A 235878-nucleotide genomic window follows, 5' to 3' on the forward strand; every position below is an offset into this window, starting at 1 on the left:
CCTGTTCAGAAGGCTTGTTCCTCCCCATTAATTATTTAAATAAATGTGGGGTTTTTTTCAAATGGAACGTTTTTGAAAGGATCAGTCATTAATCTTTGTCCACAAAGTCGAATGCTTGCAAGAGCAGCTTTTACTTGAAAGACAGGCCATCAATATCACTGGTGATGAGAGTCTAGTTCCATTCCTTTCAAGGGCAGAACACAGGGCCAGTGTTCCTAGTCAATGCCAGCTGGTGAGGAACCAATTTATGACAGAATCTGATGTCACTCTGCTTCATAGCCGTTTAATTCCATTGAAGTCATTTGCTTTGAATATATAAGCATAAGAATGGCCATTCTGGGTAGGACCAAAGTTCCATCTAGCCCAGTATTCTGTCTGCCGACAGTGGCCAATACTAGATGCCCCAGAGGTAAGGAACACAACAGATAGTCATCATGTGATCCCTCTCCTGTCATCCATTTCCAGATAGAGGCTAGGAACGCCATTCCTACCCATCCTGGCTAACAGTCATTGATGGACCTAACCCCCATGAATCTATCTAGCTCTTGTTTGAACCCTGTTAAAGTTCAAGTCTTCACAACATCCTCTAGCAAGGAGTTCCACAGGTTGACTGTGCACTGCGTAAAGAAAAATTTCGTTTTGTTTTAAACCTGCTGCCTATTAATTTCATTTAGTGATTCCTAATTCTTATATTGTAGGAATAAGTAAAAAACTTTTTCCATACAAGTCATGAATTTATAGACCTCTATCATATCCCTCCCCCCCCCCCCCAGTCTCCTCTTTCCTAAGCTGAAAAGTCCAAGTCTTTTAAATCTCTTTTCATGTGGGACCCGTTCCAAACCCCTAATCATTTTTTGTTGCCCTTTTCGGAACCTTTTCCAATGCCAATATATCTTTTTTGAGATGACACGACCATATCTTTTTTTAGATGAGGCGTCTATCAGGGATGGTCTAATCATGGGTCCTGCCATGAGGGCAGGAGACTGGCTTGATGACCTCTCGAGGTCCCTTCCAGTGCTAGTAGTCTATGATTGTATGTCTGTACGCAGTATTCAAGATGTGGACGTACCATGGTTTTATATGGAGGCAATAAGATGTTCTTTGTCTTAGGGTACGTCTAGACTACATGCCTCTGTCGCCAGAGGCATGTAGATTAGGCTACCAGACATAGGAAAATGAAGCGGCGATTTAAATAATCGCTGCTTCATTTAAATTTACATGGCCGCCGCGCTGAGCCGACAAACAGCTGATCAGCTGTTTGTCGGCTCAGCGCTGTAGTCTGGACGCGCGGGTGTCGACATCAAAGGTATTTGTCGACCACCCAGGTATGCCTCCTGGGATGAGGTTTACCTGGGTGGTCGACAAATGCCTTTGATGTCGATACCCGCGCATCCAGACTACAGCGCTGAGCTGACAAACAGCTGATCAGCTGTTTGTCGGCTCAGCGCGGCGGCCATGTAAATTTAAATGAAGCGGCGATTATTTAAATCGCCGCTTCATTTTCCTATGTCTGGTAGCCTAATCTACATGCCTCTGGTAACAGATGTACCCTTATTCTCCATCCCCTTTTTAATGATTCCTAACAGTCTATTTGCTTTTTTGACTGCTACTGCACACTGAGTGGATGTTTTCAGAGAACTATCCACAATGACTCGAAGATCTCTTTCCTGAGTAGATCCACTCAAGAGATTTGGATTACACTGTTGAGGTGGAAATCTGGACCAAGTGCCAGAAAAATCAAGTAGATCACTCTTTAAAGTTACAGGATGTAGCATTGTGTTTTCTTAGTCCAGACCTGGAATAGACAGGAAGAGGAAATGTATCATTCTAGTAGGCTTAAAGAAGCAGAGCTTTGCCTTATATGAAATCACTGGGTCTCAGGCATGTGGGGTAGTGTTGGATAGTGTTGGACTTACTTGACTTCTCTTAAAGTCATATGCTAAATGTCTGATGTTTAGCAGGTCTGACTATCTCCTTACCTTGCAGATCAGAGACAATTAATGATTGGTGCTTCATAAACTCTTGTGAAATTTAAGGATGCATGGCTGACTTGATCATGTGGTTAAGTGCATTTGCAAGGATGGCTTTCTCTAGGCCAGTGTTTCCCAATTGGTGCTCCGGGGAACCCTGGGGTTCCGCGAAGCAAAACTAGGGGTTCCGCGAGGAGCCAGCACTCCCCCGCCCCCTCTGAAAGAGAGAGAGAGCCGGCTAGCCAGCAGAGGCATTGGCGGCGAGTTGTATGGGCTCGTGGTGCCCATGCTCCACCAATATTTGGAGCTGGAGTGGGCCCCGGCCCCCCAGCGTGTCCTCCCACCCCGGCCCCAGAGCGTCTCTCCCCTGGCCCTGGCCCGTCCCTGCCGTGCGCAACCTTCACTGAGCTCCCCCTTGCCAGCTGCTGCTGCCCTGCGCGGCGTGCTCAAACCAGTGGGCGGGGACATGCCTGGGCATGACATAATGTCATGGCCCGGGATTTTAAAACTGCTGGGCGCTGTGTTGCGCTGCACGGCTGAGTTGTGGGTTTGGAGTCCGGGGTCAGAGCGCAGACTTCAGCCTCACAAAGTGAAAGGCAGAAGGAAGGGGAAGGGCTGGGAGAGGAAGGGGCTTGTGCGGAGGGGGAGGAGAGAGGGGAAGGCACCAAAGGGACAGGGTGGAGGAGAGACTGTACCAGGGGGCCAAGTGCAGACAATGAAGAAAAAGGCAGGAGGGGAGGTGTCAGTGGGAGGGGGACAGGGTGATGCTGGGAGGGGAGAGGGTAAGGACATTGGGGGCAACAGGGGGGGAAGAGGGGAGGTGCTAGGAGAAGGCTTGAAAGAAGAGGTGGACGTGAGGAAGGCCGGGATGGAGCAAGTCATGTGTGAGGGCACAGAGGGGCATGAGGGGAATGGGGGCAGAGGGTGGTGAGGGGGTGGGCATCAGGGAAAAAGAGGGCAAAGGAGGTAGGAGCAGTGAGGGAAGGGGGAGGCACCAGGAGGGTGCAGGAGTAAGAGAAGGTTCAAGTGCCAGGAGATTCTGGTGGTGAAGCAGAAGGGCAGACACCTGCAGGGGAGGGACCAGCACCAGAGGAGAGAGACAGGACAGGTTTGTACAGGGAGGTGTTAGAAGAGGGGATGAGGAGGGGTAGCTCACATGATCAGAGTGGGGCTACTGGAGGAGTGGGCACAGGAAGGAGAGAAGGGCCGGCGGAGGGGGGCAGGTTGCAGGAGGCCTGAGGGCAGTGAGAAGGGCAGGAGTCAGGACAGCAGAAGAGGGTGAGGAGTTTGGGGGCAGCAGGCACCAGGGGAGCTGATGGAACAAGGGGAGGAGACATGGCAGCAGAGAGGAAAGGTAAAGGTTTAAAAATATTTATTAATAACTTGGGTGCCACAGTGGCACATCCAAACAAGCCACATGAACTCAGTACTTGCGAGCTGTGCTTTTGCACAAGAGCATCTATGGCAGTGTGGACGCTCTCTTGCCTAAGAAAGCGTTGATGGCTATTTTAGCCATAGGGCTTTCTTGCGCAAGAAATTAATGTTACCTGTCCACACTGGCCTCTTGCGCAAGAACAGTTGCGCAAAAGGGCGTATTCCTAAACTGGAGCATCATAGTTCTTGCTCAAGAAGCCCTGATTTCGTACATGAGAACGTCAGCGTTCTTGCGCAAGAACATGCGGCCAGTGTAGACAGGAAGCAAGTTTTTGCACAAGAGCGGCCGCTTTGGCGCAAGATCGTGCCAGTGTAGATGCAAGGGGAGGTCAGGACGGAGGCAGGGGCGGGGAATCAGCGCTGGCTCAGCATGTCTGCATGGTTGGGGGAAGGTGCAGGGAAATTGAGCTGGGTTGCAGAGTGGGGAGGTCCGGGGGGCTGGGCTGGGCTGGGCTGGGGGTGTGGCGCTCAGAGCTCAGTTTGGCTGCAGGAGGAGGAAGGTACTGGGAACCGGGGCTAGACTCAAGGAGGAAGGGAGGGGCAGGGAATCGGCACTTGGCTCAGCAGTTTTGCGGGGCTTGGGAGAGAGGTGAAGGGAAACAGGGCTCAGCTGTGCTGTGGGGGAGGCACGCAGGGAACCAGTGCAGGGCTCTGCTGGGCTGAGGTGGATGGGGGAGGGCACACAGAACAGACGGGCAGCTCAGCTGGGCTGTGAGGGGCTGCAGGGAACTGGTGCTGCACTCCCTTGGGTTGTGGGGCATGGTTTTGGGGGAGGTGCAGGGAACCAGCAGGGGTGAGTGGAGTTGGGTTGCAGGGGATAGAGGTGCAAAGAAGCCTAGTGAGGGGGGGAACCCGGAGCCCTGAAATTACCTCCCCTGGTCCAAAAATCCCTCATCTGGGACCAGGGCAGGTCCAGAGGGTGCCAGATCAGGGAGGTTCAACTCCTACCCAAGTCCCCTCCCTGTCCCTGGCCTCAGGACCCTGCCAGTCACCCTAGTGCCCAGCAGGATCATGTCCTTGACCCCAGCACCCTCCCACCTGCCTGCCCCAGCACCCTGCCACCTGAGCCAGCATCCTTCCAGCAGCACCCTCTCCCCAGCCCCAGAACTCACTTTCACTCTGTCCCCTACCCCCACCAACACATTTGGGACCACATCAGTGAGGGTTGGGGATTTTTGGAGGGTTGTTGGGGTTTTTTTGCATCTCACTTGTGTGGCCCCAACTGACTTTTCTGTGGGTCAGTGACCCTTGACTCAAAACAGGTTTCCTCACCACTCTCATAAATAAAGACAATGCTAAAACCCTTTGAGTTTGACATAATATTTTATTTAAAAATGAAGCCTGGCCAACAAGCCCCCAGTTGGGTTCAAACCCCCATCTCACTGCAGCATCATAACACTCCTACACCACCTGACCCCAAATCTGAGCCTATCATACCCTGGAACCCCCTGTCCCAAGCCTCTTACATCCTCAAACTCCTGCATCCCCACATAGTCAGTCTTCTGCCACAACACTCCTGCATCATCCACACATCACAAATCTGTGTCCTGAGCCCATCATAATCACAACCTTCTTGCCCTGGGTCCCTCACATATCCAGCCCAAACTCCTGCACCCTCACATCCACAAGCCCATGGCTTACTCAGCACCCCAACCTTCCCCTTGAGCCCAACACTCCCGAGCCTGGAGCCCCCTCCCCAAGCCAACATCCCCTTCTCCTGCATCCAAATCCCCTCCCAGAGCTTTTACTTCTCATCCCTTCCCACACCCAAATCCCTCATTCCCACCCCACACCTCCTGTCTCAACCTAGTGAGAGTGTATAGGGGCAGGGGATAGCAAGTGATGGAGAGGAGGGGAACAGAGCAAATGAGGCCTCAAGGAAGGGGGGGGGGTCTTGGGGAAGGAATGTGATCCCCCCCCTTTTTTTTTTTGCTTGACAAACCTAGGGGTTCCTTGAAATTCTGAAAAGCTGAAAAGGGTTCCTTGGCCAAATAAAATTGGGAAACACTGCTCTAGGCCAAACAAACAATAGTGCTTATTGTGCAATCCACACTGGAGACGCAGGAGGAAGCACCAAATCAATAAATGGAGGGGGGAGGGAGAATGTAAGTTGCACATTTTAAAGAATATTTTAATGTTGTGGGGAGGGGAATCAGTAGAAATTACTCATTAAACCCAGAAGGCTATATTTTTTTTCAGAAAGCATTTCAGCTAGTCCCGATGGAATTGTGCTGGCTGTCTATCTTTGAGTTCCCTTTGATATCAAAGTGTTTGATGAGACTGATATAAAAGCAGTGTGTTGACTTTGAGAAAGTCTGGGAAGGTTTGTAGTGTGGGATGATTAGTTGTACTATGAGTAAGAGTGTTAATGATGTTAGAAGTTAAAATTTTCCAGGCGTGTTTTCATTTGGTGAATTTTTGCTCATATGGCTAAATTTAATTCCTAAATAGGTGACATGTATCTGACCTGTTACAGAGGAGAAACTGTCTTTTCCCTCTTGGCATCTGTTAATAGCCAGCAAATACTGTGTGGGTAAGATGTGTTTATGTGACTCCATGGACATATGCTATATAATCCTAGACATTTGTTACTTATCCTCACCTGCTTGATTAGTTTGTTCAGATCCCTTGGGAAAGAATGTATTAGCAGATCAGACCTTAGAGAGCCATAACTCACTTTCTTTTTTAATGAAGTACTGCTGTGCAGTTTTGTAAATGATATCCTGTGTAAAGAAAGATGGTATAGAAATCTAAGGCCAGGTCTACACTAGGGGGCAATGTTGAACTAAGGTACACAGCTCCAGCTAAGTCAATAGCAAAGCTAGTTTAATGATTGAGTTACCATGGTGTCTCTACAGTGGAGAGTCAACGAGATACATAGTGGAGTATCCGGGTCCACACACAGTGCAATCAGTGGCAGACCTTCTAAATCAATCTCCCTTAATTAGATCTTTAAAGTGGTTTGCCTGGATATTCAGTTTCTGTCCATTATTGGCAAACTTCATGTCTCTCCCAATGCTTCTCCTGACTCCACTATCACTGGCTGTGTATAGCATTCCTTACTGACCTCACTTTGTCAGGATAAAATTACCAATGAAACCTTGGGAAAGGGCCATTCTGGTATCCATGTGTGGACAGACAATGTAAAATTGGTGCCTGGAATGTCCAAATTTTGTTCTAAACAGCTAAAGTGGTCACCTACATCAAGCAGTTGAAAATTCTGAATATTGATATCTGCTTTATGATTTTTGAGGTACAGTGTTAATTTTTTTCTGGTTAGTCAGAGAACTTAATTTTTTTAAAGTTTTTTTCTGCATGATCCTAATTCTGCTCTATTTCAGTAAAAATGCACTGAAGTTAATAAAATTATTCAGCCCCATTTCAGAATATGCTTAATTTTAAGCATGTAAATTGTCCCATTTGTCTGGACTGGGGTACCTGAAGAAAATACAAAATAATACAGTTTTGTATTATTGTTTAAATCTGTCTTTGTTTCCTTGATGATTGCAATCTTTAAGATAAAATTAAATATGCTTGAATCTTAGTCATTCTAAGGAGGTTTAAAATGATTGAATACGTAGGTATTAAAGGGCCTTAGTGTAAATGAAAATTAAGATTCCACATCGGGATTTCATTTGCAGCAAAATAATGTATGCAAAATATGAAAATGCAGAAGCTGATTTCTCTCGTTAATCTTCCTTCTTGCATGTAGCATCAACCCAAACTTTAGTTGATACTGGCAAATATTAAATCATTAACAAATCCCACCATTAATCTAGGGAATATCAATTCATATTTGAACAGCAAATGAGCTTTGAGTTATTTAATTTTTTTATACTGAAGATTACCATAAACTCTTACGGAAGATCTTTGATCACCAGAACAAGGTGAATACAGTTTAAATGAATCAAAGATATGAAAATACACCTTAAAATGAAAGTTATGGATTCTTCTTACGCATGTTTAAAACATGGAGGCACTTACTTATACATTCAAAAATCCAACACAAGGTTTTAAATAAGATTAGAATATGCTAAAATATCCATACAGGAAACAAAATACAGATAGAGTCCCTATTAGAAACCTGTGTGATTTTGTGTGACTTAACTATTTCCTTTCTCTCTCTAGGTTTACAAAACAAAAAAAAAGAGCTGGGGCTCTTGTACATTTCAAAGGAGCAATGCGGAACTTCACATACAGCCCCAGTGGGAAGTCCCACCGATGCCGGGCTGCACACAGCATGCCTGCTGCCTTGAAATGCATAGAAGTCCTCAGCCAGGCATTTCAAAGCTGCACGCTGCTAGGAGCCTAGGGTCAACTAGGGAGTCCCCAGTTGACCCCGGGCTCCATGTCAACTGTCTCTTTAAAATGCCGTCTCTGGATACTTCCCCGAAAACTCATTTAGTCTTGTCCTAATCCACTTTCCTTGTTAATCTAGCTGAGAGAGGATATTGCTTTAAATGTGACATGGCGGTAAAATTTGGGGCTTCCTGTATATAAACTACTCCAGCTGAAATATGGCTTTCAAATGCAGGTCACATCCCTCTGTCTATAGACCCACAGAATGGAAAGGGATTTTATCTCCAGTTGTGAAGGATTAGTCCGAAGAGAGAATTTACTTGACAGTTTTAGGTATGACGGAATGATTAGGAAACTCTGGAATGTGAGATTCCTTATGAATGAGGCAGTCTGATTGTCAGAGAAGACCTTCGCTTTATTTGATAAATTCCAATTTGGTGTCCTGGAGCTCTTACTGATGCTGATTCATCTGTGCAACTCACTCACATAAACCTCGTGGCATTTGCTTTCTGATAATAGCACAGTACTGAATTAATATAAATGTGGAAGTGTGTCCCTTTTAATGGAGCTCTGAATTGAACAATCAGACAGCCTTGAAGTGTGAAATACTATGCTGAGATTCCTTGATGAAAAACATGGAAAGAATTAATGTTAATCCTAAGGTAGTTGGTTCCAAGGAGCAAGCAAATATAATTTTCTGTCATTTTGATATGTTCTGTCAAAGTATGTAGCATGAGTTAAAATGTACTATAAAAGGAGGTTTCAAGTTGAAAAGTTGGTCCATTACATTATAAGGATTGCAAAACCGCTTTACAGAGTTCTTTCTTTTAAAGAAAAGATGTGATATTTACTAAAAGCTTGGGTTTGGATGGTGCTCCTCAAAATAATGCCATGATTCAGAAGTATAACGACACTGATTTTGAGTTCATAGCTTTATACTTAAACACATTTTCCAAAACCTGCTAATGTTTTTTTTTTTTAATATCTTGTTAGAAAGTGAAATGAAAATCATTTTATTTAGATTCAAACATGCCGGTAGCACTTGCAACCCAAACACAACAGCTTTGTGCTAAAACATCAGAACCGTAAGCGACAGCTGGACTTGCCTGATTTGACTGTCCAAGTTGAATAAAATACAAAAAGGGAACAGCCTCAATGATTGGGGGGGAAAAGATGGTTCCACCCAAAAGAAATCTTTTAAATTTAGTTTAAAGATATGATCACTGATGTGGATCAGAACATATTTACAAAATTTTATTCTTCATCGTGTCCTTTTCATCACTGAAAAAAACTGAGGTTTATTTTATCTTTCCACACTACGTACAAGGGATGAAAACATTCCAGTTTAACTCCTCTGTCACAACATTCTGAGTAACATAATATGGGAGCCTAATTACACAAATGATATCTGAAGGGAGAATGCTAGTTTAATAATTCATTTGCTTCATTCTCAGTCAGTGGGCACGAGTGTGACCTAATGTCATTGTGTTTGGAGAAGGCTTCATCCAGATCCAGCTGTAGTCCGTTGACCTTCACCTCCATGCAGCCATTATAAAAGGCTGTCTGCTGTGTTGCACCAATGGGAACATCTGCACAAAAAACACATTCAATGAATTATGCCAAGACTTCCATCATCTTATGTGTTTTTCAGATTTGTAAAAAGATTGAAACTTCCCATTTCTCATCAGTCAATGATCTATGGCAGGAAACAGCAACTTAATAGGAAACAATAGGTTAGGAAGATTTGCAATAGAATAGTGGTCTCCAAACTTTTCACACATCATGCCCCCCACTTCCATTCATGTCCCCCCTAAAGAGCAGGGCTGCGCCTATCAGGGAGTGGTGGTACGGACAGGGTAATGGGATCAGTGATGGGGCTGGATCTCTAGCTGGCTGGGAGCCAAGGTCCAAGGCCTGAGTCAGGATTGATGTTGGGGTGAGGATGGGGCTCAACATGGAGTTGCAGCCAGAGCGGGGATGGGAGAAGAACCATAGAATCATAGAGCTGAAGGAGACCTCAGGAGGTCATCAAGTCCTGCCCCCTGCCCAAGGCAGGACCAATCCCAACTAAATCAACCTAGCCAGGCTTTGTCAAGCCGAGACTTAAAAACCTCTAGGGATGGAGATTCCACCACCTCCCTAGGTAGCCCATTCCAGTGCTTCACCACCCTCCTAGTGAAGTAGTTTTTCCTAATATCCAACCTACACCTCTCCCACTGTAACTTGAGACCATTCCTCCTTGTTTTGCCATCTGTCACTGTGAATAGCGTGTTTCCATCCTCTTTGGAACCTCCCTTCATGAAGTTGAAGGCTGCTATCAAATCCCCCCTCACTCTTCTTTTCTGCAGACTAAACAAACCCAAATATCTCAGTCTCTCCACATAGGTCATATGCTCCAGCCCCCTAATCATTTTGGTCGCCCTCTGCTGAACCCTCTCCAGTGAGTCCACATCCTTTCTATAGTGGGGGGCCCAGAACTGAACACAGTATTCCAGATGTGGCCTCACCAGAGCCAAATAAAGGGGAATAATCACTTCTCTGGATCTTCTGGCAATGTTCCTCCTAATGCACCCTAATATGCCATTAGCCTTCTTGGCTACAAGGGCCCACTGTTGACTCATATCCAGCTTCTCATCCACTGTAATCCCCAAGTCCTTTTCTGCTGAACTGCTACTTGGCCATTCAGTCCCCAGCCTGTATCAATGCTTGGGATTCTTCAATCCCAAGTGCAGGACTCTACACTTGCCCTTGTTGAACCTCATCAGATTTCTTTTGGCCCAATCCTATAATCTGTCCAGGTCACTCTGGACCGTATCCCTGCCCTCCAGCATATCTACCTCTCCCCTTAGTTTACTGTCATCTGCAAACTTGCTGAGGGTGCAATCCATCTCCTCATCTAGGTCATTAATAAAGGTGTTGAACAAAACTGGTCCAAGAACCGAACTTTGGGGCAGTCCGCTAGAAACCGACCGTTGTCCTGACATCGAGCCGTTGATCGCTCCCGTTGGGCCCGACAGTCTATCCATCTTACAGTCCATTTATCCAATTCATACTACCTTATCTTGCTGGCAAGAATATTGTGGGAGGCCGTATCAAAAGCTTTGCTAAAGTCAAGGTATATCAAATCCACTGACTTTCCCATATCCACAGAGTTACCTCATCATACAAGCTAATCAGATTGGTCGGGCATGACTTGCCCTTCATGAATCCATGTTGACTATTCCTAATCAATTTTCCCTCTTCCAAGTGCTTCAAAATGGATTCCTTGAGGATTCCCTCCATGATTTTTCCAGGGACTGAGATAAGACTGACTGGTCTGGATTGTCCTTCTTCCCTTTTTTAAACCATGGATGTTGGGATCAGGGCTGGGAGGGAAGCTGCACCTGGGCCATAGTCAGGGGCGAGGCTGGAGGATGCTTCTTCCCCGTCCCTTGTGGGTATTGGCTTGGGCCTAGCTGTGTACCCTAGAATGTGTTCAATAATTTGGGAACCACTGCATTAGAACCTTGCTTTAATCCAAAAACCTAATTAACTGGAAAACTTTCAGAATAATATATTCTTTACTACTGGATAGTTCCTGCATCCGCACTTTTCTTGATCTGACCTAGTAACATACTTATGCATTCAAAGTCCATGGTTAAAGTAATCTCTTTCTGTCTGGCCAAAAAGCTGTTCTGCATTCCAATCCACAGTTCAAAAACAGAACCCATAAGAACTCTACAGACTAGTTTCATCCTTTCTTCTTTCCAGTGATTTCTCTGTAAAAGTCCCACTCTTTCCATTTCTATACTATTCAGAGGTTAAACTAGGGCAACGTCAGCCAATGACGTACTGTCAGCAAACAGTAGGTATGCAAGCATTACCGTGAGGCACAAAGTACAACAAGGTTTTTGTGAAGTAGGTTGCAATCGGTTCAAGGTCTAAAGCCTCAAAGATATTTAGGACCTTAACTCAGTCACCTGCTTTCAATGAGAGTTCTGCATCTGAATACCCTGAGAATCTGTCCCGAGTGTCTTCAGCAACTAGAATTAACTGGGCTAGAAATTGATCTCAGGAATGTTATCTAATACGCCAGTACAACGTGGTTACCTGATCACCCAGCCTTGATGTGAAATTTTACAATGAATGTGATTCTCCTGTTTCCTTAGTAAGCAAGACACTGTCCTACCCTCTCAGTCAAGAATAGGTTAATTCCTGAAATTCCAATCAGTCCCAAGCTGCAGCATTTGGGTGTTTTGTCACACCTGGAGGAGGCCTTTAAAAAGCAAGAATTAAGCACAGGTGGGATGATATTCTGAAAGAAACAGAGTTTAGTGCCTCCAGACAGGGCTTCTGTATTTCTAACTGATGAATACTTGGCAAATGAGGCCTGCCTGAGTCCTCTGAAGGAAGAGATGGACTGTTCTGTTTTTTTCTGTTGTATTCCTCAGGGACTAAGTCTTGGCTTTCACTCGTGCAGGTGAGTGGGAACGGTGACTGCCTATGGAACACAAAACACTGTTTCCTACTCCTTTAAATGAGGATGAAGGCCCAAAGTTGTGAGCCATAAGTATTTCCTTTTGTTTGGGCTGTTTTATATGCTCTCTGGAATAGACTGAACCTACTAAAAATATATATAGCCAAGGGGATTCACCTCTTGCCCTAGAACCAAACCCTGGAATTGCTGTTACTCAGAGACCAATGTATGAGGTAATTAAAGCACCCACACAAGGGGGTGACTTAGAGACATAGTATTTGACAGATATATCACCTGCTTGCCTGTACTCTGCTATAAGCCAAACTGCTTAGAGATTTTACAGGTCAAGTCTCAATAGGACTAATTTTCTCTGTTCAGATTGCTCTGTGCATAACAGAACCCCACATGTCTCACTAAAAACATAATTTATTGAATTGGTTTTGTAAATAAATCTCCATGTTCAATTGCTATTTTGGAGAAATAGAGATATTCTGATTAGAAAAGTTGTAAGACACATTTTTATTAAATACATTTGGAACTTGTTTCTCTACAGCTTGTTTTGTTTGTGGCAGTACAGGTTTAATTAAGTGCCCTATTTTATTAATCAGTAATCCCATCACCTTTTCATGGATTGCCTAAAGGGGTCCTTATGGTCAAGTTAATATTTTCCAACAGTCACCATACAAAAACTATCTGAAAACATTTTTGTCCATATTTTTGGAAGAGGAACTTACTGTGGTAACAAAGAAAATTATGGGGGAATGGAGAAAGGAAGGCATCTTAGAGACAAGACTTGAGTTTGGAAGCTGTTTATACTATAACAGAGTTTAAAGAGAAGCTAGATAATTTCATGGAGGTTAGGTCCATAAAAGGCTATTAGCCAGGGGATAGAAATGGTGTCCCTGGCCTCTGTTTGTCAGAGGCTGGAGAAAGATGGCAGGGGACAAATCGCTTGATCATTGTCTTCGGTCCACCCTCTCTGGGGCACCTGGTGTTGGCCACGTTCGGCAGATAGGCTACTGTGCTAGATGAACCTTTGGTCTGACCCAGTTCGGCCGTTCTTATGTTGACAGCAGTTGACTTTAATGATATCACAGTATGCATTCTCCAAGTGTGAAGAGACTTACCTTGTAAAACTGATAAATTATTGCTAATTTAGGTTAGGTGGAGTAGCAAAAATGAATTTTGGCTCATTAGCCAATAGGGATAGTTGACTTAAACCAAAATCTTATTCCCTACAGCTTTGCTTACATTGCAGTTAGCACTGAGCTTGTAAATAGCTGTGGTTTTGATACTGGGAAAAGAACTTGGAATCTATAGCAACTGTGTTTATTTCTTCAGTTATTTTTTTAAAAAGGCTGTTAACCGAAACTTCCCTGTTAAGGACTTAGTGTGGGTCTAGTAGTCTAGTTACTGAGCTCTACTAATACACATTGCCTTTATCTCTCTATTTAGCTACCTTGGACACAATTAAAACATTGATGTATTACCTCTCACAGTAACACATATTAGTGCAGTATTTGGTACATTCTCTAGTCTAAGTCTGGAAGATGGTGGTGATCAAATGTGAACAGCATTCATCTAGTTTGCTACTGCTAAGTTCATTTTGGATTCCAATTCATGGCACACAAATTGAAGAGCTAAGCCAGGACAAATATCCTGCCCATGTCTTCTTGTAACTTTCTTTTGCGCCTACATTCTGTGATAAATTCAAACCCTTATTGCTAGAATGCGCAATAAGGCCTGTGGGAAACAGATCTCTTCCTCTCCTCTTATACAGTAAGAGGTTGCAGACTATGCAGTAGCATCTGCAGTGCTAATGTGCCTTCTCTTCAGAAATGGCCGTCAACCAGGGAGGGATATGCAGAGGTCTTGTGGGGGAGTACATCAACTCATCTAGCTATTTGCCTAGTTTTACAACAGGCTACAGCAAAAACACTAAGTAAGTTAGTACAGATTTTCATACAGAGAATGACTTTGTTTATACTGCTCTATATAGTAAAGTGTATAAATATTCTGATTGATTTTATATGGTAAATATGAAAAAGCATTTTTTCAGTCATAATGTGCTGTGATACTTTTGTATTTTTATGTCTGATACTGTAAGTAGAGTGTACACAAGACAAAATCAGACTCCTGAAAGACGTAGTTATCCCAAAAGATTGAGAGTCACTGCTCTACAGTGATGGGGAAAGTGAAGAGGATCGAGAAGTTGATTTTCTGGCCCTTATGCCCAGGTGCTGGCCCCACCTACCCTCTGTGCACCCCAAATACATCTAGTTTCCCTATCATACAAGGAGTATGCGCCTCTCCATCCCACTCCACTAGAGCTGCCAACCCAGAGTAGTCCTGGAGTCTCTAAGAATTAAAGATTAATCTTTAATTTAAAATTGTCATATGATGAAACATCCAAAATTATGTCCAACCAAAACTGGCAATCCTGCCCTTCATACCTCTCATGCCACAGACTCACCCTGCTCCCAGTGAAGCTATAGAGAAGGGGGCTGGGTATGCCCATTGAGGAAGGTTTGTTGTAACGTAACATACAACAGAAAATAGATCCCAATTCAAAATTGCCAGTCAAAATTCCAGGAATCTCTTGAGAAGCTAATACTTTGTCTTTCTCAATAGTCTCTGTTTATCCAGAAGATGTAAACAATCTTTACAAATAATAATTTATCCTCAAAACCACCCTATGATTTAAGGGTCTTTCTCCACCTCAGGTTTCAAGTTAGCATACAGGCAGTCCCCGACTTACACGGATCCGACTTATGTCGGATCCGCACTTACGAACGGGGCTTTCTCGCCCCGGAGCTCGCAGGCAGTGGTCCGCCACCTCGACCTCCGGGGCGAGAAAAGCTGCTCCCGGTGCCCCTGGTCTGCTGGGGACCATCTCCAGCAGACCAGGGACACCGGGAGCAAAGCCGCAGCCGCGGCGGGTCCCGCGCCAGAGCAAAGCCTCAGAGGTATGGCATCCCGCCGCTGCGGCTTTGCTCCCCGTGTCCCTGGTCTGCTGGGGGGGGGGGGGGGGGGCGCAGCTAGTGTGCCCCCCCCAGCAGACCAGGCTTTTGTTGTGGACCCTGGGGCAGAGCAGCTGGGACACTGCCGGTTGGTCCCGCAGGGCTGCTCTGGGCACTACTGGACCAACCCGGCAGCACCCCAGCTGCTCTGCCCCAGGCGTCCTGATTCAGCAGCTGCTGGTCAGTTTCAGCAGCGGCTGAATCAGGGCGCCTGGGGCACAGCAGCTGGGGTGCTGCTGGGTTGGTCCAGTAGCACCGAGGAACGGCGCTACTGGAGCAACCCAGCAGCACCCCAGCTGCTCTGCCCCAGGCGTCCCCAAGTCAGCTGCTGCTGAAACTGACCAGCGCTGACTACAGGAAGCCCGAGGCACAGTTGCTCTGCCCCGGGCTTCCTGGAATCAGCCGCTGATCAGTTTCAGCAGCAGCTGACTTGGGGACTTGGGGTTCTTAAGTTGAATCTGTATGTAAGTCAGAACTGGCGGTCAGTTTCAGCAGCGGCTGAATCTGGATGCCAGTTCCGACTTACATACAGATTCAACTTAAGAACAAACCTACAGTCCCTATCTTGTACGTAACCCGGGGACTGCCTGTACTATAATTTGTAAAATCCAAAGCTAATGGCATTGATGTGCATCCATGACATGCTTGCTGAGATATGCTTTGTGCTGGTTGCACAAGATAGGAATTGTAGGGATGAAAATTCACTGACAAATTGTTAAAACAAAACATTGAGTCTCTTTAAGCCCCTCTTAATTTTGAGATTACCTGTTATCATGTAAGTGGTCAACTGCCACCTGAAAGAATGATTGTTGTAACCCCATTTTCCCTGCTTCCTCCTCCCATCTTTCTCTTTCAGTTATTTTTAAATGGATGGCTTTGACAATCTCTAAACCTGCTGAAGTTTGTTAAATCTACCAGTAGGTGCCACTTCAGGAGTTCTTATTACTCTGAAGCAAAAAACCAAACCAAAGCAAAAAAAAAACCAAAACCTTGCAACATACCACCATTTCCCCCGGGGGAATAGGGTCCATAAGGTCACTTCCAAAAATAGACTTTTGAAGAGCAACTCTGCTACTGGGTTGTTAAGATTCTTCAGTAGTAGCATTAAGGAGCTATCAAGCTGCATCAAAAGCTATACTGATAGACTCAAAATACAAGGATAAAAATAGATAGGTGTTAAAAAAAAAACCATACCACAATAACTCAGGATATTAAGGCTTATTCATTCACATCAATGAAAAGAAATACAATTCACCTGGGATGCCACCTAAGTAGGTAACAATACGTCCTTTCATTGCTAGATCCAGGATGGAGAGCTGTTGTTGTTGGTAAGTAGTGGTGCTCTCTGTTTGTGACTCAGCAGTCAGTTCAAGCAGCTGTTTGTTTACTCTGAGTTCTAGTCGAGTTCTTTTGGAGGTACACAATCTGTCTGACTCCAACCGAGCAACAATGACGTTCTTAATAGTCACAATGATTTCCTGGGCAGCAGAATAAAAAAGATTTACCATACAACTCCAGTGCCTATTTTATTTACTTATGCATTTTATATTTGTAAAGAGAAACTGGAGGAAACACTATGACCAAACTTTTTCAAAATAGGTACCTGAAACTAGGAAATCCATTGAAATCAGTAGTAGCTGATGGCTTATTCAACAAAGGCAGTTGCTAATTTATTTAGCAGTCTCTCTCTTTCAGTGTTTGTTAGAAAATCTTGATCTAGATTAAATCCTGGTCTCAAGGAAGTTGATGGGTGTTTTGACATTGAGTATAATGGGACCAGATTTCACCCTTAGTATCTTATAAGCAGTTAAAGAAAAAAGTATGTCTTAACCCTTCTACATATAAGCACATGCTACCTTCTGTCATGCTACTTGCCACAACTGGGAATAGGAGGAAATTTAATGACAACAAGGTCTATTTGGTTATGCATGCAATTCATCACTGTTTTACTGGAGCCCTTTGTGAGCAATTAATTCAGCCTCATAACATCTCTGTGAGGTTTAGTAAGTAACTAGGATTCATCCCATTTTACAGAAGGAGAAAGAAGGCAGAGTTTTAAGTCAAAATAGCTATGCTTATGAGGATCTGATCCAGAGTTTATTGTCATAACTGTAAGATCACCTGTGAGTTAGGGGAATTGGAGTCTACTATGGACAAAGCAAGAGGCACTGTTTCATCAGAGACCAAGGCAAACATCACACCAGTGCTTGTGGATGGGCGAATAGTCAATATTATGTTTATAAGCCACTCGTTGTCATTAGTAAGATTATCTGTTTAAAAACAAAAGAAAATAATGATCCTGAAAAAACAATCCTAAATACTATTCAGTTATTTACAAGCATTTCTCCCTGTGATATAGTATATTTCCACTATGAAAAATAAGGCTAAATCTGCAGTGAAAAGATACTTTACATTTTTAGTTTTCCCCGAAGTTTCTAATATTGAACATATAGAAAGAGAAATTTTTAAGCTTGGATTTTTCCTTGCCTTTTCAGCTTTCTGGGCTTCTTTTTTTATTTTTAGTTACCTCTCTCTCTGCCACATTCATAAGAGGGCTGTTTATAAGGTTACACCAGAAAAAGCCTGACAGGTTGCTCATAAAATTTTGCTATTGAGCAGAAGGTTGATAACTTAAACACCAGTTTAACATCACACACTGGAATAGTCCCATTGCTCCAAAGGGAATTCTCTCACAAGTAAAATTACATGGTTGCTAAGTTCAGCAGCTAAATGGGATGCCCATGTTTATGAATAATTTTTTTCATAATTTCACACTAATAACACACCATACCACAATGAGCACCCATGCTGTATCTCGTTTAAATATAATTTCACACAACTATTTCATTTGGGGCTCAAACCATTCTCAGTGACATCAATGGCAAAATTTCCATTGGAAAAATGGGAGGAGAATCAGACTTTGGAGAGTTGCAAAGTCCATCCTGATGGGTCACTGCAGCAATTACACTGATAATGTGTGGGGCCAGAACCCACACTTGTTACTCAAGCAGAACTCTCTCCAAAGTTAATGCCTGAGTCAAGGGTGCATGAGGAAAGCCCATGTTCTTTTGCCATTCATTAGTTCAATCATCAGTCCAGCATAAAGACATGTTGGAGAAGGCTGAAAAATACTTACTATAATTTATATGAAATTCTGCCGTGCCAGTGCCAGGATAGTAGGACCCTTTCCCCACAGTTACTAAACAGTGTTTGCTTTGTTTTTCTTGAATAACTTCTTTTATGCCTGAACTTCCCTGATTCATCAGGTTCCAAGCACGAATGCACCCATCTAGTCGAGGGTTAATCTGCAGAAGTTACATACAGATTTTTGTGTGGCATACAAATTTGCTCTAGAAACATTGTTAACAGAGAATGAGTTCACTGACATGACAATTTATTTCTGGTGGACAGTCAAGCATAGTTGTGTCATAGATTATAGCACTGATCATCAGAGCTATCTTGGATTCAAACTGTTGTTTGCAGTCTTGTAGCCGTGTTGATCCCTGGCTATTAGAGTGAACAAGATGGGTGAGGTAGTATCTTTTGTTGGAATAACTTCTGTTTGATAAGAGAAATAAGCTTTTGAGCTTGCAAAGAGCTCATGTATGGGAAAAGTAGTCAGGCTTGATCCACCTCCCCAGAGAGAGTTCAATGGAAGCTACCTTAACCTAACCCTGTAACCATCTACACCCATGGTCACCAATCATTCGATCGCGATCGACTGGTCGATTGTGAGGCCTCGACCAGTCAATCGCGAGGCGTTCACCCCCCCCCCATTTTCCCCCAACCCCCGAGAAGCCCCACTATCTACCTCCAGTGACAAGGGAGGTAGTGCTGGCTTCCCGAGGGGTGGACGGCAGTCCTGCAGCTTTGCACCACTTCCGGGGGTTCCGGAAGTGCGCTGGCTGCTCCCCTCAGGTCTGTGGCGTGCCGGGCTCACTGCGGGAGGGGGCATCGGCCCCAGAGGAGGAGCGCGATGGCTTCCCTGTGCTGCAGGAGGAGTGAGCAAACCCCAGGGGAGGCGTGCACGGGGGTTTCCCCGTGCCGTGGGAGGGGGGAGTCGGGCTCGGAGGAGGCGCACACCGGCTTCCCTCGGGGGGGGGGGATCCTGGGAGGAGGTGGGTGCAGGAGACTCCCTGCCCCCATTGGCACCCCACTCCCCCAGCCCGCTGCCCCTTGTTCCCTGCCCTCCCTGTTCCCTGCCCCCTCTTCATACTCCCCTGCCAAAGCAGCCTCTGCCTGCAGCCAGCCCAAGCTGCTGTGAACAAGGGCTGCTGGACCCAGCCCAGTTTGATCTGAGGAAGTGGGTCTGGCCCATGAAAGCTCATCACCTAATAAACCATCTTGTTAGTCTTTAAAATGCTACATAGTCCTGTTTTTTGTTTCAGCTAGACTAGACTAACACGGCTACATCTCTACCAGCTCACCCCAGTCCAGGATGTTATGGCTCTGCAGGATTAAATGTAGTAAGAGCCACCGCAGTGCAGAGGCGGCAAAACCCGGGACTGCTCAGTCCTGGTTCCAGCCGGCTCCTGCTGCAGCTCTGCAGAGGGTCCTCTTATCGACTAATCATGTAGCCGATACAATTTTATCGGCTACACAATTAGCCAGATAAGAGCCATTTAACATCTTTAGTAAAGATTTATGCTCAAGAGTCTTGCAGCTAAATAAAAGATGGAACAGACTATTTAGCACTAAAAGACCATTTAAAGTGGAGTGGTCCCGTTAACACTTCTCCAATCATGGGACAAATAAAGGAGGGCAGAGGCTAGAGGGTTATAGATTTCAATCAATCTGGAGCCTTAGTAAGACTATGATTTGTAGTGTCTATAAACAGTATGAATTTAAGTTCTCAGGTTTGTGTTTTGAAAGCGTTTTGTGACTTTCCTTTGAAGATGAGGACTGAGAGGTCAGATATGGAATGATCATTCTGTGGTAAGTGTTCACCCTGTGGGTAATATGGTATTCTTGCTTTCATCATTGGAGGTATTTAATGCACATTGTGATAGGCATTAATAGGACCCATGGATTTTGCAAGGTATATGGAGAGGGTGGGATTGGTGTAGCAGTGGAAATATGTCAACAGGTTTTGCATCTGTTGTTCTGACAAGATCTGATCCTTTATGTTAAGGAATCCTTATTTGTGGGGAGCTTGCTTCTGATATGAAGTTGTGGGGGTTGTTTGAAGGACAGAATCAGGGTTTGGGAAAATTTCTTTCAGGATGTGGTCTCCATTGAGGACTGTCATTGTTTAATACAGTGGTAGGCAACCTGGGCTCGTGGGCTGCATACAATTCACTGAGGTTCCACCTGAGGCCTGCACATAGTCTCTCTGTACATCTTTCATGCACTGGGGCACTGGAGTCCTGCACTTCCTACTCCTCCCTCTCCCTTCCAGAGCTTGAAGAACTGTTAACAGCTGATGGGAAGTGCTGGGAAGGGCAGGAGTAGGAAATGTGGCGCTCCAGTGCCCCAGTGTGAGAGAGGCATGGGGGAAAGGAGGGGGGGAGGTACACGAGTTGCCGCTGAATTCCCAGTGGGCTGCAGGTTGCCGCCACTGGATTCCAATCATGAGAGCCACTCTTGCAGTCCACTCACTAGTCTTGGTGGCCCACCATTGGTTTTAATGATACCCATATATGGCTTCCAATGTGGAGTGATAGGTGACAACTGAGGTTGAGTGAATAGACGGGGGTTTTCTACAGTGAAGCAAGTTTTCACAGGGAAGTTTGGGTGGAATGTTCCATTATGCCAGTAGTTCTCAACTCATTTCAGTCCACAGACCACCAGGCCAATCAAAAAATTTTCATGGACCACCTCCAGCACATTTAGCACAGGACGAACGACACAGCAACTGCTCAGCACAATGGCGGCAGCTACACTGATGCTCAGAGCCTCAGACGGAAGTTACTGGCAACACAACACAGTTCCGTCCTAGGTGACGTTATGGATGACATGCTGTATGCTTGTGAACATAGCATAAAACAGCCTGACGGTAGCGCCTGCTCATGCCGTGTGACTTTGGACAATGTTCCTGTGGACCACCGAAAAAGTCACCATGGACCACCAGTTGAGAACCACAGCATTATGCGATCTACTTCTCTAAAAGCCTCAACAACCATGTGAGTGACACTAGACAATCCTATGCTGATGGTGTCCAACATCCTAGCCACTAGCCACATGTAGCTATTTGACCGGTTGTGTGTGGCTATTTGGCTGGTTGAGTGTGGCTAGTTCGCTATAGTCACTATAGTGGCTACTGCTTCAGAAGTGGTTGGACACCACGGCACTATGCTCTTGAATGAAATTGCACAGAAAAAATGATAAAAAGACTCTATTACCCAAAGGTGAACACCTTTCACAAAACAATCCATTTCTGACCTGTACCAACACCTTGAAAAGATGAGAGCTTAAATTCTTCATTTTACTAGACTCTAAAAATCAGTCTTAATTAAGACACTGGATTTATGGCTTATTACATAAATCGATAACTAACTGCCCACATACTTTATTATCCCATCACTGGATTGGTCTTAAGGGACCACTTCACCTTGAATACTCTTTTAGCATGTGTTAACGACTTATGCTAAACAATCTGTTCTACCTTGTACTTAGCTGTGACACTCTGAGTACCTACCTTTCCCAGACCTGAAGACGACCTCTGTGTAGCTTGAAAACTTGTCTCTCTCCACAACAGAAGTTGGTCTAATACAAGATATTGGTATTTGGTCATCTTCACCCACCTTGTCTCTCTTCAAAACCAAAGACATATATAGTAACTCAGCTTTCGGTCAGCACTGCTGAGCCAATAAGCTTTTGGTATTTGGTACCACTGGCAAGCAAAAATAGCTTCAAACACACTTTAGCCAAGCTTTCATCTTCTGCTTGGCCATGTCTGCTGGACTGTACTTAGGTGGAAGTGGCTACTAGTATTGTTCATTTAGTATTTGACTCATCAGCTCAAATAACATGTCTACAATTATTTCACATTGGATACGAGAATATTTGAGAAGCAGTTAAAACTATATAAAAATGTTTACCTTTTTGCCTTCCTGTAATGCTGCAAGCAAAAATGGATTATAAGCTCTTTGTTAGTGGAATGGTGGCTTGTTCTGAAATGTGAATTATTTTCTAGTACACATGCAAAAAAAAACCTTTACACATATGAAGAGCAGATACTCATGGGCAGTGGCAAGGGAGACTTCCCTCCTCTTAGAGGGTGAAAGCTCAGTCTTCATAGCCCATTCACCTCTTGCCCCTCTGCTGAAATTACCAGTTACTGTGATAATTTACTGGGTCTGCATGAGAGGTGGCTGCAGGACCTAAGAGCTGCAGAGAAGGGTGTGTCAGGTGAATCGTGCCCCCTGTACAGGGTGGGCAGGGCAGGGCAGGGTAGAAATGAAGGTTTGTTGTGCTTCCTTCACTCCTGCCCCTCTACACTCACACAAAATCAAGGCACAATCTGGCACTAAGTGAGGGAACAGTTGTACAATATGCTCCCAAGATAAGTACCAGTGGTCCTATTGCTTAGGAGTCTTAAAATGAGATTACAAAATGATCTCGTAGGCAGAACCCTGTATAGCATCCTGGAAGATGGATTGGATTACCTAAAACATCTTTTAATTGCTGTAATTCTATAATTAAAACCTAAAAAAGGACAGACTGCAAAGCTTCAGGCATACTCATTTTCAAACTAAAAGGTCAACCATGGCATTTTCATTTTTTACATACATATCTCCCTGTATATTGTCTCCCCAATGACACATGCATAACCACAATAAAAGGAAGAACAAACAAGAAAGCCACCCTCATCAGGACGTATATTTAAGTTACCGGTTTAATGAGGGTGTCGTTGACTTTGCGAGGTAGTCCTGCAATGTACACTTTAGTTTCCAAAAAGCCATTTGATGGTTTGAACAGGTTTCTAGGGCTGTTAATATTCATCACTGCTTCTTTTGCTATTTTTACACTGATACTGTGTTCTAATTCTTCCACTGAGACCTAGGATTAAAAATAATATATAGCAATATACATAACGCTACATATGTTGAACGTATTCATTACAAACGTCTTGAGCCTTGTGTTACGGTTGCTTACTGTGTCCCATTATTTAAGTTTAAAAAACAAAAGCCCACCACCCAGAAATCTGCCTTTTTCTTTTTTTTTTGTAATTCTAATGTATTCGTGCTTTACAGCAGCATTTTGAAACTGGATAGAGAGATAATACCTGAAAGGCAAAAGTGTTCCTTGCTTTCTGTAGGAAAACATATAGCTGGTTGAAGTTTTTGGAAAAAATACAATTTTTCAGTTTGTGTTACACTTAACAGAACTTTGTTAGGGACTTGCTTCTGAAATTGCTCTGTATTCCATCCACATTGAGCATGCTCCTCTGGATTTCGTTTAGCCTGCCACAAAGAACTAAACCTCGCCGGGGAACACAGATGGAAAAAAAATGGATTCATCTGCTGCTGTTGGTATTTACCCCTCAAAATAATTTTTGGCCTAAGACAGGGCTGGGCAAGATGCAGCCCAGGGGCCAGATCTGGCCTGAAGGCTGCATCTAGCTGCTTTCTATTTATATACTGTTGCCTGTGCCACCCAATTTCCAAACAGTGGCTCAGGCAGCAGGATCCTATTTCAGTGGCTCACGGTTGCAGTGTTCCCGCAGCAGGGGCTGGCACAGTAAATAGCTACAGTAGCCCCTGGCAGCTGCCAAGCAACTGGGTAGTGGCGGGGGCAGGATCTGTGCGCCCTTTGCTATGTCTTTAATCCAAAGCCTCTAGTGTCCCAGACAACTCTGGGGGGAGCCCTGCCCATTCTATTCTAGTCCCCAGGCCTGCCCTTTTCACTTCAGGCCGTGACCCTTTCAGGGGTGGAACTGGTCCATGACCACGTACCAAAATTCATTAAGTGGCCCCCCTGTAAATATTATTGCCCACCCCTTGCCTAAGGGAAGGTGCACTGAACTGGAGCCCAGGAAACAGTATGGCAGAACTAAATCTCATCCATTTAGAATACATCTGTACAGTAGCTAGCAGGGCACTTCTCAGCATGGGCAGACACACATTCAGCACTGTTCAAGTTAGCATGCTAGGTGTGGCTGTAGCAGCACTGTTGGCAGCTCAGGCTAGTTGCCCAACTATAATTCTGCCAAATTTGGTACTTTAAAAGGGCCAGTTTCACAAAACTGAAAACATTAACAAGCCAAATAAGCTGGGAGGAAGAACTTAATCAGTAATGATAATTGAGACGTGTATAACAGTTTTTTACTAGATGTTCCAAAAGCCATAAGCAAGAAAGGAGACAACCCAAAAAGCAAAAAACTTGGCTTAGAAGGGCATCAAGGCAACTATAAATAATTTAAAAAATAATAAATAACAAGTGGAAGAAAAGAGAAATTTATAGTACTGAATATAAATAAGAAGTTAGGAATTGTAGAAAATTGATAGGGGAAGCAAAGTGATACAGAAGGAAATCTATGGCCACCAAGGTTCAGGACAATAAGGAAGAGGTTTTTTTAAGTCTATTGGTATAAAAAAGAATCCTGACAATTGTATTGGACAATTTCTAAATGTTAGAACAATACAGAAAAGGTAGGTGTGTTCAATTATTTTTTCTGTTCTGTATCCAGAAAAAATTGTAATATAGTCTTGCATCGTATATTTACACTTCCATTAGATGTTGTTGTATCACACATTTTCATTAAAAAAACTAAAATATAAAATTAAATGGGCTAAAAGCTGACTAACTGAGAGATGTCAGAATGCAACTGTAAACAGGGAATTATCAATTAACAAGTTTGTTTCTAGGGGAGTCTTCTAGACATCTATTCTTTACCCTATGCTATTTAAAATCAAATGACCTGGAAGAAAACATAAAAACGTCACTGATAAAGTTAGCAGAGGTGGAAAAAAATTAGGGGTGGTGGTAAATGTTGCCAAATACAGATAGGAACATATATTGAAGACCATAGTTACAGGATGGGAGACTCTCTCTTGGAAGTAGTGATTCTAAAAATGATTTAGGGAGCATGACAGATAATCAGCTGAACCTCAACTTCCATTGCAACCAGTGGGGCTATTGTGATCCTTGCTTGCATAAATAGGGGAAATCTCAGATATTATATTCTGTATTGGCAATGGTGCAACATCTGCTAGATTACTGTGTCCAGTTCTGGTATCCACAATTCAGGAAGGATGTTGAAAATTTGGAGAGGGTTCAAAGAAGAGCCAAGAGAATGATTAAAGGATTAAAAAGCATGACTTACGATGACAGACCCAAAGAGCTCAATCTATTGAGTTTAACAAAGAGAATGTTAAGGGATGACCTGATTATAGTCTGTAAATACCTACATAGGGAAAAAATATTTAATAATGGGCTCTTCTAACTAGCAAAGAAAAGCTACACAAATTCAGATTGGACATAAAGCATACATTTTGTACACTGAAAGTACCCTGGGTATGTTCTCAGGTAGCTATTGTGTAGACATACCCTAACCCTACATTTTTTCTCAAACCTTCCAAATCTGTACACTGAGCTGTGCTGTTGATACATTGGATCTATAACCCTCTGTCTCAATGTGTTGTGCCTCTTCCTTCATGGTTCCAGAGCATAACTGCATGTTCCTCTGACTAGCACTTTAGTGACAGAGATAGTGCTGAATATACACTGTTCAAATGTGTTGCTGATGCATTGGGGCCATTGCACAGAAAAAAAAATCAAAACCAAGTAATTTTATTTCTAAAAAATATGTAGCATGTTATCTATAAAAGTACACTAAACGAAGGCTGTGAAGGCACTCGTACAACTTAGAAAATGCCCAGAATTAAGGTTGTCTGGGTAACCTTATTTCTGGCATTTCCTAAATTTTAAGCGGCTGACCTTGCAATCTCAATAGTGTTCTTTTTCTTTATGCAGTAGGTATATTGAAGATACCTTGTTCCCAGTAAAGTTCAAGTTAAGGCTCCTACTGATTTGAGTTAGAGTAGCACTTTATGCTCAGGAATTGGGCATTTTTAAAGTAAGCTTTTCTTTAGGAAGCAGGAAGCTTTCGTTTGAGTAAGCTGCATTGGACAGCATAAAATAACAATTGTGTTTGAAATAACAACCTCGTGGGCCACTTGTATCAGAGTAAATATGTTTACACACACATGCATGCACTAATATTACTGCACAGGTACCAACCAGAAAGTGATTTTTTTCGTATCAAAAGACCATTCAGAAGTTTGCTAGCAACACCACTGTATCTTTAACAGCCTTTAAATCTGGGATCTTTATGGAATCATTTAAAAACCTTTCTTTACAAAGTCGCTATTAAAACTTTTCCCAGCTTCACCTGAGAGTGCTTTCAAGTCACAAAGCATTAGAAAAAACTTACTATATGCCACAGACCATCATTAATCACTTTGCCACCACTGGTGATTTTTGTTCCAAGTTCATTCTTGAATTGTATTTCAATCTTTCCATTGCGAAGTGCAAGCAAGAACCATGCTGTGCTGTCAGGGGATTCGGCATATAGCATAACACCTTCTGCATCATATGTCCGGAAATCAAATTCTGCTGAAAATCTTGAGTCATTGGAGAGGGATCACAATCATGGGAAGAGAATATACAAGACAATGAAGAGCTCAGTGCGATACAATAATAATTTAGCTATCCAGGAAAATATTAACCTCCAAATGACAACTCTGTATCCAAGCAGGTCCAATGGCTGCTGATGAGTAATCACAGGCAAAATCTAGTAGTTATAGAAAGTTGTTCATCTGAATCTACGGAAATGACTGTCTTATGCTTAAGGTATTCGATTGGACTTTTGAGATCTGGCTTCAATTTCCACCTGTATGACAGACTTCCTATAGGACCCAGGGCTAATGGCGGTCTCAGATCCCCATCTATAAAACAAGGATGATAGTCCCCTTAGTTTACAAATGTGTTGTGAGAAAAAGTAGAGTTGTTCCAGTACTATGTTGAGGCATGCCATAAAAATGTATCATAAATATAATATATAAATGTTTCCTCATTGCTGACTTTGAAAGATCCACTGTTTGATTCTGTTCAGACAACTAGATCTCTACATTGGTGACATTTAGATGATCATGCATAGATTTTAGCACCTTCTGTTCTGAGTTCTGCACAGTGCCTAGCAAAATGGGATCTTGGTTTGTAACTATGGCTTCTAGGCACTACAGTAATTCAAATAATAAATAGTGGTGGTGATACTATTATGGTACAGCCTATAGACCAGGGATGGGCAAAGGGGTCTCCATGGGCTGGATCCAGCCTGCTAAGTCAGTGGATCTGGCCTGCAGCTGCCCTGCCAAGCCCCCATCCCCAGGCCAATCAGGGCCTGGGGGCAGGGGAGCACCTGAAGTCGCTTCACCCCTGCAAGACCCAGCACCTTCTCTAGGTGCTGAAAAAGAAATGACACTTTTTGGGGGGCTGCGGGGTGGGGGGGAGAAGACCCTATATGAAACTTGGCTACCGTGAAATACTATGGGCACTGTTTGGATCAAAATGTCCCTGCAAACATATCACCAGTGGGGATTCTTTAGAGCAGGTTTTGAGTCAGTTTCCAAGACTGACCCTTGCAAAAAGATATTGCAGTTATCCCCATCTGCCACCATCCTCCCTGTCTTTTCTCTACCCTTCAGAGGGCAGCAAGCTTCTGTCACTGAGAGATACCATTCTTCTTTCCCTCCTCAGGAATCTCACTTACTCCAAAAATTGTTGGGACTTCCAGCCAATTCATTTTCTCTGTTCTCCCCCTTGCTCCATTTCCCACATTTTCCTATTCCGTCCCAGGATGTTTGATTCTCTTCCTCTGACTTTTGCTTCCCTTTCAGCCAAAATATCTCTGTCTTTAACTGTAGCAACCAGCTGGCTGTAGCTGCAGGAGGAATCTGTTTTCTCAATCACTGCTGAGCTCTAGTTCAGATGCTGGTGCACTGTGTCTCCTGCAGACCGTACCATTGTGCTGCCTGCTCCACTATGTAGCTGCATCAGTTACCTGCCATTGCCTCCATCTGATGGAAAAGGGTGCTTAAGATGCAGCTTAGTGTTTGGAATGAACTTGCTATGCTCCGGATGTGCCACAACATGCAGCTGCAAGCTGCCCATCTTGAAGGTGTGGCTCAAGGATATAGTAAGATCACTAAAATGATGCTATAAACTGACTCTCTAAGGACCTCACTCCTATCCGTCCAGTTTCAAAATAACACCAGCCTCCACTGAGAGCTGTTACATGTAGGCATTTGGATGTTTAAGTATACATTGCAACTCATTTGTCCTCCCTGAAATGATACAAGGATACAGCATCTTATCCAGTGAGATGCTGCTGCAAATCTTTGTGCCATTCACACTCCTTCTGCCACTTTTTGAGAATTTATGGAAACAAATCCCCAGAACTTCTATCCATAGTGTTATCAATAGAAAACGCTCACCTGGTGACTTCTGGCAATCTAAACCTTAAGTACAACACGGGGATCCCTATAAATTGTTCTGCCAAGTAAAGCAATTTATCATTCTTTTCAAGATTCAGAGGGACACAAACTGGAACAGCCTGGAAATAAGGAAGAGAAGATAACACATTTCTTGCTTACAGATACTTCACAGATTATCCTCAATACTTACTGGCTTTTAGCTTATTACATTTTTCCTGAAGTGCTTGATACCTAGTATACTTTAATAATTTGAATACCCAAGTACAAATAAAGCAATTTTAATGTTCTTCATTATCCATACGTAAAAATATTGGTGACTAAAAATGGCATAACATAGTTTAGTAGATATCAACTTTCATTTTAGTTGATAACCATATTGTGAATGTTTAATATTCAAATCAAGGCGTATAGCCAAACAAGATCATTTCCTTTCCACCTGCATCCCTCAAAGAAGCTAGGATTCTCAGGCCTCTTAATCTAAGCAGTTTGGTTGGGTTGATATTTGGATGGGCAAAATCCAAAACATCTAGGGTAATACACAAAGTGTCTTGATTGAATAAGCACCACACTCTCCTCTGAGGCAGAACTGAACTAATATAAAGCACAGTGGTAGAGGAAGAACCATGCCTGTTGATGTGATATCTTCTCTGAAAAGTTTAGGTCCTGGTCACTAGTCACAACTGGTGAACCTATGTAAGACTGTGATGTTAATCCTGGTACGGGGCAGGAAGTTATATGAGTCCATGGTGCTCAGGCTCCAGAAATATTTCTGGCCTAAGGTCCTGGTTCCACTAAAGTTCGAGGTCAGGTCCCTCCCCCACGCCCATCTGCCTTCCCTGGGTAATTTAAAAAGGACTAGGGAGGCCTTGCCGCTGCTACCACCACCAGCAGGGCTGAAGCAACTTCCTGCATGCCCGTTTTGCGTGGCTGCTGTCACATCCCTGCAGCCCCTTAGCAGGGTGTATGTCTGTGCACTGCTCACATCCCAAGCACCTCTGCAGCCAAAGGGAGCTTGAAGGGCTGGTGCCTGCGGGCAGTTATGCATGGAAAGCCCCCAGCCTAGGAGCAAGAGAAGAGATGCGGTTACTTACTGGAGCTGTTCCAGGTAAGCTCGCATCCTTTGCCCTCAAACTCTCTTCCCAGAGTCTGCACTCCAAATCCTCTCCCACACCCGCTCTGAGACTGACTCCTCACCACTTCTGTACCCAAATTCCCTCTCCTAGCCCGCACCCCTTCCTGCTCTCCAATCCCCAAACCAAATCCTGCACCCAGCACCCAAACTGCCTCCCAGAACCTCAGGCAGGTGCCGGGGGGGGGGGGGGGCACCCAGATTCATTGTGGGTACCACCAAAAATTCTACAAACCTGCCACCTCTGCCCCAGTGTCCTGGCCAAAATCAAATTTGAGTAATGACATTTTGCATATGTAAACTTTTCAGCTTTCACTCGGAAAGCTATTCTTCATTTCCTAACCTACAGTACTGTTGTAAATTACATTTGCATATCTTCTGTACTGCTGTGATAGAGAGTGATCTTTTCATATAGGAAGAATATATCTGTTTAAATGGGTGACCAGGTGTCCCAAATTTATAGGAACAATCCCACAATTAGGGGCTTTGTCTTATATATTACCTTCTACCCTATCCTGATTTTTTTCACACTTGCTATCTAGTCACTCTAGTTCAAAGAGGTCAGACATTGTGTGACTATACTGTCATTTCAGCTACTACCCAATGTGCACTGCTGTTTTTGTGTCTCTTGTCATGCCATAATGATATCACATGTAAAAAAAGACAGCTGCAATTTACTTTTGACCAAATCTCTTATATTTAATCTCATAGCAAATAATCTGACCTACACAGATGCAACAGAACAAAAGCGATTGGGTGTGAAACACTACAGTGTTTGTTATACATGTTTGTTATACATGTTATACACTACAGTGTTTGCTGCATTTTGGTAGTCTACCTCAGTGGTTTTCAGCCTTTCCAAACTACTATACCCCTTTCAGAAGTCTGATGTGTCTTGTCTAGTCTAGGTTTCACCTTCCTTAACTTTTTGCTTACAAGATCAGACATAAAAATACAGAAGTGTTACAGCACACTATTACTGAAAAATAGCGTATCTTCTCATTTTTACCATATAATTATACAATAAACCAAGTGGAATAATAATATTGTACAGGCAGTCCCTGACTTACGTGTATCCGCATTTACGTCGGATCCGCACTTACGAACGGGGCTTTTCTCGCCCTGGATCTCACGGGCGGCGGGTCGCCACCCATGTCCTCCGGGGCGAGAAAAGCTTCTCCCGGTCTCCCTGGTCTGCTGGGGGGGGGTCCAGCAAAGCCGCTGGACCCCCCCAGCAGACCAGGGACACCCGAGCAAAGCCGCCACCTGGGCGGCTTTGCTCGTTTGCCCGGGAGCAAAGCCGCCCAGGCAGCGGTACCCCTGCCGCCTGGGTGGTTTTGCTCCTGTCCCGCTAGTCTTGCTGGGGGGGAGGGGGCGCAGCTAGTGCGTCCCCCCTCCCCCCCAGCAGACCAGGCTTGTGTTGTGGGATGCCTCGGGTAGAGCAGCTGGGGTGCTGCCGGGTTGGTCCTGTGGGAACCTGCCAGGCAGCTCCCCAGCTGTTCTGTCCCAGGCTCCAGATTCAGCAGCTGTTGAAACTGATCAGGCTGATTCCAGGAAGCTGGGGGCAGAGCAACTCTACAGCTAATGCTACAATTTAACACAATTTTGTGGTGCAGCAATTCTACTAACTGCAGCAGAACAACTCCTGAATTATAATATTATGTGTATGAATTGTACCTTAATCACTGAATTTTTCTAGACACTGAGCACTTGACCTGCAAAGAGGATATATCCCTTTGGGATTTGCCATGATATTGCTGATAATACGAATTTTATTCCAATTAAAAGATCTGCAACTGGTTTCCACATACTGGCTCAGGCTCTTTAGCCATAGTCCCAAGGATCACTAAACCTCTCTCTAATTGAACAGCACTGGGAGTTATGTTTAATGAGGGATAAATAAAAGGATACTTTCCTACTTTATTATCACTGGGGGATAGAATTACTCCCTATGTTGTCTAAATATTAAATCTTAGCAACTAAAAATGCCAAGTTCTGGTAAATACATTCTAGCACAATAGCAGGCTTTGATCTTTGAAATATTTAAGCTCCGCTACATCATACTGTGGCAAAGATTGTTTTGTTTTGATGGAACCTGGGTGAACACAATTACAGGTCCCAACATGTCTGATCCTGCGAAAGTAGTGTGAAGAAATGCTTTCATAAGGAAATACTTTCATTGAAACCCCCAGTAGTCCCACTGTTTCTTCCACTAAGAAATGCAAATTTTAAAATTCTTGGTAGTCTAAAAATAGTTCCGTTTGGATGGGAAATGTGTTTTTAAGCACTTGGTGAAACGATTCACTTGCTGCTTGGCCTTTTGGAAGAAACATGACAACTGAAACTGTGCAAAACAATCAACTTGTACCCACGCAGAATGAGCTTTTCTAGGAATCGTTCTGTGAGTCTCGGGGGGAAGGTGTGACAATTCCCCCCCAACCTCCGCCCCATGGCTTATGAAATTGTCATATGGACACACAGATGCTTTGTCTCATTGGACAAAATACTTCATGTAACCTATCCATTTTAATGTCACAGTCTGCTTGTTCTGTATATCTTATTTTGGAGTGTGTATCATTCTTGTATGAAAAGTGTAAATAATTGTTACCTGGGGGAGCAATCAGTGTGTACATCCTCCTTTCACTGTTAAAGAGGGGGCCTACCTGAATTATTTATTTGAGATTCTGATTCCATTTGGAGATTGGGTTCCCAGAAGCTGTACCCGAAACTACATTCTCCTCAGACTGAAGAGACTCAGGGTATGTCTAGACTGCAGGCTTTTTCTGGGATACTGGAGGTATCCCGGAAAAACTCCAAAGCATCCAGGGAACGTGTTTTCTCTTCCACTTTTTTTTTTTTTGCAGAAGAGCAAATGTGCTCTTTCGGGGAGCCTTGTATACCTCGTTCTACGAGGAATAAGGGCTCCTCCAAAAGAGCAGGCTTCTCCACCATTTGGCCCTGTCTAGACGGGGCCAAATGGTGGAAAAGCGTCTTCTGGAAAGGCAATCGGAAAAAGCTATGCAAATTTCAGAGCGCAATTTGCGTAGCTTTTTTCAAAAAAAGGCAGACTAGCCTTAGTGTCTGAATTGTTCTTCTGGGGTGGGACAATCTCAGCTCTGTGCCTTAGTTGAGGGAGACCAGGAGATCTGGGCCAGGAAGACAAGCTGGTGAGGAGCCCCAGAGAGCAAGGAGGTGAGTGTCAGTGGCTTTGTCAGCACACCGGGAAGCACCACCAAGGGGTTCTCTGTGACCACATCCTGTCACAAGAGGTTCTCAGGACAAGAAAAAACCTGGGAAATGTGTGAACATAGTTTCAAAATGAAGCTGAAGCCTCCCTGTAAAAATCTAAGCCAAGAAGGACCCACCTGTTAGAAGGGAGGACAGTGGAGTTTATTTTGGGGGGCTGGTGAAGAAAAGGACTAATTCAGAACAATTTCTTTTAATCTTTTTTCTTGGAACTGAACCTGGTCTGAATTATAACCAAATCCCCATGAACTGAATTGCTAGACATGCTTTGTGAAGCGTGCCCCAATTCAAAGCCTGAAGCATTTTTCCAGCAATTGTGAATCTGGCTTTGCTACTGTTCCTAATCTACCTCTGTGACGCTATCTGATTACAATATGACCATGTAGATCACTGCTGCTACCACTGATATATAATCACAACAAATCTTATACAAAGTATGTCAGGTAAAGTGTCTGTGAATCATTCAGCACATCATAACTTGTTATGCTATTTGTATGCACATGCCACTTTTCTATCTGATGTTAGGAATATTAACAGTGTGCCTGTATCTCAAATGTTTGCTCATGTGGTAACACACACAAAGTAATTAGCCTGCACATCATGAAGGGACTATTCATGTTCAATGGTCCATCACAGAACCTAACTCACAATGGACCATGGGAGATGCCTATGTACTCTTAAGGGACTTTCCTGTGAAGGTTCTAACTAAAGTATGGCTAATGGTCTCTGCTCTGCTATGATAAGCAAAGCATGCATGGACATGTGCTATAGCCATGTGACTCCAAACACCATCTTGTAACCTATAATTTTCCACAATGTAAGAACAATGAGTTTCCCTTCACTTGGCAGAAGCTATAAAAGGCCCTGAAAACTTCTCCATGTTGCCTTTTTCCTAATCAAACCTCTGGATTAGGAATGTAAAATACCATGTAACTGGTTAAATGTAATGCTTAGCTGGTTAACCGATTAAAGAAGAGGGCCCCCACCTACCACAGCTGGGCTGGAACCAGTCCCCTGCCCACAGTGAGCAAGGAGCTGCTCCAGCCCCCACCGGTGAACTAGTTAACCAATCACCTCCCTATTCTGGATAGTGAACTTGTACCAATGGGAGCAATCTAGCCAAAGGAATGAGGACCTTCCAAGGATTTAGACGCAACCAGAGACTTAACACGCCAGCAGTTTATTCCATCACTGCTACAAGCCTGACAAGAATGCAAGTATTTTATATACAGGCAGTCCCCGGGTTACATGGATCCGACTTACATCGGATCCCTACTTACAAACGGGGTGAAGCAACCCCGCACTAGCTGCTTCCCCCAGCAGACAAGGGAGACGCGAAGCTAGCGCCTGCCCCCTCAGCAGACCAGGGAGACGCGGAGCGGCTTTTCTCAGCAGACACCTAAGCTTGAGAATAAAGGACTGAGGGAAGTGAGGTGTGGGAGAATAAAACTGAGCTCTGGAGAAATGTTTGGCTAGAGTTTCCCCTACAATATGTACCAGTTCCTACTTACATACAAATTCAACTTAAGAACAAACCTACAATCCCTATCTTGTACGTAACCCGGGGACTGCCTGTATTTGATTCTGTTAGCCAATTTTAACTCTCGCCTTTCTTTTTGATTTTTTTGGGTAAGATCTGAGTTATATATGGACCTGGGTATATGTGGCTGGTCCTTTGGACTCAGAAGAAACCTGTTGTTTTATGTAGTTGGTTTTAAATAATCGTTCATCAGTAAGTTTGGATGTTGAATCCATGACTAGGTTGAAAGACCTAAGGAGGCTGCATTTTTGACTTCGTTAGCCAGTGCAGCGAGGCAGAAGTTTACTTTTGTTGCTGGTTTAGTCTATCACATAGAGAATAACCCATTTGGGGGTGTGTCTGTCCTATTTCTCAGCAGTTGGTCCTGTATTTGCTATTCTCAGTTGTGACTCAATGAGGCAGTGACAACTTCCTCCTGTCATGGAGAAATACTCAAAACTGCACAATGTGAGCTTGCTGGGGAAACTGCAGATTTACCTCACAGTGCTTCCAGTCCTTAGAAAGCTTGAACCCTTTCTTGCCATCACAGTAGCAGGTATAGCTTCCTGGAGAATTTACACATATTTGAGAACAAGTGTTTTCAGCACATTCATCCACATCTGCAGTGAAACGGAAGCACATGGCATAAGATTAGACTGAACAATCATATCACATTCTAAAAGACAAGTACATTAAGTAAATGCAACAATGGGCATGACTAGTTCTGGGTTGGAATGTGAATCCTGTCTGTGGTAGTGGTGATGACTCTCCAGCCTGAACTGCGCATTGCTTTCTGGATGAACAACCTCAGCACGTCTGATATGGGAACCGTACAGAGAGAGCCAGGGCAAGGTTAAAATGATATGTCCGACGCTGCAAAGCTGAGCTGCTTGGCTGAGAATTACAGAGCAACCCAGAGGTGCAGAGTTGGGAAATTAATTCCGGTCACCTATCAGTACCATCTGTTCTGGGCCACCCTCCTCTTGTTCCACTTAGGGTCTCACAAATTGCAGGAGTTACTTCAGTCCTAGCAGTATACATAGCAATCGTGTGGAGCAGAGACAGTCTGACAGCTTTCACTGTACTGAACTGATTTTGGCCTTATGGGGGAGAGGTACTTCCTCTGATATGTACAGTAGTAATCTTCCCAAGCTGCAAAGCTCAGACAGTTTAAGTGGAGTCTATGGAGACCAACTTAGGCTGATCAGAAGCAAAATCCATTTGGCTATTAAGGAGCTAAACCCACTTTTTCATGTTGTTGGCTATGTGCAATAAATAATTTAGGAAAAAAAGAAAGGTTGTGTGAAAGGCTAATTTAATTTAAATTTCTAATATGAAAACTAAAACAAAATCTCTCATGAGGTGAGAAGCTCTGTAGATGTGAGCTAAGGGAAATTTTGTATAAAGAAATTTTGCAATGCCCATTCTGAAATTCACTGCCCTTTTGATGTAAATCAGTGGTACTATGTTTGAAAATATCCTTTAAAAAATTATTTGTTTTGGTAACACGAAAAGGTTATTTTCTAAATGAAAAATCTTATTTTGTGTTGCTTAAAGGAAAAAGCAGCATCTCATCTTAAGCTCAGCTTTATAAAGTGGTGAGTGTAATGCACTGGTTAGAACGAGGAATTAGTTCCCATTATTCCTTGGGTTCACTTCTGTCTGACACAGCCGCACTGAGTAACATGTCATTTAACCTCTCTGTGCCAGATGTTCCCCATCATTTAGCTGGCACAGAGAGGTTAAATGACATGTTGAAAGGACTAAACAACTAAAGCTAGTGAGGGGTTTTGAGATGTTTGTGTGAAAGGCATAATACCTAGTAAGATTGGGCATTTTAATGTCTTTGTTCCTTGTTTCATTGGCCAAAGGCATATTTCAGAAAACTCTCTGTTCAGGAAGGATAAAGATGTGTGGACCTGTAGATATGACCAATACCTAAGTTAAACTGTAGTGGGCTAAGGTCACTTTTTAAAACAACTTCTATTGTGTTTTAAACCTCTCCTCCCCCTTTGATTCACCTCTAGGAGTCTAAGGATGTGAGCTGTTGCCCCAGGGCAGGAATGTCTGCATGAATTGGAGGGTTTTGCGGCAAGTGCCAGCCTCTAGCAAGACCTGCCTTGCCGTTGCTGGGGTGTCTGTTGTGCAGGGGGGTGCAGCCACAAAACTGGTCAGAGGGGGATGAGCAGAGTCAGTACCAGCTTCTACTTGAGGGGTGTTTATGAACCTTGACTGGATTTTACAGTTGCTTTTGATGCACAGAATCCCCAGAAAATAGAAATGTTGCTCCAAGGGAGCAAAGGAAGGAGACTCCTACCTACCTCCTTTTGCAGCAGCTACCAGTAAAGGCTCTGTGGGGGGGCAGGAGGGGGGGAGGGGCACTTGTGTATGTAAATGACTTCATTGATCAAAGAGAGTAATTCTGGCCCTCCAACATGGCAATGGGAATATACATGTTGCCAACCTTCAGACAGGTGAAGTTTTGGCCCATATGCACAACCTTGTCCTTTGACAGGATCTGTTGATCCATGTAACGTGGGCCGTAACAAGTCTAAAAGCTTAGCAGCATCACATTTTCAGTAAGAAGTGGGACCTTGCTTTTGTTAATAATCTTTCAGGATCCTAACTGTAAAAGTAAAATTTACCCTTAAGGAGAACTCCACACAACCGGATATACACAAAAAAGAGGGGAAAGCATATTTCAGATTTTCTTGAAACCATAGGGGTTTTTTGTATCCCAGTATACACATTTACAAAGGGATATAAGAATCTGTTAGGCTATGTCTACACTGCAGGCTTATTGCACAAAAACTTGCGGACCATCTACACTACACGTGTGTTCTTGCACAAGTAAATTTACAGTAAAGCGTCAGAAAAAAGGGCTTCTTGCGCAAGAGTTATTCCTCTCCCCATGCGAAATAAGCCCTCTAAGAGCTCTTGCACAAGAAGGTAACAGAGGTTTCTTGCACAAGAAACCCCGATGGCTAAAATGGCCTTCAGAGCTTTCTTGTGCAAGAGAGCATCCACACTGCCATGGACGCTCTTGCGCAAAAGCACATCTCTCGCGCAAAAGCACATGACACGCTCCTGCACAAGAATTTTTGCCCAAGAACTCTTGCGCAAAACAGTTCTTGCAAAAGAAGACATAGTCTTAGTATCCTCTCTCAAACTCCACAGTAATTGGGCAAGGGAGTACAGATGGCTGATTATGAAATCCTTGCTATTGCGTAAAGTTAAAGCACCAGACAATTATTGCACATAGTCATGAAGTAAAATGATCTTTAAGTCAGTGTGTGTGTGTGTGTGTGTGTGTGTGTGTGTGTGTGTGTGAGAGAGAGAGAGAGAGAGAGAGAGAGAGCAATAAATCTGCAGATACCATTTATAGCACGGGGAGAGCTGTAAAGACAAAGAGCTTTTGTTAAACTGCAAACATGAAGAATTCCCTCCTAACAAAGTCCTAAAAGTTCATCCTTTTCTTCACTGGTATTTCCACTGAATTTTTAAAAATAAAATAAAACAAACATCTGCCAAAAGTCCTAAGTATTAAATAAAATAAGCAAATTACATTCCAATATTTGTACAATTCATAGATATTCCATAGTTAAAGGTGAATATATATTTATAGTGAACAATTATGGTAACTTTCTCTGAGGGGTGCTTTTTTTCCACATGCTCATTTAATCAAGAAATGTTTTTCTCTCCCCAGAACATTTCTTAAGGGACAATCCTCTTCTGACAACTTATATAGCGGACAGGCTGTAGTGTGTATATGTGGGGAAAGAATTAACTTTTGTTTTTAAATGGAAGTCTCCGGTTCCAAAGACAGCCAGTTTTTGAGAGTGAATCCTCCCAGTATTTCATTTGCACCCTTTATGAAGAGCAGCCAGATTGATTCTGAATCAATGAACAGCCAGTGTTTGAATGGCAGTCACACAAAATGTGATTAATATACCAAAAGAAGAGGGCAGAAAGTGGTTTTATACTTTGTAGCAATTGTAACAGCCCTGGTGGATATCTCCCTGTTGGATGCTGTGTTAGACCCACTTGCTAGGCCTCTGTGCCTTGATAGTCCCAATGATCAAGGGATAGTCACTAGCTACTATCTCTAGCTGAAAACTCTCTGGCACAATCTATCGTGTACCACTGTGTGAAAGTGGGAACCCATAGCACAGCTGTACTAGGCCCCTAGCACAAGAGCTGACCCCCACAACACTCCAGTAGTTTAAGCAAAACACTTCCTTAGACCTCCATCAGTCCCTGGTTTATAATTCACCGCTTCAGACAGGTCCTAGCTGAAGAAAATAACACATAGACCTTGCAGAGTGATTTCTAAACCAGTCACACTTTGTTAAACAGCACAAGACATACAGATCTAGGCAAAACAATGAACACCTGAACATCCTTCCTTAGTTTTCTCACCATCCTTGAACGTTCTTTGGGATTTCAGCTGATATCTTTCTGATTTTAAGTCCCCTTTACTGAATTTCACTTCTCCTGTTCAGGGCTTCTCCTCCTAAACAATGAATCTTTCTCTGCAGTCAGTATCCTTCACCTCTAGTTGATATGGCAATCAAAAAACTTCCCATTTGAGTCCTTCCTCACCCTTTCGGTACATCTACACAGCAAAAGAACCCCTGCAGTAATGACTCTGAGCCCAGGTCAAATGACTTGGGTTTGCAGTGCAGGCAGGGCTGTCCTTAGGGAGGGTGCGTGGGGCCTGGGGTGACTCTGCCCCAGATCCGGCTTCTGCCTTCACTCCACCCTTGTCCCAAGCAGCTGCTTTACCCCCTTCACACCCTCATTGCACCCATTCCCTGAGCGATTACGGGGAGGCCTGGTGCAGGGTGGCAGCATAATGTGGGGGAGGGGAGCGGGCTGGAGCCAGGTAGCTCTGCTTCGCACCGCCATGAAAAAGAATGATCTGGGTGGGAGATGGGTGGCCCACGACTTCTGCTGCTGTGATGAGTGTGGGGATGAAGGGATGGGGCTTAACCTCTGCTGCCTGGCTCAGGCTGCTGGGGCCCCCAGGCTAACTTCAGTATGGGGGCTGTCCTGCCCAGGCATGTTTTAAAGTACCCTTTATGTTTGGAAACTCCCACTCTGGCACCTCTGCTCCAACCTCCATTCTTTGCAACCCACATAAGATAACTAGATTGTCTGAACTTTAGCCAGACCATTGTTGTAAAGTACTCCCATTTGATTGGGAACTGTTTAGGTTTACAGCTCTCTATCCCTTTGATCAAGGAGACATGATAGCAAATGGCTGGTTCTACATATGTGGAGGCATACTACAATTTCATAAAATCAACTAGAATTTATAAGTTGCATATAGACAGATTTTCCAAATAGTCACAGCAATTATTTAAAACAAAACCAAACAAAAGCCTTTACCTTCACAAGTCTTTGAAGTTGAATTATATGTAAAGCCTTCTTCACATTCACATTTATATTTGCCCGGGGTGTTGTGGCAGTGTGCTGTCCCACAGATGTTTGGATGCATTGTGCATTCATTCCTGTCTAATAAATTCAAAAGTTTTACTGAGAATAAAGTTTTTCTCCTAACTTTTTACCCTGCTTGAACATTGTAAGGGCAAAATAAATAAAAATGGCTCACAATTATAGCAGATCCTGCTAGGTTTGGCAGTCTCCTTAATAAAGGAGGAGGATTCTGCATGGAATTTTACCTTGTCTGCAAGTGATACCTCCTGCGTACCTTGATACTCTGTAGGTTGAACTATGGATCCAAGGGAAAGGCACAGGTGTTTCAGAGTTTGAAGGGGGGGAAAGTAGCACCAATGTGTTTACTATAAGGTTTTGCTCATCATCATTCCTGATTGAGAGCTAGAGAGCAGTTGTTACTCGGACTGGAAGTCCTCACTAATGGCAAGTAACGAGTTCAGCAAAATGAGCTGGGGTGCACAATTTAGTTTTAAAGGAAGAAAAAGTATATGAACAGACTCTGTTCAACCATCTTGTGAGCCTGCATTTGTCAGACTACAGTATTTCAATGGGAGTCACTGTGTTAGTGAGTGTGTCCACAAAAGTACATGTACTAAATTGAAGGCCAGTGAAAGACAGCTGGAAAGTCTGTCCCTTTATTATATCTCCTGATGATGATATTCATACCAGTTAGTTATAGCTCAATAGAAAAACCATGAATTAGTAAAGAAATAAACTATTTTCCTGCCAAAATGCCATCATTTTTTTTGCTAATACATGCCCTTTATCTGGAATTTTATTTCAAAATAAAGACTTAACGCTATAGTTAATGAGAGAGACCTGCAAATAAATATAGTGATACAATGCAGCAAAAACCTTTAAATAAAGAGTCTGGTGAGCAGATAACAAGTGTGAAGTATCAGGATGGGGAAGAATGACATTTCTAACTTAGATCGTCTCATCTCAAGACAAACATCCACACCGACTGACACCTTGCAAGACTTTTGTTCCACCAGACAAGAAATCTACTATACACACTTCTATTCCCTACAACAAAGAAAAGACAATAAATTTTCTAACCTGCTCCATACCACTGGCTACAACAGCAACTGCCTCAACCCACCGGATAATATTGTTAACCTCTCCAGCTACAAACTCAATCCAGCAGAAGAGTCTGTCTTGTCCCGGGGTCTCTCTTTCTGCCCCACGTCCCCCACAAACTGGATACAATTTTGTGGTGACCTTGAGGCTTTTTTTCGCCGCCTCCGTCTCCGAGAATATTTCCAAACCACCACTGAACATCAATCTGACCTACCAGATCCCCCCTACCAACACCAAAGGAAAAATAATTCTATATGGACTCCCCCTGACGGTCGGAATTACAATCTGGATTTCTATATACACAGCTTCCGCAACAACGCACAGACTGACATTATTCGCAAACGACAACAAGCGACACACAATCTTAGCCGCGCTGAACACCATGCCATCCAGAGTCTCAAAAACAACCTGGACATTGTAATCAAACCAGCTGACAAAGGGGGTGCTGTGGTCATTATGAATAAGGCCGACTATAACCAGGAGGCAACCAGACAACTCTCGAACACCACATTTTACAAACCTCTCCCCTCTGATCCCACCTTGGACTACCAAAAGAAACTACACTGTCTCCTTAAAAGCCTCCCCACAGCTACTCGGGAACAAATCCTCACAGAATCACCTTCTGACCCCCGACCAGGATTGTTCTATCTACTTCCCAAGATCCATAAACCTGGGCACCCCGGACGTCCCATCATCTCTGGTATTGGCACGCTCACTACTGGTCTATCCAGCTATGTAGACACTCTTCTCAAACCCTTCGTAACCAATACCCCCAGCTATCTCCGAGACACTACTGACTTCCTAAGGAAACTACAAAACATCGATAACCTCCCCAATAATACCATCCTTGCCACCATGGATGTAGAAGCTCTATATACCAACATCCCACATGAAGACGGATTACAAGCAATTAGAAACACTATCCCAGAGGACACTACTGCCAACCTGATAGCAGACCTATGTAACTTTGTTCTCACCCACAATTATTTCCGGTTTGAGAACAACTTATACCTCCAGATCAGCGGCACAGCCATGGGTACACGCATGGCCCCACAGTATGCTAACATCTTTATGGCTGACCTAGAACAACGTTTCCTCAACTCCCGTCCCCTTTCACCCCTCCTCTACCTACGGTACATCGATGACATCTTTATGATCTGGACACATGGCCAAGAAACACTGGAGATATTCCACAGAGATTTCAACAACCTACACCCCACCATCAACCTCAGCCTGGACCATTCTACACGAGAGATCCACTTCCTGGACACCACCGTACAAATCAACAATGGAAAATTAGACACCACTCTCTACAGAAAACCCACTGACTCATACAGTTACCTACATGCATCCAGCTCCCATCCAGAACACACCACACAATCCATCGTCTATAGCCAAGCCCTTCGATACAACCGCATCTGCTCTAACCCCACTGACAGAGACCAGAAGCTTCAGGATCTCTACCAAGCATTTATAAATCTCAACTACCCACCCAGAGAAATAAAAAAGCAAATTGAAAGAGCCAGACGAATACCTAGAAACCATCTACTTCAAGACAGACCCAAGAAAACCAACAATAGAACACCACTTGTCATCACCTACAACCCCCAACTTAAACCTGTCCAACACATTATCAATAAACTACAGCCTATATTGGAACAGGATACCATACTCAAAGAGGCTCTGGGAGACAGACCCATAGTCTCCTATAGACAACCACCTAACCTCAAGATGATTCTTACCAACCACCACAGGACATACCACACTAATACCAACCCTGGTACCTTCCCTTGCAACAAACCCCGTTGCCAGCTTTGTCCACATATTCATTCTGCTGATACCATTATTGGACCTAACCAAGTGAGCTATAAGATCAAGAACACATATTCCTGCGCATCCAGAAATATAATCTATGCTATCATGTGCCGAAAGTGTCCGTCTGCTATGTACATTGGACAAACATCTCAGACACTTCGCCAAAGGATTAATGCCCACAAAACAGATATCAGACAAGATCACAAAGAGAAAACAGTTTCTTGCCACTTTAACCAGAAAGGACACTCTCTAAATGACTTAGCCACCTGCATTCTGCTACAAAGACCTTTTACATCTGCACTTGAAAGGGAATCCTCTGAACTGTCATTCATGTTAAAATTCGACACTTACCAACAGGGACTTAACAAGTCTTTGAACTTTCTCACCCATTACCAAGACAGTTTCCCCAATTATCACCTGTAATACCATTAACTCACAAACATCCCACTCTCCCTACCTTTAATATCAGCAATTCACAGACACTTACCTTCCTTCCTCCCCCTTCCCACCCCCCCGCATCCCCCTTCTGTTCTGCAATGTGATTTGTCCTTTTCATATTTGTTCATTTTTTTAAATTCTATCCTTTGGTATATATGGTTGTGACTACTTTCTTCCACTATTTGATCTGAGGAAGTGGGTCTGGCCCACGAAAGCTCATCATCTAATAAACCATCTTGTTAGTCTTTAAAGTGCTATATTGTCCTGCATTTTGCTTCATATAATACAAAGCCCCAAATACCAGGACCGTCCCTATCAAGTCTGGACATTCGGTCATCCTAAGAAAGAGCATTTTCAGAATTAATTAATATTTTCCTTCCAAGTTAAAGGAAAACAAAACTCAGAGTGAAATCCAACCAAAGCTGCAGATTTTCATGGACTTGGTTTCCAGCTAAGAATGTTACTGCCTTGCATTCTAGAAACTTGACTTGGGCTGTGAAACTGGTTCAAGTCCGGGTTTTGTGACCCAAGTCCAGGTTTCATTAATTAACTAACTAGCTTGAGTTCATGCAAAAAGATTTACACAACCTTAGTAGTGAACTGAGTAGATCAATGAGAATCAAACATGTATCACATGGCAGAATTTGGCTTGAAACAGCAGGGGGGAATTTTAAAGGGACAGTAGCTATAGTTCAGCCTAAATTCTCTAACAGGTAGTATCCAAATATAATCTCTTTTCACACAATGTTATTTTAAGTGTCTTTTCTTACCTCTGCATTCATGTTTATTTGAAAGCATAAAGTATCCATCCTCACAGGAACATTGGTAGGTTCCAGGAAAATTAACACATTTTTGGCTGCACCCTCCATTTTTATTTTCTGGGTCTTCACATTCATTTATATCTAGAAGACATGACAGAATATATCCTTTTTCACATCCTATACACTGCTGCAGTAATTTCTGTACAAGTCACATTTTGTAAAGTTACAAACTGAAATGTCTTAAAGTATATTTTCCAGACACATTTGGGGAGAAGTCTAACCAGTCCTTCCGTCACAAAGGGCAAGCTGATGCGTCAGCCAGGTATAAACGAGGCTGAGGGACAATTACCAACTAGTGACCATTGGCAGAAATAGGGGAGGGCAAAAATCTGCATATCAGCAAAGAAACAGCTGACTTCCACACAGGCGAGAGAACTTTGTTTTGAATTTAAGTTAGTCACCAGTGGCATTTTCTCTCTTCAGACATTCCTGACTTTTATTTCATTATCTTTATTTGCTTAAGATTTGTTTTTGTAGTTAAAAAACTTTATTTTATTTGATGTGATGTGTTCAGGTTGATTTGTTTGGGAAATTTCACACAAGTGAGAAACAAAAAAGAAAAACCAAACCCTCACTGATGTGACCCCCGACTGAAAAGGAGAAATCCACTCCCCAAATTCTCCTTCCACACCAGAGCTTGGGGAGGCCCGGGCTAGTAGATTTTGTGTGCTCCAACCCCACACTGGGATGGTGGAGGGCCTAGAGTGCCAGAGTGGGTTCCCCAATGCTCGGGGGAACTCCAAGCCTCAGGGCCTGGAACCAGGCAAGTTGGGAGTCCCCGAGCCTTAAGTTCCTCACCCTTCCCTGGGATGGGCCTAATATTGGGGACTGAGGGTGGGCTCTGGAGGAGTTGGGAGTAGTGAGGCTCTGAAAACAGGAGGCTGGCAATGGAAGGTCTAGTGGTGGGGGACTCTAAGGGGTAGAGGGCAGACACTGGGGGCGGGCTCTGAGGGTGGGAGGCTGGTACTGAGAGGGGGGTTGGATTCCAGGGGCAGTGGCTTATATTGGGGAGCAGGGGGGGACAGTTCTAGGGGTTAGGGCTGACACTGGGGGGCTCTGAGAGCCAGGGCTTTTGGCAGATGGGCATCATTTTATTTGCATATTTGCATATTCATTATTTGAAATAAATATGCAAATACAATGATGCCAGCCTGCCAAAAGTTTATGAATGGGTTTGCCAGTCCCTGGTATCAAAAACGTTGGGAACCACGGGTTTAGATTGTGCCTTAGTATGTCAAAGAAGGAAAATGGAGGAAGTCCTTCACCCCAAGAAATCTTGAGACTGTTTATTGCCTCATTTCTCTATTTAAAGGCATGGTACCATAAATAATGCCATCATTTCAGACATCATAACAATTACTACCACCACCATCATCATCATCATGGATTGTACCTTCTTCACATTTCTCTCCTTGCCAGCCTTGTTTACAGACACAAGTGTACTTGGCTTGCCCATCGATGCATTCTGTATACCCATCTTCATTGCATGGTAGAGGGGTACATTGGTTTGAAATTTCTGTGTGTGCAGAGGGGAAAAAAATCAGAAAAAATGTTTATTTTTATGCTTTGCCTTTCCATAATCATCTTTCCTTCCTCCTTTCCTCGGATAGGCACCATTGACAGGAAAGAAAAAGCAGCCACATAGCATATGCCCTGCTACTGATTCTTCCCAGAGGTAAGTTACCTCAAAAGTTATAATGCACTTTGTCCCCTTTGGCAGCTAGTCCAAAGACATTACCACTCATGGATCAGCAACATTTCCCCCTAGCCAAGAGAAGACACTTATGAAATGAACAGTACTGGATGCTGCTCTGGCCTAGGTTGGTAATAGCAGTAAGCCACCACCAAATGAAGGTTCTTCAGTGACACAAGCAAATTAATTTGGTGTTCTCAATTCAGTTCTTATGGAATAGTGTCTGCATCAACAATCAGTTGTCTCAGCAGAGTTCAAGGTCTGAAAGGGACAGAGACCAATTCCTTTCTCATGTGAGAGGTGGCACAATTGCATGGATTGCCACTGTCACATCTGTGCTGCCTTAGAGCTGGAGTCTGAAGGCAGCCACCACAGAGCTTCCTGCAGCCACCAGAGGTTCTAAGAGGTAAAGGTGGGTCTGATCTCCCCCATGCTGCTGGGAGCACCCTAGCAGGGGGCTCCTCGCTGCTTGTCCTGACTAGCTTGGGAAGGACAGTACTTGCACTTCCTCTGCAGGGCTGCTCTTGAGTACCTCTCCAGGCTGCATAAAGCTCTGCATCCTCTACCCCTCAACTCGCTTCTTGCCCCCATCATGCCAAAACTGGTGTGCCCCCCTTTCAGATGCAATTATTAGCTTTTTTTCAATAAGATAAAGAAAGGTCACGTGAATCTTGACAGGATTTACTGATAATTCACAGCAGCAAATAACAGCACAGGGAAGCTCTGATCCAACTGCCTCCTGCAGGAACCTCACGCTGGTGCCCAGGCCCGGAGTGTGCCCTGCGGCAGGGGGAGGTATATGGCGGTGGATCTGTTCTCCCCAGCAGCTATGCAGAGGTAGCCACGTCCATCCCCCTCCTGCCCAGTCAGAGCTAGGAGCCCCCTTTGTTGGGGTGCTACTAGCAGAACAGGGAAGATATGATTCCACTTTGCCCGTCTCCTCCAGCTGCCGGAACCACAGGCTACTGCGCAATCCCAGAGAGTGCCCTGTAGTAAGGGGAAGCATCTAAAGATAGGTCTGGTATGCAGGGGAGGGACAAACCTGTCCCTCACCTGCCTAGTTGATGCTAAGAGCCCTCTTTGCTGGGGCTCTCCTAGGAACAAGGAGACATCAGATTTCACAAGGAAGGGCTTATTTTATGGTCCATGACATGTTTTTCATAGCTGTGAAATTAGTAGGGGCCTACTCATAAGAACTGGAAACCTGAGCTTCATAGTGTCTTGCCCAGAAAGAAAATCAGTGTTGGATTTTTTTTTTAGTCCATTGTAAAGCACAAAGTGTAACACAATCTTATTTTGTTTGCATATTTGTCAGTTACATGCAGGGCAACTGGGTCACATGGGTCTGTCGCCAGAGCCATGTATATTCGTTTACTAGACATACCCAAATGAAGCATGCCAGATCAGTCCTGGAGGTTTGGCAACCCTACTTACAGATATTTTGAAATAAATTACCAAAATAATTGAAACTGGTGTAAGTATATTGGTTATTTTGACAGACAAAATATGCAGGACTTAATTAAAAAGTCCACATAAATTTTGTTTGATGCAGGATCACAAGAATCAGAGTAAACTCTTAATATAGCACTGTTTTTAATGTAACTTCATTTTCTAGAAAACTGTTTGAGTTAAAATGCTATTTTCTTTTTTTCTTACGAGGTGAACTGCTCTAGGGGTAGGGTGGGGCGAAATGTATGCTTAAACCCAAATCAGTATTAGGCACACAAGTGCTGTCTCAGTGCTGTTTGTGAAATGTAAATCACAAATGCTTACCATTGACACAGGTTCTCAGGTCACCTGAGGACTCTGGAGTAACGTCAGCAATCCTGAAAATCCCTGCTCGATGGGAGCCGAGGCAGCCTGTAATACCAAACCAATTCTGCTTATGGGTCAAACACCGTTTAAGGCTGAAATCATCACCACAGAAATTAAGCAAGGCCTATTCTCACACTTTGAGTTAGAAAACCAGTCAACACATTAAGGATACCTGATCACAGCCTCACATTCTGAATGGCTTAGTAAGGTTCTAAATGTACAGAAGAGCTTTTGAGCTATTGACATCAGAATTCAAAAGAAAAACATCCAGCTATTGCTGATGGAGTACCTCAGCTCACAGCATGCAAGTGGGAAGAAAGCCTGGAGTAGCAAACCAGCTCTATGATAAAGTATAACATACAAGGAGGTATGTGTTCGGAGGGTTGGGGGGAATTGGTACTTACTTAAATATCTGGGGTAAAAATATTCCTGTAAAAGAATAAGAAGTTTAGTAAACGTTAAGGTAACTGGAATTATAATAAAATGTTTACTAGACATTTACTAAAAGTTGTTTGTGCTGCAATTGAAAAAGGAGATGAAAGAGAGAAGAGGCCCATCAGCTATCATCTTTATTCAACTAAAAAATCAACTGGGAATCTTCTGTAAAACTTGCTTTTAGATTACAACTCAGGACATTTATGTAAACACAGGACTCCAGATTACCACAGGAAAGGACAGAAAAAAAATGGGTAAGGAATCCTTTCCCCTTCAGATTGTGCTCACCATATGAGAGATTAGGATTCAGTAAAGAATATAATTTCTCTCCCTGTGTCAGAAAGGGAGAAAGGGCCATTCTGTGCTTTGCTGAGTCAGTGTACCCAATGGAGACCTCAAAAATCAAGGGGCGCAAAACTGTTCCTTGTATTGTCTGTGCCGAAAAATCATGTACAGAGTGGAAGTCCAGGTCTCACATTACACGCATACAAGATCTAAAAGATTCAGACTTTTCGAAGGAATGTTGCCCTGTCTTTTTGTAGACATAGGCAGCTAATTTTTCTCACCCTGAGCAGAAAGAATTTTATGTGCACAAATGTGGAGGTGATGTGTGACATATCACCTTCATATTGGTGCACAAAACAAAATTCATATGGTGGGAGTGGGGCCAAGCGTGAGGTCAGCAATGAGGGGCCCAGGGCTGGGAACAGAGGGTTGGGGCTCGGGTTTACCTGGGCAGCTCCTTGTTAGCAGTGCTATGGCAGGCTACCTGTCCTGGGGTACCACACTGAGCCCCCGGAAGCAGCCAGCAGGTCCAGCTCCTGCAGAGGAGAGGGGCATGAGGCTCTGCAGTGCATGGAGCCCCATGACCCCCGGCCTAAGAGCTGCACCTGCTGTGATGGCCACTTCCCTGCTGGTCCCTGCACAGAGCTGCTCCAGCTGCGGCAGCTCCCTCATGGTGCTCTGTGCTGGGGCAGGTGGGAGGGATGCCTCTGTGCCATCTGCAGCAGCTTTGGGGCTTGAAGAGAAGCATCTCTCCCCACTGCAGCCCTAAGTCCCTGTGTGGGGCTTAATGGGAAACGGCATAGTCATGGGAACTTAGGACACAAGGGCCTGATATGCAGGTGCAGTCAGATATTTGGACACCTAAAAGGAGATTTTCAAAGGTATAAAGTGCAATTTATGGGAGCTAGACACACAGATGTCCTCTCTGTCTTTGTAAATGTCATCCCTATCTGGCAGGATTTTCACATGTATTTATATATTTAAAACCAAATGGGAAAATGTTTTGGTTTGTATTTAACTAATTGATCAATAATACTGCATACTTATATGATAAGTTTTTAAAAATTAAAAACCATATAACCCTAACACTCAAAGTTGCTCGATAGCCTGTGCTGTTTGATCAAAGGCAGCAGAACAAGCAAACTCTATAGACTTAATTTACAATAAATAATATCATTTGTTTTCCAACTTTTCATGTATTTACTGATTCATGTCCATTTTGTAACCCAAATGTATTGTCTCAAACACTGTAGACCTAGTGTTCTATGCATAAACACAGGAACTGAACTCTTGTACTTAGAAGCAAGTCCTTCAGCAAGGGAGCTTAATATCTTTGATAAAAATGGCTGCACCAGCACTTTGACAGGAGAACAGGGGCCATCCTTAGATGTTTTGTTCTGCAGGTGGGCTCTTCTCTCAAAAGAAAGTACACACAGCCATACTTTGTGCATTTGCTTTGTCTTCCTTAATAACTGATAATGTGCACAGCCCTCCCAAATTTATCATCCAGTTTGGTCAATTTCATAATCAAAGGATTTTAAAACACATAAATTTCATGATTTCAGTTATTTAAATCTGAAATTTCATGGTGTTATAATTATAGGGGTCCTGACCCAAAGAAGAGTTGTGGCAGGCGGGAGAATCCACGAGGTTATTATAGGGAGAATTGTGTACTGCTACCCTTACTTCTCTGCCTTCAGAGCCCAGCAGCTGGAGAACAGCAGCTGATTTCTGGAAGCAGTTCTGAAGGCAGAGCCAGTAGCAAAATAGAAGTAAGGCTGGTATAATATTATATTGCCACCCTTCTGCACTGCTGCTTGCAGAACTGGACCCTCAGCCATCAGCTCTCTCTCTCCAGCCACCAGCTCTGAAGACAGCAGCACAGAAGGATGGCAATACTATAACCCCCACTAAAATAACCTTGTGATCCCCCTGCAACTCCCATGTGGGTCAAGACCCCTAATTTGAGGAACTCTTGTCTTCCCTGTGAAATCTCTATTAGGGATGTAAATAGTCATTTACAAAATTAAATGATATTTTAATTGTTTAACCAGTTAACCATGGAGGGCAACGTTCCTGCAGAGGGGGCTGCTCTGGGAAGGAGCCCCCGCAGCCAGGGCCCTGCCAGAAAGCCTATTGCGGGTAGGGGGCTCCTTCAGCACTCCATGGGTCTGGTTCAGCAGATTGAACCATCGTGGGCAGGGGCTGCTCCTGCTGGGCCCAACCCTCCGTTTAATTGGTTACTGAATAAGCATGCTGGTAAGGCTAATAGGGTATGTCTACACTGCCACCCTAGTTCGAACTTGATCTGTGATGCATTTTTCATAGTTGTGATTTTGGTAAGGGGCTAGTAATTTGCATATGTACTGGGCTCGCACTCTGCACATGGAAGAATTTCACTCTTAGTCTGAATATTTTTTAGCCCTGCTGCATAGAAATCTATGTTTTCCCAAGTTTTTTCTTCCTCCTCTGAATAAAATTGTTTTCCATCTCTCAAATGCTCATTACATGCTTACCGTTTCAGGATTATTTTCAAAGACTTCTCTGGCTTCTTCTTTATTGCACAATTCTTCAATGCATTCTCTTTCTAAATTTCCCTTCTTACTTTCTTCCATAAAAGAATTGGCTCGACGTTTCCTAACCAGGAACTCGGAGGCATACTGCTGAGACAAAACTTTGTAGAACCAAACATTTTTCACATTGTATGGCTCAGCAATGTGATAGGGTAAAAATTAACTTAAAGTGAGGTGTTAGAACAAAAAGTAGAATTCAGTTGCTAGTCATGCAATAGCCATGTGTAACTCACTGTCAGGCAATGTGGGAGAGGAAGCATATTTCAAGATTGCTTTGCCTTGCTTGTGTGTTAGTTGCCCCCCCCCCCAAAAAAAAATCCCGATTGACATTTAAGCAGGTACATAGATTTTTCCGTACAATGCTTTACCGAGAACATTATTGAAAAGCCACTGTGTTAATGGGAAACATTGTTTGAATCCTGGGTATTAACAATGGGAGACATCTGACAAACAGGATGAAAAATTCTGTGGAATCTTATGTTAGAATAACCTGTTTTAAGTACATAGAAGAAAGGTATTCTGTGAACCACTTATTTTATAGGAGGCTGTACATGCTTTTTATAAACCACGGTATACCTGCTAATACTTTACTTTATGAATACTTTACAATTTAAGGTGAACAGCCCAGGAGATGCTGAAAAATCTCAGGCGATGGCATTCGTGAAACAGCTTGAAAAATGTTTGGGCTGATGTTGTGAAAGGAAATTGTTGTCTCTATAAATGTTAATGGAGACGCTTACAGACAACCTACATGTTTTATAGTTGTAATGCTGCATGTGTGTGTCCGTTTACTTTGCACATCTCTGTGTTGCTATTACTCCTGACTTGAATTTTAAATGTGCTGTGAATTAGGAATGTTAACTCCTGGGTAATAGAATAGTCAACTAACCACATGAATTCTAAGTGGTTAGTCAACTATTCTATAGTCCCTGGGGGTAGTGGCGACAAGAACCAGGAGCCAGGCTTTTGCCTCTGTCATCAGCCAGCAATTCTGGATTAAGGATGTTAAAATGAAGTTAACTGACTAGTTGATTAGTCGATGGAATTCCACATAGGCACTTCCGCATTCCTCCTTTGAAATATACAAGAGCCGCCGTGTACAGCCTGGTGCAAGTGGGAAGTCCGGCTGACTCTGGGCTGCACGTGGCATACCTGCTTTGAAATGCACAAGAGTCCCCAGCAGGGACTCTTGTGCATTTCCAAGCCATGGAACTCGGGGTCAGTGGAGTACTCAGAGTCCCCTGCTTACCCCAGGCTCCATGCTACACTGCATGCTGCTAGGAGCCCAGGGTCAGCTGGGGAGTCCCCAGCTGACCCTGGGTTCCAGGCAGCTGCCCCTTTGAATTGCGCGGATGTGTGGTTTAAAGGGACAGATACTGAACAGTTGATCCACGGGACTCCCCAGCTAACCCTGGGCTCCCTGGGAAATGCCACAGGGAGCCCGGGATCAACTGGGAGTCCCCAAATGACCCTGGGCTCCTAGCAGCATGTAGCATAACATGGAGCCCGGGGTCAGTGGGGGACTCTGAGTGCACCCGCGTGCAGCCCGGAGTCAGCGAGACTTTCCACTGGCCCCGACCTGTACATGGAGTTCTTCATTCCTCCTTTGAAACAGATCACTATCAGGTGGAAGAAATTAAATACTGTAGCCCAGAATAAGGATGTTAAAGACTAGTCGACTAGTTGACAGGCACTCGTTTGAAATGTACAAGAGCAGTGAAGAATAATCTAAAGGGTGAAGAATTACACATACAGAACTGTTAAGATGATAGAAAGGTTTTCCCCGTGAAGGAAAGTTCATGTTGTGAAAAAACCGGTGCCACCTTGAATTTAACACAGGTTCAGCTACTCTTTTTTAACCCCTACAGACCTGAAGAGGAGCTCTGTGAAGCTCAAAAGCTTGTCTGTGGCAGCAAGAGAAGTTGCTCCAATAAAAGATGTTAGCTTGCCTATCTTCTCTCTCTCCCTAATCAAAGATGACCACTTGAGCCATCCATAAAGATAAAAGTGGTAGCAGCAGTTCTGTGGTGCTGGGACAAAAAGTAATGGCTGAAAGAGAGTAAGACTCAGTAATAATAAAGTTGTTCTTGTTAAATCACAGAGGGCTTTTAAAAATTTCATGTGGACAGTTTCCCAGTAGCAACAACCTTTCAATTCCTGTAACCACTACTGTGTAAATAAATTGTTACATAAGAACATAAAAACATAAGAATGGCCATACTGAGCCAGACCAAAGGTCCATGCAGCCCAGTACCCTGTCTGCCGACAGTGGCTAATGCCAGGTGTCCCAGAGGGAGTGAATCAAACAGGTAATGCTGAAGCAGTCTCTCTCTTGCCTTCCCTCTCCACCCTCTGACAAACAGAGGCTGGGGACACCATTCCTTACCCATACTGGCTAATAGCCAGGGCTCAACAAATTAGGCAGTCTACTCGCCCGTGGCGAGCAGATTTTAGCCCGGCAGGGCCGCGCAGCATGGTCAGCACGTGCGCAGCGTGGTCTGCGAATGCGCAGTGCGCACTTCCATGTGGCTGGTGAGCAGGGCTCGCCGCCGCTTGGCGAGCCCTGCTAATAGCCATTTATGGACTTAACCTCTATGAATTTATCTAGTTCTCTTTTAAACCCTGTTACAGTCCTAGCCTTTACAGCCTCCTCAGGCAAGGAGTTCCACAGATTGACTTTGCGCTGTGTGAAGAACTACTTCCTTTTATTTGTTTTAAACCAGCTGCCCAGGTTTGGTAATGTTAATCCTGTAACACTGTAATCCTGGCAATAAAGTGGCATAGCTAGGAGCCCTTCTGTATAAAACTGTTGGGTAAATTTCTCTTTAATGTGCTTACAGAAATGTTCTTTATTAATTTTAACAATGACAGATTGTTTGTTCACTTTCCCCAAAAGACCTTATCCTACTCCCTTTGAAGTTGAAAGGAGTTTTGCCATCTCTTTTTGTGATTTCCTGTGCTTCCTCCCATCCCCACCCATTAAATATTTTTATTTGAGAGCAAGGAAAGTTTATCTGCTAAACAGGTCTTTATTTACATAGATTATTCTGTTACATTAAAAAAATCCTTATGTATATTGCATATCTGATTACTGGAACTCAAATTACCGTGTGACTTTGTCAAACAAAAAGTGAACATAATAGGCCTGATCAAACTATAACTTTAGTCAACTGAGAATATTGCTATGGATTTCATTAGGCATGGGAATAGGCCATTATTATCTAACAATTTGTTTATCAAGTGCTGAAATAGTGTTGTTGAAAGAAATAAAAATTCAGGACCACATTCACTGAGCCACTCCATTTATGCTTCTGGTACTGTAAAACGTCTTGAAGAAAAACATTGGTTGGTTACTCTTTGTTTAGCACAGACAGCTTTCTTGTCGTCATCTAGTATACCGAATTAAAGATAGCTACTTACCTGAAGCGTTTGCAGTCTACTGCCCCAGTCCTGCCATAGGACTACTACAGACATACCCATGTGCTAGAATGGAGCCCGCATTACTTTGGTGAGACTCTGCACAGGTCCAAAGGGGCAGATGCACAGACGTGTACGAAGGTGTTAAATTAAAGTTGTACAGGTTGCACCTAACAAAACCGGCAATCTCTGGTCTGGTCACATCCATGGTCTGTGTTCCTGAATCAGAGAGCCCAGAAGCCTAGTGGCAGTGATCCAAAAGCAGGGCCAGGATGAAGCAGCAGGACGGGACAGGCGTTGGGGTAAAATATTTAAATCAAATTTAAAATAAGGTCCTGTAGACATAGTAAGGCACAACTGACTTTGTCAATAAATTCAGGTTAGCACATGCCCATTAAATGGTTTCATGCCCACTTAATGGCTTTTTTTCAGGTTCAGTTTTATACTAATAGCTCTAGAAAGGTGGAAGGCTTTCATTTTAAGTTCACTGGGGGGAGGAGGGGCCACCAGTGTCCAAGCAACCACAGCCTGCTGTGGGAGCCTTCAGGGATAGGAAGAGGGGACAGGTTGACCACTAAGACACAGGGAGAGGACTGCCACCCCTTGCCTCTTATACCGCCCTGCCCACGCAGTAGCAGCTGATTAACAGGAATCCTGTTGACTTTGCCTTGCAGCAGTGGTGAAACTAATGTTGGAATTGATAAGAGTTGTATCAATTTCAGTCAGAAACTGCTAGGGTCTGTGTCCCAGGACCACAAAACCTGGGCTCTGGAGTAAGGATGTTAATGGTTAACCGGTTAAACAATTAACTGGCAAGCCTCACCTCTATGGCCATGACTGGGGAGTGAGCGGCTCTAGCCCAGCTTAACCAGTTAACTAATTAAATAGGTTTTTACATTCCTAGTCTGAAGCAGCCCACCAGGAAGCCAGGCAGGTTTCTGATGGGAACATGGCTGTGATTTAACAAAAGTCTGGCAATCTTGAGACGTTTTACAAAACATTTTGAGTTCAACTAATTGGCATTTTCTGATGACACTTTGTTTCACAAGGAAATTCCCAACAGCTCTAAAGAGCACAATTGATTAAATTAAAAATCAGGACATTTATATTTAATAAAAGGATTTTTTTTAAAGCGGATGTAACTAATCCTGCAGTGCTTAACGCTGCAGGATATAACTCAGAAAAACATTTTAGTTAAAACGTGATTAGCCATCTACAGAGGTGAAAGTAAGAAGGTGCATCCTGATGCACTGCTCTGCCAAGAGCCAGCTTGGGTGCTCTGCTGAGAGATGGCTGGCAGAAGGCATTTCTTGTGGTGTGGCTTGCCAGATGGTTTAACAAAAAATACCTGCAAACACCCTCCCCCCCCCCCAAAAAAAAAACCCACTGGGGAAAAAAAAGGGGGGGAGACCAAAGTTGTTAAGCAAAAAAAAAAAAAAAAAAAAAAAAAAAAAAAGCTGCACCTTTAAATCACCCCGCCCCTTTCCATCTGAGGGAAACAGGAAATACTGGACATTTCACATGTCCAGTATTTTCTGGGTTTTTTTTTTACCGATGGGGACCCAAATAACAGACAATCCGGGCAAAAACCGGACACCTGGTAACCCTACTTGTGGTTTACTTTCCCACCCAGGCTCCTGCTGCAGGCTGGGCTGGCCACCTGCTGTGTATAGCTAGGTGAGGCAGGCATACTAAAGGGGCCAACTGAGGAAATGCTGTAGGGGAGGCGTGTGTGCTCCCAGCCAGGCTATGGTGCTGCCCCTCAGAGCATGCTGGGCAGTGCACATGTCATCTGTGGGCGGCAGGCCAGGAGGTGTCTCGCACTGCTGCTGGATTCCTTACACGGTGCTTCCCCACAGCCAGCCTACAGTTGCAGGTAGTGGCAGGGACTCATCCACCAAGAAGATAAGGTAACCCAGCTCCAGAAGTCCACACACATTCTCCCCCCAACCCCTGTCCTGACTCTTGCACTCAGCCCTGATTCCTGCAACCCCCATGTCCTCAGATCCCTCTCACACACACCCTGCCCTGAGCTTCTCTCTACACTCCCAGCCCATGCCCTGACACTTGCACCCCTCCTCCTCCCACCCAATCAAGGTTCCCTCTAAGCAGCACAGCAGCACAACCCCGCAGCTGCTTAATCGGCCTTGCCCAGACAGGGGCTCAGGGCCAGCACCAGTTCCCTGCTGAAGACAGAGCAGCAAGTCTCTTCCTTGACCCCAACCTCCTTTCCTGAGCCCCCTGCACTCCATACCACACTTAAATTTCCTACAGATACAGTACTATGGTATTGTAATTCCACCTACCCCCTCCTCTGAGTCCCTCCCCACGGGGGGCAAGTTGTAATAAACTGTTCCTGTAAGAAATTTGTTATTCACCCCTGGATTTATATTCATTTAAATAACATGTTTTATAGTACGTATGACGATGTTCATAAGGGCTGTCCATCTTCATGCTTCAGGACGTAAACCATCAGCAGCCATGCACAAAAGCAAATTTTCCATTATGGTTATAATATTACACAATTCTATGCCACCGCAGGATGAATTCCCTGATATTTCAGGGGGACGGGACATGGGAATACATGAAACCCTCATGGTTTGTGGAATCGCTATTTCTGGTTCCTTGTACTGGCTGGTCTCCTGTGGCCTGAAGGGGGTCGGGGTGGAAGGCAGGAGTTCCCTGTAGCTCCTCATAGCTGTGGTGAGTTTGGGAGCTGCAGGGAGCTCACTGCGGGGACCAGGAGCTGTGGTATCCAGTATTCATGACAGGCCCGGTCAAAGAGTTTGTGAGGCCCAAGGCAGCATGTTTTGGTTGGCTGCACCGCGTGGGTGGGCGGCTCCCAGCCAAGGCAGTGAATAAGCAGCTGGGCGGGTGAGTGCCAGGCGGTGTGGGGCCCTGCTCTCCTTGCATGATTCATGAATTTTGCCATTCAGTGGATGCAAATGGTGAGGGTTTCCCTTTGGTCCCTCCTACTCTCTTGTATGTGGCACATCATAGGCTTTGTCTATATTGGCAAAATTAAAAGAGTTTAAAGCAGTGCCACAACAGTGCTTTAATGTGGCAGTGTGGTCCTGCACGAGTGCTGGGAGATGCTTCTCCTAGCGCTGTAAGTAAAATAATCTCCACTACTGGTGCTGGAAACTTGTTTACGCTGGTACCTTACAGCATTCAGACTTGTTGTTCTAAGAGGGGGGCTTCACACTCCTGAGTAAGAAAGTTACAGTGCCATAGAGCAGTGTTGTCTTCAAGTCGTCATTGTCAAGTCCAAGTCGAGTCTCAAGTCACTGCAGTTCAAGTCTCAAGTCGAGTCTCAAGTCTTAATTTTAAAAATGTCAAGTCACTTTGTACAAGCCATCAGTATCGGCATTTTCAGATAATTTTTTCACCAAGTCAATTTAACAAAATTAGCAAGTCTCAAGTCGAGTCTCAAGTCACAAACAATGAACCCGAGTTGAGTCTCAAGTCGAGTCACCTAGGTGACTTAAGTCAGACTCGAGTTCAAGTCGTGGGACTCGAGTCAACAACTTTGCCATAAAGAGATAATGTAGACAAGCTCATAGTTTAGTCGCCTGTGGGCTGTAAAATGTCAGTTGCTGGGTTTAGACTGGTGGGTGGTGGTGGCCTGTGGGATACAGGAAGTCAGACTAGATTATCCAGGGATCTCTTCTGACCTTAAACTTAATGAGACAATGACAAGAAGATGAATTATTAGCAGGGCTTGCCAAGCTGTGGCAAGCCGTGCGGTTCAGCAGCTGTGCGGTTCGGCACGCTGTGCATGCGCAGACCGCGCTGTGCGGCTGTGCCGACTTGTAATCTACTCGCCACGGGCGATTAGATTACATTAATTGTCGAGCCATGATTATTAAGGATGCTTTTCAAAATGCCTAGCATTGGTCAGAGCCATGCTAACCTAAAGAAACTACAGGGGATTTGCACTGATATGGCAATGTGAATATTCATATGTAAATATTCATGGAAAGAAAAGCGGAAGGGTAATGAAATGAGATAATAAAGGAAGACTAAAGAAGATGGCATGAAGAAGAAAAAGGCATGTGAAAAAACGGATTTCTTTTTAGACATTGTACAGATATAAGGTAGAAATGAAATTTCGTCATTCTCTAACATTCAAACAAAAGTTTCAATAGTAAATATTAGATTCTTCTCCCTGTTTAATCATTAAACAGGTCATAAACATGCTTACAATTTAAGGTTCTAATTCTGATAGTGTCACTAATTTCTTCCCTGTGAATGGTCTTACCATACCACCCACAACAGAATGTTGTTTGACCTGAGTGCAAACTGACCCCTCCTTTCAATACTTCTTTTTTCTACATTGACAAATGGCTATTTGGACATGTTTTTTCACCTATTCCATTTTTCCAGTCATCATTTTGTCTAATTTTAAAGCATCAGCTTTGAAGTTATGCTGCTCAGGCAAGCGTTAGACAACAGTCACTTAAGAAAACAAATGCATAAGAAGTCAAATGTAAACAGTATCCATACCAAAGCACTCTCTCAAATTAGGTTTGTACTAACAATTACTTGGATATAAGTTTCAGGACATAGCGAAGTTAGTCTGTACAGGATAAACTTAAAAAAACAACAAATGTATGGAAATAAGTAATATTCAAAATATTGACCAGGAGCAAAGAAAGGCCCCCAACTTAAATTATACAAGCCTCATTTAGAGGATATTTAAGTCACAGAACTGCGTTTTTAAGTGTTAAAAAACACACCTAAGTAAATCTGTTTCTGCAACAAAAGTTACCTCCACATTTAGCTAAAACAATGTACATGAGAGTCTGATTTGCTCACCCATATTAATGCATTTTGAAGAAAAAACAGCAGGTCTGAAGTTCAAAGTTCAGGAATTGTACCAAAGATGATAAGGGTCTGTTTCATCGGTAAAACTGGGAGAGAAGTTCGAACTACCATTTCAAAAACTGGACCTCTCGTAATATTTTCAGAACACCCTACTGACCTCCACATACACAGGGCAAAAGCAAACTTGACCCAAATGGCGGCTAGTGGCCTAAATGACTCCGAAATCTGCTCTCTCAAAAGCAGTGGATCAGGAAAAAAACATGCAAGTAACTAATTATTTCCACAAACGTTCAAAGCCCTAATTATTTTTCTACCACTGTAAACTAGGAGCTTGATAGATTAACAGATCGCTGCTAAGGTCGCTTTGTTATGCACTGCAAGTTTCCAGGTGATTTGCATAACACGGCTAAGAGAAGGGGCAACACCAACCCGAATTATCCACGCAAACAAGCAAGTGTGAACTTTGCCTAAGTTTTGAAGCTGCTGAATTTACTTACATGTCCTGGCCTCTGACAGAGCAATCACCACAATCAAGCAAGTGTGGAAAGCGATGCAGCGCCTGCCTAGCAGCCTCATCCTTACAGAAAGCAGCTAGGTGTTACCAAGCACGTGTGTCTCGGGCTTGAGAGACACAGACAGACAGACACTGCTTCTCTGTTTGTGCCTGCAGCAGCTGACCGAAGTGGCAGCACCGCAGCAGCAGGGGCTCTGGTGCCAAACGCCAGCCCTCCTGGAGAGCAGGGGGAGGGAGTGATAATGGGGGCTGGACGCTTCCAGGAAACATTCTCCCACGGAGCAGCATAAACAGGATGCGCGGAGCTACAGGGCAGCCAGGGCCGGGAGGCTGCTGAGCGCCGATTTACAGCTGTCCGAGAAGCTGCGGGGCTGGAGAGAACAAGAGGGAGAGCAATCTCATAAAAGAACACCGTGGCCTGCACAAAATTAACTTCTGGGTTCGGTTGAAAGTTCACTTTCTGTCAACATTTTCTGACCAGCTCTTAGCTCTCCCACCCAAGCGGGAGGGACGGTCACCTCCCCCCGGGAAAGCCCAGGCAGACACTGCCTGACAGATGCCACATATCCTTGGGGACACCAGGCACAGCTTTTCAGCTACAGCCATCCCTTTGGGGGACACCAAGCACAGCTCCCCAGCCAGGCATCTTCCTGGGGACACACCACTGTGATAGCCTGTAGCCCCTGTTCACCCCTTCACAGGTTTATGATACACATTATACAAAGTATGCCTTTTGAGATATTATTAAAAACTTGTAATTTGCTGATTATTAGCATCCTGGTAAAATAAGTGTGCAAACTTGCATGTAACTTAATAAGAGTCCTCTGAATGCTATAACCTAAGACATGTTACAAGTCTGGGGAGTGACCCCAAACCCTTTGCTGCTCAGAGATAGATGGCAAGGTGATGCCTCAGCCAGATGTCAACAAAATTAAGCAGATCATCACCTGGGTAAATGGCCATTCTTTAGCAGGACAGAGGGTGTGGATGAAAAATGACATATGCACAAATAAATGGCTTGGGATTCCCATACACACACACACTTTCTGTTGCCTAAACCTCCCCTGGAGGGTTTCTTGAAGAAAAGAAAGAAGTATAAGAAGGGAGAGCAGCAGAACAGATGAAGCCTTTTCTCTCCACTCATGGCATCCACAATACCTAAAAAGGTCACCTCTACCAATACACAATATGCAGTCCTATAGGGCACCGCAACATTTGGCACACTGCTTTTCTCTGTTCTCTAGAACAGTGTTTCTCAACCAGTGGTACAAGTACCATCAGGGTACTTCAGTCTGGGGAAGTACATCAACACAACTGGAGAAAACGGAATTTTTGTTTTAAGTTTTACAGTGCTTTATTTTTTTTGTACTTTTTACACCCCAAAATTTGATTGCCTGCCTGGCTACGATTACATTGTTTAAACAAATGTGTTGCAATGGTAGAAAAAAATGTGTATCTGAAAATTGTAAGTACTGAGGGACTGAGGGTACTTATATATATTAAAGGTATTTTATAAAAATAAAGGTTGATTAAACACTGCTCTAGGACACTCTGGTGGCCAGCCACAGCCCCCGGCCGCATTTCCCACCCAGGCTGCACTGAGCAGGGTCATCCCTACCCTAGGGGATGCGAAGGCCCTGGGATCCACCCCGCCCCCCTCATCCCTTTCCCCAAACCCCACCCCTGTCCGCCCTAGCTCCTCCTCTTCTGCCCCTCCCCCTCCCTGGAGAGACACCCCTGGAACTGAGAGAGCAGAACAGGCTGGGGCCGGATCGTCAAAATCCCGCCCCCCCCCACACGCTCTCGATTGGCTCGCCGGAGCCCCGCCCCCTCGCTTGACTAAGGCGCTGGTCCCGCCCTTTTTCCAACAACCACGGCTTCCCGTTCCAATTACGTAGCCCTTAGCCTCGCTCTGAGCGGGCTTCGCGTGCGCCTCCTACGCCAGCCAATGGGCAAGCCCGATGGAGGAGGGAGGAGCAGGCAGGCAGGCAGGCAGGCAGTCACGTGAGCGGCCGGGCGAAAGCCGGTCACGTGCCACCCTGCCAGCTGGGCGGCGTTGGGTCCGGAGGAGCCGCGGTTCGTAGCGGAGCTGCCAGCGGCCCGCACGTGGCTTCGCTCCTCCGCCCTCCCTCCATGGCGGGGGCTGGGGGCGCGCGCGGGGAGCAGCCGGCGGGCGGGGCCACAGGCGCCTCCGCCGCTTCATCGCCTCGCCCCGCTGCCGCGCGCCAGGTAACGGGGTGGCCGCGAGCGCCGGGCCTGCCTCTGACCCCCCCCCGCTCCTGCGCGTCCCGGCCCCCTGAGAGACGCTGGTCGGTGCGAGGGGCTGCGGGGAGCGCTAGCCGCGCCCTGGGGCTGCGGGCGGGGGCCTGGGAGTTGAAGCCCCCCCCCCCCCCCGGCTGGCGGGACTTAGCCCGAGCGTCCTGGCCACCGCGGGGCTTGCTCCAGCCCTGGAAGCAGGGTTGTGGGCGCAGCCTGGAGTGGGGGAGCGGGGGGGCGAGGTAATCTCTCTTCTGTGGGTGCGCCGGACAGGCTGTGGGGCCGCAGAGGTTCCTCTACAGGTCTGGGGGGGGGAAAGCTCACTGTGGCTCCAAGCGTGTTTCTCTCTGCTCTAATACAAACACAAGCTGCCCTAATTCAAACGGTGACCTCGCCCACCTTGTGGGGCTCATAGCCTAGGTCTGAGCTGGCTACAGTAACAGTGCAGACAACCCACTACATCTATGGACGCTGGAGTGGCTCTGTACAACTGGGAAGAAAAACTCTTCCCAGAGTGGAGGAGGCCAGTGGACTATGCCTGCCAGGCACTGGTTGGACACTGCAACAAAGATGCATAAATTGGTTTGGACTGCTGTTAGTTCAGTAACTGTAACAGAAGAACACCTTGTAGTGGTTCAACTCATATGTAGTGACCCTGTCTGTTAGTATAATAGTGTTCCTTCTTATTTTGTAGTCTTAAGGTGCTTCAGCAGTAAGAGCATTTTTGGCAAATGCTTTTGGTAGCAGTGAAAATAAACTTAGGATTTAGGGGATTGTTTTTAAATAAAATATACCTAAAACAAGACCACCTCCCTTGAAATTCAATTTTAACAAAAATCGGGCAACAAATGTGATGTATATGGGAGCCTTATAATGATTTGCCTACATTTATTTTTGATATGCTTTGTCCCAGAAGGTTAAAGAGAGAGTAGCTTGTTAGAGTTCCAGTCCTCTGCAATTGCTCATAGCTTTGCTGAGCAGCAACAGCAGAGTGAAATTAACAAGATTCTGCTTTTTGTTTGTTCGTTTGTTTTTGGTAGTTGATATTCCTACCCTATGGGTAGCAGAAAAGCCCACTGTAGTAGTACTTGCTATTCTCAAACTTTTGTATTGATGATACAAGCCTTCGAGTGCAACCTTCCCCTCCCACCAATAAATCAAAAACACTTTAAACATATTTAACACTATTACATATACTGGAGGTGTAGCAGGTTGTGGGGGTGGAAGTTGGCAGCTTGCGGTACCCCTTCCCAAATGATTGGAACCCAAATAAGCTTGTATTGTCATCTCCTAAAGTAGTGGTTCTCAAACTTTTTGGCTCACAAACCCCTCTGCTCAATGCAAATTAAGGATGTTAAATCCTAATCAAGTAGTTGATAGATTTTCTTTTATCGACTACTAGATTAGTTGTTAAGGGGAGGCTATTCCAGAGTGCAGTTTGGCTCGCACCAATCCCAGCATAACTTCCCCCACTCCACTTTGCATTTCAAGGAATGGGGAGCCAGAGCCCAAAGATGCTGGTTCAGACTTCCCTCCCGTTAGTTTCTGATCACCCTGCATAACTTTCCTTGCTATTGCTCTGCATTGAAAGGGACGGGGAGAGTGTGCGCGAAGACTCTGGCTCGGTCCCTGTTCCCACGGGTCTCAAGACCTCTGTGTGCTGGTTCCCCTGTCACTTTAAGTTGTGAATGGCAATGAGGAAAGTTATGCAGGGTGATCAGAGACTGGTGGGAGCAGGCACTGAGCCAAGTTATTTGTGCGCTTGCTCTCCTGTCCCTTAATATTGCAGAGCCGCAGCAGATGGGGGTGGGGAGATACTATTAGTGGAATAGTTGCTTACATCCCTAATGCAAATGTGTCTGTGGACCACCAAGCAACCACCTAAGATGACAAGGTAGTGGTGTGCGTTCTGGGTGGAAAGCTGGCATGCCAAACTCTCATGGGGGTGGAGGGCTCCCTGCTGCGGGGGGAGGAGCCCTGGGCCTGCAGCCCACCTGCAAGATGGCTGTGGTTCACAGATCACACAGAGAACCACTGCCCTAAAGGGACATAATGCCCAGTTTAAAACCCCTTGATCTTCTGGTTTCATGCTATTTTATAGGAAAGACAGGAGCAGTATCAAAAATAGGTGACACAGGTAATGACAGGAGAGGAAGAGGGAGACCCAGAGAGGACTGTACTGAAGACTTCTTTCTACTAGCAGCCAAGGGACTTGGAAAGGAGTGTGGTTGTAGAGGTACTCCAGCTTCCACCCTTGGAAAGCTTTGGAACTTTGGGGGAGACAAATCTTATCTTTGCCAGATAAGCAGCAGATAAATTTGAAGCCTCATTGGTCAGAGGCTGGCATTAAAAGCACTATTTTTGTGGGAAGCACAAGTATGCTGGGATTACTACCAGGAAACTAGTCAGAAACTGCTCAAACTAGGGATGGAGAATAGCCTTCTTACCAACCTGCTGCTGTACTCTTCCATATCAGCCATGCACTTTATTGAGACCTTGTACACATCAGCCACTTACTTTGGTTAATTATTAGATGTGGTAGACTTTTCTGTGGCAGCAGCATAAACAAACTTCAAGGATCATTCAATTTAAAAATCACACCAAAGAAGCTTTTGCCCTCTACTGTTTATAACGTTCTTAAACTTTTGTTTACTTTGTGTATTTGACTGACCATTGTAATTAATCAGTCGCTTCTGTGTGGGTATTTTACATAGCAACAGTGGAGAGTGAAATATTCTCCAGTCACTCCAAAAACAAACAGGAAAATGGGTTTGTAAATTCCACAGAAATTGGCAGCAGCTAAGGAGATGGGGAATAGGAAGCATCTCGAGGTTACTCTTAATTCTCCAAATCTGGGTAGATACGCAATCAGAAACCAGACAAATCTGAAAGTTTATATTTAAATATAGTCCTTGGGGAAAGCTGCTGTTTGTTCTGTGAGATTTGGATCTACTTGAAAACAGAGTAAATCCTGTTAGTGCAATTTGCAGATTTCCCTGTCTACACTAATTTAGCACTGTACAGATGCCTGAAATGGGTTAATGCCTTGTGTTGACGGAGCCAGGGGATAAGGGTGCTTCTCAGTGGGGGTGGCTCTTCCTGAAAAGGGAAAGGAAGTTTGCTTTAGTTGCACTTGGGGACTGACTGTGCTCTTTGTTTTGTTTTCTCATTGCTACTAGTGATAACACTGCATCTGAGCTGATACTTTCTGCTCCTCCACCTTCCTGTCTCTCACTGGAGCTCTGTGACCTTTCCAAACACCATTTCAGTAGCTTCCGTGGCTCTGAATGGCTGGTGAAGAGGAATGTTTAGTCTAATGGCCAATTGCTGTAACTGGTTAAAACGGTGGCAGGAGCCTGTCAGGTAGGATTAAGCAAATGAGAACATTCTATGTTACTACTGTGGCTTCCATCCTAAAGAACCTCGAAGAGCTTTATGTATTGTACTGTATGTCCAGGGTTACTCCATACTATCGTTTTGTCTCTTACTTTTCTCCTTAGCTCTCTTTTGGTAAAACACAATTTATTTATATATTTATTTGCATTAACGACCTAAACCTAAGGTGCATAATTGTTTTATTTTTGAGAGAGAATCTTACATGTTTTTGAAGTTTTTAAAACAAAACACAAACCAAGGATCAGTTGCTCAGATAATTTTTCTGACAGACTTTCTGAAGTTAAAAATACTTTGCTCTCTTTCGTGTGGACTTACATTGGGAATGAGGGCAGAGAAGAGCAGTGATTTAAAAGGACTCTGTTTATCTTTCAGAGGTATTTTGTATTATTAATATACAAAAGAGCAGCGTATTAAAATTCCATTCTGTAAAGGGGAGCATGCCTCATCTGTTTCACAAAAAGTAGTTTTCTGAAATAATATCTAATATAGAGCTGTCAAATTAATTCTGTTGAGGGAGAGTTGGATTTTGTTTTTAATTGTCCGTGGGCCACAGTATACATTTAAGGAAAATACACTATTCTTAATCTATAGCTCATCTTCTGTCATTGAGAGTTGTGAACAAATGTCAAGGGTAGAATATGGCCTTTGGGAAATTGTAGTTTTAATCAACATTATTTAACTGTCTTGTTATATTCAGCATTCTGGTAGAGTAATCTCACATTTTGGACCACTGTTGTTTCTACTCAATTTTTTTCCTTCCCCCATCTTCCTGTCTTTTCTCTCTCTTTTCGGGGTGGGCTTGCTGACACCTTTCAGAGACATTGTTTTGGATTCTCAATTTCTAGACTCAAGAGAATAAAGCTACATCTGTTTATGTTTGATGAACATTTCTTGACAACCTTGAGAGTTAAAAATTGTATTTTAAAACTACAGTATTAGAAGATTTACCCAGCGTTGTTCAGGTCCTTATATCAAATATGTTTTGGAGGGTTTTTTTGTTTTTTCATTTAAATCATTGTTCTGGAGTGGGGCTGGGAGTTAAGCATTCAGCATGCAGAGTGCTCGGGGAGAGATGACAACCTCAGCCCTCTGTCACCGCAGCAGCTTGAGGTCTAGGGATGTAATAGTGTGTGTAGTTGACTAATTGATAAGCAGATGCTTATCGGTTAACAATATCAGCTACATGCAATCCCCCCTCTTTCCCTTCATGGCTCTTCGTCAATATTTTATTGGGATGGCTGACAGGCTGGCACAGTTCTAGTTCATGCTGGGTCCTGGCAGCATCCCCCACTGTGGTTCTGCATTATTATAGGACTGGGAAGTCGGCATGCAGGCAGGCTGTCTCAGTCCTGGATTGTGCCGGGTCTGAGCCAGCCTGCTCGTGCGCTGGCTCTTAAAGTGCTTCTAGCGCAGAGCCACAGCGGGGATAGTTGCCAGAACCTGGTGCAAGCCAGGACTGAGGACTTTCAATGCAAACCCTTATTGATTTGTCAAATACACGATTAATAAATTACATGTTTCTTAATATCCCTATATTGGGGTCAGGTGAGAAGAGCCCCTCAATGGCTGCTGCAGCGAGCCTGATTGTGCGAGGGGTACATGTCACTTGACTACCCGGTAACCCTATGCTAGTTGCTTACATCCCTATTCTTACCCACAAAAGCTTATGCCCAAATAAATCTGTTTGTCCTTAAGGTGCTACAGGACTCCTCCTTTTCTGAATTGTTTAAATTACTAACAAGTTGATCCACTCAGCCATATCCACAGTTTCATCCACATCATTTTATCCAGATATGCAGTTTTTCTTATGATGCTTCATTCTTGGAAAAAGGCCCTGCATCATCATCTTACACAGCATACACGTGATACATTCTCCTTTTATACCCAGGGAATGAATTTTTTCAAAATATTCCCAGGTAGCCATGACAGCTTTTTGTGGCAATAGTGTGTGGGAATATAGAAAGCAGTGTGCACTAGGGATGTAAGAGAGTAGTTGAGTACTTGACTACCCAATAAGCCTAGGCTAGATTTATCTGGTAGTCAGCTGAGTACTTGACTACTCTACTTGCATTTTCTTCCTGCCACCCAAGGACCTAGGATGAGCCAGCTGCTTTGGGAACGGCTCAGCTGCGGCTGCCCGTCCCGTGAGCTGAACTGGCTCTGCTCCCCTGAAACCCTGCTCACACCCTACAGGTAGGGAAGCCAAAGACTGAAGCCTGGAGGGGGGGCGTGGAGGAGTGCAGTGGCCAGGTGAGCTCAGTGCTCCCAGGCTAGGCTTGAAAAGATGCAGGCTTGTCTCACTGGCCTGGCTGGCAGCACTCCGCAGGTGGGTCTTCCCTGGCAAGCTGGGCTGATGCTGCCGCCTGTGCTGTGTGGAGTTCTGGTCTGGGCAGCCGGGGGCAACGCCTTGGGCCAGGCTGGGTGCTTGCTCAACTGGAGCTAACCTAGGCTGAGCCTGTGCACCGGCTTCAGCAGCCCTCTGGTCTTGGGGGCAAAGACCAGAATTCACCCATTGCTGGGGTTTCATACCAGGCAGACAGGTGTTGTGTGGCTCTGCCTGGGTGTCAATGAAGGCCTGGGGGCAGGGGAGCAGCAGGGCCTCTGTGGGTCAGATCCACCCACTTGGCAGGCTGGATCCGGCCCGCGGAGGCCCTTTTGCCCACCCCGGTCTAGGAGCTTGCATTAATGACACTGCTTTCCTATCTCTGCCACAACTTCACCCTCCTTTTCCAGGCAGCTTTCTGCCATGACACTGGACAGCTTGAAAACACACCCAGGACCAGCCATCCAGCTCCATATTATATAACAGTCTGGTTATTGTACAAGCTCCCAACAAGCGAGGGAGTGAACTCACTGGTAACCACAGAAGGACTGGGTTATAGGGACTTGACAAAATGAATCCCATCAGGGAGGTGACCAGTGGACTTACACTGATCTCTTCCTCATCATCTCTGGTCTTCCTAATGCCATAGGGATTCTTGTGTCTTATTACATCTTCAGCTGACTTTGTTCTGTGACATAAGCCACTTATTTTCCCCCCTCACCCCTCATACACACTTATATCCCATCAGCCTCTCTCCTAGGCTAACAGATTATCTGATTAATGGCTTTTCTGGTGCATCTCTCCTGTAACCTTGGTAGTTCTTTATGCTGCCATAGAACCAAATATGTGTCCTGGTAGCAGTTTGCTAAGAGCATTTAGCTCAGTGAACATCAGTCTACTCGGTAAAGAGGGTCATGTCCAAACAGGGCTGAGGTGTACCATAGCAGTCCCACATGCACTCTCTGCTCAACCAAGCAAGAGTTTAAAAAACCCCCACAAGAACCACCACCAAGCAGCCCGCAAGGAACATGGGACTATCCCTTCAGAAAATGGGAAGGTCCCTGGGTATAGTGGTTCCCCAGTCCTCGGAGTGTATCAAGCAACGGGGGCTCGATCAAGCCTGCACTCAGCACCGCTCGGGAAGGATAAGACTGCACTAGAGGAGCTAAGGTCTTTTGAATCTGGTTTGTGCAGACCTAGGATCCTAGCAAGTGGTAACGTCCCAAAGGGAAGAGACTTCATGTATATAGGGTGGGACATTATCCATCATGCTCCTTCCCCAGCTTTGCATCGTCACCCCTGCACCAGACACACAGGTCCCCCACAAACACCCCACACCTCGGTATCTCATTCTCCAGGGAGCCCATGCTAGGGGGTCAGGTGGGGCGGCAGCACGGGAGGCACGGTGGTTCTCCTGAATCAGGACAACCAGGGCAGAGGTTCACTCTGTAGCCAAATATGGGGATTTGCACCTGTTTCCGTGCAGAGCTCTGCAGGCCATCCCTTCCTGCGCATAAAGCCCAACGGCAGCTGCGTCCGTTCCCCACACTGGCGATCTGTCTGCCCAGGACTCTCCTCCCCCAGGCTCGCCCTCTCCCAGGGCAGCGCAGCTTGGCGCCAGAGGGAAACAGGAGGGGACCCCTGCCTAAAAGCCTCCCCCACCCTGCCAAGAGGATGTGGTGCTTTTAAGCACTGCTCGCAGGGCAGGAGCAGAGCAGGGGAGGCTTTGCGTGCTCCCCCAGGCCAATTGGGGCTTCGTGTGCTCCCCCGCTCGCAGGCTAATTAGGGTCTGGGGCGGGGGAGCGGTAGGACCTCCGGGCTGGATCCACCCGCTTGGTGGGCCCAGTGGCTCTCTTGCCCACCCCTGGACTAGAGCTATTAATTCATTTTTATGAGACTGAAAGTGTAGGGCTACGTCTACACTGGCATGATTTTCCGGAAATGCTTTTTCGGAACAGGGAGTCTAGATTGGCAGGACGCTTTTCTGCAAAAGCACTTTTTGCGGAAAAGCATCCATGGCCAGTCTAGACGCGCTTTTCTGCAAAAAAGCCCGATCGCCATTTTCGCGATCTGGGCTTTTTTGCGGAAAACAAATCTCTGCTGTCTACACTGGCCCTTTTGCGCAAAAGTTTTTCGGAAAAAGATTTTTGCCCGAACGGGAGCAGCATATTATTTCCTCAAAAACACTGACAATCTTACATGAGATGGTCAATGATTTTGTGGAAATTCAAGCGGCCAGTGTAGGCAGCAGGCAAGTTTTCCCGGAAAAGCAATTGCTTTTCCGGAAAAAGTGGCCAGTCTAGACACAGCCTAGGGGTAGTGTGTTTGTGATTAGATTTAATTGTAATTTATTTTTAAATGAGAAATGTAGTATTTTATTGATAACTTAAACAATAACCAATTATTTTATTTTTAAAAAAAACACCATTGATTTTTATCCACCCTGGACTTCTCTGCTTTTTTTTTAGTTGATTCTTTTGGTTGCTGCTTATTTGCACCACTAGAATTTAATGTAATCCTGCTTTCTACCTCTTGCACTATTTCCTCTTGTCCTTCTGAATGCCCTGAACAAATTGGTGTGCAACTTCATGAATTTAGCCTGTCACAAAATGCTGTCATGTTCTAAAAGAGATTGGAAATAACCCTGCTTTATTTAGTGTCCCTTTAATTGGCATAATATAAAGACTTGTCATTCAGCTTTGCCGAAATATCAGTTTTCCCTATTTTTAAAATCAGATTCTAGAAGGTGTTAGTTTCCAAAGCTTCTGGTTTTATTTTTTGTTTTCATAAATCCGTTCAACATCACTTGAGTTATTGAGAAAGTAATGAAAATATATTTCCTCATTACTGTATTTTAAATAATCCTAGTCACAAAGAGAAATGGGTATGTGAATTTAGCAGGGCTACAGCAAAAGTGACACATTTGACATATTCCTCATTGAAAGCAGCCTGGGGGATTTGCTTTGGTTAGACATTGGTATCACTTTACCTGTATGAACATGTAGCATACAAAGACAATGTTGCTGTTTGCACCCATGGAGAATTTGCACCCATGCTTGCAACTAGGATATCTCAACTCATCTGCGGTGGAGTATTAAGTGATGTAGCTACACTGATTGCAATACGATCAAATCCTCAGTGTGGACAGGGCTTCTGTTTTAGTTTGTGCTGAAGGAAAAGAGGGAAATGGAAGTTATGGCAGTTGTTAAAGAGAATATAACTGTGCCAAAAATATGGTATTCAATTTGATGGTAACTGGGATTCATTTTCCAAAAGAACCCCAAAACGAATATAAATTAAAGGCAAAATCGGTCTTATACCTATCTTTTCAAGTATTACTATCACAAGTTATACTATTAAGCTTATCTCTTTATTACTTTGCTGCCCTCTCTTATCAGATGACTATATGTTAAGTGCGAAATACACAAACAGTCTCTTTGGTACTGGATATTTTGAAGCCTACTGATAATACAGTTTTGTGGTAACTTAGCTATTTATACTTCTCAGCGCTTGTGGAAGATCTCTCACAATGTTCAACTAGGGTAAAAATGCCTTGCAATATTTTTTTTCTTTTTACGAAGGAAAGTGACACTAGTGATGGTGGGACTTGATAATGCTGGTAAAACTGCTACAGTGAAAGGAATCCAAGGAGGTAAGCAGTAAATCTTTATATGAAGTTCTGAACAAAGTATTTTAAGGCTAAAATACTGATCTACTCAAAAGTTCTCTTTAAAAGGACCAAATTTAAAAAAATCCTAAATGATGTGATCTCAATTCTTATATCTCATTAAATTATTTAGAAAGGGTTTTATGTGCTCTGTTTATATGGTATATCAAACAAGGGCAAAAGGAAAAAATGAAACATGATACAAAGTTGCTCTCAAAAACAGAGCCTCAAATTGTGGGGAATCATCATCTTTCTGCTGTAATATTCTTAGGTGGTGTGGCAGCTGTGACAATGTCCTGGACAAACTTATTTAAATAAAGATTAAAAATGAGAATGCCAATGTCTTATTGAGAGTTTGTATGTATTTACATGGAGGAGGAGGGACAACAGCTCTCCAGAAGCTGGGAACCGTGTGCGTGTGTGTGTTGCATGGCATTGCTTAGACATCTTCACTTCCAGTCATATTCCACATAACACTTCCAGAAAGCTTCTATCACTGGGAAGAGGCCTGCCTGTGATTGTTCAAAAGTGGATTTTCCAAGGGCCAACACTTAAAGGAATTTTGGATAAATAGCCTGAGTTAAAACTGGCTTGGGACTTCTTTCTGATCCAGAAAACAGAAAGAGCCTCTCATCCTGAGAGACCTCAGCTGGCTGTGATCTGAAGCTGTGATAAACTTGTGACCATAGGAAAATCCCCTGGTATGGGATGGGAAGTAAGAATAACCAATCCTTTTTGGGGAGAAGGGACAGTGTTCCCTCTAAGCTATGTGGCAGTACAGCTTCACAGGTGATTAGTCAGCTCCATGCTGAGAGGGAACACTGGTGAGGGAACAATCCTTGGTAAGCTTGTAAGCATGCTTGTAGGCTCTTTTATTTTTAATTTTTTTTTTCTGGTAATGCTTTCACCTTAAGAATAAATATGCTTGATTTTTAAAGGGCTGTTGCAAATGCACTGTATAATTATCTTGTAAGAAATGACATAAGAGGCCTCTCTAAGCAGTCTGTCTTTTGCTGGGGATATCGCTGCATAGTCAGGAAACTGCAGCCTGAATGTACCCCATAAAGACGGGGGAAAACATGTGAATTCATCCACTACAAGGGATAACTGAGGAGCCTGGAACCTAGTTTATGGTGTCCCTTTTAAAAATGACTTTTAATTGGGCATCTTGCTTTGACAATGTAGGTCTCAGTCCTGCAGTTGAATCCATCCTAAAAATCCCAGTTTTAGTCCAGTGAGTCAAGGGATCTGAAAGGAATTAGGCTTCTGGTTTCCATTTAAGTTCAGTGGAAGTTTAGCATACACTTATCTTGAGTATCTGTAAAATTCCAAGCCTAAATTTTCAGAAGTGAGAATCTAGGTGCATATCCCCTGTTTGTGTGCACCTGCATCTGGCGATTGTACCGCAAAGTGTGCGCACAACCATGATTCATGTGTGCATCTGCCCTAGGCGAGAAATCCTGCATCGGACAGGAGCATGCAATGTTTTTCCTCGTAGGTTAAGATGCTGTTCCTCTTAGAGAAGGAGCTGACTATAAATTGCTAGCTTTGTGACAGAAAGAAAGAGAATAATATTTGAAATTTTTTTAGGATTGATATTTTAGCTCATAATTTTGAATGATTGCAAAGATATAAAGTGTTTCTTCTGGTTAATGAGGCATATCTTTTATTAGCATGGGTTAGAGAAATCAATAGATACGATTTTTTTACAGAAATTGCCTTCTGATGAAATATAACCCAAAAGGCATACATCATTAAACGTTATATAAAGTAAACTTTGTAAGTATAACCTATTTTATGTTATTGACTGCGAGTATGATTAGCAAAGAAATTTGAAGAAGGAAATGATGTGTGTGTAACTTAAAGGATAGTTCTAATGATATGTGTGTGTGTCATCATTTATAACTAGGAAAGCACCAGTAGCTTTCTAGACTTTTTCTACAGCAAGAGCTCATCTGACTTGGGAGAGAAATTTAGCTTGCCCCTCTCCACTCACTAATACATATGCATGCAGGCTGTAATTGGAATAAAATAAAACTGGTGCCTTTAAAAAACAGATTTTGGTGCAACTTGTGTTTGAAATGATGGAAGGTTTTTCAACTATGTCCATTTATTTAGCATCTCAGCCATGTGACTGGCAGATATGAAGAAAAACTCTCTGCTGCAGATTACTAGTTGAATTTATCAGGCAAAAGTGAAGTTATAAAGTCTTTTTCACTGTTCTGTCCTGGATCGTTTTTTAGGGACAGTGAATCCATTGTTGATATTTAATTTGCTGTTATTTCCACACTGATACTAATACCTCCAATGCAAAATAAACTAATTTCCCTTGACATTTACCAGAAAGGTCCCCTTCCAGGATAAACTCCCTCTAGAAAGATGGAACAAAAATGGATTAGGTATTTCCATAAAGATATTCTGACTAGGTTGAAAGTTTCTTAATGCTTTATTGTGGAAACAAGCATGACCTAGAAATGTCACATTTGTTTTTCTCATCTGACCTCATGGAGGAGAGTGCATCCTATTAGTTTCCAGGGTTGTTAGTAGCTAATTGTTTAGCTGTGCATAGGCGGTCCTTAATGCCATTGGATGGTAAATATCATAGAATCATCGAATACTAGGACTGGAAGAGACCTTGAGAGGTTTTGAGGGCATTGTCATGCACATGTAGTCCAAATAAACACACCTTAATGTATTTCAACTCTCAATACCTGGACCGATCAGCATAGCAGCCAAAGGCTTGTCCTGGGGCATCACTAGCCAGGAAAGTTTCACAGAAAAGGTTGTCCATTATAATTTGGGGCCTCTGTATTTCACAGACAATGGGACCAAATTCTGTAGCAGCAGCCCCCTCAAATTCTGCATCAACATTAATACATTCTGCAACCATGAAAATGTCCTTCGTTCTCACTGGTCATGCTGTGAAAACACACATCATTATATCTCGTAGTTGAAAATACTCTGCATAACATTTGCCTGTTGTTTCTGAATATGGAATTTTTTAACTATACTTTCTATGAATCCTGGCTGTGCTGCTAAGGTCGTGATGTTGTCTGAGTGGTCTGGCTCAGAATTACCATCCTCTGGTGTGTCCGAAGGAAGGTGCTCGACAATTAGAGCAATCTACTGGCCCGTGGCAAGTAGATTTTAGCCCGGCATGGCACTGCAGCACGATCTGCGCATGCGCAGCATGCCAAACCGCATGGCTGGCGAGCAGGACTCGCCGCTGCTTGTCAAGCCCTGCTTATATCCATTACCGCGGTTCATCCTTCTAGTTTCTGCAGCAGCTGAGGCTTGTGAGTTCTTCAGGCTGTTGCTCCTGACTCACCATGGTCTCTGGCTGTAAGCTGGACTCCCCTGGCTTCCATGGAACAGTGCATAGCACTCTAATGAGCTCCCTCAGAGAGGAGCTAGAGAGTGAGAAGCAGCTGCAGGCTGGTCCCTACAGGGCAGTCAGCAAAATGCTGTGCATGTGACTGCAGCAAAATGGCAAAATCAATGAAAATACCAAATTCCACTACTGCAATGTCTGCAAATCTTGAGACAAATGGGGTAATTCACATCTCAAACTGCTATTTTTTCCACACACTTTTACAGAATTAGAAAGACACCCGGTACATTTTTTGGTTTTGTCTCAGCAACCCTTGTATTTTTAAAAAAAAACAAGGAAATTTTCACATAGAAGCATGTGTTAATCTGGAATTAAGCGTACAAACTTGTTTTCATGTTTTCATGGGGAGTTGGGAAGCATAATCTAAAATGTAATTAGCAGTGTATTGGCCATTTTAGTTGTACGGGGTTAGAATTGAATTTTTGACACATAAATCATAAAATAAATGAAATTGGGTGAAAAGTTCTTTTAGCTATAACGTATTTTCTTCTTTGTGATTTGATAGAGTCTCCTGAAGATGTAGCTCCAACAGTTGGATTTTCTAAAATTGACCTGAAACAGGGAAGATTTGAAGTTACTATCTTTGACCTAGGAGGTGGAAAACGAATACGAGGCATCTGGAAGAATTACTATGCTGAGGCATATGGGATAATATTTGTTGTGGATTCGAGTGACACAGAGAGAATGGAAGAGACGAGAGAGACCATGACTGAAGTTTTAAGGCATCCTAGGATATCTGGGAAGCCTATGTTAGTGTAAGTATCAAAAGCAAATGTTTAACTCCTAAATTGTAATTGGCTAAATGTTGTAAATATTCAGATTAGAACAATAATTTTTCACCCTCAGCCATAACTTAGTGTTAAATAAGACTGTAATGTCAGTATTTGGTCAGAGCAGTGGTCCATCTAGTTCAGGGTCCTGTCTTCCCACAGGGGCTACAGCCAGATGTTTAAGAGGGAATGAACAGAATAGGACAATTTTATTGAGTGATCCATCCCTTGTTGTCTCGTGTCAGGTTTTTGGTAGTCAGAGGTTTAGGGACACCCAAAGCATGGAGCTGCATCCCTGAGCATCTTGACTTATACCCATTGATGGACCTATCTTCCCTTAACTTTTTTTACCCCAGTTATACTTTTGGCCTTCAAAGCATCTCTGGGTAAGGAGTTCCATGAATGACTGAATTATGTGATGTAGTATTCTTTGTTTTTAGCCCTATTAATTTCTTAGGAAAACCCTGGTTCTTTGTGTTAAGGAGTAAATAATACTTCCTTATGTACCTTCTTCACGTCATTCATGCTTGTATAGGCTTCTGTCATAACTAGGGATGTAACTGTTTAAATGGTTAACCAATAAGCATCAACTTATCAGTTTCCGTTACCAAACATGCTAGCTCCTGGCCATGCTCCCAGGAAACCAGCTGCTGTCCCGCGCTGCAGACTCTGTAGTATGAAGTTTATTCTGCAGAGCCCACTGCACAGCCAGATCCCTGGGAGTGGGGCTGGTAGTCAAGAGCTGGTATGGGTCAAGAGCCACCTTTTAAGTCCGCTCCTAACGTATGTTGTGCATTGGATCCCGGTTGCTGGCCCTATGTCCAGGGAGTTAGCTGTTACTACACACTGTATCCGAGTCCGCAGCATGGGTTGACAGCCGGCTTCACGGAAGCGGGACCAGCATAAACGGGCTCTCTGCCACACCAGCTCCTCGCTGTTGGACCCACTTCTGGGGAGCTGGCTGCACTGTGGGCTCTGCAGTGAGCTTTATGCTGCAGAGCCCGCAGCGTGTAACTCTGTAACTGCTAAGATTTTTAATGGTTACATGGTTGGTACATTATTAACAGTTTTCTATATCACTAATTATAATCCCCTTCATCCTCCCTGTTCTGAGATGAACAGTCTGTCTCTCATTCGGAAGCGCTTTGTCCCTTTCCTAATGGTTCCTAAAATCCTGGTAGTTTTTGGACAATCCATGCACATTGAGCAGATGTTTCCACAGCATTATACACAGTGGCTCCAAGATCTTTCTGGAATGGTACCAGAAAGTTTTAGATCCCATCACTTTGTTTGTATGGCTGGAATTTTTTGCATTTACTAAGACTAAATTTCATCTGTGGCTTCAAGATGAAGTCAGAGCACCTTGCAGGCAAGAGCTTCTCTGACCTGAATGCTAGAGCAGACCCTGCCTGTGACAGGGAGAGGCAGCTCTGCAGCCAGATTCCCTCCCCCATTGGTTAACATCTGTATTGTAGATTATATAAAAAATAGTAATAACCCATTTTTTGAGTTGGGTTGAAACTGTTGCCGCTCTTCTTGGTATTGGCTCCCGTTAGAAGACAAAACAAGAGAGAAACACACAAAAGGAAAGAGAAAAGAAAAGCAAATACTAAAAGAAGTAGCTTCTGTCTCTGATACTGACTTTCACTCGTGAACTCATTGTTAGAGAAACACAGGCATAGTACATAGTCTTATCACCTACTTTGACAGCTGGCAAACTCATACCACCAGTGTAGATGGCACTGTTAGCTGGTTCCTCTCCGACTTTTTTTGGGCAGGACATCCTTCAGGATTAGGCCGAATCAGATTTAGGAAGGTAGGACAGGGGGCGGGGGGAGAGAGGAAAGCAGGGGCAGGGCAAACATGTTGGTGAAGCTCATATCTTCTTTTTTTCTTTTTTCAGTCAGTGATTAGCTATCTTATCCTCTCTAATCTTCCTCTTAGAAAAAAGACACTTTGAGAAACTCAGAAGGGAGTGATAGGCAGAACAGCCTATCTCATTATTTTGTGAATCAACTAAGTCTAATTTGTGACATTCTAGTTTTGATTAATTGATTTCCAGTTCTACACTGTTATTGTTTACCAAGCATGATCTTAACATAGTCCTTGAGTTACATCATAAGCCAATAAGCCCAGGCTTATTGGTTAATCGTGTAGTCATCTACACAGGGACATCCCTATTTAACACAAGGTGGTGCTGCTGATACATGATCAGAAAAATCTAATTAGATAAAGCTGACTTTAATATCAGTTTTGTTTTGTTTCTGCTTTGGTGCAAGTTGAGTGTTTCCGAAGGTCTTACAACTAGAAAAACATTAAGCTTTGTTTGAATATGATTAACTTCTAGAATAGGGATGTGAACGACTAGTCAGCTGTCCGATAAGCAAATGGATAGTCCACAGACTAGTCGATTAGTCCCTTCCCCTCCCCCCCAACCACCTTGCTGCCTCTATCAGAAAGAGGCGGCAAGGGATAGACGTACGTGTGTGTGTGTGTGTGTATGTGTGTGCGCACACTTCAAAAGCAGCAGTGCTGTGTGGCACCTGGGGCCAGATCCCGGGCTGCATGTGGCACTGCCACTTTTAAATGCTATGGGGAGCACGGGGCCAGCAGGGGACTACTTGAGTGCTGGAAATGTGCTAGCGTATGAGACTCTAAAAAGTGAAACTGACTAGTACTATGTGCAAAAAGCTAACGTTATAAGTGTTGAAATGTAAATTAGTTTAACTTTTTTGTTATCTAGATTATATATTTGATACAGGGAAGATGAACCTATTTCTAAAAATATCATTTAACTTAACAGTGTTTTTAAAAATGAAATTGTGTCAGTTAACTGTTCTCTCCCAGTGAATAAAAATTTCTCATGTCCTGATCTTGTCTTGCCATACTTCATTGGACTTGACAAAGGCATATGGTGCTACATGCATGAATCTAATTGCAGGATCAGTGCTATAATTGGAGTGCGATAGACTAACCCAGTGTGCCAGTGAACGAAAACCAGATTGCTGAAGTTGTTGCTTTTTAGCTGATTACAGTAAAGGATTTGTTGCCTGCTGCCAAAATTCACATGCTCCATAGTCCTGCACTAGTTGATGGCTCTTTTTTCAAGATTGGTGAAGTATGTTTCTCTGTTCCATTCTCATGCTGCTGGTGTAACTGCCAAACTTTCTGCAGTTTCAAGAGGCATGTTATACAAATTATTTAATGGGTATAGTTTAGGGTTTGTTGCTATGAGATTTAAGGGTACTTGACATACAATTTGATTCTCTTGTGCCAAGGAGTACTCAAATCCTGGATACGAGACCTTGGTCAGTAAGGAGGGCTGAAAACAGCATAGTGCTTAGTAGAGAAGAGACCAGGATCCAAGCGGCTTTGATCCCAGCCCAGAGTAGCCATAGAAGACTATTTTGTGGGGGAAAGATATTGCACACTCTCATATAGGCAAGAATGCCATGTGGGAGGCTTATTCTTAACAGAACTTAAAATTAAAATATTAAACAGGAGAAGAGCAGACAACAGCATGTGGAGTGCGGTACTGTGGGGATCAGGCTATTTTAATGTTCTGTTACTTCAATTTTGGACCAGACCAGAGAGGTCTAACTTGTACAATACGTTTAAATGTTAAGAGAATGTTTTCAGTTTTTTCTACTTTTTTAATTGATAGCTATTTTTCTGCTAGTGCATTTACAAGTATATAAGTTTTCAGGACTCAAAAGAGAATCCTGTCTAAAGTCTCTCTGTTCCAATAACTTGTCTGGTTTTGGAGTCCTGCTTTTTCTCCCACTACTTAAGAGTCTTACTAGGATAAGGAGTTCTGCAGCAACAGATGAATACTAATTATCACACGAGTGCTGGACACTTCTACAGAGGAGTAAAGCAGTGAGACACATACACAAAATGAAAAACAAACTATCAGATGAACAGTGACATAACTAAATGGAAGGAACCAGTCTCAGTTCCGCTTAATTTTCATCATGCATGTGCTGAAGAAAGATGAGGGTTGTTAAGACCTTCTCAATGAATAGAATAGACTTTTTTTATATAAATAGGTATTTCATGCTTAAAGAGTAAACTAAGATTCCATCATTTTAACATTGTTAGCACTCTTTTAATCTAATTGACCTATCCTAAATTCTTATACCCTTATAAGATTATTCACTCATACAAAAGCAAATGCTTGTGTTGCCGGCACAGAGTGCCTGAGGGAGGCAACAGCTGGGTTCGTTGCCCGGTGCACGCTCCAATAAACACACCGGTGTGGAGAAGCAAAAAAAGTTTATTTGAATGCTCAAATAGGTGCCAGAAGACTAGACATCTCAGATCAAGCACACTAACATAAGCAGTTTTCCCTCTTTATATACCCAGGTTGTTTACTTGCAGGAAAATAGTGAACTGTAGCAAGATTCCCACGCTGGGACATGCTGCCAGCCTTATCCTCCTCCTCTCTTCTACAGAGACACATCTGAATTCTTCTTCTATACCACTGATAGTAACTAGGCAACCTCAAGGTCTGTCTTGCCGTTCCCAGCTATTAGCGAGCCAGAGAAAAGTTATGACTGGGGGGGGAGAAAGGGGCGGAAGGGGGGGGGTGCTTTTAGGGTGCTTGGGCCTAGAGCAGGGGGGCTTCATCGATTCTTGTGATCTTCCACTCCTCCGAGTTACCTAGGATCATGCCCAGTGACCCCAACAGCTCCCTCCTTTGAGAATTCTCAACAAACTTTGGTCTGAGTTTTCTCATATTCTGAGGTCAAAAGCTGATTAAGTGCTAAGGAACTGGACTGGCACCTGTGGCTAAAAGTATTAGTAGGGCAAACTCTGCATTAAAACCCATGGTGAGTCTACTGGACAGGGCAGCTATGTTCCCAACAGAACCCCTAACCCCTCAGTGCTTTTTAAACAACTACTTAAGTCCTAGAGCATCAGTGGATGATGCTCTGGTGGGCTGGTCGGTCCACTGTTCTGCTGGCGGCGATGTGGGCACTACTTTCAGACGCGAGTGATGAATCCAGTTTTTGTGTCCCTCAACCTTTGCTGCTGTGTGGGAAACCAGCAGGACGGTGTGGGGTCCCTTCCACTTCTCCCAGAGAGGCTCGTCTTTCCAGGTACAAACAAGCATGGAGTCTCCCGGCTGCAAGCAGTGGACGGGGCATCCAGCGGAAGAGGCTGTGAGTCTTTGGTGTACCTGTGAAGAGAAGAGAGAGCAACAGACAGAGAGCACATATACTGAGATAAAAAGCCGCATCCCAGTTCCCACTCCCTTGCCAGAGCCGGTGTCCCATTCATAGGCCATGTCTTTCCAAACATAATTTCGAAGGGTCTAAGCCCTAATCTACCCTTTGGGAGAGTGCGGATGTGGAGCAAAACAATGGGCAAAGCATCAGGCCACTGTAGGGAGGCTTCTTGACAGATTTTCGAGAGGTGATACTTAAGGGTCTGATTTGTGCGTTCCACCACTCCACTAACCTGCGGTCGCCATGGCGTGTGGAGTGTCCAAGGGATTTGTAGGGCTGCTGCTATGTGGTGGACAACCTTGGATGTAAAGTGGGTTCTGTTGTCAGATTCCATCCACTGGGGCAGCCCGAAGCGGGGGATGAGTTCCTTGACGAACTTGAGAGCCACAGTCTTGGCTGTACAGTTACGGCATGGGAAGGCTTCAGGCCATCCGCTAAATCGATCCACCAGGACGAGGAGGTATTTGAACCCTTGAGTCCATGGGAGCTCAGTGAAATCTATCTGCCAAACCAATCCCGGGCCTGGGGTGGGTTCCAGAGTAGCTGGTGGTACTGAAAATCCTGGTCGAGGGTTGTTCTTTTGACAGACCAGACAGTTGGCCTGTATCTGAGATGCTAGGGGCCGAAGTCCAGAGGTTAAGAAGTATTTATTCATAAGCTGGGTTAGAGCCTCTTTGCCGGCGTGAGTGGTTTGATGTAGTCTCTGCAGCACTGGTCGGATTAGGTCCTTCGATAGAAGGATCTTTCCTTCTGTGGAGTGGAGCCATCCCTCCTTTTCCCGGAGCCTGAGCTTGGTGGCCAGGTTTCTTTCTTCAGGTGAGTACTGACGGGTTGGGAGCTCCCCCACGGATGGGATGAGGGCCTGCATTTAGGCGTTCTCTGCTTCCAGTGGTTGCAGGGTGGCAGCACTCTTGGCTTCCCTGTCTGCCCGGGCATTTCCCTTTGCCACGTCTTGGTCGTCCCTCTGATGAGCCTTGCAGTGTACCACCACCACTGCCAAGGGGAGTTGCACTGCTTCTAGGAGCCGAAGAATGTGGGCCCCATGCTTGACTGGGTAGCCTTGGACTGTCAGCATGCCCCTCTGTTTCTACAGACCAGCATGAGCATGTAGTACTCCAAAAGCATATCTGGAGTCGGTAAAGATGTTGACCCGTTTTCCCTCTGACAGTTCGAGCGCACAGGTCAGGACTACCAGTTCAGCAAGCTGTCCCAGCAGGCAAACCCTCGGCTTCCACGGTATCGTGGAGGGTCACAACAGCGTAGCCCGCCCTCCTTTGCCCGTCTACCACAACACTACTACCATCAGTGTACCATTCGCAATCCACATTAGGGAGCAGTTGATCCTTTAAGTCTGGACGGCTGGAGTATTGGGCATCTGTTATCTCCAAGCAGTCGTGTTCTTGCTGCTCAGTCTCTGGTAAAAGAGTGGCCGGGTTAAGGGAGGGACAGGTTAGCAAGGTCACTTCGGGGTTCTCTAAAAGCTTAGCCTGATACCGAGCTACCCGAGCCTGGGTGAGCCAAAGACCACCCTTAGCGTTCAGCAGGGCTTGGACCATATGGGGAGTATACACTTGCATGACCCCCCCAACGTCAGCTTCTCAGCTTCTTCAAGTACTAAGGCTGTTGCTGCAACCGCCCGTAAACATGCCGGCCAGCCCGTGGCTACTTGATCGAGTTGTTTGGAAAAGTAGGCCACAGGACGTCTCCAGGTGCCTAATAACTGAGTAAGCACTCCCAAGGCCACCCCTTTTCGTTCATGTACATACAGTTGAAATGGCCTGGAGAGGTCTGGCAGACCCAGGGTTGGGGCTTCCATCAGTTTTCTTTTTAAAGTTTTAAATGCTTAGTCGGCTTCTGTGGACCAGTGAAAAGGGTCCTGATCTGTTCCCTTAACACATTCATACAATGGCTTAGCCCACAGTCCAAACTCTGGGATCCATATTCTACAAAAGCCTGCCATACTCAGAAATGCCCTGAGCTGCTTGCGACTGCATGGGGTGGGAATTTGGCAGATGGCCTCTTTTCTTTCATTTGAAAGCTGGCGCTCCCCTTGCTGTATGTGGAACCCCAGGTACCGTACTTCTGGAAGGGCGATTTGAACCTTATTCCGCGCTACCCGATATCCTCGGAGTCCAATAAAGTTCAGGAGGCTCACGGTGGCTTTAAGGCAGGGGGCTAGGCCCACAGTGGCAATTAACAAGTCATCTACATATTTCAGAAGGAGTACCATGTCCACATTGTCCCACTCGGCCAAGTCTCTGGCCAGGGCCTGGCCAAAAAGGGTGGGGGAATTTTTAAATCCCTGGGCCAACACTGTCCAGCAAAGCTGTTTCTTAACCCTTTTTGTGTCTTCCCACTCGAAAGCGAAAATCTCCTGAGATGGAGCATCAACCGGAAACGTGAAGAAACATCTTTCAAATCGAGAACCGAAAAGTGGGTATACTGTCCTCCTATGGAGGCCAACAGTGTGTACGGGTTTGGGACAAGGGGGTGCAGTGTCTTAACCCGTTCATTAACCGCCCTTAAGTCCTGGACTAGTCGATATGTGCCATCCGGCTTCCGGACAGACAAGATGGGGGTGTTCCAGGCTGACTGACATTCCTGAAGTGTACCGCAGCTTAAGAACCAGTCTATAGTCTCCTGCAACCCTTCTCTGGCTTCCCTCTTAATCAGATACTGTTTGATCCGCACCGGGCTTTTGCCTGGGAGGAGCTGAATGCTGACAGGGGTTTGGTGTGTGGCCTTTCCCGGGACCCCTGATGACCATACTAGGGGGTACACCTGATCCTCCCACTGGCTCCACTCAGGGGCTTGCACGGCAGAGGGCTCAGCTGCCAGAGTCATTATCCAGGCATTCTCGGGGGGGGTAAGGTAAGGGTTATTTCATCCTGGGTGAAATGCAGGGTGGCACCTAAGTGACAAAGCAGGTCCCGTCCCAGCAGCGGCGTTGGGCACTCAGGGAGATAGACCAGCTTGTGAGTTACAGTTCTGTTCCCCAGAGCGCATTCTGCTGGGGCATACACTGGACACTGGGCTCCTTTTCCTGTGGCACCCACCACAGTGAGGGAGTCCGCCACGGGCAGCTGAAAGGGTTGGTTTACGGCGGTTCGTGCCGCCCCAGAGTCCACTAAAAAGTCTATTTCCGAATTTCCCACCCTCATTTTTACTCAGGGTTCCGGGGGCAGGATGATCAGTTTCCCCTGACATCCCTGTTCATGAGTCTCTGCTGCCATCATGGGGGCACATTCTCTTTCGGGGCATTCATTTTTCCAGTGTCCCTCCTTTCGACACAAGGCACACTGGTTGCGACCCAGACGTCTTCCCTGCAGGCCAGGACACCCGTGTCCACGGCCCTGTCCTCTTTCCTGTAACATTCCCCTAGCACCAGCCTGTACTGCAGCTACCATCATTTTCACTTGCTTCTTTTCCTTTTCTCCCTCTCTCAGGGAATAAGCCCTATTTGCAGTTTCCAGAATCTGTGCCATGGACATGCCCATTAAGTCCTCCTTTTTCTGTAATTTCCTTTTAATATCAGGGGCTGCATGGCTGGTAAAGATCCCCTTTATAATTGCCTCAGTTGCCTGGTCATTGGGATTTGCGTTAGTATTTTGCCGGATGGCGTCCCGAATCCGCTGCAAAAAGGCAACCGGACTTTCCTTTGGTTCTTGTATTAACTCATATGGTTTTGCCCAGTTGTTATGTCGGACAGCCGAGTGCCGGAGACCATGTAAAAGCAACTCCTTGTAGGAGGTGAGACGGGTGTACTGCAAGGGGTCATTAGGATTCCACCTAAGATCTGCTAGGGGAACCATGTCTGAAGGCTCAGGGAGGTTTTGTGGATCCCTTTCATGTCTCCGCTGTGCCTTCTCTCTTGCTTTGGCTATAACTTGATTCTGCTCCACCTCAGACAATAGGGTCCTCATGAGGATATTACAGTCATCCCAGTCAGGCTTGTGGCTAGCCAGACACCCCTTGAACACTGAGATAAACCGGCTTGGGTTTGTGGAGAATTCCCCAGCCTGTACTTTAAAGGCTGCTAGGTCCACTGGGTTAAAAGGCACATGGGTGTAAACATGCATAGTAGTGGCCTGGCGCCCCTCGGCTCCTTGGCGGGCTACCACAGTCTCGGTAATCAGTGGGTAGAATCCCACAGAGGGGGCAACCTCTGGGACCTGAGGCACCTGTTCCTTATATAGTGGGGGTGCTGAAGCCGAAGGGGACACTGAATCTGCCATTACAGCTGTAGGAGCGCTCGGGGCTCACATCAGTTACTACTGTACCCGATGGAGTTAAATTACACTGTTGCAAAATATCTATTCTATTTCTTAAAGCCATAAACAACTGCGCATATAAATGTTCATGCCATTTATTCGTTCGCTGACAAAACAGGAGTAATTGGAGGATCGTGTTATAATTGATTGATTGATCCTTCCGGTGGCTACCTTTCCTGGTCCTCTAGCTGATATTGAGGCCAGTCTACTGTACAGAACCTTTTCAGTTTACTTTTAGTCATGGGATCTGATCCAAACACTTTCCAGTTCACTAGAATGCATTCTAAAGGTGTACACCATGCCCTGCCTGTCGCCTGCCCCATAACCTCAGGAGACACTGGGCGTCCCCAGGTCTTAACAGGTGAAAGTCCACCCCACTGGACTGTTCCTACCTTATCCACGGGACCGGTTCCGCACCGTTGCCCACAACTGCTTCTCTACTATTTGAGCGCGTTGCACCGTTGTGCCCTCGGGGTCGATCAGACTGTGTCTTCACCGAGGCCCCCGATAAAGTCACCGGTGCGCGTCGGTCGTTGCCGCAATCCATCGACCACCGGGAGGGGTCCGGGCGAGGCTAAATTTCAGCCTCGAGTCCCATCTGGGGTGCCAAGAACTGTTGCCGGCACAGAGTGCCCGAGGGAGGCAACAGCTGGGTTCGTTGCCCGGTGTGCGCGCTCCAATAAACACACCGGTGTGGAGAAGCAAAAAAAGTTTATTTGAATGCTCAAATAGGTGCCAGGAGACTAGACATCTCAGATCAAGCACACCAATGTAAGCAGTTTTCGCTCTTTATATACCCAGGTTGTTTACTTGCAGGAAAATAGTGAACTGTAGCAAGATTCCCACGCTGGGACATGCTGCCAGCCTTCTCCTCCTCCTCCCTTCTACAGAGACACATCTGAATTCTTATTCTATACCACTGATAGTAACTAGGCAACCTCAAGGTCTGTCTTGCCGTTCCCAGCTATTAGCGAGCCAGAGAAAAGTTATGCCTGAAGGGGAGGAAAGAGGTGGAAAGGGGAGGGTGCTTTTAGGATGCCTAGGCCTAGAGCGGGGGGGCTTCATCGATTCTTGTGATCTTCCACTCCTCCGAGTTACTTAGGATCATGCCCAGTGACCCCAACACTTGTGTTGTCCATACACTGAAGTACATTTGGAGTATTAAAATATACACAGGTCCCTCTCTGATTTTTTTTTTTTTTTTTTGTACAGCAAGCAAAAATCTTACTGAATGTCCATTATCTAATTAATTTGCTTATAAATTTTTGTATCCAAGACCATTCATTCCTCTTTCAAGGAAGCTGTATTCCTTTTATAACCAGGAATTTACTTATTTTGCTTGTCCTGGTTGCAGGGCAAGCTGCACCTCTGTATTCTGTTTTCCTTCTCACTTTTTAGACCCTGTACCTTAGTCTCTTCTGGAGTGGAATTCCACAATTCTCCCACTCCTAGATTGGGCTCTGAAATACAACACTCTCTTTAATCAATCATGTTTATCTAGTCTAACTGAGCTCTGGCACCTGTAGTTCTCCTTTTCAGTAATTTGAAAGTAGTGAATATAGTGATAGCACACCTTTCTTAAAACAAAATACTGTAGGAATAGGAATAAGCATGTAGATTTTAAATGTTTACACACATGTCAATCTTACCTAAGGTTTGCATATGCCTTTTAGTTTATCCATAATATGTAGTGTCTTATGACACTGGCCTTCTACATTTACTTTGCTATACACCACTACTGCTTAATTTGATAAACTTGTTTTGCTAATGTAGGTCTTGTAAGAATTTGGAACACTTAAATGGCTAATCAATATTTTATATGCAGTGAACAGCAGTGGAAAATAAGCTAGAGTAATAGAAAGTTAGACGTGTTCCTGTGATTCATATGGGTCAGCTCTCTCATCAATGTCTCAGCAGTTTAAACAGCTCTCCAGTGCTAATGGATTTTCTTATTTGGTGGCTAAATTCCCATATGGTCTAAATTGAAGGGAAGGTCTACATCTCATTATGTATATAAATATCCAGCCTACTGACATAAAAATGATCTTGAGAGAATGGTAGTAAGTAAATTTCATAACATTGCCACTGATAGCCCTTGAGCCTTATAATAGATTGCTGGGCAAGGCAAGGGGATGTCTTGTATTTTCAAGGCAGATGTTACTTTTCTTTTCTGCTTTAATTTTATTAATGAGGGAACGTAGCTGCTATCGTATCAAATAGCTTCATAAAACAAGTCAAGAAAATCTAAAGAAGTAAAATCTAAAGAAAATGTGTTTTCCTTTGTTAGCTTTTCTGTGTAGTTATGTGGCTATAGAAAGCTAATTTTCTGTTCCAGTAAAGTGCCTTAATATGACCTTGCATTTTTATTTGTGTACAACATATACTTATGCGCCTTGGCTAATCAGCATAAATGATCCACATCAAACTCTCACAGTGTCCCTATACATTCACCAATTAATAGCAGTCTTTGCTTGACAAAACATGACCAGGGAGGTTTACACATTCTGAGCCTTATGCTTGTTTTTTCGTTTTCTTCCAAAACATTTGCAATATATTTGTTTGTCGTCTTGTGCACTAATACTGACAGCAGAAACAAATTATTTCACCATTTACTTCCTTACAGATGGAACATTCTTTTCATAACTATTGTTGAAAACCTGGGCGCTCTTCCATGTTCTAAAATAGAAGTGTTTTTCTTCCTTTGAAGTAAAGTGTTTTATTAAACATCCCTACAGTGTTAGTAGGAAGAGCTAGACTGGTAACACGTTTCTTTTACAGATAAAAATGCAATATGTGTGTGTGTATAATATACCACATGGGATCTTGTATAAACAGATGGTGTTTGTTAAAATGTGCACTTCTTTAAAATAATATTATAGGCATGGCTTCTTGAACTTTTGTCATAATTTTCCTCCCATTCAGGTAGGAGGAGGGAGCTTTTTTCTTTTGGGAAAAGTGCACAGAGAATGGTGCATGTTCGTAGTAGCATATTAGCCATGGCAATCTTTTTTTTCTTTCTCTGCTATCTTGTTTTCACTTATCTCTTCCAAAGCCAAAGTGACAACAGAAAGTTCAGCTTTTGCAGAAAGCTCTTGGAAGAAAAAAGTTCTTCTGTGTGTTGTGCCTGAAAGTCAGCTTGATAAACATTATCTTTAAAAAGGCCTGATTTTTTAGAGGGGCTTCCTGGAAACTAGGCCCCACTAAAGAGTGTCAAATTAAGAACTTCTAATTACTAGTCATATATTTAAAAAAACATTTTCCTGTGAGACAACAGAGTGACGTCACCTTGTCACTCTGCGTCCCACAGCCCCTCCCTCTGCTCTCAGCCACCATGCCTCCTCACCCGTACTTTGGCAGGCCGGAGCCATGCGGCTTCCTCCGCCCCCTTGTGAGGAGGGGGAAGCTGTGAGACATCCCACCTTATGGCCGGGAGCCATGAGACCTCTTCTCTTGGTGGGGTGGCAGCTCCCTTCAGCCCCATCACACACATCCTTGTCTGAGACTTTGCACCACCAGCCTGTTCACTCATTGCGCTGCCAAGACGCTGAACCCCCAGCCTATTTTCTCACTCCTTCCACCAAGACCCCACACCCCAGCCTGCTCCTGCACCCTCCCTCCTGGCCAGACATCCTGCCTCCAGCTTGCTCCTGCCTCCTCTCTCGGCCACACAACTACCCCCCAGAGAAAGGGGGTTGACGAGCACGTCCTAGTTGCTTTTTAAATGTAGATGTGTTTCTTATATAAATTGTTTATAATCACAACTACTACATGAAATCTTGTCAGGTTAGTGTCCAAAGGAGGAATTTAAAGAATCTTCCTGTTAAGAGTTGCTTTGGAATCCAAGTTTCTGATAATGCTTTAGCACAGGTTTGCTTGGATTATCTTCCTAAACTAAAACAAGCTTTTACAGTTAGTTTAGTAGTTTGCTATGTAGCTTTATTAGCACCAAAAGTGACTAGATGGGATTCTAGCATAATTATCAGAGAAAACTAGTTACTCCAGTTTCTCTCAATTGCAATAGACTTTGATCTGACCACTCTGAATGTGTATAGATTTGCTTGGATTGTAGCATGCCCTGTAGGAATTTGGAAATGTTTCCAAGTTGTTCCTTAACTAACTTCTCATTTGTATTAGTATTCTAAATTAGAACTGCAATAGGTCAGAGTTTTGGAAGCTGGAGGGTTCAATGCTACTAGAAATTACTACACAGGAGGGAGACTGATTTGGGGGTGTAGATGGCTGAAGTGCTCCAGAGCAACCTATTTCTTCCCATTGCGGAAATGCATCTGCTGAGGTAAAGCAATGGGCTGCCTCTCATAAGTCATATGTCTGCCTTTCTGCCTTTCTAATGCAGATGTTCTTGGGAACCAGTTTAAGTGTCTACTGAAGCTGGCTTAGGTAGCTCAAGCTTTGCTTCTCATCTTAGCTCCTTGTGGCCTCAGGGGACTGAAGGACAGTATGGGAGCGGAACCAAAATACCAGAAAGAGCAAAACAAAAATTAAAAGAAACAACAAGATAAGGGGAGATAAAGAGAACTGAGATAAAAGGATAAGATGAACATGGCTGGAGCCAGGTGCAAGTGGCGCCTGGAAGGCATCCAGCCATCAGTCTTGAGGTGAAATGATACAAAAGAGAAAAGTAGCTTGGGGATCTCTGCATGAGGCTCCTATCTAATCTTTGCTAGCAGTCTGAGTTGACTGTTCATTGCAGGTTTGCAATAGATGAAGAGGTATTGTCTGTTCAGCCATAAACATTGTTTTAAAAGGCAGCTTCACACTGTTTGCAATGAATTAATTTCAGAACTTGAACATCTTGAGAGAGAGATTCCAAAGTTTTAAAAAGGAAAATTGTTCAGGTCATTTTGGCTACATAGGCACCATCAGGGAATATACTTAAAAAAATCCAGAGTACTCTGCTTTGCTATCATAGTACATAGAACACTTTTTTTCATGGCCCTGCTGTTATGTTTATTGCCACATAGTTTTGTATGGAAATATCCACGTAATTGTATATGTTCAGTTCTGCTGCTCTGACTGCATCTAGATTACTTGCACTTTGAGAGAAGCATTTCTTAAAATCAAGCAGTCTGAGATTAACTGGCTGAAGGCTGAAAAACCTGACTAATTTAGCAGCTTACTGGCATGTTCTAAATCAGGGGTGAGGAGCCTCAAGCCGCAGAGCCTGGATCCAGTCCCTGAGGCTCAGGGATCCCCCCACATTGGGGAACCCATGATGGTGCTCCAGCCCCCTGCCACCCACCCATAGGGCTGGAACACACAAAATATAGCCTGGGCCCCTCTAGGCTCTGCTGTGCGAGGGGAATGTGGGGAGTGCCTTTTTCCTTCTCAGTCAGGGGCTTCTCACTTGTGTGCAGCTCCCAACTGATTTTTCTGTGGGTCAGCAGCCCCTGACCCCAAAACAGTTCCCCACCCCTGTTCTAAAGACTCGTTTTTCTAAATAGGAATGACTGGATAATGCTCTCCCTGTACAGGAATGGGTAGAGGGAAAGTCATGAATGTGGGAATGGAAAAAAGTATGGACAGTACAGGCTGTTATTAAATTAAGTTTCTTTATTTCTAATTGACATTTTCAGAAAAAATTGGTTACCTAAGTTAGGATGTTTAAAATGCATTTATTCAAGTAACTGTGCCATAAGGGGGGAGAAAATGGCAGGCTTTAAAGCCTGCTCCCCATGAGCACTGGCTCCCGCCCGCCTGCCTGCCTGCCTGCCCCCTCTCTCTCCTCCTATGTGACTTCTTCTAATAGAGGCAACAACACAGGGGTGGGTGAGAAGCTAGTGCATGTGAAGAGCTGACTTAAAAGCTGGCTCCCTTCTGCACTGCTGACTGCTAATGCCAAACATTCAGAAATACTGTTAATATTTCAAGCACCACTGGTAGGGCCTGCTGTGACCTCGCATTTGTAGCAGACAGGTCACTATGATAACCTACCAGCTCCACTGGACAACTTGTAAAGCAGGATTATTATGCCTTTGGAGGGTCAGAAAAGGTTGTCTTTCCACTACCTCTGTTTCACAGTTTAGCAGAAGTAGAATAAGTGCTGAGAATCTCTAGGTGGTACTTGCAGGAGCACAGATTGATTTATTTGTTTGTTTATTTGGTTTTTGTTTTGGAGTGTGAGATGTACAGAAGTAGAAGGAAAGAGTCCTTGAGGTGGGGAGAGTAAGCAGAGACAAACTGCAGTGTAAATGGGACCCACAGGACTACTTCAAAAGTTATCTTTGCAATATGGTAGCCTGCAAACATTGAGACTCATCCCTTCTTCGAGTGATTGCTCATGTGCATTGCAATATGTGTGCTTGCATGCCACATGCACGATCTGAGAATTTTTCCCATAGTAGTACCTGTTGTGTCAGCTGTGGAGCCCCCTTGTCTGGTGCCTTCGAGGCGTGGTATATCTGACACCCTCCACCCCCATCCTCTCAGTTCCTTCTTATTGCCAGTGATTGCTCTGACTGGAGCCTCTTGCATTGCAAATGCTGATATCCATTTAGTTTAGAATAGTTCAGTTCTAGTTGATGTAGTTAGCTTGGGGGAGGTTCCCTCTCCACTTTATAATGCTTCTGACTAGGGTACCACTATGGTCAGGATTGTAAGATTCAGGGGAGGATTCTAGCACTAAGTTGGAGCAGGCATTGTTCCCGTTCTCGGTACAGGTTTTGACACTGCACCCTTCGGTATGCGCCAACACTGGTACCACCTTAGCAGTATCAGTGGCAACTACTGGTTCAGTGACCTTTTTGAATCCTGTGGGCCTACCTTCAGGCCCAGGACCACCCTCTCTAGAGCCGCATCATGGGTGTAGGCACCCACTGTTGTCTACCCCTTACAGAGACTATTCTCTAGGGGTATGTCTACACAACAAAGTTAGTTTGAACTAACAGACGTTAGTTCGAACTAACTTTCATAGGCGCTACACTAGCGCTCCGTTAGTTAGAACTTAATTCGAACTAGCGGAGCGCTTAGTTCGAACTAGGAAAACCTCATTTTACGAGGATTAAGCCTAGTTCGAACTAGCTAGTTCAAATTAAGGGGTGTGTAGCCCCTTAATTCGAACTAGTGGGAGGCTAGCCCTCTCCAGCTTTCCCTGGTGGCCACTCTGCCAACACCAGGGAAACTCGTATGCCCCCCTCCCGGCCCCGGACCCCTTAAAGGGGCACGGGCTGGCTACAGTGCCCGTGCCAGGTGCAAGCCTGCCAGCACCCAGCCAGCAGACCCTGCACCTGGCACGGATCGAGCCACCCACCCGATGCCCCCCATCCCTCCCCCTCTTCCCGGGACCAGGCTGGCGGCTCCCGGGAGCTTGCCCGGGACCGCAAGAGGCGGGCAGCCGCCTGGGCTAGTGCAGACATTGTGGACCTCGTCCACGATCTCCGCACTAGGCACAGGAAAGTGGCCGGCTTGGGCAGGAGAGCTGCCAGCCTGGCCACCCAGGAGCAGGTGTGCAAGAGAATCAAGGGGGTCCACTGAGACCCCCGACCCTGAGCCCTGAGCTTACAATGGCTATCCTGGGTCAGACCAAAGGTCCATCTAGCCCAGTAGCCTGTCTGCCGCCAGCGGCCAACACTAGGGACCCTGGAGGGGATGGACCGAAGACAGTGACCAAGCCATTTGTCTCGTGCCATCCCTTTCCAGCCTTCCACAAACTTTGGGCAGGGACACCACTCCTACCCCCTGGCTAATACCACTCCATGGACCCAACCTCCATGACTTGATCTCACTTCCCTTTAAACTCTGTTCTAGTTCTAGCCTTCACAGCCTCCTGCAGCAAGGAGTTCCACAGGTTGACTCTTTGCTTTGTGAAGAACAACTTTCTGTTACTAGTTTGAAGCCTGCTACCCATTCCTTTCCTTTGGTGTCCTCTCGTCCTTCTCTATGGGAACTAATGAAGAACTTTTCTGTATGTACCCTCTCCACCCAACTCCTGCTTTTAGAGACCTCTATCCTGTCCCCCCTCCGTCTCCTCTTTTCTAAGCTGAAAAGTCCCAGTCTCTTTAGCCTCTCTTCATATGGGACCTGTTCCCAACCCCTGATCATTTTAGTTGCCCTCCCCTCTCCCAGCCTCTCTCTTCCCCTCTCCCATCCCCTCTCCCACCTCCAGTCTCCCCCAGTTTTGTTCAATAAAGACAGATTCAATGTTGGAAGACACGTTATCTTTATTTTGTACATCAAGAAGAGGGGCTAGGGAAGGGTAAGTGGAAGGAGGTGAGGGAGGAATGGGGCACGAGCCCCCGATGGGGAGGACTGGGCTGGCTCTGCGGGTTTCTGGGGGTGGAAGCTCTCCTGCAGCCTCCCTCTCCCCAGATGGCAGCCTGCGGCAAGTGCAGCCGTTCTGATGGCCGAGTGCTGTGATGTGCCCAGTGTGGGTACTCCGGGCAATCCAAGCCAGGACTGCTTTGCAAGCGGGGCACCCCTGAGAACTGTCTGTCCGGGGTGAGGGTCGGGACCCTTTAAGCACAGCCCTCGGCTAGCCTGAGGCAGCAGCTCTGAGCTCTAAGTCCTCCTCTGATGCCCTGCCGGCACTGCTTCCGGCCATCCTTAACCCCGGTTCAGGGTCCACTCTGTGTGGACATGCTAGTTCGAATTAGCAAAACGCTAATTCGAACTAGTTTTTTAGTCTGGATCCGTTAGTTCGAATTAGCTTAGTTGGAATTAACTAATTCGAACTAAGTTAGTTCGAATTAACATTGCAGTGTAGACATACCCTAGGTGACCAAGAGTATGCACCTGTTCGTGTGGTGCCAAGAGTTGTGCCGGGGTCCCTTTTGGGGATGCAAAGCCTAGCTCCAAGGCTCTCCCCATGGTTTGCACAGTATGCCGGCAATGACTTCATCACCAAAAGTCTGAGTTGGGTGGAGCCGGACTCTCCAGTTCTCCAGATGGAGGCCCAGGAAGTCCCTACCTTACAGGCCACCTCATCCCCGGATGAGGCTGTGGCTGGAACCTTGACCACCATATTCCCTGCCTTGGATATAAGGGGCCACCAGGACCTCTTGGGAGAGGTGGCTCAGAACCTTGGGCTGCAGGCAGAAGAATAACAAAAACGCAGAGCCTATGATGGACATCCTCATCCTGGAGGGCCTTTCCAGAGTTGCTCCTTCCATTCGTCAGACTGATACAAACCCACACTAAGGTGTTGTGGCAAACCCTGGCATCCATACCCCTCTGTGGTATTACTTGTTCCCCCATAAGGGATAAGAGAACCTTTTCAAGCACCCGCAGATGGGGATTCCTGTGGTGGATGCTGGAAACCACAAGCTTGGACTGGTGTCCAAATCAAAGGATGTGAAGAAGTTAGGTCTTTTTTGGGTACCTGGTCTGTTCTACAGGGACATTACTACTGCGGGTGGCCTACCAGCATGTGCTATTGAGCCTCTACTCATATAAACTCCTGAGGGTCTCTTGCAAATATCTAGGAGTTCCTTCTTGTTAACTCCTTTAGGAGTTCACTGCACTGATTGAGGAGAGCAAGCTGGTTGCCAGGATGTCCCTTCAGGGGTCATTGGACTCAGCAGACGTGGATACCCGTACTTTGGTCATTGCTGTCAGTATGAGGAGGGGCTTATGGCTGCAAGTGTTGGGAGTTTCTCCGGAGGTCCAGACTACTTTTGAATGATCTCCCCTTTGACTGCTCCTGGCTCTTTGCAGAGAATATAGATTCTTATTTGTACAGCTTGAAAGACTCTAGCATGACATTCATATCTCTGGGGATTCATATCCCTGCACCCCAGAGCAAGTTCTTTAGACCACATGTTCCTGCCAACCTCTGATCTGGTCAACCTATGAAGGACTTGTCCAGGTGCAGATGCCAGAATCAGTCTGGAAGGTTCTGAGTAATCCCTAGCCTCAAAAAACAACATTTTAGGGTGTGCCTGAGGATGGAGCACAAGTTCCCAAACCGGATTTTTTTCCTTTTGGCAACTACTTGTCCTGCTTCTGCTATGCCTGTGCCTAGATTACCTCAGACTGCTGGATCCTGAGCACAGTGGAGCAGTATACTGTATCCAATTCCATCCCCTCCTGCCTCCTATCCCCTTCCTTGTCCTTCTTTAAGGATTCTTTTCACAAGTAACTTTTCATGCTGGAGGTGCGTGCACTCATTGCTCTGCATAATGAGAGGAGGTCCCCAGAGAGTTCAGGGACAAGGCGACGAGGAGTCCTGTGGCACCTTATAGACTAACTGAAGTGTAGGAGCATAAGCTTTCGTGGGCAAAGACCCACTTCGTCAGATGCATCTGACGAAGTGGGTCTTTGCCCACGAAAGCTTATGCTCCTACACTTCAGTTAGTCTATAAGGTGCCACAGGACTCCTCGTCGCTTTTGCAGATTCAGACTAACACGGCTACCCCTCTGATACAGGGACAAGGGGTTCTACTCCCAATATTTCTTGATCCCCGAGGTCATGGGTGCACTTAGGCCCATTCTGTCTCGGACAGAACCTAAACACCTTTATCAGGAGGCTCGAGTTTCTCGTGGTTTCCATAGCTGCCAATATTTGACCATTTGAAGGACACATACTTCCATTTGTCATCCCAGCTTATGGACATTTCCTTGTTTCTGGTCAAAGACTGCCATTATCTGTTTATGGCACTACCATTTGATACTTCCATGGCTCCCTGTTAACAAAATGCATAGTGGTCATGGCATCCTTTCTCAGGAAGTAAGGGATACATGTCTATCCACGTCTGGGATAAGATCAGGAGCAGGTCCAAGGAACAGGTTCTGGCATATATGGCCCTGGTCAGGACTATCTTTGAAGACCTAGGCCTTCTGAATGAACCCAAGTGGACCATGGTTCCAACCCAAAGAATAGAGTTCATTGGAGCTCTGTTGGACTCCATCATGGAGACAGTCTATTGGCTAGAGAGTCACTTCAGGGTTATCTTATACCCCCCCACACCCATCTAATATGCTTCCTTGAGCAGTTCCTTACTACCATGGTGTGGACCTGCATGAGACTTTTGCGGCCTGTATCTGCATGGTGCTACATGCCAGGCTGCAACTACATCTGCTGCTTGATAGACTAGTAACCTTCCCAGACACCTTTCCCCTCTTCTGGTGACTGCAGCCTCAAGTGGTGCAAACAGGCTTGCTCTTTCAACAACCACAGCCTATGCTCCAGATGCAGGGCAGGTGATCTGAGACAGAATTTTCTCTTGACATCAATATTAGGATGCAGTGGGTGGTGCTCCTGGCCTGCCAAGTTCCTTCCCTAGCTGCAGGGCCAGTATGTCTCAGAATTAAGAGACCATACTGCAACGATGTTTTATATAAACAGGGTGGTGCTCACTCCTCTTCCTTGTGGGATTTTTGTATTGCCTATCACATTCGCCTGCACTCTTCATGCCTACCCAGGTTGCAGATGCCCTGGCAGACCACCTCAGCCATTCATTCAGCATCCACGAATGGGTCACCCTGTCCATCTTCTGCAAGTGAGGTCCTCTCCAGGTGCACCTATTTGTGACCAGGAGCAACCACGAGTGCCACCTAATTCTGCTCCTTTCAAAACCACAGCCCAGGGTCCCTAGCAGATGCTTTTCACCTATCCTGGTCAGGTTGACTGCTGTATGTCTTCCCACCCTTGCCCCTCATACACAGGGATCTGCTCAAAATTCATCAGAACAGGCCGTCTCTTATAATGGTGGCGCTGGTGTTGCCAAGGCACCTCTGGTTCACCACATTCCTGACCCTGTTGGTGGACTGTGGCTACCTTCAACACCCCAACCTGGAGTCTCTCCAACTTGTGGCATGGTGGCTTCATGGTTGACCAAACGCAAGCTGCAATGCTTGGACTAAGTATGTGAGTTGCTCCTGGATAGCCATAAGCCAGCTACTCAAGCAGTGTACGTATGTGGCAAGTGGAAATGGATTACACTCTGGTCTGCTCAATAAGACATCCTCCCACAACAGGGCCCCTATTCCCCCTGGTACTTGATTATTTTTAACAATTAAGCACCAGGGCCTAGCTATTTTATCTATTGGTTCACCTTGTGGCCATCTCCACCTTCCATCCAGATGAAGAGGATACATCAATTTTCAGAACCCCTATGGTGGCAAGGTACCTAAAGAGCCTGGATAGGTTGTACCTGCAGGTCAAGGACCCAATTCTTTTCTGGGACCTGAACCTAGTTGTTTCTAAGCTCATGGGTCAACCCATTCAAGCCCCTGGCTGCCTGCCCCTTGTTGCATCTTTCCTGGAAGGAGGCCTTTCTGATGCTTATAACCTCGGCCAGATGGGTCTCCAGGCTCTCATTTCAGAACCACCTTATACTGTCTTTTTCAAAGACAGAGTTCTATTATGCTCTCACCTGTCATTTTTGCCGAAAGTGGTGTCCCACTTTTATGTGAACTAGGACATATTTTTGCTGGTATTCTTCCCTAAACCCCATACATCTGATAGGGAAAAGGCCCTTCATTTGCTGGACGTTAGACATGCCATGCCATTTTACAGTGAATGTAGGAAACCTTTTTGTAAATCAGCACAACTCTTTATTGCAATAGTGGAGAAGATTAAAGGTCTCCTCATATCAGCTCAGTCCCTCTTGTCCTGGATCACATCCTGCTAGCTAAACTCACAGCCCCAACGCTGACAGCACATTCCACAAGGGCGCAGCTTCCTTTGTGGCATTTCTCATATAAGTCCCTATCCAAGACATCTGTTGGGCACCCATGTGGTCATACAGCCACACCTTCAAGTCATGCTATGCCATCCCTCAGCAGGCATGGGACAATGTGGCTGTTGGCAGGTGGTTCTGCATTTGGCAATGTGGTGAATTCTGACCCTCCTCTGGGAGAAACTGCTGGTGAGTCACCTGCTGGAATGCACATGAGCAATCTCTTGAAGAAAAATAGTTACCTACCTTCCATAACTGTTGCTCTTGTCCATTCCAAATTCCACCCACCTCCCCTCTGCTGGAATAATAGGGCAAGAAGGAACTGAGAGGGTGGGATGTCAGCAGTGTATACCACACCTTAAAGGTGCCACACCAGGGGGCTCCACAGCCAACCTGACAGGTAACATGATGGGAAAAATTGTCCAATTGTGCAGACAGTGCACGCATACCTATTGGAAAGGACACGACCAACACATGTCAAAGAACAGTCCTGAAAGCTAGGAAACAGTTTTTGTTTTCTAATCAGCAGCATGGACAACACCAGCAACATATTGCTTTGCAAGGGTTTTTCTTTTTGTACTTGGCTGCAAGTCTAAACTTCTCTTTTGACATCTGAATGTAATCTTGAGTATTGTTTAAACCCATTTCAATGTTGTTAATTATTTCTCCTTGCTGCTCCACCAGAAATGAGATCTGGATGAAAAATTCTTTTAAGTCTTTGATATGGCTTTCTAGATTCATCAGTTCTTTGTGTCTTTGTTCAATCTCTGATAGTTGAGCTTTAGTGATTTTGACTTCAGTAAGCAGATTTTCATTAAAAACCTCCCATTTTCCTTGTTGAAGCATATCATTCACTTCTTCCTCTGAGACTTCTTTCCCAACTACTTCAAGCTGACGCACAATGAATGTCTTGCATTTCTCCTGCTTGGCTGTTATAGAATCGTTGTATGAAATCATGGTGGTTTGGAAACGCTGGAAAAGGAATGTATGCTGAGTTGTAAGTATTCTTACAATGGCGGAAGATGGCCCGTGTTCGCTTTCAGACTTCTTCGCTGTTTTTGACAGTTCATCCAAGCATTTATGTATGTGCTCTGCTTTAATTTTTATTTCTCTTGTAACGTTGGACTCTCTTTTAATAACACTGAACCTTCTCATTGAAGACACAAGGCTTTTTTGCTGCTGACCAAACTTTTGAACGTCCTCTTCCAAATTACTAATCTCATCCTGAAGTCTCTGGATTTCATGTAGGTAACTCTCAGTTATGGGCTCTTTCTCATAAATAATAGCTTGCTGTTCAAGCTCTATTTGGTCTTCTTCCTTTACCCCAGGTGCACAGCTGTTCTCTTCAGCTAGCTGCAGTTCTTTTGCTCGTAGTTTAAGCTCTTGAAGGCGGTCTTTCATTTTTTTCCCTTGTGCAAGGAAAGGCACAACTTTGTCTTCCCTTATGCGTTGATGTCACTGCAATCCTAAATGTAACAACAACAACAAAATACGTGTTTAGCAATTACTTCCACACAGACAGGCTATACAGATGGCAGAGAGCTATACCTGTGTACAGACATCAGATGTTCAAGAAACAGCAAGTGGGAGGGAATGAGTGTCTGACTGAATATACAGGTATCTGATGATCACGGCTATTTGATAAATTGCATTTAGCATGCATTGCTGACTGCCTCACTTCTACTCTGCCTGCTAATCTACTCCACTAGTATTTACTGTAAAATCCCAAACCTCTGACTTGCTGCAAACATGTATCAATTGTTTCACCTTAAACAATATGGCTATGTCTACACTCGCGGCTTCTTGCGTGAGTAATATGCAAATGAGGCTAAGCGTGGAATATCACCGAGCCTCATTTGAATACCTAATGAGCCACCATTTTTTTCAGAAGAGGCTCTTGCGCAAGAAGGAACGTCTACACTGCCCCTTCTTGCGCAAGAAAAACCCTCTTGCGCAATGCTGTTACACCTCTTACTTTTCAGGAAGAACGGCATTGCACAAGAGGGTTTTTCTTGCGCAAGAAGGGGCAGTGTAGACGCTCCTTCTTGCGCAAGAGCCTCTTCTAAAAAAAAAAAAAAAAGTAGCTCATTAGGTATGCAAATGAGGCTGGGTGATATTCCACGCTTAGCCTCATTTGCATATTACTCGCGCAAGAAGCCGCGAGTGCAGACATAGCTTATAGGTGAAAAACCTTGTATGGGCTGGTATCTCAAATGTGGAATTGACACTTTTTTAATGTAGTAGCATTTTTAGGCTGTTTCAGTGTTTTGCTGTTAAGCCTCTTCTCTTTTCTTCTCTCCTCTCATCTCTCTGTCCCCCCATCAGAGGAAGAAATAACATGACATGTTTTTACAGTAAAATCTCTGTTTCTGATTATTGCTCTGGAATGAGACTTGGGGGATAACTGTCTGATTCAGGATTTTTGTTAAGTACAGCATAAAAGGAGAAAGTTGTATGGTACTTCCTGACCTTATATCTGGAGCTACTAGTGTAAAATTCATTTGAATGTCAGTTTATTCAGGTCACAGTTTCTTCCAGGGGACTTCTACAACATCACTGTGAAACTTTCCTGAAATTAAACACTGATTATACTAGATCTGAGAAGAGAGCTATACAGGCTGAACCTCTAAAATCCAGGGCTGTCTGGTCTGGCAACATCTGGACTATGAATATTGTTGGACCAGAGAGCCCTGGATTTCCAGGTTCAAAAGCACAACCTGGGCTGGACTGCCGGCAAGGACCGCAGCCCCAGTCAGGGCTAGAGTAGCAGGGTTACGGGCCAGGCCCTCAGGCCCACCCGGGGCTGGTGCAGTGCAGGAGTGCAGTCCCGGTTGGGGCATTAACTGCATTTGGGGGGTGTAAACTACACCACCATCATTAAATATGAAGTTAGCAACTTTTTAGTGTGCTCTGTAGTGAATATAATCTGTTATATATTTGAGTCTGTCTGTGTGTTTGTGTTTGTCTGTTTGTTCAAGAACTGTTCCTAAATGGTAAGAGCTAGGACCACCAAATTCATCATACAGCTTCCTCTTATGATAACCTAAGTCAAGATAAGGGTTTGGTTGTGCTAGGAAAATGGGATGTGCCTGGAATGGGATTTTCTCATAAAGACAAACAGAAAAGAGACAGTCGTCAGGCAGGTGAAAGGTGTTGGCTGCCTACCCCACATCTGTGACTGCCCAAACCTCCCACCTCCAGGTGCCATTTAGAGAGGTCAGGAGGGGCTGTATCCAATTCATACTGGGCTATTGCTGGCTGTTTCTCTTCATCAGGGAGTGAGGGGAAAGTGCAGAGTTTGCTAAATTCCTTATTGTGGTTGGGAAATGCAGAGGGTAGATGAACCTGGACCTGTCCCAGGTGGGGAACATGGAGCCACCCTGGCTGTGCCTGCTGGAGCGGCAGTGGCCATGGAGAGGTGCTTCTCCTCTGGCTTCAAGCTACTGGAGTAAGAAAGGGTTGTGGTAGTCCTCTCTCCCTAGGAAGCCTGCTTATTAAACGCCTCATCCTCAGCTCCACCTTAGAGCAATGATTTAAATGAAGCGTGTACATGTTTATTTTTCAAAAATTAAAAATTGAGTTAAAGGTCTGAGCAATGCCAGTTCAATCTTCTAGGATTCTATATTTAAAATGTTTGGCTAATAGAAATTTCTTGTGTGTGTGTTAAAAAATCCACACACACAACACTTTCCCACTTGCTTTGAACTCAAATGGCTAAGAAGATTTTGCTTGAATTTTCAAAAAAAAAAACCTTTCCATCTGGCAAAAAAGCAAGAATGGAAAATTTCAAAGTAAGACTGAAGGCTTAAGGAAGAGAGGAGCATGTGATAATGTGGTTGTAAAAGAAACTTCTGTACATCTTTAGCTATAGAGGTCATGACAGCCTACTGTGACAAAAGATGAATGAGGAAAACTTTTTGTAAAACATTCACTAGTTGTAGTGAGCCCCTCTTGGAGTCCTGGTGAGCGGAGAGCCCAGCCCCGTCCCATCACCCGACTCGAAGTAAGGGCTTGGTTTAATCAACTGTTGGTTTGGTTTGGTCATAGCCTGAAAACCTGGACTACTGTGTCCAGTCTGGCATGAGGGTCGGGCTTACTGATTGTGGGCGTAGCCTGACCAGAGGCCTGAACCCTGAACTAGTGGCACAGCCAATTCCCCATGAGAGACTGAGGGTTATAGTAAGGCGGAGTGGTTCCCACTGATCCAGAGGGGAGGAGCCCCTCCTAGAGCCCTTGGGGGTCACACTGGTCCTTGCACAGAATTATACTATACACAGTACCATTACTACAGTTACGGTCCTTTGTTTGTCTCTGAAGTACTTCTCGTTGTGTCTGTAGAGATGATCTGAATGTTCCAACAGTTAGCATTTAGGCAGGTTTACTCTGGCTATGTCTACGCTGGAAAGATTTGGCAACGAAAGTACTGTCGACATTCATAAGTCGCCAAAAAGACAGAGCTGAGCAATGTGAGTATGCATCCCATGCTACCCGGCATCACCTCCAGTCACTAAGCACTGTCAGAGGCAGCAAGAGGCGGAGAGTGGGCGCTGGTGCCCACGAGAAGCTTGCTTAAAAGCTGCCTCCCCACAAGCATCAGATCTGCCTACACCCCTTCCCTCCTGCGCTGCTGCCTCTGATAAAGAGGCAGCAGAGAAAAGAGTGAGAGGGGCAGGTGGGAGCCGATAGGTGCGGAGAGCCGGCTTTCAAGCAGAGGCAGCAGGTAGGGCAGGCAGGAGCCAGTGCTGGGGGGCGGGGGGGAGCTTAAAAGCCAGTTCCACCAGCACCAACTCCCCAGTATGGCCTACGTGCTCCCCACCTGTGCTGCTGCCTCTGTGCAGGTAGGGGGACAAGGGAGGCTGCCGTAAACCAACTTCTGTCCACAATGACCTCGGCTCGCCGTGGACAGAGGCTACTCAGCGATGACAGCTCCTGGTTGTGGGGGCTCTGAGTTCTCTGTGGACAGACTGCTCCACACCCCACAGGACAGCAGGCAGCCGTTCTGCGAGGGGAACTGCTTTTTAAATTGGCTCCCGCCTGCCACCCCACGCTGCTGCTTCTGATACAGAGGCAGCAGCACAGGATGGCAGGGAGCTCCCTAGGAATGGGGCCGGGTGCATATGTTTACCTGTTATTGTGGCTGCAGAGCAGCACAGTTCAAAGTGCTGGCCGGAGTGCCGAATCAGGCGTTGTGGGAAACGTGGAGTGGGAGTGCATGAAAGTGGCAGCAGGTGGGGGGGGGCAAGTGGCCTTTGCGGGCTCATGGGCTGGGAGTCAGCAGTCTCAGGGGGCGTGGGAGGAAGCAGCAGTGGGGGGAAGGCTGCCAGCTTCCAGCCCTCATGGGCTGAGAGTCGGCAGCCCTCCCTCCTGCTCTTCTCCTCTCTCCCCCTCTCCCCCCCTGCTTCCTGTCCTGCGTGACTCTGCCAACTCCAAGCCATCAGCTCAGCACGGAGTCAGAAGCAGTTGCGCTGGAGCAGCGCCTGCCTGCGGCACAGAAGCTTTAATAAGTTCTGTAGTCTTAATGAGGAAGTTCAAATACAGGTTGGGCCTCCCTTGTCCAGCACCCTTGGGACCTGAGTGTTCCAGAACAATGGAGTTTGCTGGACGAGTATAGGTCAAGGCTTCCTACCTGGCTGTAGGCTCTGCTCCCAGCTGGGGCTGAGCTCCCTGCCGTTGCTTCCACATGCCAGGCCTGGCCGAGGCTGTGTCCCCTACCATGCCAGCCCCAGACAAAGGCCAGCCCCGCTGCCTCCAGTCCTGGTAGGGGCTGTGCAGCCCCCACCCCTTCAGAGCACTGGCCTGGGCTGCATGTCCATCTGACTCCAGCCCTGGCTGGGGCTGAGCTCCCCACTGCCAGTCTTTACCAGGACAGTGCTCCCGCACTCCACCAGACCCAGCCAAGGCTACGCTTTCCACTGCCCAAGCCCTGACTAGGCCTGCACGCCTAGCCCCCTACCTTCATCTCTGACGGGGCTGCTCTCCTTGCCACTAGCCTTGGCCAGGGCTGTGCTCTCCACCACACTGACCCCTCTGGTGCTGGGCTCCCCACCACCAGCCCAGCCCTGGCTGTGCTTTTGAACTTGGACAGCTGGGGTTCTCTGGTCCAACAATATTCATGGTCCTGCTGGACCACTGATGTTGCTAGACCAGAGTGTCCCGGATTTTAGAGGTTCAACCTGTACTTCTGTCTTGGAATCTTCATCACCCTTAATTGAAATGCACTTTTTGCATGAGGTTAATCTTCAGATGAATTCTCTAATTAGATCAAAACAAGTTAAATTTTTAAGGCTCTTCCAATTCAGTGTTCTCCATCTTACTGCCAGGATTCAGCTCCATAATGTTCAAATTCAAATTAGCTTAGAGTTGCCATGTTGAGAGCTCTCCATATAGTAAGCGTAAACTACGGTAAAACTCCTATGGTCCGGCACCCTCAGGAACCCGGAAGTGCTCCGGGCAGCCGGACCATTGGAGCTGCTCTGCCCCCAGCTTCCCCGATTCAGCTGCTACTTAAACTGACTAGCGGCTGAATCGGATAAGCTGCGGGCAGAGCAGCTGGAGTGCTGCTGGGTAGGTCCCGTAGCGCTGCCCCTCGGCACTGTGGGACCAACCCGGCAGCACCCCAGCTGTCCCCGATTCAGCCGCTGCTGAAATTGACCAGCGGCTGACTCCAGGAAGCCCGAGGCAGAGCTGCTCTGCCCCGGGCTTCCTGGAATCAGCCGCTGGTCAGTTTCAGCAGCAGCTGAATCGGGGACAGCTGGGGTGCTGCCGGGTTGGTCCCACAGTGCCGAGGGGCAGCGCTACGGGACCTACCCAGCAGCACTCCAGCTGCTCTGTCCCAAGCATCCCGATTCAGCTGCTGTTGAAACTGACCAGCGGCTGACTCCAGGAAGCCCGGGGCAGAGCAGCTCTGCCTCGGGCTTCCTGGAGTCAGCCGCTGATCAGTTTCAGCAGCGGCTGACTTGGGGACACCTGGGGCAGAGCAACTGGGGTGCTGCCGGGTTGGTCTCGCCGTGCCAAGGGTCGGCGCTACCAGACGAACCTGGCAGCACTCCAGCTGCTCTGCTGCAGGCGTCCCGATTCAGCCGCTGCTGAAACTGACCAGCAGCGGCTGAATCAGGGACTCCTGGGGCAGAGCCGGACTATCGGAAGGGGGGGCTATGAGGGGTCTGGGGCCAGACCTCTGATAGCCCCCTCTTCCGATAGTCTGGCATATCTGATAATCTGGCACCCCCTGGGTCCTAAAGGTGCCGGATTATCGGAAGTTTACTGTAGTAGAATGTAGTACTATTTTGGCTGGTTTTTTGGCAGGGATAGAACAGTTCTTTTTTGTATATTCATGAGGTTGATTTTCAGCAGTCACATTTTTATCTAAATAGTGATACACGTTGTAATGGTAGCAAAGGGTGATTCCTATAAGTTGTCGGTATGCAAATTATTTGTTCATAGAACAATAGAACTGGAAGGGACCTCGAGAGGTCATCTAGTCCAGTCCCCTGCCCTCAGGGCAGGACCCAATAGCCATCTTAGACCATCCCTGATAGATGTCTATGTAACCGGCACTTAAATATCTCCAGAGATGGGGATTCCACAACCTCCCTCAACAATTTATTCCAGTGTTTAACCACCCTGACAGTTAGGAAGTTTTTCCTAATGTCCAACCTAAACCTCCCTTGCTGCAGTTTTAAGTTTTGCACATATTGGTGCTAAAATAATAATTACATAATTAAATAATAGTTGTAATTTCTCTGATCCATAGTCTACACTTAAGGTCTGTAAATACATTTTTGTATAATGAAAAGTTATGAAACTGAACACTTGTGACTATATTTCCAGTACTCTTAAATAGATATGCCCTCAAGAAGATGTAACAGGAAATCAAACAGAATAAATGTAAACTGTTCAGACTTTTTGCTGTGGGCCATAAATAATTGGAGTGAAGATGGATATTGTACTTGTAGCATTGATAATTCTATTTCTTCTTGGTTGTTGCTGCTCTCTTAATATAATATTCATATTTTTCTAAAGACACAACAAATCCAGCAGTGTCAGGAAATGTATAGAGACTTAAAATCAGGCATGCCTGTAAAATACTCTACTGGAAAACATTTTACCCAAAACAGACAGGCCTTCACATGATGCATTTGTTATTACAATAATTCCTTAGCATTGCTAAATTTACTGTACATCTGCCCATAGCAGAAGATGTGTGATTCATTAAAGATAACATTCTTTTGAAATGTTTCAGAATTGCTTGGCACTATTTACACTGCTGCAGGGAGAGTTCAAGATTGGAGCATGTGAAAGTAATCAGGAGTGCTGAATAAAACTCTAGAGAAGTGACCTGAAAATCTGTTTTGCTATAGCCTAATACATCTGTTGACCCATGTTAATTTAGTATGATTTAAGAACCCTGTAATTAAAAGGCAAGTTGTAAGGGCACACCATTGGTGATAATGGGGGGTGCCAAGATAGGTTTGTGAAGCTGAATGATTTGCAGTTAAGTGTTGGAAAACTTGAAAACAAGCAATCACCAGGTTGCTCCTTCAAAACAAATTATAATCATACTGAAAGTTGGCTGGCAACTCAATTTTGTGTAAACATGCAATGGTAGAAAAACACCGGTTTTGGATTTTGTATGTGTTTTGTGTATCTTTAAACAACTGTATACTTAGTTTCCTTGTATATGAATGGCATCTTAAAATTTGCAAATGCACGCTTCCTTATAGGAAAACGTAGTGATACCATATGAATGTCATGGGATAGTGTATTAGCATATTCAGAGTATCCACATATTCACAGACTGAGAAATTAGTATTCAAATATTAAGCTCACAGAGTTAAGATGAAAATATTTTAAGTAGCTTTTAATATTTGTGTGGTTTCCTGTGCTTTTGTTTTCCAGTCTTGGTGGGAATGGAATGTAAACAATTGAAACTTAGTTCCATATCTTATATCCTACCTGCCTGGCCCCTGCGGACAAACACTGCATACCGATTAAGCTTGTCATTGTGTTAGTAACTAAGACACAAACTGCCAAGTTAGAAGTTTCAAATGAATACAGTTGATAAGTTGAAGTGGGGGAGAGTCAGATTGTGTAATTGCTAGTATTCTCTTTATGCAGCAACTCAAAACAAGCGGTGTAAGGGCCCAGTATTTTTAGTCAAGCACAGTTCAGTGTTGAGTAGACAATTTGTATCCATTTCTAACATAGTTCCAAGCTATTTTAGGGGGATGATCAAGCTTACTGGCCCTCTGAGCCGCGTACAACTATCTTCAGAAGTTCAAAAGCCAGGGAATACCTGTTTGCCACCTTGGAAGTCAGTTAAGAATCCCTGCTGGTCATAGGTTTGACCAACATTCATTCTCCCACTCAAAAGTTTTCACAGCTATATGGGTTACTGAGTCACACTACCCTACTAGCACCTCGGACACTTGAGTATGATCTAAAAGCTAGACCTGGATCAGGATCCCTGTGTTTGGTTCAAGCTCCGTTGGGTCTGGGTCTTGGGATTTCATCCCTGTGGAAGGCCTCAGCCGGGGCTTCAGCAGGAGTAGGGCAGTTCCCGCTTCTCCCCCCCCCCCCCCCAAAGACTGAAGTCACAAGACACTCCCCTTTCCCATTGGGCAGTAGCCTCTGTCCTATCACTCTGCTGGAAGGCAGGGATCCTGAGTTTTCTACCTCCCTCCCCACATCTGGTAGATGGAGAATGAGAGGGATGAGGGAGACCTCGTGAGCTGTACTTGAATGGTGAAAGAACCGCATGTGGCTTATAAGCCACAGTTTGGCCACCCGTGCTGTATTACTGTGTTCAGAAACAACGCTATATATTTTAGAAATGTCTATCAGTCTGTTTCTTCAAGAACTCCTCCTAAACAAGGGTTGGACAAGAGAACCTTCCTGGGCCAGTTTCAGCCCAGCAAGTAGACTGATCCGGCCCACCGCTGCCCTGCCGCTTGCAGGACAATAGAGGCCTCGGGAGAGGGGGGCGCGCAAAGTCTCCTTCCCTGCCCGGGCATGAGTACCTAGAGTGAACCACCAGTTGTTTTGAACCAGTAGCAGTTCCTGATTTTAAGAGGAATAAGGGATCTTCAGGAAAAGGCTTTATTTTCCGAAAGATCCCGTCTAGACTGGCGCTTTTCTCCGGCAAAGCCCCGAGCCGGAAAAAAGCGGCAGCCATGTTCATGCAAATGCCGCGGGGGATATTTAAATATCCCCCGTGGCATTTGCAATTCCGACTTGTCTCATTAGCATCCCTTTGGCACCCTTTTCCGGAAATGTAGACACAGCCAGGGTGTCCCAACCTATGGGTCAAAACCCAAATATGGGTCGCCTTTACATTTCAAAAGGGTTGCCAAGTGTCTCCCCAGATGGCTCTGCCCTCCTCCTCCCCCCGTTTTTGAATTGCCTTGAGTCACCAAATCTTCCTGAATTGTCAAAATGGGTCCCCATCTGGAAAAGGTTGGGAACCGCTGTAAAAATAACTTAAAACAAGGTCAGGACTTGGTTGTGCCAAGGAAATGGGACGTGTCGGGAATGTGATTGTTTTCCATAGCATGGGAGGGTGGGGACAGAGAGGAGAGATGAGCAAGGGAGGGGCAAGGAGGAGGGTCTAAATACTGAGAGTGGCCCCTGGGGCAGCGAACCCGCAAGGGAGAGCTATATGTAGAGTGACCACTGGGGGCTGGGGCTTCACCATATTGTCTGCTGCCTGACCGGGTAAATAGCCCCCGCAGCCACAAACCCTTTCCTCCCTGACCTTTGGCTGCAGCGCAGGTGGGGGCCTTTGTGCACTGGAGGGAAGGCAGAAGGCCATTGGTGGCCAGGGGTTGGAGAGAAAGTCGCACCCAATGGGATCCCTGCCCTGAGCCCCTCCTCATCCCAACCCTCTCTCACCCCCCCCCACACCTTCAGCCTCTTGCCCTGCCCCCCACTCCCCAATATTCCCAAGGCCCTGCCATGACTCCTGCATCCCCTGCATTGCCAGTCCCTGCCCTGAAAGACCTGAGCAATGCCGGGTAAGTCTTATAGTGGACTATAGGAGAGAGAAGAACCCTGCAGAAGGGTCACTTTTGAACACAGTGGCTGAGAGCAAAGTTAGGAGCCAGAGTGTAGTGTGGTCTACTGCTCAAATGGTCATACTTAAATGCCCGATTTTAGTCGTGCAAGACTAAGCTCTATGAGATGTGCAATATTTAAAATGCCTGCAGTTAAAATACTTTTCACTCCACATGGGGAAAATTAATTAGATCTGAATTTTCAGTTTAAGCAGCTTTGCATATTTATTTTCTCACAAAATTAGAGAAGTGTTATGCTTTCAACATTTTGCTGTAGAATCTTCCACTGAGGTGACCCCCCACCCCCACCCCAACGTTGTGTTGAAGTAGACAAAGAAGAAAAATAAGTGCAGGCACAGGTTTTCGTTTACATATTTTTTTTAACTGTGCTTACAGGATATTCAGGATTTTTTGTGTATCCTGTGATAAGCAGGCTTGATGAATATTTCATCTTAAAAATGTCACTGCTTTAAAATTTTAAATGAGCTGATGTTTATGGAAAAATAGCTATTCTTGGAGCAGGTCATGTTTTTTGTTTCTGTGCCAAAGTCAATCCAGTTAGACCTGCTTCTATTTTTAAAACATTGCATTTATGCATATTGTAGAAAATGAAGTGTTCACTATAAATACTCTTAATATCTTTGTGTCTGTGCGCTATACATTGTTCAATAAAAGGAATGTAGCATACAAAGGGACCCTGTGTTTTTTCATCTTGAAAAAACACACCCGTTTTGACAGGCTTTGTATACTGAAGGTTACATTGTCCGTTGTGTTGAAAAAATAACCGGTAAGCAGGCAATAACACTTACATTAAAAGTCTGATGCTTGCTGCTTACATTAAGAATATGACCCTCAACTGGCACAAAGAAATTGTGATTATATTGAAGTAAGTGCTTGCTGTCCATACTATTGACTTAGCTTGCTCTGCAGGTTGACTCTGCCACTAACTCCCTATAGAACTGTTGTCACGGTAGAGAGGACTCTTGCTGCTAGATTCCCTGAGACTCTTCCACTCTGAGGGTGTGGAACAAGTCTCTGGTGTGAGCTGAGAGTGGTGAATGTGTATGATGTCAGAGGTTGCGTATATGAAGAAGGGTAGGTTTAGAGATTTCACAATTAGCATGAGTAGTTTTTGAGATGTGACTATGCTGGGTGCAGTGTGTGAAACCTGAGATCAGAGGACAAGTTGAGGGGAAAACAAGGAACAAGCTTTAAGAGCTGGAAGGGCTAGTGGTGTTAGTGAGGGAGTTGTTTGTGGGATGATTGGGAGGTTCCAGTTCTTTCTCCTTTTGAACATGTTTATAATGTAAATCCTCTGAATAAGCATATGAAAATACCAGTTATGATCTTTTGTCTGTCCTTCAGCATGAAGTTTGGAGTCCTTGTGCTGAACACAGAGTTGTCTCTGGACAGAGCCTGTTTGATCAGGCAGCCATGATTCAGATGGTACAGGGTGGAGAGCTTTGGGAAAACACTTCCAGTAAATAGAAATAGGATTCAGAAGTGAGGGAAGAATGAGTCACAAGAGAAATTGTCTTAAGTGAAATGAGAGTTAGAATTGTCATTACCTTCATTATATCAAGTGATTGTTTAAGCGAGGAGCTGCACTAGAAATGGCTTCAAATATAACTAACACAGATTACTACATTTCTAAGTATACAGTAAATTTAGAAGTGGTGGAATTGGGTGGAGGAAATCTTGAATTGGATAAAGTTGATTTTCTTGAATCTCCTTCCAGTGTACATATACAAACTCTTTATTCCATCCCCTTAGCAGGTGGATGGTACTTCATCTTACTTCAAGGCATATCATGCCATCATTTTTTTCATCCTATTTAAAATGGGAGTTCTACTGTGTAAGTGGAGATACCGAAGTCCCAGTTACAGGAAAACAGTAGTATAATTTAAAAAAACAAGGGCCAATTCATTGGTAAGTGCAAGAAAGTCACAGATTGTGGCTGTCTGACTTCTGATGAAATCCAGAACACACTGTAAAATGAATCTCTTATTTTGGAGAAAATAAATTGAAGGAGACTTGTTATATCATAAATCCATTTTAAATTAGCTAGTTTCATTTTGTAATATTTTACTTAGTTAATATCTGCTAAAGAGGGGAGATGGGAATCAGACTCATTTTCTAGTTCTTTCATAATATAAAAGGAAGTCTGAAAGTGAGATTTTTATATGAGTTTGTTTTATATATTAGAAATGTCATCAGTATAATTTTGTCTTCCACAGCTTTGTCAGAGGTTTCATTGGAAGGCTAAAGAATTACAGTGGGAACTTACTGAGCCCTTAGTTGAAGAGAAAATGATTTAGAACCTAAAACAATCTTTCCTCTCCACTATGGGCCATTTGTTTTGAGTTAAATAGGCATTAATGAAAAACTGAGTAAACAGGTAATAGTTGTTGTTTTAGTTGCTGAGGTTTCACTTTCTTAGTACTAGTAGGAGTCGGTCATTATTAGTTCTCAATATGGCCTTGCAGGAAGAATAAGGTGTAGAAAACTTTCCAGGCCTTCCCTATATATCATGAAGGGCAGAAAGGCATAACTAACTTGCCTTTCTGTGCAGAGATCACTGTTCAGGTCTCTGCAAACATGTATGTACACCTCTCCTTTGTTTTTCCCATTAGATATGGTAAGGATCTTTGGCCAGGTCTACTCTAAAGGGAAAGGTAGAATCATGATACGTAACTCTAGCTATGTTAATTATGTACCTGGGGTTGACATACCTTGATTAGAGTTTCCCTGCCATCCCCAAAGCAGGAGACAGATGGGAGCAATTTGGTCCAAAATGTTAGGTATTGTAGTCACAGGCTTTTACAAAAACTGTTCCAAATAGAAATGCTTAAGATGCATGTTGGACCTCTCTGGCCTGGTACTCTTCAGACCTGACTAGTTCCAGATGAGGGATTTTGCTGGACCAGGGAAGTCATTTCTGGGTCCCCTGCCACAGGTCCCCCCAGCCATGGCCTCGCTGCCAGCCTCCCAGCTGGCTTCTCCCTGCCACCAGCCCCTTCGTGTGCAGGGCTCCCGATCCCACCGTGGTAGCTCCGCTGCCGCATGCATGCACAATCCTGTGACTGGGCTCCCAGTCCTGCAGAGCAGCCCCCCTGCCTGGGGGTCCAGCTTTGCTGGACAGCCTCACTGGACAGTTCCAGAAGGTAGCAGCAGGACTTCTGGACTCTTTGTTGTGCCACTGGGCAGCAGCCCCACCGCCAGGCAGCCCCGCAGGGCAGCCACACAGCCTCCTAATCCCATCAGGCACCTGGTTGTACTGCTAGGCAGCCCCACTACCCCCTGGTCTTGCTAGGTGGTTTTGCTGCAGGGCAGCAGCTCTGTTACTCCAATCATGCCAGACAGTCCCACTGCCTTCTGGTCTCCCTACCCTCTCTGCAGTCTTGCCACCGGGCGGCAGCCCTGCTGCCAGGCTCCCCAGGGTTTCGCTGTCATGGGGCAGCTGCTGCTGGGCTCCCAGCCACCAGCCCTCCACTGGGAGACTCTGGTCCTGGAACATCCGTGCTCCTTGTGGACCAGGGATGTTGCGGGGCCAGAGAATCCCAGTTTAGAGAGGTTCAACCTATATTACTTAAAGCAATTCCATTGAGAGGATTCAGTATACTCCTTCATTATCTATATTGCAGCATCGTACTTAAGCTTGAAAATCAGAGAAACAAGTGAGATTTAAGAGTGATTTTTCCGAGCCAAGCTGAGAGGCAAACGAATAGGGAAAAGTAAAATAAGTTTTGTAAAACTTGTTCGTATATGTTGGAGGTTGAAATAAAAATAAAGAAGTGGACCCTTTCACATTAATGTCATGTTGCACTTTTTCATATTTGAATCAATTAAACCACCCCTTGGAATTCAAAAACCTGTAGCATTATGATTTTTGTTTTCTGTTGTTCAGGTGTCTTAAATATTAGAAATAGGCAAATAGAGGAGTAAGTTAAGTTATTGCATTATTACAAGACATTGAGATTCTGCCTATAGGTGAAGATAACTTTTGACTGAATGCTTTTCTGTATAATCGGTGACACTTTTCTTAAATGCTAGACGCATGATGTCAGTGCTGCTAAATGTACACAAACACGCCCTTTCCCATGACTCTTCAAATAAAAGTTCAAAAGCTCTAATCATAATAAAAATCCTACTTGATCTAAAAGTTTTAGTGCTTTAACATATGCAGAAGTAAATATGGTAATATGCAATCTTAAAAGAAACCTAAGTATCTTGATATAAACTTGAAATACAAGAAGCATGTTCTACTATGTGTACAGATTTTCACTTGGTAAAGTTAATTTGACAGACAGTGAAGCACTCTGTCGGTATGTTTCAACATACCCTTCCCACAGTTCTAAAACATGAACCTTCTGAAATAAAAGATTCTGTTGTCTTGGAAAATTAAAAGCAAGTCCTTTCCTTTAAGGTAATTCTGGCATACTTCCAGAAAAATGAATTTATGCATTGAACTTGTCTCACAAAATTAGCATTCATGTGCATGAGCAGCAGAGTTCTGAGAGCATTTATACTAGTAGCGCTGTTAAATTCTGAGCAGGAGAAATATCCATGATTTGTACATTTTGACACTTAGTTATTTTAATTTTAAACTATACTGCATCTTGCAAAATAAAGTCAACTGTTTACCTTATAATCCTGTGCTGCAGGCAGACTTTTTGTTTTGTTTTTGTTCTTCAGTGTTGGAATCCTACTTCTCAGGGTAAACTTCAATGTATCCTGAAAAGAATGAGTTTGACCCATTTGCTTAAGTAACACGTCTTGTGTGCTTTTCTGTTAAATAGTTTCTGCATGCCTGCTCCTCCTAGTTCTTAAATAATCTGGAGAGTGCATCTTGGAGAGCTGTTATGAGAGAAACTGACTCCTTGCCCTGTAGTACTACAGTAGAAGAGCAAACTGGTTACTTGACTCTTGGGGAATCTGGTTCTGCCTGTTGGAGACCCAGCCTTGCTTTAGAGGAGGATCATTGCATTATAATTGGCCAATAGCAGAGAGTTCCTGTGACCAGTTTCTTGGATACATTAGTTGTAGGCTAGAAATAGAGTAAAGGCTATTAAGTATAATATTCATATATTAAAGGAGATTTAAGTTCTACCATGAAGAGGGGGTGAAGGCGCTCAGACCTTTTCACAAAACTAGTTTGGAAGAGTAACCTCACTCAGTCAGTCTTAAGTCTTTTAACTTGGTTCAGAAATTCAGTCCAAAGATAACACACCACATCTATTCTGATTTTAATTAGCTCTGATGTCAGAATCCCATCTCTACATCCTGTTGTTTTCTCTTTTGGGCTTGTCTTGAAGTAGTTCATGTCTGGCTACTCTTTCGGCTCTATTGATTTTTTTTTTAACTTCTCCAGGTGGGTATTTTAGGGTTTTAAGTTTTAGGGTTCGTCTACACAGCAGGGCTAAAGTCGAATTAAGCTACACAGCTTCAGCTACGTCAATTGCGTAGCTGAATTAAAAATATCTTAGTTCGGCTTTTGGTGCTATGTACACAACAGGAAGCCGAAGGAAGAACACTCTTCCTTTGACTTCCCTTACTCCTCATGAAATGAGGGTTTCCGTGAGTTGGAGTAAGAAATCCTCCAGCTCACATTATTTTGAAATAAAGGCTTGTAGTGTAGAAACACACTGTGTTATTTCAGAATAACGTCTGCTATTCTGAAATAACGCTGCTGTATAGATGTACCGTTAGGGTGTGTCTACACAGCAAAGTTATTTTTGAATAACGGCTTTTATTCTGAAATAACTATGTGAGCATCTACACAGCAATTCCATTACTTTGAAATAACATATGGCTTATTCCGACTTTTGTAAACGTCATGCTATGAAGAATAACGCCTATTCCGAAAGGCAGAGGCAAAGTGGGAAACCTGGGGCGAGCAGGGACTTAAGTAGTCCCCACTCACGCTGGGTCCGACTGCTGCGTGGGTGGTTCTTACTACATTTGAAAGCAGAGGCGCAGAATAGCAAGCACCCAACCCCACCCCCTATTAACTAATCGAGTAGTCTATGGAAATTCCATTAACTACTCAATTAGCTGATTAATTGAAATTTAATATCCCTAGTGTATTTGCGCGGGGCTCTTACTATATTTAAAAGGCAGAGGCGTCCTAGTTGGGACCACGGTGTGAGCAGGGACTGCGTGAGTTCCCGCTCGTCGTTTCCTCCACTGTGCCTCTGCCTTCCCTGCCCCCATGTGGAGACAGTGCTGGGGGAAACTGGTTTTTAAGCTGGTTCCTCCCCCAGCATCAGCTTCTGCTTCCCTTCCTTGCTGCCTCTGATACAGTAGTGGTTCCACTACCTGATAAGCCTATGCTTATCGCATTGTCAACTAGTCGCTTACATCCCTAAAATACACCTTGAACTACAGTGTTTAGGCAAAAGTTTAGCTCCAAGGCTATAGATATGATAGTGCTTTGAGGCTCCTTTCAGGATCATTGGTCTCTTGTGCCCAGTTTTAAGGTCATGTCTGCATATATCCCCAAGAATTCCTCAGTGCCACCTGGCAAAGGGTTCAGAGAAGTTGCTGTTACAGACCAATCAGGCATGACAAGCTTACTAAACCAACAGTCTGCTTTCATAGTATTTATCTTTAAAGAATATCATGTGAGGCAGCAAATGAAAGGTGAGGATGTGCTGATCATTAATATAGTGAAATGTATATATGGACAGTATATAAGTAGTTGTGTGTATACTGAGATAAGGTTTTAAAAGTCTGTAATAAGGCAGAGTTGACCAACAGGTCTTCTGCCAGATCAAAGCATGTCTACTCTGACTATCTCTGTCTCCAGTGTAAATTAAACCTTGTAAAGTCAACACAGATAGCCCTATTTATATGTGAAAGTCAACAGGAAAAACAAATCAGTGGGGAATGTTAAACAAATCAAAGTATGGGAGACATGTTGCTTCCAGCACACCATGAAGGAAACCCCAAGGAGTCATCCTGACTCTGAGGAGAGAAAACAATGGACTTTGGGGTTATAAGAGGAATGAATCAGGATTCTTCTTTTATCCTACAATTGAGTGGAACTGGGCAGTGCAGTTACATCTAGGAAAACAGGATCTTAAGCAACCTTGGCTAAACTAAAGGCTTAAGTGAGATAAGACTGTTTCAGACAAGGATTGCAGCCTAAGTTTTAATCTCTAAAAGCATATTCTACTTCTGTTTTATTTGTAACCTGCTGTTCTTATTAAACTTGTTTTTCACTATACATTGATTCAGGTTCTGTGTTACACTGGATACCCAGTTGAATCAAACAAGCTGTTATGTGTATGCTCTTTCCTTGGGAATAGTGAACCTGGTAATTACTGTGAGTTCTAGTGAGAGGAGTAGGCACTACGGGGAATGCTCTTCAAGGGTATTCAGGGCTTGGATGCACCTATTAACTTGCAAATTAAAAACAGTGAGCAGTCCTGTGTGGCATCTTAGAGACTAACAAATATAGATCATGAGCTTTTGTGGGTAAAACTCACTTCATTGGTTGGGGTTTTACCCACAAAAGCTCATGATATAATATATTTGTTGGTCTCTAAGATGCCACAGGATTGCTCATTTTTAAAGTTACAAACTAACATGACTATCCCTCTGAGACTTTTTGAAAATTCAGGGAGAAATTGCAGAGTCCTGAGGCGACTGGTTGCATGAAAGCAGCTTAGTTGTTGCCAACTCAGTCTCAGGATTTTAGACAAGAAGGATGAGGTAATATCTTTCACTACTTTTTATTGCTGGTCCAATAAGATATTTTCTCACTCACCTTCTCTTAGTGGTTGAAAGGCAGTCGGAGCATAAGGGCTGACAATCAGCTACCACCAGAAAGGTTCCTTAATGAGCGAGAGATAACAAGGTGACTCTGTCCTGGTTGCTCTGAGAAAGCATCACCTTATTATTAAACACGATGTTGAGATAGTAATATCGGGTGCATGATTCAGGTTTTTTGTTTTATTTGCAACCTTTTTACGCTGGCAAAAGCCATAGCGTAAGTGCAGTTACACAGGCATGGCGTGATAGGGAGATGAGGCTCAGAATGTTTTTATATGACAAAGCCCTGCAGCCTACAGAGCCAGGCTCTCATGGACTGAGCAAAGAAAAACGGAGAGCTTTCTCTCCTACTATGGCTCCTGCCCAAAGAGCTTTGCCAGCCAGTACCCTACCGCCAGCCCCAACAAGCAGGGTAAGTGTTGGGGAGAAACTGGGAACATCAAGCATTGCAAAACTGTGACTTAAAATGGCCTCAGACCAAAAATCAAAGCACAGACCATCTGCGGTACTGGCACCGACCCAACACTTGGCACCGCCAGCCATGTCGTCCACGGCACTTATGCCAACGGTGCTGCACGAAATGACTCCACCGGAACTGATGGAGTTGCCGCCGACATCGGCGTCAAGACAATTGGTGCAGACATTGGCACCGACACAACCAACACAGAGATTGGCACAGACGTACTTGACACCGGCACCGGAAGGTGGTATAGAACAGCTGACACCGGAGAGAATGAATACTTTCCCGGCACTGAAGAAAGCATCTAAAAAATCAAATAGAATACACAAAATTAGCCCAGAACCACTTCATTTTTCACTAACACCATCATCACGCTTCCCTTCAGTACACTCTCCTGGGATGCAAACCAGCACGCTCAGCCAGGACAGACACTACAGATGGGTATCCAAGCGTTCGCACTTGCCACAACAGCCTGAGATGAGGCACACTTTTGTCACCTCCTCCATCACCAAGGGGATGTTTCAGATCATTACACTCGCCTGTGCTCTCTCCTCATACATACCAACATGAACAACGTATACCCCAATCTTCATCACAATATCACTCTCCCGAAGTCACCCCTATGAATATTCCAATCGATGTTCAACTCGCTGTCATCACCAAAAACAAATGTCAGCCTCCATGCTGTAGGGAATACCCACCTACACGCGAATATCCACCTACATGTAAATATTCTCCTTCTAGCTACGGACTAGAACCTACAATTTCCCCCTCCAGAACACACCATCAATCCAAACCCGAGGAGGGACAAAAATCAGACACAGAAGAACAGCAGCCAGACACCTTGCTGACCATCCAGTCACCATCATCACCTGAAGAAGCAGTTATTCCTAGCGATCAATCACCCCCTGATGACCTGAAACAGTTTCAGGAATTTTTAAAGAGAGTGGCTGCCAGTCAAGTGATCCAACTTTCTGAGGTCCAAGAAAAACAACATCACCGCCTCAAAAATCTACAGCCCTCGCAACACTAAAAAACTTCCATTCCTATAGACAAAGGTGTTACGGAGGCCGCTGATGAGATACGGCAGACTCCATCAATACCTCCATCAAATAAATGAGCAGACAAAGTATTTTGTCCCGCCTAAAAGGCGCTGAATTTTTATTTTCTCACCCACAACCTAATTCCCTAGTTGTGGATGCAGCTCAGCAAAGGGCAAAACTTTTATAATATAAAAATAATCTTGTGGATAAAGCGAGTAAGCGCCTGGACATCTTTGGGTGTAAGATGTACTCATCGTCAACCTTACTCCTTCAAATAGCAAACTATGCAGCATTACTTTCTAATCATAATTTTGACAGTTACACTAGACTTACTACTTTGGTTGAGCATTTACCAGACTCAAAAAGGCCGATCCTGAAATCCATTGTGCAAGAGGGATATGCCTCATCACGAACTTCTCTGCAGATAGCCTTAAACAGCTGATACAGCAACCCAAGCTACTGCAACAGGTAATGAGCAGGGCCTCATGGCTTCAGGCAGCCTCAGTTCCTCATGAACTGCAGACAGAAGTGGAAGATCTTCCATTTGATAAAGAAAAGCTATTCTCCAGAAAGACGGATGAAGTATTACACTCCAGTAAACATTCAAGAACTACCTTTTGGACTTTAGGTATGTACACTCCACCATACCAATGTAGACAATATGTGCCGTACCAAAGACACAGAGAGTTCTCATACCAGAGATATCAACATAGAGGATTTGACCTGTCTAGACCACAACAACGTCCACAAAAGAGATGGCCTCAGAACAGCTGTAACCCAAACCAGCAATCTAACAAACAGCGGCTTTGACTCCCAGGTCGAGGTCTTGCAGAACCTCCCCCCTGCTAGGTCACCAAGATCATTCTACCGCAACCTTTCACCATCGTCTAAGACCATTTTACCACCATTGGGCTGCTATCATGTCAGATTGTTGGGTCCTAGAGATCGTATCATCAGGTTACACCATTCCGTTTGTAGCTTTACCTCCCACCTCCCCACCAGCCCTGTTCCTCTTCAGAGACCCTTCTCACGAGGACCTCTTACAAAAGGAGGTACATGGTCTTTTAGACAAATGTGCGGTTGAGACACTACCAGAGGAGATCAGGAACAGAGTCTTCTATTCCCATTATTTTTCTTAACAAAAAAGACTGGTGGCTGGAGACCTATTTTGGACCTTGGCAGATTGAACCGATACCTTCAGAAACAACGATTCAAGATGGTGACCTTAGCATCTATTATCCTAGCATTAGAACAGGAGGACTGGTTTGCAGCCCTTGACCTGCAAGACTTGCTTATTTTCGTATTACCATATACCATGCGCGCAGATGGTTTCTGTGTTTTGTGGTTGGATCAGATCACTATCAGTACCAAGTTTTGCCCTTCGGCCTGTCATTGGCACCCAGAGTATTCTCAAAGACACTCGCTGTTGTTGCGGCATACCTCCGTCAACAACATGATTTTTCCGTATTTAGATGACTGTCTAATAAAAGAACCAACTGCTATAAATACCCTCTATATGATATCCATAGCCAGACAGCCTTTCAACCTGCTATGTCTCATTCTAAACGAGCATAAATCAACACTAGTTCCTATGCAAACTCTAGAATTTGTTGGAGTCCAGTTAGACTCCACCACGGCGAATGCATATCTACTGTGCCAGCGATTCCAAGCAATGCAAGACCTGGTCTTTATGCTTCTGAACAGTCCTAGAGCTTCGATACTTACCTGCCTACAACTCATGGGCCACATGGCAGCTACAACTTACGTATTTCCTGATGCGAAGCACCACTTTCGCTCCCTTCAACACTGGCTTGATTCCATTTACAGTTATCACAAGCACAATGTACACAGACAAATGTCGATACCTACCAATGTCCCAACATTTCTGAAGCGGTGGATCGACCCAAACAACTTACTTGTAGGAGTTCCATTCCATCGCGAACAACCTACCACACTGATCACCGCCGACGGTTCTCTCAAAGGGTGAGGAGCTCATACGGGAGACCTGTCCGTCCAAGGTTTATGGACGACAAGAGAGTCTATCCCACACACCAGCATACTGGAACTCAGGGCGGTTGCAAATGCATGCAGACATTTTCTACCGCATATTCGAGGAACCGCAGTGAGGGTACTTAAGGGCAACGTATCCACAATGTACTATATAAATTGGCTGGGGGGAGGAGAAGCACACAATCCCGTTCCCTGTGCACCGAGGCAATTTGATTATGGAATCGGTACGTACTCAATGCGGTTACCATATCAGCTTCCTACCTACCTGGTTCCAGCAATGTACTCACGGATTCCCTCAGCAGACATTTTGCTCCAGACCACGAGTGGAAACTTCATCCACACGTTCTTCAGCCTGTTTTCAACCGCTGGGGTCAACCACAGATAGACCTCTTCGCCTCCTCCAAGAACACAAAATGCCAACAGTATTGTTCCAGGGCTGGTATAGGTCTGGGATTGCTAGGGGATGCTTTTCTCCTCCTCCTGGAGAGGCACCCTCTTATACACCTTTCCTCCCATACCATTCATTCACAGAGTTCTCGAGAAAATCAACAGAGATGGAGCAACAGTCATTCTCGTAGCCCCATTTTGGGCACGACAAACGTGGTTTCCCTTTGTATATCAGATGTCTCCTCAACCATCCTATCACCTGCCTATGCATCCCGATCTCCTAACCCAGAACAACGGGACTCTAACCCACCCTCAACCCCATAAACTATGGTTGACAGCATGGCTCAATGTTGGTTCCAGGAAGGTGAACTCCAGTTCTTGGACAGAGCAAGAGATGTGCTACTGCATAGCAGAAAACAATCCACTAGATCCACTTACCTTCAAAAGTGGCGCATTTCTTTTACTGGTCCATTGAGAAGTGAATAGATCCATGCACACAGCACCTTTACATGTCATTTTGGATTGTATCCTGCAACTGAAAGAAAAAGGTTTAGTCCTGGTATCTTTGAAAGTACACCTGGCAGCTAGTACTGTGTTCAACAGATCATTCAGCTATTACTGTGTTCAACAGCTTTTCCATATTTGCACACCCTATCACCAGGAGGTTCCTCAAAGGCCTATCCAACTTGTATCCTCCATGGAGGCTACCACCACCAGCATGGAACTGGAGCTGGTTCTCAATACTCTTATCCGTGCTACCTTCGAACCAATAGTAACCGTTCCACTTTCTGTTGTGGCTCTCAAAGTTACGTTTCTGCTGGCTATTACCTCCGCTCGCACAGTTGGAGAAACAGCAGCCCTAATGGCAGTACCACCATTTATCATCTTCAGTAAGGACAAAGTGATATATTACGTCCATATCCATCATTCATTCCTAAGGCTTGTTCAGATTTCCACATAATGGATGTGAGCCAATCGTGCTCGCATCTTTCTATCCAAAGCCACACGGGAATAGTTATGACACTATGCTTCATTCACTAGACATGTGTAGATCACTTCCCTTCTACATAGACAGAACTCAAGTTTTTCGTAAATCAGACTATTAATTTCAGTAGTGGAACTCTGCAGGGGCCAACCCTTCTCATCTCAACGATCTCAAAGCTTATTGTGACTTGCATTAGAAAATGCTACGCTATACAAAATAAGCTACCACCAGAGACACTTAGAGCTCATTCTACAAGAGCTGTAGCAACCTATACAGCCTTCCTGCATGGAGTCCCTCTTAAAGATATTTGTCAAGCAGCCACATGGTCCACTAACGATACCTTCATGAAACCTTATGCAATTTCTCATACCTTATCTACTGATACTGCAGAAGCATCTGCCGTTCTTTCGACTGTGAATAAACTGTGACTCTGTTACCCACCTTCCATATATTTGGGTACTGCTACACAGTCATCAACAGTGGAGCACCCACGGGGACACTACTCAAACAAGGGGAGGAAGTTACCTCGGTGCAGTAACTCCAGTTCTTCGAGGATGTGTGTCTTCATGGGTGCTCCACTACCCACCCCTGCTCCCTGTTTCGGAGTCTCTTATTATCAGGGCTCGACAATCTTTGTAATCTACTCGCCTGTGGCGAGTAGATTACAACCCAGAAGAGCCGGGTTCCGGCGATCTGCGCATGCGCAGAACGCCGGAGAGTGCGGCTGGCGAGCAGGGCTCACTGCGGCTCGGTGAGACCTGCTTATTATGACTTTCAGATACTGGGGCAAACTCGAGGAACTGGCAGGAGTTGGACCACGTGAGACCTGAAAAGAGTGCCTCACATGCGTAGTCCAGCCAACCACTGCTAATGGAAAACTCTGATCTGCAGTGCTGGGATGACCTGACACCAACAGTGGAGCACCCACGGGGACATACATCTCAAAGAACTGTCATTACTCTGCCGAGGTGAGTAACTTCCTTTTGTAAGCATTGTTGTTGTACCTATGCACCTGATGTTCATTGTCCTCATTTATGTTTTTGTTTACTTTTTTTACGCTTCTATTACATGGACATTGAAAGTCAAGTCAGTTTTATTTTTAGGTTTTTAATACTCTGTGTTTCAAGCATGTTAGGGGAATATTGATGTATTTAAAAACTGTTTTCATTGGATGCTTTAGTGTTTCTTGAAATGTTTTTCTTAATCTCCAAGATATTGATACTTACTTTTTACAAGAACATTTTTTTCCATCCCAGTGTTCATGAACAGTCTTATGGTAAACAAATGTTCAATCACAGCGAAGGAAAAAATTAACAGGAAGCCTAATTTAAAATGTAATGTTTTAAAGGTGTTTGATAGATGTATAATGAAGGGGCTGTAGTCACCTATGATAAGAGTAGCTACACAATAACTAGAAAATGACCTGTAAGAGATGCAGACAGCAGTATTCCCTTGCCTCCCTTCAGTTAAAAATGGTCTTTGTTGCATCACAGAAAAGTTTGTGTATAAAGACAGACTTTGCATGCACTGAAAGGTTGCTTTAAGGTTTCTTTGGAGGAAAGAAGAGTCTGTTTAAAAGCAGAGGGCTGTTAATGGAGAATACATACCCAGCCAATAATTTCTTTTCTTTTGGTGATATGTTTGAGTACTGCCTCCAACTGCAATTAGAATAGTGTCAAGAGGAGAGAATTGGTCTATGCCAGGGGTCCGCAACCTATGGCACCAGTGCCACTTATGGCACATGAGCCAATTTTTAGCAGCACATGGGGAGGGAGCTCAGCACCACCCTTCCTCCCTCATGCAACTGCTAGAGAGCCCTCCCTCTTTTCTTCAGCAGGTTAGGCTGTGGTGGGAGGAGGCAGCATATCCTGAGCAGCCCATTTAGTTGGCCCAAGCATGGATGTGTGATTCTGTGGATGCAATTGTACTTCCAGACTGAATTCTTGTAACAGATTGTATATGTACACAGGTGAAATTGTCACCTTATCTCCTGGCTACTTTCCCCAACCTTCCACCATTATTTGTTTTCTCTTGGATTTAGCTTCTACTCCTTTTTCATTTCCCAGTCTCACCATATCCTGAGCAACCCATTTAGTAGCCCTGACTAGATTGGATAAGAAAGAGGAATAGAGCTGGAGGGCATCCAGCATGCTGAAAATATTATTGGCTCTGTGCCACTTGAACAAGAGGTGGAGGCAAGATGGAACATACAGAAATCTACAGGGGAGAGCAACTGGTAGCTCTAAGTTACTGCTTTTCTGCCCCCTCTGACATTTCCCTGTTAGTAATGAAATTGCCAAATTGCAGCCCCATCTGTCTTTTCTGGGAGTTTACAGACAAGCCAGCAACAGCCAATAGTCAATGGTATTGAAGGCAGCTGATTCTATGTGATTGTTCTTAATCTCTCACCAGGTGATCTGCCAATTCTGTCTGGTGCAGCTGGAAAATCCAGTTAATGAGTTGACCGATTAAACATTAGGTTGACCTAATGTTTAACCAATTAATCAAATAAGTGAGATCTAGGCTGGGGACTGCTGTAGCTTGGTTGGAGCAGCCCCTAGCTCATGGGGCTTCCCCCTCTAGTCCTCTGCTGCTGCTGGCTCCCAGCCCCTGTCCATGGCAGGCTTGGGCCTCCCCGTGGATAGAGGCTACTCCAAACTCCAGTCGCTCCTGTGTGCAGCGGGGCTGGAGCAGCCCTGCTCCATCCCCCACTGGTTACCAGTGAATTTGTAAGCATCACCTATTTAAGGTGATGCTAACCGGTTAACTTTTCACATCCCTAGTGTAGCCCCAGTAACATAAATGGTTCTGTACCAAAGTTCCCTCTAATTTTTTTCATTCATGTGTAGAATAAATATAATGTGCACCAAGGCATGTATAGATGTGCACCACCAATAGAAACACATGTTTCTGGGTGTGGGCGCTCTAGTAATCATCTGGGTGGCATATGAATATCTCCTGGGTCACCGCCCAAGTAAACAGCTTAAAGGGAACACTGTTCTGTACCTGGACTGACAAGGAGATAGGAGGCATTCAGACACTGGGGCAGTTCTCTTGCCATAGCCATCACCTGAATAATATCTAATCTTCCATTTGATTAATGATAGATAACTGGCCAGAGTATCAATAGCAAATAATGGTTTTTGAGTGGTGGTTATACTATAGTTTGCTTAATAGTTTCTGTGAGGTATGGATTCTTTTCTGAATAGAATGACTAAGGATCATTGTCAGCATTGGTCCCTCTTTAAGTACTTAGATGAACAAAAGCTGGCAACCTGCCCGCCTTAAGGTGCTGTCAATTTCTGTCAGCCATTGAACCAGTTCTTAAACACTGTCCTTCTCCAGTCGGGAATAATATGGGTCCAAAGCACAGGATGTGTCCCGGTTAGTATTTCTGTGAGTAACAATGACTGAAACTGTAGAAGAAAAGAGGTGGTGTTTGGCTCCTCAAGATATAGTGCCTTGATTTTTATGGAGCTGATAGCTGTTCATTTTGTTCAAAAAGTCACAGGGAAGTTTCATCGCAATGGGAGGATTGTGAAAGATTTTTTGATGGTGCTTATTTCAAAATATAATGATTTTAATGAAATACATTAAGAAAGGAGGGGAAAATGAATAGTTCTCTGAACTGCATGCCTGCGTAGTACATTTAAATTTGATTTCCTCATTTGAAGTGCAGCTACTCACCGAGCAACAACACAGGTGAGTAGCTGTGCGGAATGGTGGGAGCTGGGAGGTCAGGAGGGCTGAAACACCCTGGCCAGCTGGCTGTGGCTTTCAGCTGAAAGAGGCTGCCCCGCGCTCCTGCTGATTGGGCAGCTTTTCCTCTGCACCTGCCTACGTGGAGTGTGGGGCGCCATGGTGCTCAGCTAGGGTATACCACGCTCCATGGGCAGGCGCAGAGGAGAAGTTGCCCAATCAGCTGGAGCGTGGTTCAGCCTCCTCCGGGCTCAATGCCACAGCCAGCTGGCCAGGCAGCTTCCCCTCTGCACCAGCCCACGTGGAGTATGGTGCACCTTGGCTGAGCGCCATGGCCATCTGGCCAGGTAGCCACTTCTCTTCGCTCGAGCCCAGCTGCCCTGCGCTCAGCCCAGGGAGGCTGCGCCTAGCTGCAGCTGTGCTGGAGCAAGTTTCCCGGGCAGAGAGCAGGGCAGCCGGATTGGAGCGAAGAGAAGCGGCTTCTCTTCACTCTAGCCCGGCTGCCCTGCGCTCAGCCAGGAGGGAGCGTGGGTCGGAGGCTTCCCTCCGTGGCTGGTGTAGGGAACTCCCTGCCCCCAACCTTGTTCCCTCTCCCCTGCCCCAAACCTGTCCCCCACCCTCCTGTTTCCTCTCCCTTGTCCCCCACCCCCGCTGCAGTAACCTGCTCCCCCCCTGCAGAAACCAGTTCCCTCTGGCACTCTGTCCCCTACTGCAGAAACCTGTTTCCCCCCCACCCCCCCAGCACTCTGCCCCCTCTCCCCTGCCCCCACTGGCACGTTGTTCCGTTCCCCAGAACCCACTAGCACCCCTCCCCAGTACTGTGTCCGCTGCTCCTGAATGACTTTTTTATGGGTCAGTGACCCCTGACTCAAGGCAGGTTCCCTGCCATTCTCATAAATAAAGACAATGCAGAAACTTTTTGTGTTTAATATAGTATTTTATTTAAAAATGAAGCCTGGCCAACAAACCCCCAATTGAGGCCAAGCCCCCATCTGGCCACAACCACTTTTGCATTCCCCCTTCCCCAGACCCTACATCTGAGCCTATCAAACACTGGAACCCCCTGCCCAAGCCCCTCACATCCCCCAACCCAAATTCCTGTACCTTCACATCCACAAGCCTGTGGCTTGCTTAATATCCCAACACTGCCCGGCCTGGAGCCCCGTCCCCGAGCCGGTGTCCCCTTCTCCACCTTCTCCTGCATCCAGATTTCCTCCCAGAGCTTGCACAGTTCACCCCTTCCCACACCCAAATCCTTCATTCCCACCCCAGAGACTACACATCTGTCTCAACCCAGCGAGGGTCCGGCTAGACTGCAGGGCTGCGTCTAGACTGGCATGATTTTGCGGAAATACTTTTAACTGAAAAGTTTTTCTGTTAAAAGTATTTCCATAAAAGAGCGTCTAGATTGGCACGGATGCTTTTGCTCAAAAGCATCTATGCCCAGTATAGACGTGCTTTTGTGCAAGAAAGCTCCGATGGCTATTTTAGCCATCAGGCTTTCTTGCGCAATAAATTAAGGTGCCTGTCTACACTGGCCCTCTTGCGCAAGTATTCTTGCGCAAGAGGGCTTATCCCGGAGCGGGAGCGTCAAAGTATTTGTGCAAGAAGCACTGAATTCTTACATTAGAACGTCAATGCTCCTGCGCAAATTCAAGCGGCCAGTGTAGACAGCTGGCAAGTTTTTGCACAAAAGCAATTGCTTTTGCGCAAAATCTTGCCAGTCTAGATGCACCCCAGTGTTTTTCAGGATTCTGGATATATCCCGGAAAAATTCTTCTGCATCCAGAGTTGCTTTTGTTCTTATGCTTTTTTAGTGGAAGAGCAAGCAGGCTCTTTCCATAGGAATTAGGGGGCTTCCAAAAGAAGGGTTTTTTTACGACATTTGGTCTAGTCTAGACAGGCCAAATGTTGGAAAAACCTCTTCCTACAGAAGAATTATTTTTTTTTTTTAGCAGCAGTATAAGGATTGGGATAGCAAGTGATGGAGAGGAGGAGAATAGAGAGGGCGGGGCTTCAAGGAAGGGGTGGGGCTGTAGATCTTGGCTTGGTCTGTCATTTAAAAAGTGATCTTCGGTGTAAAAAGGTTGGAGACCACTGCCTTAGACTAACAAACAATTATATGAATAGTATCATGAGCTTTCGTAGGCAAAACCCACTTCCAGAGTTGGTCATTTTCAGACTTCTTGCTGCTATACAGTATTCTTTGCTGTTGCTGATTTTCTATTTAGTATAGGATCATAGCAGTCACTGAAAGTTCAACGTAACATTACTTTAATTTATGATTGTATTCCAAATGTTCTGCATCCTCTGCAGGCACAGTAGGCAGTAACACTGAAAGATAGTAATTTTCAGGAGGAAGAAAATAATGCTAGGGAAATGTGCTGCTTAATAGCAATCTCACAGTTTCAAGAGATTTGCCAAGGAGCAATATCGCCATTGTGGAAGGTTTTAAGAATTATTAGTTTTTTTCATCAAAACTAGGGATGTGAAATCCTGTTTAATCAGTTAACTGGTTAAATGTTGTGACACCAGTTAACCACTCACATGGGCACTCTCCCCCAATGGGTTAACTGTAACCAGTAAGCATCACCTGGTGAGGGTGATGTTAATGATTAACTATTCACATCCCTAATTAAAACAGGTAGAGGGTAGGGAAATGCAATATAGTGTTGACACAGGTATTTTAATAGCAATGTGCCTGCTGAGAGAACTATTACTCATTGTCTTGATCTCATCAGATTATTTGTTCAATCTTTGTGGAACCAGAGGCATTCAAGAAAAGCTAAATAAGTGGTTCTTTTTTAGGGTTTTCCACTAAAGCATGTAAGTCACACTAAATAACCTAGGAAATCTTCCAACATTAAAATTTTAAAACATCAGTGAATTTGTATGACCTGTATTGTTTCCTGTGTCCTTGTTTCACAGAAGATCGTTTGGTTTACATCTGCCTCTCCATTTGTTTTTAGTAAGCAGTGATGTATTTGTGACTGCAGACTTCACAGAAAACTATCAAAAAGCTGATTGTATGTTTATCTTAGTTATAGATCTGGAAAAGACTATTTTTAAACAAGTCTCTCTCCGATTAATGCTTTTTTGTGAAACATTTAAATTAGGGTTATTTGCAAAGCTCAAAGTAAATATTATAGCATGATTCTCAGCGTACTGTTTCACACAGATACAATTATGGTAAAATTGAGAAGAGTAAAAATTTAAAGGGGCTTTTTGAATGTGTGTATTGGGAAGACACACAAAGACATGAAATGGTGGAGCATTTAATGGAGGAAAGTGTTGGTTAATGGGGTAAAACTAAACCAAGCTTTTGGGGAAAAGATGATAGGTGTGGGTTGGAAAAGCAGAGACTGGTAGTCTATAGCAGTGTTTCTCAACCAGGAGTACCCTTAGGCAGGAGTACTTGAGAGAAGTCTGGGAGGGCGGGGGTGGGGTACGTCAACACAACTGAAAGTTGGAGAAAACTGAATTTGTTTTAAGTTTTACAGCACTTTATTATTTTTGTTCTTTTTACACCTAAATTTCATTGCCCGCTCAGCTACGATTAAGTTGTTTAAACAAATGTGTTGCAATAGTAGACAAAAAATTGTGTCTGAAAACTTAAGTACTGGGGTTACTCTTTTTTTTTTTAATGGGTACTTTATTAAAAAAAAAAAAAAAAAAAAAAAGGTTGAGGAACACTGGCCTAGAGTCACACCAAGCTGATTTGGAGAGAAGTGAAACACCTCCAAAAGAGTGTTTGGCCTCAGTGTCCCAATTTGGGACATGTAGAATCTGTTAGATGCTTGGTTTCTAGGGTCTTGCAGCAGATTTTGCAGTATTTTCTAAAAGGTTCTCCTTATGAAAATATTTCAAATGCTTTTTGGTTGCAAAAGGGGCCTTGGCTTAAGCAGTGTGAATGATTCCTGAACAGGATTTGGTCTTTTAGTGCTGTGATCCATGCATCAGATTCCTATGCTAATATGACTTCCTCTCTGTTGCCCTGTATTCATAGGGTGTCCTCCATGAGTTGATCCCTAAGGCCTTAGGTGAGGTAGATTTTTTTCCCCATAACATAAAAACAAAAGGCCTTTCAATTAAACTGAAGTGGCAAACTCAAACCGGTAAAAAAGATAATACTTTTTCCACATCTGTGATTAGACTGCTGAACTGCATACAGCAACATCCTGTGACAATGATTGAGCAAGATTCAAAGTGGGAGTAGGGTTTATGTGGCTAACCAAGATTATTCACAGTTATAATAGTGACTGGTAACTGTATTAAAAGGGAGACAAAACACCAGTTTTCCAGGTGTATGCACCGATCTCTGTAAGGGAAAAGTCCAAGATCTATATGTGGGCTCATTGTCTTGACTTCGTTTAGTGTGAGGTTTCTTCCAACTTCTGTGCAGTATCTGTTGTTGGCCATTTTAAAAAACAAGATCCTGGACTATGTGGATCATGTCTGATCCAGAAAGACAATTCCCCCATATGCTTTCTTCTCTGTCTCTCTTGCAGGCTATGACAAAGCTCCTTCTGTGCTTTGCTGGGTCCCACATATTAGGACACAGAGCTTGCCTCAGAGGTTCACAGCAGTGTACAGTTTAGATGCTTTCCCTGGGGCACAAGCTTGTCTTTTTATTGAGCCATTCTTATCATTGACCGGCATGGAGGAAAGGGAAGAGAACAATCCCCAAACTCCTTTCCCAAAGTAATCTTTCCTGTCTGTCTTGTTGTCTGGATCAACTCTCTTGTGGCAAATAGGGAGTTCAGGTATGGGAAGCACCCATGCCCACCCTCTACTCCGGGTTCCAGCTGTATAGATGATAGCTGTCTGCAGTGTCTCCTGAACCAGCTGTGTGACACTTACCTCTGGGCCATTTCCCGCAGTACCTCTACAGTATCTTCTTTGTTGTTACTGAAGATCTTCCTCCTGGAACCTGAGCATTTTCATCTCCCAGTCAGGGATGTCGTTTCAGATTTTGCGGGGGGCAAACCCATGCATGCTGTGATGGGGCAGAGAGAGAGAATTGATGGGGCAGGCCGATGAAAGCAATGTTATTGAGCATGCTCTGTATAAGCCAAGCAGCAAATTGGAGGAAGTGGGATCAATCCCATCCACCCTCTCCTCCCCCCCCCCCCCCCCCGGCAATCTGTTTCCAAGAGCTACTAAGGCACTTGAAAATTCTAGTTTTTTGTCAGATAACAGCAATTAGCTGATTGGAGCACTGTATCTAATTCCTATGTACAAGAAAGAAAAATAAATATTAGACCTACTTGGCTCTAACACTAACATATTCTGGCATCCTGGGCCAGTCACTTAAGGGACACTGGTTAGGCTTAAAATTCTAATATATATTTCTTACTTTATTACTGTGGGAAGAGAGAGTGAGAGGCACTATCACAGCTATGGGAGGAGAGTGGGGTCTAGTGAGTTACAGCAGGGGGCAGAAACATCTGGGTTCTACTGGTTGAACCTCTCTAGACCTGACCAGAGAATTTGCTGAACCACGGGAGGTCAGTGTTGTAGTGAGATGGTCTCTTTATTTTTATTTCACCGAGGCAGATAAATGGAAGTGTTTGCAATGCTGCTTAATAATGTATGACTGTACTGATACACCCTATACAAGCCTACGCCTAGCCAAAGCTTATCAGATCTCTTCATAACAAAATGTTAGTGTTGTAACACAATTTTACTGTATTGGCACAAGGAAATAAGTAGATAAAAGCATAAAAAAATGCTTACTCTTAGCAGCATTACCAGCACTTCCACTGCTTGCTGGTCTTTTAGAAGACATGTAGGTGTAATTTAGAGATAAATAACACACAACGCTAAGAGCCAGGACTGGTGACTGGAAAGAAACTTAACAGGACCATGGAAAACTTGGCCATATCCATGATAAGCGGACAACCAACTAGCTAAAATCCATGCCAGACCATGAATATTGCTGGACCAGAGAGGTTCAACCTGTATATAACAACATCAGAATGGCCATTCTAGGACAGACTAATGATCCACCTATCTCTGCATCTTGTCTTCCAACACTAGCCAATGCCAGGTGTTTCAAAAGTAATTAACAGAAGAGGTGTTCATCAAATGATCCATCCTCATTGCCCATTCTTAGCTTCTTGCAAAGAGAAGTCAGGGATACCATCAGTAGCCACCTTCTAGAGATGGAAGCAACTAGTCGACTACCTGATAAGCTAGGTTTCTGGAGGGAGGGATCACTCAGTGGTTTGAGCATTGGCCTGCTAAACCCAGGGTTGTGAGTTCAGTCCTTGCGGAGGCCATTTAAGAATTTGGGGCAAAAATTTGTCAGGGATGGTACTTGGTCCTGCTGTGAAGGCAGGGGCCTGAACTTGATGACCTTTCAAGGTCCCTTCCAGTTCTAGGACATAGGCAATCTCCATTAATTAATTAATTAATTAAAAATGCTTGTTGGGTAGTTGAGTAGAAACTTGACTAGTTGCTCCCCCCCCCCCCCCACACACACCTTGCTGCCTCTATTGGACCAGGGGAGGGGAGGAGACCCGGCTAAAAAAACGGTTCCTCCCAGCACCGCCTTCATGGGGAGCTGGGGAGGCAGAAGGCAGTAGGAAAATGGCACAAGCAGGGATTGAAACAACCCTGCTCATGCTGGTCCTGACTGCTGTTCCTCTCCCTTTGAAATGTATAAGAGCTGACTGTGGGTGGCTCTTATACATTTCAAAGGGAGAGGTGCAGCAGGATCCCCCCTTATCAAATAATTGAGTAGTCAATGAAAATTGCATTGACTACTCAATTAGCTGATACATTGAAATTTAACATCCCTAGTACCTATCCTCTTTTCATTCTTATTGGAACTCTGTTATAATTAGGGTCTTTCCACCATCCGCTGGCAACGAGTTCCACAGGCTGACTGAAGATATAATTTCATTTGTTTTAAAACTGCTGCCTATAAATGTAATGGGTGATCTTGTGTATTGCTAATGAAGAAGTAAAAAAAACATTTCCTTATTCAATTTTTCCATACCATCCATGATTTTCTAGACCTCTGTTATATCCTCCAACCTTTAGTCATTTATTTTCCAAGCTGAAAAGTCTGTCTCTTTAATCTCACCTCATATGGAAGCTGTTCCATACCCCTAATCATTTCTGTTGCCCTTCTGGATACCTTTCCCAAATCCAATATATATGCAGCTCTTTGATTAAGGAAATGCGGCTCCTGCTGCTTCTGAGCTGCGCGCCTGGACTGTTCTGCACACGCGCCCAGCGCCTGGAGGGAGAAGTGTGGCGGTGGCTCCGGGACCCAGGCATTAGGTTAGAGTGTGTGTGGGGGGGGGGGGCGGGGGGGCGGCCGGGTGTCCTGGCTCTGGGGGAGCAGAGAGGGATTGGGTTGGGGGAGGGGGTGCCTGGCTCTCGGAGAGAGGTGGAGGATTGGATTAGAATGGAGGAGCCTGGAGGTGCCTGGCTCTGGGGGAGGGGGGAGGCATTGGGTTAGAGCGGGGGGAGGGAAGCACCTTAAACTCAAAAGTCTTCGTGGATGCAGAATAAGGTAGCCAACACAGGTGTCATATTTAAATTTCAGGGCAAAAAAAGAATCAGCATGTACCTGTTTTATACTGTTTCTCTTTAAGGAAAATTCAAAAGCTATTGTTTGCCAGGCTAAAGCAATTATTCTGAGACATGAATCTCTCCCTTATTGTTTTTGAACCTCTCATATTTGCAGTCTGACAGACCTGCATTTTTAGAACTATAGAAAAGCCATAATCTTCATAAGTAAAAAAAAAAATGAGGAAACCATACCAGAGATCAATAAGCTGGAGTGAAACAAGCACTTCAAATACTCCTAATTTAGTTCTCAGTTCAGTTTAATTTTAAAATACTCACAGGACATAATAGGGCAGTAGTGTTCAATTTAAAATACATGGTGGAGATTTTTTTTTAAGTGAGAGAGTATTATTGTATTTTTAAAGTTTTTTTTTTTTTTTTTTTTTTTTTAATTTGATGTTTGTTCCTTGTCAAGTTCTCTACAGATCTATGCACTGGCTGTGAATTTAAGTGACTAGAGACTTTTTATTGGTTTTTGACAGAAATGTCTTATAATGTTGTTTTTACCACTACATTTTGTGTACTGTATCTTTCTATATATAGATATATAAAAATAAATATATAATACATGGCTCTTTGCACTCTGTCCACTGCTATTTTGACTCTTCGAGTCTAACTAGTTGGCCATCCCTGAGAGAGGGCAACTAGATATGTGGGCATGCCATGATTTTATATAAAGTCAATATGATATTTTATTTTATTATCTGTTCCTTTCCTAATTATTCCGAATCTTTTAGGTTTTTAGATTGCCACTGAACATTGAGCAAATATTTTCAGGGTGCTATCCACAATGGTTCCCAAGGTCTTTCTTGAGTAGTAATTTGGGCCCTATTATTTTGTATGTATAGTTGGGATTATATTTTTCTATGTGCATTACTTTGTATTTATCAATATTGAATTCTACCTGTCATTGTGTTGTGCAGTCACCTAGTTTTGTCAGATCACTTTGGAGCTCTTTTCAGTACCTGGCAATGTTTTCATTAGCAAACAATCCTTCAATTACTTGAATGAGACACCTTTTGTTATCATAATCACTTTGCCCCTCTTTGTTTATGAACAAGCTCCCTGCCCCAAAGGCAAATCTGGGAGCAGCACAGGCTCTGTTGCAGTTAAGAGCTTTCTCTGTGGCACTTTAAGCAAACCTCAAGTATGAAATACAGGGGCTCAAACTTCAGAGGAGGTCTGTAGACCCCTGCTCCCAGTCCTCCAGGAGCATGCCTTTTTACTCCCGCTTCTTGGGCATTGTCAACTAACTTGAGAAGTCTTTTTAACCAGTACTAGCTGGCTCTTAATTGGCTCCAGGTGTCCTTAATTGTTTGTAGCAAGTTCATGATTGACTGCAGGTGATTTGATTGCTTTGGAGTAGCTCCTGTTAGTTTACCCACAGAAAAGGGACTTGTTTAATCTGGAGCGAATGCATCTGTCCTGTATCCGTCTTCTTGTAGCCCTTTGGCCTGACCCTGTTACAGGGCCTATCTTTGCTGCAATATCTATAAGAAATTGACCAACCTGATGGCACCTTATCAAGAGTAGTAGTTACTTTGTCAGTTGTGTGGTTTTTATTCTATGCCTTGCTCCCATACACTCTGGTTGTCACATGTATTTTGGTCCCATGATTCTACAAACTCCTTTCAAGCACAGGGTTTTGTCCATGTGGAGTAGCCTGCAGGATTTAAGACTTTAGATTGTAAACTCTCTTTGAGAAAGAACTACCTTCCTTCGTACATCTTCTAGTACAATAGAACCCCAGTTCAGACTAGAGAAGCTGGGTACTGCTGTAATATAAATATAATTCCTATTAATAATTATGGCTCTCTATAGTGTACTAGTTGTCTTTTGCTGAGGAAATCAGAGTTGGAGCTATCCCGAATTGCTGTAACCATTTAGAGAAGTGGTCACCAAACAGTAGATCGGGATCTACTGGTAGATCTTGGAGCCTCTGACAGGTGATCCTGACTGGTTCAGCCAAGAGGCTATCAAGTGCCAACACATAGCTGCCTCTCCCCGCACTGCTGCACAGCTCCTAGCCTCCTGCTTGCTGGGCAGGGGAGGGAGAGGAGAGTGCTGAAGTCAGGATGCCCCCTCTCCCACTCTATCCCATCTCCACAGAGCAGAAAGGGGACACAACAAGGCTTCGGATGGAGGGAGTTTGCTGGCTGCTTTTGGGAGTGGTGCAGGGCCAAGGCAGAGGTGAGCCTGCCTTAGCCCCACTGCACCACCACGTAGGAGCCACTTGAGGTCAGCAGGGCCCAGCCAGAGCCCACATCCCGAAACCCTACCCAATCATGAACCCCCTCCTGCACCTCAAGTCCCTGCCCTAGCTCCGAGCACCTCTGCATCCCAACACTCTCCCACAGCCTGCACCTAGAATCCCTCTTGCACCCCAACTGCCTGCCCCAAGCTCAGAGCCCCTCTCTCACTCCAGATCCCTTAACCCAAGACCGGAGTCTGCACCTTAGCCTCAGCCTGGTGAAAGTGAGGGAGGAGGGGGGAGAGAGGACGGAGTGAGCAGGGGGGAAGGGGCACAAAGAAGGTGGGGCAAGAGTATTTGGGTGTGAGGTAGATCTTCAATTGCACTTAAATTAAAAAAGTGATCTTGTGCTTTAAAAGGTTAGAGACCACTGATTTAGCTTTCAAGTCATGGGTCTTCAGAAGGTGAAATACTGGAGTGCAGGACAACCTGGTATTGTCTCAAGCATGAAGCAGCATGATGTAAAGCAGTGTTGCTGAATAGTCCGTCTGTGGGTTGCCACAGTTCCCTGAGAGGTCTCCCTGACACAGTTTAGGAAGGAAGTAAACAGGTCTCTTGTATCAAAAAGGTTGACAAACATTGATATAAATTGTGGTGGACAGACTGTGGCTTACCTCAATCTGGTCCTCAAGCTCCCGCTGCGGAGCAGCATTGGTGGCTTGCCCTGCTTTGCACATGCTGTGGCCCTATGTAGCTTCCAGAATCAGCAGCATGTTTCCCCTCTGGCTCCTATGCATAGTGGTACCCCGAGGGCTACATGTACTGTTCCTGACCCAAGCATCGCCCACATAGTTCCTATTAGCTGGGAACTATGGCCAGTGGGAGTGCAGCGGTAGCACCTGTGAAAAGGGGAGGTAGGGTAAAAAGCCACATAGGAGCTGGCTGGAACAGGGAAATGCTGCTGCTTCTGGGAGCTGCTTCAGGAGGTAAGCATAGCCTGGAGTCTGCACCTCAAAGGCTCATCCTGTGCCCCAGCCTCCTGACAGGCTTGATCTCTCTCCTGCCCTCCAAACCCCTTGGTCCCAGCCCAGAGCACTCTCCTGTGACCCAATGTCCTCCTCTGCAGCCCCACCCCAGAGTCTGCACTCCCAGCAGGAGTTCTGCTCCTCAACCCCGATTTCATGAGCATTTATTCATATAGTTTTCATATCCTGATGGGGCTCTCAGGTAAAAAAGTGTGTCCGTTCCTGATATACATTCCAGTGGAACAAAGATGGGAGCAAGGGTTACCGAGTCCTGAGTTCTAATGCAGAGACTGCCACGGATTTTACTATGTGGCTTTAGATAGCTTTATCCCTCAACCTGTTTACCCTTTTGTAAAAGATAGTTACCTAACTCATAGATGCATTGTGCTGATTGATATATGTGTAGCTCTTAGAAAGTTTAAAACCTATAGAATAAGAGTTGCTTTTTTATTGAGATGATAACACCAGAGTCATAATTTTTTTAACCTGCTTGACACTGTTCTAGAACAGAGTGATATGTACCTTTTCTTGCCTTCTCAGTTTTGGTTATTTTTTCTTAGACTGGCAAATAAGCAGGACCGAGAAGGGGCATTAGCAGAAGCAGATGTAATTGAGTGCTTATCCCTGGAGAAACTTGTCAATGAACATAAATGCTTGTGTCAGATCGTAAGTATATCTTACAGTTTTTATTAATATAAATGTAATTCTTGAGAGAGGTGCTATTACTGTGATCCTTTAATCCCAGCAAAAATACAATATGTGTGTATGCGGTGCAAACAGTCCCAGGTCTCACCTTGCCTTTGTGCCTCTTGCCTGACCAGGAGAAATCTTTTCTAGGGCCCCATTTATACATAGTCTCAGGCTGTATTTGCAGAACCAGTTTGAAATTATATTAAAATTATAAAACAATGTAAAAGACTAGCCCCTACAAGTCCACTCAGTCCTACTTCTTATTAAGCCAATTGCTGAGAAAAACAACATTTGCAGGAGATAATGCTGCCGGCTTCTCATTTACAATGTCATCTGAAAGTGAGAATAGGAATTCCCATGGCACTATATTACTTATGTGAGGTGAATTGAAAATAATTTCTTTTATCATTTTTTATAGTGCAAGTATTTGTGATAAAAATGCAAAGTGAGCACTGTAGATTTGTATTCTGTGTTGTAATTGACGGGGCTCGACAAATAATGTAATCTACTCACACATGGCGAGTAGATTACAATCCAGAAGAGCCGACACAGAGTGATATGTGCATGTGCAGAACGCAGAAATGCGCGAAACCGCGCAACTGGCGAGTGGGGCTCGCCGCTGCTTGGCTAGCCCTGGTAATTGAAATAACCATATTTGAGCGTAGAAGAACATCCAAAATATTTAGTACATTTCAATTTGTATTCTGTTGTTTAAAAATGCAATTACAATTGTTGATTAATCATGATTAATTTGAATTCATCACATGATTAATCAATAGTCTATTTAAAATGATTCATTCTAACTTGATTTAAAGATCATTTGGTCAGCCAATATTGTTAGGTGCAATTCTTGTTAAAACCAAAAGAGGAAACTATTCAGATGTTGGATTGTTATTGGAATTGAAATACTGTTTCCAAATAAGATTTTGGACCCATGTTTGTTTTGTTAGGCTTAACCTCTTCAAATGGAGTTGCCATCTAAAAACTGGATCTTTTTGTGAAACAAATTGATGATGGAGTTGGTCTTAGTCCAATTTGCCAGTAAAGAAGCATTCACAAAGAACAGAATCCTAGCCAGGGCTAACTGGCCTTCTCAAATATAACTGCAGGTTGAACCTCTGGTCAGGCAACATCCATTGTCCAGCATGTTTTTACTTAGCCGGATGGTCACTTATCATAGATGTGGCCAAGTTCCCTGTGGTCCCATGAAGATGGGTTTTTTTTTGTTTTTTTTTTACAACCACTAGTCCTGGCGCTCAGTTTTCTGTGCTGGTTTTTTAGCTCTAATTTACCCCCAAATGTCCTCTAATAGGCCCGTAAGAAGTAGGAGTGTTGGTAATGCTGCTGGACAATATTGACCTCCTGTGGTTTGACACCGGTCAGGTCCTGAGGGTGAAGACTAGAGAGAGATTCAGCATGTAGTCTCTCATGTAATGGAACTTGTCCGTGCCCCCTTCCCCACTCAGAATCCTATTTGGAAGCTGTGGCCAGGAATGGGGTACAATGTTCTGAAATGATATACAGGTTGGGCGTCCCTGGTCTGGCATGGTTGTGAGCTGGCCAGTCCAGAATGACAGAATTTGCCAGATCAGGGGATATATCCTCTGCCACAACTCCTGAGCCAGACAGCCCCCTGCCTCTGACCCTCTCTCCCCTGTTCTGCTGCTGCTGGCCCTTACCCCAGGCTACCTTTGGCGGCTGGGGTTCTTTGGCCCTGGCCCACGCTGCTGCGTGTGGCCAGATTTTCCCCAGCACTGTGCTGTCACAGGTGGTGGGGCTTCTCTGGCCCCGCACTGCCTCTGGCTGTCAGGATTCTCCAGTTCTCTGTTGTTGTGGACTGCCGCAGGCAGCTGGGTTTCTCTGGCCTCCAACCCTGCACTGCTACATGCACCCAGGGTTCTCCAGCTCCCAACCTTGTGCTCCTGCCGGCACCTAGAATTTCCCAGCCCCCAGCTCAGTGCTGCCATGGGCTGTTGGGATTCTCTGGTCACTGGCCCAGCACTGCTGTGAGGCTCCTCCAGCCCTACTAATCCTGGCCCTCCTGCTATTAGGCTCCAGAACTGTCTGGTCCAGGAGCATCCATGGTCTTGCCAGGCCACAGATGTTGCTGGACCAGAGAGTACTGGTTTTCACAGATGGAACTGTAATGACTATTTTTTCAGAAGTACGGAGGGCCCTTGCACTCACTGAAGTTTCCCTTCTCCCCCTCCCCCCCTTTTTTTATACTTCCTCTTTTAAATTTACAGGAGCCTTGCTCGGCTGTCATGGGATATGGGAAAAAAGTTGACAAATCTATAAGGAAAGGTCTGTATTGGCTGCTACATACTATAGCAAAAGATTTTGATGCCTTAAATGAGCGCGTCCAAAAAGACACAACAGAGCAAAAAGCATATGAGGAACAAGAGAAACGAGAACGAGCTGAACGAGTAAGGAAAATACGAGAAGAAAGGTATTCTACCATCTTTGGCTCTTTCCTCTGAATGAGGAGTTTGCATGTATAAAATAGTCATGTTAATTATTCAAATTCTTGAATACTCACTACAAAATAAAAGTTCTTTAATATTATAAGAAAAGACCTGAAACAGACTAGTCAAGTTATTTGTTTGTTAGAACCGAAAACAAATTGCTTGACATGCAACTTTGAGACCATCTTCTCTAGGATGATCTGTGAGTGCTGTCAATGGCAGACAGGCAATAGCTAGAGTTAACAGAGTCACTACTGTTACTTGACTGGGGTACCCTAAATAGATTCTGTTGTTTGATGCAAGGGTAGCTTTTGGGTCTACTCTATCACAAGTTGTAGCAGTGTAACTAAAATAAACTTTTCAATCCATCTGTAAATAGCAGAAGGCCTGTGAGGACAGAGAAAGACAGGTGACTTTTTTTTTTGGCAAAGTTGTTGCTACTTTATTTACCATCATATAAGCCTCCATGAAAATACCCAATAAAGGGAGGAGGGAAGCAATGCAAGGATTTATTACCTCTCTTCAAAGCTCTCGATTGCCATTGGCAGTCAGTCTTGGCACCTCTTACAGATTATGTAAATTGCCCAACTGGGAATATCCCTCTAAAGGTGCTCCTAAAATGCATGACTTCCATCTCCTCCAGTGTCTAGCCTTTAATACAGCAGCGAGCAACATGTGGCGGATAGGCCTTGTGTGACCAGCGAGACGTTTTATTTACCATTGCCCATGCACAGGGTTACCAGATTCTGCTGCTTTCCATCTGCATAGTTTTTTTCCATCTGCATAGTGGTGTTACTCAAGTGACATGCATATGAAGTCAGGTGTGTGCTGATTGCACACAAAGTTGAGAGACCTGTGCTTCCTCTGCATCCAGTTGAAACGCTGCTATAGTTCATTCAGCACTCCTCGCAAATTTTAAGTATGTAAGCACAGTTAGCAAAACTATCCAACGCTGTGAGACTGTCTTTGTTATGACAGACTTGAGGGGCCACTTATGTGAACCACTCACTAGCCTTAGTTGCCCATCACTGCCCTAAAATGTATGCCATATATAAAGGCCTTTTCATTTTAATTAAACCGGTCCAGAACCCTATTTGTGCACCAGTGTTCCCTGTAATTTGAGTGTTTGGGTAGCCACCCAGGAGAGAGTCAAATGCCGCCCATCTGATTAGCAGAACGCCCGCAGCCAGTAGCATGTGTTTCTACTGGTGGTGCACGTTCACACATGCCTCAGTGCACTTAACAAATTGTATTCCGCACGTGGATTGAAAAAATACAGGGAACATTGTTGGACACTGTTAATTTGATTTAACTCTGGTGTAATAATTTATATTACAATATATTAAGTTAAATCAGCATAAGCAAGGCTTAAATTGAATTAATTGGTCACACAAAACTGATGTAAAACCATACCGTTAGTTAAACTGGCATAGTTTTATGTGTTGATTGGGCCTTTGATTTTGTCATGTTCATCTGTCTGGAAGAGGTAATGGGTTACAAGAAATGGTGTCTCAGAGGTATGGATTCCATGTTTTTAATTGACCAATAGCTATTGGAGAAAGGGGAGCTGGTAAATTTAAAGTGCCTTTGTGGGTAAGGCTGCCTTCTCAGATTATTTCCAACAACACTTGTGGGTTCAGATTTAAGTTCTGTAACGTTCATTTGTCTGTTTGCATCAGATAAATCTTATATCATGAGATATTTGTAAGTATTCATAACTCAGATGGAATTCTGTATCAGTCTATAATATCTTCCCTGATAGATTACTGCCGTTCCATTCAGACAGGTCTCCCCAACAGTTCTCTCAAAGTGCAGATACTTCAGAATGCATCTGCCAGAGAACTTGTTTAATCAGTTTTGCTCAGCAGTAAACCTGTTTTCAGGCGTTGCATTGTATGTGCGTTGTTCAGATGATTATAAATCAAAGTAAACCACCAAGCTGCCCATACAAGACTTTAGTGAGTTAGAAATAACCATGAATGGCTTCTGTGAGATGTAGTGCTGTAGTACCAATGCTGAGTTGTCAGAAGCAGTCCCCCATTTATCTTAGTATGCAGGAAATCCAAGGAAAAGTAATCCTAGATAAATTGTAAGGATTTAATGTAGTATAAGTCCCTTTTTCTAGCAATTTTTCTAAGTATAGATAATACCCCATTATGTTGGCCAATGCTTCATTCTCCCTAAACTCATGTTTAAAGGCCATGGGAAATAAGTGGGACCTTCAGAAAGGACACTGTGAAAATGGACAAATCTGAGTTAAAGCACACGAGCACATTCCAGAGCCCTTACTAGGAATTAGGAATGCTAGAGTTTTACTGGTTAACCAATAAATTTGATGCTTATCGGATAATCATAGAACACTAGACCTACATGGGGACCTCGTGAGGTCAAGTCCAGTCCCCTACCATCATGGCAGGACCAAGCACTGTCTTGATCATCCCTGATAAATGTCTGTCTAACCTGCTCTTAAATATCTCCAGATTTCCTCCTTAGGCAACTTGCATCAGTGTTTAAGCACCCTGACAGTTAGGAAGTTTGTCCTAATGTCCAACCTAAACTTCCTTTGCTGCAGTTTAATCCCATTGCTTCTTGTCCTATCCTCAGAGGCTAAGGAGAAATTTTTTTCTCCCTCCTCCTTGTGACAGCCTTTTAGACACCTGAAAATTGCTCTCATGTCCCCTCTGAGTCTTCTCCTTTCCAAACTAAACAAGCCCAATTCATTCAGTCTTCCTTCATAGGTCATATTCTCTAGATCTTTAATCACTTTTGTTGCTCTTCTCTGGACCTTCTCCAATTTCTCCACATCTTTCTTGAAATGTGGTGCCCAGAACTGGACACAATACTCCAATTGAGGCCTAATCAGCACAGAGTAGAGTGGAAGAATGATTTCTTGCATCTTGCTCACAACACTCTAGTTAATGCATCCCAGAATCTTGTTTGCATTTTTTGCAGTAGCATCTCACTGTTGACTCAGTTAGCTCGTGCTCCACTATGAGCCCTAGATCCCTTTCTGCAGTACTCCTTCCTAGATAGTTGCTTCCCATTCTGTATGTGTCAGATGGATTGTTCCTTCCTAAGAGGAGTACTTTGCATTTGTCCTTATTAAACTTCATCCTTTTTACCACAGACCATTCCTCCAGTTTGTCCAGATCATTTTGAATTATGACCCTATCCTCCAAAGCACTTACAACCCCTCCCAGCTTGGTATCATCTGCAAACTTAATAAGCGTACTCTCTATGCCAGTATCTAAATTGTTGACAAAGATATTGAACAGAACTGGTCCCAAAACAGACCCCTTTGGAATCTCACTTAGGTCCTTCCAGCATGATTGTGAACTGTTAATACCTACTCTCTGAGAACAATTATCCAATCAGTTATGCACACATCTTTTAGTAGCTCCATCTAAGTTATATTTGCCTAGTTTATTGATAAGAATATCATGAAAGACCATATCAAATGCTTTTCTAAAGTCTAGATATACCACGTCCACTATTTCTCCCTTATCCGCAAGACTATCGTTATACTATCAAAGAAAGCTATCAGATTGGTTTGACATGATTTGTTCTTTACAAATCCATGCTACTTGTTACCTGTCACCTTATTATCTTCCAGGTGTTTGCAGATAAATAATGTCATTGATTAAACTCTGGCCTGTTCCCAGGGAGGCTCTGCTATAGGCTCTGCAGGTTATTTAAGCTTTGTATTGCAGAGCCAACAGCACATGTAACCTCTTTGGAATATCCTGCTAGCAGCCCCATTTGTAGCTTGTAGAGGAAAATCGATCATCAGTAATTCTGCAGATCATAACTCTGGCAGTATGTTGTAAAGAGGGAGATAGCCTGGCCCAAAGTCATTTAGGTTTATAATTGAAAACTAACTACATAAAATAATTACCTTTATTATTGTAGGTTAGCTCAGAACTTTTATCTTTTTAGAGTATGATATTCAAAACACACAGACATATTGTTTAAAAAACAATTTGCAGGATTTGGGGAAAATTAGATGTTCTAATATTTCTGATTCTGTTGCTTCAAAATTCTTTTGTCTTTTTAACAAAAAATAGAGAACAGAACGAGAGAAAAGAAACTGAATGTGAAGGAAGAAGTATATCTAAGGAGGTTGACTCTGAACCAATTTCTGGCAATCCTTTCCAGCCAATATCTACTGTAATCATGGAGGTACGAATATTTACAGATGTCAGTCATGTTGGACCTACCCTTATGTCTGCATAGTAATATAAATCTTGGCTCTTGAGAGTTTTGTTAGTCTATAAAGTTGCATACCCATTGTGATAGCTTTCATCTTGAAAATCTTTTCTTCTTTAGGTGTTTGTTCAGGTTCATTCCATATTAGGTGTGTGCATGACACATTGACTATTGCCAGAGATGTTGTCCCTCAGGGTATCTGTCAAGCCAGCTCTAGCACCCTTTGAACTATAATGGGTGCTTCCAGCCACATACCCTCTTGGTTCTTTCCTATCACCCATGACGGCTGTCCAAATGGTACCTCTTGCACTAGCAAGTCTTTCTTGGTTTTGGACTCTAACTTCATTTTTAGTTTAATGTGAATAATTTATGTAGTTGTGGTATGTTCATAGTATAAATAGTCCCTGTCATTGAGGGACTTCTTTGCTCTTGTGTTGTGCATGCCCTGATGCTCAGGCTTCAAACCTATACCTACGAGTGATCCACACTTGTAGGTGCTTGAAGTGCTTGGGGGAGTCTCATGTGAAGAACAGGTGCCAGATGTGTCAGAATATCAGACCCTTCACTTAAAAAAAAATCGCTTTTGGTGTTTTTTTCCTTAGGATAAATCTTGAGCAATATCTTAAGAAATTTGGGGGTTTATTTCCAATTTTCTACATTCTTGAAGCTTGTTAATTAGCTACACATGAGATTGACTTTTTTTAAATGGTTTATCGGCATCTATCTTCGTGTTTAGGATGTTATCACTTTAGAGCAGTTTCTGACACAACTTTGTTAAAATAATATCTTGTACTATTTTTGCTAGAATGAAAAAATAATTGAAAAAGAGAAGAGGCAGAGAATGGACATTGAAAAGGATACCATTGCACTGAAATCTGAAACAGGGCAGGAGCAAATGGACACACACAGCCTGACAAGCAGCTGTAGCCAAAAAACAAACGATTATAGACTGATGGAAACATTCAAATCTGCACTCACACAGCAGTTGGAGCGTGAAGAAGAGGGTGACCAACAAACCTCAGAATGCCTTGAATCAGGTGATAACTCTAATTTGAATATAGCCAGTTTAATGTCATAACTACAACTGTTATATTTAATTTGATTCTTATTTTTTACTCTTTTGTATGTCTATGTGACTTTGTCTGCCATATCAAAAATAAATGAAGGCTACAAATGCACAATTGGTACTATACAAAGGAATGTCGTAATTCAACCAAGAGTAAATGTATTCATCAGTCTTATCCAGTCTTAATCAAATCATTTTTATCAGTACCTTCAAATCCTAAACCACTGTCATTGAGTTGTACTCACCTATCTAAAGACAAACTTTGGGCCTTACATATACATGATTATTTACAATAATAACATTTAAAAGTCAGTTGTATGTGTGTCAAGGCTGTTCCCTACTCTGGCACTTAAAGTGCAGATGATGAGGGGCTTGCAAGAGACTTTAAAAATACCTTGCCACTAAAGGCTTGTGCTAAAACTCCCCAAGGTTACAGATTCCCTGGCCTTGGATTGACAACCTAAGGCGGCATATTTGGGAATTCCTTCCTCTGGGATCCCCTTGAGGTCTTTATCCCTTCCTTTGGAGAGAGCTTGAAAAACTGTTATTTCTCCTATTAATATGGCTTGCAGTCTTAGGCATATGCACACAGAATCTCCTGCCCTCTAGGACACAGGAATCCTATAATGGTAAGGATTATTTTTATTAACAAATCAAAGAAAACAGACTTTATGAAACTTTACTTGGTTGCTAGGTATTACAGAACAACTAATTGAAAAAGGATTAAAACACAGAATTGCTTCCCTGGAATTCAATTTGAAAAGTTAGTGTGAGGGGGTAGTTCTCTGTGCTAAGCATATATCAATCCAGCAAACCCCAAAATAAATAAAATAACCTGATCACGCCTGACTAAACATTCCCTGTTCTACTCACGTATTTGTTCCAAGATTTAGTCCTTCCCTAGAAAGGGATGTCGCTAGATTCTCCATGCCTACGTTTCTGCCTTAAATCATGTCTCCCAACTCTGGTCACAAACTAACAGGAAGGAGGTGTCTGTTTCCAGTTCAAAAACTCAGTCTGTTTCCATTGGCTCTCCTGGCCTCCTGCCAACTCACTTTCTGATTCCTTAGCATTCCTGGGGACTATAGGATCCAGTGTCTGTGGTTTCAACACTTATAGACAAGGCAGGGTTAGGTCTTAAGAGTTAACCACTGTGAAAAGACTTTAGTTAACTGAATGCCTTGAATTTCCAGAAAAGGGTATTATCCCTCCCATTCATCACTATGGGTTATTTAGCACATCAAGACTGCTGTTCATTATATACAAAATGAAAATACTTAGAGCAATCCATCACAAAATGTATAGTAATCAAAAGGACACAGTACTATAGATTTCATTCTTAATAGTAAACTCTCCCCAAAGGCTCTTAAGCAAAATAAGCTGTCAGGGGATAAGAAGGAACTCTCATAGATTGGAAATTGGCTAAAAGATAGAAAACAAAGGGTAGGTATGAATGGTCAGTTTTCAAAATGGAAAGAGGTAACCAGTGGAATCCCGCAGGGGTCAGATCTGGGATCAGTCCTATTCAACATATTCATAAGTGATCTGGAAAAGGGGGTAAATAGTGAGATGGCAAAAATTACAGTTGATAGAAAACTTCTCAAGATAGTGAAGTCCCAAGCAGTCTGGAAAGAGCTATAAAAGGATCTCTCAAAACTGGGTGACTGGGCAACAAAATGGCAGATGAAATTTAGTGTTAAATGCAAAGTAATGCACATTGGAAAACGTAATCCCAACTATAAATATAAAATGATGGGGTCTAAATTATCATACTGCCTACATTAAATGATGGGGTCTAAAATATCATAGTGCCTCTGTATAAATCCATAGTATGCCCACGTCTTGGATACTGTGTGCAGATATGGTCACCTTATTTCAAAAAAGATACATTCGAATTGGAAAAGGTTCAGGAAAGGGCAACAAAGATGATAGGGATGTGGAACAGCTTCTGTATGAGGAGAGATTAATGAGACTTGGACCTTTTAACTTGGAAGAGAGACTACCCAGGGAGTGGCAGGGAGAGAGAGAGAGATGATTTAAGGTCTATAAAATCACAAATGGTATAGAAAAAGTAGGGAAATGCTATTTACTTCTCATAAAACAAGAATTAGGAATCACCAAATCAAATTAATAAGTTTAAAATACACAACATGAAGTATTTCTTCACACAACACATGGCTAACCTGAGGAACTCTTTTCCAGAGGATGTTGTGAAGACAAGACTAAAGCAGGGTTCAAAAATAACTACATAAATTCTGGAATATAGGTCCATCAGTTAGCCAAGGTGGACCTATAGGCAGGGCTTGCCAAGTGGCGGCGAGCTATGCTCACCAGCTTTGCGGTTCGGACACAGTGCATGTGCTTACCATGCTGTGCGGCTGTGCCGGCTTGTAATCTACTCGTCTCGAGCGAGTAGATTACACTAATTGTCGAGCCCTACCTATAGGGATGATGATGTCCCTAGCCTCTGTTTACCAGAAGCTGGGAATGAGCAACAGGGAATGGATCCCTTGATGATTCCCTCTGGGGCACCTGACACTGGCCAGTATCAGAAGGCAAGTTACTAGGCTAGATGGATCTTTGGTCTGACCATACATAGCCAACATTCTGTTCTTAATGTGTGGTCTGTGATCTGTTTTCTTTCTATTTGGTATAGATAATAGTAAAAAGAAAACAAAGAAATTAAAGTTAAAAAGAAGTCACAGAGTGGAACCGGTCAGTTCAGAGGAAGCTGTTCCCAAGAATCCAACGCCACCTCCACCTCTTCCACCAGGTGAGTTAATCTCATGTAGTTAGTAAGTGTGCCACTTCATGAAAGCTGGGCCCTTAAAAGATTAGGCTTTTTAAGCACACAGGGTACCTCTACACTAGCCCTCTAGTTCAAACCAGGGAGGCTAATGAGGGTGACCGAAATTGCTAATGAAGCGTGGGATTTAAATATCCCACGCTTAATTAGCATATTCCTGGCCAGTCGCCATTTTGGAAACTGACTAGCCCGAAGTAACTGCCCGTGTCTACACGTGGCAGAGAAGTGGGATTCCGAGATAAACCCCTTAGTTCGAATTAACTGTTACTCCTCATGGAATGAGGTTTAACAGTTAATTCGAACTAAGGGGTTTATCGCAGAATCCTGCTTCTCTGCCACGTGTAGACACGGGCAGTTACTTCAGTCCAGTCAGTTTCCAAAATGGCGACCAGCCGGGAATATACTAATTAAGCGTGGGATGTTTAAATCCCACGCTTCATTAGCAATGTTGGTCGCCCTCATTGGCCTCACTGGTTCGAACTAGGGGGCTAGTGTATACCTACCCTCAGAGAAAAATAGTTTTCACACAGGATTTTCACCATAGTTTGATTCATTTATTTTGAGAATTGCCCATGTAGATCCCCACTTGTATGTGGCTGTTGAGAATTATCATTTTCTCAATAAATTTTCCGTGAGTCTGGGCAAGTTAACCTGCAGGGTATATTTACTCATTTCCTAATTAGGCCTTGTCTATATGGGAATATTGACCAGCATGGCTGTAGAAGAGGAATATATAGATATAGCTGTGCTTGAATAACTCCCCATTTGGAGGTAATTTATTTGGTATAACTACATATATCAATAATAACCTCTTATAAACTGTTCATATTTATATTTCATTAATGTTACCTTTCTGATACCTTGCTTATCATATTGCGAGCGTTTTTGGTAGGAACAACTGGAGAAAACACAGTTACATTACTTCTTTTCCAGAAAGCCTAAAGAACGCTTAGTGATAAAGCCCATAATTTGCTGAGTATGAAAAATCTGGTTATTAATATGCAAAATGGCTGGTAGAAATCATACACTTCGGTATAATTTGAACATTACTTCTGTGGCAGGGAAAAATATACTGATGGTGGTACCTACAACAGTGAACAAAAAGATACAAAAATATTGCAGAGATGATTTAGAAATGCTTGGTGTACTAATTTTAAGGATTATCTGCTTGTCCTATCTGATTAAAGTGCACTGTTCTTCCAGTTTTTAATTGGTTATCTTTTTCAGTATGTGCATCTGTTTGTTGATGGAATCTTTTAGGAAGGTGTAGAGGTGTGTGGAGTTAATGTTAGGTTATAAGTGTAAATCTGGGGACACAAGTGTTTAGTCTTGTTTCTTAACAAATGTGCATGAAAATTCAGTAAGTGCATCTCTTCCAAATACTACAATGTTTTTTCACTATGCTTCACATTACATGTTAAATAATATTTGTTTTCAGTGGATTCACTAGTACACCAATAAAGCATACCTCCCCTATCCCCAGTTAAGTTCTTGTCTCTGAAAGATCTTTCTTCCCCCAGCTTTTCTTCAGTGAAATGCCATACACTTTTGACAGAGTGGTATGCTTCTTAATGTGTTTGTTTTTCTTTAGTTGGCTGGGGAACCCCCAAAGTTAATAGACTTCGAAAACTTGAACCTCTTGGTGAAACCCGTCATGCTGGTAATTTATTTTTAAAAAGAGCACTGAATATTCACTCTTCTTTATATATTCATTTCATTCTTCACCTTTTAATTTCTTTAATATCTTCAACCAAAAACTAACCCTTTGGTTATTAAAAACTTGTTTTGATTTTCAGTTCATTTTTAATATGTGTTCTCTTTATTTCCTTTTTCCCCAATAGGAATTTAAAGCAGCATATGATGTTATAAATTATTAGAAAATGTTCGTAAATAGCATGCACCTATCTCTTACGATATGCTATATAATACAGCACTAACAGGGCCTATCCATTAAAATTTCAATATTAAACATTTTTTTACTTCATAGTAATTTAAAACACTTAAAACTTAAGTAAATCAAGCATACATTTCAATATATTGTATTGGAAACATGCTGGATGTAAATAACTTGAATTGGACAGTTTCACAATATTTTAAAACAAAGAACTACATTTAATTTTTTTAAAGTAACATGTGGCATCATCCACGTGGACTTTGGCATTGATCTCAATTTTTGTTTTTGTCAGAATGAAACAGGAAGGCATCTGTGCACCTTTGAATTAGATAGTTTACCATGTATTAGAAAATTTCACCAGCTGCTAGGAGGATTAGGCCTTAGTAGCTTGTATTAAAATGTAGGAAATTCCTCATTTTAACTTTTCTTCCTTGATCTGAACTATTATATCTCTTGATTCTAATAACAATTGAAAGATCTATTTAGGGCAGTATTGTTTATTTGCATAAAACATCTCTTATGGCAGACACTGCAAGAGAGTTTTGTATATTGACTGATATTGCAGCTTTCTCCCAGTGCTATAGGAGAAGCTTTTATATGATACATTGTTTTTCTTATTTTTAGTAGTTTTTTTCCAGTTGCTGAACAATTAAATGCATGTATGTGACATTACATTTTAAAGGAAAATATTACTTTCTACAAGAGACAAAATGTTATTTGCAGTAAGAGAAGTAATCTGTAGTTTATATTGCATCAAATCTTAATCATAAAACCATCTTACTCTTCTTTTAAGGAGTTTAGAGAGAAGACAGAGAGAAAAGCCAGAAAAGAGGTAGGGAGGGAAGGGAAGGGGTCATATTATTTGCTTACATCTAATTTACTCATAAGTGAGGCTTTCTTGTTTTGTGGCTAGAGCATGGAACTGTCAATCAGGAGACTTAAGTTCTGGTCTCAGCTCTGCCACAGGCTATGTGACCTTGTACAAATCATCTAACCTCTGTGGTCCTCAGTTTTGCAATCTGTAAAACTCTGATAATACTTAAAGCATTTTGAGATCCTTGGATGAAAGATACTGTGGGAGTAACTCCTTTTGAGTACAAGTATCCATTGAAGACCATGAGATTAGGGATCTATCAAGCAAGTGCAAAATATTGTTTACCCTTTTTCTTCTCTGGAATTACTTAATTAGTGCAAAGTTTCCCAGTAACTAACTCTGTGAAACAGCTTTTTGAGTGCTAAAGCAGTGAAATCCATGGTGTGTTGTGATTACTATTCATAGAATCATAGGACTGGAAGGGACCTCGAGAGGTCATCGAGTCCAGCCCCCCGCCCTCAAGGCAGGACCAAGCTCCACCTACACCATCCCTGACAGATGTCTATCTAACCTGTTCTTAAATATCTCCAGAGAGGGAGATTCCACCACCTCCCTTGGCAATTTATGCCAATATTTGACCACCCTGACAGTTAGGAATTTGTTCCTAATGTCCAATCTAAACCTCCCCTGCTGCACTTTAAGCCCATTACTCCTTGTCCTGTCCTCAGAAACCAAGAGGAACAAATTTTCTCCTTCCTCCTTGTGACACCCTTTTAGATATTTGAAAACCGCTATCATGTCCCCCCTTAATCTTCTTTTTTCCAAACTAAACAAGCCCAGTTCATGAAGCCTGGCTTCATAGGTCATGTTCTCTAAACCTTTAATCATTCTTGTCGCTCTTCTCTGTACCCTTTCCAATTTCTCCACATCTTTCTTGAAATGTGGCGCCCAGAACTGGACACAGTACTCCAGCTGAGGCCTAACTAGTGCAGAGTAGAGCGGCAGAATGACTTCACGAGTTTTGCTTACAACACACCTGTTGATACAACGTAGAATCATATTTGCTTTTTTTGCAACAGCATCACACTGTTGACTCATATTCAACTTGTGGTCCACTATGACCCCTAGATCCCTTTCCGCCATGCTCCTTCCTAGACAGTCGCTTCCCATCTTGTATGTATGGAACTGATTGTTCCTTCCTAAGTGGAGCACTTTGCATTTCTCTTTATTAAACCTCATCCTGTTTACCTCTGACCATTTCTCTAACTTGCTAAGGTCATTTTGAATTATGTCCCTATCCTCCAAAGAAGTTGCAACCCCACCCAGTTTGGTATCATCTGCAAACTTAATAAGCGTACTCTCTATCCCAATATCTACATCATTGATGAAGATATTGAACAGTACAGGTCCCAAAACAGACCCTTGAGGAACTCCACTTGTTATCCCTTTCCAGCAGGATTTAGAACAGTTAACAACCACTCTCTGACTACGGTTATCCAGCCAATTATGCACCCACCTTATCGTGGCCCTATCTAAGTTATATTTGCCTAGTTTATCAATAAGAATATCATGCGAGACCGTATCTCATGCCTTACTAAAGTCTAGGTATATGACATCCACCGCTTCTCCCTTATCCACAAGGCTCGTTATCTTATCAAAGAAAGCTATCAGATTAGTTTGGCATGACTTGTTCTTCACAAACCCATGCTGGCTATTCCCTATCACTTTATTACTTTCCAAGTGTTTGCATATGATTTCCTTAATTACCTGCTCCATTATCTTCCCTGGGACACGGTCTATAATTTCCTGGGTTGTTCTTATTCCCCTTTTTATAGATGGGCACAATATTTGCCCTTTTCCAGTCTTCTGGAATCTCCCCTGTCTGCCATGATTTTTCAAAGATCATAGCTAAAGGCTCAGATACCTCCTCTATCAGCTCCTTGAGTATCCTGGGATGCATTTCATCAGGACCTGGTGACTTGCTGACATCTAACTTTCCTAAGTGATTTTTAACTTGTTCTTTGTGTATCCTATCTTCTAAACTTACCCTCTCTCTGCTTGTATTCACTACGTTAGGCACACCTCCAGACTTCTCCGTGAAGACCGAAACAAAGAAGTCATTGAGCATCTCCGCCATTTCCAAGTTTCCTGTTACTGCTTCTCCCTCCTCACTAAGCAGTGGGCCTACCCTGTCCTTGGTCTTCCTCTTGCTTTTAATGTATTTATAAAAGGTCTTCTTGTTTCCCTTTATGCCTGTAGCTAGTTTGATCTCATTTTGTGCCTTTGCCTTTCTAATCTTGCCCCTGCATTCCCGTGTTGCTTGCTTATATTCATCCTTTGTTAGTTGTCCTAGTTTCCATTTTTTATATGACTCCTTTTTTATTTTGAGATCGTGCAAGATCTCCTTGTTAAGCCAAGCTGGTCTTTTGCCATATTTTCTATCTTTCCTACACAGCAGAATTGTTTGCTTTTGGGCCCTTAACAACATCCCTTTGAAATACTTCCAACTCTCCTCAGTTGTTTTTCCCTTCAGTCTTGCTTCCCATGGGACCTTACCTACAAGTTCTCTGAGCTTATCAAAATCTGCCTTCCTGAAATCCATTACCTCAATTGTGCTGGTCTCCCTCCTACCTTTCCTTAAGATCATGAACTCTATTATTTCGTGATCACTGTCCCCTATACTGTCTTCCACTTTCAAGTTCTCAACTAGTTCCTCCCTATTTGTTAAAACCAAATCCAGAACAGCTTCTCCTCTGGTAGCTTTTTCAACCTTCTGAAACAGAAAGTTGTCTCCAATGCAGTCCAGAAACTTATTGGATAGCCTGTGCCTCGCTGTGTTAGTTTCCCAACATATGTCTGGATAGTTGAAGTCCCCCATCACCACCAAATCTTGGGCTTTGGATAGTTTTGTTAATTGTTTAAAAAAGGCCTCATCCACCTCTTCCACCTGGCTAGGTGGCCTGTAGTAGACTCCTAGCATGATATCACCCTCGTTTTTTACCCCTTTTAGCTTAACCCAGAGACTCTCTACACAGCTATCTCCTACGTTCATCTCCACTTCAGTCCAAGCGTGTACATTTTTAATGTACAAGGCAACCCCTCCTCCCTTTTTTCCCTGTCTGTCCTTCCTGAGCAAGCCGTACCCTTCCATACCAACATTCCAATCATGCGTCCCATCCCACCAGGTTTCTGTAATACCAATGATATCATAGTTGTATTTATTGGTTAGCAATTCCAGTTCTTCCTGCTTATTACCCATACTTCTCGCATCTGTATATAGGCATCTAAGATACTGATTTGATCTTGCCTCCCTGTTGTTCCCTGACCCTCCTTTCTCCTTGCCATTATAGGCCGTAGTCCCCCCCATTTCCAACCCATCTCCCAGTCCCGCACATGCAGCACTTACCTGTGGGCTTTGCTCACCTGCCCCCGACAAACCTAGTTTAAAGCCCTCCTCACAAGGTTAGCCAGTCTGTGTCCAAACAAGGCCTTCCCGCTCCTGGAAAGGTGAACTCCATCTCCGCCAAGCAGTCCTTTTTTTAGATCCTTTAGTCCCCTGTTATAAATATCACTTGCTGAAGTTTAAAAACTGAAGTTCGTCAAATATGCTAGTGTACATCCCACGTTAAGCACATCCCACGTTAAGTACATCCCACGTTAACCCTCTTTCAGTTTCTCTTATTGCCCAGGGCAGCAAGAAGAAATCCGGTGAATGTTCAATGTGTTACTCTTCTTAGAGATTTTAAATTAGGACTGTCAAGTGATTAAAAAGTGGCTGCACGGTTAATCACACTATCAAACAATAAATATTTATTTAAATATTTTTAGATGTTTTCTACATTTTCAAATATATTTATTTCAGTTAGAATGAAGAATACAAAGTGCACAGTGCTTACTTTATATGTATTTATACTTGTACGGTAAAAAAACCAACAACCTATCCTTCAGTTCACCTAATGCGAGTACTGTAATGCAATCTTTTTATTATGAAACTTAAAATATGAAAGTGTAAAATTTATGCAACCCTCCCGCCCCCAAAACCCTGCATTCAGAAATAAAACTGTATTATAAAACTTTAGAGCCTACAAGTCCACTCCTTCTTGTTCAGTCTTAATTACAGTTTGCAGGAGATAATGCTGCCCACTTTTTTTTTTACCATGTTAGCTGAAAGTGAGAACAGTTCACTGTTAGCTGTCATTACAATATATTTGTGCCACATGTATAAAGATTCACGTGTCTCTTCATGCTTTCCATTCCAGAGAACGAGTCCATGGTGATGATGGGTTCTTCTCAATAACAATCCAAAACAGAGCAGACCAATGCATGTTTATTTTCATAATCTAAGGCAGGTACTACCAACAGATATTGACTTACTGGTTTCGTGGTTCAATTCTGTAGTTTCCACATTGTAGTGTTTCTTTTTTAAGAATTCTAAAAGCTTGCTCCATACGTCGCCATCCTCAGATTTTGACAGCACTTCAGATTCTTAAACCTTGGGTTGAGTGCTTTATCTATTTTTAGCTATCTCACCCTGGAACCTTCTTTATGTTTTGTCAAATCTGGTGTGAAAGTATATTTAAAACGAACATGAACTGTGACTATCACATGAAGTATATGGCAAAATGTGTATAAAACAGAATCGGAGACATACAATTTACCTGCAAGGAGTTCAGTTACAAATATAATTCACACATATTTTAATGAGCATTATCAACATAGAAGCATGTATTTTGGAATGGTGGCTGAAGCATGAAGAGGAATATGAATATTTAATATATTTGCCATGTAAATACCTTGTAACTCCAGCTATGAAAGTGCGATGAGTGCACCTATTTTCACTTTACGGTTACATTGTAAATAAGAAGCGGACACCATTATCTTGCATAAATATAAACAAACTTATTTTTCTTAGTGATGGCTGAACAAGTAGGATTGACTGGATTTACAGGCTCTCGTGTTTTTACATTATTTTGTTTTTGAGTGCACTTCTGTAACACAAATGTAGAATGTTTAAGTTGCCCTTTCATTATAGAATTTGCATTACAGTACTAGTATGAAGTGAATAAAGATGACTTCTTATTATATTTACAGTGTATTTGTAATTTAAAAAGTAAGTATTGTGCCTTTCTGTATTGTCTTGCAATAGAAATCGATATATTTGAAAATGTAGAAAAACATCCAAAATATTTAATACATTTCAATTGGTATTGCTGCTTAATGTGATATTACAATTTTTAATATTGTGATGAATTTGAGTTAATTGCATGAGTTAACTGTAATTAATTGGCAATCCTACTTTAAATCCTTTCTTTTCAATCAAGTCTGTGAAGAAATCTTTCTATTCATGTGCTAATCATTGCACATTTCTTTAAAAATCATTACCGTTGAGTCCTCGGTGCCTCAGGGTAAGGTGTCCTTTTTCACTAGCGCACTTTGCACTAACTGCACTTTAATAGCAGAATCCATGCCTTCACAGATTAACCCTTGCCTGTCCTGTAACAGATTCATCCCCATTTTGATGTACACAATTGATGTCTATTTTGTCTGGGGGAGAAACATATTCCTCATAGGTGTTTGGTATCCAAATGCTTTTCTCCAAGTCGAAGGATGCATGACTGAAGCTACACCTACTTGAGCACTCCATGAGGTGTAGGGGATGGCCACCTCCGAAGAGCAACTGAAAGTCATCATTAGGTATGAAGCATCATTAGGTATGAGCATTAGGTAGTGCTCCATATCACAGAGTCCAGTAGTGAAAGAATGGCAGGGAAGAAGATTATGCCAAAATTAGCACTGGTTATGTTCATATTGACTATATCTTACATCACCAGTCACCACTGCACCAATGTTGACAAACCCCATCTTTGGTAGCAGTACTTCCAATGTAGTCATCAGAGCCAACATGGTGCACCGACAGAACAGTAAGACCAAAAGAAAGTGGAGCTCAAACACAGCTCTAAGCATCAGACACCATCCTGTAGGGAGAAACATCTATGCTACTCCAAGTTAAGAGCATCTGAGGATGGAATAAAATACAATAAAAAAGCATCAACACTAGCATCAGTGACGGCACCAGCACCAACCACTGGACGTTTACAAGCCATGAGTATGCTCTTTCAGAATTGTCAAGATTCCCTCTGGGAACATAATTTGTACCAAGGCAGTGCCCAGCATGAGAATTGGATCTGAGCTCTCGCTCCATAGCACTGTCATGTCTCTTCTTCAGCAGCACTAGATAGTACCCTGCTCCAAGGCATTGATCAAAGATGCCTTTCCTCTATCTTTTGAGAGCAACCCTGGAGCTGATACCAGAGATCACTCTCTTGAGACACTGCCACAAAAGATACTTTAGTCGCATTGGGCCAACAGCTGCAACTAGGCCAGTGCTGGTTTAACATGTTGCCCTGTCCACAATGGCCTGAGTGGGGACAGTCATCTCAGGTGTCTAGTAGCATAACTTCCTGGAAGAGGACAACAGGCTTCTGTGTTACATCACTATTCAGACTACCTACATCAGAGAAGTCAAAGTCAAAACTGAACAAAAGGCAAGCCCAAAACCAAACACTCCCAAAAGCTGGCCCTTTTTGAGTGCAAAGACCACTCATCTGCTTGACTTCAACTCCATGTGGCAAACTAAGAAAAGTCGTTTGTCAGAGAAAATTTCCTCACCTGGAAAAGTGTCATCCCTTTATTCTTGCATGAACCACATCTAACACCACATAGGATGACAAAGTATTCAATTCCTTGAATAATTTAAGGGCCACCCTGGTGTCACTAGGGATTTATTCCTTACACACAACAGGAAGCCCTACAAATATCAGCTTGAACAGAGATAGAAATGTAGCCGTGTTAGTCTGGGGTAGTTGAAGCAAAATGCAGGACAATATAGCACTTTAAAGACTAACAAGATGGTTTATTAGATGATGAGCTTTCGTGGGCCAGACCCACTTCCTCAGATCAAATAGTGGAAGAAAGTAGTCACAACCATATATACCAAAGGATAGAATTTAAAAAAATGAACAAATATGAAAAGGACAAATCACATTGCAGAACAGAAGGGGGATGCGGGGGGGTGGGAAGGGGGAGGAAGGAAGGTAAGTGTCTGTGAATTGCTGATATTAAAGGTAGGGAGAGTGGGATGTTTGTGAGTTAATGGTATTACAGGTGATAATTGGGGAAACTGTCTTGGTAATGGGTGAGAAAGTTCAAAGACTTGTTAAGTCCCTGTTGGTAAGTGTCGAATTTTAACATGAATGACAGTTCACCTTGGACTACCAAAAGAAACTACACTGTCTCCTTAAAAGCCTCCCCACAGCTACTCGGGAACAAATCCTCACAGAATCACCTTCTGACCCCCGACCAGGATTGTTCTATCTACTTCCCAAGATCCATAAACCTGGGCACCCCGGACGTCCCATCATCTCTGGTATTGGCACGCTCACTACTGGTCTATCCAGCTATGTAGACACTCTTCTCAAACCCTTCGTAACCAATACCCCCAGCTATCTCCGAGACACTACTGACTTCCTAAGGAAACTACAAAACATCGATAACCTCCCCAATAATACCATCCTTGCCACCATGGATGTAGAAGCTCTATATACCAACATCCCACATGAAGACGGATTACAAGCAATTAGAAACACTATCCCAGAGGACACTACTGCCAACCTGATAGCAGACCTATGTAACTTTGTTCTCACCCACAATTATTTCCGGTTTGAGAACAACTTATACCTCCAGATCAGCGGCACAGCCATGGGTACACGCATGGCCCCACAGTATGCTAACATCTTTATGGCTGACCTAGAACAACGTTTCCTCAACTCCCGTCCCCTTTCACCCCTCCTCTACCTACGGTACATCGATGACATCTTTATGATCTGGACACATGGCCAAGAAACACTGGAGATATTCCACAGAGATTTCAACAACCTACACCCCACCATCAACCTCAGCCTGGACCATTCTACACGAGAGATCCACTTCCTGGACACCACCGTACAAATCAACAATGGAAAATTAGACACCACTCTCTACAGAAAACCCACTGACTCATACAGTTACCTACATGCATCCAGCTCCCATCCAGAACACACCACACGATCCATCGTCTATAGCCAAGCCCTTCGATACAACCGCATCTGCTCTAACCCCACTGACAGAGACCAGAAGCTTCAGGATCTCTACCAAGCATTTATAAATCTCAACTACCCACCCAGAGAAACAAAAAAGCAAATTGAAAGAGCCAGACGAATACCTAGAAACCATCTACTTCAAGACAGACCCAAGAAAACCAACAATAGAACACCACTTGTCATCACCTACAACCCCCAACTTAAACCTGTCCAACACATTATCAATAAACTACAGCCTATATTGGAACAGGATACCATACTCAAAGAGGCTCTGGGAGACAGACCCATAGTCTCCTATAGACAACCACCTAACCTCAAGATGATTCTTACCAACCACCACAGGACATACCACACTAATACCAACCCTGGTACCTTCCCTTGCAACAAACCCCGCTGCCAGCTTTGTCCACATATTCATTCTGCTGATACCATTATTGGACCTAACCAAGTGAGCTATAAGATCAAGAACACATATTCCTGCGCATCCAGAAATATAATCTATGCTATCATGTGCCGAAAGTGTCCGTCTGCTATGTACATTGGACAAACATCTCAGACACTTCGCCAAAGGATTAATGCCCACAAAACAGATATCAGACAAGATCACAAAGAGAAAACAGTTTCTTGCCACTTTAACCAGAAAGGACACTCTCTAAATGACTTAGCCACCTGCATTCTGCTACAAAGACCTTTTACATCTGCACTTGAAAGGGAATCCTCTGAACTGTCATTCATGTTAAAATTCGACACTTACCAACAGGGACTTAACAAGTCTTTGAACTTTCTCACCCATTACCAAGACAGTTTCCCCAATTATCACCTGTAATACCATTAACTCACAAACATCCCACTCTCCCTACCTTTAATATCAGCAATTCACAGACACTTACCTTCCTTCCTCCCCCTTCCCACCCCCCCGCATCCCCCTTCTGTTCTGCAATGTGATTTGTCCTTTTCATATTTGTTCATTTTTTTAAATTCTATCCTTTGGTATATATGGTTGTGACTACTTTCTTCCACTATTTGATCTGAGGAAGTGGGTCTGGCCCACGAAAGCTCATCATCTAATAAACCATCTTGTTAGTCTTTAAAGTGCTATATTGTCCTGCATTTTGCTTCAGCTTGAACAGAGGGATAGAAGGCTCACCCCAGTTTTCAGAATAGGCACCCAGTATATCTACCGCAGAAACCATTGCAATACTTGAGATCATCTGCCTTCTCTGTTGCCCACCTCTCCCCATCAGAAAATCTGTCCCCTGCCTGGGAACAGAATCAATGGACACAAATCGGATATAGGTAAGGGGAATATACAGCACTCTGTTGGTGAGCATTTCAGCTTGCCTAACCACAGTCTGACAGACCTGCAAGTAGCTGTCTTGTCACAAACCAGCTCTACAAGCCAAATACACAGAGAAGCCCTGGAATCCCAGTTCATCCACAAATTCAATTCACATGCTAATGAACTCAATCATGATATAGGCTGGTGGGGACTGAAGGTGCCAACAGCTCCCTGAGTGGTTTTTTAGGAATCTATCTATTGACTTTGATTTTTATCTGCTTAGGTTTAAATACTCATTCTCCAGATACTTAATGATGCTCTGTCTCCCACCCCGGCCCCTTTTTCTTTCTCTCCCCCTCCCCTTCCCTGTTTATTTCGAGTTTTCATATCCCCCAACTCTTAACTCCCTCCAGTCATTGGAAGAAGTGGGCTGTGCCCAGGATAGCTCATAATACCATCTACATGTTTAGTTAGTCTATAAAGTGCTACCAGACAATTTGTTGTTTTCTTTGCTTTTTTAGTTACTCAGTGAGAGGCTTACTCTATAACAGAAGCCTCTCAAAAGCTTTCATTACCCTGTTAGGATTCACAATGGCTCTGTCAGCATTGTGCTCCTAATTCTTTTCTGACACTGCTATGAAAGGAGAGTAACTTGTTGATTTACAGTCAGTGGATTTACATCAGTGTAAAACTAACCTTCAGTAGCTGTTCTTATCCTAAGTGCTATGGTTTAAATAAAATAAAACCCTGATCCTGCTAATGTGTACTTAAAAAGTGCTGTAGACCTGAGTTTGCTTGATTTTGTTAGTTCTAGACTCTTAAAAAAACAGATCATTACTTTTTTAGATACATGACTTAACAATTCTTAAATTTTGTAATGGCAAGCTGTAATTGGTTTAAGACTTACAGGTCTATTGTCAATACTATTGAAATTGAGTTTCAAAGGCATCAAAAAGCTGCTTGGACATTTTCTTGTTTTCCACCTGTTTCTTGTTACCAGCCATTCTTGACACTTTATTTTATTTTACGTATTTTTCATGTACTAATCTGTTGCAGGTTTGTAAAAATAACTATGTAAAGCAGGCTCTGTTTCTTCTGTTTTGTCATGTTGCAACTTAGTGCAGGGAGCCAATTTTTTTTACAGTTTGGACCTCTCTGGTCTGGCATAATCGGGACCTGACCTGTCCCGAACAAGAGACTTTACCAGATGAGAGGAAGTCTCCTGCCACCCATCACTTGCTGCTGGCAGGCTGCCCCAGCAGGCAACCCTGCCTCACCCTCCTCCCCCGCAACCTGGCTCGGCCGCTTGCTTAGCTACTGCTGCTCCCTAGATAGCCCAGGCTCCGGCTCTTGCCATGGGGCCCCATTCCTGTGTAGCTGGGAGCAACCGCGTGGCTGGGGCTCCAACCCTGGCCCCATTCCTGTGCATTCTTTCTTCAGTACTTTCTCAAATCAGAGCCTGCTAAGGTTTGTGAAATCAGGTGTCCAACAATCACTGGTCATTTTTGAAACATTAAGCCCAATTTTATTTGCAAGAAGAGATGTCTATCATTTTGAAGTTGCATAATTGCTAGACGTAGATATGCATATGTCTGCAGTATTCAGTAGTGCTGTGTTTGGGTGTTTTTCTAAATGGTTGCTCCTACAAACACTTATTAGGTATAGTGCTTAATGTGATTATCCTATTTAAATCAGTAGTACTACGAGCATTTGTAAATGTTACACATGGAAGTAAGTATTTTCAGGGTTTGGCCCTAAAATTGTGGGTTTTAACGCAACAAGAATTCAACAGAATTAATCTATTCTTCAAAAGATGTTGTAAATTTGATACTAACATATTTTTCTTCTGGTGTGTTTCTTAACATAGATTTCTATGGAAAGCCTTTACCTCCATTGACTATACGGCAGAGACCGAACAGTGACACCCATAATGTCATTTCTTAACAAGATCACATGCTGCATTTTTAATCACAAAAAGAGTTTTCCTACTTAAAAAAAATTGATATTGCTTAAAAATTGCTGAGAGATGAGACAATAAGAACCCGTTTTGTTTTCTGTTGTGGGTTAGTTCTACTGGACTTGATTAATCAGATTTTCTACTGGCATATTAGTTACCGTTCACATTCTCACCAGCTCTTCTTCAGTGGTTAACAGGGTGATGGAGAACAGAAATGTTTGAGAGCACTTGCATGCACATGGAATTTGGGATCAGGTTGGTACTGTTAGGTTTCATATTGGGGTTTACTTGCCAGACTATATAGCTGTAACCCTGAAGAAGAACACCTTCAAGACCAAATGCAGTTGGATTGTGTGTGCAGATCAAGACTGTTGTTCAGATATTGTGTAGTAATCTGTATTTCTACAGATAATTTTAAGGCATTTTGTAAAGTGTGTGCATGTTAGAGTGAATATAGGGAATTATATGCTATAAATGTTAACTATATTTTTATAATTTTTCTAATATTTGACTTGGGAATTTGAGTTAACATTAATGCCTGTTACTCACCATCAGAATGGTGCCTAGGAAATGTTACACATGTATTAATAGCTTTACCCATCTGAGTACATTGACTTCTATGTTTACCCTACAATAGCAATACATTTTGGCTGGGATTTACATCACCAGTTACCCTAGCTGTTCATACATTGCCTTTCTGGAAGTCTGAGGTTTTTAAGAAACTGATTTTACACATAATTATGGTATTTGAAAGGGCTGTTTAAAAGTTTTCTTGTAGATTATTTTGTTTTGTTAAATGGGAGATGGTATGCATACTAAATGTGTGTTCAAATATCTTAATCAAATACATTATGTGCTATAAGATACAATTGCACACACTTGAGATTTTGAACTGCAAGAATTCTGGTGAAAAATTATATCAGTCCACATATTTATTTAACATGAACTATAAAACACTGAAAATGGCATATTGAAAATGTAAAATCAAAGCATTTTAATCCAGAGTAATGAGCCCAATTCTGACCTTCCAAATATGCCCCTCGTTTAAAAAAAATAGTGGTATGTTGAAGGAGAGAATTGGATTTACTGTACTTAAAATGTTTTGATATGTCCATATTTTGTTACATTTGGGAGAATTTCTATACCATGCGTATACATATACCGTATTTTCCGGCGTATAAGACGACTTTTTATGCTAAAAAACATCCCCCAAAAATCGGGGGTCGTCTTATACGCCGGGTATACAGGCAGTCCCTGACTTGCAGGTACGAATGGGGCTTTTCTCGCCCCGGAGGACACGGACTGCGGGACATCGCGGTCCCGCCGCACGTGTACTCCGGGGCGAGAAAAGCTGCTCCGCGTCTCCCTGGTCTGCAGACCAGGAAGACGCGGAGCAAAGCCTCGGGGGAAGCCGGCAGCGGGGCAGCCCAGAAGCGCCGCGGCTGTCCCGCTGCCGGCGTCTTCAGAGGCTTTGCTCCCGGTGTCCCTGGTCTGCTGGAGATGGTCTGGGGGCCTAGAAAATCTTTCCTGCAATGTTATTTGTGAAAATAGCACAGTTCTGAAATCAAAGATTTTTTTGGACAAATCGGGCAACAGTGACTTTTTTACACTACCAGCTCCTCATCATCTCATACTGGCAAAAGACACTAGCCAGCAAAATATGTTTATCAGCTACATTAAAATTTGAAAGAATTGCTTGAGGTTTTAGCCATATGACTCTTGGTAGTGGAAATCCCCCCCATTGGTCTTTTGAAATGTAACCCTCACTTAATGTGTTTAAAATATTGTTTTGCTTTAGTTAAAACAAACCAATCTCATTAAGGTTGTATATTGCATTGGGAAGAGAGTACTCAAATTCAGTGATTAACCGGAAGTATAAAAGCATTGGAATATGTATGTGGAAATAACAAGCAAATGCATTCCTGATTGTGGTAACAGGGTTCGGTTTGAGTAAACAATGATACTATTGTGGCACAGTTTGGCTTGCTTTCAAGAAACATGTCTTAATATTTAGCTTTTTTTCTCTTAAAAGTTTACATGCATGATCCCAGAAATCAGATCATTTTAAGCTACCTTGTCATACACATTCCTTTGGCTTGAGGGGGTCTTTGTATTGTAGCTTGACACTTTTTTCCAGTTTCATTTTGCCCTTGGAGTTTTTCTCTTTTACCCATATGCAAAACTAATTAATTGAATGGAAGTCTTTGTCTTTTTAAAGAGCAGCTAAAAAGAAAGCTGGCACTGACAGTAAACGAGAAACTGAAATGTAAAGCAATGGTATTTCTTGTAGTCAACATTTTTCTGTTAAAATGTCAACCAAATTACTAGAAATATTCTTCATATGGTTTTATATATAAAATTATACTGTGATTGATTGTATTGTTTTCATTTTATACTACACCAGCTTTTTATTTATTGAACATCACATTTTCTGAGGACTTCTATGTATGAATAATAAAACTATGTACAACAGCCAAGTGTTTTCCTTATTACCCATTAAATATTTTAGAGAGCAAGTACAGAAGAACTTCTTGAATTTGTATTAATGACTTGGGGAACCATTTTGCAATTTTCATAGCTAAATACCATGAACAGGGTTGCCAACCCAAAGAAATTTCATTTATGGACAAAATGGGAAAAATTTACCAACACATTTTTTTACTGACATAATTTTTATATTAAGATGACATAAATGGCCAAAAGTGAAAAGTAGTCATTAGCATCGGCACATTGATGTATGAATAAGTTGGCAGGGTAATGTAGATAACATCATGTGATTTACGTAAAGTCATCTCAACCATTGAGCTAAATAAACAACTAAAACATCCTATTTCTGCTGCTCCTCAGTAAAATGGCTAAAGCAGCACAGAAGAGATTTACTTGCTATAGAATAATTGCTATTTTTTGAAATGTTATTACACTTTTATGAAATTTACGGACACCTAAATTTTTGTATGGACTTTACGGACATGCCCAATTTTGGCTAACTTTTTATGGATTGTCCGTAAATTTACTGACGGTTGGCAACCCTGACCATGAATTAATGAAAAAGTGAACAAATAAAAATAAAAAAGCAGCCAGAACAGGTACTTCAAGAATTTTGACAATTTTAGATAAATAATATATTTATAGTATATTATAAAAACACTGTTTTAAATGACTTCATGAGGCCTCATTACAGCACTTAACTGTTAATCTTTTAAGGGTACTACTACACTTGCTCCCTAGTTTGAACTAGGGATGCAAATGTAGGCGACCGAAATTGCTAATGAAGTGGGGATTTAAATATACTCAGTAACGTTAATTCGAACCAAGGGGTTTGGTTTGAACGAACATGTCCCACCACGCAGAGTAACGTGGTGGCGAGGTCATGCTAATGAAGCGCGGGATATTTAAATCCCCGCTTCATTAGCAATTTCGGTCGCCTGATTAGCATCCCTAGTTCGAACTAGGGAGCAAGTGTAGACGTACCCTAAGAGAGGAGGTACTGTCAGTTTTTGCATTAACTATAAAATAGGTTACTGAGGTTCTGCTATATATGTCGTGAATTTTGTTTTAAATTTTAACCTTGTTCATTTATCAATGTATTCCGCCCTTAAGAGTACTTGTTCTTAAATATATGGATGATTTACATGTGCATCTGTTCTTTTAGATAAACCATTATCTTTACCCAATATTTTATCTTTTTTATGGGACATGAGGAAAGGTGTGAGAGAGAACGCTCTCCACATAGCTTCATAACATATGGGTAGTGAGTGCCCTACCAAATTCTGTCATGAAAAATATATCACGAACCATGTAATCAGGTCTCTCACTGTGAAATCTCGTGTGCTTTTATTCTATTGTATGCTGATTTCACAAGGGGACACCAGTGTTTGTCAAATTTGGGGTCCTGACCCAAAATGCCTCTGGGGGACAAGCTTGCAAAATTATTTTTAAGGGAGGTCATGGTACTGCTGCTTATACTTCTGTGCTGTCTTCAGAGCTGAGCAGCCAGAGAGTGGCTGCTGTTGGCCAGGTACCTACTTCTGAAAACAGACTCCACCAGCAGTAGCACAGAAGTAAGGGTGGCAGTACCATACTACAGGTGATCCCCACACTTACGACCAAATTGGTTCCTGGAGAACCGTTGTAAATCGAGCCACTGTAAGTCGAACCCTTATTTCCCATAGGGAGAAAGTTATAAATGGTAGCTCCATTCCTGGAAACCCATTTCATATCCTAAAAATACCAAAATTGACTCTGGAAATGGAGGAAAACTAAACTGAATAGTGCAAATAGTGCACAAAAATAACTAAACAGTGAAGATAGATGTGGCAGAGCCGCATGCAGTTCAAGCAGCAGCTGCAGACTGGTGAGTGTGACTGACCTTGTGCGTTTCCTCTTTTGGGATGATGCGTGGAGTCTGCATCGTACGCCATCATAAATGTGAGCTGTGGACATAAATTGCGGTGGGGTTAGGCGCTATCTCGCATAAAAAAATGGTTGTAAATGCGGGAGATTGTAATTCAGGTAGTTGTAAGTTGGGCGTTGCTTGTATGCCATGCTGCTGCATTGCTGCTGTTGGCAGGTCTGCTTTTAGAGCTGGGATGGATCCCAGCCAACAGCTACCATTTTATTATTGCCCCATTCCGAAGGCTGCAACTCCCCCTACAATAACCTTAATTCTGTTTAGAGCCAATGTTGTCATTTATCCGTCAACCTGGCCCACTCCTGGAACACAAACTATCCAATTTTATTAACCTTAATACTTTTAGAGATAGATATATTACTCATTCTTGTATAACTGGTCAAATGGCTTTTTGGGCTTCCCTCCCCCACCCCCGAAATAAACAAACTTTAATGCTTGAGAATAAGGTGCCTCTCACCCTTGACCACTAACCTCTGGTTTACATGTCTATTTCAGTATTATCCTGTTACTCGGAATGTGGTATATTTTGCAAGATTCTTAGAAATTGTTTCCTAATCAGCCTTCTGCAGGGTACTGTGTTCTATTGCATACAAGCAATATCTGGAAAAATATCTAGCCCCTACACATTATTCTGTGGGAGGAAGAAATATCCTGAAACTTTCAGCTATTTTCCCATCATGGGAGGATAGCATTCATTTACATGAGCCTGTAATTTTACATTTTGGATATATTTCAACTAAAGCTTTAAATTTGCTACCCACTGCAATCAAGATAGGTAAGATATTATTTAGACTTTCAGTAAAGCTGCTGACCTCTTGCTAAATCTAACCTCATCTCACCATCCAGGACCATTTCCATCTGCTTTTGCAATACATAACATTGATTAGACCTGTGTCTTAGCTAATAAAGGAGAAACAGAACAGTCCCAGTATTCTACTTTGTTTCAAGGAGAAGATGAGAAACCCCACAACCCTATATGCCCTGGAGGGACCAAATCAAGAAACCCTTTCACATAGCTAGGTATGTCACCCAAATGGAGAATTTCTTGCTTACTCATCAGGACCTCCCTAACAGAGTCTGAGCATGGAGCTCTACTTGGTTCAGCCATGGAGTTTCTATGCTGGAAGGTGGTGGGACTCCAGGTTGGGGTGCTGCTACTGGCTAACGTTCTGAGTGAGGAGACTGGAATTGATAGGAGAGTGATCAGCTTGTCCACTGACAGGCTGAGCAGCGTGGTAAACTAGTATTGCCAGGGCCATTTGGGCTCCATAAGGATAATGTCACCTCATCCTGTTGAGTCTTGAAAAGGACCTTTTGTGTACTAGTGGAAAGGGTGGAAACCCATAAAGCAGGTGATTGGACCACAGAGGTATAGAATTCTACTGACACAATGGCAAGCTTTCTGTGAAATGCATGGGAATACTCTGAGGAGTCAGATATACTCTTGGACTATGTCTACACTAGCGGGTTCTTGCACAAGAACATCTTGTGCAAGAACACGTCCACACTGCCATGTGCTTTTGCACAAGAGCCTCCATGGCAGTATGGACGCTCTCTTGCGCAAGAAAGCTCTGATGGCCATTTTAGCCATAGGGCTTTCTTCCAAAAGAAACCACTGCCCCGCGTCCACACAGCCCTCTTGTGCAAGAGCTCTTGCACAAAAGAGCTTACACTTTTTAGAAAAGAGCATAGCTCTTGCGCAAGAAGCCCTCTTACCACGCTTTACTGTAAATCTTGCGCAAGAGTGGGTGGGCAGTGTGGACGCTCTGCGGAAGAACGGCCGGTCTTGAGGAAGAACTCACCGGTGTAGACATAGCCTTGGAGAGCAGTGGCACTGACTCAGTATTATTTTTGAGTGCTGACGGCTTCCTCAGTCCAGGATACTTAGGATGTGCCACTCCTTGTGAAAATACCTGAGGATTTTCAGTGCTAGTACATCTTGTTTTTCAAGGTTCAGGGAAGCCAGAAAGTTAGTTTTATTTCCAGTCATTGTAGGGAACATCTTTTAACTTTTTTAATACAAAGTAACCCTGAAAACACTATATAATGAGGAAACTGAGTAATAATATTAATCTGTGGCTTGATATTTCAAAATTTTGTCAATAGGCTATCAACGGTTCTACTAAAAAAAATTAATTTTAAGATTCCAAAGAGCCCATGTCTATTTTTAAAAAGTAAAAGTAATATATTTTAACCAAATTGCTTTTCTTACATTTTGAGAACTGTGCTGCAAACTTCAGGGTTTCTGCCACAGTACCATGCCGTAATGCACTGATAAAAGTTGATGAGATGAAAAGTTTTGGGGGCTAGCCGAGTTAGTCTGTAGAGGATAAACTTAAAAAAAAATAGTCTGGTAGCACTTTAAAGACTAACAAAACATGTAGATGATATCATGAGCTTTCATGGGCACAGCCCACTTCTTCAGATGGCCCAAGTGTAATGAGATGGTTCCTTCAAAAGCTTTATGGAGTTTGTTTTATCAGTAAGGTAAACAGGAGGTAAAATTCTGTTCTGGCATCAATTACTGGCTTTAATGGATATACACTGTTGAGAATATGGCTTTGTATGTTTCACCATCACTATTTTTATCCACATTCAGTATCTTATCCACATTCAGTTGGCCTTTAAAAAATAAATCCCTAGTCCTTTTGCAGTTGATATTTAAGAATATGTATGTATAAAGCTTTATTTTGACTTCTGGCTCTTTGTCTGGAGCTTTGCTTGACTAATACTAGCTTTTAAATTTGGTGAAAGTATTTTGAAGCAAACAAGGTTTTTTTAAAAAGCTAGCCCCTCTAATGAAAATAAAGGATTTCATTGCAAAAGTAATAAATGTTGAAGGCCAAGTACTATACTATGCTATTTAGTATTTCCATCTTGCCTGTTTTTGTTGCTTGGTTATTTGTTCTGAGGCTGGACTAGCCTAGAATTATCAGCACACTAAAAGCATCTTGGATTGTCTGGTAAATGTTTATCTGTAACCAGCACTTGTTTTCATATATGCAGTAGTCAGAATTACAAACGTATTGGGAATGGAAGTTGTTTGTAACTTTCAAATGTTTATAACTCTGAACAAGATGTTATGGTTCTTTCAAATGTTTACAACTGAATGTTGACAATACAGCTTTGAAACTTTACTGTGTGAAAGACCAATGCTACTTATCCTTTGTTCCTGGTTTAACACAGCACTGTACTGTTTGCTTTTATTTTGTGTCTGCTGCTCAATTGCATAGTGGAAGGTGAACAGTAGTGTGAGGCCAGAAACCACTAAGGGCTAGGAACTTTACTTGTTCTGATTGTCTGAGAGAAAATCTTCCCCTCCCCACTTTTCTTCACCTTTGCCATTACTGGTTGTAGGTTACACCATTTCCATTTAGGAAATTAGTGGCCACTTATTTTTTTGTGTGAGACACTGCTATAAAGCTAGAGCACTGAGGTTACTATCACACACCCCTAACCACCACGACTGTGGCTGAGGGGACTCTGTTCCTAAAAGGATCATCTGTCACTGATAGAAGCAGGCACAAATGAAACTGTTCAGGCAGTGAGAGCCATATCCCGATGTGTTTTTATGAGCACAGGGCAGGGGAGGCAAGATTGCAGGCACTGTGGAGGAAACATCCTGGCTCAGGAAGAGGGTAGCTGATCTTTGGTGGGAGATGGGCTAATTGATGTTGATGGGGGAGAGGTGTTTGCATCCTGGTGGGGAATTCTGCTTCATGTGAAAACAGATGGAATGATTTTGACCTACTGGAAGTGTGAGTGCTTCTTGCAAGCAGGGCTGGCCTTACCATGAGTTGAGGCAGCTGCCTCAGGTGCCAGACTGTGGGGGGAGGACACCATTAGGACCCAGAGTGTAGAAAATTGTGTCTGCTGCTGGTGCAACATGGGGTCGTCATTTGCGCTCCCTGCCTCTGGTGCCAAAATGATGTGGGCCAGCCCTGCTTGCAAGCAATGCAGAGTAACAGGGCTAGGGATGAAGCGCCGAGACTGGGCGCCCACCTGTGGCTGCAAGGGGCGGGCTACGCTGCTCAAGCGCCTGGGCAGCACCGTGCTACCCCTTAACGCACAGCGCCCCTCGGCTGCCTCCCAGCCAGCCAGGCAGGAGGAGGAGCTGAAGCTAGCTCCGCTCCGGCCCTGGGAGCCCCGCCCAGGCCTTGCATTGCACACGCGCCGACTGCCCCTTCCCGGGCCGCTGCGCGCAGCCGGGACCCGGCGCCCCCTGGGCCATGTGGCTGCAGCGCGCCCCAGCCCGGCTGCGCCGCCCGCTCGCTGCCTCCTGCGGGCTGCGGGGGGGCCCTTTCCCGGCCCGGGAGCAGGTGAGTGGCGGGTGGGTTGCGCCGCCGGAGGAGCTAAGGGACCCGCCGGCCTGGCTCAGGGCAGCTGCTGTGCAGGGCGCGCCGGCGTGTGCACCAGCAGCCAGGAGAGTGGGAGGGACTCGGCCTCCTCGCCGTAGGGAAAGAGCCCCCCCCGCCTGCCCCCCTGCTGCGGGGATGTCAGGCTGAGCGCAGGAGGGGCCTGGGGCGCCTCCCTGCAACGCAGCGGCGAGTGGCTGAGACACTGAACGGAAGCGATGGGCTGGGGGGGGGGGGGAGAATCACGTTGAAAAAAGCCCCCCCCCCCCGAGATACTAGTGGACGCGAGAGGGGAGCCGGGCACAGCACTGCGGGCTTTCCCCGGGGATCCCTCCTCTACGTGACTGGTGAAGTGAGAGCGCCCTCTCCTGTTCCCATCGCCTTAAGTGCACCTGTGTGCGGGGGGGCAGGGATCTTTCTTTAGCATGGGAGCCCCTCCCAAATGGGCAGTGGTTCCTTACTATTGGGACTAGTCTGGGGTGGGCATACCGAGAGAGGGCAAGGACTCGGCTATATGGTAAGTGGGAAACACGGATGCGGCCCCTGGCTTGCCTGGATCCGGCTAACAAGGCTCAGGGCCTCTCCCCTGGCAGCATTGGGGAGCCCACACTGGCACTCCAGTCTGCCTGCCACGCCACTGCAGGGTTGGAGCACAAACTGCTAGGCTGGGGCGCTCTAGTGAAGAGGGGATTGTGGGGAGTGTGTTTCTTCTTCTCAATCCGGGGCCACATCACTGAGGGTTTGTAGGTTTTTTGCTTCTCACTTGTGAGTGGCCCCTGACTGATTTTTCTGTGGGTCAGCAGCTCCTGCCCCAAAAAAGGTTCCCACCCCTGCTGTTACTGGTATGATTACAGTGAGCCCTCGCTACTTCGCGGTTCGACCATCGCGGATTCACGACTTCGCGGACTTTTTTCATTACATTATGTATATACGTGAATCCGCGATAGTCGAACCGCGAAGTAGCGAGGGCTCGCTGTATACATGTTAAATATACATGTCCCTACTTCGCGGATTTTCAACTATCGCGGTCGGGTTTGGAACCTATCTACCGCGATAAACGAGGGTTCACTGTATATTGCTATAATTACAGAGTTAAGTTTTAAGGAGGGGGTGTCCAACCAGTTCTGAAGCACTTGCCACTATAGTGGCTACTGCTATCGTGAACTAGGCACACTCGACCAGCTAGCCACATTGTTCAAGCCAACTAGCCCCACTCAACTGACCACGTGTGGCTAATGTGATGGATGCCACGTTTTAAGGCATAAGTGACTCCTAACACTGGGGAGGTGCACTGCCCCCTATGCCCTTGCTAAAATTTTGATGTTCATCCTAAGTTTGACCACCTATAATTGCAAACCACAGAACTTGACCCACCCATTCCTGTAATAGACCTTTCATTTTTGGTTGAGTTACTGAAATCCTCAGATCATGGCTTAAAGACTACAGTTACACAAAATGCACAGTTAAAGTTGCATACAATCCACCCATTTAATAGTGTAACTCCCCACACAGAAAGTGATAGTGGTATAGTTACATTGTTAAAGGTATGCTGACATTTACCCATATGGAAGACTAGGAGTATGAGCAACTAGTTGACTATCTGATAAGCAAATACTTATTCGATAGTCGACACGCTAGTCAACTAATTATCTTCCCGCCCCCTCTCCCACTTGCTGCCTCTATGACTACGTCTAGACTACAAGCCTCTTTCGAAAGAGGGCATCTAGACTGCAACCTCTTTAGAAAAAGCAAGCCGCTTTTTTGAAAGAGAGCACCCAGGTATTCTGGATGCTCTGTTTCAAAAAAGCCCTGTTTGCATTCAAGAATGCCTTTTTTCGAAAGAACACTTTTGAAAAAAGGCATTATTCCTTGTGAAATGAGGATTACCGCCATCGAAAATATGGTTTTTTTTTTTTCAATTTAATTTTGAAAGAACGCGGCTGCAGTCTAGACGCAGGTGAAGTTTTTTTGAAAAAAGGCTACTTTCTTTTGAAAAAACCCTGCAGTCTAGACACAGCCTATCAGAAAGAGGCAGCAAGGAGGGGATGAGGAGGAAGTGCTTCAAAGTGGCAGCGCTGCATGAGGCATTTCAAAGCGGCACCGTCGCGTGAAGCCCAGACTCACTGCCGCCTTGGAACACCACAGGGAGCTCAGGGCCAGTGGGGTTCTTCGCTGCCCTCATACTCCCCACAGCGCTTCCGCCTTTGAAATGTAGCAATAGCTGTGGGGCTGTGGCTACACTTAAAGGCAGCTGTGCCCTTATCGACTAATTGAATAGTCAATTCAGATTGCATTGACTATTCGATTAGCCAATTAATCGAAATTTTACATGCCTAGTGTAGACAAGCCCTGAGAAAGATGTAGTGAAGTTGGAGGAAAAAGCTACTTGAAACCAGTAGTTCATGTTTTTTTAAAGACAATTTTATGGTTTTGGAGAGCCTTGATTTACAATTTTTGAATCCTTGGGGTTGGCAGAACTGAAGATGAGTGAAGTACAAGAACATAATCAGCAGAAATTAGTGACAGTAAATTATACCAATTTGTGTACTTTTAAATTGAAAGATTTGTAAAGCTGGGGACTGTTTTGGTATGTAATTTTGATTATTTATAATGCCCGTAAGTATTAGTTTTCGTACAAACAGAATTTATCTAGCTCTCTTCTTCCTCTCCCCCTTTTTAATAGTTGTCCAGAAAATAGAAAATGTGGCCTTGATTTTTTCTTTAGTCTTCACTCTGTGCTGTTAGAAATACTCCAACCAGCTCTGATAATGGTCTCACTTCACTTCAGGGGTTGTGTGTAGGCCCAGAGGTTCACACACATGGTTTTCTTTGCAGGATTGGAGCCTTAACCTCTAACCTTAATGCCACAGAACTGGCAGATGAAGTAGTTCAATCCACAGATTCCTGTGGATCGGGCCACTTTGCGTGGAATTAGCTTCTAAATTATAGCATCTAAAGTCAACCCAGTGGCTTGACAAAGCATTTGCAAACAGGAGCCAATTATTTTAAATAATTTGCTTTTATTTTCCTTAAAAACAATGAAGAATCCTATGGCACTTTAAAGACTAACAAACGTATTTGGGAATAAGCTTTCATGGGCTGCAGACCACTTCGTCAGATGCATCAGGACTCCTCCTTGTTTTTGCTGCAACTAGACTAAGATGGCTATCCATCTGAAACTTTATTTTCCTTGTTATATACTTCAGGGCTGTTGTGCTTAGATTTTCATTGGGTACTTAAAGGCTACGTCTACACTGGCATGATTTTCCGGAAATGCTTTTAACGGAAAAGTTTTCTGTTAAAAGCATTTTCGGAAAAGCGCGTCTAGATTGGCAGGACGCTTTCCTGCAAAAGCACCATTTTCGCGATCGGGGCTTTTTTGCGGAAAACAGTACTGTGCTGTCTACACTGGCCCTTTTGCGCAAAAGTCGTTAGGAAAAAGACTTCTGCCTGAACGGGAGCAGCATAGTATTTCCGGAAAAGCACTGACGATCTTACATGAGATCGTCAGTGCTTTTCCGGAAATTCAAGCAGCCAGTGTAGACAGCTGGCAAGTTTTTCCGGAAAAGCTGCTGATTTTCCGGAAAAACTTGCCAGTCTAGACATAGCCACAGTGTATTTCTAACCTGAAAAGTAACATAATAAAAGTGATGTTGTGGAGGTCCATATGTTGTGTGCCACCCTGATTTTATACAAAATTTAATATACAAGTAATTTTTTCTCTGTACTTATTAGTCCCACATGTGCACTGTATTTCTGAAGAAAAAAAACCTTAGATTTTTTTCCTTCAAAACATACAGTGCATATAAATATAATTGCATCATTGCCAGAAATAAGTACAGTTCTTTCTAGTGTAAATAAATAGCCTCTCAGGCATACTTTATTCTTTTGTATTATCACCATTGGGAGAGATTCTGCTGGCCTAATTATTCCACCGCACACTAGTCAACTATCTGATAAGCATATGCTTATCGGATAGTCTGTTAGTGACTCAGCTGGTTGTCCCTCCTCCCTTGCTGCCTCTATCAGAGAGCGGCAGCAAGGGAGGAGCAGGAGCCGGTGCTGGGGGGAACCCTACTTAACAGCCGGTTCCCCCAGCACTGTCTCCATCGGAGATGGGGGGGTGGACGCAGGGACACAGTAGAGAATTAGCAGTGCTTCTGCCTATGAAATATAGCAAGAGCGGGGCCAGTAGGGGGGACTGCTTGAGTCCCCCGCTGGCTCTGTGCTCCCCATACATGTCTTCCTTTGAAATGTAGCAAGAGCTGGTGGGGCTCTTGCTACATTTCAAAGGAGGAGGCGCCCTTATTGACTAATGAAATAGTTGATGCAAATTTAATCAACTATTTGATTAGTTGATTAATCTAAATTTAACATCCCTGCCCCACACACCTCCGCTGGTTCTCTTCATCTTCTCACACTTCTTGGCCAGCCTGGGCTTTTCTCTGCCCCTGTTCCCACCTGACAGCTCCCTGTACTCCCCACTCCTTGACCGCTTCCACTCCCTCCACCCTCCTGCCCATTGCCTGCTCCTTTCAGCTGGTGTCCGCCTGCCCCCATCACTGGCAGGCAGCCACCAGTGGAGCTGAGAGTGAAGAGAAGCCCTCAGCCATTGCTGCTCAGGGCCAGCCCTATGACTGTCCCTGTGACTAGATGCAGCAGTCTGGGGAAGTTGTTGGTTGTCTCCCCTGCCAGACACAACCATGCAAGGAAAAGCCTCCGAAACCATCAGCACCACCAGCACCTGGATAGTAGGGTTGAGTGGGACCCGGGAGATGGGGCTGCTCTGTGTTTTCAAGCTTCCATTGTCTTGTCTCCTAGCACTGTGCTGAGAGCATGCCTCCCCCAGGCCTTTGGTTCCCCAGCGCTGCTATATAGCTCGCACAAGGATGAAGTTTAACTTCTGTCTTTGTTAGATACGTAAAGAGGTGTTCCTGGGCCGGGGTGCTGATTTTGGAGGGATATAATCTCTGTAATGATGGTTTGCGTGTTTTGTTCCTAATATGTTGGCTCCCGAGGTTCCTTTTAATGTATTTGGCAGCTGCCGGGAGGGAGCATCCTGAGCATACTGTTTGGATGATTTGTTCACAGGTTAAAAGAAGATGGGATTCATATCTCATACTTTACCAAGGGCTCCAAAATACCCGTTGCCAGCCCTTTAAACAAGAACACCCAAAGCCATCAGCGTGATAACTGAATGTCATGATTAATCCAAACACATCTTCTTAAAATCTGGTGTACAGCAATCTTTGGCTAATAGCTTTTTATGGCAATTTCCCCCCCTTCCTCTAAGCTGGATTCAGAAGGGAAGCATCAAAAGCAGATCTGCCAAGTTGTTTTGGATCACTTTGAGAAGCAATACATGAAGGAGCTGGGAGAGGCCTGGAGCACAGTCAGGTTATTTTTTCTCTTTTCATTACCTCTTAACTACCAAGAACTATATAGAACGCAAGCAGACTGGAAATTGTGCTTCTATTATTTTAAGTATAAAATTAGGATACCAGTATGAAATGATAGGTGAGTACTGTCACTGTTAACTCTAGTTAAGCATCTGGGAAAGGAGGGAATGTACAGGAAAGATCTAATTGCCCGATATAGAGAAAGTTTTGGTGACAGGATCCTTCTTCTTATTAACATGGAATTTTATCTTTTCATTTTTGGTGGGGCATTGTCTGTCTGAAGTCAAAAGGACTTTGCTTTGATTCCAATAGCACCAGGATTTGGCCTCAAGAAACCCCTTGGTGTTATCCGAGGAGGGGAGGTGCATCATTGAGTGTCATACTTTATATATCCTGTAGCAAAGTATTGAAAAGCGAGGAAATAATAATTATATCAGAAACAGTGACCAAAAAAAGGTAAAAATAACTTCAGAAACACTCACCAGTATAAAAGAGGAATCATTCCAATTGCATATCAGACTTGATTTGTCATTTGCCATATTTATTTTCCTGGATCCTTTTCTATGCTGTGTCTGATTAAAATAACATCATTTTCCAAATTGCTAGGATGGTAAAACATAATTCAAATATACTTCCCATTAGATGGTTTTCTGGACTGTGTGGACAGGACCAAACCGTGATGGGATAGTTGCAGCAAACTATTTTAGAGTAAGTCAGAGGCTATTATCAAACACTTTATTTTTAAGCACTTCTAACCCTTTTTGTCTCTATCTGAATAGGCTAGTCAAATTGTTTAAAAAAAACAACCCACAGTGCCTTCTGAATTGTTTTTAACAGTTTTCAAAGAAAATATGGGAACCCAATAAACAGATTTGAATCTGGTAATTTGCCCTAGCATTAAAAACATATATAATGTAGGGATGTTGAAACATGGGTAATTGTGTAAACGTGTAACCAGCGGTTACACACACCTGCATCTGGCTCCCTGGGAGCTGGCTGCCATCCTGTGTTGCTGCCTTTGTATCATGTTAAATACTGTTTACTTACACCGTTATACACTCAAATTCCTATTATAATGTTTACTTTTTCTTCGCTGTTTTCCAGAAGGCTTCATGAAAGGTGGTTATCAGTGTTAGATGAAATGTATTTAATTTGGTGCTCATGTAGTGTGTTCTTAAATCCATTTCTAGCTTGGAATCACTTTTTAGTTTTATGGGTTCGGTTAGTTTATATCTATCAGACAAGTCCATGGTGTAACTTATGTGTCCCAAAATGGAAATGCTAACAAAACACTGGGGTATTTTTCCCACAGGTATGCAAAAAGGATCCCAAATCAGCAAACACTGTTGCCTTTTCAGTGAAAATCAAAAGCATTATACTCTTTCTCAGACTGTCCACTCCCCCCTCCCACACACACACCGATTTCATTATTTGTAGAGGCCTTTTACTGTGTGACAAGTTTTAGTATGGAACAAAATAGCTTTTATTTCTGAGAGCCACACTATTACACAGTGATTACAGGCAGTCCCCGGGTTACGTACAAGATAGGGACTGTAGGTTTGTTCTTAAGTTGACTTTGTATGTAAGTCGGAACTGGCGTCCAGATTCAGCTGCTGCTGAAACTGACCAGCAGCTGACTACAGGAAGCCCGAGGCAGAGTTGCTCTGTCCTGGGCTTCCTGGAATCAGCCCCTGATCAGTTTCAACAGCGGCTGAATTTGGATGCCTAGGACAGAGCAGCTGGGGCGCTGCCGGGTAGGTCCCTGCAGCGCCGCACCGCACCTCAGCGCTGCGGGGACCAACCCGGCAGCACCCCAGCTGCTCTACCCCAGGTGTCCCCAAGTCAGCTGCTGCTGAAACTGATCAGCGACTGATTCCAGGAAGCCCGGGGCAGAGCAACTCTGCCTCGGGCTTCCTGTAGTCAGCTGCTGGTGAGTTTCAGCAGTGGCTGACTTGGGGACGCCTGGGGCAGAGCAGCTGGGGTGCTGCTGGGTTGGTCCAGTAGCGCCGAGGAGCGGCGCTGCGGGACCAGCCCAGCAGCGCCCCAGCTGCTCTACCCCAGGTGTCGTCGGCGAGAAAAGCCTGGTCTGCTGGGGGGGGGGGAGGTGCACTAGTTGCACCCCCTCCCCCCCAGTAGACCAGGGAGACGCGGGTGGCGGGACCGCCGAGACGTGCCGCGGTCCCGCCCGCATCCTCCGCGGCTTTGCTCTGCATCTCCCTGCGCTGCTGGGGGGCAGTCCCCCCCAGCAGACCAGGGAGACGCGGACCAAAGCCGCGGAGCACACGGGCAGCGGGACAGCCGCGGCGCGTCTGGGCTGTCCCGCTGCCCACGTACTCTGCGGCTTTGCTCCGCGTCTCCCTGGTCTGCTGTGGGGGACTCCCCCAGCAGACCAGAGAGACGGGGAGCAAAGCCTCGGAGGACACCGGCAGCGGGACAGCAGCGGCACGTCTGGGCTGTCCCGCTGCCCGCTTGCTGCGTGGCTTTGCTCCGCATCTCCCTGGTCTGCTGGGGGGGTTCTCCCCCCCCCCCCCCCAGCAGACCAGGGAGACGTGGAGCAGCTTTTCTCGCCCCGGAGGATGCGGGCGGCGGGACCGCGGCGCATCTGGGTGTCTCGCCGTATTAAAGAATACATGAAGAGTTGATTGAAAAAAGCAAGGTGAAAGATTAATTGGGAGCAACACTGGGTTTTACGTTTCTGTGTTTTATGAGTTCACGGTTTCTCTATGCTCTTGAATTTCTGTATTTAAAAAATGATGGCAGTAAACAGTGTTACTACTTCCCCTTTCCCTTGACATGAGAACAAAGGGATATTTCATGAAATTGAAAAGTCACACATTTAAAACTATAGAAGGAGATACTTCATTACATAATTTATAATTAACCTGTGGACACAGACACAAATATCATAATGGGGGGATAGGAGGCACAAAATCTAGCTGTTCTAATTCCCTGAGATGAAGGACTTGCTACATTATGTAAATTTAACTGCAACCTGTCCCTTATTAAATATAACTTCTTTGTTTTTCTTTTTTTAAATCTCTAGGGATGTGCTTACATCTACATTGTGCTGGCAATATGCTGTCCTGCTTAATAAATTCAGCTATTCTTCTGAACTGGAGAACACCTTGCATTTGAAGGGGTATCATAGTCTCTTTCGGGAAACCTTGCCTTATATTCCACAGTCATTAAAGTGTTACATCAATAGAACTCCTGAAAGATTCCCTGCACAAAAACACCAGATTGGTAAACTAAAGGAATATTATCTGCTGAATGCTGCGTCCCTTCTCTCAGTTCTGGCATTGGAAATAAAGAATGGAGAAAGAGTTTTGGATATGTGTGCTGCTCCAGGTGGTAAATCAATAGCTATGCTGCAGTGTGCCTGGCCAGGTAACGTATAATATTGTTATGCCAATTAAGATACAGAAATCAGGTTCAGATGCAGTTATCAAAGTTACTTGAAGGCATATTTGTGTCTTTTATGAGATTAACATTCAGTTTAAAAAGGACATGATACTGAGTAGATTGAGAGTGTTGAAATCAGAATTTTGAGGAATCAGTTTTTCCTAATATTAGGACAAAACCTGAATATATTAAAATGTAAATGGATCTCAGATGAATTCAGATTGAAAAATCAAACAGAGTGGTGCTGCTTTTTTCTTCCTCTCTAGAATGCAGAGTTTCATGTACTGCCGCCAAGCACGTTACTATAGCTGTAAATGAATCACAGAGTTCTTAGCACAGGAAAACACTTTTTCCACCTGTCAGATATTTACATCTTTGTAATAATGTCATGTTAATTGCAAAAGTTTGGAAAAGAAGAAAGAGCAATCTCAGGGTGTGTAGCTGGTGCATAAAAGGGATGGGCCCAAGTTTATTAAGCAGAGGGAGAATCTTTGGAGAAGGAAGTATCTGTGCCAGGGAGTAAGGGGACCAGATTATTGTCAAAGGAAATGAACAAGCTTTAGGGGGATGACTTCAATCAGGAGAGAGTGAGTGCTGTGGTATACATAGGCATAGCCTGCTGTGGTTCTTGTGGTGCTATGAGGAAGTAAAAAGGAAAAGAAAATGAGTGGGAATAGTGATTATCTAGAGGAAAATGAGATGCTGGCTACAGGCAGCGATCCAAGCAACAGCAAAGTTTAATCTAAATGAATAATTGCCATGGCTGTAGTGACAGAGGTGAAAAGAGCAAATGTAACTAAAAAGTTACAACTTCTGGTGGGTGAGGAGTTCAAATGCTTGGTTTGGGAACACAAGGTGAAGACCAAGCTTGAAATGAATTTAAAAAAATGATGTACAGGTTCTTCTAATAACTGTAGAAAGAGCTCAGAAAATATTCAGACCACTGCTCTTTGAATATGAGTTACCTTTTTAAGTTTGTTTTCCTGTGAAAGTCCTTCACTTCTGTAAGTATTTATTACTAAATATGCATGGATCACCTTTTAGGAGCATGTTGAAATTTTACTAGGATTATAAAAATGCATTAATGTTCTAAAATGCGCAGTAACATAAATCCATGTTATGATCTCTGATAATTCCAGGGAAATGCTGAAGCGTCCATAATTTTAACTGCTTATATTTATTAAAGAGCACTGATTCTAGGTATTTTCTGTTTAGGTCATTTTCACTGTAATGAGTATGATAGTCTGAGATCAAGGTGGCTGAAGCAGACACTAGAATCCTTCATCCCAGAGCCGCTGGTGAATTTCATCACTCTCTCTGAACTGGATGGGAGACAGATTGGAGATCTCCATTCTGAATTGTATGACAAGGTAGCACCATTATGAATTGACAAGCTGATGGAATACAATGATACTTTTATTCTCTTCCTTCCTTTTCTACCGTAACTTAATATGTACTGTAGCTGTTTGATCATGTACTAAGAAAAGCTTATGAAGTCATGATTAAACCTTTTATTTTAATGTTAAAACTTAGTCTCCATTTGATGGCCCTTCATATTTGTATGGGAAGAGCATACTGAGCTCACTGCATGGTTTTCTCATACTTGAAACTTGGAACTAAAGAGACTTTGTACTTGTGTGTTTGTTGATATGTTAAACAAAGTTGCTTGTTGACACATCCCGATGAATTATGAAAAAGACACAGCAGTTAGTTCTCTGTGTAACAAGTGAGTAGGTAAATACAGCCGGTCCCTGAGTAACGAACGGTCGATTTACGACCGTTCACACTTATGACCAAACCTCCAATTAAGCGGTCGTAAAGGCAGTCCCTGAGTTACGAATGCGACCCGCGCTTACGAACAGTGCGGTCGCATGTAAATGAATGGGGTCCGACTTATGAACACTTCGAGTTACGGCCAAGTGTTTGGTCCGTAACTTGTTCGTAACTCGGGGTCCGGCTGTAAGCAAGGGAGGTCAAGAGTGGGAGCTATTCAAATGGACAGTAATAAAATAATAATGGTGTTCACGGTACAGTAACTAGTGCAGTGGTTCTCAGCCTACTTACTGTTGTAGACTGCAGGTTGAGATTCAGCGTGCCAGACGCACACTGGCACGCCCAGCCCTGTGCTGCCAGCCAGCCCCTTCCCTTTAAGGGGAGACCTAGATCACACACCAAGCTGGCCCCCTGACCTGCATCCCCTGATTCCCTATGACCAGTTTCCCCTGCCCAAAGACACTCACCCAGACACCTATGTCAGCAACCCCCACCTAGAGACCTCTCCACAGAATGGGGCCAGGAGCTGAGCCCCCACCATATGGGGATGGCAGCCAGGACCTTTTTTGTGTGGAGACAGGAGTGGAGCACTAATAAAATGAGGGTGGCCTATGCTGCCCAGCATCCCCCGCCCTCTGATTGGCTGGAACTCCCCCTCCCCCCTCGCCAAGACCCACTCTCCCTCTCCCCTGTAGCACTCATAGGCCTGGCAGAAGCTCCCTGGTATGGCTGCTTGAGGCTGTTTCCTCTTCAGCCAGTCCCACCCCCTGACAGACCAGACTAGCACATTTTGAATATTTCTTAGTACACAGGTGGGCTGCAGCTGTGTGCTAATTGGGCTGTTGGTTGAGAACTATTGAGTTAGTGTGTGGTTCCTCAGAAATTCACAAAAACAGTAAAACATTTTGAACGAAATAGGTTTTTTCATGCTTCTAAAAGGGGAAAAATGGTGCTTTAAACTGTTATAGAAATTACATTCCAATACTTCTGCATGGAATGAATTGCACAGATAGTTCTTCTTCGGGGATGTCCCCGCGGGTGCTCTACTATGGGTGCTGGGCTTGCCCCGGCGCCACAGACGGAGACTTGTCATTAGCAGTGTCTGGCAGGACCATGCATGTGCCGCAGGCTCGTGGCTTTCGCGCTCTTTCTGTCGCGCGGTCCGGCCCCTCCGCCAGTTCCTCTTCACCGCCTCAGGCTGCAGACGCCTGTAACCGCACTCCTCTCTCCACAGAGCTAGACAGCTTCTAGTTCTCCCTTTCTATATATAAAATCTCCTTTTCCTCCCTCTCTCCCCATAAAGTAAAAAACAAAACAAAAAACTTTTCTTTCAAGAGAGGAAGGACAAACAAGAACTATCGGGAGTGAAAGCTGAGACCGCTCTTACCTCCCGCCTCTCAGCTGTTCTCCTGTCAGCTCCTCCTTATAGAGCTCCTTCACCTAAAAAAAAAAAAAAGACAGACTGTTAAGATAACAAGAACAAAAGATAGCTGGCCAGAGCCGTTACCAGGCTATCAGCCTTAACAATCACCTACTGTTCATATTCATATTTGTTCATTTTTTTAAATTGTATCCTTTGGTATATATGGTTGTGACTACTTTCTTCCACTATTTGATCTGAGGAAGTGGGTCTGGCCCACGAAAGCTCATCATCTAATAAACCATCTTGTTAGTCTTTAAAGTGCTACATTGTCCTGCATTTTGCTTCAACTACCCCAGACTAACACGGCTACATTTCTATCACTATTCTACTGTTCAAAACCAACAAGAGATAAGAAGCAGTGGGCTCCTGACAAATGTCAGCTACCATGCAGAGTGTATTCGTTGCCTGGGGGAGTCTCACATCCCCCAAAAGTGTCACCATTGCTTAAGGCTCACCTCCAGAGCCAGGAAAGACAGGGAGAGGTGCCTCCGTATGCTCCTCTTTGATACAGCCCTGCAGCCACAGCAAGCTGACTTGAATCAGCAGCCTCTTAAGCGCCGGGCTTCCTCCCCTACTGTGGGACTGCAGAAGAAAATGGCATTGTCCCCAGCAAGATCCCTGCCAGCTGCCTTTAATGGCAGGGACAGCCAGGCACAGACACCGGGGACCTCTGGCATTCCAAAGCCATGTCCCCCTGCCTCAGCGGCTTCAAAGTCTAAGCGGCCACGGGAGCCTGCAAAGACGTCGGCTCCCCAGCCGGCTTCAGTTCAGTCGCTGCCTCCTCCTCTGGCGCCGAGCGTTGAGCCGGCGCCGAGAGCAGCCCCGGACCCGATCACGGCACTGACCCCGACACCTGCCCCGGCACCACCTTCGAGTCACTGCACGGTGCTGGACCACACGGCGCCGGACCACACTGCTCCGCCACACCAGGAGCCGAGTAATCAGCGGCTAGCGCTTCAGCGCATGCCGCAGTTCAATCACCCTGGAGCCCTGCTGCTGCTGCTTTCTATTCCTCACGCCGCCGCAGCTGCTCCCGCTCCTGCTTCTTCTCCCCAGCACCGTCCTCTCCTCTACTGGCGCTGCGATCCCCACGCTGGTCCTCTCATCGGTGCCGCTCTCCTCGTGAGACTGCCCTCCCCGTTTCTGGCTGCTGCATCTCCCCATCGCAGGCACCAGTACAGACATCTCTCTGCCTCTCCTGCCTCCTCCAGGGCATCACACCTCTGCTCCTGCTCGCCCTGCTCCCCGTACCATTATCGGTACGGCAGCCGCTCCAGCTTCAATGATGACCGTTCGCCGCGTCATGGTGCCTACCATCGCGATGACTGCACCTCTCGACATTCCCATAGCCGGTATTCTTACCGACCACGATCCATCTCCAACTACGCTGCACACAGGCACTCTCCAACCCTGGCTCCCCTTACTCCTCCGCATCATGCGCCATCACCATCTCACCACTCTTCAGAGCCGGAACATACTCCCTTCGTGCACCATGCCTCGGGGTCTTCCATTCCAGTCTCATCTCCTCCGGAGGATGCAGTGAACCCCGACGACAGCTCTCCTCCCAGACGACCTCCGTCAATTCCAAGAATTATTTAAGTGGGTATCGATTACCCAGGAGATTCCCCTACAAGAGCTCAAAGATAAGCAACACAAGCTTTTTAGGAATCTCCAACCATGACACAGTTCACGCCTCGCCATCCCTCTCGACGAAGGCATCCTGGAACTGGCTGACGAAGTGTGGCATGCTCCAGCGTCGGCCCTTCCCACCAACAAAAGAGCCGACAAGACATATTTTGTGCCACCAAAGGGCATGGAATTCCTCTTTGCCCATTCACAGCCTAACTCTTTGGTAGTTGACGCAGCTCAGCAGAGATCTAGAGACCCTCACCTCAAACACCAGAGCTCTGATAAAGACGTAAGGAGGCTTGACATCCTGGGCAGAAAGGTATACACCTCAGCGACTTTACTCCTCAGAATCGCCAATTACTCGGCGCATCTTTCCAATCATTCCTTTGACACAATTTCACGCCTCACTCGTCTCATGGATCATCTCCCTGATTCAAAAAGATCGATCCTGAGATCAGTCATCCAAGAGGGCTACACATCACATCAGTGAGAACGTCCCTCCAGATGGCCATGGACGTGGCTGGTAATGCTGCTCGCTCTACTGCTACGGCTATTGTTATGCGTAGAGCTTCTTTTCTTTAAGAGGCAGGAGTTCCAAAGGAACTACAGACGAAAGTCGAGGACTTACCCTTTGACAAGGATAAGCTCTTTGCAGAGACCATGGATGCAATCCTGCACTCCTCTAAAGACTCTCAGACAACCCCGCGAACTCTGGGGATGTACATGCCCCCCTTTAAGAGACGACGGTACTCACCATATCAGCGCAGATATGATTACCTCTACATTAGACATCAATGGCAACAGCAGCACCAACAACAGAGGCCCTTCAACAACCAGCGTTCTCGCCAGAGGCCTCAATGATGCCGAAACCCGAACAGCAGAATGAACATGCCTTCCAGCAAGCAGCAGATTTGATGTGTTGGTCGAGGGCGAGCACACAGCCACAGGCAGCACCGTGAATCGTTCAATCCAGCTATTCCACTACCGTCTAAGACCCTTTCTACATCAATGCGCAACAATCACCACGGACAAATGGGTCCTCGATTGTTGAGTTCGGCTATCCTATCCCTCTCATAGCCATCCCACCAACCACCCCTCCCATCCCGTCCCTCTTCAGGGACCCCTCTCACGAGACCCTCCTCAGACTAGAGGTCGACAGCCTTCTCTCTCTGGGTGCCATAGAGCCAGTTCCGAAGAACTTCAGGAACAGGGGCTTTTACTCTCACTATTTCCTCACCCAGAAAAGGTCCGGAGGCTGGCGTCCTATCCTAGACCTCCGTCGTCTGAACAAATATCTCAGGAAACAACGATTCAAAATGACAACGTTAAGCTGCCATAATCCCTATTTTAAATCCACAGGACTGGTTTGCCGCCCTCGACCTCCAGGATGCCTATTTCCACGTCCCTATCCACCCTGCTCACAGAAGGTTCTTGTGCTTCGTCGTGGCGAAGGACCATTTTCAATACAAGGTCCTCCCCTTCGGGCTATCCTCAGCCCCCCGGGTGTTCTCAAAGGTCCTATCCATGGTAACGGCCTTTCTCCGACGCCAAGGGGTGTTTATCTTCCCTTATGTGGACGACTGCCTGCTCAAAGGCGCTTCGGCACACGAGGTTTCCTCACATGGTTCACCTCACGATGCAAGTCTTTCAATCGCTCGGACTCCTCCTCAACAAGCAGAAGTCCGTCTTGCATCCCACTCAGGACATCGAGTTCATTGGGGCCCGTCTGGACTCACTTGCCGGCAGAGCGTTCCTACCGTTGCAGAGATTTCAGGCCATTCAGGACCTCATTTGCACTATCACCGTGAGCCCCACCGTTCCACTCATCACATGTCTCAGACTCATGGGCCACATGGCCGCCACAACGTACGTGGTGAAATACGCCAGACTACACCTGCGTGCCCTTCAGCACTGGCTGACCCTCATATACCACCACACCAGATACGATATCCACAGGCCCGTTACACCTCCACCTGCCGTTCTTCAATCACTCCGATGGTGGACCAGCCACACAAACCTGCTGTCGGGCGTACCATTTCACCCACAGCAGCCTCTCCACCAAATCACAACAGACGCCTCCCTACTAGGCTGGGGGGCCCACATGGGTTCCCTCTCGGTACAAGGCCAATGGTCCCCACAAGAAGCAAGGTTACACATAAACCTCCTAGAGCTTCGTGCTATTTTCAACGCATGCAAATCCTTCCTCATCCACATTCGGAATACCACTGTGACGATACTTACAGACAACATCACAGCCATGTACTAGGTAAATCGCCAGGGCGGCGCTCGCTCCCGTTCTTTATGCACGGAAGCTATCCGCTTTTGGAACTGGTGCATTCACCACGGGGTGACTCCTTTGGCATCCTACTTACCTGGCACCACAAACGTGACGGCAGACTTCCTGAGCAGACACTTCCACTCGAAACACGAATGGGAAATACACGACGGCGTATTATGCGACATCTTCCAACGTTGGGGGACTCCCCGAGTGGACCTCTTCGCAACTCCCGCCAACACAAAGTGCCGCAAGTTCTGCACCAGAGCGGGCCTGGACCGCGCATCTCTAGGGGATGCCTTCCTTGTGACTTGGCGCAGACCCCTCCTTTATGCATTTTCCCCCATACCTCTCATTCCCAAGGTCCTTCAGAAGCTGAAGGTGGACAGGGCTATGCTAATCTTCATAGCCCCAGATTGGCCTCGCCAGCACTGGTTTACATTCCTGCACCGCCTCTCTGTGCGGACGCCGATCCGCCTTCCGCCTCTCCACGACCTCCTCACACAAGCCCAAGGACGCCTGAAACATCGCCAGATACAAATGCTGAACCTAACAGCATGGTTCCTAATTGGCTGAACAATTGTGAATCTCTCTGCTCTGCCGCAGTCCAACACGTCCTAGTACAGAGTAGGCGACAAACCACGAGGAAAACTTACCTTCACAGGTGGCGCACATACTCCTCCTGGTGTACCTCGAACCACCACGATCTGACACGTCCGTCCATTTCCTCCGTACTGGACTATGCACTGCACCTAAAAAACAAGGGTCTTGCGTTAGCCTCCATCAGGGTGCACCTCGCAGCAATATCAGCATTCACACCACCTATAGATTGCATTTCTATCTTCGCCCATCCTACGACTAAACGATTTCTCAAGGGCCTTATCAATATAGACCCACCATGCAACCCAGTCCCTCCTGTGTGGAGCCTGGACGTGGTACTCAACGCCCTAATGAGGCCACCGTTCGAGCCTCTGGCGACCGTATCCTTACAATTCCTCACTCTGAAAACGGTTTTCCTGCTCGCAATAACCTCTGCACGCAGGGTTAGCGAGCTTTCCGTCATGATGGCCATTCCACCATATACGATTTTCCGTAGCGATGGGGTAGTCTTGCGATTACATCCGAGGTTCCTACCCAAGATTGTCTCCAATTTCCATGTTAATGAACCAGTCATCTTGCCAACCTTTTTCCCGAAGCCCCATGCCTCGCCACGAGATGTGGCCCTACATTCCTTGGACATCAGCAGGGCCTTAGCGTTCTACATAGATCGTTCAGGCTTACGGACCTTTTATTCATTTCCCTGGCACACAGGTCAAAGGGTTAACGTCTATCTTCCCAGAGAATCTCCAATCTCGTAACCGCATGCATAGTGCAATCGTACGCAACGAGAGGGTTGCCCCTTCCTTCCCAACCACACGCTCATTCCACTAGAGCCATGGCCACATCTACAGGTGTATCTCTGAAGGACATTTGCAGAACGGCGACCTGGTCCTCTCATGGGACCTTCGCTAAGCATTATTCTATCTCTCTCTCTCTCTCACTCAGATAGGGCAGTGGCGACTGCGGTGCTCTACACGGTGGATAAATAGGGTCTCCTTGCCCTCCTTCCATTTTTGGCGACTACCGCTATGCAGTCACCCATAGTGGAGCACCCGCGGGGACATCCCCAAAGAAGAAAGCGAAGTTACTCACCTCCGGTGCAGTAACTGTTGTTCTTCGAGGTGGTGTCCCCGCGGGTGCTCCACTACCCGCCCTCCTCCCCACTTCGGAGTCCTCTCTCTCTCTCTGCTTGTCTCTTACAGACTCCGAGGCGGTTTCGAGGAACTGGCGGAGGGGCCGGACCGCGCGACAGAAAGAGCGCGAAAGCCGCGAGCCTGCGGCACATGCGTGGTCCGGCCAGACACTGCTAATGACAAGTCTGCGGCACCGGGGCAAGCCCAGCACCCATAGTGGAGCACCCTTGGGGACACCACCTCGAAGAACAACAGTTACTGCACGGGAGGTGAGTAACTTCGCTTTCTACTTTGCAATTAATACTTTTGTTCATTCTTCTACTCATTGGCTATACAGGTACTACTAGATGCTCCATGTTCAAATGACAGAAGTTGGTTATTCTGTTCTGATATTCAGCAGGCAACACTGAGACTCATCCAAAGGAAGGAGTTATCTGTTGTACAGGTGCAGCTGCTAAGGTGAGAAACGGAAAAAAAATTGTTAAAGACACTTTCACTGATTAAATTAAATGATATTGTGGCAAGGTTTGGTATGTGTAACAACCACATCCAAGTTTCATGCACCATACTCCTATTTGGTAAGTACAGAATGTGCTGCAGCATGTAGCATTTTTTGCTTACATTGAAAGTTAGATGAAAGAGTTAATGGAGAGCAGTGAGGGGCAACTGAGGTAAGTGAGTGGGGTACATGAGTGGCTTTCCGTCATCTCAGTGGGCTGGAAGATTGTTGTCCCAAGAGACCGTCTTAGTTACAAAGCGCTTGCATGCCTAAAAAATTGTAAAGTGTGTCAGCTGAACCATAGCAGCACTATCGGGAGGGAGTGCACAGTAGAAGTGTAATTGGATAATCATGTAACTGCGTCAAATTTTAGCTGTTAAACAACTATTCGATACTCCCCAGAGGTGGGGACAGCAACAAATGCGCACTTCCAGGAAGCCCCCTGCCACTCTGCGCAGCTGCCTCTCTATGGGTACGTCTAAACTACATGGCTCCGTCGACAGAGCCATGTAGATTTGTTTGTTTGGCAAAGGGAAATGAAGCCGCGATTTAAATAATCGCAGCTTCATTTAAATTTAAATGGCTGCCCTGCTCTGCCGATCCGCTGTTTGTCGGCAGATCGGGGCAGTTTGGATGCTCCCCTGCCGACATGAAAGCCCTTTATCGACCTCTCCGGTAAACCTCATCCTACGAGGCATAACAGGCAAATCAATAAAGGGATTTCAGGTCGGCGCGGGAGTGTCCAGACTAGCGCACTGAGCCGACAAACAACTGATCAGCTGTTTGTCGGCTCAGCATGGAAGCCATTTAAATTTAAATGAAGCCGCGATTATTTAAATCGCGGCCTCATTTCCCTTTGCCAATCAACCTAATCTACATGGCTCCATCGATGGAGCCATGTAGTTTAGACACACCCTATCAAAAAAAAACGGCTCTCCCCTGCCTGAAACAGAGGCAGCAGCATGAGGTGGCACCCCTGTCCACAGGGGGCCCAAGCTCCCCACAAACAAAAGCTGAGCCATCATCCACAAAGCAGACTCTATCCGTGCTCTGTGGCAGCACGGGAAGGCGGGAGGACAGGCAGAGACAGTAATCATGGAGAGTTGACTTTTAAGCCAGCTCCTCCTGGAGCACCAACTCCTGCCTGCCTTGCCGCTATGCAGGCAGATGACTTAAAGCTGTCTTCCCCCTCACCCTGCGCGCTGCTGCCTCTCTGTCAGAGGCAGCAGTGGGGGTAGGGGAGGGCAAGTGGCTCCACAGGATCTGGTTCTCAGAGGCAGCAAGCAGGGAGGGAGTGTGTGTAATCGACAGGATTAACCGATAAGCACAGGCTTATCAATTCATTGCATAGTTGCTTACATGCTGACATCCCTAGTACACAGCTCTCACAGTCAGCGCCGTGCGCATTCAGCACACACCTCACTTCGCATGCCCTTGCTTTACATGCGTGTCAGTTTAGTAATACCAGTAGGAAAATAACTACACAGACAGAAGCCAGCAATATCTGGTAATCCTGTGGGTAAGCAAAGGTATATGTTTCATGCTCCACACATAGAACCCAATGGGCCTGATGTGGCCCATGGGAAGCAGGCTTCCTGCCACTGATGCAGAGTTGTTTAATTGTAGAACTGCGATATAAACAGCAGTGTTCAAATCTTCAACTGATACTTGGCCCATAGTATTCTGTTGACTTCATTGAGAGTGTGTCTTAATGCAGTACTTTGCCTCAGTTGCAAAATGATGCAGAATACCCTGCTATGAGCACCTAAATAGTTTGATGTGGCATGAGAGGTGTTTTTGATTCCTGCCATATACCCCCTTTGAAGCAGAGGTATAAGTATAGTTTATAATTTAAAAAAAATTATAAAGGCTGCTTATGCTGCATCTGTGTATAATTTCAATGAAATGGTCTGTAACCCTGTGTGGAAATTCTGATGAGGGATATTTCTTTGTTACTTTTTAGCAGAATTATCAACTTGAGACACACTGTTAGTCTAATTTGATGACAAATGTTCTCATCAATGTTGGTTTCCGTTAGGTTGTCAAACTAGCTTTCAGATTGTTTGGTCTTTCTGTCTGTGCTATTTGGACTGTTTTCAGGAGGAGCTTCAGGGCCCGGTTTTGTCCATACTCACACACAAGAACTTAATAGGTATAACCATCTGAGCAAATGTGTTTGCAGGATTGAACCATAAGTACAGGTTGAATCTCTAAAACCCAGGACTCTCTGGTCCAGCAACATCCGTGGTGAGACCACGGTTACTGCTGATCCAGCGCTGGCTGGCCAGTTTAGAAGCGCAGCCCACACTGGGCTGGTGATCGGGAGTGAAGCCCCAACTTGGGGCTGAAAGCAGCAGGACCAGTGGCCAATAGCACAGTCACAGCCAGGGCTGGAGTCAGCGGGGGTGGCCTCCGTCCAGGGCTGGTTTGGGGGCATTGCTGAGTCAGCAGGGCAGGTGGTACGGTGCACAGTCCCAGCAGGAGCAGAACCCTACACCTGGGTAGGGAGCCTTGACCTCCCTTGTCTGGCAGATTGTGTGGTTTGGGACCACTCAGATCCCGAGGGTGCCAGACAAGAGAGGTTCGGCCTGCATTTAGCTCGTCTGTGCTGCCACTGAATTGTTATAGCTTTGCAGTATTCAAGGCAGAGGCCTATAAATAAGAGGTTAAGCTGCAATAAAAATTGTATTGTTTATCTAAAACTGAATGTTGGGAGCCCCGGGTTGAAGAAGGAGGGGCACTTCATATGCTGTCTGTACTAGGTTTAAGACCAGCAGAGTGGGAAAACTAGCCCTTTCTTTATCCAGCGCTGAGAATCAGCAACACAAGCTTCCCCACAATACCTTTCAGATTTGGTTTGACAACATTTTGCTTAAAAAAAAGAGTACAACTGAAAGTATATTATTCATAGTAGCAATTCAGTTTTTACCAGATAAAATTAATACATTTCCTATTAAAGCCTTTTGGTTTCCTGTTAATTCAACTGTTGTCCTTGTATATGGTGTGTAGGAAACAATTGAAACATGAACAATTAAGTAATGCATTACAGTATAATAAAATTGACATGTTTTTGGAGTTGGGTTAAAGAAGAATTATTTTTCTTTCCAAAAAAAATAGTTTCAGCATCTGTATATTGTTTTATAGCTATTGATCAAACACTAAACTTTTAAATGTACACAATGATTCATTCAGAAGTACCCAGCTGTCAAGGCAAATTCAGAGAGGAATAAAGTAATGTGTTTTTTTTTAAAAAGTGTTTTTTATGGAAGTCTCCATAGGAGCAGAGCAAGATACTTTTGCATGACTTCCTGAGGAAAAAAGGCCTCCCAGAAACCTATGATTGATAACAGAAATATGAGTGTCTTATTGCAGTAATGCATCATGTCACCCATTTCCATTGAAAAAATCAATCATATTTGAAACACTGACCTCCTTCGGTTTTCTCTTTTCAATATTTGACATGTAAAATCTAATTTGTGAACTTCTAGCTAAAGGAAGCATACATCATTCACTGAAATTTTTCAAATTTGTATAAATCATTCTGGATTATAATCCTGATGCAGAATCTTGACAGCAGGAACCTTATTTTTAAAAAAGAAATCCCAAAAAGTGCCTGTCACCCCAAATAATATTTAATACAATTATCCCTAAATTTAGAAAAGAAAAACATTGCATTTGCTGAATGTGCAGTGAACTCGCCTTAAACAGTCTGAACAACAAAAATTTGTTGAGGATAATATATTTTTGATCTGTAACTTCCATCAGAAAAAAAATTGATATATTTTTTCTTCCAAAGGGCTCAGTAAGACCATAAATTCAACAGCGTATGCATTGTGATTTTTCACTTGTCTGGATTTTGGAATTTAGGGAATAGATCATTTTTATAAGGCTTCTGTTGTCAGGAGTATGTCAAAGAGTAAGAGCCCGATTCGGCAAGATATTTAAGCATGTGTGTAATCGCAATGAGTTCAGTAAATGGTTAAATGCTGCTTTGAATTTCTATATTACCTTTTAACTCAGAATACTTTGCAAACGTTAAAGAATTTTCACAACACCCCATCAAGAAAGAGCATGAAACAGTGTCAGTCAGGGAGAAACTAAATGACTTGTTCAATTGGTGAGCAATTCAGTGCCACTGATGATGATAATCAGGGCTCGACAAACCGCGGTGAAATCCACTCGCCAGACCTGCACTGCGCATGCGCGCACCACCGGTGAACGGGGCGACCAACTGAAATACGGATTTGTCGAGCCCTGATGATAATAGAATACAGCTCTATTCACTGTCAGTTATTTGCTCTGATGGCCTGGGTGCATGATTAAGATTGAGGTTCTGAGTTCAAACCTTGGTTGTGATAGAGATTTTCCTATTGATTTTTAGCAAGTCATTTAAAATGTCTACTTTCAGTTTCCCTAACTGTGAGGTGGGTATAAATATCTATCTGCTTCAGAGATTTAATTAGAATTAATTAGTTAACTTAAAGTTCTATGCAAGGGCTGATCATTTCAGTTGTTTAAATATAGAATAAAATATGATAGCACAATGGATGAAATGCAAATGAGATAAATTGATATTGTCACATCAAAATTGGCCCAAATTTTGTGATTTAAAAAAAAAAATAATTTTCAAGTTAAGTTATAGAAATGCAGAGCCAAACAATTGTAACTCCTCCTTGTAACAACAAGTTGGGATGGGCATACAGTTATGTTTACAATATAATCTAATCAGGACTAGATTAGATTACACTGATTTTTTTTTAAAGGCAAATTTGATGCATTTCCTCATTTTGCTTTATGATGTCATTGCATAGCAGAGCTAAGATTGGGCCAAAATTAATTGGTATTATTTTTTTTAAATGTAGTCAGTGTTTAGTACTTCAGAGCATTTTAACTCTTAGAAGTCTGAAGTGTTTGAGACAGAAAAACGGCATACTAGAATGCTAAATTTGTTAAAATTCTTATTTTAATTTTAAGTCAGTCATTGATTTATTTGTAACCGCTTGGAAAATTCATTCTGTATTCAGAGTAAGAGCTGAAATTTTGGAGAGGACACACTGTATTCTGAAATATGTATAATGAAATGTTTGAATTGCTATCGAATTACTTACTATGGAACTGTGACAGGTACTCCACAATACGTATTTTTATTATTACTGTTGTGCAGATGAAATGCTGTAATACAGTATTGTGTATGTGCCTACTTCTGTGTGTGTATGTATGTAACTTCAGTTACCCAATGAATATTGGGAATAATATGTGTGATTGCTCATGTGCATTCTAATAGTGCATGACTGTCAGAGCCTTACACACTGCCCCACGTAGGAGCCACTCCAAGTTAGTCTTTGTAGATAATACATTTTTGTTGGGATGCCCCCTCCTCCTTCCTGTGCTTCGTTTTGCCCTGGGGCATGTAGTGACTCCAAGCTTTTAAGCACTGTGGCTCCTGTAACAAGCCTATACTCAAGAGGGACCCGCATGCTGCTTATCTAATGTGTTTAGGCGAGGGAGAATTAATCTATAAGTGCATAATTTGTAGGTGTTCCAAACCACGGACCAAGAGAGAAAGGGACCATCATTTGAAACTCTGCTTATAGAGTTGGCACTCAGACCTTTGGGACCAAAGCCAGCATCACACTAGCCTCTCTGATATGGGACTCATCGGCACTGAGAAAGGAGGAACACAAGGAGCACTAGTGCTGCTCCTCGGCACACAAAGCCAGTTCATTGGTGCGGCACCATTCACAATCCCTGGTGTTGCACAAGAATAACAGGTCAGACCAAGGCTGCTCACCAGCCAGGAAGGCCAGCAGCTACCACAGTGCAGTGTGTCCCATATTGGGACACCACAAGGAAGGTGCAGCAGTCCTGGCACCATTGACTCCAGCCCCAAGCACGGGACTGTTGAATCCAGGCGTGGATGACTCTCCTATGCGTGGAGTGCTAGAGTAGGACTTGGATTCTCCCTCCATGCCAGACACTTCCAAAGTGGCCAGGGACCTATTGGCTATGACAATGCACTCGCCAGCAGCCGAGTCCTGAACCTCCACCGGATCGCTATGCCGGAATGGATGCCGGCTCCAACTGGACAGCACAGCATGGATAGCACAGGGACCAGCACCAGACTTCCCAAGGCACTGATGTTGTTGGCACTGGTATCTGTACTATTGCCAGCACCAGCCCCCTTTCAGCAATGAGGCAAACCAGTCACTCTGAGGCCATTACCTTAGCACTAATCACTGGCACTATCGTGTCCCATATTAGTCAGGCTCAGAGTACGCTTCAGTTTCCGAGGTGGAGATTTCGTGTAGTGCCCAGTACTTATCACAGCCTGGATCCTGGCACTGCTCACAGCACTGACAGAGGAGAACCTCATCGCCCTGGCGCACAGATGTCCTGGCTCCCACGGTGGCAGACTCCGATGCAGTGGCCCTTTTGGACATAATGGGCCTACCGTTAGGGTCACAGCCCAGTGCCAAGGGCAGCATCATGGTCTCCTGCACCTGCCTTCAGCCATGTCAGTTACTCCAGTGCACCAAAAAGGGCCCACGACCGACCTGGTTAAGGCACTGCTGGAGGACCCTGCCACACGGATGCCAACACCACCCTGCCGCCAGCGACTCCCCCACCCAGCATCTGTGTGGACACCAGGAAGCTTGAGGGTCAGGATGACCCGTTTCCCAGGGCATCCTCTTCCTCACTGGATGAGGCAGTAATTGACATTTCTTCATCCCTGTCCATACGCCAGCGCCTCAGAGGAGACCCTTTAAGCTGAAGCCACCTGCATGTTCCTTCTCTCTAGGGAGGATCATACTTGCAGGTGTGGCAGAAACAGCCAGCGACTGCGGCTCACACAATCCTCCTTAGGCCAGCGCCAAGGCCTCAAGGCGAACTTTTGAAGACTGCCCAGGAATCCTTCAGCCTGTGCAGTTTGTTGTACATCTTTTCTGAGAACAGTCCCACACAGTCGAACAGATGATCCTGAATCGTGTGCTGGACTTTGGAGGAGTGGGGGAGCCCAGACACTTGAAGCCAGGCACTGCACCGCATAATGATGGCTGTGAGCATAGTTCTTGTTGCTGAATTAGCTGAGACCAGTGCCACTTACAGGGAGGTGCAAGCCACTATTCTGCCCAATTCCTGGAAATTTGCGCACTCCTCCGCTCCCCCCTCCCCTTTTGGGAACCATTTATCCCACTTCTGCCCCATTGTAGGACACTTCCTCAAGGATTTTCAGAGGTTATATCACCAAGTCAAATACCCGGTCCCTCACTGGGATCTCACCTGACCCTTTGAGCCCCTTGCAACCTGCCCCATTCTATCTCTCTTGGAAAATGGCCTTCCTAAGTGTCAGTAACTTCAGCCATGTGCGTCTCAGAGCTCCAGGCCCTTATCTCTGAGCCCCCATACACTCTTCTACAAAGACAAACTGCAAATCTGCCTGCACCGGGCATCTCTGCCCACAGTAGCCTTCCACTTCCATGTAAATCAGGACATCTTCCTACTGGTTTTCTTCCTAAAGCCCCAAGCAAGCTTTTATTTGCTAGATGTGAGACGTGCCCTTGTCTTTTATATTGAGCACACAAAGCCATTTTGTGAGTCACCAACCTCTTTATCGCGATAGCTGAAAGAATGAGGGGACTCCCCTTCTTGTCCCAGTGCCTCTCATCATGGATCACATCCAGCATCAGGACCTACTATTACCTGGACAAGGTCCCAGCCCTGGCACTGATGGCTCACTCCCAATCCTTGGCAGCAATCCTTGCACAATTCAGAACACTTGCAGGACAGCAAAGTAGCCATCCATTCACATCCTTCTCGTTTTGTCACTCAGCAAGCATGGCATGGGAGTTTGGTAGAGCAGCTCAATGAATTCCAACCCCTCCTCCAGGTAAGCTGCTTGGGAGTCACCTATTGGAATGCACACGAACAATTGCTTGAAGAAGAAAACACAGTTACCTACCTTTTGTAATGGTAGTTCTTTGAGATGTGTTGCTCATGCCCCTTCCAAATCCTACCCGCCTCCCTTCTGGCGAGAAGGAAGTGAAGGGATGGGGGGTCGGCAGAGCCCTTAATATCACACCGTGTTGGCTCCACCACTCCAAGGAGCTCCCCAGCTGACCTAACCTGCACCACTGGGGAAAAACCTTCCGACACTTATGTACCTGGAGCACGCACACACCTATTGGAATGAACACGAGCAACACCTCTCGAAGAACATCGGTAGCTCACCCTTTTTAATGGTGTCTGTGAGCATCTATTTTTGTAAGCCAAGAGGTTACCAAAACCTTTTGTTCCTGTAAATTTTCATTCACAGAGTTTCACTTAAAAAGTGAGTAAATTTAGAAAAATATGGAATTAGCAGCATTAGTCAGATACAGCACAAGCAATGGTTAGATGCTGCACAAGCTTCTTCACAGAGCTTCTTTGTCTGTGTTACTCTTGCTGCTTCAGATCTAGGCTTCTTCTGAGCATAGATTGCTGGTCATGCAGCTGTACTACCTGATAGTTAGAGAGCTATGCAAATGGGTGGACAGGATTGAATTTACTGTTTGCCCTTGTATCATAAAGTAGGGCATAAAGAACAGATCTCCCGGTGAATGGCTAATATGATAACCTAATATGTCACCTAAGTTGCACTGTCCCTTTGAGTTCAGCCTTTTGAAAATGGTCTTTCCTCTGAAAGAGATTGAACAGACCACTGCTTTTCAAAACACAGCTATTATGTGTTTATCTGCATTTGCCAGCAGTTAAAAATAGCGATGTGGTCTCAGTGAAGAATTGATTATTTTGTAATGAAAAGGGGCATTTAATATGTAGTAAATGTACATTACCGGATATATTCTTCCACCCCCACATTTCTAGGCTATTTCCATTTCCATTGAAGTGATGAATTTGCTTAACATGACTGTAAATAAGCTACAACACTTCTTTCCATTCGTTTTCATTTTTTAATCATTCTTTCTATTCAGATGGAAAGGAGATGGATTTTCTGTCTCTGTGTGAATAGGTAAAATTACCTCCTTTTTACTATAGCAGTATCCAGCAAAGCGGAAGAAAGTTTAGAGTTTTAATTTTTTATCTTTTTCCTGAGTGTTATAACTAAATCGCTTCATTGCATTGGGCAATACAAAATACACAGATCACTATACAAGGTCCTAATTCAGGTGAATGTGGGATGCTATATTTAATGTTAAGAGAAAAACAAGACTTGCCCCCACGCACACTCTTTTACATTTTTTTAAGCCTCTTGTTTTTCATCTAAAAGTCTTGTTCTATATTGTTGCCTTCAGGTGTTTTGAAAGAGAGAGATTGAACTCTTGTTTCCATATCTCTCCATATATATAAAAACAAATTTTCTCTGGGACAACAGTGACGTCATCACGTCATTCTGTGTCCTGCCGCCCACCTGCACCCTCAGCTGCGCAGCTTTCCTCCTCCTTGGTGGCCTCACTCAAGGACCTCTTGACCATGTGACTGCTCCTTGAAATGGGGGGACGGTGGCTCCTTCCCTGTGTGCCCCCTGGAGCAGCACATGCCCGCCGCATGGATTTGCTCTCTGCAGCTTGGGCCTGGCCACAGCATCTGGGAGCCACGGTTCAGGTCTCTCCCCAAGTGAATAGCTCCGGCATGTGCCCGTGACCCGAGGCCAGCCCTCTGGCTCAAGAATGCTCTCATGGTTCCGCTGCAAGCTGGGTGGGTCTTGGCCACATCGCACTCCCGGCCTTTTGGGGCCAGCGTGGTTACACTGCACCCTGGTTGCTTCCCTGGTTCTCCAGAACAGCCATTCTGCACTTTGGTCTCCCTGAGCTCACCACGGAGCAAAGCTGCCCCAACCGGCCCGTTCAGAAAAGCTGAGCTGGGAGTGGGCTGTGGCTCCTGCTGCGGTAGCCGGGGCTGTATTGCCCAGCTCAGTGGTGCTCTTGGGGGGAGGGGCCTGCAGCTTGACAAATTCCTGGGAGGGGGCAAGGTGTGTGTAGGGAGGGAGGAAGGGGGATAGAGTGTAGGTGGGGATGGGCAGTGCGGTAAGGGAGGATGGTGGAGGTGAGTGGTATATAGGTATGGAGGCAGAAGGATGTGCAGTGTGGGGTGGGGATGGAGAGGGGGCTAGGCAAGGATGGGAATGGAGGAAGGAGGGTGGGGGTAGGGATAGGTAGTGTGGAGGTGGGGAGAGGGAGGCATTAGGGAGGATGAGTGGGTGTAGGAATGTAGGTAGGGATAGTGTTGGAAGGAGGGGGATGGGGAGGAGGAGGGGTTAGGGAAGATGATGGGTATAGGAATGGAGAACAGAGGAATGGGGGTGTAGGGATGGGATAGGGATGGAGGGGGGGATGACTGTGTGCCATGGATCTCCAGATTAAGGACTAGCGGCCCCGATCACCCCACCGGGCTCTCTTCCCATGTGACCCAAATCTGGTTCTCTCCATTGCGCTCTGTCCACACTGTTCATGTCCCAGCCCTGTGGTGGGAGCTCACTTGCCAGCTGGAAGGGTACATCTGGGGAGCTGCCGCTCTGCAAAGATAGACAGTAACTGGGCGTGGAGAGTGGGGAATTATCTTCGTACCGAGTTGCTCGCATGTAACCCAGCCCCTTCCCTTTGCTAGTGAGTCGGGTGACCAAGAGTACCTGGAACCAAGGGGATTCATTTAGAATTGGGCCCCGTTTTACTGACTGCGTTTGGTTTTCGTTTACACATGAGGCCCCCAAGCCCTCAGAGCACAGCCCTTCCTGACAGGTTACTTCTCCGTAGTCACATGCTAGCTGCCAGGAGAGGGTCTGAACTTTGCACATGAACAAACTATTTTATTCCGGGTGGGGCAGGAGGAAATGTCTGGTTATTGAAGGGCGTGGGTGGCCAGTACAGGCAGAGTGTGTTTGGATGGAACAGTTCATCCAGGATTGTGGTGGAGCCGGAGCGGAGAAGGGTGTGAGTGACCTGAGGCCATGGAAAGCTCAGCTAGGCTCAGTACAAGATTAACATGCTCTCTGGCCACAAAAGCAGCCAGTGATAGAGGGGTTGGTGCGTGTAGGGAGATGGGGGCACTGCCCCCTAGTGTTTGTATAGTAGGTTTTTGGAGTTACAAACACTTCAGGAATGGAGGTTGTGCGCAATGCTGAAATATTCATAACTGAAGAAAATATTATTGTTCTTTCAAAAGTTTATAACTGAACATTGACTTAATATGGGCTTGAAATGTTTCCAAGCAGAAGAAAAAAATGCTGCTTTCAACTATCTTAATTTAAATTAAACAAGCATAGAAACAATTTCCTTGCCTAATCAGATCTTCTTTTAAAATGCTCCCTTTATTTTTTCAGTAGCTTGTTTAACACAGGACTGTACTGTATTCACTTCCTGCCATATTTCGGGTTCCAGATGAGGTGTGTGGCTGACCAGTCAATTTGTAATTCCGGTGCCCATAACTCTGCCATTCTTCTGTATCCATTTCACACAAGCCTTTCCTTACAGTCAGTGGACCCTCTTCAACAGGTTATGGCAGTGGTCCTCATGCAATAAACCACATAAGCATGTCCTTAATTTTAAACAAATGAACAGTGCCGTGGAAATCATCTTTCACTCAGTTACCCAGATAAGACCTCATCTACAGTGGGGATGTTCTCTTCGTTTAACCATCACTGAGGGGCAGGTCAGTGAAATCTGCACCAGCACGAATCCCACTGTAGTCATGGTAAAACTGCTATAAGCCACAATAAGCAGCAGAGAAGCAAACAGAATTGTCGGGCCCCTGGGCAGTGTGTGGGGAGATGGCTCTGTGCACCCTGGAAGGGGGCAGGGCTTTGGACAGAAGGGGCAGGGCTGAGGTAGCTAGCCCCCTCACCGCCCGGATGGAACAGCCGCCGCCTCCGCCTGCTGGCCCTCATAGCTGGTTGGAGTGCACAGTGCGGGATTCCTGCAGCAAGGACCTGCTGGTTGGACTGCTATTGCGGGATTCCTGCCGCAATAGCAGTGGTGGTGGGCCAGGAGCCCCGGGCCTTTTAGAATCGCCAGGCACTGGGGCAGTTGTCCCCTCTGCCCTGTCAGCAGGCCTGATAAGCAGCAATTAATTTACTCCAGAAAATATATTTATTTCAGAAGGTCCCATCTCAGTGGTCTGGGTAGTTCAAGAGAGGAGAAGCTGGATACAGGGATCTTCACGGTTAGCCCTTCCATTTAAGTCCCACTGAAGTCAGTAATGACTTCAAACTACAGTACTGTTATCTAAAAACCGTTTAGTGACGTGTGCAAATAGGAAAAATATCATAGTTGGCATTAATATGACACTGTTTATCTCTGCAGAGAGGCCAAGAACTGAATGCATCTGAAAATAAGCAAATCCTATGGGGTATTTTTACACAGTCATTAAAAGTTCGGATGCCCTCCTCCCTTGCAGGGTTCTAGGGCCTGGTTTCTAGTTCAAGCCTGATTGTCTGCACCACAATTAAACAGCCTGTGAGCACAAGTTAGCCAGCATGTGCCAGCTGTGGGTTTTTTGCTGGAGGGTTGACACATCCGTGAGTGCCACCGGTGATGTTACAGATCACGGATAGGGCATGTGGGCAGGATCGGCCTATGGAGTTCTCAGTTTCATTTGCTGCTTTTCACTACCATTGAGCTTAGGAGAAAAAGAGAGAAGAATGGAAGGTTAGCATCTTTGTTTTTCAATCTGAAAAGACTGAAAAATCTATTTTATCCTTGTTCTGTAAACTGACTTTATAGCTTATGATTTTTTTGTATGGAATACCTTAATATCCATCCACTGGAGAGTGGGATTTTCCATGTCCCAACGTGATGTAGTAGCATAAATATCAAGCATGCTTGTTCAAAAGTCAGCATTTTCCTTCCATGGGAAATTCTGAAAGGGGGGGGGGATCATTTTATTTTTGCACAAAGAATAAAAAACAAAATATCTGATGGGATGCAAGGGATTTCCCTGACTTTGACAGCTTTGTTTTGGAAAAACTATGGGATGTAACTGATATGACTCTGGGATAACTGAGTTCAATTTGATTTTTAAAAAGGGGAGGGAATCTGTAACCGAATTCAACTCAAATGAGAAGGGGGCATGGATGAGAGCAAATGCAATTTCAGATTCTTTGCTAAATGGATGTCTCAGAAGGGATTCATTACTTTTCTCCCATATGAAAGCCAGAAAAGCCATTTTCTGCATAGTGACCAAAAGATGGCACTGTTGAAATGTTGCATAGTTTTAGTAGCATGCCCTGAAACCCATATAATCTTTCTTTTAACATACAAAATGATTAAATTAGTGATACAATTAATGCTGACCCTTCCGTAAAGATGCAGAACATATAATCATGCACAGAAAGAACCATCCGGGGAAGGTGGGATTGGTAATATAAAATACTATACTGGTATTGTTTTGATAGCCACTTATGTCTGTTTTATGAAAGGCTGTGTTTGTAATGCCATTTTTTTTTAAAAAAGGTTGCCATTTTCCCCCTATCACGTTGTTTAATTTACTTTTCGTGTGAAATATCTACTTTTTAACATTAGGAAACTCCCAAATTTTTGTGACATGTAAGTGTTCTCAAAGACATTGAACTCATGCCTCCCCAACAGATCTTTTTTTTTTTTTTGAGATACTGAAGTAATTTTATTGCTCTGGTTTTTTTTCCGTTTCTAATTTAATTTTTTAAGTGCCAGTTTGCTCTCCTGCTGCATTTAATGTGAATCTAGAAATTTCAACCAAAGAAAACATTAAGTATGTGTTAGAATAGGATGTAGTTTTCAAAATCATATCTAATAACCCTGCATTGGTAGAGGGTCAGATTAGATTACCTTAATATAAATCTTTTGCAGCTCAGACTGCTGTAATTCAATTATGCATGTTAATAAATCTGTCTCCAAAGAGATATTCAGGGGAAAAAAAAGCAATAATGAATTTTTTGTAATGGCATGATTTCTACCATAGGGGAATTTACACACCCGTTAATTGCATTAGAGTTATACCTGGGTTTGCTAAACATCCATCAGTAAAAAGGTGTACAGCAGTGCTTTTGCTATTACATGTGTCTGTCTTAGAGATATTTTAATTATTTAAAGATGGATTTAATTATCCAAAAATGTTGGTATCGCCATTTAAAACAGGCATAGTGTGGGCAACCATCATGCAACTTCCCACAGACATATCTGCCAGTCACCCTTAAGTTTAATTTCCCATTTCCCCGTCCCCGGCCTCTAGTGAGTGAAAACTTTATTAAACTGTTGTGAATATTTGATATCACAGTGGGTCCTATAAATTGTGCTATTCTGATGTCTCATGATTCAACATATGACACCCATGGAAGGATTTATTTTTGCAACTGAACATTTTATTTTCTTCCTCAGTGCTTCTCTTCCCTTCCTTCTCTCCCTCATCCTGTGATAAAACCTAATGGCATCTTATTTCGTTTTTCTTCCTATACATATACAGGTGTGCATTATCTGCCTAAAAGTCTTGGCTAGCTGGAAGAGGATATCTCTGAGTAGGCCTGGAAATTGTGAATGAAGCATGTCAATAGATAAAATTGAGCCTCAGCAACTTACCATACTACTTTCTGAGGCAATGTGTTTTGCCCACAAAAGCTCATTATTCTATGTATATTTGGTTAGTCTCTTAAGATGCCACAGAACCACCATTGTTTTTAAAGTTACAGACTAATCCAGCTACCCCTCTGAAATCCTAAAAATAGGTAACGTTTGGGTAGCTTCCAAAGCCCCCAAAATCATGAAGTCTGCCTCTTCCTAAGTAGTGTAATTTTTTTTAGGCATCTACTAGACAAACTGGGAATCGTCTTTCACAGGCTGCTATGCAGATCATCTTCTGATAGCAGTGATTTGTTAGTAGGCATTTTAATGTTAGTGCTATTAACAGTTTCTGTTGTCTATAAAACAAAAATGGGGATTGCATGCAACAAAAATACTAGAGTCTCCCATTGACAGTTGCCCATCTTTATTATTAAGTAGTCTTAAGTGGCTTTCTTATGACTTTCTAAACAAATAATTTTACAGGTATTTATATTGGATTACTTTAAAATTTAGGTTAAAAATAAGGATTAAAATATCAGTTGCCCCGGTGCTGAATTAGAGCTTCCTTATAAAGAAGTAAAGCTTCAATTCCAAGCCATTTCAGTTATGTTCCAATTAATACTACTTTTAATTCAGCATGATGCACGCATGAACTTAGATTTAAACTTTTGAAAGCGCATTTTGTGTAACTAGTTTTATATTTTAATAAAGATAGACTTCGATGTTTTAAGAAATATAATGAAAGGAAACTGAATTGCTAGAAATAAATATGATTGCTTTAAAATAATTAAACAGCTATGTACTTTAATTTCATTTTCACCAAAGTATTTTAGGGCCCTTCAGACATTGCTTCCATTTTAATAATGCATGTTTTGAAATAAGTATTTGATATATAAGTGAACTGTGATATTACCTTTGTAGATTTGAAGCCCATTTCTTAAAGGTGCAGAGTACCTCATGACAAGTGCCTTCAGCTTATCTTTTTTATTTATATTTTGGTTAGCCATTGATTATGTCAGTTGTTAAGGGCACTGAGCCTCTGACAGGATTGGATTTTTAATGAATGTTCTATGTGAGCCATTACAGGCAGTATCTGTCTCTTTTTAACATTGTGGTACGAAGTAAACCTGTTAGATTCTTGAGCCAAAATTATGACGTAAAAGTTCAGAGTTTTTTATTTTGCAGTTTGGTCATTTTGGGGGCACAATCCTGTCAAAATTCACAGGTTAAGCAGGCTCAAAGCTAGTCTTTTGATGTGAGATTTCCAAGACTTTTTTCAGGAGGTTATGTTAGTTGTTCCAAAGGTGCTGCTCCTTGAATCCACATTGAATCACTGCTCCAGACTGACATTCTAGGGGCACTGTACTTATAGGTAAGGTCTTCACTACTTGTACTTGTGAAAGGTGTTATGAGATCTTTAATAAGTATATTGGTGGTAACCCTGAAGTTCTGGCAAAATTCCTGTTTGGTATTTGTGTTTTATCTACTGTAAGTGCTCTCTGCAGATTCAGCTGCTTAGTTTGGTTTGTTGTTGTTGTTGTTTATTTCTAAAACTACAGTGTAGTGTTCTTACTGTACTGTTAAACAGCTGATATCAACTCATCATAGTGGTCTGTCTGTCAGTGATGGGTGAAAAGATTTCAGTATATTTAAAGTTAGTAAATCACTTTGGGATTATCTAGGAAGAGAGGTGTTAAATGTAAGAGACTGCATGTTTAACAGTGAAATCTTACACATTTGTAGCTTGGTTGTAATCTGAACCATATGTCTTTGCACATCTGGTAAGCTTTGTTGAAGGGAGGGGGGTCTACTTCTATGAAAATGAGTACAGTAGATTGTTTTTTAAGATGAGGGGAATGCTTCCCAACATATACTGCATCTCCAGTTAGAACCTAGCCCTTTCTTTCTACTTTCGAGGTTTAAAAAGATGTTGATAAACAAAACGCCCATGGGAGGAAAGTATAAGTTTGTGATTAAGGCACTGGATCAGGATTCATGAGTACCCACTCTTGCCAAAGACTGACCGTGTGCCTTTGGTAAATTGCTTAATCTCTCTGACTCCATTCCCCCGTGTAAGAAAGGAGACAGAACTACATCCTTTCTTCCCTTTTTCTGCCTTCTCTCTTTATAGTGTAAACTCTTTTGTGCACAGACTGTCTCTTACAATGTGTTTTGCTATGGCGCCCAGCGTAATAAATAAGTCTTTGTATATTGCTTGCATGACACATCCCCAAATCTCAGCACTTCCTTGAACCCTGCATAGGGATGTTACAATTAGATTAATCACTTAATCAAATAGTTGATGGATTTTCCATGGACTAATTGATAAGGGCGCGTCTGCATTTCAAAGATTGAAACGCCACATGGAGCCTGGGACCAACAGGGGCTCTTGTGTATTTCAAAGATTGAAACACTGCATGGAGCCCAGGGCCAGTGGGGAGTCCTCCACTGACCTCAGGCTCCATGCGGCATTTTAATTTTGAAATATACAAGAGCCCCAGGAGGAGCGCTGTGCATTTCAGAGACTGAAACGCAGCATGGAGCCTGGGACCAGTGGGGGACTCAGAGTCTCTTGCTGGTCCCAGGCTCCATGTGGCGCTTCCACTTTGAAATGTACAAGAGCCCCAGTAGGGACTCTTGTACATTTCAAAGGTGTAACTCCACTGCTGCGCCCCTGCCCCCTCCCACAGAGCTGGGGGGAACCGGCTTTTAAGCCCCCAAAATTTTTCTCTCCCCTCCCTCCCCCTTGCTCCCTCTTTTTGAGGCATCAAGTGGGGAGGGGGAAACGACTAGTTGACTAGTGTGTCAACTATCTGATAAGCTTTTGCTTATCAGATAGTCGATTAGTTGCTTACACCCCTAACTCTGTAAATAGTATTCGTTACAATACTGAATGTAATTCTGTTTACATGCTAATATGTGGGTGATGAATCCTCTCAGATTCTTGTTTATATTGGGACTGCCTGCTGAGATACTGCATTCATAAATTCTTCAGCAACCCTAGTGTCTATCCAAAAAGAAATAATCTAAATTCAGGAAATAATGTTGACCATTTCACAGGGATTATCCTTCAATGTTTTTTAGTTTTATAATATTTTCATTATCTATGAATACTGCCTCAACTGACAGAGAAGCAAAACTGGCCATTTAACAAAGCAATGCCATTCCTTCTCAAAATGCTGTGCTGTAGTATCAGACATTAGTCTGGATTCTGAGGAGACACTTTACCACAAAGTCTTTTGGATTAGAAAACAGTCCTGCCAATTGAGCCTTAACTAACTCATTTTGGAAAGATAAATTGTAAATTCAAGAATGAAAATAAAGCAGAACATGCAGCCAACAGAGGGACTGAAGCACCTGGTCTAACTTGTCCTTACGCTGGAAAAAATATTACTGAGTTTACAGCATTTCTCTCAAGGTGATTATTTGTGGAGTCAAAACTGTGTTGTTGTTGGTTACCTGCTCTGCTTTCTGGTCAATTGTCCTCCACTAGTCCAGATGCACTCTGGTGGCTAGCTTGGCCTAACCATTGCCCCATCTCTTTCACAAACAATAGCTTGGTGGGAGAATGGAGACAAATGCAGAGAGAAGGGTGAAGAGTCCGGTGAGAGAAAGGGGAGAGAAGCCTCATTGTGTTGAGTGCTAACATTGGTGCTTCACATTCTTATTTTCCTGCTGGGAAGTGTGTGCTGTTTTGAGGTGAACCACTCAAAGGAATGTGCTAGCACTGCATTAGATTCAACTATAGGGAGCAATGTGTTCATTCTGGTAACAAATCTGACTAGGATTCATGGGAGGGAGTATTGTGCATGGAACAGAAAGGAGAGTTGATAGGAATACGCAACAACACCCACTTGGGAAGCTGAACAGAAGTTTACTGTAATTACATTCACTGATGACTTGCTCTCTCTGGTGCCTCCTTAGCTTCTTCAGACAGGCTTTCCTTTCTGTTTAGAGCTCTTCTGACTCTTGACTTATCCTGAACCCAGTTTAGAATGTGCTTCTCTTTATGGAGGTTTCGCCAGACACTCTTTTTATTGATGTTTCACAAGACCTGAAGCTCTCCAGATATGTGGAAAGAGCCCATTCTTTTCTCCAAGAGCCACTTTCTTTTCTCCACCTGTTCTCATTCCAAAGTGACATTCCTTAACTACTGCACTGAACAGATCCCCCCAAAATTATATCTCTCATTTTAACTTGCTCTTCGGACAACGCTCACAGCTGAAGAGTGTTTTAGTTATGCACCTAAAATATATATATCATTATGCTTTGTATGAAAAACCAGTACCAAAATGAGTTTATTCTTCTATCACTACAAGAGCAGTATTTTAAAAAGGAAAAGGTTGAACCTCTTTTCCCACATTATCATAACCATTTCTTTGAGACCTCACTTCCTCCCCTTTCCCTCCAAATATATTCTGCTGATTATACGTATTCTAATATGAATATGACCTATTCCATCAGATCTCAAAAGTGAAGCTGCTTCTTGGTATTCCTTACAGGGGTCTGACACAAAACTAGAAGTTACATAGGAATAGGTGGTGGCGGCGGCAACGTTTTTACTTACTGGATCTCTGCTGAGATAGTTGCCTAGCCTGGTCCTAGAACGGGGGGGGGGGAGGGACAATAAAACAGCGGCAGGATATCTCACCACCCCCTTCCCCCCCGCCCGCTGTATTTACCTGCACATTCACAGGTACCAATAATCACAGCTCCCGTTGCCATGGATCATCATTCCCAGCCATTTGCAACCTGGGACCCCAGTTTCCTCAGCTCCCATTGGCCAGGAACAGCAATCCGTGGCTAATGAGAGATGCAATTGACAGTACCTATGGCCATTCAGGTATATATAGCAGAAGCCTGCCAGGAGCTAACTCTGCTGGACTGGATCTGGCCCGTAGGCTGGTATTTTCCTCGGCCCTGTCCTAGAAAGTGCTCTTTGCAGGCTCAGTATTCTAGAGGGGATACAAAACTGGGTCCTAACCACTCAAATGCATTAATATTAGTGAAGCCCTTTGGGAATGTTGAGTTGTTTACTTCAAGCTGAGTAATTATACTCAGCTGCTTTTTCAAACGAGAGGGGTATGCTTCAGTAAACTTGTATTTAGTATTGCCAGCTACTGAAATGGGCATGTTTCGACCAGAGGTGGCTATATTCCAGTAGTGACTGAAGTGATCTATTTACATATCAGTTTATAAATCATTCTTAGGAGTCTTTAGGGTGAAAATTGCTAGACGAGAGATAGCTGTAAGACAACAGCTTTACCAACAAAAGTAACTCTTTAAAACATTTAGTAATGAAGGTATGCTACAGTCTTGGAAAAAACAGATTGTATTGTATCATGGCTCTTTTTTCCCTTGCTCCCATAACATTTCATCTGTGATAGTTGAATGTACGTTACAGATTTCCTTTCAGCATTTTCATAATTTAATGTGTTGTATTCCTCTCCCCCCCCCCCCCCCCCCCCCCCCCGCATAAGATGTCTGCTATACTTGAAAGCAAACAGGATCTCTGTTTCTTTTTCTTGTGTTTGGAGGTTGAGGAAAAATAACAGACATCATTTGTAACATTGAGACTGTAGCTTTATTTTTTCAAAAAGTGTGGTTGTGCATTTTAACGTTTAGCTTTCATGTAATTAGATATGTTTGATTAGACAAAGCATTTGCTGATTTAGAGTCCAGTCCTGCAGCTGTCAAATGCACATAAAAATTCCAAAATGTTATGTTACTAAACAGAGTTATTGACCATGGTAGGGAGATTATAAGATGATTCAGTACAGGTTAAACCTCTAAAATCCAGGATTCTCTGGTCTGGCAACATCCATGTCCCAGCAGGACCATGGATATTGCTGGGCTAGAGAGCCCCACCTGGCCAGGTTCAGGGGCTGGGTTGGTGGCAAGAGAGCACAGCCCCAGTTGGGCTGAGATCAGTAGGGCCTGGGGCCCTCAGCGTGATAGGGAGCACAGCCATGTCCCCAAGCAGGATCACAACCCCAGCAGAGCTGGGGGCAGTGGGGCCAGTGGGTAAGCGGGGCCAACAACCAGAAGGGTAATTCTACATGCCTAGATGTGAAAATCAAATCCAAAGTGCACTACTTAAATGTTGATAAGATCACTCTGAAGTACGTTGGAATCATAAGTTACAACTGCTGCTTGTAAACTCTTATACACCTTTAAGAATATTGTAGGGTAATTTGAATATACACACTTAATGAGAAACAGACCATAACACAAGTAATTTGCTGGGTTATTAGTGATCTGCTCAGTTTTAACAATTTCATGAAAGTTTATTGCTTGTTGATGTGTTTTGTTTGTTTCCCTAACATCATTTGTTTCTGTCTAATAAATCTGGCTGATCTGCATTTGTTTGTTGTGATTACTTACAGATCTGCCATTAAAGCCTTGTGTCCTGGAGGATCTGTGGTCTATTCTACGTGCACTCTCTCAAAGGCAGAAAACAGTGATGTAATCAGTCACATCCTCAACTCCTGCAGTAACGTTCTACCTGTAGACATAAGTGAACTTGCCAGTGTTGTTTCCGATGAGTTCTCTCTGCTTGCTGGTGTCCAGCCACATGAAATTCTAGTGCTTCCAGCAAGGGGCAGAGCCTGGGGGCCTATGTATGTAGCTAAATTAAAGAAAATGTAGACGAGATGGCATGTATTAGGCTTTTGTAAGCCTATTGAGAAATTCTTAATTTATTTTAATACTAGAGCTGTTGATTAGTGAGTGTTAACACCTGTGATTTACACAGGGTAGAATTAATGCGTTAAAAAAATTAACTTGTGTTAATCGCAGAGGTTGGCAAACCAGCATGAGCTGCTCCAGAGACCTTCTCTGGTAAGGCGCAGTAATACAAACTGCCACCAAGTGGCGTACGGGAAAAACAAAGCAGCCAGAAAGGAGGGGAAAAAAACTGAAGGTGCGGTTCCAGCTCCAACAGAGAAGTAAACAAGAAAAGTAAATACCCTGACACTCGTCCCTCTCCCCTCCCAGATCACCATATTTTTTAAAAATAAAAGGGGGGGGGCTTGCTCAAGTTGTCCCTCCCCCTCCCCGGCAGGGGTCACCCAAGCCACCCTCTCTTTGCCTTTTAGGGCTGGGACTGACCCTCCCCCCACATCTCAGTCTGGAGCTAAGTCCCCCCTCCCGATCTCTGCACTGCCCATGGTGGGGTCTACACTCTCCTCCCCAGCCCAGGGGCTGTCCCCTCCTCTGAACTTGGGGGCTGACCCCCACCCTGAGCCCTATGCCACTTACAATTGGGGGCTGAGCCCCCCGAACTCTTCACTGCCCACGGCAGAGTCTACCTCCCTCCAGGCCTGTGCCGCCCACAGCTGGGGCTGAGCGAAAAAAGGACTCTTTTGAATAAGACACAAATATATTGATTGTATAGAAGAATTTAAGTTCAGCTTTCATGATAGAATTTGCACTACAATACTTCAGTGAGGTGAGCTGAAGTTTTCTTTTTACAGTATAAAAGTTTTGTAATAAAAATAAATATAAAGTGAGCACTATACTCTTTGTATTCTGTGTTGTCATTGAAATCAATATATTAAAAGATGTAGAAAACATCCAAAAATATTTAAATAGATAGTATTCTTATTATTGTCTTACAGTGTGATTAATCGCGATTAATATTTTAATAACTTGACAGCCCTATTTAATACATTTTGTGCATAGGCAATCTGTGCCAAATATTTGCCCATGTAGCCTGGATTTATAATAGAAGCTGTCAAATGATGATTACTTTTGAGATTTAATTTAGGAGTAGGACAATATCCAGAATGTCTCGAGCCTGCAGTTGGCTCTGCTAGCACAAACCTCTAGCGTCTGGACCCATGTGGAGCCTGTAGATAAATAAGTCTACTGAAGCAAATGTATTTCAGATCATGAGCTTCTGTAATATCTGCTGTATATGTTGTTTCATCCTGAAAATTCCAAGAAACTTAATCTTCTATCTAGCAGCATGGCAGAAATGCATCTGCTTTTGTGGTGGAGGGCAGCTGGTAACTTGCACAGACCTTCCTGTGCAATGAGAAAGAGAGGAAATGTTGTCTAAAAGCCATCAGACACCACATTCCCTATAAGTCAAAAGATAATGCCTGGAGATCTTCAGTGTCCACCTGAGATGGACAGAATTGTTGCTGTGGTCTCATCTGACAGACCTGCACGATGTAAAACTGCACAGCACTTACCTACTCTTTCACAAGAGGATGCGAAGTTACATCACATCTGCTGCGTTTGAAGTGGTCCCAAGGAGTCAGTATGTCAAACCTGATAGACTCACATTCCTGCTTATAGCACAGAAAGAAAGACAAGTTGCTTTTTTAAAAATAAAAACCCTAAAGTACTTTTATAATGAAAATTTGTTGACAGGAAAACAGATATACAGTGTAATGATTTAGTATACAAGAGGCATTTTGTACATCAGGGAAAGCAGTCAAAGCACAATGTACAAGTTTCATATTGTTTTCTATAAAGGAAACTTCAATCTTTGTCGTTTGCTTATGAATATCTGTTGGGGGGGGAGGGTGAGAGAACCGTGAAGAAAGGAAAAATTATACCCAGTGTTTTCTTGCACTACAGCAAAGGGAGGGCACTAACTTACAGAAAAATGTCTCCGGGGCAACACACAAGTGAGGTTTCATACAGGAGAAGCCTAAGCCACAAGGATTGAGGGCCCAGTCATTGACTGGAGTCACCCCAGATTTTGGACTATAATTATGGACTAAATTCTAAAGGAAGTTTTGCAGCTACAGGATCACCACTTCTCTTATGTATCTGAACCTCAAAAACTGAACTCGTGTCTGTAATGTATATTGATTTTTTTAGCCAATACTTTTTTTCTTTTAAAAATAATACATCTTAATTTAGTTAATAAAAACTGTCTGTAAATGTGTATTTGGGATAAGGTCTGTAAACTTATTGACCTGGGAGTTAATGTTCCCAGTCCTTTCGGATTGGTAGAATGTATTTGGCCGTGGTGTCCAGGTGGTGGCTTGAGGCTGGAAACTTCAAGGGAATTGAGTGGTTTGGACTCTGATCAATAAGGTAACACAGAAGCCATTTTGTGCTGGCTTTGTGAATATAAATATTGGAATATCTGCCATGTTTGGGAATTGGTGGTCCCATTTCTTGCAGGGTCCCCTAATTGAGTGACGTCAGTTGGCTCCCCTGGAACTCCACATATCACACCTGGCCCCCAAGTGAGGAGAAGAAAAAACCCTCACAGATGTGAAACCTCCCCCTAAAAAAAGAAAAAGATATATTCACCTCACTCCCCTCACAGGGAGGGAGGAAGTGCAAGGCTCTGGGCTCTTCCCACCTCCAGGCCAGCTAATTTTCTGGGGGCCTGAGATTAGATTTTCTATAGTGGAGCCAAAAATGAGGGGTTCATTGTATGAGAGGGGGCTGCCAGGGAACAGAGTGGGGGTAGGGGATGGGCTGCAGGTAGATTGTAGCAGCAGGATGGGGATAGGACTGGATGGTAGATAGGGTGTAGTGGGTGGTGGGGGTAGGGGACAGGTTGGAGTGCCTACCTATCTTAGCTCCCAGAGATGGGGGCACAAGGGTGATTCCTGGCCAGTGGAAGTGACAGGTAGAACCTGCAAGCGAGTGCAGGGACAGAGCTTTCCTGAGCTGCCGTTCTCCCAGCCCAGGGGGGAGGGAGAGGGGGAAGGGCAGTGCATAGAGGTATTTCTTCCCCCATGCCAGGCAAAGCGTATAGGCCAGATAGGATTTGTGGCTTTCCTTGATGCAGCCTGCGAGACTTGGCACCTCCCCATGTAGCTGGAGCACGAGCAAATGCTTATCGGATTTGAGTCGTCTAGTCGATTCCCCACTTTGCTCCCTCTATCAGACAGAGGGAGCAAGGGAGGCGGGAAAGAGGAGTACTTCAGAGTGGCAGCTGTGCGGTGCAGCTGCTTTGAAATGCTGCCTCAGCGCTTCAAAGCGTCAGTGCCACATACAGCTGACCCCATGCTCTATGCGGCGCTGCCCTTTTTTAAATGCCACAGATCAGGATCCGCTATGCGGCACTGTCCCTTTGAAACGCTGCTGCAGAGTTTCAAATAGTCAGCCCGGAGCCTGGGGTCAGCTGGGTACTCCTTAGCTGACCCTGGGCTCCCTGAGCATATCCATGGAACCCGGAGTCAGCTGGGGACTCTTCAGCTGACCCTGGGCCCTACGCGCTTTGAAATGCCGCGCTTTGAGACCCCAGCTGATCCCGGGTTCCAGGGAAATGCTGTGTGGAGCCTGGGATCAGCTGGGGAGTCCCCAGCTGACCCTGGCTCCGCATGGAATTGTGAAGCGGCAACGCTGCATGGAGCCCGGAGTCAGCGGAGGACTCTCGAGTCCCTTGCTGATCCCAGGCTTTATGCGGCCGCTTCTGCTTTGAAATGCACAAGAGCCCCTGTTGGGGACTCTTGTACATTTCAAAGCTGGCACGCCGTATACAGTCCAGGGCCAGCGGGAAGTCCTGCTGACTCCAGGCTGCATGTGGCGCTTCCACTTTCTACATTTCAAAGGAGGAATGCGGAAGTGGCTATCAACTACTTGAGTAGTCGAAAAAAATTCCATTGACAACTCAACAAGTAAACTAATTGTTATTTAACATCCTTAGTAGGTTCCCCATCCCTACATTACAATATAATGGAAACTGACACACTGACAGTGGAGTGTAAATGGGGGCAATTACTTTGGGGCCCAGCAATTCAAAGGGGCCTCGGGCTCCCTGTGCTGCCACTGCCATTACTGCAGGACCTGGCACACTGGACCCTTTAAATCACTGCCGGAGTGCCACACTGTGTGCTCCAGGCAGTGCTAATGGCTGGGGGGATGAAAGCTGCCTGCTCCCATCCTCACCCATTCTGGCAGTATGGAGCTGCCCCCCTTGGGCCCAGTCAGGCTGCCAGCTTTCCTGGATGGAGGTTAAAATCAAGGTAAAATGGATCTCTTGGAGCATGAAGGAAAGAAGATGCCACATAGGACAATTACTAGACTGTAGCCCAGTAGATGCTTATTCATTGATTGCTAGATCCCCAAGACCAGAAGAGTCCATTGTGCTCATTTAGTCTGACCACCTCAGTAACACAGGCCACAGAACTTTTCAAAATAATCCTTAGAGCTTTTAGCAAAGCATCCAATCCTGATTGAAAATTGGTCAATAATGGAAACTGCATGAGGACCCTTAGTAATTTTTTCCAATGGCTAATTACACCTTAAAAATATGTACCTTATTTCCAGTCTGAATTTGTCTATGTTCAGCTTTTGAATCGTTTTCTAACTTTCTCTGCTAAGTTTTCCGAACAGATACTTGCAGACTGTAATCAAATAATCTCTTAACCTTTGGATCGGGGTGGGGAGCCTTTTTTGGGTCAGGAGCTACTGACCCACAGAAAAATCAGTCGGGGGCTAGTCCATGAGGAGAGAGGGAGCCCTGAGCCTAGCGCACCAGATCCAGGCAAGTGGGGGGCTGCATGCGTCCCCGACCCTTAAGTTCCCCACCCCTGCTTTAGATAGAGTTGCTTGAGTCTATTACTATAACTCATGTTTTCTAATCCTTCAGTTATTCTCATATGGCTCTTCGTGAACCCAATCCAATTTTATTAGTAACTTTCTGGGCATGAGAACTGGACACAGTAGTCCAGCAGCAGTGACACCAAGAGCACTGCATTAAAGGTAAAATAATTAAGTATAGCCTACATTCTTTCTCCCTAGATGTATATGTGTACATTGAGCCATATTCAAATATGTATTGTTTGCAGGAACTCAGCTCATCAGGCAGTCCATATCTCTCTGAATCAGTCAATTGCACTCTTCATTATTTATTATTCCCCATTTTTGAGTCAATTGCAAACTTTTATCAGTGATAATGTTATGTTTACTTCTAGGTCATCAATAAATGTTAAGCAGCATAGATCCCACCAGCAATATATCTGCTCATCTTGACAATTCCCTTTTTGAGATCTACCCATTAGCCAATTTTAAATCCATTTAATGTGTGCCATGTTAATGTTCTCTCTTTTGTTATTTAATCAGAATATCATGAGGTGCCAAGTCAAATACTTTAATGACCTCTAAGTGTATTGCATCAACCCAGTTATCTTTATTAACCACACTGGTAATCTCATAAAAAGTTACCAGCTTTTCTGTTTTCTATAAACTCATGTTGATTTGTATTAATTATATTCCTGTTCTTTATTAATCAAGTTTTCTATCAGTGCATTCCTGGCACATTGTGGAAGCCAGAGTAGGTAGTGAGAGTGTGAAAAGGCCTTCACACTAGGCAATGAGCACAAATCTGTAGCGCACTATTGTCAATTACTAGTCAGCACAGTAAGACCACGAACAAGCACTAAACAGGAATCAATGATCAAATGTTATACCTTCTACCCCACCGCCCCCAATAAAATCCTCAATCCCTGTCTTCTCCAGTAACACACTTTCTATCTTTCCCTCGCTCCACGTGTCATTCACCCCCCACAGACAAGAGTGTAAATACCTCGGTGTGGCACTCTGACAGTGGATTATGCAAGCATTACAAGCTGCCAGTAAGAATTGGTAAGAGCACTGACTACAGCAGAGTTTCTGAAGTGTTCCGCGAAATCACTTTCAGAAACATATTAAGTGGCAGCCCGGGTTTGTTTATTTAATGGCACCACAGGCACGGAGCCTCGCAGCTCCTATTGGCTCTGTTTCATCCTTTGCAGGCAAGGGGAGCCGCAGGAAGCCTATATCTAGGCTATGTCTAGACTGCCACATCCAGGGAACGTATTTGCTTTTTTGGAACTGTTTCCAAAAAAGTGGATGTGTTCTTTCAGCTTCCCTGTATTCCTCATTTTATGAGGAATAAGGAATGTTCCATAAGAGGAGGTTTTTCCTACATTTGGTCCCATGTAGATGGGCCAAATGTCGGAAAAGCCTCCTCCAAAAAAACAAGCGGAAAAAGATACTCAAATTACAGTTTGCAATTTGTGTATCTTTTTCTGAAAAAAAAAAAAAAAAAAAGCCCCGGCAGTGTAGACATAGCCTCAGAAGCATTTGTGTGCTTGTGAAGTACACTTGGTGTCATTGGAGAGAGATTTGGAAACTTGAAAAGTAGAACTCAGTAGCCAGGGAAAAAGCGGCAGGAGTACCGCGAGACTGGCAATTAAGTAATAGACTGAAAGGAAGAATGTAGATGATTTGCATTTGTATCTTCTGACTCTGTTGTTTGAAAACATTGTGTCTAAAAGAAATGGCAGAAAAGAAAACACAGGTACTAGAAAATAGACTGAGCAGAATGGCAGGCAAATGGTGGCAGACAGAAAGGGAAAGATGAACTTGGGACTCTGATAGGTTGGAGAATGCACATTCAAGGTGGGCTGGAGATGTGCCAAGAATGAGAGAAGAACCACCAGCAAAGAAGCCTTGGGAGGAAGAGGATAATACCAAGCAAGTTTTGGGAAAGACCAAGAATACAGTGGGGAAAAACTTGCAAGAGAAATGTGAAGAGAAAAGGACGGAAACTCCAAGTTCTAGGAACTTGTTGCAATGCTATAAGGCACTCTTACTGTAAAATCCAAGAATGGGAAAAAGGCAAGTTTCATCCTGATATGGGAGAGGAATAAAATAGAGGAAGCCACAATGAAGAAAAACATTCCAATGTCAGTATGCTCCACAAGAAGGTAAGCTGGAATGCCAGGATGTGAACAGGAGTATGTCAGTATTGAGCAAGGTCTACTGTTCAGTTCCAGCCCAGTGGCACTGAAGATGCCTTGACAGAGTTAAATCACAGGACTCTTAGTTATAATTTTAGAGGAAAATCACATTCCTCCACATCAACCCACCTCACTGGAGACTAAGATTAAAGAACTTCTCTGGCATTACCAAGCCAACACGCTCTAACTGTAGCTTTGGGGGCATCTATCTAGAAACTAGCTATTGAATCTCCTTGATTGAACCTCTTTGTAGAGACTCTAGAGTTGGTGGGAGGGAAATGTGTTGTTTTCGATGACATGGGCATCAGTCTACAAGGAAATGGAATCACCACACCCAGCATCTCGTTTCACATGCATCTGAAGCACCTCTCAACTGGTATCGGATTTGTGTCACTAGTGACTTACTGGGTTTGAGTCTGCAACGTATAAATTAATTTTTTGTTACCAAGTCCTCTGAACCATCTTATTGATAGGCAGGTTTATCTCAGAAATTTCCCCCACCCTCCTTCAGTGGGAAGAGTGAAGACAGCTGTCTGCAAAAGCTGCATCTGCTCACTTTTCTCAGATGGATCTCTCAGTACTGAAACTCAGACCTGCTCTTTCATTAAGAGGCTCTGAGCACAACATGAGAGGCAGCTATGGCCCCTAAGAGTGCCTGGCTATGTGGGGCCTTGTCTCACTCCTGGTGTGAAGTGTTTACTGCCTTCCTGGACTTCCATTTCAGAGTCTTTAAACTCAGTTCCATTGCTCTCTGGTGCCAGTCTGCATAGAGGAGAGGAGAAATCCTTTCAGCTCAACCTCACTGCATGTTTCCCCTCTGCACACCGTTTACTCAGGCCCAGGCCGTGCCATATGAACAGCGGATGTGCTCATGGCTACTCCACCCCATCACACTTTTCTGTCCTAGTTACTGTTAGTGAATAAGTAAAGTGCAGATGTAATTTTGAATCAGACAGGACTGAGCACAGCCTCCATTTCCTCATAGTGGAAGAAGGAGCTGGCAGAGCCTAAATAGGATGCTAGAGATGGGCCTTTAAATATTTGCTAATCCACAGATGCTTGACACCATGAGGATTGGTCAGTTCATTTGCTCTCTGGCTCAGGTGATGCTCAGAGTGAGCGAGGGTACATGCATCAGCATGAGAATGATTCCGTAGCCTGGTGCTAAAGCATTTACCCTGATGTGGAAATCCAAGTTCCAGTTCTCCTTCTCCAATGGGTATCTATCCAGGTTGCCACAGCTTCAACAAGAAAGACTGACACCCTCCTAGAATCCCAGTTCAGATTCCTTATCTCCTTCAACCAGAGGGAGATTTTAACTGGGGATCTCCCACATCCCAGATAAATACCCTAACCACAGGACTATAGAGCTTGTGAGAGAAGAAGTCCTCCTCCTCTGGCCATATTGTGTGCAAGCTTGCCTAAAGGTTATCTGATTTGGTAGCTAGTGTCTTGAGTTTGCTTATTAGATTAAGTCCCACACACTACATAAGCAGCCAAGTGCCTATTTTCTCCTGGGGCTATAGAGATGGAATGAGTCTCATTCAAGAGATGAGGGGGAAGATGGGAATCATAGAATGCTAGAACTGGAAGGGCTCTTGAACATTTCAGAAGCAAAGCGTGTGTGGGGAGCAAGGGGCCAGTGGGGGACTCAAGCAGTCCCCCGCTCTCCCTGCGCTCCTTGCTTTTGAAATATACTAGAGGCTCTTGTACATTTCAAAAGCAGGGAGCACTGGGCCAGTAGGGGTCTGCTTGAGTCCCCTGCTGGCCCCATACCTCCAGTGTGCGCTTTGCTTTTGAAATTTCAAAGACGGAAGCACTGCCAGCTCCCCACTACACTCCTGCCCCTCCCCCTTCCACAGAGATGGTGCTGAGGAGAAACCGGCTTTTAAGCCAGCTCCCCCAGCAGTGACTCCTGCTCTTCCCCCCCCCCCCCACAGTGCCTCTCTCTGATAGAGGCAGCAAGGGGGGGGAGAAAGCGACTAGTTGAGTCACTAGTCGACTATCTGATAAGCATATGCTATTCAAGGATGCGTCTCATCAGGCCCTGGTGACTTGCAGACATGTAACTTTTCTAGGTAATTTTTAACTTGTTCTTCAATTGTAACTTCTAAACCTACCTGATTTCCACTAGCATTCACTATGTTAGGGATCCCAGTATCATCCATCTTCTTGACAAAAACTGAAACATAGAAGTCATTAAGCACCTCTGCCATTTCCAAGTTTCCCATTAGTGTTTCTCTCTCTTCACTGAGCAATGGGGCTACCCTGTCCTCTTGCTCTTAATATACTTGTAGAACATCGTCTTGTTACCCTTTATGCCTCTGGCTAGATTTAGCTATGCGATACATGCATCACAATGCATGGGAGAAGTGAAGCAAAAAGAACAGGAGTGAATATACTTTTGCTCCGATCCCTAGCGTGGCATGTGAGCCTATCCTGAGTTTCAAAGCACTGAGAAGAGTCTTCTCGCCAATATCCCAGCAGGAGCTAATTTTGTCCATGACTTATCTGCCAATCAGTCACTGTCCTGAGTATTTGTTATTGCCACATAGGGAAAGATCTAAAAACAAGAGCTATTGCAGAACTGTGCATGTGAATGAAGGAGCCAGTGCCCTGGCAAACCCAGTGCTGGAGGTGGAGATGACAGGGAATGACCCTGCCCCCATCCCTTGTCCCTGGTCTAACTCATCTTCCAGGTGCTGTGAGAGGTAGTGAGGAGCAATGTGTCCTCCAATCTTTTCTGTTCATTTGCAGAATAATTTTTAATGCACACCGAGGCATGTTGAATGTGCACCTCCAATACAAAACCAAAAAAACCTAGCTGTGGGTGCTCTGCTTATCACCTTATGGGCATGATTTGAATCTCTCCTGAGTGGCTGCACAAGCGCACAGCCTACAGGGAACGCTGGTGAGGAGTCCTACAGCAAAGAAGGTAGCAGAGTAAGCCTTCCTGGAGAGGGAGAGAAGGGGACACAATTAGCAGGAGCAGCCTGGGTGGGGAAAGGGTCTTTTAATTACCATATAAACCTGACTGGCCTGTGGATGGCTGTGGGTGATGCTGCACAATTGGTTGCGTGTTAGACTGAGGTTACATTTTGGGCACTGGGTTGAGAAACAGGACACCTGTGTTGTGTACTCCGCTCTGAAAAAGGAATAGGGTCTAGTGGGTTACAACAGCAAGCAGGGCTGGGAGAAGTTTCAGGAAGTGGAAGGCTAGAATGATGTTAATTATGCAAATTAACTAGCCAAGAGCATTGCATATGTATACGAGCATGTTGTCTTATTTTCATGCCTCTTCAGGTGGATAGTAGCTAGCAGGGAGAAGGGAGTGGTCTGGACATAATGAGGCACACTGGCACAGAGAGATTGCGAGTAGAGCCCCGCATGGATACAAAATTTGTATTCACACCCGATCCATAAAGTGCAAAAATTGTGCACAGATTTGCCAAGCTCTAAATACAAAATGTGTATGTCCATCAAAGCCACTATCCACATATCACTGTTGAAATTATCTGCAGATTTTCAAGGCTGTACTTGGGAAGACAAGGGGTGGCTCTCCAGCTGGCTATACAATATGGGAGATGGGAAGTAGTGTTTCCAATGGTGCAGTTAATTACTTTTTTCTTTCATTAAAATCACACATGTATTCTGCTCAGGAATGACAAGTTTGAAAGGCCTTTTTTTCCAAGGTGTTTCACTCCTACCTTTTTTATTTCCACGTAGGCCCAGAAATGGTTGGTTTTCTGTAGGATCTGATTTGTATGCAGAGTCCATCGTCTTAAGCAGGGACTATTCCAAGTTCTGGCGAAGCAGGTTTCTTACTGGTAAGAACTGTCTTCTGTTTACTGCAAAGGTCAGCTACTATATTGACACTAGCTTTTCATCTTTTTTTTTCAGATTATCAGAATATGAAGTGAAAGAGTAAGTTACGATGAAAGGCACTTAAAACAGTAGATTCACAGACATGTCATTTAGCTTTGACATTCAGTTTGTGGCATAATGCAGACTAGCCAGCAGGCTATAATGCAAGTACTTGAAACAAAACCAGAATGATTAATAACTGCAATAACTGCACGCTATTCAGAGTTTTGTTACATAATTGCAGTCATAATGAGCACTACAGACAATCTGGAGAAGTGGTTTATTCATTGGGTTATGAAATTTTATGTGAAATTGTGATGTCATATCTGGTGTGTAGGGAGAGAGGATCCCAGTGTTTTGCCATGCTGTATATGTCAATTTCACAAGGCTTTAAAATTTATGAGCAGTGACTTTAATACATTATCTTTAACTATTCTGAATATAAACTGACAATGTCAACTCGCTATTATTGAAAAATAGCTCAGGAGCCGTTTTTTAGACCTGCATCCTCATGAATCCCCCTGCCAATGTTTGTAGTTTTTCAATTACATGTTTTTATTTTTGAAATGATTTTTTTTTCTTCGAATGATGTTCCTGTGGGTGCTCCTCTCTAGGTGCTGTTGTGTCCTCATGCGACCGGAGTTTTTTCCAGCATTGTCCTGCTGCTCCATGCACACGCTATAGCACTTCCTCGTGCCATCGGTGTCTGTTAAGCACGTGCGTGACGCGGCCCCCTCAGTTCCTTCTCTTCTGTCCTCAGTGGAAGATGGAGCTCTGTGGACTTGCCCTTTGTTGCCTAAAAAACCCAACAAAATTACTTAATTCTCCTCAGTTTTCTTCTCTTTTCCAAGTTTTGAACGCCTATCTACCCACTACCCTCAAAAAAACATTTTTTTTTTAAAGAAAAACACCAGTTCTTCATTGTTTTTTCCCCCCAGGCCTGTCTCTCTAGGCTTCAAACACTGTGAATCCTGTTGAGAAGCTATGCCCATCAATGGATACATCTCGGCTACGTCTACACTGGCCCCTTTTCCGGAAGGGGCATGTTAATTTCAGCTATCGCAATAGGGAAATCCGCGGGGGATTTAAATATCCCCCGCGGCATTTAAATAAAAATGTCCGCCACTTTTTTCCGGCTTTTAGAAAAGCCGGAAAAGAGCGTCTACACTGGCCCCGATCCTCCGGAAAAAAAGCCCTTTTCTGGAGGATCTTATTCCTACTTTGAAGTAGGAATAAGATCCTCCAGAAAAGGGCGCTTTTTCGGAGGATCGGGGCCAGTGTAGACGCTCTTTTCCGGCTTTTCTAAAAGCCGGAAAAAAGCGGCGGACATTTTTATTTAAATGCCGCGGGGGATATTTAAATCCCCCGCGGATTTCCCTATTGCGATAGCTGAAATTAACATGCCCCTTCCGGAAAAGGGGCCAGTGTAGACGTAGCCCTCCTGTTTAAAGTGTCTTGGAGAGGCCCTTCTGATGCAAAAGTGTGCGCACTGCTCACATCTCATTGCCAGAGCACAACATGACCAGCCAACAGGTTGAAGACCTGGCCAGTGGCATCCCTGGAAGTCCTGGTCTTTTCACAGAAGCCACCACAACACTCCTTCAACTGCATCCAAAAGACCACTGCAGTCCCCTGAGCCTACTCCATCAGGCACGGCATCAAACTCTCCAGAATGTGTACAATCAGAGTCGGAAGGGGAGGATAGGTCCCCTCTACACAACTCCTCCTTGCTGGATGAAGCAATCATCCCTACCAACCCACCACAATCTGATGACTTCAAACAATTTCAGGAATCCTTAATGAGAGTGGCCCTGGCACAAGAACGGGACCTGCAAGAGCTCCCTTCAAGCCACTAGCAACTTGCTCTTGGATACATCTCTCCATGAAAACTGCCTTTTTGGTAGTGATAATTTGCATCAGGAGAGTTGGGGAGCTGGCGGTATTAATACCCCTATACATGGGGGTAACGAACCGATACACTTACCTGCATTTTTTCCCATGCCCACCCATCCCAAGCAGTATTAAACACCTTGGACAGCCAAAGAGCACCTGCATTGCGTTCTACCTGCATTGAACAAAACCATGGAGAAAATCAACGAGACTCTTCTTATCATTTGCTGAACACTCCAAAGGTCAAGTAATCTCTTTGCAGAGAATATCCAAATAGATCTCATCTTGCATTCACACATGCTACACTAGTCACAGAAAACAACCGCCAGATACCATCACTGCTCATTCTACCTGAGCTGCTGCCTCCACACAGCTTTCCTCAAGAATGTAGCCCTGGAGGACATGTGCAAGGCAGCCACTTGGTCTTCCGACTACATGTTTGCAAAACATTATGCGCTCACCTCCACCATCGCTCCATCCATGGTGGTCGGACAAGTAGTGCTATCATCAATCGCAGTGGCAGGGCTCCAAACCCACCTCCATGATATGACTACTGCTTTGTAGTCACCCAGAGTGGAGCACCCACGGGGACATCACTCGAAGAAGAGAAGAGTTACTCACTCTGTGCAGTAATGGAGTTCCTCAAGATGTGTGTCCCCATGGGAGCTCCACTAGCCTCCCTCCTTCCCCTGCTTGGAACCTCTTTGGTTCAGTGGTGAGGGTAGAGAAGGAACGGAGGGGGCCACGCCCGCCTAACGGACACCAAAGGCGCAAGGAGGCACTATGGCATGTGCGTGGCACGGCAGGGCACTGCTAGAAAAATCTCCAGTTGCTGGCACGAGGACGCACCAGCACCCAGAGCGGAGCACCCATAGGGACACTCATCTCAAAGACACCTTCATTACTGCAGAGGGTGAGTAGCTCTCTTTTTCTCTCTTTGTTGCCCTGTGAAAGACTATGCAAACGGGAACCTAGGTGACTGTAGGAGTAAGAATAAAACTGACTGTACACTGTGTGCAGTCAGCTGCACCAAGTAACACAGGGAAATCTTTCTTCCCCTGAAAATGGTTATTGCAAATTTAAGCATTGTTACAATTACAGTTAAAATTGCAGTCTTAAAGCTTCATCATTTGGGGTGAAAAATGAAGTTGACTCTTTTCCTTGTTAGGTCGTTAGCAACATATTCTGTAATTAGTGACAGCACTGATTTCTCATTCACTTCTGTTCTGTCAATTTTAAAGTCATAGAGTTTAAAGCCAGACGGGACCAACTAGTCTTCTAGCTTGACCTCCATGGGCAGGGAATAGGAAGAATTCAGGTACACCAGTGTCCGAGCTCTGATAACAGGGAAATAATTAAATGAGAGTGATCCAGATAATCTGGTCAAATGATTTTCATCCACACACTGCAGAGGAAGGAAAATAAAATAAAATAAAATAAAATATAAAAAAGAAACACCCCCCAAAATCACAGCCATTCTGACTTGGAGAAGAATTCCTTGCCAACCCTGCATGTGCTGCATGGGCTCAGCGCGGCAGCCATGTAAATTAAATGAATGTAAATGACAAATTCCTTTGATGTCGACACCCGCGCGTCCAGACTATCGCACTGAGCCGACAAACAGCTAATCAGCTGTTTGTCGGCTCAGCGCGGCAGCCATGTAAATTTAAATGAAGCGGCGATTATTTAAATCGCCGCTTCATTTTCCTATGTCGGGTAGCCTAATCTACATGCCTCTGACGACAGAGGCATGTAGTCTAGATGTACCCTTAGACCTTAAGCATGTGAGCAAGAAAGAGCCAGCCAAGCAGCTGAGAGAGAGAATGCTCAATGGCACCTCACAGCCAGCCCTGGCCCACCCTGCCAGTGTCCCATCTCTAATCACCCCTATCTGGGTGACTTTCCACCATAGTCCCCTGCACCCCTGCCTCTTTTCAATCTCCCTTACCTTCAGCCAGGCCGGCAGCTGGAGTCTAGCCAACAGCCTCATGCCGTGGGTACTCCTGTAGGCTGACCCTCTGTCATGATAAATAGTTGTTATATAAAATAGGTTAATAGGTTGATGATATTATGGGCTGTTTGGGTAAATATCAAAATGGAGTTGATATAGACAAAATGGAGTTTGTAAAACATGTGACTTTGGGAAGGGTCCTTCTTATGGAGTGGTAAACAAGAACCAGTGCAAACTGGATTTTCTTGCCTTTTTCTGGACTGAGGGCAAACCACCTCAGAGGGTTTCCCACCCAAAAGTTTATATAAGCTCAGACACAGCCCAGGAGGAGTGCTGTCCACCCGAGAGACAGTGTTCACGTGGGTACTGAAAGACCTGATCTAGCTGCGAACCAGTCTGGAGAGCGGAAGAGGATTCCCATCTATCACCTCCCATCCTGTACATACCACCTGCCTGCCATCCTCTTCGGGGTTCTTTTACCATCAGCAAGGGACTCCCCAGTGTACCTCCCCGAGGGCTCTCAACCAGCCTAAGGGTTGTAGGTCCCGAGGAACACTCTCCGGATCCTGTCACTCCAGTCCAAGAAGAGCAAGTAGCCATCTGTAATTGGGGTACAACTTACCTTTATGTTTGCGCTGTCTGTGGTTATATAGAGAGTTTTTACTGTTCACTTTCACTGTTTTGTTGATGGTTATTAGTTTGCGCCGGGCTTCTTCCCCCGCTCTACCCTATTTTTGTATACAACCCCAATACAGTTTCTTCTTGTTTTCACCTTTAATCGGAGTCTGTTTTTCTTTTCCCTTTGTCTTCCTTACGGGCCTAATTCACAGGTGATAGATCCTGAGGGAGGGAGCAGATCTGTTTTCTTTTGACTGAGGCTTTTACCAGCAGGCCATATTTAAATGTTTTCCAGGCCCCAGGGGTAACACTTTGCATGCCTGGACTGGGGGAGGAAGGGCTGAGAGCAGCTGCTGGCCCTTGTCCCTACTCAGAGGCCTTCTGCCCAGGACTGGAGGAGGGTCCACAGCACCTCATAGCTTTCTGGCCACGTGGCTCTGCAATACGGCATTTGCATCAAAATTGCTTTAAAGTTATTTGGCTTATAAACCAAAATATCCGCCGCTTTATCATAGCAGCCGCAACTGTGGTAAAATGAACACAAATAAAATAATGCTCCTTTTTAGGTCCTTGGTTCTTTTAACAAAAAATCTAACTATCAACTCGCTTTTGGAGCCTTTATTGCCTCCCAATTCCCACATCTGCTTCCATTTGAAAATCTTTTTTGCATATGTTTCTAGAAGCAGGTGGTGTAGTAACTCTTAAATTCATGGATTATAAAACCAGGAAGGTCCTTTATGATCTTCTGGTCTGAGCTCCTATGTAATACAGGCTATTGAAAGTATAGGTGCTAGAGGGCCATTTATGCTATGATAAAATAATCCTAAATCTCACTATGTCCAAGAAAGCTTCATATATAGCAGGTAACAGTCAAATGATCTCAGATCATTATTACACTTCAAGTGGGAGACAATTAAAACCAATGGCAGCAATTTTGGTAGATGGCAGAATATTTCTAGACAACATTTAATAAGAATGTACTATAATATTACTTGTCTGGGAAGTTGACTTTGAGAACCGTATAAATGAGAAGTTGGTTCTCATTTAATCTCTGCAGTTCAAAGTAGTGGTTTACAGTCTCCTGTCTCTCCCTCCCTATCATGTAGGGGAACAAAATGGTTACGTTTATTGCTGTCACCATCCATGTTCTATTGTGCACGTAGGGGTTCTGGTCAGGCCAGTGGGAGAGGTAAAACAGTCTAGTTAAGGCTATGGAAGAGCAGTAGAGCTGCAGGCCTGAAACCATAGTAGCCTCCAGAATTCAAGGGTCTCCACTCTGAGAGCAATGCAGTGATTTAATAAATCCATCAAACGTAATGGTGACTCTCAGACCATTTTTGTGGATCAGATGCAGATACAAATGTTGCATTTGCACAGGGCTCTCAACCTTAGCCATCAGTGTGGGAAGATACATAAAAAGGTACCTCTGGAAGACTTTTCTCCATGCCATTCTGCTGTGTGGGCTTCTACAATCCTGCTCTACTCGTGTGTCGGGAAACCAGGCCATGACCTTGGCCATTGTGTTGTCAGCAGTATCTTTGAGAGCCAAGGAGGATACGAAGGGTATTCTGGAGACACACAAGTTGCTAATGTATGCAGATGGTAGTCTTCTCCCATGAAAAGACCTTACAGCATCTGTCCTGAAAACATTAAATATAATATCTGAATTTGGAGTCCTCTCAGGCTACAAAGTCAACTGGAAGAAATCACAGTGTCCTTGTCAAAATGCTTTCCATCAGTTTTATTTGCCTGGTGGGAATTGAAATGGGAAACCAAGAATATCACTTACGGAGGAATCAAATCAACCAGGGCTAAGCGATGAAGTTGAAGATAATTCAGGAAATTCAGGAAGAGTTCTTGAAAGGCCCTTTTAAATCACAGCATATGGGCAAGGCCCTGTGAACAGTGTGTCACATTAGACCAAAGTTGTGCAGCAAAGCCTCCCGATTGATATGAGATCTGCACTGAGTTACACAGCAGCTCTCATATGCTATCTGATTAACTAATCTCCCAGAACCATGTTTTTAACTGCCTTGTCCACACTAGCATGTTTTGTCACCAAAATAGAGCATCTGTCACCAAAACAATGTGACTTTTGTTGGGGAAAACACCCAGTTTTGGTGATGATAAAACTTTCACCCCTACAAGACACTTTTGTCTTTTTCCCTCTCTTTATTGTCGACAAAGAGCCCATGTGAACTTGCTGTTTGTTTTGCTGAGAGCTGTTGTGCTGAATTGCAAAGAATCTCCCTCACTCCTTCTTATTTCGCTTTTAAGGGCAGCAGTGCAGAAGGAGATGCAGCAAACGAGCCTAACTGTCTTTGCCGAGGAAAAGGACAGTTGATGAAAGGTAGGTGGAGAAGCCGAGGGGAATGATGATAGGAGAAATGGCCATTTTAGTGGAATTATTCAGCACTTGCTGAGGTTTATGTGGTCTTTTGCAAAGTGATAAATGATGGGATCATTTGTGCAGCCACATACAATCACCATATATACTGGGCCTGCATATAAGAAAGAAGCGGGAGAAGACGGCGTATCGGTATTACAGTGGAATTATGGGGGCTAAATGTTAGCGTATCTTTTTGCCATTATGTTTATTTACAAAGGTAAAAAACTAATTTTCCTATTTTAAATGGAGTGATGAGAAATTATAGTAAAAATCATATGCATGCCTGAGTAAAGGCACTTCTGATGTTTCCCAATTTGAAACTTTAGCTAACGGCATATGACATAGTTCTATTAAACTCACTCTGGCTTGTCCAAAGGAAGTCTCCTCTGTGAATTAGAGTGGAAAAGCATTACACTCACAGGTCAATATGGTCTGTTATGCTCTGCTAGGGAACTAAAAAACACGCTTAGGTCAGTGATATGCCATTCCTGGTAAGATGTGAACTAGGAAGGGGAAGTGGTCAGACATACTAAAAAAATGCATAAAATAGTGAACATGATCGAGACAGAAGCCTTAAACATGAAAGTATTAGAAATATGTCTCGGAAGGCGTGGCAGTAGTTGTTGTTTTTTTTATTTGGGACCTTTTTTCACCACCTCCATTTCCACCCATCCAGCATCAACTGCCCCCCCCCCCCCAATGTCTTTCTCCTCCTTAAACAAGCCTGTCCCACCCACTTCTCTATTAAGCCCTACCAGCCCTTTTGGAAACTCCACCAGAACTCTGAAGTGGTGAAGGATTGGAGTAAACCTATTTGGAGCAGGGTTTGACAACAGTGGTAGAACTAGCTGCTGCCCTGCTTTATGCTAGTGCTTTCACCATGGCTAGATCGGATGGAGCAGCACTATACCAACTGTAGAAGAATTTCAGAAAAATGTCATATCAGTGATCTAGCAGTGGCTGCTTTGGAGGGGGGAAGGAAAAGGAAGTAACTTCTTTTGGAAGGGTTGGATTCTGCACCTGGGGTCAGAAAACTGTGTTGAGGAGTTGTATTTGTTAGCCTGTTTGACCTTTTTAGAACAAAAGTTACCTCATCAGTAAAAAAAACTTTGGTCATGGAAGATGAATGGGTTGCCTCTAGATGATTAATCCTTTTAATTGCCAGAATGTGTAACTCAAGTATAGGAGTCTTCTGAGAAACCAACACACCTTGCTTCCTAGCAAAGTGACTGGTGATACTTCCAGATAGGACTGTGATCAGTAACATCGCAAAAGTGCTATAAATCCTCCATGTGTCGTCCGATTTAACTAGACTACTCTGTCTCGGAATAGAATATGGCCCAGTGGGAGGTTTATTTAACTTTTTGAAATATTACATACCAAAGACAAGACTGCTCTGTCCACTTCCTGGCAGCAGGAGTTTGAGAGGCTGGTTTTGACAGTTTCTTACCAGTAAATTAAAAACTCCAGGTAAAGGTGAAACTTATTTTCATTTTCAGGAATCATTTTGTCAGATTGAGGCAGTGAGCATGGGGAATACATACTCACTAGTCTCATGTTTTAAATTGTGTCAATGTCCCTAATACAGCCTTTCTGACTGGAGATAGCTTTGTATGAGAGAGATCTTAACCATTATGTGACATCTGTCAAAATATGCTTTCCTGGGCTGGTCCTCCTGCCTGCCTGTGGAGCCCTGAGGGGATGTAGTGCATTTGGTGTGTGTGTGTGTGTGGGGGGGGGTTCTAAGTGGTTGTAGCATTTCATTCAAACGGAGTTAGTCTTAGTTAAAATGCATTGTAGGTAGTAACTAAAATAAAATGACTTCCTTCTTCAGCAAAAATGTCATAGCTCTCTTTCATGGATGAGTAGCTACGAAACCACTTTCAAGAGGAGGGGCTGGTGTCAAAATAAAAAGCTGAGATTGGTGTGGTATTCTTTTTTATATATGCACCTGTATAATTCTTTGAAGTTCTGTCTCCTCTGACTATTATGTTTAAGGTGCTTACTTATATAACTATTTTCTCTTTGTTGTGAGCTGACATATATCATTCTTACCTTCATATAATAATTCTGTGGATGTAGGAGGTTTGTGGTCATCAGTTAATCATAATGTGGTCATGCAAGACTGGTCCACAGTCGAAGTGGATCTAAAACTCAAAAGGCACTACTGCATAAACATGGTCAGGTACTACTTCAGCTACCAAGGGATCTCTGGTAGCTTTAGTAGTGTTCCATTTTTTAACCTCTATATGGGAAAAAATCACTAGAAGGAAACACAATTACGTATACATCAGTTACACTGATATTCCATCTGTTAGAGAATAGTACAACTTTCTCTCTCAAATTCTTATTGTGTTTTTAAAATGATGCATAGAGTGGACAACATGAAAAGATGACTCATTCGGTTTTCATTGGCATACCGTTTGTTGTCAGGACCTTATCCTTTAAAAGAAGCCAAACCAATAAGAGCGGGCAAAGACAAGCAATGAATGATTCACTCTCATGCAGTGTCACAGTAGCTCTCGTAGGGATTCCAGAGATTTTTGGATGGTCTCTTTCTGGGTCTCAGCCTCTATTTATATTGCACTAATGTGATATTTATACACTAGCATCTGTCAACTATTGGCCCTCAATAGCTATAGCACAAGCTCATTCTGATCTTTTCCTCTCTCAGCTAACCTCCTTGGCCACTTGAGAAAGTCTCCTGAGATGTGCAGCTGGGTTCCACAAGAGTAGCTGACATTCAAGTAATCTTACTCCAGTGCTTCAGTACAATTCAAACAGAATAACAAGGCAGAACTCCCATTTCTAGCAGGCATAACACAAAGAATAGAAATTCTTGTTGTGTTGTTTCCTAGATACTTGCAGGTATACCTGTTGCAGGTATGTTGTGTCTACCCCGAGGAATAATGCCTTAATTTTAATAATTATAATATTTATCTCTAATTAAAGGGGCTCAGAGGTGTGATGGGCACTTCCCCCAACAGAAGGAAAACATGTTCCTGTCCTGAGGCACTTACAGACTAAATTAAACATATTGCAGTACACGGGTACCAAGACAGTAGGAAGAGGATGGAGGAAGAATAATGAGAAGGTAGGAGTAAGTGATTACTCAACAAAGGCTCAGCAGCCTGGTGGCCTACAATAGGAATGAGTGCATTTGTTGTTCAGAATAAATAAGCAGTGTTGCTAGGGGTTACTTCATTAAAAGTAAAGGGAAGTGCAGCCTCCTCTTTGTCTCCTAAAAGCAGAGGGAGGGAATGACAGGATAATGGATGAAGATGTTTTGTTCCAACTGGAAGATACAAGGCATGTGTTAACAAAAATCATAAGAAATGTAGCAAGTCACTTGTTTGCATTTGTGTATGGGAGCAGGGACGGTAGGGCATTCTCCCTTTGTGCTGGCCTCAGGGGCAGTTTCATGTTCTGTTGACTGAGCTGGTACCCTGTCACAAGTACGCATATATTAGTGTACCTGTAGTTTCCGTGGGTGCCAGTATGCTTCGGTGCCAGTAAACCTGGCTAAGTGCCTTCACCATCATCAAGCCTGCGGCCTCTCTTTGAGTAGCATGCAGATCTGCTGAATCGGCACACTTCCCTCTCTGCTAGTACAGCTAACACCACAGCTCCAAGGACAGAAAGACTCCTGCTTTCCCCAAAAAAACTACAGGTTGAACCTCTCTAGTCCAACACTCTCTGGTCCAGCAACATCTGTGATTCAGCATGATTTTAGTTAGCCGGATGTCCACTTATTATGGGTGTGGCCAAGTTTCCCAAGGTCCCATAAAGTTTGTTTACAGCCATCAGTCCTAGCTTTCTGTGTTCTGTGCTGTTGTTTGACTCTAATTTACCCCTGAATGTCCTTTAACAACCCAGTAAGCAGTGGAAGTGTTGGTAATGCTTTTAGACAATATTGGCCTCCCATGGTCCGGCAAATTCTCTAGTTCAGCATGTTTTCTAGTTCCTGAGGGTGCCGGACTAGAGAGGTTCAACCCATATTTTACAAATCAAACATTAAATGTCAGAGCCATATTCCAACAGCAATAACCCATCGCAGGGGTATGCTGGTGAGAATGTTTTTCTTATGTGGATGATACTTGAAGTTTAAATCTGAAGTGTACGCTGCTAGCCTATGAATACACACCTTGCCATAGGTTATTCATTGAATCTTTGCAGCTAGAAAAATATTTATTTCCAAATCTGATGGGAATTAAGCTATTTCGACGCAAGCTACACATTTGACGTAGCTGAAGTTGTGTAGCTTATTCTGATGTTAGCTCTACTGTGTAGACATACCCTTAGGAGTATGGCTTTGGACAGAAGGGGTAGGGCTGGAGCTAGACAGTCCTCTGCACTGCCCGGAGCATGGTGTGCTCCCCTCTCCAGCTATCAGAGCCACACGGAGCATGCTGTGTGGTGCTCCGGTGGCAATCTAAAGAGTCCAGGGCTGCAGCAGTTCCGTTGAATTGCCAGGCCATTGGGCAGTCACCCTCCTTTTGCCCCCCGTCCAACGACATTAACGTTCACAACTTAATAAGAGAGCAGGGTTTGCAAAGATCCCAGATGGGAAGTATGAGAATTTTAAGTTAAACTCTATAGTGTAGTTGGCTGTTGTGTCAGTGAAGGCTAAATAATTCATCAGACTGCACTGCAGTTAACTGATCACCTGGTCTTAATGGTGCATTCTCTCATTCAACGCTTGGGCTGCAGTCACACATCCTGAAACTGCAAGACTTACAAACTGTCTCATTGACAGGACAGCCACACTAAGGGATATGCATTGCACTGAGCTGCCATTGCCCTTATTCAGGGAGAGAAGATCAATGAGGAATGGACCTTTTACATTTTACTCCAATTAGTTATGCTGTGCCGAGCAGACTCAGGAATTGGATGGTCGGATACCGCCCATCGGAAATACATTTACATTGTTTACAACAGAACAGACTTAAGTTTTCTGTGTGTTAGAGCAGTCAGTTGCAAATCTGGACACTTGTTTCTAAAGAACAGAACTATTTTGATTGTGTGTTGTGGGGTTTTTTCCCTAATCATTGGTGCTTATGGAAATGCTGTAAAGAAAGCTGTTGTGCCCTTTCTTTTTAAAGTTCAAGTATAAGGTAGACTTGATCTGTCACGAAGAGACCTTTCATGGGTTACTACCTATCCTCAAGAGCTCACAGACCCTGACTGAGCAGCATAATAAGAACATAAGAACATAAGAATGGCCGTACTGGGTCAGACCAAAGGTCCATCTAACCCAGTATCCTGTCTACCGACAGTGGCCAGCACCAGGTGCCCCAGAGAGGGTGAACTGAAGACAATGATCAAGCGATTTGTCTCCTGCCATCCCTCTCCAGCCTCTGACAAACAGAGGCCAAGGACGCCATTTTATCCCCTGGCTAATAGCCTTTTATGGACCTAACCTCCATAAATTTATCCAGCTTCTCTTTAAACTCTATTATAGTCCTAGCCTTCACAGCCTCCTCTTGCAAGGAGTTCCACAGGTTGACTACACGCTGTGTGAAGAAGAACTTTCTTTTATTAGTTTTAAACCTGCTACCCATTAATTTCATTTGGTGTCCTCTAGTTCTTCTATTATGGGAACTAATAAATAACTTTTCTTTATCAGCCCTCTCCACACCACTCATGATTTTATAGACCTCTATCATATCCCCCCTCAGTCTCCTCTTTTCTAAACTGAAAAGTCCCAGTCACTTTAACCTCTCCTCATATGGGACCCATTCCAAACCCCTAATCATTTTAGTTGCCCTTTTCTGAACCCTTTCTAAGGCCAAAATATCTTTTTTGAGGTGAGGAGACCACACCTGTACACAGTATTCAAGATGTGGGCATACCATAGTTTTATACAGGGGCAGTAAGATATTCTGGGTCTTATTTTCTATCCCTTTCCTAATAATTCCTAGCATCCTATTTGCCTTTTTGACCGCCGCTGCACTCTGAGTGGAAGTTTTCAGAGAACTGTCCACGATAACCCCAAGATCTCTTTCCTGATTTGTCGTAGCCAAATTAGCCCCCATCATACTGTACGTATAGTTGGGGTTATTTTTCCCGATGTGCATTACTTTACACTTATCCACATTAAATTTCATTTGCCATTTTGTTGCCCAATCACTCAGTTTGGTGAGATCTTTTTGGAGTCCCTCACAGTCTGCTTCTGTCTTGACTATCCTAAACAGTTTGGTATCATCTGCAAACTTTACTACCTCTCTGCTTACCCCTTTCTCCAGATCATTTATGAATAAGTTGAAAAGGATTGGTCCCAGGACTGACCGTTGGGGGACACCACTAGTTAGCCCTCTCCAATCTGAAAATTTACCATTTATTCCTACCCTGTGTTTCCTGTCTTTTAACCAGTTCTCAATCCAAGAAAGGACCTTCCCTCTTATCCCATGGCCATGTAATTTACACAAGAGCCTTTGGTGAGGGACCTTGTCAAAGGTTCTCTGAAAATCCAAGTATACTATATCTACTGGATCCCCCTTGTCCGCATCTTTGTTAACCCCTTCAAAGAACTCTAACAGATTAGTAAGACAGGATTTCTCTTTACAGAAACCATGTTGACTTTTGTCCAACAAATTATGTTCTTCTACATGCCTCACAATTTTATTCTTTACTATTGTTTCGACTAATTTGCCCGGTACTGAAGTTAGACTTACCGGTCTGTAATTGCCAGGATCGCCTCTAGAGCCCTTTTTAAATATTGGTGTCCTGTTGGCTACCTTCCAGTCATTAGGTACAGAAGCTGATTTAAAGGATAGGTTACAAACCACAGATAATAGCTCAGCAATTTCCCATTTATGTTCTTTTAGAACCCTTGGATGAATGCCATCCGGTCCCGGAGATTTGTTAAAATTAAGTTTTTCTATTTGTTCCCCAGAGTTGCATATATTTCCTGGCTTCGCTGTTTAAGTGTACAGTCATAATGGAGCTTGTTCTTAATGGATAAAAAGCTACTGCAGTTGGTAGGAGAGGGGCTGTTTGTTTGTTTGTTTGTTTGTTTGGCTGAGGCATTGACCTGGGGATCAGAGTTCAGTCAGTTCCTAACTCTGTGTAACTTTGGGCAAGTCATTGCTGATGGAATTTTCAAAAGTGTGTAGAGTTAGCCTGGCTGTGTTGTTATTGACGTCAGTGTTTCTGTAGTTTTTGCTGGAGCAAAGACTGGATAATGTGAGCACTTCTGAAATCCTATCCTTAATCTCTTGGAACCTTTTCCCATCTATGAAATGGGAATGACGGGTCCTTGCCTCATAGAAGCATTGCTGCATTAAAATTACTCATATATGTGAGGTGCACTGGTGCTCCTGTGCATGTAAGTTGGCCTTTGAAAAAATCTGAAATCATGCAACTAGGACTACTATTTCGTCAATTGACAATCTATCACTAGGGCTTTGACCGTTTACATTTAAAAATACAGGGCTCCTTTTTAATGAGAAAACTCATTATTTTTGCCTAGAGAATTTCCAGCTACACATTTAATAGTGGAGGGTAGGGTTGAGGGAAACTTCAGTCATTAACTTTCTTGCTGCATCCTATATTTCAAGAAAGAACCTGGCAACTCCTAGCAGCTGCAAATTATTCTGTTCCACCCTCACTAGCAGATTCCTCAGTAATGGCTGACATATACTGTGAGCTCCAGCAATGTTGAATATTAAAATGAGTGACACTGTAAACAAAAGGTGAACTATTATTTCTTATACAAAAGATGTGATTGGGCTTTTAACAGAATAGCTTTCTTAGCCTCTTTGGCTGTGTCTACACTGGACCCCTTTTCTGGAAAAGGGATGCAGATGAGACAAGTCGGAATTGCAAATGAAGCGGGGGATTTAAATATCCCCCGCTTCATTTGTATAAACATGGCTGCTGCTTTTTTCCAGCTCGGGGCTTTGCCGGAGAAAAGCGCCAGTCTAGACGGGGATCTTTTGGAAAATAAAGCCTTTTCTGAAAGGTCCCTTATTCCTGATTTTAAGAGGAATAAGGGATCTTTCGGAAAAGGCTTTATTTTCCGAAAGATTCCGTCTAGACTGGCACTTTTCTCCGGCAAAGCCCCGAGCCGGAAAAAAGCAGCAGCCATGTTTATACAAATGAAGCGGGGGATATTTAAATCCCCCGCTTCATTTGCAATTCCGACTTGTCTCATCTGCATCCGTTTTCTGGAAAAGGGGTCCAGTGTAGATACAGCCTTTGGGTATGTCTACACTGCAGTGTTTTTCTGGAATAACCGCTGTTATTCTGGAAAAATAGTGCTTGCGTCTACACCGCAATTACGTTATTTTAACAAAAAATTGAAATAACAGAGGGCTTTTTCTGACGACAGTAAACCTCATTCTATGAGGAAGTAATGCTTTTTCGGAAAAAGGAATGGGTGTATGAATTGTGCAGTGAGAGAAATGGGAGATGCTCCTTTAAATGAGTATGGAGATGCTTCCAGAAGGCTCTTCCTGCCACCTGGAGGAGAACGCTGCACGGGCAATCAGAAGGCCTTGCCTGCAAGGTGCTCCTCCCAAGAAAGGTCAGAATTCAAAGGATAATGAAGTTATCCTTCAGAAACTCAAGCCCCGTCTCTGAAGATGTAACATCACAGTGGGATGAGGTATATATTACCTGTAAGAGACTTATTACATTTTGCCTTTTCCACTCTTTCTCTGCTAGGCGAGGAAGAAATCCAAGGATACTCTCCTAAATTGAAAGTAGTGTCTCCTGCTGCTTATAACGATGCCCGGCAGCTGACCTTCCTTCATCTTTCTTTTGTGGATTTCCTACTGAAATAGTTCCAAGTATGTGTTGGTTGTAATGTGCTTACAGTATAGAGGAGGTAGTGCCTGAAACGAAGCATATCATGTATTGTGCCTCTCTCATCCTACACTTCTGAGACA

General features: G+C 44.2%; 4 protein-coding genes across 12 annotated transcripts; 2 read left to right on the forward strand and 2 right to left on the reverse strand.

Annotated features, from left to right (window-relative positions):
• Window positions 1–8007: 8007 nt before the first annotated feature.
• Window positions 8008–59906, reverse strand: PROS1 (protein S). The gene is made up of 15 exons (XM_006116837.3): window positions 59669–59906; window positions 50871–51028; window positions 48039–48063; window positions 47593–47679; window positions 45520–45642; window positions 44076–44207; window positions 39904–40029; window positions 35011–35132; window positions 28619–28737; window positions 26557–26746; window positions 23013–23180; window positions 18316–18484; window positions 17301–17449; window positions 16435–16657; window positions 8008–9292 (listed from the first exon to the last, which is right to left on the reverse strand). Exons 1-15 carry the CDS (start codon window positions 59745–59747, stop codon window positions 9126–9128), a joined length of 2037 nt encoding a protein of 678 aa, XP_006116899.2. The 5' UTR covers window positions 59748–59906; the 3' UTR covers window positions 8008–9125.
• Window positions 59907–61689: 1783 nt separating this feature from the next.
• ARL13B (ARF like GTPase 13B) lies at window positions 61690–163625 on the forward strand. Of its 8 annotated transcripts, none has more exons than XM_075908846.1 (12): window positions 61691–61914; window positions 64043–64177; window positions 65121–65304; window positions 71242–71312; window positions 75224–75473; window positions 136394–136499; window positions 138770–138972; window positions 143053–143167; window positions 144000–144231; window positions 146917–147033; window positions 148658–148726; window positions 161059–163625. In XM_075908846.1, exons 3-12 carry the CDS (start codon window positions 65246–65248, stop codon window positions 161133–161135), a joined length of 1299 nt encoding a protein of 432 aa, XP_075764961.1. In that variant the 5' UTR covers window positions 61691–61914; window positions 64043–64177; window positions 65121–65245; the 3' UTR covers window positions 161136–163625. The 8 variants fall into 8 exon arrangements, with proteins under 8 accessions (XP_075765002.1, XP_075765009.1, XP_075764961.1 ...); XM_075908853.1 differs by lacking the exon at window positions 64043–64177 and adding an exon at window positions 149754–149792 and having other exon boundaries at window positions 61692–61914; XM_075908842.1 differs by lacking the exon at window positions 64043–64177 and having other exon boundaries at window positions 61692–61914.
• STX19 (syntaxin 19) lies at window positions 95298–113613 on the reverse strand. The gene is made up of 2 exons (XM_006116839.4): window positions 113321–113613; window positions 95298–99091 (listed from the first exon to the last, which is right to left on the reverse strand). The coding sequence occupies exon 2, from the start codon at window positions 99024–99026 to the stop codon at window positions 98148–98150; it is 879 nt and encodes a 292-aa protein (XP_006116901.1). The 5' UTR covers window positions 99027–99091; window positions 113321–113613; the 3' UTR covers window positions 95298–98147.
• Window positions 163626–169668: 6043 nt separating the features above from the next.
• NSUN3 (NOP2/Sun RNA methyltransferase 3) lies at window positions 169669–210091 on the forward strand. 2 transcript variants are annotated; one of them, XM_075908911.1, is made up of 6 exons: window positions 169669–169878; window positions 175208–175311; window positions 178357–178700; window positions 179931–180085; window positions 187886–188007; window positions 208959–210091. In XM_075908911.1, the coding sequence occupies exons 1-6, from the start codon at window positions 169789–169791 to the stop codon at window positions 209218–209220; spliced, it is 1077 nt and encodes a 358-aa protein (XP_075765026.1). In that variant the 5' UTR covers window positions 169669–169788; the 3' UTR covers window positions 209221–210091. The 2 variants fall into 2 exon arrangements, with proteins under 2 accessions (XP_075765026.1, XP_075765032.1); XM_075908917.1 differs by having other exon boundaries at window positions 169740–169878; window positions 175006–175311.
• Window positions 210092–235878: the final 25787 nt, after the last annotated feature.

This window comes from Pelodiscus sinensis, chromosome 1, assembly GCF_049634645.1.
Source record: "Pelodiscus sinensis isolate JC-2024 chromosome 1, ASM4963464v1, whole genome shotgun sequence".
Classification (NCBI taxonomy): domain Eukaryota; kingdom Metazoa; phylum Chordata; order Testudines; family Trionychidae; genus Pelodiscus; species Pelodiscus sinensis.

What these genes read in the sequence shown, in the direction of transcription:
- PROS1 (XM_006116837.3), bottom strand. Translation starts at nt 59,747, where the DNA reads ATGAGGCTGCTAGGCAGGCGCTGCATCGCTTTCCACACTTGCTTGATT. An exon ending in AGGAGAGAAATGTGAAGAAG is followed by an intron (nt 44,208 to 45,519) that starts GTACAATCCATG and finishes CATGTCTTCTAG; the next exon opens with ATATAAATGAATGTGAAGAC. An exon ending in CTACTTAGGTGGCATCCCAG is followed by an intron (nt 9,293 to 16,434) that starts GTGAATTGTATT and finishes TTTTTTGTGCAG; the next exon opens with ATGTTCCCATTGGTGCAACA.
- ARL13B (XM_075908846.1), top strand. Translation starts at nt 65,246, where the DNA reads ATGTTTAGTCTAATGGCCAATTGCTGTAACTGGTTAAAACGGTGGCAG. An exon ending in AGGAAAATACGAGAAGAAAG is followed by an intron (nt 138,973 to 143,052) that starts GTATTCTACCAT and finishes AACAAAAAATAG; the next exon opens with AGAACAGAACGAGAGAAAAG. An exon ending in TGGTGAAACCCGTCATGCTG is followed by an intron (nt 148,727 to 161,058) that starts GTAATTTATTTT and finishes TTCTTAACATAG; the next exon opens with ATTTCTATGGAAAGCCTTTA.
- STX19 (XM_006116839.4), bottom strand. Translation starts at nt 99,026, where the DNA reads ATGAAAGACCGCCTTCAAGAGCTTAAACTACGAGCAAAAGAACTGCAG.
- NSUN3 (XM_075908911.1), top strand. Translation starts at nt 169,789, where the DNA reads ATGTGGCTGCAGCGCGCCCCAGCCCGGCTGCGCCGCCCGCTCGCTGCC. An exon ending in CTTTCCCGGCCCGGGAGCAG is followed by an intron (nt 169,879 to 175,207) that starts GTGAGTGGCGGG and finishes CCTTCCTCTAAG; the next exon opens with CTGGATTCAGAAGGGAAGCA. An exon ending in GAGGCCTGGAGCACAGTCAG is followed by an intron (nt 175,312 to 178,356) that starts GTTATTTTTTCT and finishes TTAAATCTCTAG; the next exon opens with GGATGTGCTTACATCTACAT.